Consider the following 288,358-nt stretch of genomic DNA (forward strand, 5'->3'; position numbering starts at 1 on the left):
TTTTTAAACTGGATTATTTGAGTATTGAGTTTTATAAGTTCTTCATATATTTTGGATATTAACCCTTTATCAGATATATCAGCTGTAAATATCTTCTCCCATTCTAAAGATTGCCTTTTAGTCTTGCTAATTGTTTTCTTCACCATGCAGAGGTTTTTTATCTTGATTGGGTCCCAATAGTTCATTATTGCTTTTGTTTCCCTTTCCTCAAGAGATGAGTGTAGTATGCATTTGCTATGGCTGATATCAAAGCAGTTACTGCCTGTGTTCTCCTCTAAGATTTTAATGGTTTCCTGTTTCACATTTAGGTCTTTCATCCGTTTTGAACATATTTTTGTGTATGGTGTAAGAAAGTGTTCCAGTTTCATTCTTTTACATGTTGCTGTCCAGTTGTCCCAACACCATTTGCTGAAGAGTCTGTCTCTTTTCCATTGTACATTCATTCCTGCTTTGTTGAAGACTAGTTGACCATATAGTTGTGAGTCCATTTCTGGATTTTCTATTCTGTTCCATCGATCTTTGTGTTAGTGCCAGTACCATACAGTCTTGATCACTACGACTTTGGCTATTTGGAGTCTTTTTTGGTTCCATACACATTTTAGGATTGTTTATTCTAGGTCTGTGTAAAATGTTGCTGGTATTTTGATAGGGATTGCATAAAATGTGTAGATTACTTTGGGTAGCATAGACATTTTAATAATGTTCTTCAAATTCATGAGTTTTAAATGTCTTTCCATTTGTTTGTTTCATCTTCAATATCTTTCATCATTTTTTATAGTTTTAAGAATACAGATCTTTTCCCTCTTTGGTTAGGCTTATTCCTAAGTATCTTATAATTACTGGTACAATTGTAAATGGGATTGATTCTTTGGTTTCTGTTTCTGATGCTTCATTATTGGTGTATAGAAACACAAAAAAATTCTGTATACTGATTTTGTATCCTGTGACATTCCTGAATTTTTGTATCAGTTCTAGTAATTTTTGAAGGTGGGGGGGGTCTTTTGGACTTTGTCCATAGAGTATCATGTCATCTGCAAACTGAATAGTGTTGCTAGGACTTCCAGTACTATGCTGAATAACAGTGGTGAGAATAAGCATCCTTATCTTTCTCCTTACCATAGAGAAAAAGCTCTCAGTTTTTTCCCCATTGAGGATGATATTAGCTGAGGGTTTTTGTATGTGGCCTTTATGTTGAGGGTTTTTGTATGTGGCCTTTATGTTGTATGTGGCCTTTATGTTCCCTGTATTCCTACTTTGTTGAGGGTTTCCATCAAGAATGGATGTTGTGCTTTGTGAAATGCTTTTTCTGCATGTATTAAGAGGATAACTTGGTTCCTATCCTTTTTAAATTAGTGTGGTGTATCATGTTTATTGATTTGCAATTATTGAACCACCCTTGCAACTCAGGGACAAATCCCACTTGATCATGGTGAATGAATAACTTGATGTATACTTGGACTTGATTTACTAGTATTTTGTTGAGAATTTTTGCATTGTTGCTCATCAGGGTATTGGACTGTAGTTCTTTTTTTAGTGGAGTCTTTGAATGGGATCAGATTTAGGGTAATCCTGGCTGCATAGATGAATTCGGAAGTTGTCCTTCCATTTCTATTTTTTGGAATAGGTTAGGAAGAACAGGTATTAACTCTCCTTTAAATGTGTGGGAGAATTTCCTTGTAAAACCATCTGGCCCTGGATTTTTGTATATTTGAATATTTTTGATTATTGATTAAATTTCTTTGCTGGTTATCAGTCTGTTAAAGTTTTTTTATTTCTTCCTGTTTCAGTTTTGGTAGAAACAAAATGTTTCTAGAAATTTGTCCTTTTCTTTCAGGTTGTCCAATTTGTTGGCACATAATTTTTCATAATATTTTCTTATACTTGTTTTTATTTTTATTTTATTAAAAAAATTTTTTGTAAACATTTATTTATTTTTGAGAGACAGAGAGAGACAGAGTATGAGCAGGGAAGGGGCGGAGAGAGAGGGAGACACAGAATCCCAAGCGGGCTCCAGGCTCTGAGCTGTCAGCACACAGCCTGATGCAGGGCTCAAACTCACAAACCATGAGATCATGACCTGAGCCAAAATCGGGTGCTTAATCAACTCAGCCACCCAGGCGCCCCTTATACTTGTTTTTATTTCTGCCCTGTTGGTTTTATTTCTTCTGTCTTATTTGTGAGTTTATTTATTTAGGTCCTTTCATTTTTCTTTTTGATATTTCTGGCAAAGGGTTAATCAATTTTATTTTCTTTTTTTTCAAAGAACCAGCTCCTGGTTTCACTGATATGTTCTACTGGATTATTTTTGTTTCTATGTCATTTATTTCTGCTCTAATATTTATTATTTCCCTTATTCTGCTGGATTTAGGCTTCATTTCTTCCTTTTGTAGTTCCTTTAGGTGTAAGGTTAGGTCGCATATTTGAGGTTTTTCTTTCTTCTTGAGGTAGGCCTGTATTGCTATATACTTCCCTCTTATAACTGCTTTTGTTGCATCCCAAAGGTTTTGGAACATCATGCTTTCATTTTCCTTTGTTTCCACGTACTTTTTCCATTTATTCTTTGATTTCCTGGTTGACCCATTCATTCTTTAGTAGGGTGTTCTTTAAACTTCATGTATTTGTGGTCGTTCAAAGTTTTTCTTGTGGTTGACCTTAAGTTTCATAGCTTTGTGGTTGGAAAGATGCCTGGTACAATCTCAATCTTTTTGTACTTGTTGAGGCTTTATGTGTAAACTAGTATTTGATCTATTCTGGAGAATTTTCCATGTGTACTTGAAAAGAAATTTTCTGCTGCTTTAGGATGAAATGTTCTGGATATATCTGTTAAGTCCATCCAGTCTAGTATGTCATTCAAAGCCCTTGTTTACTTGTTGGTTTTCCGCTTAGATGATCTATCCATTGATATAAGTGGGGAGTTAAAGTTTCCTACTATTATTATTGTATTATTATCAATGAGTTTCTTTATGTTTGTTACTAAATGTTTTATATATTTGGGTTGTTTCATATTGGGGGCATAAATATTCACAAATGTTAGATTTTCTTGTTGGATAGACTCCTTTATTATTATATAGTGCCCTTCTTCATTGCTTGTTACAGTCTTTGGCTTAAAATCTAGCTTGTCTGATATAAGTGATGCTACTCAAGCTTCCTTTGGACTTCCATTTGCATGGTGAATATTTCTCCATCCCCTCACGTTCAATCTACAGGTATGTTTAGGTATAAAATGGGTCTCTTATAGGCAGCATATTGATGGGTCTTGATTTTTTTATCCATTCTGACACCTTTGGGTCTTGATTTTTTTTATCCATTCTGACACCTGTGTCTTTCTATTGGAGCATATAGTCCATTTACATTCAGAGTAATTACTGATAGATGACTTTAGTGCAATTTTATTACTTGTTTTTTCATTGTTTCTGGAGATTTTGTGTCTTTCTAGTGTTTGTCACTTTTGGTTTATCTTTCCCACTCAAAGAGTCCCCTTTTATAGTTCTTGCAGGGCCAGTTTATTGGTCAAAACTCCTTCAGTGTTTTTGTTTTTGTTTTTGTCTGGGAAACTCTTTCTCTAGCCTTTTATTATGAATGATAGCTTTGCTTCATAGAATATACATGGCTGCATATTGTTCCAATTCAGCATGTTGAATATATCAGGTCCTCCCTTCTGACTTATGATGTTTTTGTGAACAGATCTGCTGCTACACTTATTTGTCTTTCTTTGTAAATTGAGGGCTTCTTTTGTCTTGCTGCTTTAGGCATTTTGTATCTCTATATTTTGCAAATTAACAACCATATGTGTTGCTGGTGGCTTTCTTTTGTTGATTTTGATGGGAGTTCTCTGAGCTTCCTGTATTTGGTTATCTATTTCCTTCCCCAGATTAGGGAAATTTTTGACAATCTCCTTGAAAAACCTTCTACCCCCATTCCCTCTTTTCTTCTTTGGGATTCTTTTTTTTAAATATATGAAAATTATTGCCAATTTGGTTTCCGTACAACACCCAGTGATCATCCCAAAAGATGCCCTCTTCAATACCCATCACCCACCTACCCCTCCCTCCCACCCCCCATCAGCTGTCAGTTTGTTCTCAGTTTTTAAGAGTCTCTTATGCTTTGGCCCCCTCCCACTCTAACCTCTCTCTTTTTTTTTTCTTCCCCTCCTCCATGGGTTCCTGTTAAGTTTCTCAGAATCCACATAAGAGTGAAAACATATGGTAACTCTTTTTCTCTGTATGGCTTATTTCACTTAGCATCACACTCTCCAGTTCCATCCATGTTGCTACAAAGGGCCATATTTCATTCTTTCTCATTGCCACGTAGTACTGCATTGTGTATATAAACCACAATTTCTTTATCTATGCATCAGTTGACGGACATTTAGGCTCTTTCCATAATTTGGCTATTGTTGAAAGTGCTGCTATACACATTGGGGTACAAGTGCCCCTATGCATCAGTACTCCTGTATCCTTGGGTAAATTCCTAGCAGTGCTACTCCTGGGTCATGGGGTAGGTCTATTTTTAATTTTTTGAGGAACCTCCACACTGTTTTCCAGAGCGACTACACCAGTTTGCATTCCCACCAACATTGAAAGAGGGTTCCCGTTTCTACATATCCTCTCCAGCATCTATAGTCTCCTGATTTGTTCATTTTGGCCACTCTGACTGGCGTGAGGTGATATCTGAGTGTGGTTTTCATTTGTATTTCCCTGATGAGGAGCAACGTTGAGCATCTATTCATGGGGCTGTTGGCCATCCGGATGTCTTCTTTACAGAAGGGTTTATTCATGTTTTCTGCCCATTTCTTCACTGGATTATTTGTTTTTCGGTGTGGAGTTTGGTGAGCTCTTTATAGATGTTGGATACTAGCCCTTTGTCCGGTATGTCATTTGCAAATATCTTTTCCCATTCCGTTGCTTGCCTTTTCGTTTTGTTGATTGTTTCCTTTGCTGTGCAGAAGCTTTTTATCCTCAAGAGGTCCCAATAGTTCATTTTTGCTTTTAATTCCCTTTCCTTTGGGGATGTGTCAAGTAAGAAATTGCTGTGGCTGAGGTCAGAGAGGTCTTTTCCTGTTTTCTCCTCTAGGGTTTTGATGTTTTTCTGTCTCACATTCAGGTCCATTATCCATTTTGAGTTTGTTTTTGTGAATGCTGTGAGAAAGTGGTCTAGTGTCAACCTTTTGCATGTTGCTGTCCAGTTCTCCCACCACCATTTGTGAAAGAGACTGTCTTTTTTTTTTTTTCCATTGGATATTCTTTCCTGCTTTGTCAAAGATTAGTTGGCCATACTTTAGTGGGTCTAATTCTGGGGTTTCTATTCTATTCCATTGGTCTATGTGTCTGTTTTTGTGCCAATACCATGCTGTCTTGATGATTACAGCTTTGTAGTAGAGGCTAAAGTCTGGGATTGTGATGCCTCCTGCTTTGGTCTTCTTCAAAATTACTTTGGCTATTCGAGGCCTTTTGTGGTTCCATATGAATTTTAGGATTGCTTGTTCTAGCTTCGAGAAGAATGCTGGTGTAATTTTGATTGGGATTGCATTGAATGTGTAGATAGCTTTGGGTAGTATTGACATTTTGACAATATTTATTCTTCCAATCCATGAGCACGGAATGTTTTTCCATTTCTTTATATCTTCTTCAATTTCCTTCATAAGCTTTCTATAGTTTTCAGCATACAGATCTTTTACATCTTTGGTTAGATTGATTCCTAGGTATTTTATGCTTCTTGGTGCAATTGTGAATGGGATCAGTTTCTTTATTTGTCTTTCTGTTGCTTCATTATTAGTGTATAAGAATGCAACTGATTTCTGTACATTGATTTTGTATCCTGCAACTTTGCTGAATTCATGTATCAGTTCTAGCAGACTTTTGGTGGAGTCTATTGGATTTTCCATGTATAATATCATGTCATCTGCAAAAAGTGAAAGCTTAACTTCATCTTTGCCAATTTTGATGCCTTTGATTTCCTTTCTTGGTCTGATTGCTGATGCTAGCACTTCCAACACTATGTTCAACAACAGCGGTGAGAGTGGACATCCCTGAGGTGTTCCTGATCTCAGGGAATAAGCTCTCAGTTTTTCCCCATTGAGGATGATGTTAGCTGTGGACTTTTCATAAATGGCTTTGATGTTTAAATATGTTCCTTCTATCCCGACTTTCTCGAGGGTTTTTTATTAAGAAGGATGCTGAATTTTGTCAAATGCTTTTTCTGCATCGATTGGCAGGATCATATGGTTCTTATCTTTTCTTTTATTAATGTGATGTGTCACGTTGATTTGCGAATGTTGAACCAGTCCTGCAGCCCAGGAATGAATCCCACTTGATCATGGTGAATAATTCCTTTTATATGCTGTTGAATTCGATTTGCTAGTATCTTGTTGAGAATTTTTGCATCCATATTCATCAGGGATATTGGCCTGTAGTTCTCTTTTTTTACTGGGTCTCTGTCTGCTTTACGAATCAAAGTAATACAGGCTTCATAGAATGAGTCTGGAAGTTCTCCTTCCCTTTCTATTTTTTGGAATAGCTTGAGAAGGATAGGTATTATCTCTGTTTTAAACATCTGGTAGAACTCCCCTGGGAAGCCATCTGGTCCTGGACTCTTATTTGTTGGGAGATTTTTGATAAGTGATTCAATTTCTTCTCTGGTTATGGGTCTGTTCAAGCTTTCTATTTCCTCCTGATTGAGTTTTGGAAGTGTGTCGGTGTTTAGAAATGTGTCCATTTCTTCCAGGTTGTCCAGTTTGTTGGCATATAGTTTTTCATAGTATTCCCTGATAATTGCTTGTATCTCTGAGGGATTGGTTGTAATAATTCCATTTTCATTCATGATTTTATCTATTTGTGTCATCTCCCTTTTCTTTTTGAGAAGCCTGGCTAGAGGTTTATCAATTTTGTTTATTTTTTCAAAAAACCAACTCTTGGTTTCATTGATCTGCTCTACAGTTTTTTTAGATTGTATATTGTTTATTTCTGATCTAATATTTATTGTTTCTCTTCTTCTGGTCAGTTTAGGGTGTCTGTGCTGTTCTGTTTCTATTTCCTTTAGGTGTGCTGTTAGATTTTGTATTTGGGATTTTTCTTGTTTCTTGAGATAGGCCTGGATTGCAATGTATTTTCCTCTCAGGACTGTCTTCGCTGCATCCCAAAGCATTTGGATTGCTGTATTTTCATCATCATTTGTTTGCATATATTTTTTAATTTCTTCTCTAATTGCCTGGTTGATCCATTCATTCTTTAGTAGGGTGTTCTTTAACTTCCATGCTTTGGAGTTTTTCCGGACTTTTTCCTGTGGTTGATTTCAAGCTTCATAGCATTGTGGTCTGAAAGTATGCATGGTATGATCTCTACTTATGAAGGGCTGTTTTGTGACCCAGTATGTGATCTATCTTGGAGAATGTTCCATGTGCACTTGAGAAGAAAGTTTATTTTGTTGCTTTGGGTGCAGAGTTCTAAATATATATGTCAAGTCCATCTGATCCAATGTATCATTCAGGGCCCTTGTTTCTTTATTGACCATGTGTCTAGATGATCTACCCATTGTTGTAAGTGGGGTGTTAAAGTCCCCTGCAATTACCACATTCTTATTAAGAAGGTTGCTTATGTTTGTAATTGTTTCATATATTTGGGGGCTCCCGTATTCGGTGCGGAGACATTTATAATTGTTAGCTCTTCCTGATGGATAGACCCTGTAATTATTATATAATGCCCTTCTTCATCTCTTGTTCCAGCCTTTAATTTAAAGTCTAGTTTGTCTGATATAAGTATGGCTACTCCAGCTTTGTTTTGACTTCCAGTAGCAGGATAGATAGTTCTCCATCCCCTCACTTTCAATCTGAAGGTGTCCTCAGGTCTAAAATCAGTCTCTTGTAGAAAGAAAATAGATGGGTCTTGTTTTTTTATCCATTCTCATACCCTATGTCTTTTGGTTGGTGCATTTAGTCCATTTACATTCAGTGTTATTATAGAAAGATATGGGTTTAGAGTCATTGTGATGTCTGTAGGTTTCATACTTGTAGCGATGTCTCTAGTACTTTGTCTCACAGGATCTCCCTTAAGATCTCTTGTAGGACTGGTTTAGTGGTGATGAATTCCTTCAGTTTTTGTTTGTTTGGGAAGACCTTTATCTCTCCTTCTATTCTAAATGACAGACTTGCTGGATAAAGGATTCTCGGCTGCATATTTTTTTCTGTTCATCACATTGAAGATCTCCTGCCATTCCTTTCTGGCCTGCCAAGTTTCAGTAGAGAGATGGGTCACGAGTCTTATAGGTCTCCCTTTATATGTTAGAGCACGTTTATCCTTCGCTGCTTTCAGAATTTTCTCTTTATCCTTGTGTTTTGCCAGTTTCACTATGATATGTTGTGCAGATCGATTCAAGTTACGTCTGAAGGGAGTTCTCTGTGCCTCTTGGATTTCAATGCCTTTTTCCTTCCCCAGTTCAGGGAAGTTCTCAGCTATTATTTCTTCAAGTACACCTTCAGCACCTTCCTCTCTCTCTGCCTCCTCTGGAATACCAATTATGCATATATTATTCATCTTTAGTGCATCATTTATTTCTCTTATTTTCCCCTCACACTCCTGGATTTTTTTTATCTCTCTTTTTCTCAGCTTCCTCTTTTTCCATAATTTTATCTTCTATCTCACCTATTCTCTACTCTGCTTCTTCAATCCGAGCGGTGGTTGTCTCCATTTTATTTTGCAGCTCATTTATAGCGTTTTTTAGGTCCTCTTGGCTGTTCTTTAGTCCCTTGATCTGTAGCAATAGATTCTCTGCTGTCCTCTATACTGTTTTCAAGTCCAGTGATTAATTTTATGACTATTATTCTAAATTCACTTTCTGTATATTGTTTAAATCATTTTTGATCAGTTCATTAGCTGTCGTTATTTCTTGTAGATTATTTTGCGGGGAATTCTTCTGTTTTGTCATTTGGATAGTCCCTGGAGTGGTACGGAACTGCAGGGCACTTCCCCTGTGCTGTCTTGAATAACTTGCATTGGTGAGCGGGGCTGCAGTCAGACCTGATATCTGCCCCCAGCCCACCGCTGGGGCCACAGTCAGACTGGTGTGTACCTTCTCTTCCCCTCTCCTAGGGGTGGGATTCACTGTGGGGTGGCATGGCCCGTCTGGGCTAGTTGGACATTGCCAGGCTTGTGGTGCTGGGCATCTGGTGTATTAGCTGGGGTGGATCGGCAAGGTGCACAGGGGTGGGAGGGGCAGGCTCAGCTGGCTTTTCCTTTGGTGTTCCGCTTTGGGGGTGGGGCCCTGGGGCACTCGGAGGGAGTCAGACCGGCTGGAGGGATGGATCCACAGAAGCACCGCATTGGGTGTTTGCGCAGTCCAAGCAAGTTCCCTGACAGGAACTCGTTCCCTTTGGGTTTTGACTGGGGGGGTGGGCAAGGGAGATGGCGCTGGTGAGCGCCTTTGTTCCCCGCCAAGCTGAGCTCTGTCGTCTGGGGCTCAACAACTATCCCTCCTGTTGTCCTCCAGCCCTCTCGTTCTCCGTTCTCCGAGCAGAGCTGTTAGCTTATAACCTTCCAGCTGTTAAGTCCCTCTTGCTGTCTGAACACACTTCGTCCAGCCCCTCCACTTTTGCAAGCCAGACTCAGCGGCTCTGCTTTGCCGGCAGGCTGCCCCTATGCCCCGGCACCCTCCTGCTAGTCCGTGTGGCACGCGCCGCCTCTCTCCCCTTCCTACCCTCTTCTGTGGGCCTCTCTTCTATGCTTGGCTCCGGAGAATCCATTCTGCTCTCTTCTTTGGGATTCCTATGATCCAAATGTTATTACTCTTTTTGGAGTCATTGAGTTCTTTAAGTCTATATTCGTGATCCAATATTTTTCTTTCCCTTTCTTCATCTTCATTATTTTCCAGAATTTTATCTTCTGTATCACTTATTCTTTTTTCTGTTTCTATCATCTTTGTCATCATTACCACCAGTTGGTTTTGCATCTTGCTTATGGGTCTTTTTATTTTGTCCTGACCGTTTTTGGTCTTTTATCTCTGCAGTAAGGGTGTCTTCTATGAGTTTATCATGCCCCGCTAGTATCTTTGTGATTTTTGCTTTAAATTCTGGATCAAGCATATTCCTTATATCTGTTTTAAATAGATCCCTGGCCATGACCTTTTCTTGCTCTTTCTTTTGGGGTGAATTCCTCAATAAAAGCCTATTTTCTAGGTCTCTGTGTTCTTTTGTGTGTTAGGAAAGCCTGTCATGTTTACTGGTCCTGAGAGTAATGGCTTTATAGAGGTTATATACTCTCCAGGGCCTGGCCCTTCGGGAAGTATCAATGGTGTATGCTGTGTGTACTCTGCTTCTGTGTTTTGTATACATTTTCCTTCAAGTTAGTCCTGCACAAAGTTTCTCCTTGCCTTCAGTGGGGAGTGTTTGGACCCTGTCCAGAGTGTGGCGAGTTTTACCCAGGTTTGCTCTGGTCTGCTTCTTAAGAGACCTGATGCTCTTTCTACTAGAGCTGATGTTTTGCAGAACGCTGGTCAGCAGACATGGTGTCTGTGGCAGTTTTGTGATGGTCTTCCAGGGGAGCGGCCCATGGCTTTGGTTCTCAGGCACACTTGCCTGACAAAAGCAGCACCTACAGATCACAGGGATGTGGGTTTGGTGTAAGTGGTTTTGACCGCCACTGTTGGTGCTGTGCTGCTTACTGAAGTTAGTTTATACTGAGGGGCAGAGGAGAGAAATGGTGCCAGCCTCCTCCCATGTCCTGGAGATGGGGAGTTCATACCGACAGTTTTCTGGGTAGCCCTCCCAAGAGAGGAAACAATATCTCTTCATGTGTCCCAGGCGTCCCTCTGGTCCCTGCCTTCACCCTGTCTGTATCTGGTCTGTCTGCCCACCTGGCAGTGTAGTGCACGTACATTGTATTCCAGACAGGCTGGCTGAGTTTTAAAACAACAAACGTTATGAATCTGGCATGGTGAGGATCTGCACTGGTCCTCTGGAGGAGGGTCTCACTGCACTGTGAGTGATGCAGGTTTATTCCATAAGGACTGTCACACCAAAGTGTAGGGGCATGGATTTTGCTGTGAAGTACAGCAAAGAGCCGTGTCCATGTTAGCCACCCTCAGCGAGTGTCTCTGAACCTATGTTGGAGGACAGGACATTGTAATGTTGCCTGCAGGCTTTTTTGTTCCTGAAGATTCAATGCCATCTCTCCTAGATGCAGTACAAGAAGGGGGAAAATTCTCCCAGTGAATCCCAGAGGATGCTCTGATCATGCCATCTGGTACAGACTATATGCCATCCTTATCCATAGGAACACTGCAGCACCTGTTGAGCTCCCCACCAGTCACAACATGGACTGCTAAAAGTGAGCCCTGCTGGTTGTAAAAACTCATGAAAATAATTTCCTCTGGTTTGGAAGTCAATGGCTTTGGGTGTTTTCCTTGTGTGAACCCCTGTTTGCTGTGCGCTCTCCTCTCTCCCCTCTCCTCTCTCCTCCCTCCTCCCTCCTCTCTCCATGACCAGGATTCCTTCCACTCTGAAGTGCCCATGATCCTTTTCTCCCCCACACCTTGTCTCTGCATCTCCTACCTTCCATGATGTGGCCTCCTCTCTCCCTCTAGTTGTGCACTTTGTTTTGTCAGTCCTCAGATTTCTTAGGTATTCAGAAGGAATTGATATTTATCTAGCTGTTTTCAAGGGACAAGGCAAGCTTGGGTCCTCCTAACCTTGCCATTTTAGCTCCTCAGTGCTATCTGTTTTTTGGTGGAGTCTTCCTAGGCTTTTATATAGAGTATCATGATCTGAAAATAGTGAAATTTTACTTCTTTCTTGCTTATTTGGGTAACTTTGTTTCTTTTTGTTGTCTGATGGCTGAGGCTAGGAGTTCCAGTACTATGTTAAATAACAGTGGTGAGAGTGGACATCCCTGTCTTGTTCCTGAGCAAAGAGGAAAAACTGTCAGTTTTCCCCTATTGAGTATGATATTAGTTGTGGATTTTAAATTTTTCAACGTTTTTTAAATTTATTTTTGGGACAGAGAGAGACAGAGCATGAACGGGGGAGGGGCAGAGAGAGAGGGAGACACAGAATCGGAAACAGGCTCCAGGCTCCGAGCCATCAGCCCAGAGCCTGACGCGGGGCTCGAACTCACGGACCGCGAGATCGTGACCTGGCTGAAGTCGGACGCTTAACCGACTGTGCCACCCAGGCGCCCTAGTTGTGGATTTTAAATAGATGGCCTTTATGATGTTGAGGTATGTTCCTCTAAACCTTCTTTGTTGCTTCATCAACAAGGATGTGACAAGGATGTGATATTTTGTCAAATGCATTTTCTGCGTCTATTCTAATGGTCATATGGTTCTTATCCTTTCTTTTATTAATGTGGTGTATCACATTGTTTGATTTGCAAATACTGCACCACCCTTGCAACTCATGAATAAATCCCACTTGGTCATCATGAATGATTCCTTTAATGTATTGTTAGATTTAGTTTGCTAGTATTTTATTGGGAAATTTTGCATCCATGTTCATCATGGATATTGGCCTGTAGTTCTCTTTCTCAGTGGAGTCTTTATCTGGTTTTGGTATCAGGGTAATGCTGGCATCATAGAATGAATTTGGAAGTTGTCTTTCCTTTTTTGTTTTGGAATAGGTTAAGAAGAATAGGTATTAACTATTCTTTAAATGATAGAATTCCCCTGTGACTCCATATGGCCTTGGAATTTTGTTTACAGGGAGATTTTTGATTACTGATTCATTTTTTTGGTGGGTTATCAGTCTGTTCCAGTTTTCTATTTCTTCCTGTTTCAGTTTTGGTAGTTTATATATTTTTTTGGAATTTATCCATTTCTTCCAAGTTCTCCCATTTGTTGGCATATAGTTTTTCATAATATTCTCTTATTACTCTTTGTGTTTGTGTGGTGTTAGTTGTTACTTCTCCTCTCTCATTTGTGATTTTATTTTTTTGTTGTTCCTTTCTTTTGTTTTTTTGATACATCTGGCTAAAAGTTTATCAATTTTATTAGTTTTTACAAAGAATCACCTCCTGGTTCTATTGATCTGTTCTGTATTTTTTTAGTTTCTATATCACTTATTTCTAATGTAATCATTATTATTTCCTTCCTTGTGCTGGCTTTAGGTTTTGTATGTTGTTCTTTTTGTAGTTCCCTTAAGTGTAAGGTTGGGTTTTTTATTTGATATTTTTTCTTGCTTCTTTTTAAAAAAAATTTTAAATGTTTTCTTATTTTTGAGAGAGACAGAGACAGAATTCGAGTGGGTTAGGGGCAGAGAGAGAGGGAGACACACGGAGAGAAACAAATTTCTGAGCCATCAGCACAGAGCCGGACTTGGGCCTCGAACTCATGTGCTGTGAGATCATGACCTGAGCTGAAGTCGGCCGCCCAACCGGCTGAGCCACCCAGGAGCCCCGTCTTCTTAAGTTAGACCTATATTGCTATATACATACATACATATATATATATACATATATATATATATATATATGTATATATATATATTCGACTTGCTGATTGACTCATTCATTGTTTAGTGGCATGTTGTTTAATCTATTTGTATTTGTGGTCTTTCCAAAACTTTCCTGAGATGATTCCAACTTTCATAATATTGTAGTCAGAACAGTTGCATGATATGATCTGAATCTTTTTGTAGTATTTTAGACCTGATTTTTGACCTAGTATTTGATCTATTCTGTAGAATGTCCGATGTACACTTGAAATGATGTGTATTCTGCTTTCTTGGGATGGGATGTTCTGAATATATATGTTAAGTTCATCTGGTCCAATGTGTCATTCAAAGCTATTGTTTCTTTGTTTATTTTCTGTTTAGCTGATTGGTACGTTGATGTAAGTGGTGTGTTAAAGTCCTCTACTATTATTGTGTTATTACCCAATAGTTCCTTTATGTTTGTAACTAAATGTTTTACATATTTGGGTGCTCTTATTTTTGGTGCACAAATGTTTACAATTTTTAGGTCTTATTGTTGGATAGACCCTTTTATTATGATATAGTGCCCTTCTTCATTTCTTGTTACAGTCTTTGGTTTAAAGTCTACTTTGTCCAATATACGTGTTGCTACTCTGGCTTTCTTTTGACATCTTTTTGTGTGGCAAATGTTTCTGCATCCCCTCACTTTCAATCTGCAGGTGTCTTTAGGTCTAAAAGGAGTCTCTTGTAGGCAGCATGTAGATGGATGTTGTTTTTTTAAATCCATTCTGACACCCTATGTCTTTTGATTGGAGCATTTAGTTCATTTACATTCAGAGTAATTATTGATAGATACATATTTAGTGCCATTGCTTGTTTTGTCATTGTTCCTGGAGATTTTTTCTGATAATATATTTTCTTGTCTTTGTCACTTTTCATCTTTCTTATCCACTCAAAGAGTCCCCTTTACTTTAGTATTTCTTGCAGTTTGGGTTTATTGGTCACAAATTCCTTTAGTTTTTGTTTGGGAAATTATCTCTCCTTCTATTATGAATGATAGCCTTACTGGATAGAGTATTCTTGTCTGCAGGTTTTTCCCATTCAGCACTCTGAATATATCCTGCCATTCCTTTCTGGCTTGCCACCTTTCTGTTGAGAAATATCCAGCTAGCCTGATGGGTCTTTCCTTGTAAATAAATGACTTGTTTTGCTGCTTTTAAGGTTTTTCTTTATCAGTATATTTTGCAAATTTAATTACAATATATATCAGTGTTGGCCTGTTATTGTTGATTTTGATGAGAGTCCTCTGTGCCTCCTGAATCTGGAGGTCTGTTTCCTTCCCCAGATTAGTGAAGTTTTCAGCTATTATTTCCTCAAATAAATTTTCTATCCATTTTCTCTCACTTCTTGTTCTGGGTCTCCTATAATATGAATGTTATTCTGTTTGATGGAGTCACTGATATCCCTAAGTCTATTGTGTTCCATAAGTCTCTCACTTTCATTCAGCTTCAGTATTTTTCGTTATTTTGTATTCTATATCACTAATTCATTCCTCTGCTTCTTCAGCCTGCTTTCATCCATCAAGCCTGTTTCCAATCTTATTGAATTCTTTATTTCTGATTGATTCTTCTTTAATTCTTTTATCTCTGCAGTAAGGGTCTCCCTGATGTCTTGTATTCTTTTCTCAAGCCCTGTGAGTATCCTTATGATTGTTGCTTGAAATTCTCCTTCAGGCATATTACTTATATCTGTTTTGCTTTGATCTCTGGCCAGGGCCTTATCTTATTCTCTCATTTCGGATGAATTCTTCCATCTTGGCATTTTGTGTAAGGCTCTGCCTTTTTCTCTGTGTTAGAAAATCCAGTTATGTCTCCTGCTCCTGAAACTAATGCACCCATTTCAACTTTTACTGTCATGCCAGGGTGCCTCTAGGACAACCTGGCTGGCATCCACTTTAGCCTTAGTTGGCCTGACAGGGTGTCCACTGAACAGTGTCCCCTGACACACTGGATTGTACCTACTTCAGCTTCCTCTGTCCTGCTAGGGTGCTCTCAGCACTTAGAACCCAAGGACCCCTGACCTGCACCAACATTGGTTTTAGCTATCCAGCCAAGATGCTACTTTGTGGAGGTCTCTGGACTTCTAGCCCATGACAACCATAGCTGCAGCCAGCCAGGAAAATTCATCAAGCACAATCTACATGGGGGACAGTTATACAAAAAAACATTTGTTTAAGTTAGGTGATGTGCCTATTTTACCTAATTCGTAGAAACAAAATCAGGTGTAATGGGGGAGGGGTCAGAGGAATATGCTCCAAAAGAAAGAAAAAAACAAAACTTCAGAAATAGAACTAATTGAAATGGAGATAAGTAATGTGCTTGGTAAAGAATTTAAAGTAATGCTCTTAATTATGCACACCTAGTTGTAAAGAAGAGTGGAAAAACTCTGAGACCTACAATAAAAATATACAAAATATGAAAACCAATTAGACTCGAATACAATAACTGAAATAATGGAATACACTAAAGGGAATCAACAGTAGATGATTGGATGCAGAAGAATGTATAAGTGATCTACAAGACAGAATAGTGGAAAGCACTCAAGTTGAACAACAAAAAGATAAAGGAATTTAAAAAATGAGGACAGGTTAAGGGATATCTTGGACAACATCAAGGAAAAACATTTGAATTATAGAAGTCCTAGGAAAGGAATAGAGAAAGGGCCAGGAAACTTTGAAGAAATAATAGGTGAAAATATCTCTAATCCAGGGAAGGAAATATATATCCTAGTTCAAGAATCACAGAGAGCTCTAAACAAAATGAACCAAGGATGTCCACACCGTGACACATGATAAATAAAATGTCAAATGTTAAAGATTAAGAGAGAATTTTAAAAGAAACAAGAGAGAAACAAAAGCCACATAAATTTTTCACCATAAACTTTGTGGGTCAGAAGGAAGTGGCACGATTTATTCAAAATGCTGAATAATAATAATAAAAAAAACCCTACAAAAAAGAATACCCAGCAAGGTTAGGATTCAGAATTGAAATTGAGATAAAGAGTTTCCCAGAAAAAAAGGTTAAAGGAGTTTATCTCCAGCATTAAAGACTTTAACTAGCCTTATAAGAAATGTTAAAGGGACTTCTTTAAGTGGAAAAGAAATGGCTATAATTAGACATAACAAAATTATTAAAAAGATGCAAAAGATGGCAGTATATATATAAAATGTGGAGAAGGGAGTAAAAGATTTTCCGAGAATGTGTTTGAACTTAAATGACCATCAATTTAATATATAGGCTGCTACATACTTAAGATGTTATATATGAGCCACATGATAACCACAAAACCAAACCCTATAACTGATGCACAAAAAACAAAGGGAAAGAAAGCCAAACATCACACTGTAGGAACTCATAAAGCACAAAGAAAGTACAAGAGAAGAAGAAACAGATAAGAACTATAAAAAAACACCATTAAATTTTAACAACATGGCAATAAGTACATACATATCAATAGTTATTTTCAATGTAAATGATCTAAATGCTCAAATCAAAAGATATAATTTGGTGGAATAGATAAAAAGTAAGACCTATCCATATGCTGCCTGGAAGAAACATCTCAGACCTAAAGACACTTAAAGACTGAGAGTGAAAGATGAAAAAAACATTTAAATGGAAATGTAAGAGAAAAAATCTAGGGTAGCAATAACTATATCAGAGAAAATAGAGTTTCAAACAAAAACTGTAACAAGAGACAAGAAAAGATATTGCATAGTGATAAAGGGATCAATCCAACAATAGGATATAACCATTGTAAATATCTATGCACCCAACATAGAAGCACCTACATACATAAAAAAAACATTAATGGACATAAAAAGAGAAATTGATGATAATACAATAATAATAGGGGACATTAACAGTCCACTTACATCAATAGATACATCATCCAGGCCAAAAAAAATCAACAAGAAAACAGAGATCACATGTTTGATCACAAAACAAACTCAAAAAAATTAAGATTAAAATCATAACATGCATCCTTTCTGACCATAATGCTATGAAACTAGAAATAAATCACAAGAAAAAAAATTAGAGAAAACACAAATACACGGCGGCTAAAGAACATGCTACTAAACAACAAATGGATCAGTGAAGAAATTCATGAAACAAGAAAAAGCTGAAATAAACAATCTAACTTTATACCTAAAGCAACTAGAAAAAGAAGAACAAACAAAGCCCAAGATGAGTCAAAATAAGGAAATAATAAAGGTTGGAAGAGAAATAAATGTCATAGAGACTAAAAGAGCAATAGAAAAATATCACTGAAACCAAGATCTTGTTCTTCGTAAAGATAAACAAAATTAATAAACCCTTATTCAGAATCACCAAGAAAAAAGAGAAAGGAGCCAAATAAATAAAATAAATAAAAGGAGAAGTAACAACTGACATCACAGAATTACAAAGGATTATCAGAGAATACTATGAAAAATTATATGGCAACAAATTGGACAACCTAGAAAAAAATGAATAAATTACTATGAACATACAGTCTTCCAAAAGTGAATCAGAAATAAATAGAAAATAGAAAATCTAACAGACCAATTACTAGTAACAAAATTGTATCAGTCAAAAACTACCAAAATATAAAAGTCCAGGACCAGATGGATTCACAAATAAATTCTACCAAACACTTAAAGAAGAGTTAGTAATTATTCTTCTCAAACTATTTCAAGAAAAAGAAAAGAAAGAAAAGCTTCCAACTATATTTTACAAGGCCGGCATTACCCTGATACCTAAACCTAAGACAACACATAAAAAAGACTATGGGCCAGTGTCCCTCATAAACAGATGCAAAAACCTGAACAAAGTATCAAATTGCATTCAGTGATACATTAAAGATCATTAACCAAAATCAAGTGGTATTAATTCCAGGTATGCAAGGATGGCTCAATATTTGCACATCAATCAACATGATATAACACATCAACAAAATGAAGGATAAAATCATATGATCATCTCAATAGATGCCCCATAAGCATTTGATAAATCAACATCTGTTCATAATAAAAGCTCTCAACAAAGTAGGTTTAGAAGAAGTATACCTCTACAAAATAAAGGCCATATATGAAAAACCCAAAGATAACATCATACTCAATAATGAAAAAATGATAGCTTTTTCTCTAAGATCAGGAAGACAAGGCTCTCCACTCTTGCTGCTTTTATTCAATATAGTACTGGAAGTCCTAGCCATAACAATCAGACAAGAAAAAGAAATAAGAGGCATCCATATTGGTAAGGAAGAATTTAAGCTGTCACTATTTGCAGATGACCTGATTCTGTACCTAGAAATCCCTAAATACTCCACCAAAAAAACATTAGAAGTAACTAATAAATTGAGTAAAATTGCAGGATACAATATCAACACCCAGAAATCAGTAGTGTTTCTATGCATTAACAATAAAGTAGCAAAGAAACAAAGAAAATGATTGCATTAACAATTGCGCCAAAAAGATTAAAATATTTAGAAATAAACTTAACCAAGGAGGTAAAAGACCTGTACTATGAAAACTATAAAACATGGAAGAAAAAAATTGAAGATGGCATAAACCAATGGAAAGATATTCCATGCTCATGTATTAGAAGGAAAATATTGTTAAAACGTCCATATTACCCAAATAAATCTATAAATTCACTGCAATTCTTACCAAAATACCAACAGGATTTTTCACAGAACTAGAACAAAGAATCCCAAAATTTGTATTAAACCACAAGACTCTGAATAGTCAAAGCAATCTTGAGAAAAAAGAAATCGGAAGGTATCACAATCCCAAATTTCAACATATACTATAATCTGTAGTAATCAAAATAATTGGTACTAGCACAAAAATAAACACATAGATCAAAGGGCTAGAACAGAGAAATAAACCCACAATTATATGGTCAATTACTCTATGACAAGGGAGGCTAGAATATACAATGGGGAAAAAAATAGTCTCTTTAATAAATGGTGTTGGGAAAACTAGACAGCTACAGGCAAGAATGAAACTGGATTATTTTCTAACATTATACACAAAATAAACTCCAAGTGGATTAAAGACCTCAATGTGAGACCTGATACCATAAAACGCATAAAAGAGAACACAGGCAGTAATTTCTCTGACATGGTCTGTAGCATCATTTTTCTAGATATGTTTCCTAAGACAAGGTATATAAAACCAAATCTAAACTTTTAAAACTACATCAAAATAAAAAGTTTTTGAACAGGAGTGCCTGGGTGGCTTAGTTGGTTAAGTGTCCAACTCTTTATTTCAGCTCAGGTCATGATCTCATGATTTATGAGGTCAAGCCCCATGTCAGGCTCTGTGTTGACAGTGCAGAGCCTGCTTGGAATTCTCTCCCTCTCTCTCTTTCTCTCTCCCTCACTCTCTATGCTCTCTCTCTATCCAAATAAACATGTTTTAATTGAAAAAATTATGTTTATTTTTGAGAGCAAGAGAGACAGAGTGTGAGTGGGGGAGGGGAAGAGAGAGAGGGAGACACAGAATCTGAAGCAGGTTCCAGGCTCTGATCTGTCAGCACAGAGCCTGACATGGGGCTGGAATGCACGGACCGGGAGATCATGACCTGAGCTGAAGCTGGATGCTTAACCAACTGAGCCAACCAGGTGCCCTAATAAACATTTTTAAAAAGGTTTTGTTAAGGAAACCACCAACAAAACAAAAAGGCAACTTACTGAATGGGAGAAGACATCTATAAATCTGATAAGAGATGAATGTCATATATATATATATGACATTCATCTCTTATCAGATTTATAGATGTCTATATATATATACAACTCAACAAACAATCCAATTGAAAAATGGGATGAGAATCTGAATACACATTCTTCCAAAGCAGACATACAAATGGCCAACAGACACATGGAAAGATTCTCATCATTACTAATCATTAGGGAAATGTAAATCAAAACCACAATGAGATATTACCTCACACCTATCAGAATGGCTAAAATCAAAAACACAAGAAGTAATGAATGTTGGCAATAATGTGGAGGATAAGGAACCTTCATGCACTATTAGTGGAAATATAAATTGCTACAGCCACTGTTGAAAACAGTATGGAGGTTCTTCAAAAAAATAAAAATAGAAATATGTTGATCCAATAATTTCCTAGTTGGTTTTTACCCAAAGAAAATTAAAACACTAACTTGGAAATATATATCCATTCTTGTTTATTGCAGGAGCATTTTCAATACCCAGGATATGAAAGCAACCTAAATTTCCATTGATAGATGGATGGATAAGGGAGATGTGATGTATATAATGGAATATTAACCATAAAAAGGATTTTTGTCCTTTGTGACAACATGGATGGACATAGATGTTATTTTGCTAAACGAAATAATTCAGACTGAAAAAGACAAATACCACAAGATTTCACTCATATGTGGAATCTAAAAAAACCAAATGAGAAACAGACAAAAAGCAAAATCAGACCTACAGAGAACAAACTGATGGTTGCCAGAGTTAAGTGAGATGGGGGTACACGAAATTGGTGAAGGGGAGAGGGAGATAGAGTCTTCTAGTTATGGAATGAATAAGTCATGGGCATAAAAGTCACAACATAGAAAATATAGTCAGTGATATTGTAATAGGGTTGTATGGTAACAGATGGTAGCTAGACTTGTGAACATAGCATAATGTATAGAGAAGTCAAATCACTATATTGAACACCTCAAATTAATGTAACATTGTGTGTCAACTATACTCAAAAATAATTTATAAGACAAAGATGTTAATCTCATGGCAGTGAGAATTATCATGAAGAGGCAGTTTTAAAAGGTAGATTGGGTAAAATAGAAAGACTTCATAAAAATATATTGTTTTATTTTTCAACTAGGATTGTATCATCCACATTCTTTGAAAACAAGTCATATGGAGGCAAAGTTGTTTTTGATGAATTTGGCTGTTTTGAGATTGTCCAAAACTTTCAGGTGAATAAAAAGTAGGAGACTCGATAAGTTACTGACATATGAATACATTTAAAAATAGTGTTTAGAAGTAGATGTTCCAGGTGGTTCTGTTAAGATAATCATACAGAGGCAGTGATATAAATGCAAATCTGAAGTTGTCTCTGGGACAGTCAGCTAATATGATAAACATAGAAGAGGTAAATTAATTTTACACTCAACTAAATTACAATTTTAATAAATTGAAAATGTGTAGGTAGAAAATAGAAGGCTTCAGAGTTTGGGGGCAGTGATAATCAAGTGGAAAAGGGTTAAATATTAATGTTTCCTATCTCATCTTCACCTATTTTTCCTACTATTCCCCTTTGAGTTTTTACATCTCACAGAACCTCAACTCTCAGCATCCAGTAGCTTTGCCATTCTTAATCACTCTTGATTAAGAGGCAACTTAGGATTTGTATTTGTGTTGCATTTCTCTGAACCACATTACTTCAATAAGTGCTTTCTAATTGTCCAGGGTAATTTATGTATGGCATGACAGTGAATTGGTAAGATAATGACAGTTTTTGACTGTTACCTACTTTCTTTAAAGTTCCAATGGTAAAACTTTTGCTTCCCCTGTACAGTGAATTGCATTTTATTTTTATTGAAATTCTTCTATGCCACAGTCAGGTTTATTTTAGAATATGCCAATATTATCAGGATCTGGGTCTGATACTATCCTAATTTGCAAAATTGATTTAAATATTTCAGTTAAAGTTTCTTTCCAAGCCATAAACATACTTAAAAAAAACTGCTTAAATTGTGATTTTTACTATCATAAATTCTCCACCCCATAAAGTTGGAAGTCTAAACATTGAAACACTCAAGGTGAAATTGACTAGTTTTTAATGTTCCTGCATATGGTGAGAAAATTTGAAAATTTTCTTTATCAGATGAACATATGGGAAGGGGTAAAAAAAAGAGAGAATGGGAAACAAACTATAACAGATTCTTAATGAGACAGAACAAACTGGGGGTTGATGGATGGAGGCGGGTGGGGGATGGGCTAGATGGCTTATGGGTATTAAGAAGGGCACTTGTTATGATGAGCACTGGGTGCTGTATATAAGTGATCAATCACTGAATTCTACTCCTGAAATCAATATTGCACTGTATGTTAACCAGAATTTAAATAAAAATTAAAAAAGAAAACTTCTAACATTAAGAAAGTGTGTATAAATATATTTACACATTACTGTATAAACTATTATTGCATATCTTTATACCTATAAAATTTCCTTTTGAAAATATATGCCTTTAATTTTCTTAGTAACCTTTATTCAAATAAGATACTTGTATAAAGGTCTCCTCTTTTATGCTTTTTTTTTAACCCAGAAAGAAATTAATTGTATTTTCTTTGTAGTATTTGAGTTTTTTTACACTGTGATGCAAATTCAAGCTGTTTGTAGCTGGTATATTGGAATAAATGAAATGGGATTTTCAGGTGAGATGTTTGAGGTTTTTACCTAAGATAAATTATGTACTTTTATAAGTTAACTGTAATAAAAGACTTTTTTCTGGTTTTATGTCAAGCCTGACCTCTATGGGCTGGGCTTCTCCCAATTCAAGTTCTCCATAATTATTTAGTTGAGGTCAGCAACGACTCTTCTAAACTTCAACATTAAACGCTTTGCATTTCCAATGATTTATACCTTCTTTTAGGCTGAGAGGCTTTTCTTCATTCTGTCTGAAAAGGTCTTTTTGTGTAAATGGTGCACCTATTGAGGGAAACTTTATTTGGGGCTTACTTAATGAGGGTATCTTGAAATATTTCTCTGAGGGTAATGTATAATTTAGGAGCAAGTGTGCCTCTGTGTTCTTTTCTCAGGATCATTGTATTCTTTTTTTCAGGTGACATGCATCTGGAGAATAATAAACATAATTTTCAGTGTAGAAAAAAATAAACCAGAATTCATATCGTCCTTAGTCACATAAGAAAAGTTCTTTTTCTTTTTACTTATCATGACAACAGAGGGAAAGACAAAAGATGTGAGGCTGAGCAGAGACCAAACATGATGAAGTGCCATTAGACTAGTCAGCTTTCTACCTAAAAACCATTGCTGGTAATTTCCCAAATCACATCCATGTAGGTGCATAAGAAATACTGAGCACAGGGTTGGGGGCTCTTCAGTAGATATGTTACAGAGGAGTCTACATAACACACATACCAATCAACCTGGGAGTGAATAAACTCTACTACAGCCCCGTGAAATCAGATGTATAGAGACTTCCATCAAAGTGGTCTGGAATTTTAAGCTTTGCCAACGTTGTTTAACAAAACTATAATATACAAAAGAAACAACAATTTTATGCATATGCTTTTAATAAAGGACATAGGAAGATAAAAGTATTTGTGGATATTTCTGTAGCAAGACACGTGATTTAGAGAATACTGTATACAATAACTTTGAGCAGATTAGTGGAAAAAAAGGATTTGTAGCAAATTGGCAAGTTGAGCTTAACTGCTAGAGCCCCAGTGCCTTTCTTTTTCTGGCTCTCCAATATATTTCATATATTACCAAGACTAAGTACCAGCTTTCATGCTGTGACTCTTTGCTGATTTATCCAGCAGGGTGACAGCAATTATTCCTTGAATACATCTTACATCTTACCTTGGTTTTTTTTTTTTTTTTTTTGCTTTACTGTCATTCCGTACAAAAAATGTGTTTCCTGATATATTGCACTCATTGTCCATCTTAACTCATTGTGCTGATGGCCACATACCACTGTGCTACAAAGAACAAATGTAATAGTTTTAAACACTTCAGGACACAGTCCTAGCCCTTTTGGGGAAGCAAATAGTTGTTCGTTGCATGCTCTTAGGAGTCACCCATTCATTATTATATTACATAACACCTGCATGCAAAAGACTACTACTTAATATGGTACATTACAGCAAAGGTTAAAGAAATGCAGATGTACCATGCCTCATAAACCATTTCCTACTGATTACATGGAACTCATAAATTTTCTAAGAACGTAGGACTTGTGAAAGGGTTTAATAATCTTGTCTTTTGCACCAACTGAATATCATAGCTACTCTGGAAGTAGAAGTTTTAGAATGTATAAATGGAGTGTTCTTCACTTGAAGTGGCTGTTGGACTTTTTTCTAAAAGGAGAGGACAAAGAATCATTCCTTTAAAGTATTTGCACCTGCTGACCAAGAAGCCTACTTTGAGGGAAGTATGTAGTGTGCGTATATGTGTGCACACATGTATGTAGTAGATATATATGTGTGATGAGAGGTAAAAGGGATAAGCTTTGCATGACTGTTACATTCCTATGAATTTAGGCCATGTTACATTTCAGGTGCATGTCACAATAATGTACATTCAATATTCTTAAAACATACCTGCTTGGGATTGTGCTTAATTCTCCATTAACCTCAATGTCTACACTTTGTGCAATTTGGCATAAACATGGGGAAGCACATTCTTTTCTCTGGCAAAGGCAGCCCTGAGATTGGGCTCTATGGGTGCCAGAGGAGATAATGGCACTAGCTGATGTCACATAGTGTGAAATATGTGAGTTACATGGGACCAATGTGGGAAAGAGACATATATAACATTTATATCACATAGAAAATAAGAGTTATTTAATTGCATACTTTTAGATGTTGGACAAAGTGGAAATTTTCTGAAATGTGATCCTGCCCTAATTTATCTCAGTGTTCTAAGCTGTCCCATGGTAATTCCAATACTGGGAAGCCAAGTCAGTCTAACATGCACTGGACATGATAACTGAGTTCTGTCCCAGACAGCTATGTGCTTTTGGAGGCCACTTCATTTTTTTTTTTTGGCCTTAATTTTCCTAGATGTGCCATGGGTAAAATAATTTCTATTCCAAGGACACTGTTAGAATGAATTGAAGAACTTTAATAAAGTACTCTAAACTCTGCAAGAACAAGTCAGCAATGAGAGCATGGAAGAAAGAATGGAGCACACTGGTTAGGTTAGTTATGGTTCAAGTTTTCACCCCAGTCCTTCAATGAAAGACTTATATAAGAGCACTAGGGAGTTACATAGCACCTTTAGCAGTTTTAGGATCCTAATAATGAGTATCTTAATTTTGCAGATGTGGAATATGGGTACCAAAAAATTGGGGAATGAGATCCCACAGAGGTTATTTGACAGGGCCTCAAGGAAAACAAGCAACAGAGCCAGATCAAGTTATACTAATTATTAGGTTAATCTCTCTGTCAATCAATAGTCAATCAATGAGGGGGGAGTGCCTGTGTACAGTAGGCAATACTCAATGATCTATGGATAGGGGTATTACTAGAGTCTATAAGCTAGTGGAATAAAGGTGCTGAGATAGGAATAGGGTTTATTTCTCCAAGCCCCCCTACTTAAAACTCTGATTTATTTGGCCCTTTGAAGATGGTTTAAGTCAGCTTTGCATTATAGCTCTCCTGAGCTTTACTCTTCCCAGTACTTCCCTATAATTTCTTGATACTATCTTTTATGACCTGATTTCTATCAGTGCCAAACTCTGATACACTCTATGCATCAAAGAAATGGTCGATTCTTTCCTGACTTTGAATCATAGTGAGAAGCTACCCTGCCTAAATCTTGGCAGAAGATGATGGGAAAGAGAGACCTCTTTGAAGCCCACTGACTGTGGAGTAAATAATGGCCTATCTTTAGAGAAAGGTGCATTACTATATCAATAAAAGGCAAGGTTTGTCCATCATAAGACCATGTGAATGGCCAAATAAACTTTCAAGAAAAACCTAAACAAGAGAGTGTTTTGGAGGAAGAAAGAAAGGGGGAAAAAGCTTCCCATACATGAGGTCATTGTGAAACCTAGTGTGTATAGTCTTCTAGGTTGCTTCTTAGCATCTGAGTTTGAGAAACATTCCCTGGCCCTAATAGATTTTGTCACATATAGTATTCTTTCAAATGAAATGCTGGCCACAATCCATTTAATTTATGCTAAAAGTCTTACTTCGACCAAAATTACCTAGAGGATCTAAATGAACAAGTTTTTTGTTTAAGTAGCTGAATTGTTTACCTTCTCACCTCCACTGGAGTTTGAACACCAAATAGTTTGTAGTAGGCAAATTTTCTTTTACTCAAAAAGGTTTTAGGGGGCATAATTTAGTAAACCTAATGTCCTTATAGGAGCTTAACTCCTTGGTATCTGTAAGATGCCTCTAATTCCCACTAATCTCTGCATGAGTTGGGACTTCTGTTGTCAGCAGCTGGGCACAAGAACACAGTCTGAGAAATGAAAACCATCAATGTTCTTAGGTATTATTATAAAGAAGCAGCATTGGTGTTCATACTCATTGATTTGGGCACTAGGACTAAAAGAAAGGTTGATTATAAATGGGAAAATGAATGTAAACTATCTTAATGGCTGAGCTACCACTGAAGCTACAAAAAGGAAAAAAAAGAAAAAGAAAGTATTGGCATATTACTACGGGTTATCATTGTCTGTACACTAACCCCTGCTGTGAAAACAAAGATCTTTAGTGCTAATCCTTAGGCTAATTTCAACTTTGAAGCTTTACCTTATGAACAGTTTTGTAATTAAACCTGAAAATTATCTTTAAGCCCCTAACAAAACCTATGGTCCATAACTTAGGGTTATGGTTTTTCTTTCATCATAAGAACAATTAATATAGGCAAAAAAAGCTACGTATCAGAGAAAATAATAAAAGTAACTGGAGAATTTTACCAAAGCCTGACATTAAAAGTCCTTAAAACACTTATGTTTATTTAATAAAGTGGAGATCTGATCTTCTCTATTAGTTGTGGTGCTTTCAGGAACATTACACATTTATGACAGAGAACAGACTTTGCATTGTTCAATTCCCAATTGAGGACCTTGATTATGGGGTGTTGAATCTGCCTCTTGAATTTTACATGCCTGATATAGGGATGGTTTTCACAGCCCAGCAAATATTTAAATTGCTATTTAGGGAAAAACACAGAGTTGAATAAAAACCTTGGATTTTTTAACCTTGATTTTCATAACACACAGCAGAATTTTGTGTAAATATGCTGCACATATGCATGCTTATAAATGCACAGGCACACAAGCAGCAAACATATCTGATTCCCCTCAATACCACAAAGACCTTATAAAGATAATTAACAGTCTTTCCAGGGGAGTGAAAGACTCCATGGAAGTCTTTTGAATTCCTCTTTACCCAACAAGAGAAATAACAAGAGTCTCTGGGAAGGTATATATGTTACATTCAGGTTTTTACAGATTGGGGAGGGGAAATGAAGAAAGAGAGGAAGACTGTCTTGAATTAATTGCTACCAGATCAATGGGTTCAGTTAGTAAATTAAATAGCTTGTAAAGTTCTGAAACATCTATCTGCACAGCAAATATTTGATGGAATGCTTTTAAATTGTGAAGATTTCAATCCACAATGGTGACTTATTTTGAAGATTAAAATGGTTCCCAACATTGAATTCTCTAAGCCTCATGGGAGATGGAGGGTCCTGGGAATGAAAAAAAGAAATTCACAGGTGAGCTGAACAACTGTAAATATCTACATGGTAACATCCATTGAGAATATGCAATCATTAAAATTATGTTTATGAAGCATATGGGTCAGCACTGAAAAATGTTAAGTGTAAAGAGCAGGATGAAAAATCATACAATAATGTTATAATTATTTTTAACCCAAAAGTTGTACCTGGAACAAAAGACTGAGAAAATATACTAGATTGTTCAAAGTGGTGGGTTCATGGGTAATTTATTTTTATTTTCATTACTTTCTTCTTGTATTTTCCACTTTTTCTCAAGTAAATATATAACTGATAACACAAAAATGTTTATTTTTGAAATTCACATGAAAATAAGCTTTGAAAGTGGACAATTCTGAATCTGAATTCTAGCTTTGAAACTCGTTATCTCTGTGACTCTGGACAAATAACATAAATGGACCTTAGTTTCTTCATCTGTAAAATCAACACAATAAAATCCACCTAACAAAGTCTGGCATATAGTAGGCACTGAAGTAGCTATTATTAGTATAAGGTTCCTGAAGTAGCTATTATTAGTATAAGATTTCTGGAAAACAAGCCATATATTTTAAGAGTTTTAAAATTATGTTCATACCAGTAGTTTTGCTTCTAAGATTCTATCCTAAGAAAATGATTATAAATGAGAAAAAAGATTAACGTTCAATGAAATATTGATGGCCTTATTCATAATAGTGAAAAATTAGATAAAATCTTAATGTTGGAAAGCATAAAATTGATTAAATAAATAATAACTTGATATAATGGGAAGTTACTTTTGACATTAATGAAAAACGAAGAATTCAAAACTGACAGTATGATCTCAATGTTTAAAAAATTCATTCGTAGAAAATATTGCAAGGGATACAACAAAATGTTAACATGACATCTTTAGGTGGTGGAATTATAGGTGATTTTAATTTTCTTCATAGTTTTTTCTCTTTTTGTTGTAAATATGTTTAATAAACTTTTTAAAATGTTTATTTTTGAGAGACAGAGTGTTTTCGGGGGAGGAGCAGAGAGAGAAGGGAACACAGAACCTGAAGCAGGCTCCAGGCTCCAAGCTGTCAGCACAGAGACCCAGGCGGGGCTGGAACTCACGAACCGTGAGATCCTGACATAAGCCGAAGTTGGAAGCTTAACTGACTAAGCTACCCAGGCACCCATAAAATTAATTCTAATGCATTTTTAATATAAAAGCAATTCATATTCATCATAGAATAATTGGAAAATATAGAAAATAAAGAAAAACAAGGACCTATAATCTCAGAGCCTGTTTTTCATTCTCCCTCTTTATCATTCATTCTACAGATATTTATTGAATACTTAATATGTGTCAGGCACTGGTTTAGGGACTGGCACTAAAATGTGAACAAGACATAGTCCTTGCTCTCAAGGAGCTTACAATCTAGTGTGGAAGACAGACAAGTAAGTAGATTATTACAACACAGAATAAAAGTGTTCTCATAATGTTATTGTGGTAGCATCCAGAAGGGACATAGAACTTAGCTATGTAGGTCAGTGACATACCCTGAGTAAATGGTGTGGAAGCTGAAACCTGAAAAACAAATATTATATAGCCAGATGATGGAGACTGGAGTGGGGGAGGGGGGAGGCTGCTGAGAAAGCATTCCAATAATGGAAAACAGCAGGTGTGTGTTTGAGGGATTGAAAGTAGTAGAGTGTGGTTCAAGCATAGGGTGTGGGGATAAAACTAGTGGAAAGGAAACTTTGGAGTTGAAAATCATGTAAGGAACCTTGAGAGATGAACAGTGGCCAGATCATGGAAGGGTTTGTAAACTGTGTTAAGGAGTTCACACTGTGCTGAGGCCAATGAAAGAGTCATTACACAAAGTTTTTACATCATTCCAGCTGCAATATGGAGAATGGATTGGATGAGGGGCAAGACTGGAGGCGGGGAAACCAATTAAGAGGCTACTGCAGCAACACAGGTGACACATGATCTGGGGTCATGGTAATCAGGATAGAGGAAAATGCACAGCTTCCAGAAATATTTAGGAAACACAGTCAACATACCTTGGTGATTAATTGGATGTGGGTAGGAGATGGAGTGGGAACAAAACAGGAAATAGGTTTTTGGGTGGGTGAAGTTGAAAAGCACTTGGTTATTCAGGTCTGGAGTTCAGGAAAGAATCCTGGGTGAGAAACATAGTAATTATGTGTTTGTGAGTGTGTACATACAGTGTGTATATATGCATATATCTTTATATATCTATAGATACATAGATATTTTTTAACCGTGATTTTCACAACACTATGTGCCAGGCACTGTCTTAAGGACTGGCACTAAAATGTGAACAACACATAGTCCTTGCCCTCAAGCAGCTTACAATCTTGTGTGGGAGACACTATCTATCTATCTATCTATCTATCTATCTATCTATCTATCTATAGATATATATAATATACACACATTCTTTAGCGAGAGAATGGATAGATTTCCTAAGGAATGAGTAGATTAATGTGATGGTTGGGAAAAAAAAATAACAAAGTTTGGGAAGATATTATTTTAAGAAGCAGACGTTTGGTGGTAGTGGGAAAGGAAAGAAGGTACAGGAAGTTTGAGAGAAGCATAACAGAAGTTTGTTTTTTTGCTTTATTTTTTAATTTTTAAATTTAAATAAAGTAAAATGAACTTTTGTTTGGTGTACTGTGAGCTTTTATACATGTGTAGAATCTTGTAACCACCATCTCAGATAGAATACAGCTGTTATATTCATATACAAATTTTGAGTGAACACAGGTTTCGTTATTCTAGAGGAAATATTCAAGAGTGGGATTACTGGGTCATATGGTAAAAGTATATTTAAATTTATAAGAAACTTTATAACAAACTGCCAAACTGTTTTCCAGAGTGCCTGAGCCATTGTGCATTCCCACCAGAAATGTATGAGAATTCCAATTGTTCTGCATTCTTGTCAATACTTAGAATTATCACCATTAAAAAAATTGTTTTACCCATTCCAGAGTGAGTGTAAAGGAATCTCCTCATAATTTTAATTTGCATTTTCCTCATGGCTAGTGATATTGAGCATCTTTTCTTGTACTCATTTCCACTTTTTTGGTGAAGCATCCATTCAAACCTTTTGCCCATTTTTATTGTGGTTGTTTTTTTTATCTTTGAGCTGGTAGAGCACTTTAGATATTCTGGATATAAGTCCTTTATCAGATGCATGTTTTGCAAATACTTTCTCCCAGCCAGTGGCTTATCTTTTTATTCTCTTAACAGTGTTCTTTTGAGAAAACATTTAAAATTTTGTTCAAGTATAATTTGTACATTTTTATTTTGTGTGTTTTACTTTTGATGTCATATATAAGAACTTTGCCTAACTCAAAGTGACAAAGATTTTCTCCTATGTTCTAAGAGTTTTATAGTCTTACATCTGGCATTAGGTATAGGATCTATTTTTGAGTTAATTTTTTATATGTTGTGAAGCATACATGTCGTAGTGATGTCCAGATGTTCTAGCACCATTTATTGAAAAACTGTATTTTCTCCAGTGAATTATGGTTACATATTTGTGTAAAAACCAATAGATCACCTTTATGTGGGTCTATCTCAGAATTTTACTTTTTATTTTGTTCCATTGGTTTATGGGTCTATCCTTTTGTCAATACCACATCATCTTGACTACTGTAGAATTATAGTATATCTTAAAATTGGACAAATTTTGTCTTCTGACTTTGATTTTCTTTTTCAGAAAATTTTTGGCTATAGTAGTTCCCTTACTTTTCCATGTAAATTTTAGAATCAGCTTGTCTATACTTACAAAAATTCTTCTACATTTTTAATTGGTATTGCATTAAACCTGTCTACAAATTTGGGGACCACTGAAATCTTAACTATACTGAGTATTCTGACCCATGAGCATAGTATGTCTCTTCATTTATTTAGGACTTCTTTGGTCTTTTTCATCAGTATTTTGTAGGTTTCAGCATACAGATCTTGTATATTATTTGTTAGATTTACATCTAGCTCTTTAAGATTTGAAGTTATTGTAGGTGGTATTGTGTTTTTAATTTTGGTTTCCCAATTGTGCATTGCTAGTATATAGAAACACAACAGGTGTTTGTGTTGATCTTGTGTGTTGTAAACTTGCTAAACTCACTTATTTAGTTCTCAGAGTTTTTGTAGATTCTTTGAATTATCTATGTAGACAATCATGTCATCTGCAAATCAGGATAGTTTTATTTTTCTTTTCCAGAGTGGCCTTATATCTTTGTCTAGCCTTATTGCATGTGTTAGGACTTTCATTATGATACGGGATAGCAGTGATAAGAGAGACTGAATGAAGTTGTGGTTAATAAAGGAAAGAACTACTGGTAAGTAGGTAAGTAGTGATGATTTTTCAAGCAAGCTTAGGCTGGAGACCACAAATAATCTCAGTTGTGTTATTTGTAATAAGTTGCAATCAATATTTATAATCAGTTTTGTTATTTTTGTAGTAGTTCTCAGCAGCCTGACTATAGGAATTGAGAAGGCAGACAGATTGAATCTGGATTTTTTTTTCTGGCTGAGGCAATGGAGATAGGGAGATAAGAATATTGGCAAGAAATACCATTTGCAACAACTTGGTTGGGCCTAGAGGGTATAATGCTAAGTGAAATAAGTCAGACAGGACAGACAAATACCATATGATTTCACCATATGTGGAATTTAAGAAACAACAAAATGAACAAAGAAGATGAACAAAAAAACCCAGACTCTTAAATATAAAGAACAAATAAGTGGTTGCCAGAGGGAAGGTTGTCTTAATGAGCACAACTTATCTTAATGAACACTGAGTAATATATACAATTGTATCATACACCTGAAACTGTATAATACTGTACTTTAAATATACTTCAAAAAATATATTGGCAACAGAAAAGTTGAAGCTCTACCAGTCAAAGCTAGATAGAGAAGGGAGTAACAATCTAAAATTTTAATTTTTACTTGTGTTATATTTTCTTTCAGTGTTTTTCTACATACATAGATACATTTTAATACTGAAAAGTTTTAAATTAAAATTTAAAATGTAATTTTATAATGTTTTCAAGGTTCATCCATGTTGTAGCATCTATTCTTTCGGTTGCCAAATAGTATTCCATTGCATGGATATACCACATTTTATTACCTATTTATCAGCAGATAGACACTAGGGTTGTTTTCACTTTTTGGCCATTATGAATATCTGCTGTGAACATTCATGTAGAAATTTTTGTGTGGACATATGCTTTCATTTCTCTTTGTTTTTATACAAGGACTGGAATTTCTGGGCCATATGGTATTTTTATGTTTAACATTTTGAAGAATTGTCAAACTGTTTTCCAAAGTGATTGACCCGTTTTATGTTCCAACCAGCAATGTATGAGGGTTGTGATTTTTCCACATAAATGTCAACACTATTATCTGTCTTTTGGATCCTAGTGGATACTAAGTGCTGTATTGTGGTTTTGATTTGCATTCCTCTAATGGCTAGTGATGTTAAGCATCTTTTCATGTGCTTATTTCATGATTATTTACTTATGGAGAAATGTCTACTCAGATCCTTTATCATTTTTTAAAAAATTGATTTTTATTTATATTATAGAATTGTAAATGTTCTTTATAGATTCTGCATATAAATATCTTATCAGATATTTGATTTGTAAATATTGTTTCACCTAAGGCCACATATATAATTCAATGAAATCATGAAATCTATAGAGACTGAAAGGTAGATTAGTGGTTACTTAGAAGGAGTGAAGGGATGGGGAGTGACTGCTACAGGGTATGGGGTTTCTATATATTCTAAATTAATTGAGGTGATGGTTGTGCAACTCTATGAATATCCTAAAAACCACTGAATTGTACATTTAAAGTGGTCAAATTATATGGTATTGTGAATTATATCTCAATAAAGATGATAAAAAATGTACTCCATTGTGTATGAGAAAGAATGAAATATGGCCTTTTGTAGCAACATGGATGGAACTGGAGAGTGTGGTGCTAAGTGAAATAAGCCATACAGAGAAAGACAGATACCATATGGTTTCACTCTTATGTGGATCCTGAGAAACGTAACAGAAACCCATGGGGGAGGGGAAGGAAAAAAAAAAGAGGTTAGAGTGGGAGAGAGCCAAAGCATAAGAGACTGTTAAAATCTGAGAACAAACTGAGGGTTGATGGGGGGTGGGAGGGAGGGGAGGGTGGGTGATGGGTATTGAGGAGGGCACCTTTTGGGATGAGCACTGGGTGTTGTATGGAAACCAATTTGACAAAAAAATTCATATATTGAAAAAATAAAAAAAATGTACTTTTGGTATTCAACAGAGGAAGATGGCGGCGTAGGAGGACGCTGGGCTCACCCCATCCTGCTGACCACTTAGATTCCACCCACATCTGCCTAGATAACCCAGAAAACTGCCAGAGACTAGCAAAATGGACTCTCTGTAGCAAGCATAGACAAGAGGCCCACGGAAGAGGGTAGGAAGGGTGGAGAGGCAGTGCACGCTGCACGGACTGGCGGGAGGGAGCCGGGGTGGTGGAGGGGCAGCCAGCCCACCCGGCAAGGCAGAACCCCCGAGTCTGGCTTGCAAAAGTGGAGGAGCCAGACAGAGTGTGTTCTGACAGCCAGAGGGACTTAACATCTGGAATGTTATAAGTCAACAGCACTGCTCCAAGAGTAGGAGGGCTAGAGGACAATGGGAGGGAGAGTTGTTGAGCCCTGGAGGACAGAGCTCAGCTTGGCGGGAAACAAAGGTGCTCTCCAGCACCATCTCCCTCGCCCATCCCCCAGCTAAAATCCCAAAGGGAACCAGTTCCCATCAGGGAACTTGCTTGCACTGTGCAAACACCCAACGCTGTGATTCTGCGCATCCATTCCTCCGATGGGTCTGCCTCCCTCTCCATGGCGCAGGGACCCTCCCGAAGCGGACCACTGAAGGTAAAGTGAGCTGAGTCTGCTCCTCCTGCCCCTGTGCACCTTGCAGATCCACCCCAGCTAATACGCCAGATCCCATTGAAGCAGCACCACAAGTATTCTACTTGCAAGTATTCTACGTGCAGTGTGCAAGTAGGCCAGACAGGGGCCACACCACTCCACAGTGAGTCCTGCCCCTGGGAGAGGGGAAGATAAGGTACACACCAGTCTGACTGTGGCCCCAGCGGTGGGCTTGGGGCAGACATCAGGTCTGACTGTGGCCCGCCCACAAACACAAGTTACTCCAGACAGCACAGAGGAAGAGCCCTGCAGTTCCGCACCACTCCAAGGACTATCCGAAATGACAAAACAGAAGAATTCTCCTCAAAAGAAACTCCAGGAAGTAGCGACAGCTAATGACTTAATCAAAAATGATTTAAGCAATATAACAGAAAATGAATTTAAAATAATAGTTATAAAATTAATCGCTGGGATTGAAAAAAGTATGGAGGACAGCAGAGAATCTATTAGTACAGAGATCAAGGGACTAAGAAACAGTCATGAGGAGCTGAAAAGCGCTTTAAATGAAATGCAAAACAAAATGGAAACGACAACAGCTCTGATTGAAGAGGCAGAGGAGAGAATAGGTGAACTAGAAGATAAAATTATGGAAAAGAGGAAGCTGAGAAAAAGAGAGATAGAAAATACAGGAGTATGAGGAGAGAATTAGAGAACTAAGTGACACAATTAAACATAATAATATATGCATAATTGGGATTCCACAAGAGGAAGAGAGAGGGAAAAGTGCTGAAGGTATACTTGAAGAAATAATAGCTGAGAACTTCCCTGATCTGGGGAAGGAAAAAGGCATTGAAATCCAAGAGTCATTGAGAACTCCCTTCAGACGTAACTTGAATCAATCTTCTAGATGACATACCATAGTGAAACTGGCAAAATACAAGGATAAAGAGAAAATGCTGAAAGCAGCTAGGGATAAACACGCTCTAACATATAAAGGGAGACCGACAAGACTAGTGATGGATCTATCTACTGAAACTTGGCAGGCCAGAAAGGAATGGCAGGAGATCTTCAATGTGATGAACAGAAAAATATGCAGCCGAGAATCCTTTATACAGCAAGTCTGTCATTTAGAATAGAAGGAAAGATAAAGGTCTTCCCAAACAAACAAAAACTGAAGGAATTTATCACAATTAACCAGCCCTACAAGAGATCCTAGGGGAGATCCTGTGAAACAAAGTACCAGAGACATCACTACCAGCATGAAACCTATAGACATCACAATGATTCTAAACCCATATCTTTCTATAATAACACTGAACGTAAATGGACTAAATGCGCCAACCAAAAGACATAGGGTATCAGAATGTTTAAAAAAAAACAAGACCCATTTATTTGCTGTCTACAAGAGACTCATTTTAGACGTGAGGACACCTTCAGATTGAGAGTGAGGGGATGGAGAACTATCTGTCATGCTACTGGAAGTCAAAAGAAAGCTGGAGTAGCCATACTTATATCAGACAAACTAGACTTTAAACTAAAGGCTGGAACAAGAGATGAAGAAGGGCATTATATAATAATTACAGGGACTATCTATCAGGAAGAGCTAACAATTATAAATGTCTATGCACCGAATATGGGAGCCCCCAAATATATAAAACAATTACTCACAAACAGAAGCAACCTTATTGATAAGAATGTGGTAATTGCAGGGGACTTTAATACTCCACTTACAACAATGCATAGATCATCTAGACACAGGATCAATAAAGAAACAAGGGCCCTGAATGATACACTGGATCACGTGGACTTGACACATATATTTAGAACTCTGCATCCCAAAGCAACAGAATATACTTTCTTCTCGAGTGCACATGGAGCATTCTCCAAGATAGATCACATACTGGGTCACAAAACAGCCCTTCATAAGTATACAAGAATTGAGATCATACCATGCATACTTTCAGACCACAATGCTCTGAAGCTTGAAATCAACCACAGGAAAAACTCTGGAAAACCTCCAAAAGCATGGAGGTTAAAGAACACCCTACTAACGAATGAGTGGGTCAACCAGGCAACTAGAGAAGAAATTAAAAAATATATGGAAACAAACGAAAATGAAAATACAACAATCCAAACGCTTTGGGATGCAGCAAAGGCAGTCCTGAGAGGAAAATACATTGCAATCCAGGCCTATCTCAAGAAACAAGAAAAACCCCAAATGCAAAATCTAACAGCACACCTAAGGGAAATAGAAGCAGAGCAGCAAAGGCAGCCTAAATCCAGCAGAAGAAGAGAAATCATAAAGATCAGAGCAGAAATAAACAATATAGAATCTAAAAAACTGTACAGCAGATCAATGAAACCAAGAGTTGGTTTTTTGAAAAAATAAACACAATTGATAAACCTCTAGCAAGGCTTCTCAAAAAGAAAAGGGAGATGGCCCAAATAAATAAAATCATGAATGAAAATGGAATTATTACAACCAATCCCTCAGAAATACAAGCAATTATCAGGGAATACTATGAAAAATTATATGCCAACAAACTGGACAACCTGGAAGAAATGGACACCCTATTTCTTAATTCCTAACACCCACACACTTCCAAAACTCCCACAGGAAGAAATGGAAAGCTTGAACAGACCCATAACCAGTGAAGAAATTGAATCAGTCATCAAAAATCTCCCAACAAATAAGAGTCCAGGACCAGATGGCTTCCCAGGGGAGTTCTACCAGAAGTTTAAAGCAGAGATAATACCTATCCTTCTCAAGTTATTCCAAAAAATAGAAAGGGAAAGAAAACTTCCAGACTCATTCTATGAAGCCAGAATTCCTTTGATTCCTAAAGCAGAGAGAGACCCAGTAAAAAAAGAGAACTACAGGCCAATATCCCTGATGAATATGGATGCAAAAATTCTCAATAAGATACTAGCAAATCGAATTCAACAGCATATAAAAAGAATTATTCACCATGATCAAGTGGGATTCATTCCTGGGATGCAGGGCTGGTTCAACATTCGCAAATCAATCAATGTGATACATCACATTAATAAAAGAAAAGATAAGAACCATATGATCCTGTCAATCGATGCAGAAAAAGCCTTTGACAAAATTCAGCATCCTTCTTAAGAAAAACCCTTGAGAAAGTCGGGATAGAAGGAACATACTTAAACATCATAAAAGCCATTTCTGAAAAGCCCACAGCTAACATCATCCTCAATGGGGAAAAACTGAGAGCTTTCTCCCTGAGGTCAGGAACATGACAGGGATGTCCACTCTCACCGCTGTTGTTTCACATAGTGTTGGAAGTGCTAGCATCAGCAATCAGACAACAAAAGGAAACCAAAGGCATCAAGATTGGTAAAGATGAAGCTAAGCTTTCACTTTTTGCAGATGACATGATATTAAACATGGAAAATCCAATAGACTCCACCAAAAGTCTGCTAGAACTGATACATGAATTCAGCAAAGTCGCATGATACAAAATCAATGTACAGAAATCAGTTGCATTCTTATACACTAATAATGAAGCCACAGAAAGACAAATAAAGAAACTGATCCCATTCACAATTGCACCAAGAAGCATAAAATACCTAGGAATAAATCTAACTAAAGACGTAAAAGATCTGTATGCTGAAAACTATAGAAAGCTTATGAAGGAAATTGAAGAAGATATAAAGAAATGGAAAAACATTCCAAGCTTATGGATTAGAAGAATACATATTGTCAAAATGTCAATACTACCCAAAGCTATCTACACATTCAATGCAATCCCAATCAAAATTACACCAGCATTCTTCTCGAAGCTAGAACAAGCAATCCTAAAATTTGTATGGAACCACAAAAGGCCCCAAATAGCCAAAGTAATTTTGAAGAAGACCAAAGCAGGAGGCATCACAATCCCAGACTTTAGCCTCTACTACAAAGCTGTTATCATCAAGACAGCATGGTATTGGCACAAAAACAGACACATAGACCAATGGAATGGAATAGGAACCCCAGAATTAGACGCACAAAAGTATGGCCAACTAATCTTTGACAAAGCAGGAAAGAATATCCACTGGAAAAAAGACAGTCTCTTTCACAAATGGTGCTGGGAGAACTAGACAGCAACATGCAGAAGAATGAAACTAGACCACTTTCTTACACCATTCACAAAAACAAACTCAAAATGGAAAAAGGACCTGAATGTGAGACAGGAAACCATCAAAATCCTAGAGGAGAAAGCAGGAAAAAAACTCTGTGACCTCAGAGGCAGCAATTTCTTACTTGACACATCTCCAAAGGCAAGGAAATTAAAAGCAAAAATGAACTATTAGGACCTCATGAAGATAAAAAGCTTCTGCACAGCAAAGGAAACAATCAACAAAACTAAAAGGCAACTGACAGAATGGCAAAAGACATTTGCAAATGACATATCGGATAAAGGGCTAGTATCTAAAATCTATAAGGAACTCACCAAACTCCACACCTGGAAAAGAAATAATCCAGTGAAGAAATGTGCAGAAAACATGAATAGACACTTCTCTAAAGAAGACATCCAGATGGCCAACCAACACATGAAAAGATGCTCAACATCGCTCCTCATCAGGGAAATACAAATCAAAACCACACTCAGATATCACCTCACGCCAGTCAGAGTGGCCAAAATGAACAAATCAGGAGACTATAGATGCTGGAGAGGATGTGCAGAAACGGGAACCCTCTTGCACTGTTGGTGGGAATGCAAACTGGTGCAGTCGCTCTGGAAAACAGTGTGGAAGTTCCTCAAAAAATTAAAAATAGATCTACCCTATGACCCAGCAATAGCACTGCTGGGAATTTACCCAAGGGATACAGGAGTGCTGATGCATAGGGGCAATTGTACCGCAATGTTTATAGCAGCACTCTCAACAATAGCTAAATTATGGAAAGAGCCTAAATGTCCATCAAGTGACAAATGGATAAAGAAATTGTGGTTTACATACACAATGGAATACTATGTGGCCATGAGAAAGAATGAAATCTGGCCTTTTGTAGCAACGTGGATGGAACTGGAGAGTGTTATGCCAAGTGAAGTAACTCATACAGAGAAAGACAGATACCATATGTTTTCACTCTTATGTGGATCCTGAGAAACTTAACAGCAGTCCAGGGGGGAGGGGAAAGAAAAAAAAAAGACGTTAGAGAGGGAGAGAGCCAAAGCATGAGAGACTCTTAAAAACTGAGAACAACTGAGGGTAGATGGGGGCTAGGAGGGAGGGGAGGGTGGGTGATGGGTATTGAGGAGGGCACCTTTTGGGATGAGCACTGGGTGTTGTATGGAAACCAATTTGACAATAAATTTGATATTAAAAAATAAAAACAAAAAAAACCAAATGTACTTTTAAAATTAAACTTCACTCATATAACTTTTTAACATAACTCTATTATTCTTCACAATTACTTTTCATGGCACAAATTATTTCATCATAATAATGTAGCAATTTATTTCACTGGTCCTCTATTGGTAGATATTTCGTTTTGTTTCCAATTTTCTGATATTATGATATCATAATGAATAGTTGTGCAGATCACTGATAATTTCATTAAAATACATTCCTAAAATTTGATTATCAGATATAATTGTATGAAAATTTTATGGTTTTTATGTATGTTGTTAAATTGCCATAAAAATGATATATGACTTTATAGTTACATCAGCAGCACATAAAAGTACTTGTTTCAACATGTCTTTACAAATACTGGGTACTATAATCATAAAAAGTGGCTGCTTTAGTTGACAAAAATTGATATTTTGTGGTATTTAATTTATATTTCTAGTAAAGCTGGACAATTTTTATGTTTATTCTTCATTTTAAATTTTATTTGATGATTGCATTGTTTATCCATTTTCTAATGGTTGTATTTTCTTCCTTTCTTATTTGCAAGATTTTTGTAAGTTAAGGCTGTTAAATTTTGCGTGTTATATGTTTTGCAAATATTTCTACAAGTTTGTCTTTTCATTTTGAAGGAAATATTTAGAATCTGCTTTTTCTGTAAAAATTGTTGCAACAATTTTTTTAATCTACAAAAATTTGAGCCCAAATTAAAAAATATGTTAGCATTTGTTAAAGTTGTAAATAAATGGGTATTTACTTTAACTTAAAAAAAATTGTGGAGATAGAGTGCTATGCACATGAATTTTATGTAATGTCTACAGAAAGGGAGACACTTTATACGGGTTATTAGTCGAGCTTTATAAATTATATATAGAACTTCTACTTAATGTGAATAATACAAGAGTGAAGCATTTAACATCTTGTTCACCAGAGCAAGAACTCATTTCTTTTCTAGTACTGCTTGCAAGACTGCCTCTTAGCAGTCCAAGTAACACTCTATGTGCCTCCTTCAGAATACTGACCTGAGAGATGCAGGAAATGTGTAAACTGCTATGTTTCTGTTTCCACAGCAAGAGATGATGAAACTTCTGGATAATCTGTAAGATTGAAAAGTGAAGGTGATCAAATGACCCTTTCTCTTGTATGGGTGAGTATTCATTCACCAGTATATTTCCTTTTTGTTTAATCCCCGGAGACAGCAGACATCTACCGATCTTTAAAGACTGGTGTGTTATACCACAGCATTTGTAACCAGTTGAGATATTCACATTCTAAAAGTAGTCAGGCTGATGTACAATAAAATAAGATTATTTTATTTATAAGCATTATCTGATCTATAATACTGGCAGGTATTTGACTTAGATAGCCGTGATGGCAACTCAACATCATCCAGCTTTAATGGGATGCTTTGAGTCTTGCTACTCACAAAATTACCCTATCTCGTGTTTTTACACTGTACATAATTGAAATAACTATTAAAGTACTTTCAGTGTTGCTGTGTTTCTAAAAAGGAATGAGGTATCTAGAAAATAAGAGGCTTTGGAATTAACAAGCAATGCCATTTATGGTACAAATATTTGTTTTTTTTCCTAACCTGAGCATTTTGGGGGAGTAGAGTACACTCCGAATCAGCTTGCTTAATGTAATCACTTTCTTTATACTTCTTGCATAATAATGTACCTGGCAGTTTGAGATTTAAAAGTGTTGAAAGGGAGAAAGGAAAATGGCAGCAGAATAGGAGGACCCTAGGCATGTCTTGTCCCATGAACACAACTAGATAACTAGCAAACCATCCTAAATACACCAGAAATAGAATTGAAGACTGACAGAACAACTACACAACTAAAGGGAGAGAAGGGGACACATGGAAGAAGGTAGGAAATAGGAAGACATGGTTCAGGGGAGAAACAGATCATAGTTGCTACAGAGGAGAGGGAACCATGGTTGTGGAGAAGGGTGAGAGGGAGAAAAGCACACAGGGATATGCACAAAGAGAATGTTTCCCCAAAACCATTGACTTGGAAAAGGAGAGGGGCTGAATTTCATGAGTTCTTGCAAACAGCAGAGCTTAAACCTTCGTGGTTTAAAGGTCAGCAGTTTAGCCTAGGCAAAGCCCGGAGGGTACTGTGTTGCTTCTGGAGAGAAGGCAGGCAAACAACCCAGGGGCAGATACTATGGAAACATTGATCTGAAGAATGGGGCATACAGGGGTAATATTATTCAATCTTCTAAGAGCACATCTCTGAGAGGCAGCATTCACAGAGATGCCTGTCCAGGAACAAAGGAGCTGGCTGGCACCATTTCTCTCCCCCACCCGTCAGCATAAGTACAGAGCTACCTGCAGGAAACAGAGCAGTGCTGACATTGGCTGCCAACTTGCTTACACCAAGCCCCATACCCCTGCACACTGGTGGGACTGCACTTCTCAGTCACATTTGCCTCAATCCCAGCACAGCTGGCCCCTCACCCAGAAGACCACCACAAACCCCAACCCAGAATATATCTCCAGACCAGAGTTCTGCAGGGCATCAGTTTTGGTGGAGGTGGTGTCAGATCTCATTTCACAAGCAGACCAGAGCACACCTAGTTAAAACTCACTTCATTTAGGACAGGGACCAAATATTGCCCACTGCAGGCAAGGAGAGCCTCTACAGACGACTGGCCTGAAGGATACAGCAGCCAAAACACAACAGTAGAGTGCATGAAGCACACACCAGAGACACTTCCTGAGCATCAGGCTCTGGGCACTACATGCCCCCCTCATCATAAGGCCATTATATTCAGGACAAGGAGAAATAACTGGCTTTTATACACACAGATATAGGCAGAGACTGAGACAAAATAGAAGGACAGGGGAATATATCATAAATGAAAGAAGAAGATAAGGCCACAGCCAGAGATCTAAGTGACACAGATATAGGTAACATGCCTGATGGAGAATTTAAAGCAATGATCATAAGAATACTCACTGGGCTTGAGAAAAGGATGAAGACATTAGGGAATCCATTACCACAGAGATAAAAGAATTAAAAACAATCAGAAATGAAGAATGCAATAAATAAGATCGGAAACAGGCTTAATGCAATGGAGAGCGGCCTACAAGAAGCAGAGGGTTACTCAGTGTCCTAGAAGACAAAATAATGGAAAATAATGAAGCTGCACAAAAGGAAAAAGACTTATGCACCACAAGAATAGACTTAGAGAACTCAGTGACTCCATCAAATGTAAAAACACTGATATTATAGGAGTCCAAGAAGGAGAGAAAAGAAGTCAGAAAATTTATTTGAGGAAATAATAGCTGAAAATTTCCCCAATTTGGGGAAGGAAACAGACATTGAGATATAGGAGGCACAGAGAACACCCATCCAAATCAACAATAACAAGTCAACACCATGACATATCATAATAAATTTTGCAAAATACAGTGATAAAAAAAATCTTAAAAGCAACAAAGTCCTTAACTTACCAGAGAAAACCCATAAAGCAAACTGGAGATTTCTCAACAGAAACTTTGCAAGTCAAAAGGGACTGTCATAATACATTCGGAATGCTGAATGGGAGAAATCTGCTGCCAAGAATACTCTATTCAGGGGCGCCTGGGTGGCTCGGTCGGTTAAGTGTCCAACTTCGGCTCAGGTCATGATCTCGCGGTCTGTGAGTTCGAGTCCCGCATCGGGCTCTGGGCAGATGGCTCAGAGCCCGGAATCTGTTTCGGATTCTCTGTCTCCCTCTCTCTCTGCCCCTCCCCTGTTCACGCTCTGTCTCTCTCTGTCTCAAAAATAAATAAACGTTAAAAAAAATTAAAAAAAAAAAGAATCCTCTATTCAGCAAGGCTATCATTCAGAATGGAAGGAGAAAAAAAGAGTGTCCCAGAAAAACAGACACTAAAGGAGTTCATGACCACTAAACCAGACTTGCAAGAAATATTAAAGGGGTTCTATGAGTGGAAAGGAAAGACCAAAAGTGACAAAGACAAGAAAGGATCAGAGATACTCTCTAGACACAGTGATAAAACAAGTAATAAACTGCACTAAATACATATATATCAAAAATTGCTATGAATGTAAATGGACTAAACACTCCAATCAAAGGACATAGGTTGTCAGAATGGATAAAATACAAGAACTATCTATATGTTGCCTACAAGAGACTCATTTTAGACCTAAAGACACCTGCAGATGGAAAGTGAGAGGATGGAGAAAAATTTATCACACAAATTGCTGTCAAAAGAAAGCTGGAGGGGTGCTTGGGTGGCTCAGTTGGTTGAGTGTCCAACTTTGGCTCTGGTCATGATCTCATGACTTGTGAGTTCAAGCCCCACATCGGGCTCTGGGCTGACAGCTCAGAGCCTGGAGTCTGCTTCACTTTCTGTGTCTCCCTCTCTATGCCCCTCCCTTGCTTGTGCTCTGTCTATCTCTCTCTCAAAAATAAACATTAAAAAAAAGAAAGCTGGAGAAGAAATACTTATATGAGACAAACTAGACATTCAAACAAAGTCTGTAACAAGAAATGAAGAAGGGCACTATATAATCATAAACAAGACAATCCAACAAGATGATCCAAAAATTGTAAGTATTTATGCACCCAACATGAAAACACCCAAATATATAAAACGGTTAATAAAAAACATAAAGGAACTAATTCATAATAATACAATATGAGTAGAGGACTTTAACACCCCACTTACATTAATGGACAGAACATCTGTACAGAAAATAAACCAGAAACAATGGCTTTGAATGACACACTGGACCTGATGGACTTAACAGATATATTCAGAACGTTCCATCCTGAAACAACAGCATACACATTCTTTTCAAGCACACATAGGAAATTCTCCAGACTAGATCACATACTAGGTCATAAAGCAGGCCTCAAAAAATACAAAAATATTGAAGTCATACCATGCAACTTCATGTAACTTTATTGACCACAATGCTATGAAAGTAGAAGTCAACCATAAGAAAGAATCAGGAAAGACCACAAATACATGTAGGTTAAACAGCATGCTACTTAGCAATTAATGGGTAAACCAGGAAATCAACGAAGAAATTTAAAAATACATGGAAACAAAGGAAAATAAAACACCATGGTCCAAAACCTTTGTGACCACAAAAGCAGGTATAAGAGGGAAGTATGCCTACCTCAAGAAGCAAGAACAATCTCACATCAAAACCTAACCATACACCTAAAGGAGCTAGAAAAAGAACAACAAAAGAAGGCTAAAGGCAGCAAGAGGAAGGAAATAATAAAGATTAGAGCAGAAATAAATCATATAGCAACTAAGAAAACAATAGAATAGGTCGATAATACTAGGAGCTGGTTCTTTGAAAAAGTTAATAAAATTAATAAACACCTAGCCAGACTTATCAAAAAGAAAAAAAGACCCAAATAAATAAAATCAAAAATGAGAGAGGATGAAGACAACTAATATCACAGAACTCCAAATAATTACAACAGGACATTATGAAAAAATTTAGGTCAATAATTTGGACCACCTGGAAGAAATAGATAAATTTATAGAAACATACAAACTACCAAAATGTAAATAGGAAGAAATAGAAAACTTGAACAGACCAATAAACAGCAAAGAACTTGAATCAGTGACAAAAAACAAACAAAAACAAACAAAAAAACCCCACAAAAAACGCAAAAAAAAAAACCAAAAAAAAAACTGGAAACAAACCAAAGTGGAAGACCAGACGGCTTCATATGCAAATTTTAGCAAACATTTAAAGAAGAGTTAATACCTATTCTTCTCAAACTGTTTTAAAAAATAGAAAAGGAAGGAAAACTTCCAAATTCATTCTATAAAGCCCACATTATCCTGATATCAAAACCAGATTGAGACACCACTAAAAAAAAAGAACTACATGCCAATATCCCTGATGAATACAGACGCAAAAATTCTCAATTAAATACTAGCAAACCAAATCCAACAATATTTTAAAAAATTATTCACCATGGTCAAGTGGGATTTGTTCCTGGGATGCAAGGGTGGTTCAATATTCTCAAATCAATCAACGTGATACACCACATTAACAAAATAAAGGATAAGAACCATATGATCATTGAATAGATGCAGAAAATGCATTTGACAAAATACAACATCCACAAAATAGATTTAGGGGGAACATACCTCAATATTATTAAGGCCATATACAAATACCCCACATCCAACATCATACTCAATGGGAAAAAACTGAGAACTTTATTTATATGGTTAGGAACAAGACAGGGATGTCCACTCTCACCACTAGTTTTTAATATAGTACTGTAAGTCATCACCACAGCAATCAGACAACGAAAAGGAATACTATGCATCTAAATAGGGAAGGAAGAAGTAAAATTTTCACTATTTACAGATGACATGATACTATATATAGAAAACCTGAAAGACTCCTCAAAAAAAAACCTGCTCAGATTGATATGCGAATTTAGCAAAGTCACAGGATGCAAAATCAACATACAGAAATATGTTGCTTTTCTATACACCAATAATGAAAGAGAAATCAAGGAATCAATCCCATTTACAGTTGAGCCCCAAACTATATGATACCTAGGAATAAACATAACCAAAGAGGTGAAAGATGTGTACTCTGAAGACTATAAAACACTGATGAAAGAAATTGAAGATGACACACACAAAAAAATGGAAAAACAGGGGCGCCTGGGTGGCGCAGTCGGTTAAGCGTCCGACTTCAGCCAGGTCACGATCTCGCGGTCCGTGAGTTCGAGCCCCGCGTCAGGCTCTGGGCTGATGGCTCGGAGCCTGAAGCCTGTTTCCGGTTCTGTGTCTCCCTCTCTCTGCCCCTCCCCCGTTCATGCTCTGTCTCTCTCTGTCCCAAAAATAAATAAAAAACGTTGAGGAAAAAAAAATTAAAAAAAAAAAATGGAAAAACATTCCATGCTCATGGATTGGAAGAAAAATATTGTCAAAATGTTGATACTACTCAAAGCAAACTACACATTTAATAAAATTCCTATCAAAATTCCACCAACAAATTTCACAGCAAACAATCCTAAAATTTTTATGGAACTGCAAAGATCCCAAATAGCCAAAGCAACCTCAAAAACAAAAAGCAAACCTTGAGGCATGATAATTCCAGGCTTGAAGTTATATTGCAAAGGTGACCCAACAACAAAACAAAACAAAAACAAAAACAAAAACAAAACAACACACTCCCACAAAGCTGTAGTGATCCAAACAGTATGGTACTGTCACAAAAATAGGCATATATACCAATGGAACAGGATAGAAATCCCAGAAATGAACCCCCAACTGTATGGTTAATTAATATTTGAGAAAGCAGGAAAGAATATTTAATGGGAAAAGACAGTGTCTTCAACAAAGGGTGTTGGGGAAACTGGACTGCAACATGGAAAAGAATGAAACTGGATCACTTTCTTACACCAAACACAAAAATAAATTCAAAATGGATGAAGGACCTAAATTTGAGACCTGAAACCATAAAAATTCTATAAGAGAACACAGGTAGTAATGTCTTTGATATTGGCTGTAGCAACTTCTTTCTGGATATGTCTCTTGAGGCAAGGGAAACAAAAGTAAAAATAAACTATTAGGACTTCATCAAAAATTAAAAAAAAAACACTTCTGCACAGTGAAGGAAACAGTCAACAAAACTAAAAGGCAACCTATGGAATGAGAAGATATTTGCAAATGACATACCTGATAAAGGGTTAGTACCCAAAATATATAAATAACTTATAAAACTCAACATCCAAAAAACAAATAATCCAATTAAAAAGTGGGCAGAAGACATGAATAGATATTTTTCCAAGGAAGACATCCACATGGACAACAGGTACATGAAAAGATGGTCAATATCACTGATCATCAGAGAAATGCAAATCAAAACTACAATGAGATACCACCTCACACCTGTCAGAATGGCTAAAATCAACAATACAAGAAAGGGAGTGTTGATGAAGATGTGGAGAAAGGGGAACCCTCTTGCACTATTGGTGGGAATGCAAACTGGTGCAGCCACTCTGGAAAGCAGCATGGAGGTTCCTCAAAAATTTAAAAATAGAACGACTCTGTGATCCAGCAATTGCACTCCTAGGTATTTACCCAGTGAATATAAAAACAGGAATTCAAAGGGATACATGAACTCCGAAGTTTATAGTATCATTATATACAATGGTTAAATTATGGAAATAGCCCAAGTATCCATCAATAGATGGATGGAGGAAGATTTTGTGAGGTGTGTATATCTATCTCTTTATATAGATATCTCTCTATCCATATATACACATATTCTTATATGTATGTATGTGTGTGTATGTATGTATGTATGTATGTATGTATCTGTCTATTTATCTACAAATATGAGGCATAAAAAAGAATGAAATCTTGCCATTTGCAATGACATGGATTGAGCTAAAGAGTATGATGGTAAGCAAAATAAGTTTGTCAGAGAAAGAAAAATACCATATGATTTCACTCATATGAGGAACTTAAGAAACCAAAGAAATGAGCAAAGGAAGAGAGAGAGAGAGAGAGAGAGAGAGAGAGGTGCAAACCAAGAAAGAAATGCTTAAGTATAGAGAAGAAACTGATGGTTACCCAAATGGAGGTTGGTGGGGGAATGGGTTAAATAAGTGGCGGTGGGATAGGTTAAATATTGTTAACAGCACAGGGTGTTGTATGGAACTGTTGAATCACTATATTGTACACCTGAAACTAACATTACCCCGTATGTTAACTGGAATTTAATTAAAAACTTAAAATACATACATACATACATACATACATACATACATACATACATACAAAGTTAGTAGTGGTTGTCCCTTATAGTTTTGATTAGTGTATTCTCCTTTATGAAATCAATGTGCCATTCAGAGTACTTGCATAAATGTGAGGTATGGATCACAGAGTATAGATGCCCACCAAGATGGGCTACCCTTGCCACAGCAGGTTGGAAAACTCTCATGTTCCTATGTTAACCAGACAGATTCCAGAGCCAAGATTGCTTTGTTCCATGAAAAATAGAAAAATAAAAGTGGCTTTGAGAATGTCTGTCTTTGGAATCATGGCTCCATAGTGGGCACAACATTCTGTCTTATCTGGAATCTCAGGCTTAGGGTGTTCTTGCCCTTATGTCTGAACAGAAAGAATCTGTATTGACCTAAATCTTCAGTGAAGGATATATATAAAATAATTCATGTTTGTCAGATAGCTCTAAGAGAAAAAGAGGCAGTAAGGGCTTAAACATACATCTCATCTCACCTACACATTTCTACTAAGAAGGTGACTGATAAAGTGTGAAATGCAATTCTGGGGGTACAATGCACTATTTGCCTTGCTGCTCTTTGCTGATGGTTGGGTGTCTCAGAATTTTGTAGGTATGGTTTGGTGGTGCACATTTTTAAGAAATTGGCTTTTAGTATTCTGCTAAATGGGTTTGCTTTTGCTTTTTTACCACTATAATACACACAATTATTTGGCACCAACAGTTCCTCCCAGCAATTATTTGATCAGGCTTGCAGACATTGAAGCCCGAGCTGAAAAACTGGATTATCAACTTCATGTTATTACTCCTGGGGGAGATCAAGTTAAGGTGGCAAAGGTAGAGTCATCATGAGGACTAAATTGAAAAATATGCATATACTTCAAAAAATCATGCTATGCATAATAGAAAAGAAATGAAGAATTTAGGAAGTCCATTTTTCTTCTACCAACTGCGCCTATACTGCTTTCCCCACTCCCTTCTGCTCTTGCCACCTGTGTTGTGGTGATTTCATCATTTATTCAATAGATGTTTACTTAAACAAAGAATGATGTAATTTTAGTCTTAGTGCTCAGCATTCATTCTCTCCCTTTCTTATTCTAGATCTCCTCTTTTCCTTTAAAATCCTACATTCCCACATAAACCCTGCATACCATGGGAAGTGACCATAACAGTATGTGTACACTTCTTTCTAGTCATTAGTTCCCAGAGTTTGCGAAGTGTAGGGAAATGGACACAATGTGGAATCTGGAAGTACTTTGAGTTGCAACCTCTTCATGGCCTTACATAAGTCACTTTACCTACTCAGCCTCAGCTTTTTCATCTGTAAAATAGGGCAATATTTTTCATTCACCGTATTTTTGTGATACTCCTACCCAAATTATGAGTATCCTCCAAGGCTCTGTCCTTTAAATTATCATTTTCTTTCTCCATTCATTTCCTTGTCCTCATCATATATGTATCTCAACATTACTTAGGTGATTCCAGATTTCACACTTATTTCCTTTCCCTAGCTTTACTTTCTTTCCCCCTTGATGATCTCCTACACCTCTCATAGGTTTAGCTGCCATCTCTACATGAATGATGCCCAGATCTCTCCAGTCACTGGGACTATTTCCAGTTATTTAAAATGTCTCTTGCCTTTGATCCTTCCTCTTCATTTCTAGTGTTAGCGCCACTCATGAAACCATTGTGACACATGCCCAACTATCACTCTTTCTGCTTTTCGTCTCTCCGAATTTCAATTCATCTTGCATACTAGTAACTAAGTAATCTTTATAAAATGTGTCTTTCATTATATCAATATCACTTAAGACCATAACATTAATAGTGATTTTTTTTTAAATTTTTCCTGTAGGGTAGGGGAGAGGGGAAAGTGGGTGATGGGCATTGAGGAGGGCACCTGTTGGGATGAGCACTGGGGGTTGTATGGAAACCAATTTGATAATAAATTACATTTAATATAAAAAGAAATACATTTTTGATGTTTTTATTTATTTTTGAGAGAGACAGAGACAGAGTGCAAGCAGGGGCAGGGAAGAGAAAGGGAGACACAGAATCCGAAACAAGCTCCAGGTTCTGAGCTGTCAGCACAGAGTCTGACACAGGGCTTGAACTCACAAACTGTGAGATCATGACCTGAGCTGAAGTCAGACACTTAACCAACTGAGCCACCCAGGCACCCCATAGTGATTTCTTACTGTATCAAGTCTACAATGCCCTTTATCATCTGGCCATATCTTACCTCTCTAAGATTACCTCCCACAACCCACAATGTTGTCCACCTTATACTTAGGATTGTATGGCTTTCTCCATGTTCTTACCACATTCATGTCACACTTCTTACCTGGAATGTTGTTTCCTTTTTTCTAGCATCTATCTAGATGTTACCCATCCAAATAACATCTAGCTTAAGTTCTGCCTCTTCCTCAAAACCTTTACTACTATAGCCCATTTGCTTTCCCCTTTATGGATATTCTCAGTGTTTAAGCATCACCAACAATCATACACTTGCCATGTGTACCACATAGTACTTAGCAAGGGGCTAAGCCTACATTAGGTATACAATTGCTATCATCACTTTTATGACAATGTGCACATTATAAGTATTGTGTTAGACTTGTGTCCTTTTCCTATCCTTCCTTACAAGTGCAAATTCCTTGGGGGCAGAGGTCACTTTTATATATCTTTGTATCCTTCCACAGTACCTTGTTTGAGGTGTACCTTCAAGAAATACTTTCTGAATTGAACTGATTGATTGGAGACCTTCAATATTTCAGGGAAATATACCAATTTAGAGCTCAGGGTTGGACTTTGCAAGTAAATTGGTAAAATGAACATCCATGATATTACTGCGTGAGGTAAGTTTTTCAGGACCTGTGGGTATGGTCACTCCCTTCTTATCTAGAAGGGTGAGGAACAAATCGCTGGGAAAATGCTTACCTATCTATAGGGTAGCCTCTCCCTAACCTAGTGTGTTATGTTTGATACTTTCAGGGATGAGACTTAGAATTTCTACTCTCAAGTAAAGGCAAATGATGAGTGTGATAATAGTTTGTTTATAGGCTGGTGGTCAAAATGGTAGGTGTATGTGATAAGAGGTACCAACTGGGTGTACTTAGAGGGAATACTTGATTAAAGAAATTTTGTCCAGAATATGGAAATAATATTTATAATGTGAGCTTACAGTGACTGCATAGATATATTTCTTCCAAAAAAGAAAAAAGAGCTATTTGGTTAAAGATATCTTGTGGTGGTTATTCAGTTTGACTTCTGACTCCTCAGTACCAGATAGGATTATAGAACATCACACCTTAGAGCTGAGGGTAGCTTGGGGATCTTGCAATTGAAACTGAGGTCCAGAGGAGAGAATGGACTTTCCAAAACTCATGCATTGAATCCAGTGGCAAAGCTGGGAGATGATTCTCATGACACAGCTTTGCCTTTGTTTTTTCGTCATTCTCTTTCTGATAATTTCTGAGATAATTTAAAATTTTTTTTCAACGTTTTTTATTTATTTTTGGGACAGAGAGAGACATAGCATGAACGGGGGAGGGGCAGAGAGAGAGGGAGACACAGAATCGGAAACAGGCTCCAGGCTCTGAGCCATCAGCCCAGAGCCTGACGCGGGGCTCGAACTCACGGACCACGAGATCGTGACCTGGCTGAAGTCGGACGCTTAACCGACTGCGCCACCCAGGCGCCCCGAGAGATAATTTTTTTAAATGGACCTTAAAAAGGTTTATAAACTTAAAAGTAAATAGCAAAGGAGAGACGCTGGGTGGTACAGTGGTTAAGGGTTTGGACTTTGGAGCCAGATTCTGTCATTTATTAGCTATGTGACTTTGGGTTTCTCTATAGTTCTCTTGAGTTTCCTCATCTATAAAATGGGGTTATTTAATATTTACAACTCATAAAATGACTATGACTCTTATATGTGACAATGCCTATAAATAACTTTGCATCAAATAGCCATTCAACAAATGATAGTTGTACCCTATCAATCATCTATATGCAACCTTCTTTTGCTAGGGCTTCAGAGAATGAAATAAATGTTACAAGGTCTCTGAAATCATAGAATTCCTATCCAGTCCTTTACCACCCAAAATCTTTGAAGGTTACTACCTTCATTGCATAGCTTGTGGTCTCATGCACTACTTGTGACTTACCTGTACCTTCTGCCTCTTCATTCCTTGCCACCAATCCAAATTCTATCTAATCTTTAAGGCCCAAATTCCACTTCCTCTGTAAAGACTTTTCTGACCAGTCTAGCCTGCAGGAATCACTCTTTGAATTGCTATAGAACTTTATCGTTCTACCCATTTGGTCAACATTATATCCTGTATTGTGTTTTGTTAAGCAGTTTTTCAGGTATGGGTCTTATCTGTTCAAATAAATTTAACAAATGTTAGTTACTCCCTCTACCCTGTCCTTTACCTAAATATTCTTGGTCAACCAACCAGACATTCTTCCCTAGAATGGTACTAAATCCTGTATGTAGAAATGATAGAAAATAGCCTTTCATAAGTATAACTCATTGAAAGATCAAGTTGGTAAAATGTTAGTATAGGACTATGTATTTTCAATTCTTATATAGAAAGCTGGTAAAGAATTGACTGAAACTATGGACCCTTCCACAGTTGGCCCTTCCTATTGACACTCTGCATGGGAATAAATAAAGCAATTGGGTACCCTGAAGGGGTATATTCTTTGAGGTAGAAAGCATGAATTTAACTTAGGGCCTTGCCTAAGTACTATGGTAGTATCTTAAAGTTCCTCATGCATGATCACAAATGTCTGGTTAGGCCCAAAGAACTATGTGATAAAGTAATTTTTTTTCTTTAAGCAAGATTCAATGGCTGTCTCAAACTGGCAGGTGATTGCACAGAATGTCACCCATAGATACCTCTAAACAACACAGTTCTTAATGTGAAAGACCTCTTGTATGAGAATCAGAGCTCCTATATTCAGGATGTACTTGGAAAGTTTGAATTCTGATGAAAAAGAAGGGCTCTTACCAATTCTCTCAGAAGGTCTAGAAATTAGAGCAATCTCTGACATAGGATGGAAGTATGCTTTGATAGGAGTATCAGTTTATCATCTTCCTAAAACAACATTTTCCTTACATCATGCCTCTGCACAAAAACCATCACTTGTTCCCCATCACCCATACAATAAATATCTTAGTCTTGTATCTAAGGTCCTACCTAATCTGGCACCAATTTACTTGTTGACTAATCTCACAATCATCTTCTATATGCAACCCTATTTTGCAAGGTTTGCAGAGAATAGAGAAATCAAGGTAACTAGGTCTCTGACTTTAAAGAATTTCCATCCATTCCTCCACCATTCAAACTCTTTGCTGGAGGTAGGCTACTTTTTTTAAGTCCCCCTCACTTAGCTTGGGGTCTCATGTATTATAACCTATGACTTTCCTTGTACTTTCTGCTTCTTTATTCCTTGTCACCAATTCAAATCCTATATAATCTTTAAGTCCAAAATCCTACCTTCTCTGTAAAGCCTTTTGACTAGGCATAGGAATAATTCTCTCCTTTGAATTCCTGTAGCATAAACTTCAAGGTTCTACTTATTTGGTCAACAACATGCCTTATATTGTGCCTTGTAGGCAACTTTTCATATATGTGTCTTATCTCCCCAAATAAATGCAAAATCCTTGAGTTTACAGACAATAATGCACAATGCATCTTATGATTCCAGTGTCATAACATTAATATGTTCTCAGCAAATACTAGCTTATTTATTCTGTTTTTTCCCCCTAATTGATTATTTGTTATGGAAGCAGAAACTACAAGATTGAAAATAAATCAGAAAACTCTTCTACTTGAGCAGTTACTAATGGTTTCATACAAAAAAAGTTTTATACAAACAAAACAGTATGAAATTGGGCTCTATATAAAACACATAATATACTAGAGTTTAATTTAATATTTTTTTCTGGATAAGTGCCCAGCATTTGATAAGGAAACTAATTTTTCCAAGCTCTGGATATCATGAACACCAGAAGATTGAATTAGCAAATTAAAGCAAAATTTTCTTTCTGAATTACAGAGATTTTTTTCTTGATATCCTTCCTGAGATATACTCTATTGAAATTATTAAAATAGGGAGTTGGGGAGGGGGCGCCTGGGTGGCTCACATGGTTGACTGACTGACTCTCAATTTCAGCTCAGGTCATTATCTGGCAGTTTGTGAGTTTAAGCCCCGTGTCAGACTCTGCACTGACAGTGTGGAGCCTGCTTGGGATTCTCTGTCTCTCTCTGTCCCTCCCCCACTCACTCACTCTCTCTCTCTCTCTCTCTCTCTGTCACTCCCTCTTAAAATAAATAAACATTAAAAAATGAAAAAAAAATAAGGAGTTGGGTAGAAGATGGCAGTGGAGTAGGTGGACCCTAGGCTTGTCTTGTCCCTCAGACACAGCTAGATAACTATCAAATCATTCTAAATACTCCAGAAATCAACCTGAAGACTGACAGAGCAAACTTCACAACTAAAGGTAGAGAAGAAGCCACATCGAAGAAAGATGGAGATGTGGAGATGTGGTTCAGGGGAGAAATGGATCTCAGGTGTTCCAGAGGGGAGGGATATGTGGTTGCAGAGAAGAGCAAGAGAGAGTAGAGCACACAGGAAAATACACCAGGAGAATATTTCCTCAAAATAATTGGCTGGGAAAGCAAGAGGGACTGATTTTCATAAGTTCTTGTAACTTGTGGGGTTTAAAGCCTAGAGTTTTAAAGGTCAGCGGGTTTGGGTGGGATAGAGCCCAGAGGGAACTGTATTGCTCTTGGAGAGAATACAGGCAAAAACCCAGAGGCAGAGAGCATGGAAACAGTGATCTGAAAAACACCTGGGACACACATGGGGGAGAATATTCACTGTTCTTAGAGCTTTCCTAACAGGCAGCATTCACAGAGATGCCTCTCAAGGGACAAGGGAACTACCTGGCCTGATTTCCCTCCCTGGCCCCTCAGCATAAACACAGAACCACCTGTGGGAAACGCACAGCACTGACAGTGGCTGCCTAACTTGCTTACAGCAAGTCCCACATCCCTGTGTTCTGGCAAGGCTGCCCTTCTCAGTCAAGCTTGCCTCAGTCCCAGCATGGTGGGCCCCTTTCCCAGAACACCAGCAGAAACCCCTGCCCACACCATGTCTCCCAACAGAGAATTCTGCAGTTCTAGAGGAAGTAGTATTAGGTCTCATTTAGTATCCAGATCAGAGTACATATACTTAAAATTTGCAACATTCTACTCAAGGACCAAACACTATTGACCATAGGCAAAGACAGTCTTGGCAGACAATTGGCCTATAGGATAAAGCAGCCAAAACACAACAGCAGAGTGCAGACAGCACACACCAAAGATGCTTCCTGAATCACCAGGTCCCGAACACTATGTGACTTCCTCATAAAGCCATTACTCTCAGTTTTTCTAACACAGACAAAGGCAGAGACTTAGACAAAATTCTAAGATGGAGGAATTCACCCCAAATGAAAGAAGAAGGTCATGGCCAGAGATGTAAGCAAAACAGATAAAAGTAACATCCCTTATGGAGAACCTAAAGCAATGATCATAAGGATACTCACTGGGCTTGAGAAAAGAATGGAAGACATCAGGAAGATCCTTGATAGGAAGACATCAGGAAGATTCTCAGAAATAAAAAAGTTAAAAAAGAATCAATCAGAAATGCAGAATGTAATAAATTAGATTGGAAGCAGGCTTGATGCAGTCAACAGCAGGTTGCAAAAAGGAAAAGAATGAATTAGTGATATAGAAGATAAAACACTGGAAACTGATGAAGGTGAACAAAAGAAAGAAGACTTATGCAACATGAGAATAGACTTAGGGAATTCACTGACTCCATCACATATGAAAATATTCATATAGGAATCCCAGAGAAAGAGAGAGTAAAGAGGGCAGAAAATTTATTTGAGGAAATTATAGCTGAAAACTTCCCTAATCTGGGGGAAGGAAACAGGCATCGACATCCAGGAGTCACAGAAAATTCCCAACAAAATCAACAAAAGCAGGCCAACACCAAGACATATCATAATTAAATTTGCAAAATATAGTAATAAAGAAAAATCTTAAAAGCAGCAAGAAAAAAAAAGGCCTTAACTTTTAAGGGAAGAATGTTAAAGTTAGCTGGAAAGTTCTCAAAAATAACTTGGAAAGCCAGAAGGGAGTGGCATGATATATTCAAAGTACTGAATGCAAAAAATATCCAGTAAGCCCATCATTCAGAATAGAAGATAAAGAGTGTCTCAGACAAACAAAAGCTAAAGGAGTTTATAACCACTAAACCAGCCCTGCAGGAAATACTAAAAGGGACTATTTGAGGGGAAAGGAAAGACCAAAAGTGACAAAGAAAAGAACAGAAAACATCTCCAGAAATAACGGAAAAAAAAACCAGATAATAAAATGGCACTAAATACATATCTAGCAATAATTACTCTAAATGTAAATGGACTAAGTGCTCCAATCAAAAGACATAGGGTGTCAGAATGGATAAAAAAATAAGACCTATCTATATGCTTCCTACAAGAGACTCATTTTAGACCTAAAGACACATGCAGATTTAAACTGAGGGGATAGAGAAACATTTATCACACAAAGGGATGTCAAAAGAAAGCCAGGGTAGCAATTCTTATATTAGACAAGCTGATATAGACTTTAAACCAAAGTTATATCAGATTTTAAAACCAAAGACTGTATCAAGAGATGAAGGGCAGTATATCATAATAAAGGGGACAACCCAATAAGAAGATGTAATAATTGGAAATATTTATGGACCCAAAATGATAGCACTTAAATGTATAAAGTAGTTAGTAACAAACATAAAAGAATGAATTAATAGTACAAGAATAGAAGGGGACTACAACACCCCACTTACATCAATGGACAGATCATCTATACAGAAAATAAAACAGGAAACAATGGCTTTGAATGACACACTGGACCCAATGGACTTAACAGATATATTCAGATATATATCCTAAAAGAGCAGCATACACAATTCTTTCAATTCCATTTACACTTGCATCATAAAGAATAAAATACCTAGAAATAAATTTAACCAAGAAGGTGAAAGGTCTGTACACTGAAAACTATCAGACACTAATAAAAGAAATTGAAGGCAGAAAATTAGGGAAAGATATTCCATGCTTAGGGATTAGAAGAACTAATATTGTTAAAATGTCCATATTACCCAAAGCAATCTACAGATTCAATGCAACCCCTATCAAAATTACAACTGCATTTTTTCACAGAAATAGAAAAAAAATTAAACTTGTATGAAATTACAAAAGATCTTGAATAGCCAAGGTAATCTTGAGAAAGAACAAATGTGGAGGTGTCATGCTTCCTGTTTTCAAACTGTACTAGAAAGCTATAGTAACCAAAACAGTATGGTATTGGCATAAAAATAGATACACAGATCAGTGGAAGAAAATTGAGAGCCCAGACCTAGACACATATGGACAATTAATTTATGACAAAGGAACCAAGAACATAAAATGGAGAGAGAATAGTCTCTTCAGTAAGTGGTGTTGGGAAAACTAGACAGCCACACACAAAGAAATGAAATTAGACCAATACCTTTCTCCATACACAAAAATTAATTCAAAATGGATTTAAGATTTGAACATAAGACCTGAAAACATTAAATTCCTAGGAGAATACATAGGTGGCAAAGTCTTTGACATCAATCTTATTGATATGTTTGGGGATTGATGACAAAGGCAAGGGAAACAAAATCAAAAATAATCAAATGGGACTACATCAAACAAAAAAGCTTATGCACAGCTAAAGAATCATCATCAAAACAAAAAGGCAGTCTACTGAATGGGAGAAGAGATTTGTAAATCATATACCCAAAAAGGGGTTAAAATTAAAATACATAAAGAACTCATACAACTCAACTGATCAAAAATGAACAAAGAATCTGAATAGACATTTTTCTAAAGAAGACATACAGGTGGACAACAGACGCATATAAAGATGTTCAACATCACAAATTATTCGAGAAATACCAATCAAAACCACAATGACACATCCAACACCTCATACTTCTTAGAATGGGAATTATCAAAAAGATAAAAAATAGCAAGTGCTGGAGAGGATGTGGAGAAAAGGGAACTCTTGTACAGTATTGGTGGGAATATAAATTGGTATAGCCATTGTGGAAATAAGTATGGAGATTACTCAAAAAATTAAGAATATTTCTATCATATGATGTAGCTACTCCATTTCTGGGTATTTATCTGAGGACTATAAAAAGAGTAATTCAAAAGTATATATGCACCCCTATGTTCACTGTAGCATTATTTTCAATAGATAAGATATGGATGAGGTGCCTGGCTGGCTCAGTCAGTAATGCATGCAAATCTTGATCTTGGGGTCATAAGTTCAAGTCCCATGTTGTGTATAGAGATTACTTAAAAAACAAAACAAAAATATGGAAACTACCTAAGTGTTCAATGATGGATGAATGGATAAAGAGAATGTGGTACACACACACACACACACACACACACACACACACACACTCACACACTGGAATAGTATTCATCCATACATAAGAATGAAATTTCACCATTTGTGACAACGTGGATGGACCTTAAGGGTGTTATGCTAAGTGAATTAAGTCATACAGAGAAAGGGACATACCATATGATTTCACTCATATGTGGAATCTAAAACAAAACAAAACAAAACAAATAAAACAACACAAAAACAAAGTCATAAATACAGAACAGACTGATGGTTACCAGATGGAAAGGGGGTGGGAGGGTGAGTGAAATAGGTGAAGGGGGTAAATTATATGAACAGTGGTAACTATGCTTTGGGTGGTAATCATTTTGCAGTGTACACAGATGTTGAATTATGATGCTATACACCTGAAACTTATATAATGTAATATACTAATTTTACCTCAATTAAAAAAAAAACCTCCTGACTTCATAAAAGTATTTCTTTTCATTAGTATAATGCTGTATTAAAATAAGGCATAGATCTTATTTATTTTTTTAATGTTTCTTTATTTTTGAGAGAGAGAGAGAGAGAGAGAGAAAGAGAGTAGGGGAGGGGCAGACAGAGAGGGAGACACAGAATCTGAAGCAGGCTCTAGGCTCTGATCTGTCAGCACAGAGCATGATGTGGGGCTCAAATTCATGATCCATGAGATCATGACCTGAGCCAAAGTCCATGCTTAAGCAACTGAGCCACCAGGTGCCCCAAGGCATGGATTTTAAAGAAGATAAAGACTTTATAGGGGCGCCTAGGTGGCGCAGTCGGTTAAGCGTCCGGCTTCAGCCAGGTCACGATCTCGCGGTCCGTGAGTTCGAGCCCCGCGTCAGGCTCTGGGCTGATGGCTCGGAGCCTGGAGCCTGTTTCCGATTCTGTGTCTCCCTCTCTCTCTGCCGCTCCCCCGTTCATGCTCTGTCTCTCTCTGTCCCAAAAATAAATAAAAAACGTTGAAAAAAAAAATTAAAAAAAAAGACTTTATATAGTTTCAGACTGTGATATAACATTTTTACTTAACAGTTTATGGTTGCTATAGTCTATTAATTTACATACATTTTAGAATGTTTTGTATTATATAATCTATAAGTATATCATTTATAGTAAACAAAAATATATTTTGGGTTAGAAATGAAACCCTGATATTATTCCTAAGAGAAATTAAGTTCACATGTAATTTTAACTTATAGCACCTTTCCCAGTAATCTAAGTTTTTAAAAGCAGAAGGACTACTTGTATATGATGAGGTGTGTACAGAAAATGGGGGCAACTGAGGGTAACACAAGTCAACTGGACAAATAGTGTAGCATGAGAACTTTTGTTAGAGAAAAGTACAGTTTTATAATAGTTAAATTTGAGATACTGGCTGGAAAGGGTAATAAAAGAGGGTTGTACAATCTCTCAATATAAATTTTTAATTTTTTATTTAATTTTTAATTTTTATTTATTTTATTTTTTTATTATGAAATTTATTGTCAAATTGGTTTCCATACAATACCCAGTGCTCATACCAACAGGTGCCCCCCTCAATGCTCATCACCCATCCTCCCCTCCCTCCCACACCCCCATCAACCCTCAGTTTATTCTCAGTTTTTAAAAGTCTCTTATAGTTTGGCTCTCTCCATCTCTAACTTTTTTTTCCTTACCCTCCTGCATGGTCTCCTGTTAAGTTTCTCAACTTCCACATATGAGTGAAAACATAGGGTATCTGTCTCTGCCTGGCTTATTTCACTTAGCATAATACCCTCCATTTCCATCCACATTGCTGCAAAAGGCCATATTTCATTCTTTCTCATTGCCAAGTAGTATTCCATTGTATATATAAACCACATCCTTATCCATTCGTCAGTTGATGGACAGTTAGGCTCTTTCCATGATTTGGCTATTGTTGAAAGTGCTGCTATAAACATTGCTGTACAAGTGCCCCTATGCATCAGCACTCCTGTATCCCTCGGGTAAATTCCTAGCAGTGCTATTGCTGGGTCATAGGGTAGTTCTATTCTTAATATTTTGAGGAACCTCCACACTGTTTTCCAGAGCAGCTGCACCAGTTTGCATTCCCACCAACAGTGCAAGAGCGTTCCTGTTTCTCCACATCCTCTCCAGTATCTATAGTCTCCTGATTTGTTCATTTGAGCCACTCTGACTGGCGTGAGGTGGTATCTGAGTGTGGTTTTGATTTGTATTTCCCTGATGAGGAGAGACGTTCAACATCTTTTCATGTGCCTGTTGGCCATCTGGATGTCTTCTTTAGAAAAGTGTCTATTCATGCCTTCTGCCCATTTCTTCACTGGATTATGTGTTTTTTGAGTATGGAGTTTGGTGAGTTCTTTATATATTTTGGATACTAGCCCTTTGTCCGATATGTCATTTGCAAATATCTTTTCCCATTCTGTCAGTTGCCTTTTAGTTTTGTTGATTGTTTCCTTTGCAGTGCATAAGCTTTTTATCTTCATTAGGTCCCAATAGTTCATTTTTGCTTTTAATTCCCTTGCCTTTGGAGATGTGTCAAGTAAGAAATTGCTGCAGCTGAGGTCAGAGAGGTCTTTTCCTGCTTTCTCCTCTAGGGTTTTGATGGTTTCCAGTCTCACATTCAGGTCCTTCATCAATTTTGAGTTTATTTTTGTGAATGATGTAAGAAAGTGGTCTAGTTTCATTGTTCTGCATGTTGCTGTCCAGTTCTCACAGCACCATTTGTGAAAGAGACTGTCTTTTTTTCCATTAGATATTCTTTCCTGCTTTGTTAAAGATTAGTTGGCCATACTTTTGGGGATCCAATTCTGGGGTCTCTATTCTATTCCATTGGTCTACTTGTCTGTTTCTGTGCCAGTACCATGCTGTCTTGATGATTATAGCTTTGTAGTAGAGGCTAACGTCTGGGATTGTGATGCCTCCCACTTTGGTCTTCTTCTTCAATATTACTTTGGCTCCTCAGGGTCTTTTGTGGTTCCATACAAATTTTAAGATTGCTTGTTCTAGCTTCGAGAAGAATGCTGGTGCAATTTTGATTGGAATTGCATTGTATGTGTAGATAGCTTTGGGTAGTATTGACATTTTAACAATATGTATTCTTCCAATCCATGAGCATGCAATGTTTTTCCATTTCTTGGTATCTTCTTCAATTTCCTTCATAAGCTTTCTATAGTTTTTAGCATATCCTTCTCAAGCTGTTCCAAAAAATAGAAAGGGAAGGAAAACTTCCAGACCCATTGTATGAAGCCAGCATTACTTTGATTCCCAAACCAGACAGAGACCCAGCAAAAAAGAGAACTACAGGCCAATATATCTGATGAATATGGATGCAAAAATTCTCAACAAGATACTGGCAAATCAAATTCAACAGCATATAAAAAGACTTATTCACTATGATCAAGTGGGATTCATTCCTGGGCTGCAGGGCTGGTTCAATATTTGCAAATCAATCAATGTGATACATCACATTAATAAAAGAAAAGGTAAGAACCATATGATCCTGTCAATTGATGCAGAAAAAGCATTCACCATCCTTTCTTAATAAAAACCCTCGAGAAAGTCGTGATAGAAGGAACATACTTAAACAGCATCAAAGCCATTTATGCAAATCCCACAGCTAATATCATACTCAATGGGGAAAAACTGAGAGTTTTCCCCTGAGATCAGGAACATGACAGGGATGTCCACTCTCACCGCTGTTGTTTTAACATCGTGTTGGAAGTTCTAGCATCAGCAATCACACAACAAAAGGAAATCAAAGGCAGTAGTGTTCTTTTTGAATAGAATCTCCTACTGCCATACCTTTGATGGAGGAAGAATATTCTAGGTGGATAGGTGTGATGATGGATGTGAAAAGTGATGGAGAAAAAAATCCTAAGAGGAGGTGGAGGTGTTGAAAAGAGAGCAGCTGGAGGCCCATAGAGATGGGAAATAATGTCAAGGAGGAAAATCTGGCTTAGATAATATACCCTAAATATCTTAGATTTTATTTAGTAGCTGGTGAGATGTCAATAAAAGTGTTTGACTTAAAAATAAAATCCTTTTTATAAGGTAGTGCTACATTATAGTTAAAGTACTCTGCTTGCCAGTATAAGACTCAGATATGAATTGTTTTTCCATTATGGAGATATTTCAAACCGGGTTAATTAGACCCTATATGACTCTGATTTTTTATATTTATTTTTTAAAAATAAATAATTAATTAATTATTTACATCCAAGTTAGTTAGCATATAGTGCAATAATGATATCAGGAGGAGATTCCACTGATTCATCTCCTATCTATAACACCCAGTGCTCATCCCAACAAGTATCTTCCTTAATGTTCATCTCCCCACCCACAACCCCCCAGCAACCCTGTTGGTTTCATTTTTAAGTCTCTTATGTTTTGTCCCCTTACCTGTTTTTATATTATTTTTGCTTCCCTTACCTTATGTTCATTTGTTTTGTATTTTGAATTCCACATATGAGTGAAGTCATATGATACTTGTCATTCTCTGACTGACTTATTTCACTTAGCATAATACACTCTAGTTCCATCCATGTACAAATGGCAAGATGTCATTCTTTTTGATTGGTAAGTAATAATCCATTGTGTATATACACCACGTTTCTTTATCCATTCATCTGTCGATGGACATTTGTGCTCTTTGCATAATTTGGCTATTGTTGATAGTACTGCTATAAACATTGGGATGCATGTGTCCCTTCGAAACAGCATACCTGTATCCCTTGGATAAATACCTAGTAGTGCAATTCCTAGGTTGTACAACAGTTTTATATTTTTAACTTTCTGAAGAACCTCCATACTTTTTTCAGAGTGGCTGCACCAGTTTGCATTCCCGTCAACAATGCAAAAGAGATCCTCTTTCTCCATATCCTCGCCAACATCTGTTGTTGCCTGAGTTGTTAATTTTAGACATTCTGCCTGGTGTGATGTGGTATCTCATTGTGGTTTTAGTTTGTATTTCCTTGATGATGAGTGATGTTGAGCATTTTTTTTTAAGTGTCTATTAGCCATCTGGATGTCTTCTTTGGTGAAGTGTCTATTCATCTCTTTAGCCCATTTCTTCACTGGATTATTTGTTTTTTTGGGAGTTGAGTGTGATAAGTTCTTTATAGATTTTGGCTACTAACTCTTTAGTGATATGTCATTTGCAAATATCTTCTCGCATTCTGTTGGTTGCCTTTTAGTTTTGCTGATGGCTTGCTTCGCTGTGCAGAAGCTTTTTATCTTGATGAGGACCCAATATTTCATTTTTGCTTTTGTTTCCCTTGCATCCAGAGATGTGTTGAGTACGAAGTTGCTGTGACTGAGGTCAAAGAGGTTTTTTTTTTTTTTTTTGGTTTCTCCTCTAGGATTTTGATGGCTTCTTGTATTACGTTTAGGTCTTTCATCTTTTTTGAGTTTATTTTTGTGTATCATATAAGAAAGTGGTCCAGGTTCATTTTTCTGCATGTCCATATCCAGTTTTCTCAACACCATTTGCTGAAGAGGCTGTCTTTATTCCATTGGATATTCTTTCCTGCTTTGTCAAAGATTAGTTGGCCATATGTTTGTGGGTCCATTTCTGGGTTGTCCATTCTGTTCCATTGATCTGAGTGTCTGTTTTTGTGCCAGTACCATGCTGGCTTGATGACTATAGCTTTGTAATATAGCTTGAAGTCTGGGATTGTGATGCCTCCAGCTTTGGTTTTCTTTTTCAGCATTGCTTTGGCTATTCAGGGTTTTTCCTAGTTCCATACAAATTTTAGGATGGTTGGTTCTAGCTCTGTGAAGAATCCTGGCGTTATTTTGATAGGAATTGCACTGAATGTGTAGATTGCTTTGGGTAGTATCGACATTCTAACAATATTTGTTCTTCCAATCCATAAGCACGGAATGGTTTTCCATTTTATTTTTGTGTCTTCTTCAATTTCTTTCATAAGCTTTCTATAGATTTCAGTGTATAGGTATTTCACCTCTTTGGTTAGGCTTATTTCTAGGTGTTTTACGGATTTTGGTGCAATCATACATGGGATCGATTTCTTGATTTCTTTCTGTTCTTCGTTATTGGTGTATAGGAATGCAACCGATTTCTGTGCATTGATTTTATATCCTGCCACTTTGCTGAATTCATTGATCAGTTCTAGCAGTTTTTTGGTGGAATCTTTTGGGTGCTCCATATAGAGTATCATGCCATCTGTGAAGAGTGAAAGTTTGACTTCCTCCTAGCCAATTTGGATGCCTTTTATTTCTTTGTGTTCTCTGATTGTTGAGGCTAAGACTTCCAATATTATGTTGAAAAACGGTGGCAAGAGTGGACATCCCTGTCTTGTTCCTGACCTTAGGGGGAAAGCTCTCAGTTTTTCCCCATTGAGGATGATAGTAGCGTTGGGTAGTTCATGTATGGCTTTTGTGATCTCGAGGTATGCTCCTTCTATACCTACTTTCTTGAGGGTTTTTATGAAGAAACGAGGCTGTATTTTGTCAAATGCTTTCTCTGCATCTATTGAGAGGATCATATGGTTCTTGTCCTTTCTTTTATTGATGTGATGAATCATGTTAATTGTTTGGTGGATATTGAACCAGCCCTGCATCCCAGGTATAAATCCCACTTGGTTGTGGTGAATAATTTTTTTAATGTATTGTTGGATTTGGTTGGCTAGTATCTTGTTGAGGATTTTTGCACCCATGTTCATCAGGGAAATTGATCTACAGTTCTCCTTTTTAGTGGGGTCTTTTTCTGGTTCGGGGGTCAAGGTAATGCTGATTTCATAGGAAGAGTTTAGAAGTTTTCCTTCCATTTCTATTTTTTGGAACATCTTCAAAAATAGGTGTTAAGTCTTCTTTAAATGTTTGGTAGAATTCTCCTTGGAAGCCATCCAGCCCTGGACTCTTGTTTTTTGGGAGATTTTGGATTACTAATTCGAACTCCTTACTGGTTACATGTCTGTTCAAATTTTCCATTTATTCTTGTTTCAGTTTTGGTAGGTTATATGTTTCTAGGAATTTGTCCATTTCTTCCAGATTGCCCGATTTATTTGGTATAATTGCTGATAATATTATCTTATTATTGTTTGTATTTCTGCTGTGTTGGTTATGATCTCTCCTCTTTCATTCTTAATTTTTTTTAATTTTGGTTCTTTCCTTTCTCTTTTTGATCATCCTGCATAGGGGTTTTTCAATTTTGTTAATTCTTCAAAGAAGCAGCTCCTGGTTTCTTTTTTTTTTTTATTTTTTATTTTTTTTAATTTATTTTATTTATTTTATTTTATTTATTTATTTATTTATTTTTTAATATATGAAATTTACTGTCAAATTGGTTTCCATACAACACCCAGTGCTCATCCCAAAAGGTGCCCTCCTCAATACCCATCACCCACCCTGCCCTCCCTCCCACCCCCCATCAACCCTCAGTTTGTTCTCAGTTTTTAACAGTCTCTTATGCTTTGGCTCTCTCCCACTCTAACCTCTTTTTTTTTTTTTTCCCTTCCCCTCCCCCATGGGTTTCTGTTACGTTTCTCAGGATCCACATAAGAGTGAAACCATATGGTATCTGTCTTTCTCTGTATGGCTTATTTCACTTAGCATCACACTCTCCAGTTCCATCCACGTTGCTACAAAAGGCCATATTTCATTCTTTCTCATTGCCACGTAGTATTCCATTGTGTATATAAACCACAATTTCTTTATCCATTCATCAGTTGATGGACATTTAGGCTCTTTCCATAATTTGGCTATTGTTGAGAGTGCTGCTATAAACATTGGGGTACAAGTGCCCCTATGCATCAGTACTCCTGTATCCCTTGGATAAATTCCTAGCAGTGCTATTGCTGGGTCATAGGGTAGGTCTATTTTTAATTTTCTGAGGAACCTCCACACTGCTTTCCAGAGCAGCTGCACCAATTTGCATTCCCACCAACAGTGCAAGAGGGTTCCCGTCTCTCCACATCCTCTCCAGCATCTATAGTCTCCTGATTTCTTCATTTTGGCCACTCTGACTGGCGTGAGGTGGTATCTGAGTGTGGTTTTGATTTGTATTTCCGTGATGAGGAGCGACGTTGAACATCTTTTCATGTGCCTGTTGGCCATCCGGATGTCTTCTTTAGAGAAGTGTCTATTCATGTTTTCTGCCCATTTCTTCACTGGGTTATTTGTTTTTCGGGTGTGGAGTTTGATGAGCTCTTTATAGATTTTGGATACTAGCCCTTTGTCCGATGTGTCATTTGCAAATATCTTTTCCCATTCCGTTGGTTGCCTTTTAGTTTTGTTGGTTGTTTCCTTTGCTGTGCAGAAGCTTTTTATCTTCATAAGGTCCCAGTAATTCACTTTTGCTTTTAATTCCCTTGCCTTTGGGGATGTGCCGAGTAAGAGATTGCTACGGCTGAGGTCAGAGAGGTCTTTTCCTGCTTTCTCCTCTAAGGTTTGGATGGTTTCCTGTCTCACATTCAGGTCCTTTATCCATTTTGAGTTTATTTTTGTGAATGGTGTGAGAAAGTGGTCTAGTTTCAACCTTCTGCATGTTGCTGTCCAGTTCTCCCAGCACCATTTGTTAAAGAGACTGTCTTTTTTCCATTGGATGTTCTTTCCTGCTTTGTCAAAAATGAGTTGGCCATACGTTTGTGGGTCTAGTTCTGGGGTTTCTATTCGATTCCATTGGTCTATGTGTCTGTTTTTATGCCAATACCATGCTGTCTTGATGATGACAGCTTTGTAGTAGAGGCTAAAGTCTGGGATTGTGATGCCTCCTGCTTTGGTCTTCTTCTTCAAAATTACTTTGGCTATTCGGGGCCTTTTGTGGTTCCATATGAATTTTAGGGTGGCTTGTTCTGGTTTCAAGAAGAATGCTGGTGCAATTTTGATTGGGATTGCATTGAATGTGTAGATAGCTTTGGGTAGTATTGACATTTTGACAATATTTATTCTTCCAATCCATGAGCAGGGAATGTCTTTCCATTTCTTTATATCTTCTTCAATTACCTGCATAAGCTTTCTATAGTTTTCAGCATACAGATCTTTTACATCTTTGGTTAGATTTATTCCTAGGTATTTTATGCTTCTTGGTGCAATTGTGAATGGGATCAGTTTCTTTATTTGTCTTTCTGTTGCTTCATTGTTAGTGTATAAGAATGCAACTGATTTCTGTACATTGATTTTGTATCCGGCAACTTTGCTGAATTCATGTATCAGTTCTAGCAGACTTTTGGTGGAGTCTATCGGATTTTCCATGTATAATATCATGTCATCTGCAAAAAGCGAAAGCTTGACTTCATCTTTGCCAATTTGGATGCCTTTGATTTCCTTTTGTTGTCTGATTGCTGATGCTAGAACTTCCAGCACTATATTAAACAACAGCGGTGAGAGTGGGCATCCCTGTCGTGTTCCTGATCTCAGGGAAAAAGCTCTCAGTTTTTCCCCATTGAGGATGATGTTAGCTGTGGGCTTTTCATAAATGGCTTTTATGATCTTTAAGTATGTTCCTTCTATCCCGACTTTCTCCAGGGATTTTATTAAGAAAGGGTGCTGGATTTTGTCAAAGGCCTTTTCTGCATCGATTGACAGGATCATATGGTTCTTCTCTTTTTTTTTGTTAATGTGATGTATCACGTTGATCGATTTGCGAATGTTGAACCAGCCCTGCATCCCAGGAATGAATCCCACTTGATCATGGTGAATAATTCTTTTTATATGCTGTTGAATTCGATTTGCTAGTATCTTATTGAGAATTTTTGCATCCATATTCATCAGGGATATTGGCCTGTAGTTCTCTTTTTTTACTGGGTCTCTGTCTGGTTTAGGAATCAAAGTAATACTGGCTTCATAGAATGAGTCTGGAAGTTTTCCTTCCCTTTCTATTTCTTGGAATAGCTTGAGAAGGATAGGTATTATCTCTGCTTTAAACGTCTGGTAGAACTCCCCTGGGAAGCCATCTGGTCCTGGACTCTTATTTGTTGGGAGATTTTTGATAACCGATTCAATTTCTTCACTGGTTATGGGTCTGTTCAAGCTTTCTATTTCCTCCTGATTGAGTTTTGGAAGAGTGTGGGTGTTTAGGAATTTGTCCATTTCTTCAAGGTTGTCCAATTTGTTGGCATATAATTTTTCATAGTATTCCCTGATAATTGTTTGTATCTTTGAGGGATTGGTTGTAATATTTCCATTTTCATTCATGATTTTATCTATTTGGGTCATCTCCCTTTTCTTTTTGAGAAGCCTGGCTAGAGGTTTGTCAATTTTGTTTATTTTTTCAAAAAACCAACTCTTGGTTTCGTTGATCTGCTCTACAGTTTTTTTAGATACTATATTGTTTATTTCTGCTCTGATCTTTATGATTTCTCTTCTTCTGCTGGGTTTAGGCTGCCTTTGCTGTTCTGCTTCTATTTCCTTTAGGTGTGCTGTTAGATTTTGTATTTGGGATTTTTCTTGTTTCTTGAGATAGGCCTGGATTGCGATGTATTTTCCTCTCAGGACTGCCTTCGCTGCGTCCCAAAGCGTTTGGATTGTTGTATTTTCATTTTCGTTTGTTTCCATATATTTTTTAATTTCTTCTCTAATTGCCTGGTTGACCCACTCATTCGTTAGTAGGGTGTTCTTTAACCTCCATGCTTTTGGTGGTTTTCCAGAGTTTTTCCTGTGGTTGATTTCAAGCTTCATAGCATTGTGGTCTGAAAGTATGCATGGTATAATTTCAATTCTTGTAAACTTATGAAGGGCTGTTTTGTGACCCAGTATATGATCTATCTTGGAGAATGTTCCATGTGCACTCGAGAAGAAAGTATATTCTGTTGCTTTGGGATGCAGAGTTCTAAATATATCTGTCAAGTCCATCTGATCCAATGTATCATTCAGGGCCCTTGTTTCTTTATTGACCGTGTGTCTAGATGATCTATCCATTTCTGTAAGTGGGGTGTTAAAGTCCCCTGCAATGACCACATTCTTATCAATAAGGTTGCTTATGTTTATGAGTAATTGTTTTATATATCTGGGGGCTCCGGTATTTGGCGCATAGACATTTATAATTGTTAGCTCTTCCTGATGGATAGACCCTGTAATTATTATATAATGCCCTTCTTCATCTCTTGTTACAGCCTTTAATTTAAAGTCTAGTTTGTCTGATATAAGTATGGCTACTCCAGCTTTCTTTTGGCTTCCAGTAGCATGATAAATAGTTCTCCATCCCCTCACTCTCAATCTAAAGGTGTCCTCAGATCTCAAATGAGTCTCTTGTAGACAGCAAATAGATGGGTCTTGTTTTTTTATCCATTCTGATACCCTATGTCTTTTGGTTGGCGCATTTAATCCATTTCCATTCAGTGTTATTATAGAAAGATACGGGTTTAGAGTCATTGTGATGTCTGTATGTTTTATGCTTGTAGTGATGTCTCTGGTACTTTGTCTCACAGGATCCCCCTTAGGATCTCTTGTAGGGCTGGTTTCGTGGTGACAAATTCCTTCAGTTTTTGTTTGTTTGGGAAGACCTTTATCTCTCCTTCTATTCTAAATGACAGACTTGCTGGATAAAGGATTCTCGGCTGCATATTTTTTCTGTTTAGCACACTGAAGATATCGTGCCAAGCCTTTCTGGCCTGCCAAGTTTCAAAGGAGAGATCAGTCACGAGTCTTATAGGTCTCCCTTTATATGTGAGGGCACGTTTATCCCTTGCTGCTTTCAGAATTTTCTCTTTATCCTTGTATTTTGCCAGTTTCACTATGATATGTCGTGCAGAAGATCGATTCAAGTTACGTCTGAAGGGAGTTCTCTGTGCCTCTTGGATTTCAATGCCTTTTTCCTTCCCCAGTTCAGGGAAGTTCTCAGCTATAATTTCTTCAAGTACCCCTTCAGCACCTTTCCCTCTCTCTTCCTCCTCTGGGATACCAATTATGCGTATATTATTTCTTTTTAGTGTATCACTTAGTTCTCTAATTTTCCCCTCATACTCCTGGATTTTTTTATCTCTCTTTCTTTCAGCTTCCTCCTTCTCCATAACTTTATCTTCTAGTTCACCTATTCTCTCCTCTGCCTCTTCAATCCGAGCCGTCGTGGTTTCCATTTTGTTTTGCATTGCGTTTAAAGCGTTTTTCAGCTCCTCGTGACTGTTCCTTAGTCCCTTGATCTCTGTCGCAAGAGATTCTCTGCTGTCCTGTATACTGTTTTCAAGCCCAGCGATTAATTTTATGACTATTATTCTAAATTCACTTTCTGTTATATTATTTAAATTCTTTTTGATCAGTTCATTAGCTGTTGTTATTTCCTGGAGATTCTTCTGAGGGGAATTCTTCCGTTTGGTCATTTTGGATAGTCCCTGGAGCGGTGAGGACCTGCAGGGCACTTCCCCCGTGCTGTGGTGTATAACTGGAGTTGGTGGGCGGGGCCGCAGTCCGACCTGATGTCTGCCCCCAGCCCACCGCTGGGGCCGCAGTCAGACTGGTGTGTGCCTTCTCTTCCCCTCTCCTAGGGGCGGGATTCACTGTGGGGTGGTGTGGCCCGTCTGGTCTACTTGCACACTGCCAGGCTTGTGGTGCTGGGGATCTGGCGTATTAGCTGGGGTGGGTAGGCAAGGTGCACGGGGGCGGGAGGGGCAGGCTTAGCTCGCTTCTCCTTAGGTGATCCACTTCAGGAGGGGCCCTGTGGCAGCGGGAGGGAGTCAGATCCACTGCCGGAGGTTTGGCTCCGCAGAAGCACAGAGTTGGGTGTTTGCGCGGAGCGAGCAAGTTCCCTGGCAGGAACTGCTTCTCTTTGGGATTTTGGCTGGGGGATGGGCGGGGGAGATGGCGCTGGCGAGCGCCTTTGTTCCCCGCCAAGCTGAGCTCTGCCGTCCGGGGGCTCAGCAGCTCTCCCTCCCTTTGTCCTCCAGCCTTCCCGCTTTCTGAGCAGAGCTGTTAACTTATGACCTCCCAGACGCTAAGTCGCGCTTGCTGTCGGAACACAGTCCGTCCGGCCCCTCCGCTTTTGCCAGCCTGACTCAGGGGCTCTGCTTGGCCGGCGAGCCGCCCCTCCGCCCCGGCTCCCTCCCGCCAGTCCGTGGAGCGTGCACCGCCTCGCCGCCCTTCCTACCCTCTTCCGTGGGCCTCTCGTCTGCGCTTGGCTCCGGAGACTCCGTTCTGCTAATCCTCTGGCGGTTTTCTGGGTTCTTTAGGCAGGTGTAGGTGGAATCTAAGTGATCAGCAGGACGCGCGGTGAGCCCAGCGTCCTCCTACGCCTCCATCTTCCGGAACTCTCCGAAGCAGCTCCTGGTTTCAATGATCTATTCTACTGTTGTTTTGATTTCAATAGCATCAATTTCTGCTCTAATCTTTATTATTTCCTGTCTTCTACTGGTTTTGGGTTTTATTTGCTGTTCCTTTTACAGCTCTTTAAGGCGTAAGGTTAGGTTGTGTATCTGATACCTTTCTTCCTTCTTTAGGAAGGCCTGGATTGCTATATACTTCCCTCGTATGACCACTTTTGCTGTGTCCCAGAGGTTTTGGGCTGTGGTGTTATCATTTTCATTGGTTTACATGCACTTTTTAATTTCCTCTTTAACTTCTTGTTTAGCCCATTTATTCTTTAGTACGATGTTCTTTAGTCTCCAAGTGTTTGTTGTCTTTCCAAATTTTTTCTTGTGGTTGATTTCGAGTTTCATAGTGTTGTGGTCTGAAAACATGCACAGTAGGATCTCGATGTTTTTGTACATGTTGAGGGCTTATTTGTGTCCCAGTATGTGATCTATTTTGGAGAATGTTCCATGTGCACTTGAGAAGAATGTGTATTCTGCTCCTTTAGAATGAAATGTTCTGAATATACCTGTTAAGTCTATTTGGTCCAGTGTGTCATTCAAAGCCATTGTTTCCTTGTTGATTTTCTGATTAGATGATCTTTCTGTTGTTAAGTGGGGTGTTGAAGTCTCTTGCTATTATGGTATTGTTATCAATGAGTTTCTGTATGTTTACAATTAATTGATTTATATATTTGGGTTCTTTCACAGTGGGGGCATAAATACTTACAATTGCTAGATCTTCTTGGTGGATAGAGCCCTTAATGATGATATGATGCTCTTCTTCATCTCTGTTACAGTCTTTATGTTAAAATCTAGATTGTCTGATATAAGTATGGCTACTCCAGCTTTCTTTTGGCAACCATTAGTATGATAAATGGTTCTCCATCCCCTAACTTTCAATCTGAAGGTGTCCTCAGGTCTAAAATGGGTTTCTTATAGGCAGCAAATAAATAGATGGATTTGGTTTTTTATCCATTCTGATACGCTGTGTCTTTTGATTGGAGTATTTAGTCTATTTACATTCAGTGTTATTATTGAAAGATATGGATTTAGTGGCATTGTGTTATTGTAGGTTTCATGCTTGTAGTGATGTCTCTGGACCTTTCTAGTCTTTGTGCTTTTGGTCTTTATTGGTTTGTTTCACCTTTTCTTCCCTCAAAGAGTCCCCCTTAACAGTTCTTGCAGGGCTGGTTTAGTGGTCATGGACTCCTTTAGCTTTTGTTTGTCTGGGAAATGGTGATCATGAACTCTTTTAGTTTTTGTTTGCCTGGGAAATTTTTTATCTCTCTTTCTAGTTTGTGTGACAGCCTTCCTTGATAAAGAATTCTTGGCTGCATATTTTTCTGATTCATGACATTGAATATATCCTGCCACTCCTTCCTGGCATGCCAAGTTTCTGTGGATAGGGCTGCTGTGAACCTGATCTATCTTCCCTTGTAGTTTAAGGACTTTTTTTTTTCCCCTTGGTGCCTTCATGATTCTCCCCTTGTCTGTGTATTTTGTGAATTTGAGCATGATATGCCTGGTGGATTTTTGTTGAATCTAATGGGAGTCCTCTGCTTCCTGGATTTTGATGTCTGTGTCTTTCCCCAGTTAGGAAAGTTTTCTCCTATGATTTTCTCACATAACTCTTCTACCCAGTTTTCTCTCTCTTTATCTTCTGGGACCCCTATGATTTGGATGTTATTACTTTCTAATGAGTTACCGAGTTCTATAATTGTTATATCATTCTCCTTTGCCTTAGTTTCCATCTTCTTTTTTCAGCTTCATTATTCTCTATAAGTTTGTCCTCTATATCACTGATTTGCTTCTCTGTTTCATCAATCCTTGCCTCCATGGTATCCATTTGAGATTGCATCTCAGTTATAGCATTTTAAATTTCATCCTGACTACAGTTTACTTTTTTTATCTCTGCAGAAAGGGATTCTATGCTTTTTTCAACCCCAGCTAGTATTCTTATTATCGTGCTTCTAAATTCTGGTTCAGACATCTTGCTTGTATCTGTTGATTAAGTCCCTGGCTGTCATTTCTTTCAGTTTTTTCTTTTGAGGTGAATTCCTTCATTTTTTCATTTTGGAGGAAGAAAAATATTTAAAAAATTAAAAATAAATGAATAAATAAATAAAAATTAAAAACAACACAAAAAATCAAATAAAGGTTGCTAGATCCTGGGTGTTTTTTGATCTGGTTGCTGAAAGAAACTTGATATAACAGAGAAAAAAGGGAAAGAAAAGAAAAAAAGGAAAAGTTTGAAAATTAAAAAAGTGAATATAATAAAGTATAAAATTAAATGATGAAAGTAAACTAGAACAAAAAAATTTCACAATAAAAGTAAAAATATAGTAGGAAACATTAAAGAAATATCTCTTTTATAAAAAAGGAAAATAGCACCCATGTGTCTTTTTTTTATTTTTTAATATATGAAATTTACTGTCAAATTGGTTTCCATACAACACCCAAGAAACCCATGAGGGAGGGGAAGGAAAAAAAAAAAAAGGAAAAAAAAAGAGGTTAGAGTGGGAGAGATCCAAAGCATAAGAGACTCTTAAAAACTGAGAACAAACTGAGGGTTGATGGGGGGTGGGAGGGAGGGGAGGGTGGGGGATGGGTATGGAGGAGGGCACCTTTTGGGATGAGCACTGGGTGTTGTATGGAAACTAATTTGACAATAAATTTCATATATTGATAAAAAAATAATAAAAAAAAAATAAAAAAGGAAAATAAAAATAATTCATTTTTTTCTCTTTTCTTTTCTTACTCCTGAATACAGAAAGAGAAAAAAAAATGAATAGATGGACCAGTGAACAGACTGAAATACGATTTAAATGACATCCAGTTTCCCCTAAAAGTCAAACTATGAAGGACTTTATAGTCTGTAAACCAAGCAGGTGGAGAAGCTTATGGTTTTCCTCTAGAGTGGGGCTGGTGTAGTGGATGGAGCTTGGTGCAATGGCTCCATTCTCCACTAGATGGCGCTGCTTAGACTTATGGGTTGGATATTTGTGGTGCATGTATGCATGCATGCACATGCTTGGGAGCAGTGAAAATGGCGTCCCCCAGCTACCCAGTCTCTAGTATCAAAACTCTGTGCTCTCACCCACTGGCAATCAAGCACCCCTCCTTTGTCTCCTGCTTCTGTCCACTGCCCGCTTCTACGATGTCTGTAACCAAGCTGTAAGCCTGCCACGTGGCACCTCCCTCCAGAGTTTTATCTCAGATGGGGCTATGTTTCCAAACCCCTCACTTTTGAGGGCCCTGCAGCTTTGACCCACTCAGACCCTCTGGGGGAGGGTCTCACTGAACAATGGCTGGGTGCCAGTCCACCCCCAGGAACATTCACGTGACTGTGCTGCTGAAGATGCCCAGAGACTGCGGCCAGGTACCAGCCTGCCCCAGAAAAAGCACAATCGTGTAGCAGCAGTGTTTCAGGGATTATGGTAAATCACAGCACACATCTGGTGACAGTCTTCACAGCCCCTTACTGTCCTTGTTCCAATACCAGCAAATGTGGCTGTTTTCAGTGGTCCTCTGGGACCTTTGCCTGTGGGGAAGCTGCACAGCCTCTACCAAATGTCCTCTCAGCAGTGGAACCTCCTTTCCCTGTGTGGCTCAAGGACCCCTCAGATCTCACTTTCTGCTCCTGTGGACCTTCCCTTCCCACCAGAACTCCACCAGGTATCGAGATGTGGAATTTCAGATTCTATGCTCCCCTGTTTACAGTCTTAATGGTATTTAAACTCTCTCCTTCTCTTGTTAAGTCCCTTATGGGTGTTTCCACTCTTTCTCTTTCTCTCCAGCTGCTGTTCAGGGAGTGCTTTTCCTGTACTCTTGCCCCTGATTACATCCTCTCTCCACAAGCAAAGAAGCTCCCTACCCTCCATGGCTTCTCTCTCCCCCAGTTTACCTCTCCACGCCATGTACTTGGCGAGTTCTGTGGTTCGAGATGTGCAGATTATTGTGTTAATACTGAGATCAATTTTCTAGGTGTGCTAGATGGTTTGGTGTGGATCTAGCTTCACTTCAGGGATGAGAGAAGCAAAAAGCTTCCATGCTGCTCCGCCATATTGGCCCCTATCCATCTCTGATTTTTATTAGAGTTTGTTTTTTTTTAAAACAAAACTAAAAGTTCTTACTACTTTTTTTTGAGGGGGGGCAGAGGGAGAGGGAGAGAGAGAATCTTAAGCAGACTCTATGCCCAGCACAGAGCCTGACATGGGCTCAGTCTCACAACTGTGAGATCATGACCTGAGCTGAAATCAAGAATTGGATACTTAACCAACTGGGCCATCCAGGTGCACCAAGTTTTTACTACTTGTAACTGCTGTAACTAAAAGTCTGTTCAAAAAGAGTGATAGTTGGAGCTAAGATGGCAGCATAGTAGGAGGACCCTAGGGTTGTCTTATCCCGGGAACATAACTGGATAGCTATCAAATCATTCTAAATACCCCATAAATCAACCTGAAGACTGACAGAACAAACTGCACAACTTAATGGAGAGAAGTCACATCAAAGAAGGTAGGAAGTGCAGAAATGTGTTTTGAGGGAGAAACACATTTCTCTGCAGGTGCTGCAGAGGGGAGAGACTGATGGCCACAGAGAAAGAGCAGAGAAAGAGGAACACACAGGGTAGTGCATAAGAACACATTCACAAAGTCATTGTCTGGGAAAATGAGAGGGGTTGAGTTTCATGAGTTCTTGCAACCACTGGGGCTTAAAGACAAACTAGAGTTTGTCTTTTAAAGGTTTTTTTTCAGGTTGGTGTGCTTAGCTAGAATAGAGCCTTGAGGGCCCTACACTGCTCCTGGAGAGAAGGTAGGCAAACAACCTAGAGGCAGATGGTATGGAAATAGTTATCTGAAGAATATCTGTGGTACACAGAGGAGAATTGTTTGCTCTTCTTGAAGTGCATTCTTTAGAGGTAGCATTCACAGAGATGCCTCTCCAGGGACAAAGGAGCCTGTGGATGCCATTTCCCTCTCCCATCCCTTGGCATAGGTGAAGAGCCACCTGAAGTAAGCAGCTCAACCCTGACACTGGCTGCTTAACCTGGTTATACCAAGTCCCACACCCTGCATTCTGGCATGACTGCCCTTGTGGGTCAAACCCGCTTCAGTTCCAGCATAGTGAGAAACTTTCCTAGAAGACCAGTGAGAGACCCCTGCTCACACCACATCCCTATCCCTAAAGCCTGGACTTTTAAAAGTCACAAGTCTTGGCTGGGAGAGAGCCCAGAGGGCACTGAGCTGCTCCTGGAGGGAAGGCAGACAAACAACCCAGAGGCAGACAGTGTGATTTCCTGAGAGGAGTGGGGCATGGAGACTCCTATCTGGGACAAGGAGGCTGGCTGGTACCATTTCTCCCCTTGCCCCTCAGCCTAAACACAGAGCCACATGTGGTAAATAGCAGAGCACCAATAGTGGTTGCTTAATCTGCTTATTCTAAGTCCCACACCCTGTGCTCTGAAAGTACTGCCCCACTCAATCTAGTCTGCTCCAGTCTTAGAACAATGCCCGCCCCCCCCCAGCACATCTCCTAACTACAGAGTTCTACAGGGCTTAAGTTCTAGTGTAAGTAGTATCAGGTCTCATTTCACAAGCAGACCAGTGTACACCTAGTTAAAACTCACCACATTCTGGCCAAGTACTAAATTGTGACCACTTCCAGCAAGAAGAGACTCTGTAGAAGACTGGCTTGAAGGACAGAATAGCCAAAACCCAGCAGCAGAGTGTACACAGCACACAGCAGACACTCCCTGAAGTGCCAGGCCCTGGACACTCTATGACCTCTTCTTCATAAAGCAATTACTCTCAGGAGCAGGAAACATATTGGGCTCTTCTAACAACAGAAGACAGAGCCTTAGACAAAATGCAAAGACAGAGGAATTCATCCCAAATGAAAGAATAAGATAAGGTCACAACCAGATATCTAAGAAAAACAGATAAATAACATGCCTGATGGAGAATTTAAAGCAACAATCATGAGGATACACACTGGGCTTAAGAAAAGAATTGAAGATTCAGGGAGCTCCATAATGCAGAGATAAAACAGTTAAAAAACAGTAAAATATGAAAAATGCAGTAACTGAGATTAGAATCAGACTTGATGCAATGAACATAAGGATGGAAGTAGCAGAGGAATGAATAAGTGATATAGAAGATAAAATAAAGGAAAATAACGAAGCTGAACAAAAGGGAGAAAGAAGACTTATGCAACACAAGGATAAGACTTCGGGAACTCAGTGACTCTACCAAATGTAAAAACATTCATATTATAGGAGTCTCAGAAGAAGAGAGAGAAAGAAGAAGAGAAGACAGAAAGAAGAGAGAAGAGAGAGAAAAGGGTTCAGAAAATTTTATTTGAAGAAATTATAGATGAAAACTTCCCTAATCTGGGGAAGGAAACAGATATTGAAATTGAGGAGGCACAGAGAACTCCTGTCAAAATCACCTAAAGCAGGCCAACAACACATATAGTAATTAAACTTGCAAAATACACTGATAAAGAAAGAAAACTTAAAAGCAGCAAAACAAAATAAGTCATTTACTTACAAGGGAAGACCCATAAGGCTAGATGGATATTTCTCAACAGAAAGGTGGCAAGCCAAGACGGGAGTGGTAGGATATATTCAAAATGCTGAATGGGGGAAATCTGCAGCCAAGAATACTCTATCCAGCAATCCTATCATTCAGAAGAGAGGAGAAATAAAGACTTTCCCAGAAAAACAAAAACTAAAGGAGTTCATGATCACTAAACCAGCCCTGCAAGAAATATTAAAGGGTACTCTTTGAGTGGAAAGGAAAGACCAGAAGTGACAAAGATAGGGAAGGGACAGAGAAAATCTTCAGAAACAATGAAAAAATAAGTAATAAAATGGCAGTAAATACCTACCTATCAATACTTACTCTGATTATGAATGGACTAAAAACCTTAATCAAAAATAGGATGTCAGGTTGGATGAAAAAACGAACCCACCTATAAGCTACCTACAAGAGACTCATTTTAGACCTAAGGACACTTGCAGATTGAAAATGAGGGAATGGAGAAACATTTATCATGGAAATGAACATCAAAAGAAAGTTGGAGTAACAATATTCATATTGAACAAACTAGATTTTTAAAAAAAGACTATAACAAGTGATGACAAAGGGCACTATATAATAATAACTGGGACAGTTCAACAAGAGTATACAACAATTGTAAATATTTATACACCTAACATGAAAACACTCAAATGTATAAAAGAGTTAATAACAAACATAAAGGAACTAATTCATAATAATACAATAATAGTAGGGGACGTTAACACCCCACTTATATTAATGGACAGAATATCTGTACAGAAAAGAAACCAGGAAACAATGGCTATGAATGGCACACAGGATCTGATGGACTTAACAGACATATTCAGAACATTCCATCTTAAACAGCAGAATACACATTCTTCTCAAGTGTACATAGGACATTTTCCAGAATAGATCACTTATTAGGCTTCAACAAGTACAAAAGGATTGAGACCATACCATGCATCTTTTCTGACCATAACACTATGAAACTTGAAGTTAACCACAAGAAAAGATCTGGAAATACTACAAATACATGGAGGTTAAACAATATGCTAGTAAACAATGAATGGGTCAACAAGAAAAGCAAAGTGGAAATAAAAAATACATGGAAACAAATGAAAATGAAAATGTAATGGTCCAAACCTTTGGGATGCAGTGAAAGCACTCCTCAGAAGGAACATACAAGGTATGGTATGGTAGGCAATACAAGCCTACTTCAAGAAGCAAGAAAAATATCAAATTAACAACCTGACCTTACATCTAAAGGAGCTAGAAAAACAACAAATGAAGCCTAAAGCCAGCATAAGAAGGGGAATAGTAAAGATTAGAGCAGAAATAAATGATACAGAAAATGAAAAAACAATAGAACAGATCAATGAAGCCCAGAGCTGGTTCTAGGAAACAATTAATAAAATTGATTACCCCCTAGCCAGACCTATCAAATAGAATAGTAAAAGAACACAAATAAATAAAATTACAAATGAGAGAGAGGAGAGGAGAAATAACAACCAATACCACAGAAATACAAATAATTATGAGAATATTATGGAAAATTATATGCGAACAAATTGGATAATCTGGAGGAAGTCGATAAATTCCTAGAAACATATAAACCACCTAAAGTAAAACAGGAAGAAATAAAAAAAAACTTGAACAGACACAACCAGCAAATAAATTGAATCAGTATATAAAAATCTCCCAACAAACAGAAGTTCACAGCCAGATAGCTTCACAGGTGAATTCTACCAAACATTTAAGGAAGAGTTAGTACCTATTCTTCTCAAACTATTTCAAATGATAGAATTGGAAGGAAAACTTCCAAATTCACTCTATGAGGCCAGCATTACCCTGATACCAAAACCAGAAAATATTCATTAAAAAAGAGAACTACAGGCCAATATCCCTGATGAACATGGATGCAAAACTTCTTTTTTTTTTTTTTAAATTTTTTTTTTCAACGTTTTTAATTTATTTTTTGGGACAGAGAGAGACAGAGCATGAACGGGGGAGGGGCAGAGAGAGAGGGAGACACAGAATCGGAAACAGGCTCCAGGCTCCGAGCCATCAGCCCAGAGTCTGACGCGGGGCTCGAACTCACGGACCGCGAGATCGTGACCTGGCTGAAGTCGGACGCTTAACCGACTGCGCCACCCAGGCGCCCCTGGATGCAAAACTTCTTAATAAAATACTAGGAAATAGAATCTGACAGTACATTAAAAGAATCATTCACCACAATTAAGTGGGATTTACTCCTGGGCTGCAAGGGTGGCTCATTAATTGCAAACCAATCAACATTACACACTACATTAATAAAAGAAAGTATAAGAAACATATGATCATTTTAATAGATACAGAAAAAGCATTTCACAAAGTACAATATTAATTCATGTTAAAAACCCTCAACAAAGCAGGTTTAGAGGGAATATACCTGAACATAGTAAAGGCTATATATGAAAATCCCACAGCTAATATCATCCTCAATGGGGAAAAAATCAGAGCTTTTCCTCTTTTGTCAGGAACAAGACAGGGATGTCCACTCTCACCATTGTTATTCAACATAGTACTGGAAGTCTTAATCTCAGCAATCAGACACTAAAAATAATTAAATTGGCAAGAAAGAAGTAAGACTTTCACTATTTGTAGATGACATACAGTCTGTATAGAAAACCCAAAAGAATCACCCCAAAATTGCTAGAACTGATACAGATCAGCAAAGTTGCAGGATATAAAATCAACATACAGAAATCTTTTGCATTTCCATAGACCAATAATGAAGTAGCAGGGAGAGAAATCAAGGAATCAATCCCATTTACAATTGCACCCAAAACTATATGACGCTTAAAAATAAACCTAACAAAAGAGATGAAAGATCTGTACTCTGAAAAGTATCAAACACTGATGAAAGAAACTGAAGATGACACAAAGAAATGGAAAAAAAATTCCTTGCTCATGGATTAGAAGAACAATTATTGTTAAAATGTCTATAACTGCCCAAAGCAATCTATACATTTAATGCAATACCTATCAAAATATCAACATTTTTCACAGATTCCTGAAACAAACAATCCTAAAATTTTTATAGAATAAAAAAAGACTACAAATAGCCAAAGAAACCTTGAAAAAGAAAAGCAAAGCTGGAGGCATCAGAATTCTGGACTTCAAGTTATATTACAAAGCTGTAGTGATCAAAACAATATTGTACTTGCACAAAAAATAGACGCATAGATCGATGGAACAGAATAGAAAACCCAGAGACGAATCCATAACCATATGGTCATTAATCTTTGAAAAAGGAGGAAGGAATATCCAAATGGAAAATAGTCTCCTTAACAAAAGGTGTTGGGAAAAGTGGACAGCAACATGAAAAAGAATGAAACTGGATCACTTTCTCACACCATACACAAAACTAAATTCACAATGGATGAAAGACCTAAATTTGAGACAGGAAACCATTGAAATCTTAGAGGAAAACATAGGCAGTAATGTGTGACATCAGCTAAAGCAACTTCTTTCTAGATATGTCTGCTGAGGTAAGGGAAACAAAAGCAAAATTAAGCTGTTGGGACTTCATCAAAATAAAAAGCTTTTGCACAGCGAAGTATACAATCCACAAAACTAAAAGCACCCTATAGAATGGGAGAAGATATTTACAAAGGACATATCTGATAAAGTTTGGTATTCCAAAATATATAAAGAGCATATAAAACCCAAAAAACCCCCAAATAATCCAGTTAAGAAATGGGCAGAAGACAGGAATAGATACTTTTCCAAAGACATCCAGATGTCCAGCAGACACAGGAAAAGATGGTCAACATCACTCACCATCAGGAAATATAAATCAAAACCACAATGAGATATACCCTCACACCGGTCAGAATGGTAAAATCAACAGCACAAGAAACAACAGGTGTTGGCAAGGATAATGTTGGAGAATGGAACCTTTTTTTTTGTTGCACTTTCAAGTTCACTTGTTTAGTGTGTAAAAGTCAATGGGTTTTAATATACTTAACAGAGTAATGTAACCATTACCATATCCAATTTTAGAACATTTTCATTACCTCCCAAAAAACCTTACCTCCCTTAACCCTTTCTTTTTATTGTCTTTTCATTTTTTTAAACATTCAAAGTTGACTTTATTTTCACCAATTTATTTATTTATTTATTTATTTATTTACTTATTTATTTATTATTATTTTTAAATATGAAATTTATTGTCAAATTGGTTTCCATGCAACACCCAGTGCTCATCCCAAAAGGTGCCCTCCTCACTACCTATCACCCACCCTCCCCTCTCTCCCACCCCCCCTCAACTCTCAGTTTTTTCTCAGTTTTTAAGAGTCTTTCCCTCTCTAACCTCTTTTTTTTCTTCCCCTCCCCCATAGACTTCTGTTAAGATTCTCAGGATCCACATAAGAGTAAAAACATATGGAACTGGAGAGTGTTATGCTAAGTGAAATAAGTCATACAGAGAAAGACAAATACCTTAACCCTTTCTTCCGATTCCTTTCCCTAGGCACTCATTGAATCTATTTTCTGTTTCTATAAATTTACGTATTTCTTTTCAAAGGGATCATACAATATGTGGTCTTTTATTACTGGCTTCTTTCACTCAGCATATTTTTTGAGATTCATCTATCTTGAACATATCAGTATACCATTCAGTTTTATTGCTAAGTAATATTTTATTGTATATATAGCCCATATTTTGTCTAACCATCAGTGTATGGATATTTGGGTTGTTTCTACATTTTGGCTAATTATGAAAATGTTTCTGTAAGAATCTATATTTAAGTCTTTGTGTAGATATATGTTTTCATTTCTCTTGGGCAGATACCTAGTAGTGGAATTGCTAGCTTATAGGGTAACTCTATTTAAAAAGTTTTTTATTTTTTAAAATTTACATCCAAATTAGTTAGCATATAGTGCAACAATGATTTCAGGAGTAGATTCCTTAATGCCCCTTAGCCATTTAGCCCATCCCCCGTCCCACAACCCCTCCAGCAACCCTGTTTGTTCTCCATATCTGTGAGTCTCTTCTGTTTTGTTCCCCTCCCTGTTTTTATATTATTTTTGTTTCCCTTCCCTTATGTTCATCTCTTTTGTCTATTAAAGTCCTCATATGAGTGAAGTCACATGATTTTTGTCTTTCTCTGACTGACTAATTTCACTTAGCATAATACCCTCCAGTTCTATCCATGTAGCTGCAAATGGCAAGATTTCATTTTTTTTGATCGCCGAGTAATACTCCATTGTATATATATATATACCACGTCTTCTTTATCCATTCATCCATCAAGGGACATTTGGGCTTTTTCCATACTTTGGTTATTGTTGATAGTGCTGCTATAAACATGGGGATGCATGTGTCCCTTCGAAACAGGACACCTGTATCCCGTGGATAAATGCCTAGTAGTGCAATTGCTGGGTCGTAGGATAGTTCTATTTTTAGTTTTTTGAGGAACCTCCATACTGTTTTCCAGAGTGGCTGCACCAGCTTGCATTCCCACCAACAATGCAAAAGAGATCCTCTTTCTCCACATCCTCACCAACATCTGCTGTTGCCTGAGTTGTTAACGTTAGCCATTCTGACAGGTGTAAGGTGGTGGTATCTCATTGTGGTTTTGATTTGTATTTCCCTGATGATGAGTGATGGTGAGCATTTTTTCATGTGTCGGTTGGCCATCTGGATGTCTTCCTTGGAGAAGTGTTTATTCATGTTTTTCACTCATTTCTTCACTGGATTATTCGTTTTTTGGGTGTTGAGTTTGAGAAGTTCTTTATAGATTTTGGATACTAACCCTTTATTTGATATGTCATTTGCAAATATCTTCTCCCATTCTGTCGGTTGCCTTTTAGTTTTGCTGATTGTTTCCTTCGCTGTGCAGAAGCTTTTTATTTTGATGAGGTCCCAGTAGTTCAATTTGCTTTTGTTTCCCTTGCCTCCAGAGACGTGTAGAGTAAGAAGTTGCTGCGGGCAAGATCAAGGAGGTTTTTGCCTGTTTTTCCTTGAGGATTTTGATGGCTTCCTGTCTTACATTAAGATCTTTTATCCATTTTGAGATTATTTTTGTGTGTGGTGTAAGCAGGTGGTCCAGGTTCATTCTTCTGCATGTTGCTGTCCAGTTTTAACAGCACCACTTGCTGAAGAGACTGTCTTTATCGTATTGGATATTCTTTCCTGCTTTGTCAAAGATTAGTTGGCCATACATTTGTGGATCAATTTCTGGGTTCTGTATTCTGTTCCATTGATCTGAGTGTCTGTTCTTGTGCCAGTACCATACTGACTTGATGATTATGGCTTTGTAGTATAGCTTGAAGTCTGGGATTGTGATGCCTCCTGCTTTGGTTTGCTTTTTCAAGTTTGCTTTGGCTATTCAGGGTCTTTTCTGGTTCCATACAAATTTTAGGATGGTTGGTTCCAGCTTGGTGAAGAATCCTAGCGTTATTTTGATAGGAATTGCAATGAATGTGTAGATTGCTTTGGGTAGTATGGATATTCTAACAATATTTGTTCTTCCAATCCATAAGCACGGAATGGTTTTCCATTTTATTTTTGTGTCTTCTTCAATTTCTTTCATGAGCTTTCTATAGATTTCAGGGTATAGGTATTTCACCTCTTTGGTTAGGCTTATTCCTCTGTATTTTATGGATTCTGGTGCAATCATAAATGGGATTGATTATTTGATTTCATTCTGTTCTTCATTATTGGTGTATAGGAATGCAACCGATTTCTGTGCATTGATTTTATATTCTGCCACTTTGCTGAATTCATCGATCAGTTCTAGCAGTTTTTTGGTGGAATCTTTTAGGTGTTCCATATAGAGTATAATGTCATCCACAAGGAGTGAAAGTTTGACTTCCTCCTAGCCAGTTTGAATGCCTTTTATTTCTTTGTGTTCTCTGATTGCTGAGGCTAAGACTTTCAATATTATGTTGAAAAACGGTGGCGAGAGTGGATATCCCTGTCTTGTTCCTGACCTTAGGGGGAAAGCTCTCAGTTTTTCCCCATTGAGGATGATATTAGCATTGGGTCGTTTATATATAGCTTTTATGATCTTGAGATATGCTCCTTCTATCCCTACTTTCTTGAGGGTTTTTATCAAGAAAGGAGGCTGTACTTTGTCAAATGCTTTCTCTGCATCTATTGAGAGGATCATATGGTTCTTGTCCTTTCTTTTATTGATGTGATGAATCACGTTAATTGTTTTGTGGATATTGTACCATCCCAGGTATAAATCCCACTTGGTCGTGGTGAATAATGTTTTTTAAATATGTTGTTGGATTTGGTTGGCTAATATCTTGTTGAGGATTTTGGCATCCATGTTTATTAGGGAAATTGGTCTTTAGTTCTCCTTTTTAATGGGGTCTCTCTCTGGTTTTAGGGTAAAGGTAATGCTGGCTTAATAGAAAGAGTTTGGATATCTTCCATTTCTATTTTTTGGAACAGCTTCTAGAGAATAGGTGTTAACTCTTCCTTAAATGTTTGGTAGAATTCCCCTGGAAAGCCATCTGGCCCTGGACTCTTGTTTCTTGGCAGATTTTTTATTGCTAATTTGATTTCCTTACTGGTTATGGGTCTGTTCAAATTTTCTATGTCTTCCTGTTTCAGTGTTGGTAGTGTATACATTTCTAGGAATTTGTCCATTTCTTCCAGATTACCCATTTTATTGGTATATAATAGCTCATAATATTCTCTCATTATTGTTTTTATTTCTGCTGTGTTGGTTGTGATCTCTCCTCTTTCATTTTTGATTTTACTTATTTGGGTCCTTTCCTTTTTCTTCTTGATAATACAGGCTAGTGGTTTAACAATTGTGTTAATTCTTTCAAAGAACCAGCTTCTGGTTTCATTGATCTGTTCTACTGTTTTTTTGGTTTCAATAGCATCAGTTTCTGCTCTAATCTTTATTATTTCCTGTCTTCTTCTGGTTTGGGGTTTTATTTGCTGTTTTTTTTTTTTTTTTTGCAGCTCCCTAAGGCGTAAGGTTAGGTTGTGTATCTGAGATCTTTCTTCCTTCTTTAGGAAGGCCTGGATTGCTATATGCTTTCCTCTTATGACCGCCTTTGCTGTGTCCCAGAGGTTTTGGGTTGTGGTGTTATCATTTTCATTGACTTCCATATACTTTTTAATTTCCTCTTTAACTGCTTGGTTAGCCCATTCATTCTTTAGTAGGATGTTCTTCAGTCTCCAAGTATTTGTTATGTTTCCATTTTTTTTCTTGTGGTTAATTTCGAGTTTCATAGCGTTGTGGTCTGAACATATGCATGGTATGATCTCGATCTTTTTGTACTTACTTAGGGCTGACTTGTGTCCCAGTACATCGTCCATTCTGGAGAACATTCCATGTGCACTGGAGAAGAATGTATATTCTGTTGCTTTTGGATGAAATGGTCTGAATATATCTGTTAAGTCCATCTGGTCCAATGTGTCATTCAAAGACACTGTTTCCTTGCTGATGTTTTGATTCGATGATCTGTCCATTGCTGTGAGTGGGATGTTGAAGTCTCCAACTATTATGGTATTACTATTGATGAGTTTCTTTATGTTTGTGATTAACTGATTTATATATTTGGGTGCTTCCACATTTGGTGCATAAATGTTTACAATTGTTAGGTCTTCTTGGTCTATAGACTCCTTGATAATGATATAATGCCCTTCTGCATTTCTTGATACAGTCTTTATTTTAAAGTCTAAATTGTCTGATGTAAGTATGGCTACTCCGGCTTTCTTTTGTTGATAGATGGTCCTCCATCCCCTTATTTTCAATCAGAAGGTGTCTTTAGGTCTAAAGTGGGTCTCTTGTAATCAGCATATAGATGGATCTTATTTTTTATCCATTCTGTTACCCTATGTCTTTTGATTGGAGCATTAAGTCCACTGATGTTTAGAGTGAGTACTGAAAGATATGAATTTATTGCCATTATGATGCTTATAGAGTTGGAGTTTCTGGTGGTGTTCTCTGGTCCTTTCTAATCTTTTGTTGCTTTTGATATATATATAATTTTTTTTTCTCACCTCAGAAAGTCCCCTTTAAAATTTCTTGCAGGGCTGGTTCAGTGGTCGTATACTGTTGGTAGGAATGCAAACTGGTACAGCCACTCTGGAAAACTGTTATGGAGGTCCTTCAAAAAGTTAAAATAGAACTACCCTAAGATCCAGCAATTGCACTACTAGGTATTTACACAAGGATACAAAATTACTAATTCGAAGGAATATATGCACCCCAATGTTTATAGAAGCATTATCTGCAAGAGCCAAATTAGGAAAGAGCCCCAATGTCCATCGACTGAAGAATGGAAAAAGAAGATGTGGTATATACAATGGACTATTACTCATCCATATAAAAGATTGAAATCTTGCCATTTGCAGAACATAGATAGAGTGAGAGAGTGTTATGCTATGAAATAAGTCAGTCAGAGAAAGAGAAACAGCATACGGTTGCATTCGTATGTGGAATTTAAGAAACAAAACAAACATAGGTGGAAAAAAATAGAATAAAAACAAGAGGCTGAACCTCAATATGGAGAACAAACTGATGGTTATCAGAAGGGAGGAGGGCAAGGGGATGGGTTAAATAGGTCATGATGTTTACACAGGTCACATGTTGTGGTGAGCACCTTGTGTTTCTTGTAAGTGTTGAATCACTAAATTTTATAGCTGAAACTAATATTACACTGTATTTTAACTGGAATTTAAATAAAAACTTGAAAAAGAATAAAAAAAGAAAAGAGTGATAGGTGAAGGAAGGTAGGTCAAAATACAGTCAATTTTTCAAAAAAATTGAGCAGGAATAGATAAGGGAGTTGGTTTTGTTATAATTTCTTTCTGGTGGGCAAGAGTTCTTTTTCTTTGCAACTGAATTTTGGAACATTTTATCCTCCTTAGTCTCAGTAACCTGCCTTGCTCTAAAACCAGACTTCCAGTAATCCTGGGAAGATGGTGGTGTAGGAGGACACTGGGCTCACCGTGAGTCCTGCTAATCACTTAGATTCCACCTACACCTGCCTAAATAACCCAGAAAACCACCACAAGACTAGCAGAATGGAGTCTCCTGAGCCAAGCGCATACGAGAGGCCCACGGAAGAGGGTAGGAAGGGCAGAGAGGTGGTGCGCGCTACACGGACTGGCGGTAGGAAGCCGGGGAAGAGGGGTGGCCCACCAGCCAAGCAGAGACCCTGAGTCTGGCTTGCAAGAGCGGAGGGGCCAGATAGAGTGTGTTCCGATAGCAAGAGGGACTTGACATCTGGAAGGTTATAAGCTAACAGCTCTGCTGGGAGAAAGGGAGGGCTCGAGGACAACGGGAGGGAGAGTTCTTGAGCCCCGGACAACAGAGCTCAGCTTGGCAGGGAACAAAGGCACTCACCAGTGCCATCTCCCTCGCCCATCCCCCAGCAAAAATACCAAAGGGAACCAGTTCCTGCCAGGGAACTTGCTTGCACCACGCAAACACCCAACACTGTGCTTCTCCGGATCCATCCCTCCGGCGGGTCTGACTCCCTCCTGCTGCCGCAGGGCCCCTCCGAAGCAGATCTCTGAAGGAAAAGCAAGCTGAGCCTGCCCCTCCTGCCCCTGTGCACCTTGCTGATCCACCCCAGCTAATACACCAGATCCCCAGCACCACAAGCCTAGTAGTGTGCATGTAGCCCAGATGGGCCACGCCACCCCACAGTGAATCCCGCCCCTAGGAAAGGGGAAGAGAAGGCACACACCAGTCTGACTGTGGCCCCAGCGGTGGGCTGGGGGCAGACATCAGGTCTGACTGCGGCCCGCCCACCAATGAAAGTTATTCAAGACAGCACAGGGGAAGTGCCCTGCAGTCCCACATCGCTCCAGGGACTATCCAAAATCATGAAACGGAAGAATTCCCCTCAAAAAACGTCCAGGAAATAACAACAGCTAACGAACTGATAAAAAATGATTTAAACAATAGAACAAAAAGTGAATTTAGAATAATAGTCATAAAATTATTCGCTGGGCTTGAAAACAGTATAAAGGACAGCAGAGAATCTCTTGCTACAGAGATCAAGGGACTAAGGAACAGCCAGGAGGAGCTAAAAAAATGCTATCAATGAACTGCAAAATAAAATGGAGGCAACTAGGGCTTGGATTGAAGAGGCAAAGGAGCGAATAGGTGAACTAGAAGATAAAATTATGGAAAAAGAAGAAGCTGAGAAAAAGAGAGATAAAAAAATACAGGGGTATGAGAGGAAAATTAGAGAACGAAGTGATGCACTAAAGAGAAACAATCTATGCATAATTGGTATCCCAGACAAGGAAGAGAGAGGGAAAGGTGCTGAAGGGGTACTTGAAGAAATAATAGCTGAGAACTTCCCGGATCTGGGGAAGGAAAAAGGCATTGAAATCCAAGAGGCACAGAGAACTCCCTTCAGACGGAACTTGAATTGATCTTCTGCACAACATATCATAGTGAAACTGGCAAAATACAAGGATAAAGAGAAAATTCTGAAAGCAGCTAGAGATAAAGGTGCTCTAACATATAAAGGGAGACCTATAAGACTCGTGACTGATCTCTCTACTGAAACTTGGCAGGCCAGAAAGGAATGGCAGGAGATCTTCAATGTGATGAACAGAAAAAATATGCAGCCGAGAATCCTTTATCCAGCAAGGCTGTCATTTAGAATAGAAGGAGAGATAAAGGTCTTCCCAAACAAACAAAAACTGAAGGAATTCGTCACCACTAAACCAGCCCTACAAGAGATCCTAAGGGGGATCCTGTGAGACGAAGTACCACAGACATCGCTACAAGCATGAAACCTACTGACATCACAATGACTCTAAACCCATATCTTTCTATAATAACACTGAATGTAAATGGACTAAATGCGCCAACCAAAAGACACAGGGTATCAGAATGGATAAAAAAACAAGACCCATCTATTTGCTGTCTACAAGAGACTGATTTTAGACCTGAGGACACCCTCAGATTGAGAGTGAGGGGATGGGGAACTATTTATCATGCCACTGGAAGTCAAAAGAAAGTTAGAGTAGCCATATTATATCAGACAAACTAGACTTTAAAAGCTGTAACAAGAGATGAAGAAGGGCATTATATAATAATTACAGGGTCTATCCATCAGGAAGAGCTAACAATTATAAATGTCTATGTGTCGAATACAGGAGCCCCCAAATATATAAAACAATTACTCACAAACAGAAGCAACCTTATTGATAAGAATGTGGTAATTGCAGGGGACTTTAATACTCCACTTACAGAAATGGATAGATCATCTAGACACACGGTCAATAAAGACACAAGGGCCCTGAATGATACATTGGATCAGATGGACTTGACAGATCTATTTAGAACTCTGCATCCCAAAGCAACAGAATATACTTTCTTCTCGAGTGCACATGGAACATTCTCCAAGATAGATCATATACTGGGTCACAAAACAGCCCTTCATAAGTTTACAAGAATTGAAATTATACCATGCATACTTTCAGACCACAATGCCATGAAGCTTGAAATCAACCACAGGAAAAAGTCTGGAAAACCTCCAAAAGCATGGAGGTTAAACAAAACCCTACTAAAGAATGAGTGGGTCAACCAGGCAATTAGAGAAGAAATTAAAAAATATATGGAAACAAATGAAAATGAAAATACAGCAATCCAAATGCTTTGGGATGCAGTGAAGGCAGTCCTGAGAGGAAAATACATTGCAATCCAGGCCTATCTCAAGAAACAAGAAAAATCCCCAATACAAAATCTAACAGCACACCTAAAGGAAATAGAAGCAGAACAGCAAAGACAGCCTAAATCCAGCAGAAGAAGAGAAAAAATAAAGACTAGAACAGAAATAGACAATATAGAATCTAAAAAAACTGTAGAGCAAATCAACGAAACCAAGAGTTGGTTTTTTGAAAAAATAAACAAAATGGATAAACCTCTAGCCAGGCTTCTCAAAAAGAAAAGGGAGATGACCCAAATAGATAAAATCATGAATGAAAATGGAATTATTACAACCAATCCCTCAGAGATACAAGCAATTCTCAGGGAATACTATGAAAAATTATATGCCAACCATCTGGACAACCTGGAAGAAATGGACAAATTCCTAAACACCCACACTCTTCCAAAACTCAATCAGGAGGAAATAGAAAGCTTGAACAGACCCATAACCAGCGAAGAAATTGAATCGGTTATCAAAAATCTCCAAAGAAATAAGAGTCCAGGACCAGATGGCTTCCCAGGGGAGTTCTACCAGACGTTTAAAGCAGAGAAAACACCTATCCTTCTCAAGCTATTCCAAAAAATAGAAAGGGAAGGCAAACTTCCAGAATCATTCTATGAAGCCAGTATTACTTTGATTCCTAAACCAGATAGAGACCCAGTAAAAAAAAGAGAACTATAGGCCAATATCCCTGATGAATATGGATGCAAAAATTCTCAATAAGATACTAGCAAATCAAATTCAACAGCATATAAAAAGAATTATTCACCATGATCAAGTGGGATTCATTCCTGGGCTGCAGGACTGGTTCAACATTTGCAAATCAATCAGTGTGATACATCACATTAATAAAAGAAAAGATAACCATATGATCCTGTCAATCAATGCAGAAAAAGCATTTGACAAAATTGAGCAACGTCTCTTAATAAAAACCCTCGAGAAAGTCGGGATAGAAGGAACATACTTAAACATCATAAAAGCCATTTATGAAAAGCCCACAGCTAACATCATCCTTAGTGGGGAAAAACTGAGAGCTTTTTCCCTGAGATCAGGAACACGACAGGGATGCCCATTCTCACCGCTGTTGTTGAACATAGTGTTGGAAGTTCTAGCATCTGCAATCAGACAACAAAAGGAAATCAAAGGCATCAAAATTGGCAAAGATGAAGTTAAGCTTTCACTTTTTGCAGATGACATGATATTATACATGGAAAATCCAATAGACTCCACCAGAAGTCTGCTAGAACTGATACATGAATTTAGCAAAGTTGTAGGATACAAAATCAATGTACAGAAATCAGTTGCATTCTTATACACTAACAATGAAGCAACAGAAAGACAAATAAAGAAACTGATCCCATTCACAATTGCACCAAGAAGCATAAAATACCTAGGAATAAACCTAACCAAAGATGTAAAAGATCTGCATGCTGAAAACTATAGAAAGCTTATGAAGGAAATTGACGAAGATATAAAGAAATGGAAAAACATTCCCTGCTCATGGATTGGAAGAATAAATATTGTCAAAATGTCAATACTACCCAAAGCTATCTACACATTCAATGCAATCCCAAGCAAAATTGCACCAGCATTCTTCTCGAAGCTAGAACAAGCAATCCTAAAATTCATATGGAACCACTAAAGGCCCCGAATAGCCAAAGTAATTTTGAAGAAGAAGACCAAAGCAGGACGCATCACATTCCCAGACTTTAGCCTCTACTACAAAGCTGTCATTATCAAGACAGCATGGTATTGGCACAAAAACAGACACATAGACCAATGGAATAGAATAGAAACCCCAGAACTAGACCCACAAATGTATGGCCAACTCATCTTTGACAAAGCAGGAAAGAACATCCAATGGGAAAAAGACAGTCTCTTTAACCAATGGTGCTGGGAGAACTGGACAGCAACATGCAGAAGATTGAAACTAGACCACTTTCTGACACCATTCACAAAAATAAACTCAAGATGGATAAAGGACCTGAATGTGAGACAGGAAACCATCAAAACCCTAGAGGAAAAAGCGGGAAAAGACCTCTTTGACCTCAGCCGTAGCAATTTCTTACTTGACACATCCCCAAAGGCAAGGGAATTAAAAGCAAAAATGAACTACTGGGACCTTATGAAGATAAAAAGCTTCTGTACAGCAAAGGAAACAACCAACAAAACTAAAAGGTAACCAACGGAATGGGAAAAGATATTTGCAAATGACATATCGGACAAAGGGCTAGTATCCAAAATGTATAAAGAGTTCACCAAACTCCACACCCGAAAAACAAATCCAGTGAAGAAATGGGCAGAAAACATCAATAGACACTTCTCTAAAAAGACATCCGGATGGCCAACTGGCACATGAAAAGATGCTCAACTTCGCTCCTCATCACAGAAATACAAATGAAAACCACACTCAGATATCACCTCACGCCAGTCAGAGTGGCCAAAATGAACAAATCAGGAGACTATAGATGCTGGAAAGGATGTGGAGAAACAGGAACACTCTTGCACTGTTGGTGGGAATGCAAATTGGTGCAGCCGCTCTGGAAAACAGTGTGGAGGTTCCTCAAAAAATTAAAAATAGACCTACCCTATGACCCAGCAATAGCTGCTAGGAATTTACCCAAGGGATACAGGAGTACTGATGCATAGGGGCACTTGTACCCCAGTGTTTATAGCAGCACTCTCAACAATAGCCAAAGTATGGAAAGAACCTAAATGTCCATCAACTGATGAATGGATAAAGAAATTGTGGTTTATATACACAATGGAGTACTACGTGGCAATGAGAAAGAATGAAATATGGCCCTTTGTAGCAACATTGATGGAACTGGAGAGTGTGATGCTACGTGAAATAAGCCATACAGAGAAAGACAGATACCATATGGTTTCACTCTTATGTGGATCCTGAGAAACTTAACAGAAACTCATGGGGGAGGGGAAGGAAAAAAAAAGAGGTTAGAGTGGAAGAGAGCCAAAGCATAAGAGACTGTTAAAAACTGAGAACAAACTGAGGGTTGATGGGGGGTAGGAGGGAGGGGAGGGTGGTTGATGGGTATTGAGGAGGGCACCTTTTGGGATGAGTACTGGGTGTTGTATGGAAACCAATTTGACATTAAACTTCATATATTAAAAAAAAGTAAATAAATAAAACCAGACTTCCAGGTAGAGACCCTGGGACTAGATATTCTAACTATAAACCTTTAGAAAGGCATGTTTCCCATCTCTGCTCCTCATCTCAGTGCCTTTCCATGTCCTCATCAGCCTCATTTACCCCAATTTCTGACATGTATTATAATTTTAACTCAAAATTTTTCTCAGCTATTGAATTATTGGGACTAGCTGCTAAAAATTACTCTCTGATGCCTGGTATTTGCAACACAAACAGATGCTTCAGGCACAGTAGTAAGCATAACATCACGAGGAGACAAAGAACAGGTGATGGTAGGGGTATGTGACATGAGAATTTAACTTCCAGCTTTTCACACACACACAAATCTCATTATGACCCAAAAAATATGGTGGGAGAAAGGTGGAAGGACAAAGTTCTACTTCCTCATTTTTCCTTTGCTGCTCTGCCTTTTATAAAAGTAGACTACATGCATGTGTAGGCTTGCCCACATATACATCTTTTATTTCTTTGTGTATGTAAACCAGTCTAAAGGAGAATGGGAATGATATTTTAAAGAAAATTTAACCAGTATGAACAAATTATGGTAGAGAAATGTGAGCTGATGCCCACTGGTTAAATTAACTCAAGCAAAACACCATGAGTGGCCAACTGGCAGGATTGCTTACAAATATACACAGTGCTGTTTATTATGTTTCTTGACTTATCTCATTGGTTATAAATCATAGTATCACAAACCTGGTAAGAAAGCTTCCAGGCTTGAATCTAATCCAACCTAAGCCATCTACATGTTTTAAACAAATCTGGTCATACTTGTTCTTCTCTATCCAAAGGTGACTTATGCGGTTGACATGCTTATATAATCTTTTTGGACACTATTTTCTCACTACACTACATTGGTTGTGTTAACATGGTTTTATCAGTGTTTGGTCTGCTGGGTGGAGAAAAGACTTCCTTCTGAGCCTACTTACCTCGGTTTTCATCCTCATTTTCTTCCCAGGGCTCTTCATTTGCTAGCAGTGGGTTCTGTGACTCATTCATAGATCTCATAGGGAAGGAGTGTCCATCACCAGGGCTATTGGGGGAAGGAAGACAGTGAGCTCTTGCAGCTGACATAGACTTTCATGAAGGTTATAGCCCTCCTAGAAATAGGAGGGCGTTCTTAGAAATATTTAAACCATTTATCTTATTGGCTAAAGCCATGGTGGCATAGGGTTTTACAATAGCATAATTTAGTTGCTGTATTGCTCTCAATTTCTATATCTTGTTTGTCTGCATCAGTGTCAACTGTTTTGGTTAGTAAGTAACTGTTTAACTTGTTTCCCACAATGCCCAGTTATGGCAAAATGAACATATAGCAAGCTTCATATGATTATCCCAATTTATATCTCATTATCTTATTGCTTGGGTTCTAAATTTTCAACAAAAATTAGCAGATTCAGAACCACTGATATAGTGGAGATCAGTTGCTGTGAACTGCTGATAAATATTAATGTCTGAATGCCCTGTTATTTGGCTTGTATGGTAGAAAGGTCATTAGAAACTGTGGGAAACAGCCAGAGTGTGGCATCTCTAGGAGTGCAGATTCTGGGGGCAATTAACTGCATGTGGGATCCACTTGTGGATATCTATGGCAACCTAGGGCCATCTCCTTGGTTAATCTCTGGCCACTAACAGATGGGATACATTGGAGGGAACTAAGTCAGCCCTGAATATAGTGGGCTACAGTTTGAACATACATATATATATCTCAATGTGTTGCAAATTTATATCTGAGTGACTCTTGGATTACTCATTTTATATTACTTACGCCTTTTCTCCTGTTCTTAATGTGGTTAACTGAAAGTTGATAGATTCTATTGATAGCTCTCTGCAGAGGATGTAAGTATACTGATTATAAGTGAATTGGCTTTGATTTTGGCTTTTGATTTTTTAATTCCAGGAAAGACTCATTTTAGACCTCCTTTTGATATAGTGATAGGGTGTGTGTATTTGTGTGGGTATGTGTGTTAGTGGAGTGAAAATAATTGCTGGTGACAATTATTAATCAACCTTACCCACCAACATAGTTTTGTCTTGTGCTTTATAGCCAGTATAGTAGGATATACCACAGATCTTAAATAAATGAGCCTGTAAAACAATGACTAGTACAGAGGAAGAATCAGAGCAATGAGTAAAAGGAAAAAGGAAATTTTCCTTAATTATCACCCTACTCCAACAAAGTTTCCTCAAATAAGTGAACCGACAGATGTATCCCTCTCTGAGGAATGGATCTAAAGAGAGCTTCAAGACACTATAAATAAGCTTTGCTACAGAGACAGTTCACTTGGTGTTAGTTCAATGTGGTTCACAAAGTCACTCAGGGGACACAAGCTTGTCTTCCATTCACTGCTTTCCTTTCATTCCTGCTTCAGTTCTAAGAATTACCTACAATTTCTACATCAGTCTTTGTTCCTGCTTTTCATTTTAATTACCTTCATAAAAGTAATACATTTCACCCCAAAATATGAAAATGGAGACAAGAAAAATATAAGACTACTGCCCTTTCCATTTATCCACTTATAGTATTTTTAGGTTATATGTCCCCTATGTTTTTCTTATGTGTATATCTGTACATATTTTTATTCAGAGTACACATCAGTTGTATTCTACATTTTTCACTAAAAAAATAGTGAGCATTTTTCTTAATGTGTCATAGTCTTAACATAGTCGTACTTTTGACTACATAAAATTCCAGTCAGTGGGGATATATACAGCATATTGTTGCATTTTTAGTTTAGATGTTTACTAATTATTGGCTGGAAATAATGCTGTGATGAACACTTTTGTGCCTAGTTTGTTTTTAGGATAGATTTTTTTTTTTTTTTTTTTTTTTCTTTTTTATTTTTTTTTTTTTGCCTATCTTTTTTTTTTTTTTCTTTTTTATTTATTTATTTATTTATTTTTTTAATATATGAAATTTACTGTCAAATTGGTTTCCATACAACACCCAGTGCTCATCCCAAAAGGTGCCCTCCTCAATACCCATCACCCACCCTGCCCTCCCTCCCACCCCCATCAACCCTCAGTTTGTTCTCAGTTTTTAACAGTCTCTTATGCTTTGGCTCTCTCCCACTCTAACCTCTTTTTTTTTTTTTTTTCCCTTCCCCTCCCCCATGGGTTTCTGTTATGTTTCTCAGGATCCACATAAGAGTGAAACCATATGGTATCTGTCTTTCTCTGTATGGCTTATTTCACTTAGCATCACACTCTCCAGTTCCATCCACGTTGCTACAAAAGGCCATATTTCATTTTTTCTCATTGCCATGTAGTATTCCATTGTGTATATAAACCACAATTTCTTTATCTATTCATCAGTTGATGGACATTTAGGCTCTTTCCATAATTTGGCTATTGTTGAGAGTGCTGCTATAAACATTGGGGTACAAGTGCCCCTATGCATCAGTACTCCTGTATCCCTTGGATAAATTCCTAGCAGTGCTATTGCTGGGTCATAGGGTAGGTCTATTTTTAATTTTCTGAGGAACCTCCACACTGCTTTCCAGAGTGGCTGCACCAATTTGCATTCCCACCAACAGTGCAAGAGGGTTCCCGTCTCTCCACATCCTCTCCAGCATCTATAGTCTCCTGATTTCTTCATTTTGGCCACTCTGACTGGCGTGAGGTGGTATCTGAGTGTGGTTTTTTAGAAGTGGAATTACTTGACAATGGACATGGGGATTCTTGTGATTTTTGATATATATCACCAAGTTCATTTATAAAGGAGTGGTATCAGTTTACACTACTTCAAAACATGAGAATGTCTATTTATCATACCTTCACTTCCTAATTTGTCTTTACTAATCTAGGAATAAAAAACTTGGGGAATAGAGTTTTTCATTGGACTTATGACTGATTGCATACCACAATTAAAATTGAATTTGCTACTTCAAGGCATGGTTCAGCCTCAGCTTCTTTTAGTGGTAATAATTACTTACCTGGACCCAATAGGTATTAACCAGAACTTCTTGTTATCTCCAAACACCTGCTGGATATTTTTGATGAAGCCAAGGTTGAACCCATTTTTCTCTGGGCCACTTGTAAACACTGGAGTACAGAAGGCCTCTAGGGCAAGATAGGAAGTTGAAGAGGAAGAAAGCAATAAAGGAACAAATATCAGGACGAACATGATTTTATAGTACACCATGAACGTTACTTGATTCTACACTATCTTTTTGTTGTGGTAATATAGGCCTCTCATGCTTAGTTATTGCTAAATTACTTAGTAAAAACCACTTTAATCATATAATAAAAGTAATTTTGTTATCAAATACAAATAATTGGTACTCTTTGAAAAAAAGGCAGAAGAAACATAATGGTAGAAATAATTAATCAGCCATGGCAGTACTACATATTTTGTGCTGCTGGATGTAAGGAGTGAAAGGACAAATTTAACAGTACTTTATTTGAATCTAAATGGCAACAGCAGCCAAATGGTCTCCCTCTTTAGAGCTGGGACTAAAGTAATGATGCATGAAGAGATGGTAATGACATCGATTTGATTTGGAAACATTTCAGAAATGATGTTTACACTGAAACCTGCAATGTAAGAAACTGAGTTTTACCCAAGAAAAAATGTCAGTGGGTGAACTATAATCACCTCAAAGACTGAGGAATTGGACCATGTTAGTACACATTAGTTTTTAGACACACATTTATTCCATTAAGCAAATACTTTCACTGTTGGACTGGCTGCATCTAGCCATTTCCCATTTGTTCTTTTGTTATCCTGAAGCTTTTAGTACTTTCCTACTTTGCAGTTATGTCTAAGCCAAATGAACTGACATACCACCCTAGCAAGTAAGTGGTAGATATTTGGTTTAGAAAAGGAGTGTAAATACTTTCTTAGCTGTTAGCATTATTGGTAAATGGGTTCCAAATGTAAAGTGGCTTTTGTACTAAACTTTCCTCAAATATATCTTAGCTAAACATTCAACATTTGGATACTTTCTCCTTATTCCTCATGCATTAATTTGTATACAATGTAAATATTTGTTTCACTATAGATGAAACAAAATTGTTGCACTGGAATCCATCAGAAACACAATTCTCCAAATAACAGATGAGAGAATAGAGTAACAGAAAAAAATGTTCATTTCTTGCACTAATTTTCTAGAAACTCACTTGTTCAGTGTATTTATCTCATTCCCAGTCCTCCACAGCTCCTTGATGATTGTAGATATCCAATGATTTGTTGGTTTGAATTCTTTCTCAAGACTCTTTTTTTAAAATTTTTTAAAATGTTTATTTATTTTCAACAGCGATAGAGAGACAGGGCATGAGCGGGGGAGGGGCAGAGAGAGAGGGAGACACAGAACTGGAAGCAGACTCCAGGCTCCGAGCTGGCAGCACAGAGCCAGATGTGGGGCTTGAACTCACAGACTGCGAGATCATGACCTGAGCCAAAGTCGGACATTCAACCAACTGAGCCACCCAGGTGCGTCTCAAGACTCTGTCGTTGGATGCACTCAATAATTTAGATTCTTCTATCTTTATTAACCTTCACCTCCCCCTTCTGGTGTTCCTTTCTGTACTGGTTTTTTTTTTTTTCACTTCCTCAGGTGAACACTTTTTAGAAATTTTGCAAGTCATAAATTTGGGGAGCTATAACCCAGTATCAATTATAAAGAGCAATGGTCAATTTTGTTTTTCTGTGAGGTTTCATTTAATAATGCTTTCTTTAGTTTGCAAGCTTCATTCACTATGGCTCTCCAGTTTGGTAAAACATGTTTACATCTGTCTCAGTTTGGAGGCAAAGGAATGCCACTAAAACTAAAATGCCTCACTGGAACTTTTTCTTTTCCTTGCAAATAATCTACAGGCTACTATGATATACATTAATGTGTTTTTTCCCTAGTCTTAATATCCAGTCTTACCTAAGGTGGTTTTGTTTCTGCTGACAAGCCAACAATGGTAACCAAAGAGAATCACAAGGCTGACAAAAAACATGCAGGCCACAAAGAGGAGAAAAAGAACATGGAACTTTGAGCGAACACTGGGCAATTCCCCCTAGAAAATAAATAATAAGGAAATAGAAACAAAGGATTAAACTTTTCAGGTTTAACTAGTTTTTCTATACGTTAGCACTTTTATCATATGTATAAAGTGTCTAGCTGCAATTAAAAAATAGATTTTATAAAATTTTTACAAGAGTTCTTTCTGTTGATGACCATACCACATTATAGATATGCTTCCAGCCTATAAATTATAGCCTAAAATGGATCCTTGATTAAGTTCAGTGTAAAATAGAGTATATAATGCAGCAATTAGACCAGTGTAAAAAAAGGATATACTCAGGTCATAATTGGCATGCAATCTCTTAAAGCTTGTACTACATTTAGTTTGCAAATTATGAATCATTTGGCCAGAGGTGATCTTGAGGTCATCCTCTTGTCTCAAGATGGGTTATTCTGAAATACTTTATATGTCATGTTTCCTTGAATATATGTGTGTTGAAAATGTCACAACATATGTGTGTTGAAAACAAGTTAAGACATATAGGTAGAATTTTTAAATGTTCTACCTATAAGTTATAACCTGATTTAAAAGCTACTGTAAATTTTGTGTTGTTCTTTTTTATAGCTGAAATAGAATATGCTGGTATATCACATCCTGTGAAATAGCTCTTTAGACATTAAAGTCAAGCAGGATTTGACAGGCAATTGTAAAAGTAGGTAGCTAATGACTTTTATAGTTATCTGTGACATCTTATTTTCTTTTTTTACATGCAGTCCTAGACCAGAATAAGTTTTCTAAAGTTTTATAGCATGCACGGTGTATAAATTTTGTCTTTTGAAGAGAACCTTAGAAAACATTTTCAACTTTGGAGTGAGCCATTGAGAGAACTTTTTTATTTCCCCTTTCCTGTGATCATTGTTTTGGCATGATGAATTGCAATGAAGTATTTCCAAATGCTCTTGAGTAATAAAGTTAAAGGTGATACTTGATTGAAGTGGACCGTAACATTAGGATCTGGTTCTACTTCAGTTTGGAAGGAAAAATTAAGACTTGAAAACACTTGGCAAATTGACATAGCACAGATTTTTTTTCTTCTCATAAAGAAGATTTTTATTCATTTTGATGTAAGGAAATGTTAAGGATCTTTCAGAGTGCATATATGTGAAGGATGAAGATAAGGGGAAGTCAGTCAGTCAGGTTTTTTAAGCTGAGCAGTGGTCTGAGTGAAATTTGCATGTGGGCAGAACACCCCAGGAAATGGATACCTCAAGGACTTAAACCTTCAGGCAATTTTATCTGAAGCTCCTTTCTGAAATGTTCCTTCCACAAAATCTTGACCCAAGCATGCAAACTGAATTTGATTGGTTTGTGTTTGTTTTTAAGCTTGCTTGCTTTCTTTCTTTCTTTCTTTCTTTCTTTCTTTCTTTCTTTCTTTCCTTCTTTCTTTTGAAAGACAGAGAGAGAGAGACAGAGAGGGAGAGAGAGGGATGGAGAGAGAATACCAAGCAGGCTCTGCACTATCAGCATGAAGCCTGAAGTGGGGCTCAAACCCACAAAACATGAGATCATGACCTGATCTGAAACCAAGAGACAGATGTTTAACAGACTGAGCCACCCAGGTACCCCTGTGTTTGTTTTGTTTTAAATTTATGGAAAAGATTTTATATGTTGCTTTGTAGTGGTTTTGACCTAGCTGGATTTTTGCTTTCATAATCTCTGCTTTTTGAGTATATTTGTTAAAGTTTTTAAATCTTACATTTATTTTACTTCTAATATTTCATGTTTAAATGGGCAATAGGAAATGTCTATGCAAGAGGGATTGATAGAGTCAGTTCACACCCTGGTTGGCTGAGCTGGAAGTCTTTTCCTCTCCTAATTACTTTTGCAGAATTCTCTTTTTTCTGCCAAAGGATATTCCTTGATAAAGTCCTTTGTTGTTGTTGTTGTTGTTGTCGTTAGAAGAGGCTGATGGTCCTATGTTCAAAATTACCTTCTCAGGAGATAACCAAGCTAAATTACTCAAAGCAGTAACCACCAGAACAGTTCAGGGGAATATTGGTAGAATAATACTACTATCTTGGTTCTAAAATAATTCATAGTCTCTGTGAGGAGATTCATGGCCCACTGTGGAAAGTGTGTATTACTACTTTTTTCATAAGGCAAATATCAATTTCATATCAAAGTAGCTACTCTTTAAGTTAATATATATAGGAAAAATATGCTCTGATGGTCTTCTGAATTCTTTATTTCAAAGGAGCTATAGCTTCTCCATAGCAGGACCATAATGGGCAATAGTATATGGTACGGTGTTTAAAATCATTGGGCTTAGCGTGAGACAGCTTCTAGTCCTGACTTTGAAACTTACAAGCTGGGTGATCCTGAGCAAGTCACTTAAGTACAATAAGCTTCAGTTTTATCATTTTTAAATGAGACTAACAATTCTTGTTTGGTGTACTTTACAAGGTTGTGGTGAGGATAAGATGAGATAATAGATATTAAAGTGTTTTGAAAATGGCAAAGTATACAAATGGGGGGTGCTGTTCTTAGAACTGCTAGTCTCCTTGGTACATAGTTTTTAAAATATATGGCAGTGTTTACTTTTCATTTTAAGGTAAGACTCAATTTAAACTGAGAAAGCCATCTCTAAACCACACCAAAGTGCTTTATGGCTGGAGAGACTGCAAAGAAGCGTTTCTCTCTATTGTCAATGCACTTTTCATTATGAGGAGAAGCCAAGACAAGTTTTCTTACATCCCATCTGTCAGGCATGAGCTAGTCTACTATAGAGAAAAAAATGAGGGACTAGGAGAAGGACAAGTCTATGTTCATCTTGTGATTGTGAATACTGACATATTTCTGGTAATTCGTCTCCAAATATTATCTTTCAAGAGTAAAAAAGCACACAGCACCTGGAGGGCATTGTGGTATTTGATTATTGATTGACTTGGAGGGTTAAGGCAAAATATACAAAATGCAACATTGTTTACTCTGTTATGAATTCTTAAATAGTAGCCTATTGTGTTAAGGACCAAGTAAGGTCTGTAGTGAAGACCAAGACTGACACTTTCCCTGCTGAATTGGATACAGATTTTCTTTACGTTCAGAGTAGTAGCTCAGTGTGTAAATGGGATGCGAAACAGGTCATGAAAACCTGAGCAATAGAGAAGAGATCCTGTGCTGTGGAAAGGAGCCAGAACCGCCAAGATAGTGAAACATTTTGTATTTGGGGAAAATTTATGAGAAAATTTCATTTTTCTTATACTTTTGTATCTCTGAGTTGAAGATTTTGATGTCTATTATATAATTCCTGATTCTTATAGTTATTAAATATCTGTATTGACTAAGCAAGTTAAAGGGAGAATGGAAAGCACATATCACTATAATTTTCTACACTATATTTTCTACACTAGCAGGGATCAAAGCCTTAATTAATAATTTAAATATTCTCAGGTATTTAAGTTCTCACTGCCTTGTGTTTCTCCTTTGTTCTCCAGTTTATTATGAACTATATTTTGGTCACAAGATTCACATTCTTTCCTGCTGCTTTACCTATTCACCTGAGGTGAGATATTCCTGTTTATATATGCACTTGTGCAATTCCTAAAGTAATAACTAGTAGCTCTGTCCAAATCTGTCTTTTGCCATTTAGGTGTAGTTTGGACAGCCCTCATCATGGGAGGTTATGATATCTTCACTGCTGTACTGGAGTTGTGGGGAAGGGATATCTTTTGGAGTCCATTGGCATGAAATAAAAAAAAAATCACTACATTGCTGCCAGACCCCATACACACATGTAAATTAAAAATCTGCCTTTAATTCTTTTGAAAATAGATAGGTTATGGTTGAAATCTTTAAGTGGAAGAAATATGAAGTGTTTTTTAGATTTCACTATAATTATTGGAATCATATTTTCAAAGGTAAAGTACTTCCAACATACATTTCATTTGATCTTGGAAATGAGCCAGTGAAACAGGTAACAGAGCCAGTATTAAAACTCAGTTTTCCCAATTCTCAACCCAGTGTTTGTCATACAAAGTTCAACTAATACAAAGTTCAAATAAGACTCTCCTTTTCATTTTGGTCACATGTGAAGAGGAGTAAATGAATCTGTCTGTTCTGCAGGAATTTTGCAACTCTCCTTTGAACAGGAAGTGAGAAAGTATTTTTCAATGATGAGGGAGTACTTTGTTAGCCTTTTCTTTGGAAACTAGAGATTCAAAATTAGTTTCAACATTTTAAAAATCTATAATTGGTAATAAGTGGATTTTTATAATTTGACTAGATAAGTAAATTGTAATGCATCACTAAGAGTCAAGAAGTTATGTTCCTAAAGGTCTTAACAAGCTTCTCATGTATGACAGAAATGTGTAAGTGGAATCCTTAAATAACAAACTCCTAAATCTCAGAATATTCAACATGGGAAACTTGTTTTTGGTGCCTTTCCTTCTGGTTACCTTAGTATTAGCTATTTCAAAATGTAAAAAGAAGAGTTGAAAAAATGTCACAGATTGGAGTAGGTATGTGTTTTTTCTAGGGGTGACCTGTCATGATTATTTAACTTACTCTCCAGTATTTGATGAAATAGTTGAAGACTGTTGTAGCAATGTACAGGCAGTAGAGAACAGAATAAGCTAAAAACTGAAGAAAGAATTTGTAGTTGGAAAATCCAATGCAATTATTAACCCTAAAAAAAAGAAAAAAAGAAAAACTAATTTGAAATCAGGATCCATTGAGAACACACTGATACATAAGTGAACTAAGCAATGGAAATACATAACTCCTGCTGCTTCATTATGTGTTGTGTAGAAACTCAACAGAAATAGAAGTGCCTTAATAGGAACAGACTGGAAAAACAAGTTCATGTTTCACTTGTTTCTCCTTTCATTTACAAGCATAGAGACACCTGGCCTACCTAATAGTTCCAGACTGGTTCCTGACACACACAAGAAAACTTGAATCTTTGATGCTGAAAACCTATTACAATCTCAGCAGCTACACTTAGTACAATGAGGCATGTTCTCTTTTTAGTTGGACAGTTCAGACTGGTTCTGTAGGTCAGACATACAAAATTTGGAGAAGGATTACTGAAGTTAACAATCTAGAATATTTCAAACTTCAAGATAGCTAAAAACAGAACTGAATTGTATAATGTCAAAGAAGGGAACTTTTTGTGCTCAATTTCATTACTACACCCAATTACTAAAGCTAATGGACAAAAGACAGTGAGCTTTGTGAGCCCATGAATTCACCACCATACCTTTGGTGGCATATTTATTTTTTCTTTAAAATGTCATGCCTCCCCTTCCCCCCCCCCCATGCAAATACAAAGCCCAGTGATTTATGGTTGTAGAAACAAGCATGTTACAACTATGCTTAGGAAACTATGCATTTTAAGCAACTCTTACTCTTTCAGCAGAAAGAAATGAATAAAAAGGACATACCAAGGGCAATGATGGTCCATTTTTAATACACACCTACAAAAGAAACAAAGCACAGTGTGATAAGTGGATCTATAGAAATGAAGTAACACCTCATAATTTAACTCAAGATCTCACTAGTATTTTTACATGGTACCAGTACACTCATTCCTAGATTTCCAATATACATTATTCCCAAACTATTTGGACATCAATTATTTCTAGGATAAGCCAATCAGAACAGTTTATAGAATTATGCTGGAAGCAAGTTACATGCCTAGAAGTCTAAGGTATCTCCTCTCATTTTTCTCAATATACAGATTAATAAAAGTACAGAAGAATACATATGGCTACAGTCTGTTAAAATAAAAAAAAAATGGAGACCATCCTTGAAAATTTCCTGAGCAGACAAAACTAGTTTAGTCATACAAACAAACCTTAATTTCGCTTATTTTGTAAGACTGACTTGACCTGGTCATTTCTTGCTTATGTCTCTGGAAATCATCAGCAAAATTTAAGCTGTTTTCTAAGGTCGATATAAAGTAACTATTTACTAAGTCTCTTTCATTTAAGAAAATTCTAATATTTTAACTAATCACTGTGAAGATTAAACAGGCCTTGTTTTCCACTATATAAGCTGTTTTATAACAATGTACCCAAAGTCTCATTTTATGTTTTGGTTTGAGTGCTCCTGGTTTGTAAATCGTCTTTTTGTTGTATGCACAATGAAATTTTACTAATTACTACTCTGATAATTTATTTGTTTTACATAGGCTATTGCTGAAATTTTGACACACCTATTTGAATCAAGGGCAAGAGAAATGTGGGTGGAACATACACCCAAGAAGAAGGACATGAATATTATATTTATTAACATAAAAATGTGATTTTATAAAGTTGGGGCAATTAGAGTAAGAAAATAAAGTAGAATTGAGGTACAACCCAAAATATAAAGTGATTATCCATGCCTAAAAACTTATATGAATCATAAATAAACATATAAGGGAGAAGAGACAAATATCCCATGCAGAGATTTCTTCACATTATTTGGAAGAATTCCAAATAATTTATGTATATACTCTGCCTTTAAGGAGGGAGGCATAATTCCTCTGTTCTTTAGTGTGGGCTATAAAGGAAGAGTAAAGGAAGGAGGGGGGAGGAAGAGTAAACTTACATTAAAGAAAACTGACAAACACTATCTCAGACAAATGAACAAGATTAATATTGCAGTGATAAGTCATGTTCATAGTATGTGCCCTTGATACAATACAATGATAATGGTACTTTACCTCTATGGTCTTCCTACCCAAAACACAGTACCCAAGTCTAACCATGAGAAAAATATCAGACAAATCTCACCTGAAGGATATTCTACAAAATACCCGATCATTAATCCTAAAATCCTAGAAACTATCATGGTTATTGAAAACAAGTAAAGTCTGAGAAACTGTCAGAGCTAAAAGACCTTGAGAAGACATGCCAACTAAATGTAATGTGGTATCCCAGATGGGATCCTAGAACAGAAGAGGAACATAAGAGAAAAACTGTGGAAATGTAAATAGAATATGGGCTTAAATTGGAAATAATGTATTGATGCATCACGTGGGTGGCTCAGTTGGTTGGGTGTCCAACTTCAGCTCAGGTCATGATCTCATGGTTCACAAGTTCAAGTCCCAAGTCAGGCTCTGTGCTGACAGTTCGGAGCTTGGAGCCTGCCTCGGATTCTGTGTCTCCCTCTCTCTCTGCCCTTCTCTCTCTCTCTCTCTCTCTCTCTCTCTCTCTCTCTCTCTCTCTCTCAAAAATAAATAAACATTAAAAATTAAAAAAATAATGTATTGATGTTGGTTCATTAATTGTAACAAATGTATCATATTAATGTATGATGTTGATAATAGGGGAAACTGGATGTAGGACATATGAGAGCTACAATCACAATAATTCTGTAAATCTAAAACTGTTCTAAAATAAAACATTTATTTTTAAAATGGGGTTTTATATATTTTTCCTATCTTTGGAATAGTTTGAATCATCATCATCCCATGAGGGTGCTTGGCATGTGCTCATTATGATTGAAAGGAAATGCTCTTATCTAGGCATGGTCACATGTTAGCATCAGTCACTTTGTTGTCTAAGCAACCATCATCACTGGCCAAGCTCAGCCCAGGGGAAATATGGATGTCACTTACATGGCACAGACAGAGCAGTGGTGGCAGCGATCTGGCTTGATTAAATGGCACCGGTCACAGAATCTAACAGCTATAGGAAAAATCAGGTGGTTAGCATTGGTTAGGGCTCAATATGACACCACATATCTTACTAGCCTATCTGAATGGCTTGTTATACACTGATTGTGGGTAGTCAAACTCATTTCAAGTTACCAAGAAAAGGCAGATCACAGAAGAGAATTGTGGTATGTATTTTTTCTCCTGTTAGATCAATCTTGAAGGTACCTTTTGGAGGATGAAGGTGAAGGGAAATGTTTTCATATCTGGATATATGATAATAAGATTCGGTATTATAAAACAAACCTTACTGTCAACTGCTTGAGTGATCTTGGGAAAATCATTTAGATTGCTTACTCCAACTTTCCTATCTGAAAACAATTAATTCAATTGACCATTTCACAGATAAATGAAGTAAAGAACCGTATCAAGTGACTTACTTGCACATAGCAAGTGAGTGGCAGAATTGTGACCACTACAGTTTTCTGATTCTTTAGTTCATTCAGGGCCCTCTTCACTCTGTAAGTCTGATATAAAAAACACATTTCTCTTTCCCTTTTTCCTTCCTCCCTTCCTTCCTTCTTTTCTTTATTTCCCTTAGATGAAAGGCATTTTCCTTTTCTACTCATTTTTTCTCTGTTCATTGATACAGTATGACTGTGTTTAATGTAATTATTATTACATTATACATTATACAGTGTAACATTTAAAATCATGAATAATTTGAGCTAATATAATAATTCCATCTGAAGTGTACATTAAGCACACATAACTAATTCAGCATAAGTGAGTGGTAATTTAGCAGTTTGTGTTTATTTCTAGCAATGGAAGGGTGACAAAAGCATGGGTATAATTGAGGCAACGAAGAAGGGAGAGGGACATGCATGTTTAATTCATTTAGCATTGAATTGAACAGTCAATGCCATTGCCCAGTTTAAGCCGCCATTATCTCTCATTTAGATGATTGCAATAGCTGCCTAATTATTTACTCTGCTTTCATTTCTGTTCCCCACAATTCATTCTTTATAGAATAGCCAAATGATCTGTTAAAATGTGACTCAGATTATATCACTCTTCACTTGAAACCTTCATTGTACTTGGGGTGCCTGGGTGGCTCAGTTGGTTAAGCGTCTGACTTCAGCTCAGGTCATGATCTCACAGTTTGTGAGTTTGAGCCCCACATCAGGCTCTGTGCTGACAGTGTGGACCCTGCTTGGGGTTCTATTTCTTTCCCTCTCTCTCTGCCCCTCGCCCACTTGTGGTATATAAATAAATAAATAAATAAATAAATAAATAAATAAACTTAAAACACCCTTCAAACACCCTTGGAATAAAATCCAAATTCCTTTCCATGGCCTGAATCATCTGGCCTCTGCTTGCCTCTTCAATTTTAACTGGTATCACTCTCCACCTGCTATACTCTGGTCACACTGGCTATATGTTTGTTCTTCTAATACTGTAAGCTTGCTCCTATATAAGGGCCTTTTGTACTTGCAGTACCTTCTGCCTGGGATGTTAGTCCCTCTGTTCTTTACTTCCTGCTAGTTACTTTTTTATTATTCAGGTCTCAAATAAAATATTCCTCAGAGAAAATTTCTTTATGTCATTAGGGCGGCAAACAAATGATTCAAGGGTCCAGAGAATAGTTGGTAGTGAGTGGAGCAGCCAGTTGAAGACTGTGAGAGAACCTGAGAATTCATACCCTGTTTAAAAAGAGTTGCTACTACTCAGCTTTAGCTAATTTTTGCCATGTGAAAATGTAATTGAATATTGCCAGATATCTGAGTTTTCAAGAGAAGCCAGAAATATGAACTTTCATGTGGAAAATTACAATTGTTAAAAATTAAAAACAAGTGCAAAGTTTTAAAAGATACATTAGAGATCAACAAAATGTATCTCAGGTCCAATTCATCCTATAGGCCTTTAGTTTGTAACCAACCTCTGTTCTATCACATCATTCTGTTTACTACTGTGATAAATTATACAAACAATTTCCTGTCTACTTTTCACTATATTTCAGTGTGCATGAAGAATTTAAAAAAATCATGAGAACCATGACATCAATACTCTAACAAAATTAATAAGTCCTTACCCAGACCATATTAAAATTCCCCCAATTGCCACATAGGACCTTAATAAATGATTGTTGAATAAATACATGATAAATAGATAAACACAGATGTCTAACAGTATAATTCCCACATCCTTGAAACATGATCTTCCTTATCAGAAACATTAGGATATCTTGTCAAAAGAGGCTTCATTTTCAAATTTTGAAAGGTGGAGAATTGGTTCAGCTAGTACTCTTCTAGTCACACAGATGAAAACGAAGAGTAAAACTCCATAGTGGATATTTACCCAAGAAAGATGACGTATCTCTGCACAAATACTTGTGCAAGAATATTCATGGTAATTAAGCACTGGAAACACCAAATGTGCATCAACTGGTGAATGGATAAACAAACTATGATATATTCATACAATGAAATACTACTCAGCAATAAGAGAATAAAATAAAACACAATGTGAACGAATGTCAAAAATATTATGCTATATAAAATAAGCCAGACACAACAGTACATATTGTATGATTCCATTTATGTAAAATTCTAGAGCAGGTAAAACTAATCTATGGTGGAAAACTAGCAGAATAGTGGTTGTTGGGTGGTGGTTGGTGGGGTTGACTGGGTAGGAGTATAAAGGAAGTTTATGGGGTGTGGTAATGTTTATAGAGGTTTTGGTTACATAGATGTGTACATTTGTCAAAACACCGAATGGCACACTTAAGATTTATGCATGTCTTTATATGCAAATTTCACCCAAAAAAGAATGATAAAATATATAGGTAGGTGTGTATTGATATCTGATACTTACTTTGAAATGTATCAAAAAATAAGATGGCTTGATGGGAGATGGATAGAGGGATGGATTTGTGGAAAGATAGGTGATAAAGTAACATAGCAAATGTTAGTGGTGGACTCCAATGCTAGGTATACAGGTGAGCCTGTGGATATATATGACTTAGCCTTTTTGAGATCCTTGCTGATCTGCTTCTCTAGGTGACTTTCAATGAACTGACCTCCACTCCCAGTTCTTGTGTAAACTGGTAGCTTTTTGGCCATATCGATGAGCATCTGCTTCTGGATCTCAGGTCTTTCTTCATTTTCATAGCGTTCCTTGTCTGAATAGGACAACTGGAACTAGAAGCAGAAGTGAAAAGTGAGACTTTATTCTCTAAGGTTCGAATAAAAGATTAAAACAATAATAACTATTCAGATGAAAATATTTGTTACCTATCCTTGAAGTTCAGATACCAATTTGGCTTATAACTTTCTCAGGATAAATACCTTAATTATTTTATCTGACTTTTATCTCAGTCTTCATAAGTCTATGTGATAGGTGGTATTGTTTTATAAATAAAGAAAAGAAAACTTGGTGAGGTTAAGTACTTTGTCCATGGTTATACTCATTTAAGCAGCATGTAGCAAAACTGAGCTCTAAACCCAGTTCACTTGATTCTAAGATTTATGCCCTTTCCACCCCATTATACCTTAATATGATGTTATATACAGATATGTAACATCTTGCTGTCAGGACCCTGTTGATGATTAACTCTGATTGTTATTAAGTTGTAGGTTTTTTTCACACTTGTCAGAATGGCTAAAATTAACAACATAAGAAACAGTAGGTATTGGTGAAGATGAGGAGAAAGGGGAACTGTCTTGCACTTTTGGTGGGAACGCAAACTAGTGCAGCCACTCTGCAGAACAGTATGGATGTTCCTCAAAAAGTTAAAAATAGAATAATGCAATTGCACTACTAGGTATTTACCCAAAGGATACAAAACTACTGATTTGAAGTGTTACATGCACCCCGATGTTTATAGCAGAATTATCAATAATAACCAAGCTATGGAGAGAGCCCAAATATCCACTGACTGATGAATGGATAAAGAAGATGTGGGATATATATATAGTCAGAGAAAGGCAAATACCATATGGTTTCATTCATATGTGGAATTAAAAACAAAACAGAACAGCCAATCATATGGAGAGGAGAGAGGGAAAAAACCATGAATTTTAAGAAAACATAGGAAAAAACTGAGGATTGATGGAGGGAGGTTGGTGGGAGATGGGCTAGATGGGTGATGGGTATTATGGAGGGCACTTGTGATGAGCACTGGGTGTTGTATGTAAGTGATGAATCACTGAATTCTACTCCTGAAACCAATATTGCACTGTATGTTAATTAACTTGAATTTAAACAAAATTTTGAAAAAAAGTTGTAGGTATTTTTCATAGATGACACTCTTAGAGAAGCTGGCTGAGACTGCTTGTGACACTGTATATTATGATCTTGCAAATGAGTAGAAATTTGGGTATTCTCACTATTTCAGAAATTTTTGGTCTGGTATGAGGCTTATTGCCAATGTGGGCACCATAGTTTGCTAATCTTGGAAAAGATATGTCAATGATTTTCCAAAATAACACAAACTTGAAAGCTTTTTTCTGTCTGGGCCAAAAGATAGGCAGAGGTGAAAAAGAGAAGGATCTGTGATCAGACTTTTAGGGTTTAAACCTCATCTCTTCCACTTAATAGGTAAAAAATCACATTGGAAAATCAGACACCCTCAACCCAAGTTTCTTCATCTGTAAAACAGAAGAAATGATATCTACTTCATAAGATTGTTGTAAAAACACTGGATAATAAGTAATTAAAAGTTACGTTTAGAGCCTAATTTATTTTATTAATTTATTTTTGAGAGGGGGGAGGGGAAGAGAGAGACGGAGAGAGAGAATCCCAAGCAGCCTCTGCACTGTCAGTGAAGGGTCCGATGTGGGGCTCAATCTCATGAACCATGAGATGAGGACCTGAGCCGAAATCAAGAGTCAGACGCTTAAGCCAACTGAGCCCCCCAGGTGCCCTACAAGTACATTTTCTTAAATCATTTAAAAATACTTGATATTGTCATTTTATATTTTTTATTTTTTTAAGTTCATTTATCTTAGAGAGAGACAAAGAGAGCAGGGGAGGGGCAGAGAGACAGGAGGAGAGAGAGAGAGAATCCCTAGCAGGCTCTGCTGTCAGTACAGAGCCCTATGGAGGCTGAAACTCATGACAGTTTGGCTACTGTTGACAGTGTTGCTATAAACATTGGGTGCATGTGTCCCTTCGAAACAGGACACCTGTATCCCTTGGGTAAATACCTAGTAGTGCAATTGCTGGCTCATAGGGTAGTTCTATTTTTAGTTTTTTGAGGAACCTCCATACTGTTTTCCAGAGTGGCTGCACCAGTTTGCATTCCCACCAACAATGCAAAAGAGATCCTCTTTCTCCACATCCTCGCCAACATCTGTTGTTGCCTGAGTTGTTCATGTTAGCCATTCTGACAGGTGTGAGGTGGTATCTCATTGTGGTTTTGATTTGTATTTCCCTGATTATGAGTGATGTTGAGCATTTTTTTCATGTGTTGGTTGACCATCTGGATGTCTTCCTTGGAGAAGTGTCTATTCATGTCTTTTGCCCATTTCTTCACTGGATTATTTGGTTTTGGGGTGTTGAGTTTGATAAGTTCTTTATAGATTTTGGATACTAACCCTTTACCTGATATGTCGTTTGCAAATCTCTTCTCCCATTCTCCCGGTTGCCTTTTAGTTTTGCTGACTCTTTCCTTCACTATGCAGAAGCTTTTTATTTTGATGAGGTCCCAGTAGCTCATTTTTGCATTTGTTTCCATTGCCTCTGGAGTCGTGTTGAGAAAGAAGTTGCTGCAGGCAAGATCAAAGAGGTTTTTGCCTGCTTTCTCCTTGAGGATTTTGATGGCTTCCTGTCTTCCATTGAGGGCTTCCACCCATTCTGAGTTTATTTTTTGTATATAGTGTAAGAAAGTGGTCCAGGTTCACTGTTCTGCATGTTGCTGTCCAGTTTTCCCAGGACCACTTGTTGAAGAGACTGTCTTTATTCCATTGGCTATTCTTTCCTGCTTTGTCAAAGATTAGTTAGCCATACGTTTGTGGGTCAATTTCTGGGTTCTGTATTCTGTTCCATTGATCTGAGAGTCTGTTTTTGTGCCAGTACCATACTGGCATGATGATTACAGCTTTGTAGTAGGGCTTCAAGTCTGGGATTGTGATGCCTCCTGCTTTGGTTTGCTTTTTCAAGTTTGCTTTGGCTATTCAGGGTCTTTTCTGGTTCCATACAAATTTTAGGATGGTTGGTTCTAGCTTAGTGAAGAATCCTAGCGTTATTTTGATAGGAATTGCAATGAATGTGTAGATTGCTTTGGGTAGTATGGATATTCTAACAATATTTGTTCTTCCAATCCATAAGCACGGAATGGTTTTCCATTTTATTTTCGTGTCTTCAATTTCTTTCATGAGCTTTCTATAGATTTCAGGGTATAGGTATTTCACCTCTTTGGTTAGGCTTATTCCTCCGTATTTTATGGATTCTGGTGCAATCATAAATGGGATTGATTATTTGATTTCATTCTGTTCTTCATTATTGGTGTATAGGAATGCAACCAATTTCTGTACATTGATTTTATGTCCTGCCACTTTGCTGAATTCATCGATCAGTTCTAGCAGTTTTTTGGTGGAATCTTTTAGGTGTTCCATATAGAGTATAATGTCATCCACAAGGAGTGAAAGTTAGACTTCCTCCTAGCCAATTTGGATGCCTTTTATTTCTTTGTGTTCTCTGATTGCTGAGGCTAAGACTTTCAATATTATGTTGAAAAACGGTGGCGAGAGTGGACATCCCTGTCTTGTTCCTGACCTTAGGGGGAAAGCTCTCAGTTTTTCCCCATTGAGGATGATATTAGCATTGGGTCGTTCATATATGGCTTTTATGATCTCGAGGTATGCTCCTTCTATCCCTACTTTCTTGAGGGTTTTTATCAAGAAAGGAGGCTGTATTTTGTCAAATGCTTTCTCTGCATCTATTGAGAGGATCATACTGTTCTTGTCCTTTCTTTTATTGATGTGATGAATCACGTTAATTGTTTTGCGGATATTGAACCAGCCCTGCATCCCACGTATAAATCCCACTTGGTCATGGTGAATAATTTTTTAAAAATATATTGTTGGATTTGGTTGGCTAATATCTTGTTGAGGATTTTGGCATCCATGTTTATTAGGGAAATTGGTCTTTAGTTCTCCTTTTTAATGGGGTCTCTCTCTGGTTTTAGGGTAAAGGTAATGCTGGCTTAATAGAAAGAGTTTGGAAATCTTCCTTCCATTTCTATTTTTTATTTATTTTTTATTTTTTTATTTAAAAAAAATTTTTTTACATTGATTTATTTTTGAGAAACAGAGTGAGACAAAGCGTGAGCAGGGGAGGGACAGAGAGAGAAGGAGACACAGAATCTGAAGCAGGCTCCAGGCTCAGAGCAAGCGGTTAGCACAGAGCCTGATGCGGGGCTCAAACTCACAAACTGTGAGGTCATGACCTGAGCCGAAGTCGGACGCTCAACCGACTGAGCCACCCAGACGCCCCTCATTTCTATTTTTTAGAACAGCTTCTAGAGAATAGGTGTTAACTCTTCCTTAAATATTTGGTAGAATTCCCCTGGAAAGCCATCTGGCCCTGGACTCTTGTTTCTTGGCAGATTTTTTATTGCTAATTTGATTTCCTTACTGGTTATGGGTCTGTTCAAATTTTCTATGTCTTCCTGTTTCAGTGTTGGTAGTGTATACATTTCTAGGAATTTGTCCATTTCTTCCAGATTACCCATTTTATTGGCATATAATTGCTCATAATATTCTCTCATTATTGTTTTTATTTCTGCTGTGTTGGTTGTGATCTCTCCTCTTTCATTTTTGATTTTATTTATTTGGGTCCTTTCCTTTTTCTTCTTGATAATACAGGCTAGTGGTTTAACAATTGTGTTAATTCTTTCAAAGAACCAGCTTCTGGTTTCATTGATCTGTTCTACTGTTTTTTTGATTTCAATAGCATCAGTTTCTGCTCTAATCTTTATTATTTCCTGTCTTCTTCTGGTTTGGGGTTTTATTTGCTGTTCTTTTTGCAGCTCCTTAAGGCGTAAGGTTAGGTTGTGTATCTGAGATCTTTCTTCCTTCTTTAGGAAGGCCTGGATTGCTATATGCTTTCCTCTTATGTGTGTGTCCTCCTTTGCTGTGTCCCAGAGGTTTTGGGTTGTGGTGTTATCATTTTCATTGACTTCCATATACTTTTTAATTTCCTCTTTATTTATTTTTTTTTTTTTTAAATTTTTTTTTAATGTTTTTTATTTATTTTTGGGACAGACAGAGACAGAGCATGAACGGGGGAGGGGCAGAGAGAGAGGGAGACACAGAATCGGAAACAGGCTCCAGGCTCCGAGCCGTCAGCCCAGAGCCCGACGCGGGGCTCGAACTCACGGACCGCGAGATCGTGACCTGGCTGAAGTCGGACGCTTAACCGACTGCGCCACCCAGGCGCCCCTTTAATTTCCTCTTTAACTGCTTGGCTAGCCCATTCATTCTTTAGTAGGATGTTCTTCAGTCTCCAAGTATTTGTTACCTTTCCAAATTTTTTCTTGTGTTGATTTCGAGTTTCATAGCGTTGTGGTCTGAACATATGCACGGTATGATCTCGATCTTTTTGTACTTACTTAGGGCTGATTTGTGTCCAGTACATCATCCATTCTGGAGAACGTTCCATGTGCACTGGAGAAGAATGTATATTCTGTTGCTTTCGGATGAAATGTTCTGAATATATCTGTTAAGTCCATCTGGTCCAGTGTGTCATTCAAAGCCATTGTTTCCTTGTTGATGTTTTGATTTGATGATCTGTCCATTTCTGTGAGTGGGGTGTTGAAGTCTCCAACTATTATGGTATTACTATCAATGAGTTTCTTTATGTTTGTGATTAACTGATTTATATATTTGGGTGCTGCCACATTTGGTGCATAAATGTTTACAATTGTTAGGTCTTCTTGGTCTATAGACCCCTTGATTATGATATAATGCCCTTCTGCATTTCTTGATACAGTCTTTATTTTAAAGTCTAAATTGTCTGATGTAAGTATGGCTACTCCGGCTTTCTTTTGTTGATAGATGGTTCTCCATCCCCTTATTTCAACCAGAAGGTGTCTTTAGGTCTAAAGTGGGTCTCTTATAAACAGCATATGGATGGATCTTGTTTTCTTATCCATTCTGTTACCCTATGTCTTTTGATTGGAGCATTAAGTCCACTGATGTTTAGAGTGAGTACTGAAAGATATGAATTTATTGCCATTATGATGCTTGTAGAGTTGGAGTTTCTGGTGGTGTTCTCTGGTCCTTTCTAATCTTTGTGGCTTTGGTATTTATATATATATATATTTCACCTTTTCTCCCCTCAGAGAGTCCTCCTTAAAATTTCTTGCAGGGATGGTTTAGTGGTCTCCAAACTGCTTTAATTTTTGGTTGGATAGGGGACTTTTTATCTCTCGTATTTTTAATGACAGCCTTGCTGGATAAAGAATTCTTGGCTGCATATTTTTCTGATTCAGCACACCGAATATATCCTGCCACTCCCTTCTGGCCTGCCAAGTTTCTGTGCATAGGTCTGCTGCAAACCTGATTTGTCTTCCCTTGTAGGTTAGGGACTTTTTTCCCTTGCTGCTTTCATGATTCTCTCCTTGCCTGAGTATTTTGTGAATTTGACTATGATATGTCTTGTTGATTGTTGGTTTTTGTTGAATCTAATGGAGGTCCTCTGTGCTTCCTGGATTTTGATGTGTGTGTCTTTCCCCAGGTTAGGAAAGTTTTCTGCTATGATTTGCTCACATAACCCTTCTACCCCTATTTCCCTCTCTTCCTTTTCTGGGACCCCTATGATTCTGATGTTGTTCCTTTTTAATGAGTCACTGATTTCTCTAATTCTTAAATTGTGCTCTTTTGCCTTAATCTGCCTCTTTTTCTGCTTCCTTATTCTGTTTGTCCTCTATATCACTGATTCTCTGTTCTGCCTCATCCATCCTTGCCTCTGCTGCATCCATCCGTGATTGCAGCTCAGTTATAGCATTTTTAATTTCATTCTGGCTATTTTTTCATTCTTTTATCTCTGCAGAAAGGGATTCTAATCTATTTTTGACTCCAGCCAGTGTTCTTATTGTCGTGATTCTAAATTCTGGTTCAGACATCTTGCTTGTATCTGTGTTGGTTAATTCCCTGCCTGTCTTTTCTTTGTGCTCTTTCTTTTGGGGTGAATTCTTTCATTTTGTCATTTTGAAGGGAGAAAAGGGATTAATGAGGTAGAAAATTTGAAATTAAAAAAAATCACAATTAAAAAAATATTACAATTAAAAATTCAAAACACACACACACACACACACACACACAAATCGAATAAATGATGCGAGATTCTAGGTGTGTTTTGGTCTGGGTGTTGAAAGTGGTTTGACAGATTAGAGCAAAAAAAGGGGGGGAGAAAAAAAAAGGAAATTGTTTGAGAATTTGAAAAAATGAATACATTGAAGAAGAGTAAAATGAGATGGTGGTAAAATAGAATTTGAAAAAATATATACAAAAGTAAAGAGTATAGTAGAAAAGAAAAAATTAAAGAAAAATATTTTTAATAAATTTAAAAATAAATATGAATATTTTCATTTTCTGTATTTAGGAAAAAATAAACGCAAAAGAGAAAAAGATAAAAAAAAGTTTGAAAATTTGAAAAAATTAATACACTGTAGTAGACTAAAATAAAATTATGGAAGTAAAATAGAATTTGAAAAAATTTACATAAAAGCAAAAAATATAGTAATAAAATTTAAATAAAAATATTTTTAATAGAAATTGAAAATAAAAATGAAGCTTTTCTCTTTATACATTCAAGAAAAAGAAAAGAAACAAAAGAGAAAGAAAAAGGAACGAAAAAAAGGAAATTGTCTGAAAATTTGCAAGGTGTACATACTGAAGTAGACTAAAATAAAATGATGGAATTAAAGTAGAATTTGAAAAAATTTACACAAAAGTAAAAAATATAGTGATAAAAATTAAAGAAATATAGTTTTAATAAAAATTGAAAATAAAAATGAATTTTTTCTCTTTCTGTATTCATGAAAAAAAAGAATTGTAAAAGAGAAAAAGAAAAAATACAAAAAAAGAGAATTGAATAGACGAACCTGCTAACAGATTGAAGTAGGACTGAAATTGCTTTGTTTTCCCCTAGAAGTCAGCCTATGTAGCTCTTTATAGTCCATAAATTAAGCAGGCAGTGAGACTTGTGTTCTTGAAGTGTGAAGATGGCTCAGCTGGGCGGGGCTCAGTGTAACAGCTTTGCTCTCCACTAGTTGGTGCTGCTAGCCTATTGGGGTGGATTGTTGTGGTGCTCATAGGTGCGTATGCATATGCACAGGAGCGGTGAAAATGGCACCACCCAGCTACCCAGTCTGTTCTCCTGGACCAGCGATTGTATACCCATCCTCTGTCCTCAGCTCTCGCCCACTCCCTACTTTTTCACTGTCCGTGACCAGGCCCCAGGCAGTACCTCTCCCCAATTTTGTCTCAGATGCGGCTGCTTTCCCCAGACCCCCACCTCCGAAGGACTGCGGCTTTGACCCGTTCCACCCCTCTGTGGGAGGGTCTCACCCATCAACGGTCAAATGAGCAATGGCCGAATATCGGCTGCACCCAAGTATGCCTGCTGGACCCTGTTGTTGCCGATGCCCCGAGACTGCAGCCAGGTGCCAGCCTGTCCCAGAAAATGTTCGTAAGTCAGTGTAGCAGCAGCATCTCAGGGATTATGGAGAATCACAACACACATCTGGCACCAGTCTTCACCCTTAACGACCTTGCCCCAGCACCAGCAAATGTGGCCATTTTGTGGGGTCTGCTGGGACCAGGTGGCTTCAACAGTCCTTACCAAATGTCCTTCCAGCAGTGGAACCAGTTTTCTCCATGTGGCCCGAGAACCTCCCAGACCCCACTCTGTTCCTGGGGATTCGCCCTTCCCACCAGAGCTTCACCAGGTATTGAGCTGCAGAATTGCAGCCTTTACGCTCCCCTTGTTTACAATCTTAATGGAATTTAAACCCTCTCCTTTCTTCTTTCTCCCTTTTTAGTTTAGTCCCTGCGGCTATTTCCAATTTTCCACTTTCTCTCGAGCTGCTTTTGGGTAGGGGTGCTTTTCCTGCATTCTCCCCCCCTTCCCCAGTCTCCGTCCTCTCTCTGTCCACAAAAGTGGTTTGCTACCTTTTGTGGCTTCTTGCTCCCCAAGTACAGCTCTCCGCGCCATGAACCTGCTGAATTCTGTGGTTCAGGTTGTGCAGATTTTTGTGTTAATCCTCTAATCAGTTTTCTAGTTGTGTAGGAGGGTTTAGTGTTGGTCTGGCTGTATTTCATGGACGTGAGATACACACAAAGCTTCAATGCTGTTCTGCCATCTTGGCTTCTCCCCCCTTAGTTGCATGTTATTTAACTTCCATGTATTTCTGGTGTTTCCAGATTTTTTTCCCTGTCTTTGATTTTCAGTTTCATTAGCATTGTGGTCAGAAATGCTGGGTAGTATGACTTCATTAGTTTCATTAGCATTGTGGTCAGAAATGTTGGGTAGTATGACTTCAGTCTTTTTGAATTTGTTGAGACTTGTTTTGTGGCCTAATATGTGACTTATTCTGGAGCATGTTCCATGTGCACTTGAAAATAATGTGTATTTTGTTGCTCTAGGATTGTTTTGAATATATCTGTTAAATCCATCTGGTCCAGTGTGTCATTCAAAGCCACTGTTTCTTTGTTGATTTTCTGCTTGGATGATTTGTCCATCAATTTCCATGGGGGGTTAAAGTCCCCTGATATTATTTTTTTTTTACTATCTATTACATATTTTATGTTTGTTATTAGCTACTTTAATTATTGAATTAATGCCCCAATGTTGGGTGCATAAATATTTAAAATTGTTGTATCTTCTTGTTGGATTTTCCTCTCAACGATTATATAGTGTCCTTCTTTGTTTCTTGTTACAGTCTATTTTAAAGACCGTTTTTCCTTTCTGTTTTTTAGAATCTTTTTTTTTTAATATAACTTATTGTCAAGTTAACTAAAATACAGTGTATATACGGTGTGCTCTTGGCTTCGGGAGTAGATTCCCGTGATTCATCACCTACATAAAACACCCGTGTTCATCCCAATGCCCTCCCCTCCTCAATGCCCATCATCCATTCCCCCACTCCCCCAGTCCCCCACCCTCAGTTTGTTCTCTGTATTTAAAAGTCTACTATGGTTTGCCTACTTCTTTGTTTGTAACTATATATGTATTTTTTTTCTTTCCCTTTCCTCATGGTCTTCTGTTAAGTTTCTCATCTTCCACATGTGAGTGAAAACATATGATATCTGTGTCTGGCTTATTTCACTTAGCATAATACCCTCCAATTCCATCCATGTAGTTGCAAATGGCAAGATTTCATTCTTTTTGATTGCTAATACTCCATTGTATATATAAACCACATTTTCTTTATCCATTCATTAGTTGATGGACATTTGGACTCTTTCCATAATTTGCCTATTGTTGGTAGTGCTGCTATAAACATGGGATAAATGTGCCCTATATGAATTAGTACTCCTGTATCTTTTGGATTAATTCCTATTGGTGTTACTGCTCAGTCGTCAGTTAATTCTATCTTTAATTTTTTGAGAAACTTCCACACAGTTTTCCAGAGTGCTGCACCAGTTTGTATTCACACCAGCAATGAAAGAGAGTTCCCCTTTCTCCACATCCTCACCAACATGTGTTGTTTTCTGAGTTTTTAATTTTAGCCACTCTGACTGGTGTGAGGTGGTATCTCAATGTAGTTTTGATTTGTATTTCCCTGATGATGAGTTATGTTGTGCATCTTTTCATATGTCTGTTAGCCATCTGGATGTAAAGACTGTTTTTCTGATACAAGTATTGCTACCTCAGCTTTCTTTTTACATCCATTTGCATGAAATGCTTCTCCATCCCCTCACTTTCTATCTGCATGTGCCTTTAGATCTGAAATGAATGTCTTGTAGACAGGATATAGATGAATCGTCCTTTTTATCCATTTCATCACCATATGTCTTTTGTTGGATCGTTTAATACATTTAAATTCAAAGTTATTATTAATAGGTATGTATTTGTTGTCAATTTGTTACTTGTTTTATTGTTTTTGTAGTTTTTCTCCATTCCTTTCTTCTCTTGCTCTTCTTTCTCATGATTAGTTGGCTTTTATTTTACTGATATACCTGGATTATTTTCTCTTTATTTGTTTGCATATGTATTACTGGTTTTGATTTTTTGGTTACCATTCGAATTGCGTATAAAATATTCTGTATATGGCAGTTTATACTAATTTGATGGTTGCTTAAATTTGAACCCATCATTAACTTCTTTCCTCCTCATTTTTTAGGTATATGGTGTCATACTTTACATCCTTTTATTTTGTGAGTCCCTGTACTTATTTTTACACATAAACTTATTTTTACTGCTTTTGTGCTTCCTACTTTACTCTTGCTTGTGGGCTTTCCTTTCCACTCAAAGATTCACCTTTAATAATTCTTGTAGGGCTGATTTAGTATTCATGAATTCTTAACTTTTGTTTGTCTGGGAAATTCTTGATTTCTCCCTCTATTTTGAATGATAGCCTTACTGTATAGAGTACTCTTGGCTTCAGATTTTCCCCATTCAACACCTTGAATATATCATGCCCCTCCCTCTGGCCTGCAAATTTCTGCTGAAAAAATCAGCTGATTGCCTTATGGGATTTCCCTTGTATGTAACTATCTTCTTTTCTCTTGCTGCTTCTAAAATTCTTTTTATTACTACTTATTGCCATCTTAGTTACTCTGTGTCTTGGTGTGGAACTTCTTGAGTTGATTTTATTGTGGGATCTCTCTGCCTCCTGGATCTGGATTTCTGTTTTCTTCTCCAGATTCAGGTAATTTTCATCTATTATTTCTTCAAATAAATTTTTTTCCCCTTTTCTCTCTCTTCTTCTGGGATCTGTATACATTGAATATTATTACACTTGGTAGTGTCACTGAATTCCCTATGTCTATTTTTGTTTTGCACATTTTTCTTCTCACCTACTCAGCTTCATTACTTTGCTAATGCAAAGTCCTAGTGACCTGTCCTTCGGGTCACTAATTTGTTCTTCTACTTCATCTAGTTTAATATTCATTCCATCGAATGTATTTTTAATTTAATGCATTGTGTTCTTCATGTCTGATTGTTTTTTAAATATGTTTCCTATATCTTTCATAAGGGTCTCACTGATGTCTTCTACTCTTTTCTCAACTCCAGTGAGTATCTTTATGATCATTCCTTTAAATTCTCTATTAGGCATATTACTTATCTCTGTTTCACTTTGGTCTCTTACTGTAATTTTGTCCTGTTATTTCATTTGGGCCATATTCCTCTGTCTCCTCATTTTGTCTTACTCTTTGTGTCTGTTTTTGTGTGTTAGGAAAGACAGCTATGTCTCCTGAACTTGAAAGTAATGGCCTTATGAAGAAGAGGTCCTGTAGTACTCTGCTGTGCAGTGTCCCCTGTTCAGAACCTGGCACTTCAGGCATGTCTTCTATGTGTAATACATACACCCTGCTGTTGTGGCTGACCTACTTTTTCCTTCAGTCCAATTATCACCAATGGCTCTCTTTGCCTATTGGCAGCAGTGTTTCCTCCATGTGGTGTTAATGAGAAGTCTGGGGGTGCCTTGGACTTGAGTAGAGTCAGACCAGTGGTGCAGTAGCACCTAATTGCTGGGTGCTTTCCCCATCTTGTCCTATGAGAAACTTTCATTGGTGGAAAGTCTTGAAGTCAGACCAGTTGTCTGCCTCCAGGCCTCTGCCAGGGTCTCAGTCTGACTGGTGTGTGTGGTTATCTTTCTCTTTCTCAAGGGCAGGAGTCACGTTGGTGTGTTGGTGGCCACTGTAGGGTCTGCTTGCATACTGCCAGGCCTATGGTACCACCCTGTATGGGCTCTGGTGAAGAGTGTATTGGAAAGTGCACATCTGCCCAACATAGTGTGGGGGTGACTGGTGGGGTGGTGGTGCTAACAAGCTTTGTGTGTCCCTGGTCCTCTGTGGGAGGGGCCCTGCAGTGACAGACTGATGCAGACTGTCTACAGCACTGGAGTGGCAGAAGTACTGCAAGGGGGGTCGAGATGGTGGTGCTGGCAAGTTATGTAGTGAGTCTAGCAGGTGGCTGTGTTTTTCTGCTCTAGAGTGAGGGAGGTAAATGGCATCTGCCAGTTCCTTTGTTCTTGGAGTAGTTTCCCTATTATTTCTGTCTCTCCAGGAGATGCTCTGAGATTAGTAAATAACTCCCTCCCATATGCCCCAGGCACCTTCCAAACTGCTGCTTCTATGCTGTATCTCCACAGGCTGTTTGTTGTGCTGTCTTTTTAAGGATAGGGATTCCATTTCCTCTTGCCCACAAGCTCTCTCAGTGCTGAGCCTACTGATTTTTTTAATTTTCAGGTTTTATGTCCCACTGGTTATAAAAGCTCATGAAATTCAGCTCCTCTGATTTTCAAAGGCAAATTCTATTGGGTTTTGTATTCCCTATGCAGGCTTACCAGTGTGGTGGGTTTTTTCTCTCCCCTTTTCATGCTCATGCCATCCCCCCCTCCTGCAGACAGTCCCAGGAGACCCTTTAGTTCCTGACCACGTCTTTGCCCTTCCTATCCTCTTTGATGTGACATCTTATCTATATTTAATTGTGGAGTTTATTCTACCAGTCCTCAGGTCATTTTCCAGGGTATTTACACTGATATGAGTGTTTTCTAGTTGTATCTGTGGGAAGAGGTGAGTCTAGGGTCCTCTTACTCTGCCATCTTCCCTGGAAGTCCCATTATGATCTATTTTTATGATATCTATAAACAAGTCACTTCAGAACCAAAGATGTAAATAGGCTGAAAGTGAAATGATGGAAAAAGGTATTCTAAGCAAATAGTAATCAAAAGAGATCAAGGGTAGATATACCAATATCACATGAAAGAGGCTTTAAGCCAAAACTGTTACAAGATACAAAGAAGATAAAGACCATATTAGTGATGTCAGAAAGATAGCAGAGTAGGAGAGACCAGCCTCCTACTGGAGTATGTTTGGATGAAGACAGTATGTTTGGATGAAGAAAGCCCTGGGAGGGCTTAAGAATTTAATTAAGAACATGCAACAACAGTGGAATGAAAAATGGAGAATAATCACACAGAAAGTATTGCTGGGGAGATCAGCTTGGCTGAGACATCTGGAAAGGACTAGGAACAAAGAAAGTGGGCAAAGACTATCAGTATCAGCCATGTGGCAGGTGCCAATGCAGTTCCCAGTGGCCTGCTCTATAGAGGATCCTGGCAACTTTTGCCACTGAGGACCTCAAAAACTCCCATGAATAGCCACGAATTCCAACAACTTTTACAGCAGAGGAGTCAATAGTGTTTGTTGGGTGGATCCCAGCAGCCTGCTCTGCAGATGATACTCGCAGATTTTGCCACTAAGGTAACCAAAAGCTATCACAATAGACTCCCCAGAGAATGAGACACTGTTGAGACCTCCCTATGAAATGAAACTACTACTGTGCCACCCTAGTACCAGGTCTGCCACTTCCCCTAAGTCTGTGCTTGCCCTAGATCCCAGAGCCATGGCCACTTCATGTGCATCTGCACATCAGACCCCAGCTTCACAGCCACTGAATGCATTCCTATGCCACAGAGTCTGGCTCCATGGCCATCCTGCATGCACCAGTACCTCCAAAACCAGAGCCGCTGACATGAAAGTGTATCGCATATCCCAAGTTCTGAGACACTATCATTTCATGCACATCTGTGTTCTGGACCTTGGTTCCATGGCCACTCTTGAAGTACTCACATTATGGAAACTGTAGAATGCTGCAGTGGGTGCACAAGCCCTCTAAAACCCACGTCCATAGCTGCTCCACAAGTGTACAAAACTAGGACACCCAAGACACTATCATAGCAGGCTCATCCATATACCACACATAACTGCTCGCAGAATAGTGAATGCTTTCACAGAGGATGATGGAATCATTTCCACAGCAGGAGTGCCTATGCCTCAGACCCAGAGCCTCTGTAGCTGTGTACAAGCCTATGCTCTGGACCCCAGCTCCACAGCTGCTCCACAAGCACCTATACCTCACACACCATTACCAACACTGCAGTAGGGGTACCTGTACCCAAGACACTAATATCACCATGACCCCAGACCACAGACCCACCCCAGTGGCTTCATGGATGCCTCTACTCTAGACTCTGGCTCCATGGCTACTCCAATGGTACCCATGCATAAAACACTATTGATACAGCCACTGTAAGTGTGCTCACAGGATGGACTCATGGCCTGGAAGGATTCTCTTAGCCATGATTTCCACCATGGGAGAAAAAGAGATCAGGAGGACTTAAGCAGCCTTCACCACTGAAGACCCCAACAGCCCTCACTGCCACTGAAGATACCTGCAGCCTTGGCCACCAAAGGCCCCTTTAGTGTTTGTTGATTCTGATGACAGGTGATAAGAGCTGCACAGAGACAATGCCACTGAACCTCACCTGGAGCTTCAACTGCCTCACGTCACCCATCCAACACTGTTGCATCCACCCACAAGTGATGGTCTTTCTTCACTGAAACCAGTCCATAAAGTCTAGAAGAGATGACTGTTCCATCAAATACACATACATCAGTATAATGCTGCAAGAAATCCAAAAACTCAGGGAAAAAATGACACCATCCAAGGAACACAATATTCCAGTAACCAACTGCAAAGAAATGGAGATCTATTTATAAAAAAACCCTCAAATTAATTGTTTTGAGGAAGTTCAGCAAATTAAAAGAGAACAAAGTTGGATAGCATAACAAAATCAGGGAAACAATATATAAACAAAACAGGAAGTTAAACAAAGATAAATCATAAAAAAGAACCAAACAGAAATTCTGGAGCTGAAGAATACAATTAATAAAATGAAAAACGGTATAGGGAGTATTGACACCATTCTTAAAGAATCAGGCAGAATAAAGAATCTGTAAATTCAAAGACAGGTCTTTTGAAATTACCCAGTTAGGGTAACAAAAAGAAAAACAAATGAAAGAGTGAAGACAGCTCATGGAACCTGTATGACTATCAGGCATAAGAATATATGCATTATGGAAATAAAAGGAGAAGAAAGGGACAGGAAGCTTATTTAAAGAAATAATGGCTGAAAAATTTCCAAATTTGGGGAGACATATGAACATCCAGATACATGAAGGTTGAAAGTCCCCAAACATCTTCACCCAAAAGAAGACTTCACCAAGACACATTATAATCAAACTTTTAAGAATCAAAGACAAAGAGAATTCTGAAAGCAGCAAGAAAAAATACACTGGTTATTTACATGGGAACCCCTATAAATCTATCAGTGGATTTCTTAACAGAAACCTTGCACATAAGGACACTGTAGGATGACCTATTTAAAATGCTGGCAGGAAAAGAAAAAACTACCAACCTAGATTGCTTTACTTAGCGAAGACATCCTTTAGAAATAAAGAAGAAATAAAGATTTTCCCACCAAATAAAATTTAAGAGAGTTCATCACCAGAACTGCCATATAAAAAATGTTGAAGGGAGTTTTTCAAGCTGAAATGGAAAGATTCTAATTAGTAACATGGACACATATGAAAGTAAACAAAATTCACTGGTAATGGTTACTATCTACCCATTTCAAAATACTGTAATACTATAATACTAGTGAATAAATTACTTTTAATTCTAGGATAAATGTTAAAAGACAAAGCATTAAAATAACTATAGCTAAAATAAATTTTAGTAAATACACTACAAAAAGATATAAATTGTGAAATCAAAAACATAAAATGTTGGGGTGAAGAAATAGGGTGACATTTCTGGATGCAACCAAAGTTACATTTTAACTAGCTTTATTTATTTATTTATTTATTTATTTATTTATACCATGCTTGTTGCATGTAGTTCTTTTTTTTTTAAATATGAAATTTATTGTCAAATTGGTTTCCATACAACACCCAGTGCTCATTCCAACAGGTGCCAGCTTCAGTACCCATCACCCACCCTCTCCTCCCTTCCACCCCCCATCAACCCTCAGTTTGTTCTCAGTTTTTAAGAGTCTCTTATGTTTTGGCTGCCTCCCTCTCTAACCTCTTTTTTTTTCTTCCCCTCCCCCATGGTCTTCTGTTAGCCAAATTATGGAAAGAGCCTAAATATCCATCAACTGATGAATGGATAAAGAAATTGTGGTTTATATACACAATGGAATACTATGTGGCAATGAAAAAGAATGAAATATGGCCTCTTGTAGCAACGTGGATGGAACTGGAGAGTGTTATGTTAAGTAAAATAACTAGCTTTAAATAGAATATTATAAATGTTTTATGTATGTTCCATGGTAACCACAAATTTAAAAACTCTAGCAGATAAACAAAAGAGAAGGAGAAAGAAATAAAAACACATCACCACAGAAAATTATCAAATCACAAAAGAAAACAGCAAGGAGGAAGAAACAAAGGAACTACAGAACAGCCAGAAAACAATTAGCAAAATGATATAGTACATCCTTACCTATGGATCATTACTTTAAATGTGAATAGGTTAAATTATCCAATCAACAGACATAGAATGGCTGACTGGATTTAAAAACAAACAAACAAACAAACAAACAAACAAACAAACACAACTACATGCTTTGTATAAGACAATCACAATCAGATTTATAGGGTGAAAGCAAAGGAATAGTATTCCATGCATACTCCATGCAAATGAAAATCAAAAGCAAGCAAGGTTAGCTATACTATAGCAGACAAAAGAGACTTTACGTAAAAAACTATAACAGGAGACAAAGAAGGTCATTATACAATGATAAAGGGCTAATATAAAATTTTAAATATTTATGTACCTAACATTGAAGCATCTAAATATATAAAGCAAAGATTGACAGAACTGAAGGAAGAAATAGGCAGCAATACAATAAAAAATAGGGGACTTTAGGAGCCCCTGGGTGGTTCAGTCAGTTAAGCCTCAGACTTCAGGTCAGGTCATGATCTCACAGTCTGTGAGTTTGAGCCCAGTGTTGGGTTCTGTGCCGACAGCTCAGATCCTGGAGCCTGCTTCGGATTCCTTGTCTCCCTCTCTCTCTCCCCCTCTCCCACTCACTTCTTCCTTCTCTCAAAAATAAACATTAGAAAAATTTTAAAAAATAGGGGACTTTAATATCCATCTTTTATCAATTTATAGATCATCCAGACAGAAAATCAATAAGGAAAAGCAAATTTGAATAACACTATAAACCAAATGGACCCAACAAATATGTACAAAACATTCTACCCAACAGCAATATAATACATATTTTTCTTAGTCACACACAGAACATTCCCCAGAATAGATCATAAGTTTGACAAAAAAAAATCTTAACAAATCTTAACAAATTTAAGACTTGTTATTTAAATTTAAGGATGGAAATCATATTAAGGGTATTTTCTGGTCATGACTACATAAAACTAGAAATCAATAACAGGAGGAAAACTGTAAAGTTCACATTTTTTTGGAAATTAAACAACACCTTCTTGAATAACCTATAGGTCAAGAGGAAATTAAGAAAGAAATAAAAATATATATTGAAAAAAATTAAAATAGAAGCACAACATAGCAAAACTTATGATATGCAGCAAAAGCAGTTCTAAGTGAGAAGTTTGTAACAATAAATACCTACAATGGGAAAAAAGAAATATCTCAAATAATCTGTTTTTATCTCAAATAAGTAGAAAAAGAAGAAATGAAGCCCAAAGTTAATAGAAGAATGAACTAAAAATATGAGAGCAGAAATAAATGAAATAATGACTAGAAAAAAAACACAGAAAGTGTCAAAGAAACTAAGAGCTAATTTTTGAAAAGATAAAATTGACAAACCTTTAGTTAGACTAAGAAAACAAGAGAAGACTCAAATAAAATAAAAAATGAAAGAGAAGACATTACAACTCATAACACAGAAATACAAGGGATTATAAGCGACTACTGTGAACATTTAATAAATGGGATAACCTAGAAGAAACGGATATTTCCAGACACATACAACCCACAAAGACTGAAACATGAAGAAACAGAAAATACTAATGGATCATTAACAAGTAAGGACTTTGAATCAGTAATCAAAAAATCTCCAAGTGAAGAAACATCCAGGGCCAGATAGCTTCATTGGTGAATTCTACCAAATATTTGAAGAATTAACACCAGTTCTTCTCAAATTCTTCCAAAATATTGGCGAGAACAGTACACTTCAAAACTCGTTTTACAAGGTCGGCATTATCATGATAACAATGCCAAACAAGGCCATTATAAGAAAAGAAGATCACAGGCCAATATCCTTGGTAAACATTGATGCAAAATCCTTAAGATATTAGTAAACCAAATTCAACAGCATATTAAAAAGATCACTCATTATGGCCAAGTGGGATTTATATTTAGGATACAAGGATGGCTTAACATATGTAAATCAATAAATGTGATATACCATATTTACAAAATGAAGGACAAAAGTCATATAATCATCTCAATAGATGCACAAAAAGCATTTGACAGATTTCAACATCACTTCATGATTAAAAACTCTCAGCAAATTAGGTGTAGATCAAATATACCTCAACATAAGGCCACAGATGAGAAACCCACAGTTAATGTCATACTCAATTATGAAAATCTGAAAGCTTGCCCTCTAAGATCAGGAACAAGAAAAGGATTCCTACTCTTGCCACTTCTATTCAACATATTACTGGAAGTGATAGCTAGAGCAATTAGGAAAGGAAAGAAATAAAGGCATACAAATCAGAAAGGAAGACGTTAAGTTTTCTATTAGTAGATGATAGGATCTTACATATACAAAACGCCAAAAAGCCCACAAAAACTAATAAATTCAGTAATGTTGCAAGGTAAAAAACAAAACAAAAAATCCCCAAATCAGTTGCATTTCTATACTGTAAAAACAAACTATCCAAAAAAAGAAGTTAAGAAAACAATTGCATTACAGTAGCATCAGAAAGAATAAAATACTGGGAGGAGGGGCCAACATGGAGGAGAAGTAGGGGCATCCGTACTTCCCACATCTCTCAAACAAAGAAGTAATGAAACCAAAGGATTTGAACCCCAAGAGTCAGGGAGGAAAAGAGACTGAATCTACCGGGAAGAACACAAGACAACTTGAGAAACCATAGGTGGGTGATAACGAACTGGGGGAAATAAAACTGGCCCCGTAGGCATGGAGGGGAGGGATTACCCTTCTGCAGAGAGAGACAAAGGGAAGAGAAAGAGCGGCTGGGGAAGTGTAGGACTGTATCTGGAGAAGAGAAAAACCCCAGTCTGGAACTGAGAGGGATCCTATCTCTAACTGTGGGGCTTTCTTCGGAATGGGGCCGGCTCCCTGTTCATGCACCTGGGGAGGAGGGGAGCCAGCCCTGGGCTCAGTGGTAGAACAGGGGTGCAGTCCGCAGTAGGAGAAAGCAGTCCACTCCCTGGAGGGCTGCGTGATAGAACAAAGCCTGCCTGCATCCGCCACCCCCGGAATCAGTGGCTAGGTCAAGGGAATCAGTGGCTAGGTCAAGGGCGCAGTCCACAGTAGGAGAAAGCAGCCCCCTCCCTGGAGTGCTGTGGCAAAAGACAAAGCCTGCCTGCATTCACCACCCCTGGGCTCAGCAGCGAGGTCAGCAGCACAGTTTGCAGCAGGAAAAGGCAGTCCTTCCTGAAGTGCAGCAGCACAGACAAAGCCAGCCTGGACCACATATTGAGCTGCACAGAGAGGTGCTCCCCCAGTGCCAGAGTCCACGGAGAGGGACTTTGAATTCAAGACAAGTACCGGGCCAGGGGATTTGCTAAAGCAAGAAGGACTTCCCCATCTACGCCTGTGACACAATGAGGAAAACTCACAAGGAGTCCACCAGGTCGTGGAGAAGAGACTGGGGGATCAGCATTCTCCCCGCCACCACCACCAAGGCAGGGCCTCAGGGATCAGTCCTGGGTCCCATAGTGGAGGTGGGACAAGCCTACACCAAACCACACCCCTCCATGCTGGGTAACTGCCTTTCTGCTGGAACCAGATAGATGCTGTGCAACCAGATGGCTCCATCATCCAGACCAGTGATGCTGCATAGCCTGGTTTAACTCCAGGACAATTCTTGCTATTTAGATATATTCTCCCTTCCTATCTCTTCCCTCCTCTAGGCTGGTTACTCTGGTTGTTGGTTTGTTTAAGCAGACATATTTACTCCATTCCCTTGATACATGTTCTACATCTCCTGTACTTTTCTTTCTCTCTCTCTGGAATAATCAAGCCACAGAGCTTCTCAGTCTGGGTAACTTTATCTTCATTTTTTTCCTTCCCCACCTCCTTCTTTATTTTCCTCTCTCTCTCTCTCTCTCTCTCTCTCTCTCTCAATTAAGCTATTTAGTCTCTCTTTCTCTTTGTTCCCTCCCCTGTCATTTCTCTGTGTATGTGCTCTTCCATCAGAACCGCCTCCACCCTGTTCTTTGCTTGTAGCTGATGTTTCTGTTTTTTTTTTTTTAATTTTTGGAATTTTTTTTTGTTTGTGTGTTTGCATATGTGTTTTGTCCATTTGTTTGTTTTATTTGTATGTGTGTTTGCATGTATTTGTTTCATGTTTGTCTGTTTTCCTTTTTAGGGCTACATCAAGGAACAAATCAAGGCACACCTTGTAGAGGGTCCAAAACATCACTACAAGTACAGAAATAAAATAACCAAAGTCACAACAACAAACACTCTCCAAAAAACACCTCCTGAAGGGTCAGGCCCTGGACAGTGAATGACCCCCCTTTAATACAGCAGTGCTTGCAGGGGCAGAGCACATAACAAACTTTTAAAACTCATAAAGGACAGAAAACTAGCCAAAATGATGAAATGGAAGAATTACCCTCAAAAGAAATTCCAGGAAGAAGTGACAGCTAACTAATTGATCAAAACAGATATGAGCAATATAACTCAACAAGAATTTAGAATAATAGTCATAAGATTAATTGCTGGGCTTGAAAAAGGCATAGAAGACAGTAAAGTATCTGTTACTGCAGAGATCAAGGAACTAAAAAACAGTCATGATGAATTAAAAAAATGCTACAAATGAAGTGCAAAATAAAATAGAGACTGCCACAGCACAGATTAAAGAGGTGGAGGGGAGAAAAGGTGAATTAGAAGATAAAATTATGGAAAAAGAGGAAGCTGAGAAACAGATTAAAAATCCAGGATCACGAGGGGAGAATTAGAGAACTAAGTGATGCAATCAAATGGAACAATATCCGTATCATAGGAATTTCAGAAGACAAAGAGAAAGAGAAAGGAGCTGAAGGTTTACTTGAACAAATCATAGCTGAGAACTTCCCCAATCTGGGGAAGGAAACAGACATCAAAAGCCAAGAGGCACAGAGAACTCCTTTCAGACGTAACTTGAATTGATCTTCTGCATGACATATAGTGAAACTGGCAAAACACAAGGATAAATAGAGAATTCTGAAAGCAGCTAGGGATAAGCGGGCCTTAACATACAAAGATAGACACATAAAATAGCAGACCTATCTACTGAAACTTGGCAGGCCAGAAAGGAATGGCAGGAAATATTCAATGTGATGAACAGGAAAAATATGCAGCCAAGAATCCTTTATCCAGCAAGCCTGCCATTCAGAATAGGAGAGAGTTTTCCCAACCAAACAAAAACTGAAGGAATTCATCACCACTATCAGCCCTACAAGAGATCCTAAGGGGGATTCTGTGACTAAAATGTTGCAAGGACCACAAAATAACAGAGACATCACTAACAAGCATGAAACCTACAGACATCACAATGATTAATCCATATCTTTCAATAATAACACTGAATGTAAATGGACTAAATGCTCCAACCAAATGACATAGGGTATCAGAATGGATGAAAAAAATAAGACCCAACTATTTGCTGTCTGCAAGAGACTCATTTTAGACCTAAGGACACCTTCAGATTGAAAGTGAGTGGATGGAGAACTATCTATCATGCTACTGGAAGTCAAAAGAAAGCGGGAGTAGCCATACTTATATCAGACAAACTAGACTTTAAAGGCTATAAAAAGAGATGAAGAAGAGCGTTATAAAATAATTACAGGGTTTATCCATCAGGAAGAGCTAACAATTATAAATGTCCATGCACCGAATTCTAGGGCACCCAAATATTTAAAAATATTAATCGCAAACATAAGCAACCTTATTGATAAGAATGTGGTAATTGCAGGGGACTTTGATACTCCAGTTACAGAAATGGACAGATAATTTAGACACAGAATCAGAAAAGAAATAATGGCCCTGAAAGATACATTGGACCACATAGACTGACAGATATATTTAGAACTCTACATCCCAAAGCAGCAGAATATACTTTCTTCTCAAGTGTACATGGAACATTCTCCAAGATAGACCACATCCTGGGTCACAAAATAGCCCTCAGTAAATATAAAAGAATTGCGATCATACCATGCACACTTTCAGATCACAATGCTATGGAAGTTGAAATCAACCACAGGAAAAAGTCTGGAAAACCTCCATAAGCATGGAGGTTAAAGAACATCCTACTGAAGAATGAATGGGTCAACCAGGCAATTAGAGAAGAAATTAAATGATATATGGAAACAAATAAAAATGAAAATACAACCATCCAAGCCCTTTGGGATGCAGCAAAGGCAGTCCTGAGAGGAAAATACATTGCAATCCAGGCCTATCTCAAGAAACAAGAAAAATCCCAAATACAAAGTCTAACAGCACATGTTAAGGAAGTAGAAGCAGAACAGCAAGCACACCCCAAACCCGGCAGAAGAAGAGAAATAATAGAGATCAGAGAAGAAATAAACAATACAGAATCCAAAAAAACCAGTAGAACACATCAATGAAACCAAGAGTTGGTTTTTTGAAAAAAATGAGCAAAATTGATAAATCTCTAGCCAGGATTCTCAAAAAGAAAAGAGAGAGGACCTAAATAGATGAAATCACGAATGAAAATAGATTTATTACAACCAGTCCCTCAGAAACACAAGCAATCATCAGGGAATATTTTGAAAAATTATATGCCAACAAACTGGACAATATGGAAGAAATGGACTAATTCCCAAACACCCACACACTACCAAAACTCAAACAGGACAAAACAGAAAATTTGAAGAGACCCTTAACTAGTGAAGAAATTGAATCAATCATCAAAAATCTCCCAACAAATAAGAGTCCTGGACCAGATAGCTTCCCTGGGTAATTCTACCAGACATTTAAAGCTGAGTTAATACCTATCCTTTGCAAGCTGTTCCAAAAAAATAGAAATGGAAGGAAAACTTCTGGACTCATTCTATGAAGCCAGCATTACTTTGATCCCCATACCAGAGACCCAGCAAAAAAAGAGAGAACTACAGACCAATATCCCTGATGAATATGGATGCAAAAATTCTCAACAAGATACTAGCAAATCGAATTCAACAGCATATAAAAAGAATTATTCACCATGATCAAGTGGGATTCATTCCTGGGCTGCAGGGCTGGTTCAACATTAGCAAATCAATCAATGTGATACATCACATTAATAAAAGAAAAGATAAGAACCATATGGTCCTGTCAATTGATGCAGAAAAAGCATTTGACAAAATACAGCATCCTTTTCTTGATGAAAACCCTCAGGAAAGTTGGGATAGAAGGAACATACTTAAACATCATCAAAGCCATTTCTGAAAAGCCCACAGCTAATATCATCCTCAATGGGAAAAAACTGAGAGCTTTCCCCCTGAGATCAGGAACATGACAGGGATGTCCACTCTCACCACTGTTGTTTAACATAGTATTGGAAGTCCTAGCATCAGCAGTCAGACAACAAAAGGAAATGAAAGAATCAAACTAGCAATAATGAAGTCCAACTTTCACTTTTTGCAGACGACATGATACTCTACGTGGAAAACCCAACAGACTCCATCAAAAGTCTGCTAGAACTGATACATGAATTCAGCAAAGTTGCAGGGTACAAAGTCAATGTACAGAAATAGGTTGCAGTTTTATACACCAATAATGAAGCAACAGAAAGACAAATAAAGAAACTGATCCCATTCACAATTGCACCAAGAAGCATAAAATACCTAGGAATAAGCCTAAGTGAAGATGTAAAAGATCTGTATGCTGAAAACTATAGAAAGCTTATGAAGGAAATGGAAGAAGATACCAAGAAATGGAAAAACATTGTGTGCTCATGGATTGGAAGAATACATATTGTTAAAATGTCAATACTACCTGAAGCTATCTACACACACAGTGCAATCCCAATCAAAATTGCACCAGCATTCTTCTCAAAGCTAGAACAAGCAATCCTAAAATTTGTATGGAACCACAAAAGACCCCACATAGCCAAAGTAATATTGAAGAAGAAAACCAAAGCAGAAGGCATCACAATCCCAGACGTTAGCCTCTACTACAAAGCTGTAATCATTAAGACAGCATGGTATTGGCACAAAAACAGACACATAGACCAATGGAATAGAATAGAGACTCCAGAATTGGACCCACAAACGTATGGCCAACTAATCTTTGACAAAGCAGGAAAGAACATCCAATGGAAAAATGACAGTCTCTTTAACAAATGGTGCTGGGAGAACTGGACAGCAACATTCAGAAGAATGAAACTAGACTACTTTCTGAGACCATACACAAAAATATACCCAAAATGGATGAAGGACCTGAATGTGAGACAGGAATCCAACAAAACCCTAGAGGAGAAAGCAGAAAAAAAAACCTCTCTGACCTCAGCCGCAGCAATTTCTTACTTGACACATCCCCAAGGGCAAGGGAATTAAAAGCAAAAATGAACTCTTGGGACCTCATGAAGATACAAAGCTTCTGCACTGCAAAAGAAACAATCAACAAAACTAAAAGGCAACCAATGGAATGGGGAAAGATATTTGCAAATGACATATCGGACAAAGGGCTAGTATCCACAACTTATAAAGAACTCACCAAACTCCACACCCAAAAAACACATAATCCAGTGAAGAAATGGGCAAAAGTCATGAATAGACATTTCTCTAAAGAAAACATCCAGATGGCCAACAGGCACATGAAAAGATGCTCAACGTCACTCCTCATCAGGGAAATACAAATCAAAACGACACTGAGATATCACCTCACGCCAGTCACAGTGGCCAAAATGAACAAATGAGGAGACCATAGATGCTGGAGAGGATGTGGAGAAACGGGAACCCTCTTGCACTGTTGGTGGGAATGCAAACTGGTGCAGCTCCTCTGGAAAGCAGTGTGGAGGTTCCTCAAAAAATTAAAAATAGAACTACCCTATGACCCAGCAATAGCACTGCTTTGAATCTCCTCAAAGGATATAGGAGTGCTGATGCATAGGGGCAATTGTACCCCAATGTTTATAGCAGCACTTTCAACAATAGTCAAATTATGGAAAGAGCCTAAATGTCCATCAACTGACAAATGGATAAAGAAGATGTGGTTTATATATACAATGGAATACTACTTGGTAATGAGAAAGAATGAAATATGGCCTTTTGCAGCAATGTGGATGGAAATGGAAAGTATTATGCTAAGTGAAATAAGCCAGGCAGAGAAAGACAGATACCATATGTTTTCCCTCATATGTGGAAGTTGAGAAACTTAACAGAAGACCATGGGGGAAGGGGTGGGGAAAAAATTTACAGAGAGGGAGGGAGGCAAACCATAAGAGACTCTTAAGGACTGAGAACAAATGAAGGGTAGATGGGTGGGGGAGATGGGAAAGTGCTTGATGGGCAGGGAGGAGAGCATTTGTTGGGATGAGCACTGCATGTTGTATGGAAACGAATTTGACAATAAGTTATCTTAAAAAATAAAAAAAAATATAAAATAAAATAAGTGATGCTAGAAAAAAAATAGAATAAAATACTTAGGAATAAATTTAACCAAAGAGTTGAAGGAAATGTAGGAGAAAAACTATAAATAATTGATGAAACAAATTGAGGAAGACACAAATAAGTGGAAAGATTTCCTATGTTTACGAATTAAAAAAATTAATATCCACACACCCAAAGCTATCTACAGATTCCAATAGTATCCTTTTATAGAAATATATAAAATAATCCTAAAATCCTCTTGGAACCACAAAAGTTCCTAATTAATTAAAGCAATTTTGAGCAACAAAAACAAAGCTAGAAGTATCACACTTCCTGATTTCAAATTATATTATAAATTTATAGTAATCAAAACAGTACCATACTGGCATAAAAAGAGACACATAGACCATTAGAACAGAATCAAGAGCTCAAAATACATTCAACTAATCTTTAGCCATGTTGCCAAAATACACAATGGGAAAATGATAATCTCTTTAATAAATGTGCTGGAAAAAATGGACATTCAGACACAAAAGAAAGAAAATGGATCTTTATCTTACAAAAACTCATGTAAAATGAATTAATGATGGGTGCATGGGTGGATCAGTCAGTTGAGCATTCATCTTTGGCTGAGTTCATGATCTCACAGTTTGTACATAGGTCTGAGCCCCGCAGCAGTCTCTGTGCTGACAGCTCAGAGCCTGGAGCCTGTTTCGGATTCTGTCTCTCCCCCTCTCTCTGTCTCTCCCCTGCTTGTGCTTGCTCATGTACTCTCTAAATAAACTTAAAAAAAATAAAAATAAGTAAAATGAATTAATTACTTAAACAAAATACCTGAATCCATAATAATCCTAAAAAAAAGAGAAAAACTCTTTGACAGTGGTTATGGCATCATAATTTGGATTTGGTCCCAAAGCCACACATAACAAAGGCAAAAACAAACAAAGAAACAAATAAGCGGGGCTACCTCAAACTATAAAAGTTTCTGCATAGCAAAGGAAACAATCAATACAATGATAAAGCAGCCTTTGGAATGACAGAAAATCTTTGCAAACTATCTGATAAGCAGTTTTTATACAAAATATATATGTAACTCATACAACTCAATAGCAATAATAATAACAATAACCATATTAAGAATGGTCAAAAGAACATACAAATGGCACACAGGTATTTGAAAAGGTGCTCAACTTTGTTAATCATCAGAAAAATATAAACCAAAACCACAACGAGATATTACCTCACAACTGTCAGGATGGCTATTATAAAAAAAAAAATGTCAAAGCATAAACAAGTGTTGGTGAGTATGTAGAGGAAAGGGAATCCTTTTTCACTGTCGGTGGGAATATAAATTGCTACCACCATTATGGAAAACAGTATGGAATTCCTCAGACATTTGCAATAGGACTACTATCTGATCCAGAAATCCCACTTTTAGGTGTACACCCAAAGGATATGAAAACAGGTTGTATTCTGAAGAAACATACGTACTCCCATATTTTTTGCAGCATTATTTACAGTCATAAAGATATAGAAACAATCTATGTGTTCATCAACAGATGAGTGGATAGAGAAAATATGGAATATATGTATTACTGAATATTACTCAGTCTTTAAAACTAAAGAATTCCTACCATTTGCAACAACATGGATGAACCTAGAGGATATTATGCTAAGTGAAATAAGCCAGACACAGAAAGACAAGAACCGTATGATCTCACTTATGTGTGGAATCTTTTTAAAAAAAAGTCAAATTCATAGTAATAGAGGAGAATGATGGTTACAGGAACTGAGAAGTGGGAGTTAGGGAAAATGTTGGCAAAAGTGTACAAAATTTTAGCTATATAAAATGAATAGGTTATGGAGACCTAATGAACAGCATGGTGACTACAGTTAACAGCAATGTATTAATAATGTATTGTATAATTAAAATACTAAGAGAATAATCTCAAGGGTTGCATCATAACAAAAATGGTAACTATGTGAGGTGACAGATATGTTAGTTCATGTGATAATCATTTCACAATTTACATGTATATCAAAGCATCACATTTCACACTTTAAATATATACAATTTTTATTTGCCAATCATACCTTAATAAACCTGGGAAAAAAATGAATAAAATAAAATAGTTAATCCATTAAAAAAAGAAAGAGATAGACATTACATATTGATAAGATAGTCAATACATTAAGAACATTCAGCAGTTATAAACATAGAAAGAGCCCCCAGATATAAGAAGTAAAACTGATAGAACTGAAGGAAAATTACACAGTTCTACAATAATAACTGAAGATTTCAAACACCCATTTTCAATAATAGATAGAACATCAAGACAGAAGAACAATAAAGAATGGAGGATTTCATAACACTGTAAACCAACTAGATGCAATGCACGTATATATAACACTCCACCCAAAGATAGTAGAATACACATTCTTCCCATAAGCACACAGGACACCCTCCAGTATAGACCATATATTAGGACACAAAACAATCTCAATAAATTAAAAAAAAACTAATCATACAATCTCTGACTTCAGGGGAATGACAGAAATCAATAACTGAAGTAAAACTTTAAATCCACAAATTTGTGGAATTGAACAACACACTCTTAAACAACTAATGAATTAATATAAAATCACCAGAGACATTTAAAAAATACTTTGAGATAAATGAAAATGAGAAAACAACATGCCAAAAAGTATAGGATGCAATAAAGCAGTGTTCAGAGGAAAATTTATAGCTATAAATAACTATATTATAAAAGGAATAATATGAATTCAATATTCTTTACATCTTAAGGAATCAGAAAATGAAGAGCGGGGCACCTGGATGGCTCAGCACTTTTAGCATCCAACTTCACCTCAGGTCATGATCTCGCAGTTCGTTGAGTTCCAGCCCTGCGTCATGTTCTGTGTTGACAGCCCAGAGCCTGGAGCTTGCTTTGGATTCTGTGTCTCCCTCTCTGTCTGCCCCTCCCCCGCTTGCACTGTCTCTGTCTCTGTCTCTGTCTCTCTCTCAAAATAAATAAAACATTTAAAAAAACAGAAATGAAGAGCAATCTAACCCCAAGATTTGCAGTGGTAAATAGCATTGGAGCAGGGATAAAAACAAATGACGAATAGAAAACAGTAGAAATAATCAATAAGACAATACCACCAAAATTGTGACTTTGAAAAGATTGACAAATTTAAGCAACTTTTAACTAAATGGAAGAGAGAGAGAGAGAGAGAAGACACAAATTACTAATGTCAGAAATGAAAATGTTACATTACTACAGACCTTACAGAAACAGAAATAATTATAAGAAAACAGTATAAGAATTGTGTGCCAAGAAATTAGAAACCTAGGTAAAACAGAAAAATTCCTAGAAATACAAAAAGTACCAAAACTGAATCAAGAAGAAAAAAACCAATGAATATACCTAAAATAAGTTAAGAGATTTAATAATCAAAAAGCAATCAATAATGAAAATCTCAGGACTGATGATTTCACAGATAAATTCAATTAGAAGAAGAAATAACATAAGCCCTTCTCAGAATCTTAAAAAAAATAACAGAGAGAGAAGAGAGGAATACTTTCTCTAGCCAGTGCAAGCAGGCAAGAAAAAAAGTAATCAAAGGCATCCAAATTGGATAGAAAAGAGTAAAATTACCTCTGTTCATAGATAGTATGATCTTATATGTAGAAACCCTAAAGATTCCCCCACCAAAACCTGTTAGACGTAATATGTTAAAGCCAGCGAAATTGTAGGATACAAAATCAACACACAACAATCAGATGCATTTCCATATGTTAGCAATGAATAATCATAAAAATTAAGAAAACAACTACATTTACAATATTATGAAAAAGAATAAAATACTTAGGAATAAACTTCATCAATGAGGTGAAAATCTTGTACACTGAAAACTAAAAACTGTTGCTAAAAATAATTAGATACAAATAAATGGAAAGACATATCATGTTCATGGATCAGAAAAGTTAATATCGTTAAGAATATTGTTACCACCCAAAGTAGTCTACAAATTTGATGCAATCTCTATCAAAATCCCAATGATACTTTTCTGTATAAATAGAAAATTCTATCTTAAAATTCATATGAAATCTCAAGGAACCCCAAATAGCCAAAATAATCCTGAAAAAGAACAAACTTACTTGTCTCACTTATTTATTTCTAAACTTACTACAAAGATACAAGATTCAAAACAGTGTGGTAGACACAAAAACTAATGGAGTAGAAGTAGGAGCCCACAAACCCTCACATATGTGGTAAGATGATTTTTGAAGAGTGTCAAGACCATTCAATGGGAAAAGATGGTCTTTTCAACAAATGGTCCTAGCAAAACTGCACATGCACATGCAACATAATGAAGCTGGATCCTTAACTTAAACGATATACAAAAATTAGCTCAAATGGATTAAGTATCTACACATAAAAAGCTAAAACCACAAAACCCTTAGAAGAAAACATAGGGAATAAATTTCATGACATTGGATCTGGCAATCATCTTTTGGATATGATATCAAAAGCAGAGACAACAGAAGTAAAAGTAGATAAATTGGATTACTTCAAAATTTAAAGCTTCTGGGCATCAAAACACTACCAACAGAGTGAAGAGACAACCTATGGAATAGGAGAAAATATTCACAAATTACATACCTGATAAATGTCAAGTGTCCAAGATATATAAAGATTCTTACAACTCAAGAACAAAAAGACAAACAACCCAACTAGTAAATGAAGAATATATATGAATAGCCAACAAGCACATGGAAAGATGATTGACATCATTAGTCATAGAGAAATGTAAATAAAGACTACAGTGAGATACTACTTCACACCCACCAAGAAGTCCAAAATATACATACATATGGAAAGAAAGAGAGAGAGAAGGAGAGGGAGAGGGAGAGGGAGAGGGAGAGAGAGACAGAGAGAGAGAGAGAGAGAGAGACAGAGAGAGAGAGAAAGAGAGTGAGAGAGAAAAAGAAAGAAAAGAAAAGAGAAAAGAATGAATGTTAATGTGGATGTGGGAAACTCTGAATCCTCATACATTGATACTGGGAATGTAAAATGGTACAGCTGGTGTGGAAAACAGTTTTTCAGTTTCTCATACAGTTAAACATAAAATTATCATGTGACCTAGCAATACTATTCCTAGGTATATGCTCGAATTGAAAACAGATGTTCAAACAAAGAGTTATACACAATCGTTCATAGAGCACTATTCACTATAGCCAAAAGATGGATAGACCCAAGATATCCATCAAAAGATGAATGGATAGGGCCGCCTGGGTGGCTCAGTCAGTTGGGCGTCTGACTGGCTCAGGTCATGATCTTGAGTCGTGAGTCTGAGCCCCCACATCGGGTTCTGTGAGACTGGAGCCTGCTTTGGATTCTGTGTCTCCCTCTCTCTCTGCCTCTCCCCCACTCACACTGTCTCTCTATGTCTCTCAAAAAGGAACAAACGCTAAAAAATTTTTTTAAAAAGATGAATGGATAAACCAAATGTGGCATGTCCATAAATGGAATATTGTTCAGGCATAACAAGAGTGCATTCTAATACATGCCACAGCATGAATGAACCTTGGAAACATGCTAACAGAAACACACCAGACACCAAAGACTACATATTGTTTGATATCATTTATATGCAATATCCAGAAAGGAAGGAAATCTAATGAGATAGAAAGTAGATTAATGGTTGCCAGGATCTGGAGATGGGGGAAAGAGGGAACTATTGTTTAATGCATATGGGTTTTCCTTTTGAGGTGATGAAAATATTCTGGAACTAGATAGTGGTGATGGCTGAACAACACTGTGAATATACTAAATGCCACTTAATTATACATTATGAAATGTACACTTTAAAATGGAATTTTAGGAATGCTAGGGTGGCTCAGTCAGTTAAGTGTCTGACTTGATTTCAGCTCAGGTCATGATCTCAAGGTCATGGGATAGAGCCCCATGTCAGCTCACTCTGTCAGCAGAGACTGCTTGGGATTGTCTCTCTGCCCCTCCCCCAGCTCACACACACAAACTCTCTCTTTCAAAATATATAAACATTTGGTGGGGAGTTCCGGAAGATGGCGGCGTAGGAGGACGCTGGGCTCACCGCGTGTCCTGCTGATCACTTAGATTCCACCTACACCTGCCTAAAGAACCCAGAAAACCGCCAGAGGATTAGCAGAACGGAGTCTCCGGAGCCAAGCGCAGACGAGAGGCCCACGGAAGAGGGTAGGAAGGGCGGCGAGGCGGTGCGCGCTCCACGGACTGGCGGGAGGGAGCCGGGGCGGAGGGGCGGCTCGCCGGCCAAGCAGAGCCCCCGAGTCGGGCTGGCAAAAGCGGAGGGGCCGGACGGACTGTGTTCCGACAGCAAGCGCGACTTAGCGTCTGGGAGGTCAGAAGTTAACAGCTCTGCTCAGAAAGCGGGAAGGCTGGAGGACAAAGGGAGGGAGAGCTGCTGAGCCCCCGGACGGCAGAGCTCAGCTTGGCGGGGAACAAAGGCGCTCGCCAGCGCCATCTCCCCCGCCAATCCCCCAGCCAAAATCCCAAAGAGAACCAGTTCCTGCCAGGGAACTTGCTCGCTCCGCGCAAACACCCAACTCTGTGCTTCTGCGGAGACAAACCTCCAGCAGCGGATCTGACTCCCTCCCGCTGCCACAGGGCCCCTCCTGAAGTGGATCACCTAAGGAGAAGCGAGCTAAGCCTGCCCCTCCCGCCCCCGTGCACCTTGCCTACCCACCCCAGCTAATACGCCAGATCCCCAGCACCACAAGCCTGGCAGTGTGCAAGTAGACCAGACGGGCCACACCACCCCACAGTGAATCCCGCCCCTAGGAGAGGGGAAGAGAAGGCACACACCAGTCTGACTGTGGCCCCAGCGGTGGGCTGGGGGCAGACATCAGGTCGGACTGCGGCCCCGCCCACCAACTCCAGTTATACACCACAGCACGGGGGAAGTGCCCTGCGGGTCCTCACCACTCCAGGGACTGTCCAAAATGACCAAACGGAAGAATTCCCCTCAGAAGAATCTCCAGGAAATAACAACAGCTAATGAACTGATCAAAAAGGATTTAAATAATATAACAGAAAGTGAATTTAGAATAATTGTCATAAAATTAATCGCTGGGCTTGAAAACAGTATACAGGACAGCAGAGAATCTCTTGCCACAGAGATCAAGGGACTAAGGAACAGTCACGAGGAGCTGAAAAACGCTTTAAATGAAATGCAAAACAAAATGGAAACCACGACGGCTCGGATTGAAGAGGCAGAGGAGAGAATAGGTGAACTAGAAGATAAAGTTATGGAGAAAGAGGAAGCTGAAAGAAAGAGAGATAAAAAAATCCAGGAGTATGAGGGGAAAATTAGAGAACTAAGTGATACACTAAAAAGAAATAATATACGCATAATTGGTATTCCAGAGGAGGAAGAGAGAGGGAAAGGTGCTGAAGGGGTACTTGAAGAAATTATAGCTGAGAACTTCCCTGAACTGGGGAAGGAAAAAGGCATTGAAATCCAAGAGGCACAGAGAACTCCCTTCAGACGTAACTTGAATCGATCTTCTGCATGACATATCATAGTGAAACTGGCAAAATACAAGGATAAAGAGAAAATTCTGAAAGCAGCAAGGGATAAACGTGCCCTCACATATAAAGGGAGACCTATAAGACTCGTGACTGATCTCTCCTTTGAAACTTGGCAGGCCAGAAAGGCTTGGCACGATATCTTCAGTGTGCTAAACAGAAAAAATATGCAGCCGAGAATCCTTTATCCAGCAAGTCTGTCATTTAGAATAGAAGGAGAGATAAAGGTCTTCCCAAACAAACAAAAACTGAAGGAATTTGTCACCACGAAACCAGCCCTACAAGAGATCCTAAGGGGGATCCTGTGAGACAAAGTACCAGAGACATCACTACAAGCATAAAACATACAGACATCACAATGACTCTAAACCCGTATCTTTCTATAATAACACTGAATGGAAATGGATTAAATGCGCCAACCAAAAGACATAGGGTATCAGAATGGATAAAAAAACAAGACCCATCTATTTGCTGTCTACAAGAGACTCATTTGAGATCTGAGGACACCTTTAGATTGAGAGTGAGGGGATGGAGAACTATTTATCATGCTACTGGAAGCCAAAAGAAAGCTGGAGTAGCCATACTTATATCAGACAAACTAGACTTTAAATTAAAGGCTGTAACAAGAGATGAAGAAGGGCATTATATAATAATTACAGGGTCTATCCATCAGGAAGAGCTAACAAATATAAATGTCTATGCGCCAAATACCGGAGCCCCCAGATATATAAAACAGTTACTCATAAACATAAGCAACCTTATTGATAAGAATGTGGTCATTGCAGGGGACTTTAACACCCCACTTACAGAAATGGATAGATCATCTAGACACACAGTCAATAAAGAAACAAGGGCCCTGAATGATACATTGGATCAGATGGACTTGACAGATATATTTAGAACTCTGCATCCCAAAGCAACAGAATATACTTTCTTCTCGAGTGCACATGGAACATTCTCCAAGATAGATCATATACTGGGTCACAAAACAGCCCTTCATAAGTTTACAAGAATTGAAATTATACCATGCATACTTTCAGACCACAATGCTATGAAGCTTGAAATCAACCACAGGAAAAAGTCTGGAAAACCTCCAAAAGCATGGAGGTTAAAGAACACCCTACTAACGAATGAGTGGGTCAACCAGGCAATTAGAGAAGAAATTAAAAAATATATGGAAACAAACGAAAATGAAAATACAACAATCCAAACGCTTTGGGACGCAGCGAAGGCAGTCCTGAGAGGAAAATACATTGCAATCCAGGCCTATCTCAAGAAACAAGAAAAATCCCAAATACAAAATCTAACAGCACACCTAAAGGAAATAGAGGCAGAACAGCAAAGGCAGCCTAAACCCAGCAGAAGAAGAGAAATCATAAAGATCAGAGCAGAAATAAACAATATAGAATCTAAAAAAACTGTAGAGCAGATCAACGAAACCAAGAGTTGGTTTTTTGAAAAAATAAACAAAATTGACAAACCTCTAGCCAGGCTTCTCAAAAAGAAAAGGGAGATGACCCAAATAGATAAAATAATGAATGAAAATGGAATTATTACAACCAATCCCTCAGAGATACAAACAATTATCAGGGAATACTATGAAAAATTATATGCCAACAAATTGGACAACCTGGAAGAAATGGACAAATTCCTAAACACCCACACTCTTCCAAAACTCAATCAGGAGGAAATAGAAAGCTTGAACAGACCCATAACCAGCGAAGAAATTGAATCGGTTATCAAAAATCTCCCAACAAATAAGAGTCCAGGACCAGATGGCTTCCCAGGGGAGTTCTACCAGACGTTTAAAGCAGAGATAATACCTATCCTTCTCAAGCTATTCCAAGAAATAGAAAGGGAAGGAAAACTTCCAGACTCATTCTATGAAGCCAGTATTACTTTGATTCCTAAACCAGACAGAGACCCAGTAAAAAAAGAGAACTACAGGCCAATATCCCTGATGAATATGGATGCAAAAATTCTCAATAAAATACTAGCAAATCGAATTCAACAGCATATAAAAAGAATTATTCACCATGATCAAGTGGGATTCATTCCTGGGATGCAGGGCTGGTTCAACATTCGCAAATCGATCAACGTGATACATCACATTAACAAAAAAAAAGAGAAGAACCATATGATCCTGTCAATCGATGCAGAAAAGGCCTTTGACAAAATCCAGCACCCTTTCTTAATAAAAACCCTTGAGAAAGTCGGGATAGAAGGAACATACTTAAAGATCATAAAAGCCATTTATGAAAAGCCCACAGCTAACATCATCCTCAATGGGGAAAAACTGAGAGCTTTTTCCCTGAGATCAGGAACACGACAGGGATGCCCACTCTCACCGCTGCTGTTTAATATAGTGCTGGAAGTTCTAGCATCAGCAATCAGACAACAAAAGGAAATCAAAGGCATCCAAATTGGCAAAGATGAAGTCAAGCTTTCGCTTTTTGCAGATGACATGATATTATACATGGAAAATCCGATAGACTCCACCAAAAGTCTGCTAGAACTGATACATGAATTCAGCAAAGTTGCAGGATACAAAATCAATGTACAGAAATCAGTTGCATTCTTATACACTAACAATGAAGCAACAGAAAGACAAATAAAGAAACTGATCCCATTCACAATTGCACCAAGAAGCATAAAATACCTAGGAATAAATCTAACCAAAGATGTAAAAGATCTGTATGCTGAAAACTATAGAAAGCTTATGCAGGTAATTGAAGAAGATATAAAGAAATGGAAAGACATTCCCTGCTCATGGATTGGAAGAATAAATATTGTCAAAATGTCAATACTACCCAAAGCTATCTACACATTCAATGCAATCCCAATCAAAATTGCACCAGCATTCTTCTCGAAACTAGAACAAGCAATCCTAAAATTCATATGGAACCACAAAAGGCCCCGAATAGCCAAAGTAATTTTGAAGAAGAAGACCAAAGCAGGAGGCATCACAATCCCAGACTTTAGCCTCTACTACAAAGCTGTCATCATCAAGACAGCATGGTATTGGCATAAAAACAGACACATAGACCAATGGAATCGAATAGAAACCCCAGAACTAGACCCACAAACGTATGGCCAACTCATTTTTGACAAAGCAGGAAAGAACATCCAATGGAAAAAAGACAGTCTCTTTAACAAATGGTGCTGGGAGAACTGGACAGCAACATGCAGAAGGTTGAAACTAGACCACTTTCTCACACCATTCACAAAAATAAACTCAAAATGGATAAAGGACCTGAATGTGAGACAGGAAACCATCCAAACCTTAGAGGAGAAAGCAGGAAAAGACCTCTCTGACCTCAGCCGTAGCAATCTCTTACTCGGCACATCCCCAAAGGCAAGGGAATTAAAAGCAAAAGTGAATTACTGGGACCTTATGAAGATAAAAAGCTTCTGCACAGCAAAGGAAACAACCAACAAAACTAAAAGGCAACCAACGGAATGGGAAAAGATATTTGCAAATGACACATCGGACAAAGGGCTAGTATCCAAAATCTATAAAGAGCTCATCAAACTCCACACCCGAAAAACAAATAACCCAGTGAAGAAATGGGCAGAAAACATGAATAGACACTTCTCTAAAGAAGACATCCGGATGGCCAACAGGCACATGAAAAGATGTTCAACGTCGCTCCTCATCAGGGAAATACAAATCAAAACCACACTCAGATACCACCTCACGCCAGTCAGAGTGGCCAAAATGAAGAAATCAGGAGACTATAGATGCTGGAGAGGATGTGGAGAGACGGGAACCCTCTTGCACTGTTGGTGGGAATGCAAATTGGTGCAGCCGCTCTGGAAAGCAGTGTGGAGGTTCCTCAAAAAATTAAAAATAGACCTACCCTATGACCCAGCAATAGCACTGCTAGGAATTTATCCAAGGGATACAGGAGTACTGATGCATAGGGGCACTTGTACCCCAATGTTTATTGCAGCACTCTCAACAATCGCCAAATTATGGAAAGAGCCTAAATGTCCATCAACTGATGAATGGATAAAGAAATTGTGGTTTATATACACAATGGAATACTACGTGGCAATGAGAAAGAATGAAATATGGCCTTTTGTAGCAACGTGGATGGAACTGGAGAGTGTGATGCTAAGTGAAATAAGCCATACAGAGAAAGACAGATACCATATGGTTTCACTCTTATGTGGATCCTGAGAAACGTAACAGAAACCCATGGGGGAGGGGAAGGGAAAAAAAAAAAAAAAGAGGTTAGAGTGGGAGAGAGCCAAAGCATAAGAGACTGTTAAAAACTGAGAACAAACTGAGGGTTGATGGGGGGTGGGAGGGAGGGCAGGGTGGGTGATGGGTATTGAGGAGGGCACCTTTTGGGATGAGCACTGGGTGTTGTATGGAAACCAATTTGACAGTAAATTTCATATATTAAAAAATAAATAAATAAATTAATTAATTAAAAAAATATATATATATAAACATTTGAAACAATGGAATTTTATATTATGTGAATTTTAGCTGGACAAAAATTGTCTCCTTCACACTATTTAGAAAGCCTATAGGCAACTAGAAAGGCTGAGTGGTTGGAAATTTTGTAGGCCTAAGCTGGGTGGGATGATGATAAGATTCAGATAAGAACTGCAAAAGACTAACATTTAAGACCACATTTTCAACATTTTTAATTGCTAAAAAGAAAAGATGAGTTTTGGGGGCCTATTTGATAGCCATGATATTAATTTCTCTAATACCAAATACATTCCAGTCTACCACCAATTGTCCACCCAAAATGTCTTTACTAGCTCATTGCATTCTAATCCTCAAAAAGGCTTGGTTAGTGCCAGAAATAGGGCATCCAGGCATTACATCTTATTCCAAACCCAAACTAACTTACTGAATAACCACAAAGTTTTCATCACATATTAGCAGTAACAACTCTGTCTTTCAAGCAGGTTCAGTATGCCACACAAAAGTTATATTCTCAAGGACAGCCCCCAAATTAAAGGGTTTCCCCAAGTGTTACTTTTAATTATCAAAATTAAAAAGAATTGTTTAAAAATTTATACTAGTAACTAGAATAGTTAAAATTTATTTATTTTTAATTTTTTTAATGTTTATTTTTGAGAGAGAGAGAGAGAGAGAGAGAGAGAGAGAGAGAGAGAGAGAGAATAAGTTGGTGAGGGGCAGGGAGAGAGAGAAGTAGACACATAATCCGAAGCAGGCTCCAGGCTCTGAACTGTCAGCACAGAGCCTGACATGGGGCTCCAACCCATGAGCTGTGAGATCGTGACCTGAGCCAAAGTCAGTTGCTTAACTGACTGAGCCACCCAAGTGCTCCTAGAACAGTTAAAATTTAAAATGACAATATCAGGGCTGCCTGAGTGGCTCAGTTGGTTGAATTTTTTATCTTGATTTTGGCTCAGGTCATGATATGGTCATGAGATCGAGCCCTGTGTTGGCTCTGTGTTGAGGGTGGAGCCTGCTTGGGATTCTCTCTCTCCCTTTCTCTCTGCTCTTCCCCCACTTGTGTGCATTCTTTCTCTCTCTCTCTCTCTCTCTCTCTCTCTCTCTCAAATAAATAAATAAACATTAAAAAAAAATAAAACTAGACCTATCCTAGATCCAGTCATCATGCTACTGGGTATATACCCAAAGAATACAAAAACTCAAATTCAAGATATTATATAAACCCCTATGTTTATTGCATTTTTTTCTATAATTGCCAAATATGGCAGCAGCCCAAGTGTCCATTGACAGATGAATGGATAAATAAGATGTGATATGTGTATTATTAACATAATATATATATACTGGAATATTATTCAGCCATAAAAAGGAATAAAGCCTTGCCATTTGCAACAACATGGATGGACCTAGAGAATATAATGTTAAGTGAAATAAGTCAGTCAGAGAAAGACAAATGCCATATGATTTCACTCGTATGTGAAATTTAAGAAACTAAGCAAATGAACAAAGGAAAAAAATGAGAGAGACAAACAAGAAACAAGTTCTTAATAGAGAACAAACTCATGGTCACCAGAGGAGAGGTAGGTGGGGGGATTGGTTAAATAGGTGATGGGGATTAAGGAGTGCACTTTTCCTGATGAGTACCAGGTGTTGTATGTAAGTGCTGACTCACTAAATTGTGCATCTAAAACTAATATTACACTGTATGTTAACTATACTGGAATTAAAAATTTAAAAAGAATAAAATTTAAAAAATAGATGATAATGTTTATTTGTCAATCTTTGCCTTTTAGTTAGATGGTTTAATCCATTTATATTTCAAATAATTACTCATAAGGAAGGACTGCTGCCATTTATTTTCTATATATCCTATATCTCTTATGTTTCTCAATTCTTCTATTACTGTTTTCATTTGTATTTAATTTCATTTTTCCTGTGTACCATTTTGGTTCCATAAGTGGAGAAATTTATATCAGTATTTTTCCTAATGTTTGGAAGCTGTTTAAATCTTTTTCATCATTCCTTTTTTTCTACTTTACAACCTAACTTGTTTTACAGTAGTCACAGTATAAATGTCTGATACAGTTATAAACTCTTTGATGAACCTTCTCAAATACTGTATGAAACACTTTGGTTCAAGGGAGTACAGTTTGACAATAATAATTTAACTATTGTAATTTTTTTCTAGGAGTTGTCTTCCAGTGTATCACTGGGTTCTAATATTATACAGTTTTACAAAATTGAAATAGATGAGTCCTTAGTATCCAAGTTGTTCTTGCTTTTTAATTTTATCACCAGTTCAGATAATGGTTTCTTAGTCTTCAAGGTATCTATGGTCAGTGATCTTGCAATAGACTATCCTTCAATAGACTATCATTTACCTTAATCACTAAGAGTCCTTTTTAAAGATTACCCTGAATCTCTTTTGTAATGGAAAATTATTTGCTTTTTTAAAAAATCTCTTTTTTTTTAACGTTTATTTATTTTTGAGACAGAGAGAGAGAGAGCATGAACAGGGGAAGGTCAGAGAAAGAGGGATACACAAAATTCGAAACAGGCTCCAGGCTCTGAGCTTGTCAGTACAGAGCCCGACGGGGGGCCCGAACCCAAGGAACGCGAGATCATGACCTGAGGCAAAGTTGGACGCTTAACCGACTGAGCCACCCAGGTGCCCCAAAATCTCTTTTTGTTTTTGTTTGTTTATTTGTTTTGTTTTGTTTTTCACATTTCTACTTTCCTCTGTCTTTAGTCTTTATGGAGTAACCAGTATTCTTACCTTCTGGTTTGGCTGTTGTGGAAGTGTAAATATAGACTTCCAGTAGGTCCAGGTAAAGAACACAAAAATGGCATGGTAGAATATGAGGTAGATAACTGAAATTTAAGAGAAAAAATCAGTGTTTACACTATTTTTGTCCATTCCTAAGAGTTCTGAAAGACATAAAACTAAACAACAAATTTGTTTTGTTTTCCTATTACCAAGTATTTTCTAGTACTCTTATAAAATTTTAATTCTTAACTTTTTCCCATGAAGTGACAGAAACAAGATGTAGTGCCAAATTTTTAATGACACTTTCTGGAAGTTTCATGTTTTAAAAGTTACCATGTGATTCTAAAGCTAAAGGGGAAATTTTCTTTATAACAATGTGAGGGAAGTTACCATCGCCACTCATCATTATCTCTGCCACTGTAGGTGCTAAAAGATGATAATGATATTATTTGCACAACACTACAGTTTACAACGCCATTTCATATTATCTCATTTTATTGTTTCAATAACTTTGTGAGATAGGAAGTAGGATAGGGACAGTTGATTAACTATCAGCAGTGGTTGGTTATGCAAAGTGACACAGCTATTATATAACGTATTCAGATCTTAAACACAGGGTTACTGACTGTAAATCACAAATTCTTTTCATCAGCCTCAAAGAATACACACTTTTTAAAGAAGTAGTATGGATTCATATTTATTGAAGCCAGTAATTAGAGACATTTTCTTTTTCAGCACTAGAAAGGAAGGTTCCACATGACTGCATAATTGCATCTGGTTAGGGTCACATCCTTGGACTAAGACTGGTGGGGGAATAATCTGCAGTCCTAATTTTACATAAAAATACCAATAAACTTAGTATAAAAATCACAGTGAACTTCCACTTACAACATCAACATGTTTAAAGTCATTATGTAAACAGCACTTTCAACTTTGTTAAACTAATAAAACATGACAGTATCTTCAGATTATATAGTTTTGAAATATCAGTTTTATCTTTGTGATAGCTGTAAAAGTGGCTTCCCACTGCTTAATATTTTATATTCGTTGCCTCCTGGATAGTTCTGATATCAGAAATTTCAGTATTCTTCACAAAGGTCATTCATTATAAGACTGATGGCCAGTTTACTGTTTCATTGTGAGTCCTTGCATTGCAAGGACTTAAGAAAGACTCAAGGGAATGATGCCTCAAGACCAAGTTAATACGGGTAAGCCTCTCACACATTTATGAGTAAATTGAAAAAGCTGTACTCTGAGCCCAGTGCTCCTTGTCTTGTGTTCAGTACCTTTTTTATGTGCTTAATTTGTGTCATTAAGAAATCTCACTTTCAAATTCAAGCAATTTAAAGTAAAACATAAAAGTTCACTGTACACATACATCTACCTTCTATTTCCCCATCCTAAGGCATAATACACATTTATTATTTGGCATGTATCATTCCAGATATTCTGATTTTCATATGTTTATATAAATCTATGAAGATAACATGCATATGGAATTTTTATAACATTTAAAAATTTTTATTGTATATCTTTTGAAAAGCAATACATTCACAACATTCAAAATTTGAAGGTATAAAGTGGTACACAGGAAAAGTCTCCCCTCTGTCCCTGTCTTTCAGCCACCAAGTTTCCTTCCTGGAAGCAACAAATGTCACAATTTCATGACTTCATTCTGTACCCTTTTATATTTTAAACATATGGAAGTACTGAAACAGGGTGGTTTTTCCCCCACACAAATAGCAGTATTTGCACTGTTTTGCAGTTTTGCACTGATTTCTTTTCCATTTTCTCTAAGTTGGAAATAATTCTACTTACTATAACTTGGAAAGAGTGAGCTTCCTCATTCTCCTACAAACAAATGTTGCAGGGAGGGGCACCTGGGTGGCTCAGGTCATGATCTCACGGTTCATGGGTTTAAGCCTGGCATTGGGCTCTGCACTGACAGTGTGGGCCCTGCTTGGGATTGTCTCTCCCCACCCCCCCCCCCCGCCCCTCCTCCACTCATACCTTCTCTCTCTCAAAAATAAATAAATTAATAAAATAAATAAAATAAATAAATTTAAAATGTTGCATTGGTTTTCATTGCATCAGTGTACCACAATTTGACCAAACTGTTTCTTATGAAAAATATTAGTTGTTTCCTTTTTTCTTGCTATTAAAAACAATGTAATGAAAATACCTTGCCCAAACATAGGCCCTTTGGTAGACACTGTCAAGCTGACATTAAAAAAAAAATGAAAAAAAAGCTTTTTTTTCCATTGTGGGGGAATCATAGGTTCCACAGGGCCATTCAGGTGATGCTCATGCCAGGGTATTGCAGGGTGGAGCTATGAGGGGGGCAACTGAGAGAAGGGAGCATGGGGATCCTGTTCACACTGAATCCACAGACCTCCCCTTGACACCTGACCACTGCCTCTTTCCTGCTATTGCCCTGTCCATGAACTCTTCCACACTTGCTTCATGGTTGGGCACTAGAAGCTTCCACATGGACACTCAGTGGATTGTGGCTCTCCAGGTCCCGCGATCAAGTGCTGGGGTGGTACAGTGAACAAGACTGTGGTTAGAAGGGACCTTGGACATCACCTGCTCCAACACTCATTGCACAGATTCAACTAAGGTACATACAAGGGTCTGTTACACTCTGTCATCTCCCTGGCAGTTTCAGGGCATGGCAGAGAGGATTTCTAAGTTCCATATGTATCACACCACGAACTGGAGGCCTATTCATATTTACAATAAAAATTCACTTGGGGAAGAGAGAGGGAAGATAGCAGTGCAGTAGGTGGACTCTAAGCTCATCTCATTTCAGGAATACAACTAGATAACTATCAAATTATCATAAAGAGACCAGAAATAGACCTGAAGACTGACAGAACAAGCTCCACAGCTAAAGGGTGAGAAGAAGCCATATCAAAGAAGGTAGGAAGTGGAGAGATATGGTTTAGGGGAGAAAAGGATCATGGGTGCGTGGAAGGGAGGGAAATGTGGTCACAGAGAAGGGTTATAGAGAGCTTTGAGCACATAGGGGGATTCAAAAGAAGGTTTCCCCAAAAACCATTGGCTTGGAAAATGACGTGGGCCTAATTTCATGAGTTCTTGAAACCAGCAGGGCTTAAACCTTGGAGTTTTAAAGATCAACAGTCTTGGATGGGATTGAGCCTGGAGGACACTGTACTGCTCTTGGACAGAAGGCAGAAGCTGGGGGTGGACAACAGGGAAACAGCAATCTGAAGAACAGTGGGCACACAGTGGGGAGATTATTTACTCTACTCGGAGAACATCCCTGAGATGCAACATTCAGAGACGCCTCTCCAGGAACAAAAGCCTTGGATGGCGCTCTATCCCTCCTCTTCCCTTCAGCATAAACACAATGCCACCTGCAAGAGGCAGTACAGAACTGACACTGGCTGCCTAATGTGCTTACACCAAACCCCATACTGCTGCACTCTTGTGGGACTGCCCTTTGCAGTCACGCTTGCCTCAGGCATGGCAGGCCTTTCTCCAAGAAAACCAGCGCAAATTCCTGCCCACACCACATGTCCTTGCCAGAAAGTTCTGAAGGACCTCAGTTCTGGTGGAAGAGTTGTCAGATTTCATTTCATAAGCAGACTGGAGCACAGCTAGTTAAAACTCACCACATTCAGACCAGAGACCAAACACTGCACACACCCGGGCAAGGGGAGCCTCTGCAGACTGGCCTGAAGGAAGTGCAGACAAAACACAACAGCAGAGTCCAAGCAGCACACACCAAAGACATTCCTTGAGGCAACAGCCCTTGGCATTACATGACCTATTCTTCATAAGGCCATTGCTTTCAGGAGCAGGAGACATAACTGGCTTTTCCAACACACAGAAAAAGGCAGAGACATAGACAGAATGCCAAGACAGAAGAATTTCTCCTAAATGAAAGAACAAGATAAGGCCATGGCCAGAGATCTAAATAAAACAGATATAAGTAACATGACTGATGGAGAATTTAAAGAAACAACCATAAGAATACTCACTGGGCTTGAGAAAAGAAGACATCAGTGAGACATGTACCACAGAGATAACAGTTAAAAAAAGAATCAATCAACGATGAAAAGTACAATAAACAGGCTTGATGCAATGAAAAGCAGGCTGGAAGAAGCAAAGGAATTAATTAGTAACACAGAACAAAATAATGAAAATAATGAAGCTGGACAAAAGAGAGAAAGAAGATGTATGCAACATGAGAATAGACTTAGGGAACTCAGTGACTCCATCAAACATAATAACATTTGTATATGAGTCCCAGAAGAAGAAGAGAGAAAAGGGGGCAGAAAATTTATTTGAGGAAATAATAGCTGAAAATTTCCCTAGTCTGGGGGAAGAAACAGATATCCAGATCTAGGAGGCAGAGAGAACTCTCATCAAAATCAATGAAAGCAGGCCAACACCAAGACATATAATAATTAAATTTGCAAAACATAGTGATAAAGAAAAAATCTTAAAGTGGCAAGACAAAAGAAGTCCTTAGCTGACAAGGAAAAATCCATAAGGCTAGCTGGAGACATCTTAACAGAAAGTTGGTAAGACAGAAGGCAGTGGCATGATATGTTCAAAATGCTGAAGGGGAAAAATCCGCAACCAAGAATACTCTATATAGAATGGCTATCATTCAGATAGAAGCAGAGATAGAGTCTCCCAGAGAAACAAAAACTAAAGGAATCTGTGACCACTAAACTAGCCCTGCAAGAAATATGAAGGGGACTCTTTGAGGGCAAAGGAGAAACCAAAAGTGACAAAGATAAGAAAAGATCAGAAAAATCACCAGAAACAATGACAAAACATGAATAAAGTGATAATAAATACATGCCTACCAATAATTACTTTGTAAATGGACTAAATGCTGAATAAAAATACATAGGGTGTCAGAATGGATAAAAAAAGAAGGCCCATCTATATGCTGTCTACAAGAGACTCATTATAGACCTAAAGACACCTGCAGATTGAAAGTGAGGGGATGGAGAAACATTTATCATGCAAATGGTTGTCAAAAGAAAGCCAGAGTTAGGGAGGGAGGCAAACCATAAGAGACTCTTAAAAACAGAATAAACTGAGTGTTGATGGGGGGTGGGAGGGAGGGAGAAGTGGGTGATGGGCATTGAGGAGGGCACCTGTTGGGATGACCACTGGTTGTTGTATGGAAACCAATTTGACAATAAATTTCATATTAATAAAACCTAATTATTCCACATTCGTGTAAAAACAGACTGGAAAAACAGACAAATAAGGACACTATACCATAATAAAGGATACAATACGAAAAGATCTAACAATTACAAATATTTATGCACCTATAAGAAAGCACCCAAATACATGAAACAATAACAAACATAAAGGAACTAATTGATAATGATGCAAAACTAGTAGGTGGCTTAACATCCCAGTTTCATCAATAGATCATCTAAGCAGAAATTCAACACGAAAACAATGGCTTTCAATGGCACACTGGACCAGGTACTTAACATATATTCAGAACATTCTATTGTAAACCAGTTGAATATACATTCTTTTCAAGGGCACCTGGGATATTCCTCAGAACAGATCACACATTAGGTCACATATCAGGCCTCAACAAATACAAAAAGACTGAAGTCACATCATGTAGCTTTTCTGACCACAACACTATGAAACTAGAAGTCAATCCCAAGAAAAATGTGGAAAAAACATAAAAAACATAGAAGTTAAACAATATCCTACTAAATAATGAATCAATCAACCAGGAAATCAAACAAGAAATAAAAAAAAAATTCATGGAAACAAATGCAAATAAAAATACAATGGTCCAAAACATTTAGGATTGAGCAAAAGTGGTCCTAAGAGGGATGTATATAGCAAAACAGGCTGAATTCAAGAAGCAAGAATAGTCTTAAATAAACAGCCTAACCTTTCATCTAAAGAAGCTAGAAAAAGAACAACAAAGCCTAAAGCCAGCAGAAAGATGGAAATAATAAAGATTAGAGCAGAAATAAATGATCTAAAAAACAATAGAACAGATCGATGAGAGCAGGATCTGGTTCACTGAAAAAAAATTCATAAAATTGATAAACCTATAGCTAGACTTATCAAAAAAAGGGGAAAGTACTCAAATAAAATCACAAATGAGGGACAGGAAAGTACAACCAATACCCCAGAAATAGAAACACTATTTGAACAAATTGGACAACCTGGAAGAAATGGATAAATTCCTAGGAACATATAAACCACCAGAACTGAAAGAAGAAATAGAAATCTTTTTTTTTTAATTTTTTTTTCAACATTTTTTATTTATTTTTGGGACAGAGAGAGACAGAGCATGAATGGGGGAGGGGCAGAGAGAGAGGGAGACACAGAATCGGAAACAGGCTCCAGGCTCCGAGCCATCAGCCCAGAGCCTGACGCAGGGCTCGAACTCACGGACCGCGAGATCGTGACCTGGCTGAAGTCGGACGCTTAACCGACTGCGCCACCCAGGCGCCCCTAGAAATCTTGAACAGACCAATAACCAGGAAAGAAACTGAATAAGTAAGTAAAAACCTCCTGACAAACAGAAATCCAGGAACAGATAGCTTCACAGATGAAATCTACCAAACATTTAAAGAAGAGTTAATACCTATTCTTCTCAAACCATTTCAAAAAAATAGAAGAGGAAGGAAATGTTCCACATTCATTCTATGAGGCCAGCATTATCCTGATACCGAAACCATAAAAAGATACTATAAAAGAAAAGAACTACAGGCCAATATCTCCGATGAACATACATGCAAAATTTGTCAACAAAATACTAGCAAACTAAATAGAACAAGAAATTTAAAAATTACTCACTTCAATCAAGTGGCATTTATTAACAGGAAGCAAGGGTGCACAATATTTACAATCAATGTTTTACACCACATTAATAAAAGAAATGATAAGAATTATACGATCATTTCAATAGATGCTGAAAAGCATTTGACAAAGTACAACATCCATTCATGATAAAAAAAAAAAGCAGGCTTACAGGGAACATTCCTCAATATAATAAAGGCCATCCATGAAAAACTCATAGCTCATATCATACTCAATGGGGAAAAACTGACAACTATTCCTCTAATTCAGGAACAAGATAGGGACGTCCACTCTCACCACTGTCATTTAACATAGTACCTAAATTACTAGCCACAGCATTCATACAACAAAAAGAAATAAAAGACATACAAAATATCAAGGAAGAAGTCAAACTTTCGCTATTTACAGATAACATGATACTTTATACAGAAAGCCCAGAAGACTCCACCAATAAACTGCTAGAACTGATACATGATTTTAGTAAAGTCTCAGGATACAAAATCAACATATAGAAATCTGATGCATTTCTATACAGCAATAATGAAGCAGCAGAGACATAAATTAAGGAGTCAATCCCACTTACAATTGCACACACACAGAAAAGATACCTAGGAATACACATAACCAAAGAGGTGAAAGACCTGTACTCTGAAAACTAGGAAACACTGACGAATGAAATTGAAGAGGACACAAAGAAATGGCAAGACATTCCATGCTCATGGATTGGAAGAACAAATATTGTTAAAATGTCTATGCTACCCAAAGCAATCAACACATTTAATGCAATCTCTATCAAAATACCACCAACATTTTTCACAGAGCAAGAACAAACAAACCCAAAATCTGTGCAGAACCACAAAAGACCCCAAATACCAAAGTAATCTTGAAAAAGAAAAACAACCCTGGAGGCATCACAATTCTGGATTTTAAGTTATATTATAAAGCTGTAGTGATCAAAACATTATGATACTGGTACAAAAAAGACACATAGATCAATGGAAAAGAAGAGGAGACCCATAAATGAAACCACAAATATATGGCCAATTAATCTTTGACAAAGCAGGAATTAAAATTAATGGGCAAATTACAGTGTCTTCAACAAATGGTGCTGGGAATACTGTGGTATGATACTGCAGTATAATATTGCATGCATCATGCAAAAGAATAAAACTGGGTCACTTTCTTACACCATACACAAAAATAAATTCAAAATGGAGGAAAGACCTAAATGTAGACATAAAATCATAAAAATCCTACAAGAGAACACAGGTAATAACCTCTTTGACATCAGCCATAGCAATTTTTTTCTAGATATATCTCCTGAGGCAAGGGAAATAAAAGCAAAAATAAACTACAGGACTTTATAAAAATAAAAAGCTTCTCCACAGTAAAGGAAAAAACAAAACTAAAAGGCACCCTATGGAATGGATTAAGGTATTTGCAAATGATATATCTGATAAAGGATTCGTATCCAAAATATATAAAGATCTTATAAAGCTCAACACCCCAAAAATGAATAATCCAGTTAGAAAATGGGCAGAAAACATGAATGGACATTTTTTTCAAAGAAGAAATCCAGATGGCCAACAGATACATGAAAGATGGTCAAATATCACTGATCATCAGGGAAATACAAATGAAAACTACAATGAAATATCACCTTACACATGTCAGAATGGCTAAAATTAACAACATGAGAAACAACTAGCATTGGCAATGATGTGGAGAAAGGCAAACCCAGTTTTACAGTTGGTGTGAATGTCAACTCTTGCAGCTACTGTGGAAAATAGTAATGAGGTCCCTCAAAAAGTTAAAAATATAAGTATCCTATTATCCAACAATCACATTACCCCCAAAATACAAAAACACTAATTTACAGGGACACATGTACCATATGTTTATAGCAGCATTATTTACAATGACCAAATTACAGCAGCAGATGAAGTGTCCATCAATTGACGAATGGATAAAGAAGGTGTGTATATAATAGAATATTAGCAATAAAAAAGAATGAAATCTTGCCATTTGCAACATGGATGGAGCTGTAGAATACTATGCTAAACGAAATAAATCAGTCAAAGGCAAATACCCTATGATTTCACTCATATGTGGAATTTAAGAAACAAAACAAATACACAAAGGGAGAAAAGAGAGAGAGATGCAAATAAAGAAAAAGATTGTTAACTATGGAGAACATGATGGCTATCAGAGGGGAGGTGGGTGGAGGATGGATGAAATAGGGGATGGGGATTAAGGAGTGCGGATGTTGTGATAAGCACAAGGTGCTGTGTGGAAGTGTTGAATCATCATGTTGTACACCTGAAACTACTACTGCATTGTACATTAACTAACCAGAATTTAAAGAAAAACTTAAATGTTCTTCCTCCAAATTTAAGGTAACATACAGTGTAGTAGTGGTTTCAGGAGTAGAATTTAGTGATTCATCACTTACATATAACACATAGTACTCATCATAACAAATGACCTCCTAATACCCATCACCCACTTAGCCCATTCACCACCCACCTCCTTCCACCGACCGTCAGTTTGTTCTCTAATGCTAAGAGTCTCTTATAGTTTGCCTCCCCCTTTCTTTTTTTTCCTCTTCCCATATGTTCATCTGTTTTGATACTTGGAGACTGAAGAACATCCTAAATTTGAGACTATTGAGCCACATTTAAAATACCTCAGGCTAATTACTGTTAATTTTTTCTGATGACCTTAAAAGATTTGTCAGTGAGGATGGACTAAATGGCTTATAATTACAGGACAGCTTAGAGTTTCTGCTCTTAATAAAATTACATTGAGTTTGTTTTTAGAGGTGATAGAGCTTCCTTTTTGAAAATTTAGTATTAAGATTTGGGATATAAACACGTTTTGTTATGTGTATAATACTATCCTTTCCTTTCCTGAGATTAACTTCTGCAAATCCTTAACCAATTGCAATAATTTGTAGGAAAGAAAATGCCATGAAAACACCTTACGTTTTTTCCTCTTTATTTTCAAAATGCTTTTGGTGCTTTGGTTAGACATTCTTTGCTGATTTTTTTTTTGTACCCAGAACTCATCTGATCATAGCTTTTTCTAAACTTAAAAAAAAAATTTAAGGATAGGATCCCATTTTTAATGAACTTAAGTAGCAAAACCACTATTTTTTTCATTCCTTTAGGTAATAGCTGTTGCCAAAGTGAAGGAGCAGATACTATTTAATTTTGTTATATAAAGGAGATATGGTTTGCAGACGAATTGTTTTCTTAATAAAGTTGGCATTACAAGGGATATCAATGTTCACCTGTGCCATCTCTCCAGTTCTAAAATGGTTCTAATCCACTCTAGAATTTTGAAATATGTAATTTGAAATCCTTGATAAAATTTACATTTAATTTTATTTTAAAAACATATTGATGAAAAATTGGAGATGATACAAACAATTGGAAAAATATTTCATGCTCATGGATTGGAAGAATTAATATTGTTAAAATTTCTATACTACCCAAAGCAATTTACAAATTCAATGCAATCTTTATCAAAATACCAATAGCATTTTTCACAGAACTAGAACAAATAATCCTAAAATTTGTATGGAACCACACAAGACCCCAAATACCAAAAGCAATCTTAAGAAAGAAGAACAAATCTGGAAGTACCCCAATTCCAGATGTCAAGTACTCCAGTATTTAAGATATACTACACAGCTGTAATACTCAAAACAGTATGGTACTGGCACAAAAATAGACATATAGATCACTGGAACTGAATAGAGATGATAGAAACAAACCCACAATTATATGGTCAATTAATCTATGACAAAGACGGCAAGAATATGCAATGAGGAGAGGACAGTCTTTTCATTAAATGGTGCTGGGAGGGGCACCTGGGTGGCTCAATTGGTTAAGCATCCAACTTGATTTTGGCTCAGGTCATGATCTCATGGTTCATGATATCAAGCCCCATACCAGGCTCTGCACTGACAGCAGAGAATCCTTGCTTGGGATTCTCTCTCTCTCTCTCTCTGACCCTCCTCCACTTAAGTTTCTCTATCTCTCTCTCTCTTTCTCTCTCTCTCTCAAAAATAAATAAGTATTAAAAAATAAATGGTACTGGGAAAACTGGGTAGCTACATGCAAAAGAATGAAACTAGATACTTTCTTATGCCATGAACAAGAGTAAACTCAAAATGGATTAAAGTCCTAAATGTGAGACCTGAAACTATAAAATTCCTAGAAGAGAACACAGGCAGTAATTTTTCTGGCATCAACTATGCCAACATGTTTCTAGGTATGTTTCCTGAGGCAAGGGAAATAAAAGCAAAAATATACTATTGGGACTACATCAAAATAAAAAAGCTTTTGTACAGTGAAGGAAACCATTAACAAAACAAAAAGGCAAGCTACTAAATGGGAGAAGATATTTGCAAATGATATATATGATAAAGGGCTAATATCTAAAATATATAAAGAACTTAAACATCTCAATACCAGAAAATTTTTTGAAAAGACAATCCAATTTAAAAATGGGCAGAGGAGGGAGGAGCCAAGATGGCGGAACAGCATGGAAGTTTTTTGTGTGTCTCGTGTCCATGAAATACAGCCAGACCAACATTAAACCCTCCTACACAACTAGAAAACTGATTGGAGGATTGACAAAACAATATGCACAACCTGAACCACAGAATTCAGCAGGTACACGGTGCAGAGAGGTGAATTTGGGTAGTGAGAAGCCGCAGAGGGTAGGGAACCACTTTTGCGGACAGAGAGAGGACAGAAACGGGAGGGGGGGAGGATACGGGAAAAGCACCCCTCCCCATAAGCAGCTGGAGAGAAAGTGGAAAATTGGAAACAGCTGCAGGGACTAAACTAAAAAGGGAGAAAGAAGAAAGGAGAGGGTTTAAATTCCATTAAGACCATAAACAAGGGGAGTGCAAAGGCTGCAACTCTGCAGCTCGATACCTGGTGAAGCTCTGGTGGGAAGGGCAAATCCCCAGGAACAGGGTAGGGTCTGGGAGGTTCTCAGGCCACATGGGGAAAAGCGGCTCCACTGCTGGAAGGACATTTGGTAGAGACTGTTGAAGCCACCTGGTCCCAGCAGACCCCAGAAAACAGCCACATTCGCTGGTGCTGGAACAAGGTCATTAAGGGTGAAGCCTGGTGCCAGATGTGTGTTGTGATTTTCCATAATCCCTGAAACGCTGCTGCTACACTGTCTTGCAAACTTTTTCTGGGGCGGGCTGGCACCTGGCCATAGTCTTGGGGCACCGGCAGCAGCAGTGTCCAGCAAGCGTTCCTGGGTGGAGCCGACATTCAGCCATTGCTCAGTGAGACCCTCCTGCAGAGGGGCAGAACGGGTCAAAGCCACACTCCTTTAGAAGTAAGGGGCCGGGGAAAACAGCCACATCTGACACAAAACTCATACTGTCTGGGGCCTGGTCATGGAGAGTGAAAAAGTGGGGAGTGGACAAAAGCTGAAGACAGAGGACAGGTGCATGATTACTGATCTGGGAGAACAGACTGGGTAGCTGGGTGGCACCATTTTCACTGCTACTGCGCACGTGCATACACACCTACCAGCACCACAACAATCCACCCCAGTAGGCTAGCAGCGCCATCTAGTGGAGAGCGGAGCTGTTACACTGAGTGCCGCCCAACTGGGCCAACTTTGCTCTTCAAGAACACAAGTCTCACTGCCCGCTTAGTTTATGGACTATAAAGTGCTACATAGACTGACTTCTAACGGTAAACAAAGTAATTTCAATCCTACTTCAATCTGTTAGGAGGTTCATCTATTCAATTTTATTTCTTTTTTTTCTTTTTCTCTTTGACACTTCTTTTTCTTGAATACAGAAAGAGAAAAAATTCATTTTTACTTTCAATTTCTATTAAAAATATTTTTATTTAAAATATTACTATATTTTTTGCTTTTATGTAAATTTTTCCAAATTCTATTTTACTTCCATCATTTTATTTTAGTCTACTACAGTGTATTCACTTTTTCAGATTTTCAAATGATTTCCTTTTTTAAAATCTTTTTTCTCTTTTTCATTTCTTTTCTCTTTCCTTGAATACAGAAAAAAATCATATTTATTTTTAATTTTTATTAAAAATATTTTTCTTTTGTTTTTTCTACTATATTCTTTACTTTTATGTATAGTTTTTCAAATTCTATTTTACCCCCATCATCTCATTTTAGTCTACTTCAGTGTATTCATTTTTTCAAATTCTCAAATGATTTCCTTTTTCTCCCCCCCTTTTTCTTTCTGTAATCTGTCAAACCACTTTCAACACCCATACCAAAACACACCTAGGGTCTAGCATCATCTATTCGATTTGTTTGTGTGTATTTTTTAATTTTTAATTTTAATATATTTTTAATTTGAAGTTTTTTATTTCAATTTTTCTACCCCATTAATTCCTTTTCTCCCTTCAAAATGACAAAACTTAAGAATTCACCCCAAAAGAAAAAGCATGAAGAAACAACAGCCAGGGATTCAACCAACACAGACACAAGCAAGATGTCTGAACCAGAATTTAGAATCACGATAATAAGAATACTAGCTGGAGTCGAAAATAGATTACAGAGATAAAAGAACTACAAAATGGCCAGAATGAAATTAAAAATGCTATAACTGAGCTGCAATCACGGATGGATGCAGCAACGGAAAGGATGGATGAGGCAGAACAGAGATTCAGCGATATGCATGACCAACTTATAGAGAATAATGAAGCAGAAAAAAGAGGGAGATTAAGGCAAAAGAGTACGATTTAAGAATTAGAGAAATCAGTGACTCGTTAAAAAGTAATAACATCAGAGTCATAGGGGTCCCAGAGGAGGAAGAGAGAGAAATAGGGGTAGAAGGGTTATGTGAGCAAATCATAGCAGAAAACTTTCCTAACCTGGGGAAAGACACAGACATCAAAATCCAGGAAGCACAGAGGACCCCCAATATATTCAACAAAAACCGACCATCAACAAGGCATATCATAGTCAAATTCACAAAATACTCAGGCAAAGAAAGAATCATGAAAGCAGCAAGGGAAAAGAAGAACCTAACCTACAAGGGAAGACAGATCAGGTTTGCAGCAGACCTATCCACAGAAACTTGGCAGGCCAGAAAGGAGTGGCGGGATATATTCAGTGTGCTGAATCAGAAAAATATGCAGCCAAGAATTCTTTATCCAGCAAGGCTCTCATTCAAAATAGAAGGAGAGATAAAATGTTTCCCATACAAGCAAAAATTAAAGGAGTTTGGTGACCACTAAACCATCCCTGGAAGAAATTTTAAGGGGGACTCTCTGAGGGGAGAAAAGGTAAAAATATAAATAAATAAATAAATAAATAAATAAATAAATAAATAAATAAATAAATAAATAAATGCCAAGAGCCACCAAAGATTAGAAAGGACCAGAGAACACCACCAGAAACTCCAACTCTGCAAGCATCATAATGGCAATAAATTCATACCTTTCAGTCCTCGCTCTAAATGTCAATGGACTCAATGCTCCAATCAAAAGACATAGGGTAACAGAATGGATAAGAAAACAAGATCCATCTATATGCTGTTTACAAGAGACCCACTTTAGACCTAAAGACACCTTCTGATTGAAAATAAGGGGATGGAGAACCATCTATCATGCTAATGGTCAACAAAAGACAGCCAGAGTAGCCATACTTACATCAGACAATTTAGACTTTAAAATAAAGACTGTATCAAGAGATGCAGAAGGGCATTATACCATAATCAAGGGGTCTATAGACCAGGAAGACCTAACAATTATAAACATTCATGCGCCAAATGTGACAGCACCCAAATATATAAATTAATTAATCACAAACTCATTGATAGTAATACCATAATAGTTGGAGACTTCAACACCCCACTCACAGCAATGGACAGATCATCGAATCAAACCATCAACAAGGAAACAATGGCTTTGAATGACACACTGGACCAGATGGACTTAACAGATATATTCAGAACATTTTGTCCTAAAGCAGCAGAATATGCATTCTTCTCCAGTGCACATGGAACGTTGTCCAGAATGGATGATGTACTGGGACACAAGTCAGCCCTAAGTACATACAAAAAGATCGAGATCATACCGTGCATATTTTCAGACCACAATGCTATGAAACTCGAAATCAACCACAAGAAAAAATTTGGAAAGGTAACAAATACTTGGGGACTGAAGAACATCCTACTAAAGAATGAATGGGCTAACCAAGCAGTTAAAGAGGAAATTAAAAGGTATATGGAAGTCAATGAAAATGATAACACCACAACCCAAAACCTCTGGGATGCAGCAAAGGTGGTCATAAGACGAAAGTATATAGCAATCCAGGCCTTCCTAAAGAAGGAAGAAAGATCTCAGATACACATCCTAAACTTACGCCTTAAGGAGCTGGAAAAAGAACAGCAAATAAAACCCCAAACCAGCAGAAGACAGGAAATAATGAAGATTAGAGTAGAAATTAATGCTATTGAACCCCCCAAAAAACACAAAACAAAACAAGGAAACAAAAAAACAGTAGAACAGATCAATGAAACCAGAAGCTGGTTCTTTGAAAGAATTAACAAAATTAATAAACCACTAGCCAGTTTGATCAAGAAGAAAAAGGAAAGGACCCAAATAAATAAAATAAAGAATGAAAGAGGAGAGATCAAAACCAACACAGCAGAAAAAAAAAACAATGAGAGAATATTATGAGCAATTATATGCCAATATAATGGGTAATCTGGAAGAAATGGACAAATTCCTAGAAACATATACACTACCAACAGTGAACAGGAAGAAATAGAAAATTTGAACAAACCCATAACTAGTAAGGAAATCAAATTATTAATCAAAACTCTGCCAAAAAACGAGAGTTCAGATGGCTTTCCAAGGGGAGTTCTACCAAACCTTTAAGGAAGAGTTAACACCTATTCTCTTGAAGCTGTTCCAAAAAATAGAAATGGAAGAAAAACTTCCAAACTCTTTCTATGAAGCCAGCATTACCTTTACCCCCAAACCAGACAGAGACCCCACTAAAAAGGAGAACTATAGACCAATTTCCCTGATGAACATGGATGCAAAAATCCTCAACAATATACTAGCCAACCGGCTCCAACAATACATTAAAAATTATTCACCACGACCAAGTGGGATTTATACCTGGGATGCAGGGCTGGTTCAATAACCACAAAACAATTAACTTGATGCATCACATCAATAAAAGAAAGGACAAGAACCATATGATCCTCTCAATAGATGCAGAGAAAGCATTTGACAAAATACAGCCTCCTTTCTTTTTCCCCTACATTCCACATATGAATAGTCATAGGATATTTGTCTTTCTCTGACTTATTTCACTTAGCAGAATACATTAGCTCCATCCACATTGTTGCAAAATGCAAGATTTCATTATTTTTTATGGCTGAGTAATATTTACACACACACACACACACACACACACCACATCTTCTTTATCCATTCATCAGTCAATGTACACTTGAGCTCTTTCCATAATTTGGCTATTATTGATAATGCTGCTATAAACATCAGGGTGCATGTTCTCCCTCAAATCTGTATTTTTTGTGTCCTTTGGGTAAATACTTAGTAGTGCAATTGCTGGATCACGGGGTAGTTCTGTTTTTAACTTTTTAGGAAACCTCCATGCTGCTTTCCACAGTGGCCACACCAATTTGCATTCCCAGCAACAGTGTAAGAGGATTCCCCTTTCTCAACATCCTTTCAACATCTGTTGTTTCCCGTGTTGTTAATTTTAGCCATTCTGATAGGTGTGAGGTGGTGTCACATCGTGGTTTTGACTTGTATTTCCCTGATGAGTGATGTTGAGCTCTTTACATGTGTCTCGTAGCCATCTGTATGTCTTCCTTGGAAAAGTGTTCATGTCTTCTGCCCATTTCTTAACTGGATTATTTATTTTTTAGGTGTTCTGTTTTATAAGTTCTTTATAGATTTTGGACACTAGCCTTTTGTTAGATAGGTCATTTGAAAATACCTTCTCTCATTCTGTAGGTTGCCTTTTAGTTTTGTTGATTGTTTCCTTCACCTCAGAAGCTTTTTATGTTGATGAGGTGCCAATAGTTCATTTTTGCTTTTGTTTCCCTTGCTTCTGGCAACTTGTCTAGTAAGAAGTTGCCATGGCCAAGGTCAATAAGGTGGCTGCCTGTGTTGTTCTTTAGGATTTTAAGGATTTTGGTCTTACATTTAGGTCATTCATCCATTTTGAATTCATTTTTGTGTATGGTATAAGAAAGTGTTTCAGTTTCTTTTTTTTTTTTTTTTAATTTTTTTTTTTCAACATTTTTTATTTTTGGGACAGAGAGAGACAGAGCATGAACGGGGGAGGGGCAGAGAGAGAGGGAGACACAGAATCGGAAACAGGCTCCAGGCTCCGAGCCATCAGCCCAGAGCCTGACGCGGGGCTCGAACTCACGGACCGCGAGATCGTGACCTGGCTGAAGTCGGACGCTTAACCGACTGCGCCACCCAGGCGCCCCGAAAGTGTTTCAGTTTCATTCTTCATATTGATTCCAGTATTCCCAACATCATCTGTTGAAGAGGCTGTCTTTTTCCCATTGGATATTCTTTCCTGCTTTGTCAAAGACTAGTGACCATACAGTTATGGGTCCATTTCTGGGTTTTCTAATCTGTTCCATTGGTCTATGGGTCTATTTTTAAATTTTTTTTTTCAACGTTTTTTATTTATTTTTGGGACAGAGAGAGACAGAGCATGAACGGGGGAGGGGCAGAGAGAGAGGGAGACACAGAATCGGAAACAGGCTCCAGGCTCCGAGCCATCAGCCCAGAGCCCGACGCGGGGCTCGAACTCACAGACCGCGAGATCGTGACCTGGCTGAAGTCGGACGCTTAACCGACTGCGCCACCCAGGCGCCCCTCTATGGGTCTATTTTTATGCCAGTACCATACTGTCTTGATCACTACAACTTTGTAATGTAACTTTAAGTATGGAATTGTGGTGCCTCCAGCTTTGCTTTTCTTTTTCAAGATTGCTTTGGCTATTCCGAGTCTTTAATGGTCCCATAGCAATTTTTGGATTGTTTGTTCAAGCTCTGTGAAGAATTGTGTTATTTTGATAGGGATTTCATTAAATGTGTAGATTGCTTTGGTGTTATTTTGATAGGGATTTCATCAAATGTGTAGATTGCTTTTCTATTGTTTCCTGTTTTAGTTTTGACATTTTAACAATGTTTCTTCTTCCAATCCAAGAGCATGGAATTTTTACCATTTTTCGTGTCCTCTTCAATTTGTTTCATAAGTGTTCTATAGTTTTCAGAGTATAGTTTTTTATTTCTTTGGTAAGGTTCAGTCCTAGGTATCTTATGGTTTTTTGTGCAATTGTAAATGGGATCAATTCCTTGATATCTTTTTCTGCTGATTCATTTTTGATGTACAGAAATGCAACAGATTTCAGTACATTGATTTCATATCCTGCAACTTTGATGAATTCATGCATTAGTTCTATCAATTTTTGGTGGAGTATTTCAGGTTTTCTAAAGTACCATGTCATAGGTAAATTGTGAAATTTGGACTTCTTCCTTGCTTATTTGGATGTCTTTTATTTATATTTGTTGTCTGATCAGTGAGGCTAAGACTTCCAGTACTATGTTAAATAGTAATGATGAGAAAGGAAATCCCTGTAACATTCTTAACCATAGAGAAAAATCTAAAAATTTCCCCGATTGAGCATGATTATAGTTGTGGGATTTAGTATATTGCCTTTATGATATTGAAGCATGTTCCCTCTATCTCTACTTTGTTGAGGGTTTCTAGCAATAATGGATGTTATATTTTGTCAAGTGGTTTTTCTGCATCTGTTGAGAGGATCATATATTTCTTATCCTTTACTTTATTAGTGTGGTGTACCATGTTGATTGATATGTGAATGTTGAACCACCCCTGCAGCCCAGGAATAAATCCCACTTGATTGTGGTGAAACTTCTTTTAATGTACTGTTGGATTCGATTTGCTAGTATACTGTTGAGAATATTTTTGTATCTATGTTTATCAGGGATACTGGCCTGTAATTCTCTGTCTAGTGGGGTCTTTGGTTTTCGAATGAAGGTAATACTGGCCTCGTTGAATGAATTTGGAAGTTTTCCTTCCATTTCTATTTTTTTGGAACAGTTTGAGAAGAATAAGTATTAACTCCTCTTTAAAATTCCCCTGTGAAACCATCTGGCCCTTGACTTGGTTTTCTTCGGAGATTTTTTTTTTTTCAAAAACAGACATTGATTAGTTAGGGAAGCAAAATTAAGTTTACCTGTATAAATAAAATAAGGGAAAGAATCCCAGCTATCTAGTTGGTGGTTAGTTGATGTTGGAAGATTTTGTGAAGATGGAAACCACCATCTGAAACATTGACAATGATCTCAATGACTCACTTGTTGACTCACAAAGCCATTGTTCATGATGAATAACACATTTCTGTCTATAAGCTGTGCATATTCTCCATACACTTTAGTGAGATAGGACTTAAGTGGGATGGAGCAAACTGTGGTCTTCCTTAGACCCTGAGTATCAACCAAAGTCACTCTTGAACCAACATAGAAAATACTTCATATTTTGGCATTATGTTTCCTCAAAACATGATCACCATCAACCTCAATTGAGTCTGATCAGACAATGAGCCACATCCCAGGTGAGAAGATGCATCTCTGAAGAAACACCTCAATATCACATGGTATGTTATTAGATTTTAAATGGGTTCATGTGATTTTTAGACTTCATCATTCCCCATGTATCTGAACTGGAATAGAGGTCATCAATAAAGACGTGGCAGCTACTTCAGAGATAGAATTCAACCCCATTAGGCAGTACTGTGGGGATCCCACAGGTCTTGGCATCAGATTGAACTGTAACTAGCATGCCTGGCCTCGTCTTGATCCTCCAGATGAACTGGAGAAAGTGCATAAGGAAGAAGTGGCTCTCCTTTCCTGTGGGGTTTCTACATCAAAAGTTCTTATATATGATATTCTGTGAATCTGTACTCTCTGATCCTATTATCCCCTCATGTGAGTAGGACAGGAAAAAAGAAACTGCAAAACAGTCAGAAAACAACTAATCATGGTAAAAGTGTGTCTTCACATATCAGTAACCACTTTCAATGTAAATGGATATGAAAAGACAGAGTGGCTGAATAGATAGGATAAAACAACAATGTTGGGAGATTTTTGATTACTGATTCAATTTCTTTGCCAGTTATGAATCTGTTCAAATTTTCTATTTTTTCCTGTTTTAGTTTTGGTAATTTGTTTCTAGGAATTTGTCCATTTTTTCCCAGACTGCCCAGTTTGTTGGCATATAATTTTTCCTAGCATTCTTTTATAATTGCTAGAATTTCTGGGGTGGGTTGTGATCTCCCCTCTATCATTCATGATTTTACTTACTTGGGTCCTTTCTCTTTTCTTTTCAAGAAGCCTGGCTAGGAGTGTGTCAATTTTATTAATTCTTTCAAACAACCAGCTCTTAGTTTCATTCATCTGTTCTACTGTGTTTTTTCTATATCATTTATCTATGCTCTAATCTTTATTATTTCACTTCTGCTGGCTTTAGATTTTATTTTCTGTCCCTTTTCTAGCTCCTTTAGGTATAAGGTTAGGTTGTGTATTTGATGTCTTTCTTGCTTCTTGTGGGAGAACTGTATTAAGATATACTTCCCTCTTAGGACCATCTTTGCTGTATCCCAAAGGTTTTGGACGGTCATGTTTTCATTTTAATTTGTTTCCATGTATTTTTAAATATCTTCTTTAACTTCCTGGTTAGCCTATTAATTCTTTAGTAGGTTGTTCTTTAACCTACATGTATTTGTGGTCTTTCCAATTTTTTTCTTGTTGATTTCAACAAGTTTCATAGTGTTATGGTCTGAAAATATGCATGATATTATCTCAATCATTTTGTATTTGTTGAGGGCTGATTTGTGACCCAGTATATGATCTAGCCTGGAGCATGTTCCATGGGCACTTGAGACGAATGTGTATTCTGCTTCTTTAGGATGAAAAGTTCTGAATATATCTGTTAAGTCAATCTGGTTCAGTGTGTCATTGAAAGCCAATGTTTCCTCTTGATTTTCTGCTTTGATGTTCTGTCTATTGCTGTAAGTGGGGTGTTAAAGTCCTCTACTGTTATTCTGTTATTATCAATGAGTTTCTTTGTTTGTTATTAATTGATTCATACATTTGCATCCTTCCAATTTGGGGGCATAAATGCCTACAATTGTTAGATCTTCTTGAACTAACCCTAAATTATAATATAGTGCTTTTCTTCATGTCTTATTACAGTCTTTGGTTTAAAATCTAGTTTGTCTGATATAAGTATGGCTACTCTGGCTTTCTTTTGGTGTCCATTAGCATGATAGATGGTTCTCCATCCCCTCACTTTCAATCTGCAGATGTCTTTAGGTCTCAAATAGTCTCTTTAAGGCAGCATATAAATGGGTCTTTTTTTATTCATTCTGATACCCTATGTCTTTTGATTGGAGCATTTAGTCTATTTACATTCAAAGTGATTATTGATAGATATGAACTTAGTGCCCTTGTGTTACCTGTAAAGTTGGTGTTTCTGGTGATGTTTTCTGTTCCTTTTTAGTCTTTATTGCTTTTGGTAATTTTCCTCCTCTCAGAGTCCTCTTTAATATTTCTTGCAGGGCTGGCTTATTGGTCATGACCTCTTTTAGTTTTTATTTGTCTGAGAAATTCTTTATCTCTCCTTCTATTCTGAATGACAGCCTTGCTGGATAAAGTATTCTTGGCTGCATATTTTTCCCTTTCAGCACATTGAATATGTCATGGCATTGCCTTTGGCCTACCAAATTTCTGTGGACAGATCTGCTTTGATCCATATCTCTCTTCTCTTGTAGGTTAAGGGCTTTCTTTCTCTTACTGCTTTCAGGATTCTTTCTTTGTCTGTATTTTGTGAATTTGACTATGTGTCTTGGTGATGGCTGGCTTTTGTTATGTTTAATAGATTCTTAATTTTGATGTCTGCTTCCTTCCCCAGATTAGGAAAGTTTTGAGTTATAATTTGTTCAAATAAACCTTCTGCTCCCTTTTCCCTCTCTTCTTCTGGGACTCCTATGATATGAATGCTATAACGCTTTAAGAAGTCACTGAATTTCTAAGTCCACATTTGTGATCTAGAACTTCCTTTCCCTCTTTTTTTTCAGTGTCATTATTTTCCATAATTTTATCTTCTCTATCACTGATTCATTCCTCTGCTCTGTCCTTGCTCATTGTCATTGCATCTATTTGGTTTTAAATCTTGGTTTTAGCATTTTTTATTTCAGCCTGATTAGTTTTTAGTTCTTTCATCTCTCTATGGTAAGAGATTCTCTAGTGTGTTCTATGCTTTTCTCAAGCCCAGCTAATATCCTTATGATTAGTGTTTTAAGTCCTGGTTTTGACATCTTACTTGTGTCTGTATTGATTAAAACCCTGGCTATGACCTCTTTCTATTCCTTCTTTTGGAGTTAATTCCCGTCTTGTCATTCTGTCTGGGTCACTGCTTGTGTGTGTGTGTGTGTGTGTGTGTGTGTGTGTATGTGTGTATGTGTGACTGTTAGGAAATCCTGTTGAATTCCTGCTCCTGAGAGTAATGGCTATATTAATAAGAGTTCAAAAAAAAAAAAAAAAGAAGCTGTATCCTATTTCCACTAGAGGTGAAGCTTTGTAGCACTCTATGATCAGTAGATTTTGTGTACACAAGGGGTTTGTGCTGTTCTGGTGGTGGGGCCTGCTGCACTGATTCTTAGGCAGACTTGCCCTAGTGGAGATGCAGGGTGCAGGGGGTGGAGCTTGGTTTAAGCAGCTCTGGCCTCCACTGGGTAGTGCTTTGTTGCTTACTGAACTTGGTCAGGGCTGATGGGAGATAAGGGGGGATGGTATCACCCTGCTCTCTCATCCCCAGAGCAGGGAGTTTGCACCGTCCACTCTTCATTAAGCCCATACAGAAGAGCAAACAATCACCTCTCTCTTGTTCTGGCTTCTGCCAGATCCCTGGCTTCACCCTGCCTGCATCTGAGCTGTCTGCCTGCCAGGTGGTACAGTACTCTGATGTTTTATCTCAGGCATGTCACTGGGGTTCAATACTTAGAGATCTGTATGGCTAGACCACCACTGATCTGAGCGAGGGTCTTGCTCAACTGTGGCTGTGTCAGTTTGTCCCAGAAATCAGATGTTCAATCATACAGTAGTTTGGAATTTAGAGTAAAGTGCAGCAAAAAGTTGGTACCAAGGTTTGCTGCCCTTGGCTGGTGTCTTTTTTCCTATGTAAGGCAACAGGGAATACTGGCGCTGCCAGTTCTTTTGTCCCTGGAGAGGCTGTGCCACCAATCCCAAATGCACTCTGAGCAGGGAAACTGTTTCTCCCTGTGTAACCCAGGGGAATCCTCAGACCATGCGTCCTGCTCCTGGGTCTCTGCCTTCCTTCCCCATTGGAGCACCCCAAAGCCCATCAGGCATGACACTGGTGATGGCATGGACCTCCAAAACTTGAGGAGGTCCACTACTTACAAAAAACCTTGCAGTAAATAGTTTTGGGGAAGAGACTTTCTTGTGCAATCCCCTGTATGGTCTTTTACTCTTTCAATCTCTCTCACTCTCCATGATCAGGGCTCCCTCCCCTTCACAGCACCGGCAGTTCTTTTCTCCTCCAAATCAAATCTCTGCAGCTCCTACCTTGCAACAATGTGGCTGTTTTTCTAACTCTAGTTGTGCAGTTTTGCTCTCTCAGTCCTCAGGTCAATTTCTTGGGTGCTCAAAATGATTTGATATTTAGCTGTTCAAGGGACAAGGCAATTATAGGGTCCCTTTAGTCTTCTGCCATCTTAACTCATACCCCCTCAAAAATTTTTTATCTTAGTTTACACTCTTATCACCTCTTCCTCCAGATCCTAGCCTTTGTGAAGTGTTATTGGAACTTTTGATCTTAGACAATACTTTAAAATTGTTTATGTGTTATCTTTTGCTATCTTTTTGTTTCTTTGATTTTATACAGGAAAGATTCCATGTCTATCTAAGTTATAAGGGACATTTGCTAACTCCTGTCCTAGAGTATGGAATGGATTATGGAACTTTGGGTTGCAAATAAATCAGGAGAAAAAAAAAACCCTGTATTTTTACCTTCTCATTGTGCACTTCAAAGATAATAAATATTTGCAATTTGGTCCTCTTGAATATTGAAAACTAAATTCTTAGTAGTATTTTAAGGGTATTTAATTTTTATTCCAATGATTGAGATTTTAAATTGTTCCAGCTCATACTACCCATTAACAACTGGTTTAATCATAAAATTGAGAATAGGTGACTCCCATGCCCGTATCCCAATGTTCCACATGAGTTATGAATAGTTTTTTTAAGATGAGTAGAAAATGAGGGATCAAGAGGTTAAATGACTAAGTCAAAGACAATCACTGGATTGGTAGACTATGGACTATGCTATAGATTTTATAAGAATTTTAGAGAACATACACCTGAAGCTAACATGGCATTGTATGCTAATTGTACTGCAATTTAAAAAAGAAAAAAAAATCTTAAAGAACATAGAGATCTTCTAGTTTAACTTTCTCATTTTACAGAGAAATAACTGAGGCACAGAGAGTATGTGACTTGATTAGGGTTACCTAGCAAAATTATGACAGCAATGCAACCAGAATCCCGGCTTCCTTATTCCCCATCGAAATCTCTTTTCTTTGGAACAGTGGTTCCAAAATTCCAGTGTGCATCAAAATCACTTTGGGAGGTTATTAGAATGCAGATTCCTAAGATCTACATCAAAGATTCTGAATGAGAAGTTTCAAATGGAGTGCAAGAATCTAGCAACTCCCCCCAAGTGATTCTGAGACAGATGAATCATGGAAAACAGGACCTTAGGGGTCATTTGGTTGTTCAACCTACCATATTGGAGAGTAAGTTCTCCATCATCCCTGGCAGGAAATTTCCACATCTCTGCCACATTTTTCTTTTTTTTTCTACATTTATTTATTTTTGAGAAACAGAGAGAGACGGCATGAGCAGGAGAGGGGCAGAGAGAGACGGAGACACAGAATCAGAATCAGAAGCAGGCTCCAGGCTCCGAGCTGTCAGCACAGAGCCCGACGTGGGGCTCGAACCCACGAACCGTGAGATCATGACCTGAGCCGAAGTCAGACGCTTAATTGACTGAGACACCTAGGTGCCCTTCTGCCACATTTTTCATCCTCCAGTGAGTTATTACTGAATTATGGATGGGACCCATGATTCTCAATTTTATGTTTCTCCCTATATATATAATGTTCCTAAGCTATGGTTCCAAATGTGTGGAAGTCCATTCCTTTTCTGCCTTAAAGATGAGAAAATATTTCTTTATAATTAATTAGGTGTGATGCTCTTAGTGAGATTCTATGTTACTAGAATAATAAAAGAGCTTGTGAACAAATACCTGAACTGCCAATACTCATTGACATTGGAATGAAACAGGAAAACATCTTTTTTAAGCACATAGGCACTGTAGAGTCTTTTGTTTATCTGGTAGTGATCACAGTCATGTGGCATCAGAAACTGCTGGAGCTATGATTACCACATGAAAGCCAAACACCTTTCAAGTGTTTTTTCCTTCTACAATGTGCAAAAGTTTTCAGGAGAAGCAGAAATCAGCCATAAGGAACACGACCAACTAACTGCCAAAGAAAAATCCACTTAGCATATGGTTTTTCTGAATTTAGTCACTGTGTTCCAATGTCAAAATCTCATTATGGAAATAGCTCCTGAAATGAGAAAGCCACTTGAATTTTTTTCCTGAGATAATAATTTATAAATACCTTGATAAAAATTAAGGAATCAGAAACCACATGGTGGAAGTAGCATAAAGTTGTTATTAACAACATCTTTTGCCAGAAGGATGCCTTTTCTAGCTGTTGTTCCTGGGGAATAACGGAAAATGAGTGTGTGTGTGTGCGTGCACGTGTCTGTATGTGTGCACATACATAAACTTTCTTGTGTAAATAAGAATAAATACACCAGATAAACTTCTCCAAGATTTTATATTATTTAAAAAAATTAATGGTTATTTATTTTTGGGAGAGAGAGAGAGAGAGAGAATGAGTGGGGGATGGCCAGAGAGAGAGGGAGACACAGAATCCGAAGCAGGCTCCAAGCTCTGAGCTGTCTGCACAGAGCCTGACGTGGGGCTCAAACTCATGAACCATGAGATCATGACCTGAACTGTAGTCAGACACTCAACTGACTGAGCCACCCAGGTGCCCTGCAGACAAACTGCTCTAAAGGCAGCAAGATAAGCATCAAAATGGGGAAAAGAGGAAAATAATGAAGCTTTGCCATATATATATATGTAAATGATATATTTATATTTAAATATACATATATACAAATGTAAATAAGTAAATGCTATGGCTGTTATTGTGGCCAATTATCCAACATACCTTCTTTCTTTAAAAGCTATTACTGAAAACTATGTTTAGTTCAAAAAGATAGTTTTCTATAATATCTTTTGTATCCATTGACGACTAAAAGCATTTGAGTTAGTAAAGTTGGGTAATGGGGAGAAGGGCAAAACTTTCAACCACATACCATGATTCTAACAGGAGTAGCAGCTATACCTTTACCAATTGAAAGAGTCCTCATTAAAACCCCCATTTTGGCCCCAAATAGAAATCCCCCGATTATTATCAGGGGGAAATTTGTCAGCCAGTCACCTCTCTCTTTGATTAGGAGACACCTATCAATGAGGTTTTGACTCTAATATTTGAGTTTCCTTCCTTACTTTACTTTCACTGCCTTAAAAGCTCTAACAAAGAGCTGAAACTTCTCTCTCAGCTATTTGAAGGAGTACTTGAAGAGAATGGGGTTAGAGGCCCATAGATTGTAGCCAAAGAGCTAAGGATAATTCATGAGAACCCAAGAACTATCCAACAGTTGTTTCCATTATTTAGCTATCCCCCACCCCAGGAGAATATAAGATTTTCTCAACAGTTATTTTCTTTTTTTTAAAATTTTTTAACGTTTATTTATTTTTGAGACAGAGAGAGACAGAGCATGAATGGGGGAGGGACAGAGAGAGAGGGAGACACAGAATCAGAAGCAGGCTCCAGTGTCTGAGCCATCAGCCCAGAGCCCGATGCGGGGCTCGAACTCATGGACCACAAGATCGTGACCTGAGCTGAAGTCGGACGCTTAACCGACTGAGCCACCCAGGCACCCCTCAACAGTTATTTTCAAGGTTTAGCCAGCTACTCCTTAGGAGTCTCTCTGATGGTAGGATCAAATTCTAGTGCCAACATATGGAATCATATTTTAAAAGAACATTATTATCTTTATTGATATCAACTTCAAATATATCTTTAGTCTATAACAATTCTGGGAGGTAATGAGTTTCATAAGTTTGCAAACCCCTGTGCAAGGCAGGGATTCCTTTAACTGTCTTAAACTCAGTATTTTTTTTTAAGTTTCAGAGAGCTTTCCAGTCCTTGTATATTGGAATTGGGTAAACAACACAAAGCTAACAATTTATATAGTCTACATGTGTTTATAAACTTTGAGTATGGGTCAAAGCCTCAGTCCCTTAAAGGTAAGTGGTCTGGAAAAACAGCAGCATCTGAGATAAAGCTTAGGAGGAAGGTTCTGCCTGGGGCTTGGTCACATACAGTGTAAAAGCAGGGAGTGGATGGAAGCTGAAGACAAAGGACAGGTGCTCAATTGCTGATCAGGGAGAATAGAGTTCTCATACTAGAGACTGGGTAGCTGGGTGATGATATTTTCACTCTACTGGGCATGCGCATATGCACCTACAAGTGCCACAACAATCCACCCCAGTAACCTAAGCAGGTCCATCTAGTGGAGAATGGAGCCATTACACTAAGCACCGCCCAACTGGCCTAACCTCACTCTTCAGGAACACAAGTCTCTCCACCTGCTTTTGTTATGGACTATAAAGCACTTCACAGTTTGACTTCTAGGGGAAAACGAACTAATTTCAACCGTATTTCAGTCTGCTTGTGGTCTAGCTATTAAATTTTCTTTTTTTCATTTTTCTTTTTTTGAAAATAGAACAGAAAAAGTTATCGTTATTTTCCATTTTTATTAAGCCTTTTCTTTAATTTTTTCTACTATATTTTTTATTTTTGTGTAAATTTTTTCAAATTCTATTTTACTTCCATCATTTCATTTTATTCTACTTCAGTGTATTCATTTTTTCAATTTTTCAAATGATTTCCTTTTTTTTTCTTTCTTTCCTTTTTCTCTAATTTATCAGCCCCTCTCAACACCCAGACCAAAACAAACCTAGGATCTAGCATCATTTATATGATATTGTGTGTGTGTGTTGTTTTTAATTTTTTAATTCTAATTTTTTTACCTCATTAATTCCTCTTCTCCCTTCAAAATAACAAAATGAAGGAATTCACCCCAAAAGAAAGAGCATGAAGAAATAACAGCCAGGGACTTAATCAACACAGATACAAGCAAGGTGTCTGAACCAAAATTTAGAATCACGATAATAAGAATACTAGCTTGAGTCAAAAATAGATTAGAATCCCTTTCTGCAGAGATAAAAGAAGTAAAAGCTAGTCAGGATGAAATAAAAAATGTTATAACTGAGCTGCAATCTTGAACGAATGCCATGGTGGCAAGGATGGAATAGGCAGAGCAGCGAATCAGCAATATAGAGGACAAACTTATGGAGAACAATGAAGCAGATAAAAAGAGTGACACTAAGGCAAAAGACCACGATTTAAGAATTAGAGAAATCAGTGACTCATTAAAAAGGAATAACATCAGAATCATAGGGGTCCCAGAAGAGGAAGAGAGAGAAATAAGGGAAGAAGGGTTATATGAGCAAATCATAGCAGAAAAGTTGCCTAACCTGGGGAAAGACACAGACATCCAGGAGCACAGAGGTCTCCAGCAGATTCAACAAAAACTGACCATCAACAACACATATCATAGTCAAATTCACAAAACACTCAGGCAAGGAAAGAATCATGAAAGCAGCAAAGGAAAAAAAAAGTCCTTAACTTATAAGGGAAGACAGATCAGGTTTGCAGCAGATCTATCTGCAGAAACTTGGCAGGCCAGAAATGAGTAATAGGATAGATTCAATGTGCTGAATCAGAAAAATATGAAGCCACAAGTTCTTTCTCCAGCAAGGCTGTCATTCAAAATACAAGGAGAGATTAAAAGTTTCCCAGACAAACAAACATTAAAGGAGTTCATGAACACTAAACTAGCCCTGCAAGAAATTTTAAAGGGGACTCTCTGAGAGAAAAGTTGAAAAAAGAAACAAAGACCAAAAGAAACAAAGACTAGAAAGGACCAGAAAACACCAGCAGAAACTCCAACTCTACAAACAACATAATGGGAATAAATTCAAATCAACAAAAGAAAGCTGGAGTAACCACACTTATATCAGACAATCTAGACTTTAAAATAAAGACTGTATCAAGAGATGAAGAAGGGCATTATACAATAATTAAGGGGTCTATCCACCAAGAAGACCTAACAATTATAAACGTTTATGCTCCAAATGTGGAGACACCCAAATATATAAGTCAATTAATCACAAACATAAACTCATTGGTAAGAATTCCATAATAGTAGGGGACTTCAACACCCCACTCACAGCAACAGACAGATCATCGAATCAGAAAATCAACAAGGAAACAATGTCTTTGAATGACTCACTGGGCCAGATGGACTTAGCAGATATATAGTTCATCCTAAAGCAGCAGAATATATCTTCTTCTCCAGTGCACATGGAATGTTCTCCAAAATAGACCACACCGGGACACAAATCAGCCCTCAACAAGTATGAAAACATTGAGATCATATCGTGCATATTTTTGGACCACAATGCTATGAAATTTGAAATCAACCACAAGAAAACATTTGGAAAGGTAACAAATACTTGGACTCTAAAATACATCGTACTAAAGAATTAATCTGCTAACCAGGAAGTTAAAGAGGAAATTAAAAAGTACATGGAAACCAATGAAAATGATAACACAATAACCCAAAACCTCTGGGATGCATCAAAGGTGGTCATAAGAGGTACATATATAGGATTACAGGCCGTCCTAAAGAAGGAAGAAAGGTCTCAGATACACAACCTAACCTTATACCTTAAAGACTGGAAAAAGAACAGCAAATAACCCCGCAAATCAGCAGAAGACAGGAAATAATAATGATTAGAACAGAAATAAATGCTATCCAAACCAAAAAAACAATAGAATAGATCAATGAAAACAGAAGCTGGTTTTCTGAAAGAATTAACAAAGTTGATAAACCACTAGCAATTTTGATCAATAAGAAAAAGGAAAGGACCCAAATAAATAAAGAATGAAACAGGAGAGATCACAACCAACACAGCAGGAAAAAAAACACATTAATAAAAGAATATTATGAGCAATTGCATGACAATAAAATGGGCAACTGGAGGAAATGGACAAATTTCTAGAAACATATACACTACCAAAACTAAAACAGGAAGAAATACAAAATTTGAACAGACCCATATCCAGTAAAGAAATCAAATTGGCAATCAAAAATCTCCCAAAACACAAGAGTCCAGGGCCAGATGGCTTTCCAGGGGAATTCTCTCACCACTGTTATTCATTCAACATAGTATTGGAAGTCTTAGCCTCTGCATTCAGAGAACACAAAGAAATAAAAGGCATCCAAATCGGCCAGGAGGAGGTCAAACTTTCACTCTTCTCAGATGTTATGATAGTCTATATGGAAAACCCAAAAGATTCCACCCAAAAAACTGCTAAAACTGATCCATGTTTTCAGCAATTTCACAGGATATAAAATCAACGCACAGAAATCGTTTGCAGTCCTATACACCAACAATGAAGCAACGAAACAGAAATAAAGGAATCAATCCCATTTACAGTTGCACAAAAAACCATAAAATATGTAGGAATAAGCCTAGAGGTGAAAAATCTATACACTGAAAACTATAGAAAGCTCATGAAAGAAATTTAAGACAGAAAAAAAATGCAAAAAGATTCCATGCTCCTGGATAGGAAGAACAAATATTGTTAAAATGGCAATACTACTCAAAGCAATCTACATATTCAAGCAATCCCTATCAAAGTAACACCAGCATTCTTCACAGAGTGAGAACAAATAATCCTAAAATTTGTATGGAACCAGAAAAGACCCCGAATAGGCAAAGAAATCTTGAAAAAGAAAACCAAAGCAGGAGGCATCACAATCCCAGACTTCAAGCGATACTACAAAGCCGTAATCATCAAGACAGTATGGTACTGGCACAAAAACAGACACTCAGTCAATGGAACAGAATAGAGAACCCAGAAATGGACCCACAAACATATGGCCTACTAATCTTTGACAAATCAGAAAAGGAAATCCAATGGGTTAAAGACAGTCTCTTCAGCAAGTGATGCTGGGAAAACTGGACAGAGACATGCAGAAGACTAAACCTGGACCCCTTTCTTAGACCATACACAAAAATAAATCCAAAATTGGTGAAAGACCTAAATGTAAGAGAGGAAGCCACTAAAATCCTTGAGGAGAAAGCAGACAAAAAAAACTCTTTTATCTTGTCCACAGAAAGTACTTACTCAACACATCTCCAGAGGCAAGGGAAACAAAAGCAAACATGAACTATTGGGACCTCATCAAAATAAAAAGCTTCTGCACAGCGAAGGAAACAATCAGCAAAACTAAAAGGCAACCGACAGAATGGGAGAAGATATTTGCAAATGACATATCAGAGAAAGGGTTAATATCCAAAATCTATAAAGAACTTATCAAACTCAACACCCAAAAAACAAATAATCCAGTAAAGAAATGGGCAAAAGACACGAATCGACACTTCTCCAAAGAAGACATCCAGATGGTGAACATGAAAAAATGCTCACCATCACTCATCATTGGGGAAATACAAATCAAAACAACAGAGATACCACCTCACACCTGTTACAGTGATTAACTCAGGCAAGAACAGATGTAGGCGAGGATGCGGAGAGAGGATCTCTTTTGCATTGCTGGTGGGAATGCAGGCTGGTGCAGACACTCTGGAAAACAGTATGGAGGTTCCTCAAAAAATTAAAAATAGAACTACCCTACGACCCAACTATGGCACTACTAGGTACTTATCCAAGGGATACAGGTATGCTATTTCGAAGGGACACATGCACCCCAATGTTTATAGCAGCACTATCAACAATAGCCAAATTATGGAAAGGACCCAATGTTCATTGTTGGATGAATGGTAAAGAGGATGTGGTATATATTTATTCAATGGAGTATTACTCAGCAATCAAAAAGAATGAAATCTTGTCATTTGCAACTACGTGGATGGAACTAGAGGGTATTATGCTAAGCGAAATTAGTCAGAGAAAGACAAATATCATATGACTTCACTCATTTGAGGACTTTAAGACACAGAGCTGATGAACACAAGGGAAGGGAAGAAAAAATAATATAAAAACAGGGAGCGGGACAAAAGATAAAAAACTCTTAAAAATGGAGAACAGAGAGTTACCAGAAGGGTTGTGGGAGGGGGGATGGGCTAAATGTATAAGGGCCATTAAGGAATCTACTCCTGAAATCGTTGCACTATATGCTAACTAATTTGGATGTAAATTAAAGAAAATGAAATTAAAATAAATGAAAAAGAAAAAGAAAAAGAAAACCAATGCTGGAGGCAACATAATTCTGGACTTCAAGCTGTATTACAAAGTTGTAATCATCAAGACAGTATGGCTCTTGCACAAAAAGAGATACATAGATCAATGGAAAAGAAGAGAGAACCCAGAAATGGACTCACAAATATATGGCCAACTAATCTTTGACAAAACAGGAAAGAATATCCAATGGCAAAAAAGATAGTCTCCTTAGCAAATGGTGTTGGTAAAACTGGACAGCAACATGCAGAATAATGGCCCTGAACCACTTTTTACACCATACACAAAAATCAAACTTAAAATGGATGAAAGACCTAAATTCGAGACCGAAAACCATCAAAATCCTAGAGGAGAAAACAGGCAACAACCTCTTTGACCTCGGCTATAGAACTTCTTACTGGACATGTCTCCAGGGGCAAGGGAAACAAAAGCAAAAGTGTACTATTTGGACCTCATCAAGAAAAAACAGCTTCTGCACAGTGAAGGAAAGAGTCAACAAAATCAAAGGCAATTGATGGAATGGGAGAAGATATTTGCAAATGACATATCTGATAAAGGGTTAGTATCTAAAATCTATAAAGATCTTATCAAACATAAAACCCCAAAACAAATAATCCAGTGAAGAAATGGGCAGAAGGCATGAACACACACTTTTACAAAGACATCCAGATAGCCAACAGACACATGAAAAGATGCTCAACATCACTTATCATCAGGGAAATACAAATCAAAACTCCAATGAGATACCACCTCACATTTGTCAGAATGGCTAAAATTAAATCAGGAAACAACAGATATTGGCGAAAATGCAGAGGAAGAGGAGCCCTTTTGCACTGCTAGTGGGAATACAAACTGGTTCAGTCACTCTGGAAAACATTATGGAGGTTCCTCAAAAAATTACATATAGAGCTACCCTAGGGCCCAACAATTACACTACTAGGTATTTATCCAAAGATAAAAAAATGCTGATTCGAAGGGGCACATGCACCCCAATGTTTATAATAGCACTATCAATGGTAGCCAATTTATGGAAAGAGCCTAAATGTACATTAACTGATGAATGGATGAAGAATATGTGGTATATATACACAATGGAATATTACTCAGCAATAAAAAAGAATTAAATTTTGCCACTTGCAACAATGTGGATGGAACTAGAATGTATTATGCTAAATGAAATAAAGTCAGTCAGAGAAAGATAAATATCATATGAGTTCACTTATATGGGGAATTTAAGAAAGAAAACAGATGAACATAGGGGAAGGGAAGTAAAAATAAAATCAAAACAGAGTGGGTGGCAAACCATAACAGACTCTTAAATGCAGAAAACAAAGTGAGAGCTGTTGGAGGATTGTTGAGTCAGGGGATGGTCTAAATGGGGGATGGGTATTAAGGAGGGCACTTGTTGGGATGAGCACTGGGTGTTATATGTAAGTGACGAATCACTAAATTCTACTCTTGACACCATTATTACAATATATGTTAACTAACTTTGATTAAATAAAAAATGAGGCTTAACCTCTGAAAATAGGCTTTCTTCAACTCCCAGTAGTAACCAATAACCACACTATGAGTTTTTCTTTTTTTTTTTAATGTTTATTTTTGAGAGAGAGAGAGAGAGAGAGAGAGAAAGACACAGAGCGTGAATGGTGGAGGGGCAGAGAGAGAAGGAGACACAAAATCCAAAGCAGGCTCCAGGCTCTGAGCTGACAGCACAGAGCCAACACGGGGTTCAAACTCACAAACTCTGAGATCATGACCTGAGCTGAAGTCAGATGTTCAAACGACTGAGCCACCCAGGCACCCCAAGTTAGGTTTCTTTATTATCATTTCCTTACTAGGTTTCTTACTATTTCACTTAAAATACAAAGATCCATTTATAATCTAAGTTATCAGTTGTGGTCTTAATTGAGATTCTTAACCATATATTTGTCTTGACAAATTTTGTTTTTGTTTTTTAAGTAATGATTTGTCTTAGGCAAATACTTTGTATAACAGAGTAATGAAAGGCCCACCTAGTGCAAGCAAACTTAAACCCAATTCAACTACCGCTGAAAAAAATACTTTGGTTCTTCAGGGGAAATCATTAGCAAAACAATAAATAAAACTCTTTCTTTTACCAGTTCTGTAACTTTTATAGCTGTACTCTAAAATCTTTGTCATGTGATAAAAATTACTCCAGAAGAATCAAATCATGTACTAATGAATGAACATGCGTGAAAGAAATTGTGCGATCAATAGATCTGACAGAAAAACTATAGTTAAAATGTTAAGTAGAACAAATTGGTCCTTAAAATTTTTAGTTCCTTTCCTTTAAAAAATTACTGAGTCTTCCAAGAAAATACAAAACCATAAGGCTGTAAGTAAATAATAGTTGTGTTTAGGCTATTACAGTGCAGGTTATCCTTAAGGCCACATATATCCTGCTTCACTGCTGCCTGCACTCTGCTGGGTTTTGATCTTTTTTTTCAAGTCATAGTCTGGATAATTTTCCTTATCTCCTTCTTCTTCTCCTTCCTCATCTGCTTCTTCATCAAAATCATCATCATCTTCAAGAGCTTCCTTAGTAAAGTATAACACTGATCTTGGGATTATATGCTCATGTAAAAAGTGACCAATTTCAGTCTGCAGCAAGGATAGCTTCAGCAGCAGCATCCAGATCTCCACTCTTCAGAACTTCAAGAGGGGCAAAAAAAATTAAAGAAAGAGTCATTTGAAACTGTTTTGGTCACAATACGAACTATCCCACGTCCCTGTGTTTCTGCTGCTTCTTAAAGGTTTTCAAAGTGATATTCTTTCCTTTTTTTCCAATCTGGCATCCTGTACAACCCATAATTTCTGGTCTATCAAAAGAAAAGGGATCAGAATCATCCGCTTCTGACCTCATCCTCTATATCTTGTCAAAACTTTATTTTTCAAATATTCATTGGGTTCAAAGTGAAATTCTAAGACAAAACTCATCTGCTGGTCAGCATCTGAGAACTTCACTTTACTATCTTTCAAGTGCTTTAGAACAGGTTCAACATGCTCCTGAGCCATATCACTGAGCAAGTCAACATTCTTAAAAACAATAAACCAGAATTCAGGAATTCCCTTGGGGTCTTCTTTTTCTTCAACCGTTTCCTCATCTTTAATCTTGGCTTTTTCTTTCAGCTCCTCAGAAATTTCATCCTCCTCATGTGGTTTCCATTCAAATTCTTCTTCTATAGGTTCATAAATTGCATTAATGAGCTCAAATCAGTTATCAAATAGAGGCTGATAGAGAACAGCATACTATTTCAAGATCATGAACTTCCTCATGGAATTTGGTTTCTATCTGTGCACATTTAACTTGAAGGTTTTTGAGAACATTCACTCGTCTTTTAATTACCCTAGGCAAGTTGTCAATTTCTGCCATGTTGAAGTAAGAACTCCAAATATTGGTGGTGAGAATGGGGAGCCAATTGGCTGGAGCTGCCCAGGCAGTGACTCAGGGTGGCAGAGGGAGGAGCAGGAGGTTGTTCCACAAGATAATCCTAAAAAAGTCATCAATATTTTATAGTTTTCAGAGTACAAGTCTTTCACCTCCTTGGTTAAATTTTTTTATTGTTGTGTGTGTGTGTGTGTGTGTGTGCAATTGTAAATGGAATTATTTTCTTTATTTCTCTGCTACTTTGTTATTAGTGAATAAACATGCTATCAATTTCTTGGTATTAATTTTTTGTCCTGCAACTTCACTGAGTTCATTTATTATTTCTGGTAGTTTTTGGTGGAGTTTTTTTTGGATTTTCTATATATTGTATTATGTCAGCTGTAAATAGTGACCATTTAACTTCTCCCTTACCAATATGGATGCTTCTTATTTCTTTTTCTTGCCAGATTGCTGTGGCTAGGACTTCCAGTACTGTGTTGAATAAAAGTTACAAGACTGGACATCTTTGTCTTATTCCTGCTTTTAGAGAAAAAGCACTCAATTTTTCACCGTTGAGTATGATGTTAGCTGTGGGTATTTCATACATAGCCTTTACAATGTTGAGGTATGTTGCCTCTAGATTCACTTTGTTGAGACTTTTTATCATGAACAGATGTTTGATTTTTGTCAAATGCTTTTTCTGCATCTATTGAGATCATATGATTGATATCCTTTGTTTTGTTGATGCAGTATATCACATTGATTGATTTGCAAATATTGAACCATTCTTACATCCCCAGAATAAATCCCACTTGATTGTAGTGAATGATCTGTTAATCTATTGTTGAATACAGTTTGATAATATTTTGTTGAGGATTTTTACATCTCTGTTTGTCAAGCATATTGGCCTAAAGTTTTCTCTGTTTGTGGTATCTGTCTGCTTTTGGTATCAGGGTAATGCTGATCTCATAGAATGTATTTGCAAACTTTCCTTCCTCTTCTATTTTTTGGAAAAGTTTGAGGAGAATAGATATTAATTCTTCTTTAAATGTTTGGTAGAATTTACCTGTGAATCCATCTGATCCTGTACTTTTAATTTTGGGTAGTTTTTGATTACCAATTCAATTTTTTACTAGTAATTGATCTGTTGAGATTTTGTTTCTTTATAATTTAGTTTTGGAAGATTGTATATTTTTAGGAATTTATTCATTTCTTCTAGATTGTCCAATTTGTTGGCATATAATCTTTCATAGTATTCTCTTGTAATCCTTTGTAACAACTGGTGAGTCTGGCTAAGGGTTTACTAATTTGGTTTATCTTTTCAAAGAACCAGCTCTTGATTTTGTGAATCTTTTCTTTTCTTTTTTATTTATTTATTTTTTTAATATATGAAATTTACTGTCAAATTGGTTTCCATACAAAACCCAGTGCTCATCCCAAAAGGTGCCCTCCTCAATACCCATCACCCACCCTCCCCTCCCTCCCACCCCCCATCAACCCTCAGTTTGTTCTCAGTTTTTAACAGTCTCTTATGCTTTGGCTCTCTCCCACTCTAACCTCTTTTTTTTTTTCCTTCCCCTACCCCATGGGTTTCTGTTAAGTTTCTCAGGATCCACATAAGAGTGAAACCATATGGTATCTGTCTTTCTCTGTATGGCTTATTTCACTTAGCATCACACTCTCCAGTTCCAACCACATTGCTACAAAAGGCCATATTTCATTTTTTCTCATTGCCACGTAGTATTCCATTGTGTATATAAACCTCTGTGAATCTTTTCTATTATTTCTTTTTCTCTATTTCATTTATTTCTGCTCTAATCTTTATTTCCATCATTTTACTAGCTTTGGGCTTTGCGTGTTCTCCTTTTACTACTTCCTTTAGGTATATGGTTAGATTGTTTATTTCAGCTTTTTCTTGTTTCATGAGATAGGCCTGTATTACTATACATTTTACTCTTTATAATTGTTTTCACTGTGTCCCAAAGATTTTCGGCTATTGTGTTTTCATTTTTATCTGTTTCCATATTTTTGTGTCGTTTTCTTTGATTTCTTCATAAATCCATTGGTTGCTTAGTACCATTTTGGTTAGCCTTCATGTATTTGTGGGTTTTTTCGAGTTTTTTTCCCTGTGATTGATTTCTAGTTATATACTATGGTGGTTGGAAAAGGTGTATGGTGTGATTTCAATTTTCTTAAATTTATTGAGACCTGTTTTTTGGTCTAACATGTGATCTATTCTGGAAAATGTTCCATGTGCACTTGAAATAATGTATATTCTGTTGTTTTTGGATGGAATGTTCTGTATATATCTGTTATATCCATCTGATCTAATGTGTTATTCAAGAACTCAGTTTCTGTATTGATTTTCTGCTTGAATGATCTATCTATTGATGTAAGTGTGGTGTTAAAGTCTCCTACGATTATATTGCCATCAATTTCTCTCCTTATGTATGTTAATATTTTCTTTAAGTATTTAGGTGCTCCAATGTTGAGTGTGTAAATATTTATAATTGTTATATCCTCTTACTGGATTGTCGCCTTTATCATTATGTAATACTCTTCTTTGTATTTTGTTATAGTCTTTGTTTTAAAGTCTATTTTGCATGATGCAAGTATTGCTATCCTGGTTGTTTTTCACTTCCAATTGAATGGTAAGTGTTTTTCTACTTCCTCACTTAAGTTTGTTTGTGTTTTTACTCTTGTAAGTTTATTTATTTACTTTAAGAGAGAGAGAGAGAGAGAGGGAGAGAGAGAGCAAGCAGGGGATGGGCAGAGAGAGTAAGAGGATCCCAAGGAGGCTCCTCACTGTCAGCATAGAGTCCAATGCAGTGCTTGAACTCATGAACCATGAGATCGTGCCCTGAGCTGAAACCAAGAGTCAGAAGCTTAACCAACTCAGATACCCAGGCACCCCTGTATGTGTCTTTAGATTTGAGATGATACACCACCGAATCTTGCCCTAACCTTAACCTCTGCAATAATTACAAAGAACTCATACTTTCTACTTTATACATTTCTATATTGTTTACATTTTGTGAGGTTCTATTACTCATAATCGAGAAAAACAATAAAATTTTATTTTTTAACTTTATCACTGGGGAAACATTAAATAAATCATAGTATATGTATACTATTTCATATCCTGAGATTAAAAAATGAAATACATTGTTATATGTTAACATGGAAAGAAATTATATTATTAAGTGAGAAAAGTAGGTCATAGAATAATATGCACAGTATAATCCAGTTAAAAAAATAGAAGTCTATACAAATATACACATCTGTACTCATATGTTTGTATGTAAAAACAGAAAAAGATCGATGATACAAATCAAAGTAAATATGGTAGTTCTCTATAAATAGTGATGGGTAGGAGGCAGTATGAGGAGGACTTAAATTTTTTATTTTATGTATTTTTATATTGTTTAAATATTCAGTAAGCATTTTTGTAACAAAATTATTAATGCTAGTTATATTATTAATCATTCTTAATATAATAACTAAAGTTATAATTATACTGAAATTAACATAACATTCTTTTAGAAGGGGGTTAGCCTCTAAAGAGGGCTTCATTTGGTCTCCAAACCCACATTATATAGTAATTTTACAATAATGAGTATAAAATAGGCTATTATTAAGAGCACTAAAATAACTGCTCAAAACCTAATTAAGGATTTCCTGTGCAGTATGAAAGTAAGGATAAAAGATCATACTGTGGCCCAAGCATTTCCCTCTCAGTGCCCTCTTACTTTCCTGGTGTCTAATATATGACCAATAAATCAAAATTCATATAATTAAGAAGTAGACACAAAGCACATACTTCCATGCTCTGGGTTTTCAAATGGAAACCTAAATAAGTTCTTATATTAACTTGTTAGGGCTATGATAACAAAGTCTACAGACTGAATGGCTTAAACAAGAGAAATTTACTTTCTCGCAATTTTGGAGGCTAGAAGTCCAACATTAAGGAATTGGCAGGGTTGGTTTCTTCTGAAGCTTTTTTTCTTGGTTTGTAGATGGCCATCTTCCTGTGTCCTCACATGGTCTTTAGAATTGTGTGTCTGTGTCCTAATATCCTCTTTTTATAAGGACACGAGTCATAATGATTAGGGCTCACCCTACTGACCTCATTTGAAGTTAATTACCTCTTTAAAAAACCTATCTCTAAATACTTTCACAGTCTGAGGTAGTGGGGGTTGGGATTTCAACATATAAATCTCAGGAGGACAAATTTCAGCCCCCAGAAGTTCAAGTATTTAGGAATTACATCTATTTCTAAAAAAGTAAATAACTACAAGTATCTTTAACTTTAAAAGGGAAAATCAGAGAATTTAATATGCAAGCTACTATGCAAATGAATTCTCAAAGGATGAGTGAAACTTTTGCTTAAAACAATTAATGGACATTTTCCAAGATAAGCAACTATAGTAAATATGTTACTTTTGATTATATGTGGATTTTCTGACAGATTGTGCCTGATCTCATTCCTAAATTCATTCCCTATCCTCACCTATCCTTGGATCCTACTAAATTTCTTAAATCGAGCACATCTCAGATCCTCACATCAAGATTTTCAAAATACAGATACTATGATGCTGAAAAGATCATCTATGACACACAGTCTTATTAAAGCAAAATTATTATTATGGGCCTTGTTTCTAGTATGATCTATTGAAAAAGATATGGACTCATGTCTTAAAAAATAAGTAGTGAGTCCTGTATAATCAAGGATTATATAGTAAATAATATTCTGGACTGTCATTGATCTGGGCTTTAGTTCTTTCTGTACACTAGAAACAATCTGATTAGGTCAACATATGTTACTTCTTTTGATCTCAGTTGTTCTACTTACAAAATATGAGTGCAGGGCTTTTTACAATATATTTATAAAGGTAGGAATTATCGGCCTAAAATATATTATGCTTCTTAGAAGAAAGATCTTTTAGGTCCTTCCCAATGTTAATAACAATAACAATAATAGTATCTACTACTATTTATTTTGTACTTACTATATATCAGGCACTATGCCAAGAGACTTATATACATCATCTTATTTTAGTGCTCTACACACCATGTAAGACAATTACTTTTGGGAGCCTGGGTGGCTCAGTCATTAAGCACCTGACTTTGGCTGAGGTCATGATCTCACAGTTTGTGAGTTTGAGTCCCACATCGGGTGAGCACAAGCCCCACTTTGGGAGAGCTCTAGCCCCGCTTTGGGTGAGCATCAGCCCCACTTTAGGTGATCTCGAGTCCCGCTTTGGGTGAACACTAGCCCTGTTTTGGGTGAGCCCTGCTTCTCTCTCTCTCTCTCTCTCTCTCTCTCTCTCTCTCTCTCCCTCTCTTTGCCCCTCCTTGGATTCTCTCTCTCTCTCTCTCTCTCTCAAAAAAGAATAAGACAGTTACTTTTAGAACAATTTTACAGATGAAGAAATTGAAACTTAGTGAGGTTAAGTTCCCAAAGGTCATATATTATATATTGAATGGCAAAGTCAAGATTTGATCCTGGGTACATCTAACACCAAAGTCTGTGCTTATTTGCTGCTGTTACAATGCTCTTATTGAATTGGAGATTGGAATTTATCAGAAACTGTATTAATTCCCTGGCTATGTCATGAAAAATTATCACAAACTGGGTGGCTTAAATAAATTTATTCTCTCATAGTTCTGGAGACTAGAACAAGGTCATATTCCCTCTGAAGATTCCAGGGGAGAATCATTCCTTGCCTCATCCTAACTTCTGGTGATTCTTCGCAATAGTTGGTGTTCTCTGGATTGTGACAACATACCTCCAATTTCTGCCTTTGTCTTGACATGGCTATCTTCTCTCTGTGTGTATCTGTGTATATAAATATCCCTTTTCTTATAAGGACACCAGTCGTAGGGCCAATCCTAATGCTGTATGGTCTCATCTTGATTTAGATTAAATCTGCAAGGTTATTTTTAAATAAAATCACATTTATTGGTTTTGGATGGTCATAAATTTTGGAGGGAGCTCTTCAATCCAGCAAAGGAACCATTAACTAGACAAGAAATGGAAACACTTTTGCTGTATGTTTGAATATGGTTTTCTTAAGATGTGGAGGCTGAACAAAAGGTTATGTGATTTGAGGTCTTCATTTATTTGCCAGTAATATTTTCTTTGCCAATGCCAAATAATGTTCCTACTGGTAGTCATATGCTGTATTGTATTCTACTTTAATAGTGCAGTATAAATTGAAACAGATTCACAGGGTTAGAAGGGACCATAGATATTCATTAGGCCTCTTGGTCAGAGTCTAGGCAAGGCTCACTGATTCATGCCAGATACTTGAGTGTCTAATACTTTCTGAAAAATAAATTTCATAGTGTCTCTTTGTAACCTGTTCTAGAGTTTAGAAGTTCTTTCCAAGTCTAACTTTCTTCTGGCTACAGTCAAATCTAAATTTAGCCATCAAAAAGAATGGAATCTTGCCATTTGCAACTATGTGGATGGAGCTAGAGCATATTATGTTAAGTTAAAAAAAATCAGAGAAATACAAATACCTTATTATTTCACTCATATGTGGAACTTAAGAAACAAAACAGATTAGGGCACCTGGGTGGCTCAGTTGGTTAGGCATCCGACTTTGGCTCAGGACATGATCTTGTAGTTCATGAATTTGAGCCCCGGGTCAGGCTCTGTGCTGACAGCTTAGAGCCTGGAACCTGCTTCATATTCTGTGTCTCCCTCTCTCTGCCCATCCCCCTCTCACACTCTGTCTCTATCTCTCAAAAATAAATAAACATTAAAGATTTTTAAAAAAGGAAACAAAACAGATTAGCATAGGGGAAAAAAGAGAGAGAGGCAAACCATAAAATAGTTTATTATCTATAGAGAAAAAACAGGGTTGCTGGAGGGGAGGAGGGCAAGGATATGGGTTAAATGGGTGATAGATATTAAGAAGGATGCTTGTTGTTTTGTAAGTGGTGAATCACTATATTGCACATACATATTACACTGTATGTTAACTGGAATTTAAATAAAAACCTGAAATAAACAAAAATCATACACTGTGACAACAGAAGACCCCAAATAGACAAAGTAATCTTGAAAAAGGAAAACAAAACTGGAGGTATCACAATCCCATACTTCAAGTTATATTACAAAGCTGTAGCAATCAAAACAGTATGGTACTGGCACAAAAATAGACACATAGATGAATAGAATAGAAAGCCCAAAAATAAACCCACATTATATGGTCAATTAATCTTCAACAAAGCAGGAACAAATATCTGAAAAGAAGGAGAGACAAACCAAGAAACAGACTCTTAACTATAGAAAACAAATTGACGGTTACCAGAGGGGAAGTGTGAGGGAGGATTGGTCAAAAAGGTATAAAAGAAAAAGGATCATACATTGTGGTAACATAATCTAAAGAGCTCAAATCCTGGTAACTGGATTAATGATACTAGGAAGGCTCTGGGCTGAGTCGAGCTTACACTTAAATGACACCCTACACTAGTGTGGTTGAGTTCACTGATAACACACAAAAAATGAAGATATAGTACTTTGAACACTAAATAAAAGAGCAATTGAGCATCATGTTTCTCATTAAGGAGTTCAACTAAGCAAATAAGGGAGTTGTAGATGGAAAACTAAAAGACAAATGCAGGTTTACTTAAGAGTCTGAACTTTGAATTCAGATAGTGATGGGTTTGAATACTCCCAATTACTAGCTGGATGACCCGGGATAATTTAAATTTTCTAAATTTTAGTTTATTACACAATAAAATAGATTTAAGAGTGTCTACATCACTGTATTGCTGTAAGTACTAAAGGACTTAATGTATATATAATACTTAACATGGTAAGTGAATGATAAATGATAGTTTGTAATAATAATAATAATTTTATTAATATTTTATATTAATAAAATTAATATATTAATAATAATTATTATTATTATTATGACAGAGCATAAGTTAATCCCTCTTCCAACATGTCTTCAAAGTATATTATGGAAAACTATCTTTATTGGCTAAAATTAACAACACAGGAATCAACAGATGTTGGTGAAGAAGCAGATAAAGGGGATCCGTCTTAAACTGTTGGTGGAATGCAAACTGGTACAGCCACTCTGGAAAACAGTATAGAGGTTCCTCAAAAAAGTTAAAACTAGAACTACCCTATGACCCAGCAAATGTACTACTAGGTATTTACACAGAGGATACCAAAATACTAACTCAAAGGGAGACATGTACCCAGATGTTCATAGCAGCATTATCTACAATAGCTAAATTATAGAAACAGCCCAAATATCCATCAACTGATGAATGGATAAAGAGGTGGTGTGTATATATATATATATATATACACATATATATATATATATACACACATATATATACACATACACACACACATATATATATATACACATACATATATAATGGAATATTACTCAGCCACAAAAAAGAATGAAATCTTACCATTTGCAGCAACAACATAGATGCAGCTAGAGGTTATAATGCAAAGCAAAATAACATCAGTCAGATAAAGACAAATACCATAGATTTCACTCGTGTGTGGAATTTAAGAAACAAAACAGATGAATGTAGAGGAAGGGGGGAAAAGAGAAAAAAATAAAACCATACAAGACTCTTAACTATAGAGAACAAGGGTTGAGGGTTGATGGAGGGGAGGTGGGAAGGGGATGGGCTAAATGAGTGATGGGTATTAAGGAGGGCACTTGTGTTAAGCACTGAATGTTATATGTAACTGATGAAACACTAAATTCTACTCCTAAAACCAATATTACACTATATGTTAACTAACTAGAATTTAAATAAAAATTTGAAAAAAGAAATGTTCATTTTATATATATATATATATATATATATATATATATATATATATATGAATGATCTCTGACTTAAAGAACCATACATGAGAATAAGAGGCAACTCAAGACTTGCTCTAAGGCTATAACAATAGTAGCAAATATCTGCTGAGAAAAGTATGGCTTTTTTTAACACTGTTCTAAGTGCTTTTGCATGCATTATCTCATTAAATTCTTACTATAACTATGAAATAGGTAGTATTTTATTCCACATGTAAATAAAGTAGGCAACAGAAGTTTGAATAACTTAGTAGGAAGTGCTGGTGCCAGGATTGGAATTTAGAGAGGATAGTTCCAGAACGCAGACTTTTAACTACTATGTTCTATTGTCTTCCCACCACTCTGCTCTGTTGCCTCTATAGCCAACACCTCTCTTAAATGAGTGATAATATGAATGGATGTTGTACTTTGTCAAATGCTTTTTCTGCTTCTATTGAAATGATCATATGATTTTCATTCTTTTTATTAATGTAGTATATTATATTGATTGATTTGCGAATGATGAACCACACTTGCAACCCAGGAATAAATCCCACTTGATTGTGGTGAATCATTTTAAAAAATATATTGTTGGATTCGGTTTGCTAGTATTTCACTGAAGAATTATGCATTCATGTTCAACAGGAATATTGGCCTCTAGTACTCCTTTTTAGTGGAGTCCTTAGCTGATTTTGGTATCAAGGTAATGCAGTTGATAAAGTACAACATCCATTCATGATAAAAACTTTCAACAAAGTAGTTTTAGGAAAAATATCCTTCAACATCATAAAAGCGATATAAGAAAAACCTACAACTTGTATCATGCATAATGAGGAAAAACTAAGAGATTTTTCTCTACAGTCGGGAAAAAGGCAGGGATGTCCACTCTCACACTGTTATTTAACAGTACTGGAAGGCTTAGCCATAACAATTAAAAAACAAAATGAAATAAAAGGCAACCAAATTGATAAGAAAGAAGTAAAACTTTCACTATTTGTAAATGACATGATACTCTATGTAGAAAACACAAAAGACTCCACCCAAAACTGCTAGACCTGACACATGAGTTCAGTAATCACAGAATATAAAATCAACATTGAGAAATCCATTACATTTCTATACACCAATAAGGAAGCAGCAGAAAGAGAAATTAAGATAACAATCCCAATTACAATTGCATCCAAAATAAGAAGATAACTAGGAATAAACCTAACCAAAGAGATAAAAGACCTATACTCAGAAAACTACAAAACACAGATGAAAGAAATTGAAGAGGATACAAAGATATGGAAAGATATTCTATGAGGATGAAATGGAAAAATAAATACTGTTAAAATATCTATACTATCCAAAGTAATCTACACATTTAATGCAATGCCTATCAAAACCCACCAGCATTTTTTTCACAGACCTAGAACAAATAATCTTGAAATTTGTATGGAATCACAAAAGACCACAAATAGCTAAAGCAAACTTGAAAAGGAAAAGCAAAGCTGGAGGCATCAGAAGTCTGGCCTTATGTAACAAAGCTTCAGTGATTAAAACAGTATGGTACTGGCACAAAAATAGACACATATATCAATGGAACAAAATAGACAACCCAGAAATGAATCCACAACTATATGGCCAATTAATCAACAAATCAGGAAAGGGTATTCAAGGTGAAAAAGACAGTCTCTTTAACAAAGGGTGTTGGGGAAATTAGACAGCAATATACAAAAGAATGAAATTGGAACACTTTCTTATACCAAACACAAAAATAATTCAAAATGGATTAAAGACCTAAATGTGAGATCTGAAACCATAAGAAGCCTAGAGGAGAACACAGGCTGTAAACTGTTTGACATTGGCCATAGCAACTTCATTCTAGATATGTGTTCTGAGGCAAGGGAAACCAAAGCAAAAATAAACTATTGGGACTACAACAAAATAAAAATCTTCTGCAAAATGGAGACAGTCAGCAAAACTAACAGGCAACCTATGGAATGGGAAAATATCGTTGCAAATGGCATACATGACAAAATCTATAAAGAACTTATAAAACTCAACACCCCAAAAATGAATAATCCAATTAGAAAATGGGAAGAAGACATGAATACATATTTTTTCAAGGAAGACATCTAGAGGGCCAATAGACATATGAAAAGATGCTCTACACTACTGACCATCAGGGTAATGCAAATCAAAACTAATATGAGATATCACCTCACATCTGTCAGAATGGCTGAAATCAACAACACAACAAATAACAGGTGTTAGCCAGGATGTAGAGTAAGGGGAACCCTCTTGCCCTGTTGGTGAAAATGCAAACTGGTACAGCCACTCTAGAAAACAGAATGGAGTTTCCTCAAAAGGTTAAAAATGGAACTACTCTACAATCCAGCAATTGCACTACTAGCTATTTAATCAAAGAATACAAAAGTACTAATTCAAAGGCTTACATGCACCCTGATATTTATAGCAGCATTATCAACAATAGCCAAATTATTGAAATAGTCAAAGTGCCCAGTGGCTGGTGAATGGTGAAAAAAGATGTGGAATTCACTCTGGAAAACAGTATGGAGGATCCTCAAAAAGTTAAAAGTAGAAGTACCCTATGATCCAGCAATTGCACTACTAGGTATTTCCCCAAAGGATATAAAAATACTGCTTCAAAGGGACACATGCACCCTAGTGTTTATAGCAGCATTATCAACAATAGGCAAGCTATGGAAAGAACCCAAATATCCATCGACTGATGAATGGATACAGAAGATGTGGTGTGGTGTGTACACACACACACACACACACACACATACATACACACACACACACACACTAGAACATTATCAGCCATTGAAAAGAATGAAATCTTGCCATTTGTAACAATGTGGATGGAGCTAGAGTGTATTATGCTAAACAAAATAAGTCAGTCAGAAAAAGGCAAACACCTTATGATTTCACTCATGTGGAAATTAAGAAACAAAACAAACAAGCATAGGTAAAGAAAAAAAAACAGAGAGGGAGAGGCAAAGCAAGAAACAGACTCTATAGTATAGGTTACACACGTGATGGGAATTAAGGAGTGCACTTGCTGTGATGGTCACTGGTATGGTATGAAAGTGTTGAATCACTATATTGTACATCTGAAACTAATACACTCTATGTGAACTAAGTGAAATTTAAATAAAAACTTAAAAAAAAGAGTAAGGATGCTGGTGCCAAACTACCAGGGTTAAAATCCTGGCTTTATTATTTATTACCTGTGTGACCTTGAGCAAAACTCAGCCTTTTAGTGCCTTGGTCTCCTCAGTCAACAAGGCAGGATGAAACAAATACAAAAATACTAATTCAAAGGGATACATGCACCCCAATATTTGTAGCAGCATTATTTACAATAGCCAAATTATGGAAACAGCCCAAGTATCCATTGTCTGATGAATGGATAAAGAAAACGTGGTATATACATACAATGTAATATTCTCATCCATGAAAAAGAATGAAATATTGCCATCTGCAATGACATGAATGGAGCTAAAGAGTATTATACTATGTGAAATTAGAGAAAGACAAATACCATAGGATTTCACTCATATGTGAAATTTAAGAAATAAAACAAATGAGCAAAACTAAAAAAGAGAGAGAGAGGCAAAAAAAGAAACAGACTTAACTATAGACAGCAAACTGATGGTTTACAGAAGGGAGTTGGGTGGGGATGGGTTACATAAGTGATGAGAATTAAGGAGTGCAGTTGTGATGAGCATCATGTGTGATATAAAAGTGCTGAATCACTACATTGTACACCCAAAACTAGTGTTACATGATACATTAACTAACTGGAATTTAAATAAAAACTTTAAAAAAAATAAAAGAAGAATTAATACCTATTCTTAAACTATTCCAAAAAGTAGAAAAGGAAGGAAAACTTCAAAATTCATTTGATGAATTCTATGACGCCAAAATTATCCTGATACCAAAACCAGATAAAGACACCATTAAAAAAGAGAACAGGCCAATATCCCTGATGGATACAGGTGCAAAAATTCTCAACAAAATATTAATATTAGCAAACCCAACTCATCAATACATTAAAAAATATCATTCTCTATGATCAAGTGGGATTTATTCCTGGGATGCAAGATGATTGAATATTCACAAATCAATAAATGTGACATATCACATCAATAAGATAAAGGATAAGACCATATGATCATTTCAATAGATGCAGAAAAAGCATTTGATGAAGTACCACATCCATTCATGATAAACACACTCAAAGTGGGTTTAGAGGGAACATATCTCAACATCATATAGGTCATATATGACAAACCCACAGCTGATATCATCCTCAATGGATAAAAACAGAGCTTTTCCCTTAAGGTCACAAACAAGACAAGGATATGCACTCTCACCACTTGTATTCAACACAGTACTGGATGTACTAGCCACAGCAATTAGACAACAACAACAAAAAATTAAAAGACATCTAAACTGGCAAGGAAGAAGTAAAACTTCCCCTATTTGTAGATGACATGATACTCTATATAGAAAACCCCCCAAACACCACCAAAAACTGAATTCAGTAAAGTTACAGAATGCAAAATCAGTGTACAGAAACCTTTTACATTTCTACAGAACAATAATGAAGCAGCAGAAACAGAAATTAAGAAGACAATGCCAATTAAGATTGCCCCCCAAATAAGAAGATACTTAGGAATAAATGTAACCAAAGAGGTGAAAATAAACCATACTCTGAAAATTAGAAAACTCTGATGAAAGAAATTGAAGAGGACATAAAGAAATGGCAAGACATTCCATGTTCAGGTATTGGAAAAACAAATACTGTTAAAATTTCTATACTATCCCAAGCAAACTCCACATTTAATGGAATCCCTTTCAAAATACCAATAGCAATTTTCACAGAGCTAGAACAAAGAATCCTAAAATTTGTATGGAATCACAAAAGAACCCAAATAGCAAAAGCAATTTTGAAGAAGAAAAACAAAACTGGAGGTATCACAATTCCAGACTTGAGAGTATACTACAAAGCTATAGTGATTAGAACAGTATGGTACTGGCACAAAAATAGACACATACATCAATGGAACCTAATAGAAAATCCAGGAGTTAAACCCACAATTATATGGTCAACTAATATTCGACAAAGCAGGAAACAATATCTGATGGGAAAAAGACCATCTCTTCAACAAATGGTGTTAGGAAAACTGGTTAGCTATGTGAAACAGAATGAAACTGGACCACTTTCTTACACCATAAACAAAAATAAACTCAAAATGGATTAAAGACATAGATGTGATACCTAATAGCATAAAAATCCTAGAAGAGAGCAAAGGCAGCAATATCCTTGTCATCAGCCGTAGCAACATCTTTCTAGATATGTCTCCTAATACAAAGGAAATAAAAGCAAAAATAAAGTATTGGGACTACACCAAAATAAAATGTTTCTGCATAGTGAAGGAAGCAATCAACAAAGCTAAAAGGCAATCTACGGAATAGGAGAAGATATTTGCAAATGACATACCCAATAATGGGTTAGTATCCAAAATACATAAAGAACTTATACAACTCAACACGCTTAAAAAAAATAATCCAATTAAAAAATGGGCAGAAGTCATAAACAGACATTTCTCTAGTGAAGACATTCAATGGTCAAAGACACATGGGAAGATGCTCATCATCACTTATCATCAGGGAAATGCAAATCAAAACTCACACCTATCAGAATGGCTAACACCAAAAACACAAGAAACAACAAGTGTTGGTGAGGGTGTGGAGAAAAGGGAACTCTTACACTGTTGGTGGGAATGTAAACTGGTTCAGCCATTGCAGAAAATACTGTGGAATTTCCTCAAAAATTTAAAAACAAAACTACTCTATGATGCAGTAATCACACTACTGGGTACTTACCCAAAAGACACAAAAACACTAATTGACAGGGATACATGCATTCATATTTTCCTTGCAGCATTATTTACAATAGCCAAAACTGAAAGCAGCCATAGTGTTCATGACAGATGAATGGATAAACAAGATGTGGTATATATATACAATTGAATAGCACTCAGCCAGAGAAAAAAATGAAATCTGGCCATTTGCAACAAAGGAATGGAGGTAGAATGTATAATGCTATGTGAAATAAGTTGATCAGAGAAAGATAAATACCGTATGATTTCACTCATATGTGGAATTTAAGAAACAAAATAAATGAGCACAGGAAAAAAAGAGATGAAGAGAGACAAACCAAGGAACAGGCTCTTAACTATACAAAACAAACTGGTGGTTACCAGAGGGTAGTTAGTTCGGAAGTGAGTGAAATAGGTGATGGGGATTAAACACTAAACTTATCATGATGAGCACTGAGTAATGCACAGAATTGTGAATCATTATATTGTACATCTGAAAGTAATATAACACTCTATGTTAATATACTGGAATTAAGGTAAAAAAATCATTGAAAATGAATGAATAAAAAGCGTAATATAGGGGTACCTGGGTGGCTCAGTTGGTTAAGCCTCCAACTCTTGATTTTGACTTAGGTCATGATCTCACAGTTTGTGAGATCAGGCCCCATGTCAAGTTCTGTGCTGAGTGTGGAACATGAATAGGACTCTCTCTCTCTCTCTCCCCCTCTGCCCCCCTCCTCCACTCAAACTCTCTCTCTCTTTCTCTCAAAATAAATAAATAAACTTTATTTTTAAAAAGTATAATATAAATATTATGTAATTAATGAATTATAACAGCTAATCCCATGAAGTGAGAATTAAAAGTGCCTATATAAAGTGGCTAAATACTTATGGTAAAGCCTGAGAAAATAATGTAAAGCTAAATGTTTGTTAAGGCTCATACTTAGCTTACACATTTTTTAATGGAAAATTCCTCAATCTTTTTACTGTGGTAGTATAAATTGTAGATCAAGCTGGATGGGGGTGAAGAGTGGAGAAGAATATAGTAAATATATTGGACCTCCGATGGTGAAGAACCTATCCCTTTATATTTCTTTGTGGTGCCCTTACTCCATATCTTGAAGGAGGAATGAATTGCACAGGAAGGCAAAGTACCTAGGACAACCGTGATGAAGCAAGAAAGAGCCTAGGTCCTCTCTATCATAAATCCTGATAACTTCCAATTTCCTACAGCCATAGGGGCCAGTAAAAATATGTTCTGATATATCTCTGGGTATGCTCTGTGTATGCTTCCTGAAAACTGCCATCCCAAACTTTCCACTCAATTCAGTATTCCTGGGAAAGTTGCCCAATTTCTAGGCTTTTATGTAATTCACTCTTAGAGAGATACAATTCTGACCAATGCAATTTAAAATGCTATCTTACCTTTCTCTGCTGGGCTCAAAACAGTCACTGTAAAAAAGAAAGGGAAAGGTCAAAATTAGTGATATCTAAAAATATAATTTTTCTAATCCATTTGTCCATACCACTATTTTTGAGCAGTTTATTCAATGGAATTAATACATTAGGAAACAATCAACCTGCTAAGATAAGGGACGATAATGATGATCAAATTTCATCCTTTACTATGTTTCTTCATCTTAAACCTGAGTAAGTACGAATTTCTACTCATTCAACAAATATAGATGTAATATAAATTTTTTATGTCCCACTAAATAGAAACTCTTGAGCTATAACATGGTAGTAAGAGCTAAAAAGCCAATCAATTAGAAGATGATTGATTATTCATTTTCTCAGACTATTCACTGGAGAACATCTTTAAATACCAAGTATCCCTTGTGTATTTAGAGTTAATTTAGTGTATAGGTTACATGCCAGCTATGAAATCAGACTGCCTGGGTTAAAAACCCAGTTGCACTATTTTGTGACTTCAGGCAGGTTCCCTAACTTATTACCTACCTCACAAGGTTACTCAATATTTAAATGAGTTAATGAATGTAACTTCTGTTTAGCATAGTATCTAGCACAAGGCAAGTACATAACAAAATTACTTCTTATTATTATATTTGAACTATGATTTCATAGAATATCAGAACAGAAAGAAACTTTAGCAATTCTCTGGTTTATTGGTTTCATTTTACACTGGGAAAAATGGACTAGAGTAGTATCAATGATTTGCCCAAGGTATCAGAGCAACTTAATGGTAGAGCTGGGACTAGATTCCAGGCTTCAAGGCTTTTGTGCCTACTTTCCCCAATCACTATTTGCTGTTTTACGTAATATATACATAATTTTTGCCAGAATGTCATTTGAAGAAAGTGAGGCCTACCGCTTTTTAGTCACCAACAATATCTGTGTGCAATTATACTAGATGTTAAGGCAAAGTGAAGCTATAAAGCATGGTTTTCAATCTTGAGAAGGTATTGAATTAAGATGGTTTTCATATACAATGATAAACACTTAAGGTCAGAAAAATGGGGAAAAATCCAAACAGAGAATGAGACTTGTATTGTAGGGCTATTTCCTCAGGTCATTCATCAGTCATACTTCTCTCTTTTCATTTCTACATCTATTTTTGTTGAGTCTTAAAATTTTATCCTTTCAATAATCATTTGAATGAACGTTAAAACTGTTCTACTTTGTGCTAAAAAATCTGACCAGATAATGTCCTATTTTCATAATACACCTGCCTACAGATGGCTACTCTTTTTGGTTCCTTTCCAGTTAAAAAATCCTGGGTAAGAAAGATTGATAAGAGTATATTTTTTCTTCTTTTCCATTTCTGAATCCAGGGCACTCATGAAAAATTTATATAACCAACTGACTACAAATTTAGGAAACAGAGACTTCAAAGATCACATGTAAAAAAGAATACATTCTTTAATATAAAAAAATCACTACAGAAGCAAAAAAAACGAACTCACAACAGGCAGCAAAAACAAACCCTAGGGAGATAGAGAATCTAATTTCTAGATTTCTATTTTATGATATTCTAAATGTATATTTTCAACAACAAAATTTATAGGGCATGCAAAGAAACAAAATAGTATAGCTTATTAATAGGGAAAGGGAATTAATAGAAACTGTCCAGGAAGACTAAGCATTGACTTGGTAGACAAAGACTTTAAATTCACTATCTTAAATATGATCAAAGAGAAAAACAATGTATAAAGAACTAAAAGAGATCATAAGAATGAAAATAGAGTATCTATATAAATGAAGAGATAATAATTAAAGAAAGAACCAAATAAGATACTGGAGGTGAAAACGACAATCATAAAATTAAAACTTTACTAGAGGGACCCAACATTAGATTTAAGCAGCAGGAGAAAGGATCAGTGAACATGAAGACAGGTTGATTTAAATTATCCAATCTGAAGAGCAAAATGAAAAAGAAATGAAAGAAAAATAAACCAAGTCTGTAAGACTTGTAGGACACCATCAAATTTACTATCTGCATAATGGGAGTTTCAGAGAAAGGGGGAGCAAAAGAATATTTGAAGAAATGATGACTGGAAAACTCCTCAAATTTGGTAAAAGACATCAATCTAAACATGCAAGAATCTCAACAAACTCCACATTGGAGAAATTAAAGGACATCCACAATGAGACACATAATCAAACTGACAAAACCAAAGACAAAGAAACATTTTGAAAACAGGAAAACATAAGCAATTTCACACACAAAAATAATAAATAAATAAATAAATAAATAAATACATCTTATTTCCCTTTGGAAACCATGGAGGCCAGAAGGCAGTGAGATGCCATATTTAAAGTGTTGAAAGGAGGGGCGCTTGGGTGGTTCAGTCAGTTGAGCATCTGACTTTGGCTCAGGTCATGATCTCGTGGCTCGTGAGTTCAAGCCCTGTGTTGGGCTCTGTGCTGACAGCTCAGAACCTGGAGCCTGTTTCAGATTCTGTGTCCCTCTCTCTCTCCACCCCACACCTGCTTGTGCTCTGTCTCTGTCTTTCAAAAATGAATAAACATAAAAAATAAATAAAGTGTTGAAAGGGAAAGATCTGTCAATTAAGAATTATATAACTAATAACACTATCCTTCAAAAAATGAAGGATAAAATAATATTTATAGATAAACAAAAAATGAGGGAGTTCACCACTGGTAGAACTATCCTTCAAGAAATGACAGCGGGTTCTCCAGGAGGAAATTAAAAGACACAAACTATAATTCAAGCCATTAAAAGAAATCAAGAATATTGGTAAAGGTGAATACATAGGTAAATATAACAGTCATTAGTAGGGGGAAGATGGCAGTGTAGGAGGACGCTGGGCTCACCGCGTCCTGCTGATCACTTAGATTCCACCTACACCAGCCTAAATAACCCAGAAAACCGCCACAAGACTAGTAGAACAGAGACTCCGGAGCCAAGCACAGATGAGAGGCCCATGGAAGTGGGTAGGAAGGGTGGAGAGGCCGTGCGGCCACACAGACTGGAGGGAGGGAGCCGGGGCAGAGGGGCGGCCCACCGGCCAAGGAGAGACCCTGAGTTTGGCTTGCAAAAGCAGAGGGGCCAGACGGAGTGTGTTCGGACAGCGAGCGGGACTTAACATCTGGAAGGTTATAAGTTAACAAATCTGTTCGGGGAGCGGGAAGGCCGGAGGACGTTGCTGAGCCCCGGGACGACAGAGCTCAGTTTGGCAGGGAAAAAAGGCGCTCGCCAGCACCATCTCCCTCGCCCATCCCCCAGCCAAAATCCCAAAGGGAACCAGTTCCTGCCAGGGAACTTGCTGGCACCTCGCAAACACCCAACGCTGTGTTTCTGCGGATCCATACCTCCAGCAGCGGGTCTGACTCCCTCCTGAAGGGCCCCTCCTGAAGCGGATCACCGAAGGAGAAGCAAGCTGAGCCTGCCCCTCCTGCCCCTGTGCACCTTGCCGATCCACCCCAGCTAATACGCCAGATCCCCAGCACCACAAAACTGGCAGTGTGCGAATAGCCCAGATGGGCCACGCCACCCCACAGTGAATCCCGCCCATAGGAGAGGGAAAGAGAAGGCACACACCAGTCTGACTGTGGCCCCAGCGCTGGGCTGGGAGCAGACAAAAGGTCTGACTGCGGCCCCACCCACCAACACGAATTATTCAAGACAGCTCAGGGGAAGTGCCCTGCAGTTCCACACCACTCCAGGAACTATCCAAGATGACCAAACAGAAGAATTCCCCTCAAAAGAACCTCCAGAAAATAACAACAGCTAACGAACTGATCAAAAAGAATTTAAACAATATAACAGAAAGTGAATTTAGAATAATAGTCATAAAATTAATCGCTGGGCTTGAAAACAGTATAGAGGACAGCAGAGAATCTATTGCTACAGAGATCAAGGGACTAAGGGATAGTCAGGAGGACCTAAGAAACATGATAAACGAGCTGCAAAATAAAATGGAAATGACCACGGCTAGGATTGAGGAAGCAGAGGAGAGAATAGGGGAACTAGAATATAAAATTATGGAAAAAGAAGAAGCTGAGAAAAAGAGAGATAAAAAAAATCCAGGAGTATGAGGGGAAAATTAGAGAACTAAGTGATGCACTAAAGAGAAATAATCTACACATGATTGGTATTCCAGAGGAGGAAGAGAGAGGGAAAGGTGCTGAAGGTGTACTTGAAGAAATCATGGCTGAGAATTTCCCTGATCTGGGGAAGGAAAAAGGCATTGAAATCCAAGAGTCACAGAGAACTCCCTTCAGACGTAACTTGAATCGATCTTCTGCACGACGTATAATAGTGAAACTGGCAAAATACAAGGATAAAGAGAAAATTCTGAAAGCAGCGAGGGATAAACGTGCTCTAACATATAAAGGGAGACCTATAAGACTTGTGACTGATCTCTCTTCTGAAACTTGGCAGGCCAGAAAGGAATGGCAGGAGATCTTCAATGTGATGAACAGGAAAAATATGCAGCTGAGAATCCTTTATCGAGCAAGTCTGCCATTTAGAATAGAAGGAGAGATAAAGGACTTCCCAAACAAACAAAAACTGAAGGAATTAATCACCATTAACCAGCCCTACAAGAGATCCTAAGGGCGGATCCTGTGAGACAAAGTACCAGAGACATTGCTATAAGCATGAAACCTACGGACATCACAATGACTCTAAACCCGTATCTTTATATAATAACACTGAATGATCCAACATAAAGACATAGGGTATCAGAATAGATAAAAAAAAAAGAAAGAAAAAAGACTCATCTATTTGCTGTCTACAACAGAATCATTTTAGACCTGAAGGATACCTTCACACTGAAAGTGAGGAGATGGAGAATTATCTATCATGCCACTGGAAGTCAAAAGAAAGCTGGAGTACACATACTTATATCAGACAAACTAGACTTTAAGTTAAAGGCTGTAACAAGAGATGAAGAAGGGCATTATATAATAATTACAGGGTCTATCCACCAGGAAGAGCTAACAATTATAAATGTCTATGTGCCGAATACGGGAGCCCCCAAATATATAAAACAATCACAAACATAAGCAAACTTATTGATAAGACTGTGGTAATTGCAGGGGACTTTAACACTCCACTTACAACAATGGATAGATCATCTAGACACAAGATCAATAAAGAAACAAGGGCCCTGAATGATACATTGGATCACAAGGACTTGACAGATATATTTAGAACTCTGTATCCCAAAGCAACAGAATATACTTTCTTCTCAAGTGCACATGGAACATTCTCCAAGATAGATCATATACTGGGTCACAAAACAGCCCTTCATAAGTATACAAGAATTGAGATCATACCATGCACACTTTCAGACCACAATGCTATGAAACTTGAAATCAACCACAGGAAAAAGTGTGGAAAACCTCCAAAAGCATGGAGGTTAAAGAACACCCTACTAAAGAATGAGTGGGTCAACCAGGCAATTAGAGAAGAAATTAAAAAATTTATGGAAACAAATGAAAATGAAAATACAACAATCCAAACGCTTTGGGATGCAGCAAAGCCAGTCCTGAGAGGAAAATACATTGCAATCCAGGCCTATCTCAAGAAACAAGAAAAATCCAAATACAAAATCTAACAGCACACCTAAAGGAAATAGAAGCAGAACAGCAAAGACAGCCTAAATCCAGCAGAAGAAGAGAAATAATGAAGATCAGAGGAGAAATAAACAATATAGAATCTAAAAAAACTGTAGAGCAGATCAACGAAACCAAGAGTTGGTTTTTTGAAAAAATAAACCAAATGGATAAACCTCTAGCCAGGCTTCTCAAAAAGAAAAGGGAGATGACCCAAATAGATAAAATCATGAATGAAAATGGCATTATTACCACCAATCCCTCAGAGATACACGCAATTATCAGGGGATACTATGAAAAATTATATGCCAACAAACTGGACAACCTGGAAGAAATGGACAGTTTCCTAAGCACCCACCCATTTCCAAAACTCAAACAGGAAGAAATGGAAAACTTGAACACACCCATAACCAGAGAAAATTGAATCAGTTATCAAAAATCTCCCAACAATTAAAAGTCCAAGGCCAGATGGCTTCCCTGGGGAATTCTAGCAGACATTTAAAGCAGACATTTAAAACATTCTCAAACTGTTCCAACAAATAGAAAGGGAAGGAAAACTTCCAGGCTCATTGTATGAAGCCAGCATTCCGTTGATTCCCAAACCAGACAGAGACTCAGCAAATAAAGAGAACTACTGGCCAATATCCCTGATGAATATGGATGCAAAAATTCTCAATAAGATACTAGCAAATCGAATTCAACAGCATATAAAAAGAATTATTCACCACGATCCAGTGGGATTCATTCCTGGGTTGTAGGGATGGTTCAAAATTCGCAAATCAATCTGGTACATTACCTTAATGAAAGAAAAGAACCATAAGATCCTGCCAATGGAGGCAGAAAAAGCATTTGACAAAATTCAGCATCCTTTCTTAATAAAAACCCTCGAGAAAGTTGGGATAGAAGGAACATACTTAAACATCATAAAATCCATTTCTGAAAAGCCCACAGCTAACATCATCCTCAATGGGGAAAAACTGAGAGCTTTCTCCCTGAGATCAGGGAACACGACAGGGATGCCCATTCTCACCGCTGTTCTTTAACATAGTGTTGGAAGTGCTAGCATCAGCAATCAGACAACAAAAGGAAATCAAAGGCATCAAAATTGGCAAAGATGAAGTCAAGCTTTCACTTTTTGCAGATGACATGATATTATACACAGAAAATCCAACAGACTCCACCAAAAGTCTGCTAGAACTGATACATGAATTCAGCAAAGTCATCGGATAGAACATTAATGTACAGAAATCAGGTGCATTTTTATACACCAATAATGAAACAACTGAAAGACAAATAAAGAAACTGATCCCATTCACAATTGCACCAAGAACCATAAAATACCTAGGAATAAGCCTAAGGAAAGATGTAAAAGATCTGTATGCTGAAAACTATAGAAAGCTTATGAAGGAAATGGAAGAAGATACCAAGAAATGGAAAAACATTCCATGCTCATGGATTGGAGGAATACATATTATTAAAATATCAATATTACCCAAAGCTATCTACGAATTCAATGCAATCCCAATCAAAATTACACCAGCATTCTTCTCGAAGCTAGAACAAGCAATCCTAAAATCCATATGGAACCACAAAAGACCCCGAATAGGCAAAGTAATATTGAAGAAGACCAAAGCAGGAGGCATCACAATCCCAGACCTTAGCCTCTACTACAAAGCTATAATCATCAAGACAGCATGGTATTGGCACAAAAGCAGACACACAGACCAATGGAATAGAATAGAGACTCCAGAATTGGACCCACAAAAGTATGGGCTACTAATCATTGACAAAGCAGGAAAGAAATCCATGGAATAAAGAAAGTCTCTTTAACAAATGTTGCTGGGAGAACTGGACAGCAACATGCAGAACAATGAAACTAGACCACTTTCTGACACCATTCACAAAAATAAACTCAAAATGGATAAAGGACCAGAATGTGAGACAGGAAACTATCAAAATCCTAGAGGATAAAGCAGGAAAAAAATTCTCTGACCTCAGCTGCAGCAATTTCTTACTTGACACATCCCCAAAGGCAAGGGAATTAAAGGCAAAAATGAACTACTGGGACCTCATGAAGATAAAAAGCTTCTGCATTACAAAGGAAACAATCAACAAAACTAAAAGACAACCAACGGAATGGGAAAAGATATTTGCAAATGACATATCGGACAAAGGGATAGTATCCAAAATCTATAAAGAACTCACCAAACTCCACACCCAAAAAACAAATAACCCAGTGAAGAAATGGGCAGAAGACATGAATAGACACTTCTCTAAAGAAGACATCCACATGGCCAACACGCACATGAAAAGATGCTCAACATCACTCCTCATCAGGGAAATACAAATCAAAACCACACTGACATATCACCTCACGCCAGTCAGAGTGGCCAAATCAGGAGACTATAGATGCTGGAGAGGATGTGGAGAAATGGGAACCCTCTTGTACTGTTGGTGGGAATGCAAACTGGTGCAGCCACTCTGGAAAACAATGTGGAGGTTCCTCAAAAAATTAAAAGTAGAGCTACCCTATGACCCAACAATAGCACAGCTAGGAATCTCCCCAAAGGATATAGGAGTGCTGATGCATAGGGGCACTTGTACCCCAATGTTTATAGCAGCACTTTTAACAATAGCCAAATTATAGAAGGAGCCTGAATGTCCATCAACTGATGAATGGATATAGAAATTGTGGTTTATTCATACAATGGACTAGTACTTGGCAATGAGAAAGAAATCTGGCCATTTGTAGCAACCTGGTTGGAAATGGAGAGTGTTATGCTATGTGAAATAAGTCAGACAGAGAAAGACAGATACCATTTGTTTTCACTCTTATGTGGATCCTGAGACACTCAACAGAAGACCATGGGGTACGGGAAGGAGGAAAAAGAAGTTACAGAGAGGGAAAGAGGCAAACCATAAGAGACACTTGAAAACTGAGAACAAACTGAGGATTGATGGGGAGTGGGGGAGAGGGGAGAGTGGGTGATGGGCACTGAGGGCCACACCTGTTGGGATGAGCACTGGGTGTTGTATGCAAACCAATTTCACAATAAATTACATATATATAAAAAAGAATAGACTTGAGAAACACAAAATAGAGAACACAAAAACAATAGAATCAATGAAAGTGAAAGCTGGGTCCTTTAAAAAAAATTGACAAAATTGACAAACCTTTAGCCAGAACAAGAAGATAGATGACTAAAGTTACTAATATCAGAGATGAATGTGATGATAGTAAGAAAGAATTTGCCTAATAGAATGGATTATAACAGAATAGTAGGAAGATTACATGCCAAAAAATTGGATAACCTAGATGAAATGGACAAATTTAAGAACACAGAAACCACCAAAATTGACTCAGGAAGTAAAAGAAAATCTAAGCAGACTTTTAACAAGTAAAAAGATTGAATCAGTAATCAAAAACCTCCCAACAAAGAAATTCCAAGATCATATAGCTTCACTGGTGAATTGCACATTATCTCTCTCTCTATCTATCTATCTTAGTTTTTGTCCAGTTAGCTTACACAGTAGTCTCAGTTTCAGAAGTAGATTCCCATGATTCATTACTTACATAGAACACCCACTGCTCATCCCAACAAGTGCCCTCCTCAGTGCCCATCACCCATTTTCCCTACCCCCATCAACCCTAAATTTGTTCTCTGTATTTATGAGTCTCCTATGGTTTGCCTCCCTCTCTGTATGTAGCTTATGGTTTCTTCCCTTCCCCTGGTCTTCTGTTAAGTTTCTCAAATTCCACATATGAGTAAAATCATATATCTTTCTCTAATTGACTTATTTCAATTAGCATAATATCTTCCAGTTCAATCCACGTTGTTGGAAATGACAAGATTTCATTCTTTTTTATCACCAAGTAGTATTCCCTTGTGTGTATGTATATATATATATATGTGTGTGTGTGTATGTATGTATATATATATATATATATATATATATATATGAATGGATATATTCATTCATATATTCATTCATTCATATATATATATATGAATGGATATATATATGAATGGATAAAGAAGTTGTGATATATATATATATATATATACCACATATATACCATATATATATATATATATACCACATATATACCATATATATATATATATATATATACCACATATATACCATATATATATATATATATATACCACATATATACCATATATATATATATATATATATATATATATATATATATATACCACAACTTCTTTATCCATTCATCAGTTGATGAATATATATACCACATCAGTTGGGCTCTTTCAATAATTTGGCTATTGTTGATAGCACTGCTATAAACATTGGAGTACATGTGCCCCTACGAATCAGCACTCCTATCCTTTGGATAAATTCCTAGTAGTGCTATTGCTGGGTTGTAGGGTAATCCTATTTTTAATTTTTTGATGAACCTCCACACTGTTTTCCAGAGTGGCTCCACCAGTTTGCATTCCCACCAACAGTGCAAGAGCATTCCCCTTTTCTCCACATCCTTGTCAACATCTAGTGTTTCCTGAGTTGTTAATTTTAGGCACTCTGACCAGTGTGAGGTGGTATCTCTATGTGGTTTTGATTTGTATTTCCCTGATGATGAGTGATGTTGAGCATCTTTTCATTTGTCTGTTTGCCATCTGGATGTCTTCTTTGGAAAAGTGTGAATTCCTGTCTTCTGCTCATTTCGTCACTGGATTATATGTTTTTCAGGTGTTGAATTGGTAAGTTCTTTATAGATTTTGGTAGTAACCCTTTATCTGATGTGTCACTTGCAAATATATTCTCCCATTCCATTAGTTGCCTTTCACTTTTGTTGATTGTTTCCTTTGCTGTGCAAAAGCTTTTTTTCTTGATGAGGTTCCATTAGTTCATTTTTGCTTTTATTTTGCCTGCCTTCAGAAACATGTCAAGTAAGAATTTGCAGCTGGGGTCAAAGAGGTTGTTGCTTGTGTTCTCCCATAGGATTTTGATGGCTTCCTATCTTTTCTTTAGGTCTTTCATCCATTTTGAATTTTTTTGTGTGTATGGTGTAAGAAAGTGGTCCAGTTTCATTCTTCTGCATGTCTCTGTCCAGTTTTTACAACACTATTTGCTGAAGAGACTATCTTTTTCCATTGGATATTCTTTCCTGCTTTGTCAAAGATTAGTTGGCAATATATTTGTGGGTCCATTTCTGGGTTCTCTATTCTATTCCCTTTATACCACATATTTAAAGAAGAATAAACACCAATCCTTTTCAAACTCCTACATGAAATTGAGGAGAGAACACTGCCTTACTTATTCTATGACACCAGCATTATCCTCATACTTGTGGTGATAAAGACATCACAAGAAAAGAAAATGACATACAAATAACTCATGATTATAGATGTAAGACTACTGAAACAATTACTAGCCAACCAAATTCAGCAGCATATTAGAGGATTATACATCATGATTAAGTGAGATGTATCCAAGAAATGTAAGCCTGCTTCACAATATGAAAATCAATCATATACTATACTACATTAATATAACAAAGTAAAAAATATACAATAATCTTAATTGATGCTGGAAAATCATTTGACAATATACCACAAACTTTCATGAATAAAAAATGCTTGGGGTGTCTGGGTGGCTCAGTTGGTTAAGCGTCCAACTTCAGCTCAGGTCATGATCTCAAGGTTTGTGAGTTTGAGCCCCACATCGGGCTCTGTGCTGACAGGTCAGAGCCTGGCCTGACAGGTCAGAGCCTGGAGCCTCCTTCGGATTCTGTGTCTCCCTCTCTCTCTGCCCTTCCCCTGCTAATATTTATCTCTCTTTCTCTCAAAAGTAAACAAACATAAAAAAAATTTTTTTAATGCTCAAGAAACTAGGAATAGTGCATGATGTTTCCTTTTTCTCCACATCCTGTTCAACACTTGTTGTTTCTTGTGTTTTTTGTTTTAGCCATTCTGACAGGTGTAAGGTAATATCACATTGTGGTTTTGATTTGTATTTCCCTGGTGATGAATGATGTTGTTCATCTTTTCAGGTGTCTGTTTGCCATCTAGATGTCTTGTTTGGATAAATGTCTGTTCATGTCTTCTGCCCATTTTTATTTGAATTATTTGTTTTTTGCTGTTGAGTTGTATCAGTTCTGTATATATTTTGGATAGAAACCCCTTTATCGGATATGTCATTTGCAAATACCTTCTCCCATTCAGTAGGTTGCCTTTCAGTTTTGTTGATTGTTTTCTTCACTATGCAGAAGGTTTTATTTTGATGAAGTCCCAATCGTTAATTTTTGCTTTTATTTCCCTTGCCTCAGGAAACAGATCGAAACAATTTTTGCTATGGCTGATGTCAGAGAAATTACTGACTGCTCTCTTCTAGGATTTTTATGGTTTCAGGTCTCACATTTAGGTCTTTATCCAGTATGGAGGTTCTTCAAAAAGTGATAACAGATCTATCCTATGATCCAGTAATAGCACTACTTGTTATTTATCCCCAAAATGAAAAAAAAAAAACTAATTCAAAGGGATACTTTCACTCTATGTTTACTGCAGCATTATTTATAATAGCCAAATTATGGAAGCAGCCCACGTGTTAATCGATAGACGAATGGATAAAGAAGATGTGATGTGAGATTATATATATGTATACACACAAACATATATAATAGAATATTTTTCAGCCAAAAATAAGAATTAAGTCTTGCCATCCGCAACAAAATGGATGGAGGTAGAGAGTATAATGCAAGGCGAAATAAGTCAGAGATAGACAAATACCACATCATTTCACTCATATGTAGAATTTAAAAACAAAGCAAATAAGCAAAGGAAAAGAGAGAGAAGGAGACAAACCAAGAAACACTCTTTTTGAAAAAAAATTTTAATGTTTATTTATTTTTGAGAGAGACAGAGCATGAGCTGGGGAGGGGTAGAGAGAGGGAGACACAGAATCCGAAGCAGGCTCCAGGCTCCAAGCTGTCTGCACAGAGCCCAACGTGGAACTCAAACTCACAGACCATGATAAATGACCTGAGCCAAAGTCAGACACTTAACCAACTGACCCACCCAGGTGCCCCAAACAGACTCTTAACCATACAGAACAAACTGATGGTTACCAGAGGTGAGGTTGGTGATGGGACAGGTGAAATACTAGGTGATGAGGATTAAAGAGTACACTCATCATGATGAGCACTGAGTAAAGTTTAGAATTGTTGAATCACTATACTATACACCTGAAAGTAATATAACACTGTATTTTAAAAAAATAATGTTTATTTTTGAGAGAGAGAGAGAGACAGAGTACAAGTGGAGGAGGGGCAGAGAGAGAGGGAGACAGAATCCAAAGGCTCCAGGCTGTCAGCAAAGAGCCCAAGATGTGGCTGGAATTCATGAACCATGAGATCATGACCTGAGCTGAAGTCAGACACTTAACCAACTGAGCCACCCAGGCACCCCAACACTGTATGTTAACTGTACTTGAATTAAAATTAAAACAAAAAAAGAAACTAGGAATAGAAGGGAAGTTCCTCAGCGTGATAAAGAGATTTATGGAAAACTCACAGCTACCAGTATTCTGAATGACAAAAGGCTAAGACTTTTACTTCAGATAAGAAACAAAGACAGGATGCCTGTTTTTACCATTTCTATTCAATGTTGTACTGAAATTTCTAGGCAGTGCAATTAGGCAAGAAAAAGAAAAAAAAAGCATCCAAATTGGAAAGAAGGAATAAAATTGTCTTTATTTGCAGATGATGTGTCTCACTGTATAAATAATTCTAAAGAATCCACAAAAAGTCTCTTAGAGCTAATAAATAAATTCAGCAAAATTACAGCATACAAGATCAACATCTCATATCAATTTTGTTTCTATCCACTAGCAGTGAACAATCAGAAAAGGAAATTAAAAAAAAATTCCATTTATAATAGCACCAAAATTTTTGAAATACTTAGAATATATTTAACCAAAGTGGCTCAAGACTTATACACTTAAAATTCCAAAACACTGCTGAAGGTAATTAAAAACTAAATAAATGAAAAGACATTCCATGTTCATGGGTTAGAAAACTTGATATTGTTAAGATGGTAATTCTCTACACAACAATATACAAACTCAGTGAAATCCTTATCAAAACTCGAATGACCATTTTGTAGAATTGGAAAAGATGATCCTAAAATTCATGAAGAATTGCAAAAGATTCTAGCCAAAACAGTCTTTAAAAAGAAAATAATAAAGTTGAAAAACTAACACTTCTTGATTTCAAAGTTTATGACAAAGGTACAATAATCAACACAGTGTGGTACTCGCAGAGGACAGATGAATGGTAAAATGGAACATAATTAAGAGTCCAGAAATAAATGCATGCATCTCTGGTCAGTTTAATTTACAATAATGTCAAGAGTATTCAATGGGGAAAAGAGTAGTCACTTCTAATGGTGCTGGGATCACTGCACAACCACATGTTAAAGAATGAAGTTGGACTCCTAACTCACACCATATACAAAAAATTAACTCAAAATAAATAAAAGACCTAACTGTAAGAGATAAAGGTAAAAAGTTATAGAAGAAAACACAGGGGTAAATATTTATGACCTTGAATTTAACAATGGATTCTTAAAAATGACATCAAAAGCACAGGCAACAAAATAAAATATGAATAAATTGAACTTTATCAAACTTAAAAATTTTGTGCATCAAATGATACTATCAAGAAAATGAGGGGAGGAGCCAGAAGGTGAAACAGCATGGAAGTTTTTTTTTGTGTCTTGCATCCATGAAATACAGCCAGATCAACAGTAAACCATCCTGCACACCTAGAAAGCTGATTAGAGGATTAACACAACAATCTGCACAACCTGAACCACAGAACTCATCAGGTATGTGGTGTGGAGAGGTGAACTGGGGGAGAGAGAAGCCTTGGAGAGCAGGGAGCTGTTTTTGCTTGTGGAGAGAGGACAGAGCCAGGTGGAGAGTATGGGGAAAGCACCCCCCCAAAAAGGCAGCTGGAGAGAAAGTGGAAAAGTGGAAATAGCCTAAGGGACTGAACTAAAAAGGGAGAAAGGAGAAAGGAGAGGGTTTAACTTCCATTAATACTCTATAAACAGGCGGAGCACAGAGTCTGAAACTCCATAGCTCAATACTTGGCGATGTTCTGTTGGGAAGGGCGAATCCCCAGGAGCAGAGTGGGGTCTGGGATGTCCTCAGGCCACACAGAGAGAAGCAGTTCCACTGCTGGAAGGACATTTGTTAGAGGCTGTGTGGCCACCAGGTTCCAGCAGACCCCAGAGAGCAACCACATTTGCCAGTGCTGGAACAATGTCATTAAGGGTGAAACCTAGTGCCAGATGTGTGTTGTGATTTTCCATAATCCCTGAAATGTTGCTGCTATACAATCATATGATTTTTTTCTGGGGTAGGCTGGTACCCAGCCATAGTCTCTGGGCATTGGCAGCAGCACATCCCGCAGATGTTCCTAGGTGTGGCCAGCACCTGGCCATTGCTCGGTGAGATTCTCCCCCAGAGGATCTGAGTGGGTCAAAGCCGCAGTCCCTCAAAGTGAGGGGTTTGAAAACACAGCTGCATATGAGATAAAACTCAGGAGGGAGGTGCTGCCTGGCAACCTGAACAGCTTGGTCACAGTGTAAAAGCAAGGAGTGAATGGAAGCCAGAGACAAGAGACGGGTGCAAGACTGCTTGTTGGGGAGAACACAGAAGTCTGACACTAGAGACTGGGTAGCTGGGTGATGCCATTTTCACCTTCCCGTGCATGTGCATACACACCTACAAGTGCCACAACTATCCACCCCAGTAAGTTACGCAGAGCCATATAGTGGAGAATGGAGCAGTTGCACTAAGCCTTGCCCAACTGGGCCAACCTTGCTCTTCAGGAATACCACAAATATCTCTGCCTGCTTGCTTTATGGATTATAAAGTGCTTCATAGTTTGACTTCTAGGGGAAACGATGTAATTTCAACCGTATTTCAGTCTGTTTGCTGGTCCATCCATTCAATTTTTGTTTTGTTTTTTTTTGTTTCTTTTCTTTCTTTTGAATACAGAAAGGAAAAATTATTTTTACTTTCAATTTATTATTCAAATATTTTTATTTCTTCTGCTATATTTTTTACTTTTTTGTATATCTCACATTCTATTTAACTTCCATCATTTCATTTTATTCTATTTCATTGTATTCATTTTCTCAAATTTTCAAATGTTTCCTTTTTTTTCTTGTTTTCCTTCCCCCACCCTTTTTTCCACTAATCTATCAAGATCCTTTCAATAACGAGACCAAAACACACTTAGGATGTAGCACCACTTATTTGAGTTTTGTGCATGTGTGTGTGTGTCTATGTGTGTGTCTGTGTGTTGTTTTTAGTTTATTTTAATTTTTTTACCTTATTAATTCCTTTTTTTCCTTCAAAATGACAAAACGAAAGAATTCACCACAAAAGAAAGAGCAGGAAGAAATGAGAACCAGGGACTGAATCAACACATATACAAGCAAAATGTCTGAACCAGAATTTAGAATCACGAGAGATCCTGGGAAGATGGCAGCGTAGGAGGACGCTGGGCTCACCACGCATCCTGCTGATCACTTAGATTCCACCTACACCTGCCTAAATAACCCAGAAAACCGCCAGAAGACTAGCAGAACAGAGTCTCCAGAGCGAAGCGCAGACGAGAGGCCCACAGAAGAGGGTAGGAAGGGCGGCGAGGCAGTGTGCGCTGCAGAATTTAGAATCACGATAATAAGAATACTAGCTGGGGTCAAAAATAGATTAGAATCCATCTCTCCGGAGATAAAAGAAGTAAAAGCTAGTCAGGATGAAATAAAAAGTGTTTTAACTGAGCTGCAATCTCGAATGGATGCCACAATGGCAAGGATGGGTGAGGCAGAGCAGCAAAACAGCGATATAGAGGAGAAATGTATGGAGAATAATGAAGGAGAAAAAATGAGGGAGACTAAGGCAAAAGTGAATGATGTAACAATTAGAGAACTCAGTGATTCATGAGAAAGTAATAACATCCAAATCATAGGGGTCCCAGAAGATAAAGAGAGAGAAATAGGGGTAGAAGAGTTATGTGAGCAAATCATAGCAGAAAACATTCCTAATCTATGGAAAGACACAGACATCCAAATCCAGGAGGCACAGAGGACTCCCAGTACATTCAACAAAAACCAACCATCACCAAGGCATATCATAGTAAAATTCACAAAATACTCAGGCAAGGAAAGAATCATGAAAGCAGCAAGGGAAAAAAATCTTTAACCTATAAGGGAAGACAGATCAGGTTCACAGCAGACCTATCGACAGAAACTTGGCATACCAGAAAGGAATGGCAGGATATACTCAATGTGCTGAATCAGAAAAATTTATCCACCAAGGCGGTCATTCAAAATAGAAGGAGAGATTAAAAGTTTCCCAGACAAACAAGAATTAAAGGATTTCATGACTACTACACCAGCCTTGCAACAAATTTTAAGGGGGACTCTCGGAGAGGTGGGGGAAGGCAAGGGAAAAAAAAGATCAAAAGCAACAAAGACTAGAAAGGACCAGAGAACACCACCAGAAACTCCAACTCTACAAGAAACATAGCGGCAATAAATTCATATCATTCAGTACTCACTCTAAACGTCATGGACTCAATGCTCCAATCAAAAGACATAGGGTAACAGAATGGATAAGAAAACAAAATCCATGTATATGCTGCTCACAAGAGACACACTTTAGACCTAAAGACACCTTCAGATTGAAAATAAGGGGATGGAGAACCATCTATCATGCTAATGGTCACCAAAAGAAAACCGGAGTAACCATACTTATATCAGACAATCTAGACTTCAAAATAAAGACTGTAATAAGAGATGAAGAAGGGCATTATATCATAATTAAGGAGTCTATCCACCAAGAAGACCTAACAATTGTAAACATTTAGGCTCCAAAAGTGAAAGCACCGGAATATATAAATCAATCACAAAGAAACTAATTGATAATAATACTATAATAGTAGGGGACTTCAACGACCTACTGAAAGCAATGTACAGATCATCTAAACAGAAAATCAACAAGGAAACAATGGCTTTGAATGACACACTGGACCAGATGGACTTAACAGATATGTTCAGAATATTTCAGCCTAAAGCAGTGGAATATAAATTCTTCTCCAGCACACATGGAACATTCTCCAGAATAGATTACATACTGGGACACAAACAAGCCCTCAACAAGTACAAAAAGTTTGAGATCATACTGTGAATATTTTCAGACCAGAATGCTATGAAACTTGAAATCAACCACAAGAAAAAATTTGGAAAGGTCACAAATACTTGGAGACTAAAGAACATCCTACTAAGGAATGAATGGGCTAACCAAGAAGTTAAAGAGGAAATTAAAAAGTACATGGAAACCAATGAAAATGATAACACCCCAACCCAAAACCTCTGGGAGGCAGCAAACATGGTCATAAGAGGAAAGTATATAGCAATCCTGGCCTTGCTAAAGAAGGAAGAAAGGTCTCAGATACACAACCTAACCTTACACCTTAAAGAGCTGGAAAAAGAACAGGAAATGAAACCCAAAATCAGCGGAAGACAGGAAATAATAAAGATTAGAGCAGAAATCAATGCTATCCAAACCAAACCAAACCAAAACAATCAAACAAACAAACAAAAAAACCAATAGAACAGATCAAAGAAAACAGAAGCTGGATCTTTGAAAGAATTAACAAAATGGATAAACCACTAGCCAGTTTGATCAATAAGAAAAAGGAAACGACCCAAATAAATAAAATCAAGAATGAAAGAGGAGAGATCAAAACCAACACAGCAGAGAAAAAAAACACATTAATAAGAGAATATTATGAGCAATTATATGCCAATAAAATTGGCAATCCGGAGGAAATGGACAAATTCCAAGAAACATATACACTACAAAAACTGAAACAGGAAGAAATACAAAATTTGAACAGACCCATATCCAGTAAAGAAATCGAATTGGTAATCAAAAATCTCCCAAAACACAAGAGTCCAGGGCCAGATGGCTTTCCGGGGGAATTCTACCAAACATTTAAGGAAGAGTTAACACCTATTCTCTTGAAGCTGTTCCAAAAAATAGAAGTGGAAGGACAACTTCCAAACTCTTTCTATGAAGCCAGCATTACCTTGATTCCAAAACCAGACAAAGACCCCACTAAAAAGGAGAACTATAGACCAATTTCCCTGATGAACATGGATGCAAAAATCGTCAACAAGATATTAGCCAACAGGATCCAATACATTAAAAAAAAATATTCACCAAAACTAAGTGGGACTTATACCTGGATGCAGGGCTGGTTCAGTATCTACAAAACAATCAATGTGATTACCACATCAATAAAAGAAAGGACAGGAACCACACTATCCTCTCAACATATTCAGAGAAAGCATTTGACAAAATACAGCATCCTTTCTTGATGAATACCCTTAAGTAAGTAGGGATAGAAGGATCATATCTCGAGATCATAAAAGCCATATATGAAAGACCCGATGCTAATATCATCCTCAATGGGGAAAAACTGAGAGCTTTCCCCCTAAGGTCAGGAACTGTTATTCAACATAATATTGGAAGTCTTAGCCTCAGCAATCAGACAACACAAAGAAATAAAAGGCATCCAAATTGGCCAGGAGGAGGTCAAACTTTCACTCTTCACAGATGACATGATAATCTATATGGAACACCCAAAAGATTTCACCAAAAACCTGCTAGAACTGATTGATGAATTCAGCAAAGTGACAGGATATAAAATCAGTGCACAGAAATCGGTTGCATTCCTATAAACCAACAATGAAGCAACAGAAAAAGAAATCAAGGAATGGATCCCATTTACAGTTGCACAAAAAACCATAAAATACCTAGGAATAAATCTAACCAAAGAGGTGAAAAATCTATACACTGACAACTATAGAAAGCTTATGAAAGAAATTGAAGAAGACACCAAAAAATGGAAAAAGATTCCATACTCCTGGATAGGAAGAACAAATATTGTTAAAATTCAATACTACCCAAAGCAATCTACATATTCAATGCAATCCCTATCAAAGTAACACCAGCATTCTTCACAGAGCTAGAACAAACAATCCTAAAATTTGTATGGAACCAGAAAAGACCCCGAATAGCCAAAGCAATCTTGAAAAAGAAAATCAAAGCAGGAGGCATCACAGTTCCAGACTTCAAGCTATACTACAAAGCTCTAATCATCCAGACAGTATGGTACTGGCACAAGAACAGACACTCAGATCAATGCAACACAATACAGAACCCAGAAATGGACCCACAAACATATGGCCAACTAATCTTTGACAAAGCAGGAAAGACTATTCAATGGAACAAAGACAGTCTCTTCAGTAAGTGGTGCTGCGAAAACTGGACAGCGACATGCAGAAGAATGAACCTGGACCACTTCCTTACACTACACACAAAAATAAACTCAAAATGGATGAAAGACCTAAATGTAAGATGGGAAACCATCAAACCCTCGAGGAGAAAGCAGGCAAAAACCTCTTTGACCTTGGTTGCCACAACTTCTTACTCAACACATCTCCAGGGGCAAGGGAAACAAAAGCAAAAATGAACTATTGGGACCTCATTAACATAAAAATCTTGTGTACAGTGAAGGAAGCAATCAGCAAAACTGAAAGGCAACCAATGGAATGGGAGAAGATATTTGGAAATGACATATCAAATGAAGGGTTAGTATTCAAAATATATAAAGAACTTATCAAACTCAACACCCAAGAAACAAAGAATCCAGTGAAGAAATGGGCAAAAGACATGAATAGACACTTCTCCAAGGAAGATATCCAGATGGCGAACAGACACATGAAAAAATGCTCAACATCACTCATCATCAGGAAAATACATATCAAAACCACAATGAGATACCACCTCACACCTGCCAATTGGCTAACATTTACAATGCAGGCAACAATAGATGTTGGCAAGGATGCAGAGAAAGAGTATCTCTTTTGCATTGCTGGTGGGAATACATACTGGTGCAGCCCCTCTGGAAAACAGCATGGAGGTTCCTCAAAAAGTTAAGAATAGAACTACTCTATGACCCCGTAATTGTACTCCTAGGTATTTATCCAAGTGTGCTGTTTCAAAGGGGCACATGCACCCCAATGTTTATAGCAGTGATACTGACAATAGACAAAGTATGGAAAGAGCCCAAATGTCTATAAACGGATGAATGGATAAAGAAATGTGGTATACATATACAATGGAGTATTACTCGGCAATCAAAATGAATGAAATCTTGCCATTCACTAGTATGTGGGTTGAACTAGAGGGTATTACGCTAAGTGAAATTAGTCAGTCAGAGAAAGACAAATGTCATATGACTTCACTCATATGAGGACTTTAAGATACAAAACAGATGAACATAAGGGAAGGGAAGCAAAAATAATATAAAAACAGGGTAGCGGACAAACCCTACGAGACTCTTAAATATGGAGAACAAACAGAGGGTTACTGGAGGGGTTGTGGGAGGGGTTATGGGCTAAATGGGTAAGGGGCATTAAGGAATCTACTCCTGAAATCATTGTTGCACTATATGCTAACTAACTTGGATATAAATTAAAAATATAAATTAAATAAAAATTTTAAAAAAAGAAAATGAGAAGAGAACTCATTGAATGGGAGAAAATATGTGCAGATCATTAATCTGAAAAGGACAGAGTATTTTGAATTTACAAAGAAATCTTACAATTCAGTAACAAAAGAAAACCTAATTTAAAAATGGGCAAAGAACTTAAATAGCCATTTATTTTAAAAAGATACACAGATGGCCAACAAGCATAGGAAAATATTCTCATCATCACTGATTATCAGAGAAATGCAAATCAATATCATGAGATACCACTTTGTACCCACTATTATGGTTATATATAAGAAGAGAGAATGAGGTAAGGATGAGGAGAAATCAGAATCCTCCTTTATTACTTGTAAGAATGTAAAATTGTGGAAAATAATTTGAAGGCTTCCTCAAAAATTAAACATAGATTTAACACACATCCCAGCAATTTCCACCCCTCTCTCTGGTATTTACTCAACAGAATGGAAAAAAGTATTCAAATAAATATTGTACACAAATGTTTATAGCAGCACTATTTAGAATGGACAAAAGGTAGAAATAAACCCAAATGTCCATCAACAGATGAATGGATAAACTATGGCATATATACACAATTGCATTATTATTCAACCAGTAAAAGTAATGAGGTACTGTTACATACTACAACGTGGTTGAGCCTCAAAAACATGGTAACTGAAAGAAACGAGACACAAACGGGCACATATTGTATGATTCCATATGTGTGAAACATTCAGAATAGGTAAATCCATAAAGACAGAACAGAGATTAGTGGTTGGTAGGGACTAGGGGGAGGAGAGAAGGGGGAATGACTGTTTAATGCCTATGAAGTATCCTTTTGTGGTGATGAAAATGTTTTGGAACTAGATATTAGTGATGGTTGTGCAACATTGTGAATGTACTAAATGTACACTTTAAGATGGTTAATTTTATGTTATATGAATTTTACCTACAAAATGGATCCTGTTACTTTTCTCACTGTCTAAAAGTCTAAGCTTATTTTCCTGAGCCAAGCAGAATCCCTTATATCCTCATTCATAATAACAGATTACTATTTAATGAGCCCTTATAATGTGCTATCAACTGGAATACACGCTTTATGTGCATATTATTTTTTCAAGTTTTTATTTAAAGTCCAGTTAGTTAACATACAATGTAATATGTATATAAAATATAGTTATTCACCACTTAACATACAATACCCAGTGCCCAATACTAGTGCCCTCCTTAGCACTCATCACCCATTTAACCCATTCCCCTACCCACCACTCCTCAGTTTATTCTCTACAGTTAAAAGTCTGTTTCTTGGTTTGCCTCTCTCTTTTCCCCCATGTTCATTTGTTTTGTTTCTTAAATTCCATATATGAATGAAATCATATAGTATGTGTCTTTTTCTGACATATTTCACTTAGCATAATACTCTCTAGCTCCACCCATGTCTTTGCACATGGCAAGATTTCATTCTTTTTGATGGTTGAATTATATTCCATTGAACATATATATATACCACTTCTTCTTTATCCATTCATTAGTTGATAGATATTTGGACTCTTTCCATAGTTTGGCTATTGTTGATAATGCTGCTATAAACATCAGGGTGCATTTTTGTATCCTTTGGGTAAATACCTAGTAGTGCAATTACTAGATCGTAGTTCTATTTTTAACTTTTTGAGGAACTTCCATACTATTTTCCACAGTGGCTGCACCAGTTGGCATTCCCACCAACAGGGTAAGAGGGTTCCTCTTTCTCAGCATCCTCGCCAAAACCTGTGGTTTCCTATGTTGCTTAATTTTAGCCATACTGACAGGTGTGAGGTGATATCTTATTGTAGTTTTGCTTTGTATCTCCCTAATCATGAGTAACGTTGAGCGTCTTTTCATGTGCCTGCTAGCATTTTTCACAGAGCGAGAACAAACAATCCTGTAATTTGTATGGAACCACAAAAGATCCCAATAGCCAAAGCAATCTTGAAAAAGAAAAGCAAAACAGAAGGCATCACAATTCCAGACTTCAAGTTATATTACAAAGATGTAGTGATCAAGACAATATGGTACTGGCATAAAAATAGACACATAGATGAATGGAACAGAATAGAAAACCCATGGACCCACAACTATATGGCCAACTCATCTTTGACAAAGCAGGAAAGAATATCCAATGGAAAAAAGATGGTCTCCTCAACAAAGGGTGCTGGGAAAACTGGACAGCAATATGCAGAAGAATAAAACTGGACCATTTTCTTATGGCATACACAAAATGAATTCAAAATGGATCAAATCCTACATGTGAGACAGGAAACCATCAAAATCCTAGAGGAGGATACAGGCGGCAACCTCTTTGACATTGGCCATAGCAACTTCTTACTAGATATATCTCCTGAGGCAAAGGAAACAAAAGCACAAATAAACTATTGAAGTCCCAATAGTTTATTATTCATCAAGATAAAAAGCTTCTGCACAGCAAAGGAAAGAATCAACAAAACTAAAATGCAACCTTTGGAATGGGATATTTGCAAATGACATATCTGATAAAGGGTTAGTATCCAAAATATATAAGGACCTTATAAAACTCAACACCCAAAAAACAAATAATCCAGTTAAAAATGGGCAGAAGATATAAATGAACATTTTTTCAATGAAGACATACAGGATACATCATATTATTTAATTTTTTTTTACATTTTATTTATTTGTGATAAAGAGACAGAGCACAAGGGGGGGGGGCGGGCAGAGAGAGACGGAGACACAGAATCTGAAGCAGGCTCTAGGCTCCAAGCTGTCAGCACAGAGTCCAACACAGGGCTCAAACTCACAGACCGTGAGATCATGACCTGAGCTGAAGTCAGACGCTTAACTGACTGAGCCACCCAGGTACCCCAAAGCTTGTTGTCTGGATACATCATATTATTTAAATCTCACAACAATGCTATAAATGGCATATAGTAGGTGCTAAGCAAGTATCTGTGGTATGAATAAACAACCCTATAAGCAAGGTGCCATGTGAGGCAACTGTGGTTGAGAAAGATTAGGTAACCTGCCTCAGGTCTCCTAGTTAGCAAGTGGCAGAATTCAAGCTTGTTAGACAAAATTATAAGACAAAATACCACTTTTGGCTTCAGTTCTAACCTGAAATTACAATAAAGACATCAGGTTCTATTTCTAGAAAGAAGTTAGGTCCTTAATATTACTTTTTGAGTCATATTGAAATTAAAATCTAGTGATTAGGTTGGTTTTCTTTGGTTTCAGGCATCCTTGGCATCCAATTCTCCATTATTTACTAAACATTTGACTTTGGGAAGATTTGATTTACCCTCTCTGAAACAAAGTTTTCAGGAGATTGTAAAATGAAGATGATAGAATGAAGGTGGAGCCAGAATTGGAAGTCAAGGCTACCTTACTCTCCTGGTTTTTAAATAATGGTAACTGATACAAAATGTTAAGAAAACACTGTGCAGGCCAAATAAAATACATCTGCAGGGTGCATTTGGCCTGTTAGTCACATGTTTTGACCTCTGTATTAGTTGAGAGAAGGCAGAGAGTTAAGACATCATGGTGGTTGAAGCATGGACTGTAGAACCATACTGCCTGGGTTGCCATCCAAGTGTGGTCATTTCCTAGCTCTATGACCTTAGACAACTTTCTTAATATGTCTGTGCCTCAGTTTTCTTGTCTTTAAAATGGGCATAATGAGTATGTACCTTATAAGGTTTTTATGAGGATTAATTTGTGTGTATGTGTGTCTTTTAAAACGGTGCATATAACAAGTGCTCTGCAAATATGCTAAATTAAACAAACTAAATAAGCTCTAAGGTACCTTTGATTATTTTCACTAATTGTAACTTGGTCTTTGCCTCAGTTTGGTCATTTGTGCCTCAGTTTGCACATCTGTAAAATGGGGACAATAGGGGTACCTCCTTTGTATGGTTATTGTCAGGATTAACTGATTTAATATAGACAGTTAATATATCTACAGTACTTAGAATATTGCCTAGAACAGATTAAGCACTATGTAAATGTTAGCCATTATCATTATTAATTTTTAAAATGATTGCTTGGCAAAGCTCATGTAAGTCAGTACTGCAAAATTCCAAAATATATTTAACAATATTTATTTACAACAACTAGGCATTGATCTCAGGAGCAAAGTCCATAGTATAACAATGGAGCTACACTTTTTTTAAGTTTATATATTTATTTTGAGAGAGACAGAACATGATCCTGTGAGCAAGGGAGGGGCAGAGAGAGAGAGAGAGAGAGAGAGAGAGAGAGAGAGAATCCCAAGCAGGCTCCACACTGTCAGCGCAGAGCCCAACATAGGACTCAATCACATGAACTGTGAGATCGTGACCTGAGCCAAAATCAAGCGTTGGAGGCTCAAGTGACTGAGCTACCCAGGTGTCTCTGGAGTTGAACTTTTAACCCTTCAATCAATCATTCAAGAAAGCAAAATGGTAAATAGTCTGAGAACAGAAAAACTTCCCAATCATTGCACAGCCCACTTAATACTACTTCATAAAGCTGAGGTTTATTGTTGAGAGAAAGGTTGAGATAAAATGAAAAACAGCCTAAACTTGCATTTATAAAGGCAACTAATTGAATTTATTCTTAACATCTCTCTACATTTTCCATAATAAATATAAGAAGAAGAAGTGAAAAATTCAAACTCTCATGCACAGTTAATTAGAAGAAAGTTCTATATTGGGAAATAGAGTTATCTCTTGGCTCCCTACTTAATCCACATCTACCTGGAGTACACTATTGCTTTGTCAGGTATGTAAGGAAGGAAGTTGTAAGTAGGGTCAGGTCCTGGGGTTGAACAAATCAGCACCCCATCTTTAAGAATCTGGTATAAATAGGGGCGCCTGGGTGGCGCAGTCGGTTAAGCGTCTGACTTCAGCCAGGTCACGATCTCGCGGTCCGTGAGTTCGAGCCCCGCGTCAGGCTCTGGGCTGACGGCTCAGAGCCTGGAGCCTGTTTCCGATTCTGTGTCTCCCTCTCTCTCTGCCCCTCCCCCGTTCATGCTCTGTCTCTCTCTGTCCCAAAAATAAATAAAAAACGTTGAAAAAAAAATTAAAAAAAAAAAAAAAGAATCTGGTATAAATAAAAGAATCTTGAAAGGACTTGTCAGTGAGTGGATGATCAATGGGACAAATAAGAGTCCTAGTGTGAAGGGATTAGAAGTATACTGGATCCTCACACTGAATTATTAGGGATTGCAGGACATAAGTTTAAAGGTTCTAGAAGTGGGATTTCTCATACTGAAGTGACAATAACTATTAGTGAATCTCCTTTGAGAAGAGAAGGAAATTCTTCAATGTGAGAGGACAGAGGCAAGGGGAGATCTCACTGTAAGAAAAACAGAAGCTCTGTTGTGAGGAGACAATATAATATGAAAACTCCATCGTGAATTGATAAGAACACTATAAAATCATTAGGGATAAGGATAGGTGACTTGGGTAATACAATTTGGGAACATACAGGTTAGTATGTTGGGGTTTGTGTCTGGAAATATGTAATTCTAAGCTTGAAAGCATAAAATATGCTGTGGGGACCATTTGATAGCTAAAAAGGGAATGAAATGCTCCCTAATGTGACAGGATAGGGTACAAGAGGACTCTCTAGATTTACAAAAGGGGTGGTCTAATGAGACGGGACAAGAAATGAGGCTCTCATTGGACTGAGAAGGAAATATTACAAATCCCAGTGGAAAAGGATGGTGTTTTCCTAGGTTGAGAAGACAGGGGACAAGGAACTCTAGACGGAAGTAAGATAAAATAATAATAATAATAATAATAATAATAATAATAATAAAACCCTAGAGAAAGAGGATGACAAAATGTAGGACTAACAATGAAAGAGGACTGCAGCAGGTGGGAAGTAGGTTTCAAAAAATATAACAAGGCAGGATTATCATTAGAAAAGTAGCAGCCCTTGGCGGGTGCCTGAGTGGCTCAGTTGGTTAAGCCTTGAACTCCAGATTTCAGCTCAGGTCATGATCCCACAGTTTGTGAGTTGGAGCCCCACGTGGGGCTCTGCATTGACAGTGCAGAGCCTGCTTGGGATTCTCTCTCTCCCTCTCTCTAAACCCCTCCCCCACTCCCTATCTCTATCAGAATAAATAAATAAACTTTAAAACAAAAGAAAAGTAGTGGCCCTTTGAAGGGGTATTAGAGATATTGTGGAAAACCTTGTGGGAGGGTAAAAAGGACACTACTGTGAGAAGAGAGTGGACAAGGCATGACCATATTGTGATAAAAGCAGGGTGCCTGGTATGAAGGGTCAGAAAATAATATGGGAACCCTAATGGAAAGTAGTGAATGCTCCTCAAAGGACGAAAGCAGAAGAATAAGGGGAACCCCAGTGTGATAAAATCAGGGGCTCTAAATGAGGGGACAGGGAAAGATATATTGTAGGACTCCCATTCTATTGGAGAAGATGATAAAACGGTAAAGCCCACAGGGAAAGAGAATAAAGGGCCCATTTTCACTGTGTGAAAACGGGACACCGCAGTGGAATTAAACAAGGCATACTGTGGGGCCCTAAGTGGGAGAAGATGTGAGGTATTTCAGCCAGTGTGAGAGGATCACAGAAAAAGGATGAATTCCAGTGTTGGAAAAAATAGAGCTTATAAGAGAGTACAGGAAATATTTTGTGATTCCTAGTAGAAAGGAATGTGAAAATGTGGGGCTCCTAGTTGTATGTATTGGTAGGATTCAGTGTAAGCAGTTTACCGAGATGGGGTGTGTTGTTTCCTCAATTCTGTAGGGTAGGAGCCCCCCGGAATGAGAACACCAGGCACAAGCAGTTGTCCTGTATGAGAAAAGGGGGCTCTAGTGGAAAGAGCCAGTACATTCTTGTGAGTAAGGCTAGGGAATAACGTAAGAAACCCTAGGTAGGAAGCGATGGCGACATGGTAGGACCCTCATGGGAAGGTGCAAGAAATATTGTGGGAAGCTAGATGTTGGAGACGAGGAGGTCTCCAGAGAGCTAAAAACAAACAACACGCTCCCCTAAACAAACAAACAAACAAACAAACAAACAAACAAACAAAATCCCGCAGTGTGAGGGATAAGAACACAGGGGAAGGGGACACCAGTGTGAAGGGTACGACAGACAAGCTGAAGTATAATTTCCCCACCTTAGGTGCCCAGCTCCACTTACCCAGGCAGAGTTCAAAGACATAGGCATAGTAGGACCAAAGCACAACGAGGACGATAACAAGCACAGGCACCCAGGAAAGTACCCGGCGGCAGCACCGCAGTCCCCAAGACAGAGCCATCTTCCAGCCGCGCCTCATCTTTGGATCGAAGATCGACCAAGCAGGCCTGCTGGCGCTGGGTTGGAGTTGCAGGGCTGGCAGCTAGGAGGGAAGGCGCGCTGTGCGGCGCTCCACTGCCTAGCCTGGCGGGAACTGTCTCCCCGAGCCGGTCGATACCACCTGTAAGGCTGCAGGGCAGAGTGCTCCCTGCCTGGCACAATAGGCATGAATCATGGCAAGGAGGAACTGACAACCCTGGAGCGGAAGGTGATCCGCCTGGCAGTCAAGCATTCGAGGCTAGGCAAGTTCTGAGGAAATGCAGTCCCTCCCCTTTCCTCTTTTTCCACCCCCTAGCTATATACAGCTCTAGATGCAGACCTAGACCTCTGCAAAACAATAAAGCGGAAGAAATTTGGGTCCGCCCATGTGCTCTTACTGCACTGCGTCCTCCCCTCATCTCCTTTTTGATCTTTATGTTTTTCTGTGTCTCTTTGTTTCCCCCGTCAACACATACACGCAGTGCGAAAGATACCAGCCACAGCATCTTAAGACTTAAAGGTTATCCAACCCCATCCTCCCACTGCTGCTTCAACAATGTGCTTAACCCGTAGTGCCGCAATCACTGCTTAGGTAAGTCCGTTCACAGGACGCTCCCTCCTTCCTTCTCTTCTTCCCTTACCCCTTCGTCCATTTTCGGAATAAATAAACATATTGGTACAGAAAAACAAAGAAGGAGACGTTAATTCTGTGAGGGGTCAGGGAAAGATACAAAGGTAGTAATATTTAAACTGAGCTTTAATGTTTGCTAGGCAGAGGAGAGGGGACGGATCTTTCAGACAGAGGAAACAGAGTCGACAAAGGCATAGAGTAATAAAAATCCAAAAGTGTTCAAGGAACAACTAATATGGTGTGAAGAGGAGAAGCAGGGACTGAGACTGGGAATATAGGCTGAGGGAACAGTGTGAAGGTCTTTATATGCCCCATCAGGGTGTGTGGACGTAATCCTGTAAAACAGATTACTATGAACAGTCATTAAAGGTTTTGAGACAATGGAATCACATTATCAGAGATTTTTGTAAAAGAACTGGCAGGATTTGGGAGAGGAGAGTGGCCTGGAAGCGGACCAATTAGGAGGTAATTTAATTCAACAAATGTTTTTGGAATGATTGCTTTGTGTTAGGTCAACTTTGGTATAAAAAGAACACTGAAACAGGAAGCCTGTCCCCATGAAGCTCATGTTCTCATCAGGGGAATAGGTGTTCAATGACACAAGTACAATAATGGAAGTATAATAAGATACTGACATTTATGGTTTTGAAACACACTGTTTAATGATTCCTAAATGTCTATGACATGGAGAAACTTGTGATTTTGCTAAGACTCACGTTTTACTCAAATTCTGTATTGGAAACAAGGATTTCAACAGAGTTGTGCTTTGTTCTTTATTCATAGTTATGTATGCAGTAATTCCTGAAGCGGTAACAGCTTTTGTTCTTTTTAGATTAAGTTAACTTCATGGTTGATATTACTAAATTAATGATGCAATGAAACACAGACTTATTTCACTTGCAACATTTATTTTAGTAGCCTAATTAATTATTTGAGTCCTAAGTTTCAGACACAGATACTTAATTTTTTTCCAGCATTACTGAGATATCATTGGCAGATAAAAATTGTATATATTTAAGGTATATAATGTGATCATTTGATAGGTATATACATTATGAAATGATTATGGCAATCAAGGTAATTAACACTTCTGTTATCTCACATAGTTACCATTTTTGACAAATATTTGTATTGAGATATATTTTACGTACAACATTGTGTAAATTTAAGGTGTACATTTTTAAAGTTTTTGTTTAAAATCCAGTTAGTTAACATACAACGTAATATTAGTTTTAAGTATAGAATATAGTGATTCAACACTTCCATGTAACACCTGGTGCTCATCACAAGTGCACTCCTTAGTCCCCATCACCTATTTAATCAATTTCCTTGTCCAATGGGTAACCATCAGTTTGTTCTTTATAGTTAAAAGTCTGTTTCTTGGTTTGCCTCACTCTTTTTTCCTTTGCTTGTTTGTTTCTTAAATTCCACACATGAGTGAAATTATAGGGTATTTGTCATTTTCTGATGGACTTATTTTCCTTTGCATAACACCCTCTAGTTCCATTCATATCATTGCAAATGGCAAGATTTTGTTCTTTTTATGTCTGAGTAATATTCCATAGTATATATATGCCACTTCTTTACTCATCTATCAATGGACACTTGGGATCTTTCCATAATTTGGCTATTGTTGATAATGCTTTTATAAACATGAGGGTGCATGTGTCCCTTCAAATCTGTATTTTTATACCCTTTGAGTAAATACCTAGTAGTACAGTTGCTGTATCTTAGAGTATTTCTATTTTTAACTTTTTGAGGAATCTCCATACTGTTTTCCAGAATGGCTGTACCACTTGGCATTCACACCAGGAAGGCAAGAGAGTTCCCCTTTCTCCATAGACTCACCAACACCTGTTTCTTGTGTTGTTGATTTTAGCGATTCTGACAGGTGTGAAGTGATAGCCCATGTAGTTTTTATTTGCATTTCCCTGATGATCAGTGATGTTGAGCATCTTTCATGTGTCTGTTGGTCATCTGTATGTCTCTTTTTTTTGGAAAAATGTCTATTCATGTATTCTGCCCAATTTTTAATTGGATTTTTCATTTTTTGGGGGGCGTTATGTAAGTTCTTTATATATTTTGGATACTTATCCTTTATCAGATATGTCATTACAAATATATTCCCCCATTCTATAGGTTGCCTTTTAGTTTTGAGTCCTTGTGGTTGAAGTTTTCTTTGCTATACAATTTTGATGAAGTCCCAATAGTTTATTTTTGCTTTTGTTTCCCTTGCCTTAGGAGATATATCTAGAAAGAAGTTGATACACCCAATGTCAAAGAAGTTACTGCCTGTGTTCTCCTCTAGGATTTTTATGGTTTCCTGTTTCACATTTAGGTCTTTAATCCATTTTGAATTTATTTTTGTGCATGGTATAAGAAAGTAGTCCAATTTCATTCTTTCGCATGTTGCTGTCCAGTTTTCCAACACCCTTTGAAGAGACTGTCTTTTTACCATTGGATATTCTTTCCTGCTTTGTTGAAGATTAGCTGACCATAATGTTGTAGGTTCATTTCTGGGTTTGTTATTCTGTTCTATTGATCTATGTATCTATTTTTGTGCCAGTAGAATACCATTTTGATTAGCATTATAATATAACTTGAAATTTGGAATTGTAATACCTCCAGTTTTGTTTTTCTTTTCCAAAATTGCTTTCACTATTGGATTCCTTTGGACTATCAACTATTTGGATTGTTTGTTCTATCTCTGTGAAAAATGCTGGTGGTATTTTGATAGGATTGCATTAAGTGTGTAGATTGTTTTGAGTAGTATACACATTTTAACAATTTTTGTTCTTCTAATCCATGAGCATGGGATGTTTTTCCATTTCTTTGTGTCATCTTCAACTTCCTTCATCACTGTTTTCTAGTTTTCAGGGTGTAGGTCCTTCACCTCTTTTGTTAGATGTATTCCTAGGTATCTTATTGTTTTTGTGTAATTGTAAATGGGATCGATTCTGTAATTTCTCTTTCTGCTGCTTCATTACTGGTATTAGAAATGCAGCAGATTTCTGTATGTTGATTTTGTATCCTGCTACTTTACTGAATTCATGTATGAGTTCTAACAGTTGTTGATGTAATCTTTCAGGTTTTCTATATAGAGTATCACATCGTCTGCATAGAGTGACAGTTTGACTTCTTCCTTGCTTATTTGGATGCCTTTTGTTTCTTTTTGTTTTCTGATTGCTGTGCTTAGGATTTCCAGTACTCTGTCATATAACAGTGGTAGGAGTGGACATCCCTGTCTTCTTCCTGACTGTGAAGGAAAAGCTTTCAGTTGTTCCCCATTGAGTATGATGTGAGCTGTGGGTTTTTCATAAATGGCCTTTAGTATGTTGAGGTGTGTTCCCTCTTAATCTACTTTGTTGAGGGTTTTCCTCATGAATGGATATTGTACTTTGTCAAATCCTTTAATACATCTATGGAAATAATCATGTTTCTTCTCCTTTCTTTTACTAATGTGGTGTATCATGTTGATTTAAAAATATTGAACCACTCTTTTATCCTAGGAATAAATCCCACTGGATAGTAGTGAATGATTTTTTAAATGTGTTGTTGGGTTGGCTTTGATAGTATTTTATTGAGAGTTTTTGCATCCATGTTCATCAGGGATATTGGCCTGTAGTTATCTTTTTAGTAGTGTCTCCATCTGGTTTTGGAGTGAGGGTAATGCTGGCCTCATACAATGAATTTGGAATTTTTCCTTACTTTTCTATTTTTTGGAATAGTTTGAGAAGAATAGGTATTAACTCTTCTTTGAACATTTGGTAGAATTTGCCTGTGAAACAATCTGGTCTTGGCCTTTTGTTTGTAGGGAGTTTGTGATTACTGATTCAATTTCTTTGCTGGTTATCAATCCGTTCAAGTTTTCTATTTCTTCCTGTTTTAGTTTTGGTAGTTTATATGTTTCTAGGAATTTGTCCATTTTTTCCATGTTGTCCAAATTGTTGGCATATAGTTTTTCATAATATTCTCTCTTATAATTGTTTGTATTTCTGTGATGTTGATTGTTCTTTCTCCTCTTTCACTTGTGATTTTGTTTATTTGGATCCTTTCTCTTTGCATTTTTAAATGTCTGGCTGGAGGTTTATCAATTTTATTAATTTTTCAAAGATTCAGCTCCTGGATTCATTGATCTGTTATGTTGTTGTGTTTTTATATCATTTATTTCTGGTCTAATCTTTTTTACTTACTTCCTTCTGCTGGCTTTAAGCTTTGTTTTGGTTGTTTATTTGAGATTTTTCTTGCTTCCTGAATTAGGCCTATATTGCTATATACTTCCCTCTAGGGACTGCTTTTGCTCTATCCCAAAGATTTGGGCCATTGTGTTTTCATTTTCATATTTTTCCAGGTATTTTTTTGTTTCTTCTTTATTTCCTGGTTGTCCCATTCATTGTTTAGTAGCATGTTGGTTAACCTCCATGTATTTGTAGTATTGCCAAACTTTTTCTTTTGGTTGACTTCCAGTTTCATAGTGCTGTAGTCAGATAAGGTGCATGATAAGACTTCATTCTTTTTGTATTTGTTGAAACCTGATTTGTGAGGTAATATGTGATCTATTTTGGAGAATGTTCCATGTGCACTTGGAAAGAATGTGCATTCTCCTGTTTTAGTCTAGAATGTCCTGAATATATATGTTAAGACCATTTGATCCAGGGTGTCATTCAAAACCATTTTTTCTTGTTTATTTTCTGTTTAGATTATCTGTCCATTGATATAAGTGGGGTGTTAAATTCCTTTATTATTACTTTATAATCCTTTATTATTACTGTATAGTCAATGAGTTCCTTTATGTTTGTTATTGTTTTATAAATTTGTGGGCTCCCATGTTGGTTGTATAAATATTTACAATTGTTATATCTTAATTTTAGAATCTCCCCTTTATGAGTGTATAGTGCCTCTCTTTTTCTCTTTTTACAGTCTGTTTTAAAATTTAGTTTGTCTTATATAAGTATTGCTTCCAGCTTTCTTTTGGCATCCATTTGTGTGATAAATGTTTCCCCATCTCCTTCTTGTCAACCTACAGGTGTCTCTAGGTCTACAATGAGTCTTTTGTAGGCAGCATATAGGTGAGTCTTGTTTTTTATCCACTCTGATACCCTATGTCTTTTAATTGGAGTGTTTAGTCCATTTACATTCTAAGTAATTACTGATAGATATGTTTTATTGACACTTTATTATTTGTTTTGTCATTGTTTCTGGATATTTTCTCTGATCTTTTCTTGCCTTTGTCACTTTTGGTCTTTCCACTCAAAAGAGTCCCCTTTAATATTTCTTGCAGGGAAGGCAGCATTCATGGAGAGGGCTCTTTTATCCCCATGATGATGGTCTCACTGATGCCTTATATTGTTGTCTGAAGCCCAGGGAATATCCTTATGATTGTTGCTTTAAATTCCCCTTCAGGCATGTTACTTATATCTGTTACACTTATATCTCTCCCATGGCCTTATCTTATTCTTTCATTTGTTTTTAAAATTTTTTAATGTTTATTTGTTTTTGAGAGAGAGAGAGAGAGAATGAATGAGTGGAGGAGGGTCAGAGAGAGAAGGAGACACAGAATCCAAAGCAGGCTCCAGGCTGTGAGCTGTCAGCACAGAGCCCGATGCAAGGCCCATACTCATGAACTGTGAGATAATGATCTGAGCCAAAGCTGGATGCTGAACCACCTGAGCCACCCAGGTGCCCCTTGTTTTTTCATTTGGAATAAATTCCTCTGTCTTGGCATTTTGTCTAAGTATCTGCCAGTGTTAGATAAACGCTGAGAGCACTACTCTGCTCCCAGAGAGAATGGAGGCAAACACCTGGGGGTAGACAGCATAGAAATAGTTATGTCTCCTGCTCCTGAAAGTAATGGCCCTATGAAGAAGAGGTCATATAATGTCCAGGGCCTATGCTTTAGGGAGGGTCTCTGGTGTGTGCTCCTTTCACTCTGCTATTGTGTTTTCTCTGCTCTATCCTTCAGGCCAATGGTCTAGAGAGGGTCTCCTTGCTTTCTGTGTGCAGTGTTTGGTCCCTGACCTGAAAGTGGCAAGTTTTAACTAGATGTGCTCTGGTCTGCTCATGAAATGAGACCCAATACCACTTCCACAAGAGCTGAGGCTCTGCAGAACTATCTGGTTGAGAGATGTGGTGTGGGTAGGGTTTTGTACTACCTTCTGGGGGAGGGTCCTATTGCACTGGGACTAAGACAAGCTGGCTGAGAAGGGCAGTCCACCTAGAACGCAGCAGGGTGGGGCTTGGTGTAAGCAAGTTAGGCAGTAAGTGTTGATGCTGGGTTGCTTCCTGCATGTGGATATGTGTTTATGCTGAGTGGAGAGAGAGAGAAATGTCACCAGCCATTCTTTTCTTCCCAGAGAGCCATCTCCATGAATGCTGCCTCCCTGTGAAGCACTCTAAGAGGAGCAAATAATCTCCCCCCAGTGTGTACCAGGTGTTTTTCAAATTGCTATTTCTATGCCATCTACCCCCAGGTGTTTTCCTCCATTCTCTCCGGGAGCAGACTAGTGCTCTCAGGGCTCTGTCACAGTCAAGCCTCCTGACCTTTAAAACTCCAGGCTATAAGCCCTGCTGGTTGTAAGAACGCATGAAATTTAGCCTCTCTTAATTTCCAGGCCAATGACCTTGGGGAAATGTTCTCCTTGTTCATTCTCCTGTGTGCTCCTCTCTCTCTTGCCCTTCTCTGTGACCATGGCTCACTTCCCTCCACAGCACCCAGGTCTATTCATCCCATAAAGCATGTCTCTGCACTTGCTGAATGACCTTCTTTGATATGGCCTCTTTTCTCTCTTTAGTTGTGATGTTTGTTCTGTCAGTCTTTAGGATAATTTCTGGGATATTTAGGATGAGTTGATAGTTATCTAGTTGTTTTTGTTGTACAAGGTGAGCCTAGGGTCCTCCTACTCCATTGACATCTTCCTGTACTTTGAAGGTGTATAACATTGATTTGTTACATTCCAATTGCAATATGATTGCCATTGCTAACACCTCTATCCTATCACATAATTATAATTTCTTCTAGTGGGAGTGATTAATATCTATTATCTTAGCAAGTTTAATATTTATAATACAGTTTTGTCATCTATAATCACTGTCTTCTGTGTTTGGTTTCCAGGACCTATTTATCTACTAGCTGCATTTTACTCTCTGCTTTTATAATTTTAGTTTTTTTAATGTTTATTTTTGAGAGAGAGACAGAGAGACCCAGTGCTAGTGGGGGAGGGGCAGAGAGAGAGGGAGACACAGAAACCAAAACAGGCTCCAGCTCTGAGCTGTCAGCACAGAACCCACGAACCATGAGATCATAACCTGACCCGAAGTCAGACGCTTAACTGACTGAGCCACCCAGGCACCCCGATTTTAGTTTTTTGAATTCCACATATAAGAGATATAGTATTTTTCTTTTTGTCTGATTAATCTCATATAACATAATGTCCTCAAGGTCCATCCATGTTTTTATAAATGGCAGGACTTCTTTTTCTCATAGGATAATCCAGTCTTTATCTCTTCATTTATTGACAGGTACTTAGGTTGTTTTCATATCTTGGGTATTATGAATAATGCTGCAATAAACATAAGAGTGCATATGTCTCTTTGGTAAACTATTTTCATTTCCTTTGGTTATATACCCAAAAGTGGGATTGCTGGAGTGCATGGTAGTTCTATTTTTTAATTTTTTGAAGAACCTCCATACTGTTGTTAGTGGCTGAACCAGTTTAAAATCCTACCAACATACATAAATGTTCTTTTCTTGACATCCTGTCCATAACGTATCTCTTGTCTTCTTTATTGCCAGTCTTACAGGTGTGAGGTGATATCTCATTGTATTACCATTTTGTGTGTTTGTGTTTATGGTGATAACACTTAAGATCTACACTTCTAGCAAATTTGAAGTATATAATACAGTATTGTTAACTATAGTCATGTTGTACAGTAGATCCCGTAAGTTATTCATCTTATAACATTATTTGTACCCTTTCACCAGCATCTCCTTATTCCTTCCTCACAACCCCAGCCCATGGCAACCACCTTTCTACTCTCTACTTCTATGAATTCACCTTTTTTATTCCACATATAAGTGAGATTATACAGTATTTGTTTTCTGTGCCTGGCTTGTTTCTCTTTGCATAATGTCCTAAAGATACAGCCATGTTGTTGCAAATGGCAGGATTTCTTTGTTTTCATGGTTGAAAAACATTCCATTATATTTTTGTATTCATTCATTCATCGATGGATAACAGGTAGTTTCCATATGTTGAAGACTGTCAGTAATGTGGCAATGAACATACGAGTTTAGATATCTCTCTTTTTTTACTTTAGAGAGAGAGAGCATGAGAATGGGAGAGGGGCAGAGGAGAGAGTGTGGAGCCTTAGATGGGACTCAATCCCACAACCCTGGGATAATGACCTATGTCAAGATCAAGAGTCGGATGCTCAACTGACTGAGCCACCCAGGCATCCTTGGATATCTCTTTGAGGCACAAGTTTCCTTTCTTTTGGATGTATATAAAAAGTGTGATTTCTACAAAAACAGACACATAGACCAATGGAATAGAATAGAGACTCCAGAAATGGACCCACAAAAGTATGGCCAACTAATCTTTGACAAAGCAGGAAAGAATATCCAATGGAAGAAAAGGCAGTCTCTTTCACAAATGGTGCTGGGAGAACTGGACAGCAACATGCAGAAAATGAAACTAGACCACTTTCTTACACCATTCACAAAAATAAACTCAAAATGGATAAAGGACCTGAATGTGAGACAAGAAACCATCAAAACCCTAGAGGAGAAATCAGGAAAAATCCTCTCTGACCTCAGCCGCAGAAATTTCTTACTTGACACATCTCCAAAGGCAAGGGAATTAAAAGCAAAAATGAACTATTGGGACCTCATGAAGATAAAAAGCTTCTGCACTGCAAAGGAAACAGTCAACAAAACTAAAAGGCAAACGACGGAATGGGAAAAGGTATTTGCAAATGACATATCAGACAAAGGGCTAGTATCCAAAATCTATAAAGGGCTCACCAAACTCCACACCTGAAGAACAAATAATCCAGTGTGGAAATGGACAGAAAACATGAATAGATACTTTTCTAAAGAAGACATCCAGATGGCCAACCAACACATGAAAAGATGCTCAACATCACTTCTCATGAGGGAAATACAAATCAAAACCACACTCAGTTACCACCTCACACCAGTCAGAGTGGCTAAAATGAACAAATCAAGAGACTATAGATGCTGGAGAGGATGTGGAGAAACGGGAACCCTCTTGCACTGTTGGTGGGAATGCAAACTGGTGCAGCTACTCTGGAAAACAGTGTGGAGGTTCCTCAAAAAATTAAAAATAAATCTACCCTATGACCCAGCAACAGCACTGCTAGGAATTTACCCAAGGGATACAGGAGTGTTGATGCATAGGGGCACTTGTACCCCAATGTTTATAGCAGCACTTTCAACAATAGCCAAATTATGGAAAGAGCCTAAATGTCCATCAACTGATGAGTGGATAAAGAACTTGTGGTTTATATACACAATGGAATACTATGTGGCAATGAGAAAGAATGAAATATGGCCTTTTGTAGCAACGTAGATGGAACTGGAGAGTGTTATGCTAAGTGAAATAAGTCCTACAGAGAAAGACAGTTACTGTATGTTTTGACTTTTATGTGGATCCTGAGAACCTTAACAGAAGACCATGGGGGAGGGGAAGGAAAAAAAAAGTTAGAGAGGGAAGGAGGCAAACCATAAGGGACTCTGAAAAACTGAGAATAAACTGAGGGTTGATGGGTGGTAGGTGAGGGGAAAGTGGGTGATGGTTGATGGGTAATTGGTGAGGGCACCTGTTGGGATGAGTACTGGGTGTTGTATGGAAACCAATTTGACAATAAATTTCATAATAAAAATAATAAAAAAAATAAGAATAAAAAAGTGTGATTTATGGATCACATGGTAGTCATACTGTTAATTTTTTGAGGAATCTTCATACTGTTTTCTGTAATGGCTCTACCTATTTACATCCCCACCAACAGTGCACAAGCATTCCCTTTTCTCTACACTCTTGCCAGCATTTATCTTTTTTAAATGAAAAAACATTATTTGTAATTGAACTATAGTTGATATATAATATTTTATTAGTTCAGGTGTACAACATAGTGATTTGATAATTACATTCATTATGAAATGTTCACCATCATAACTGCAGTTACCATGTGTCACCATATAAAGTTATTATTACAATATTGGAATGTCAGACAGAAAGACAAATACCATATGATTTCAGTTACACGTGGAATCTAAAACCAAAAGAACAAACAAACAATAACAAAAAGTAATAGCCTCATAAATATAGAGAATAAACTCGTGGTTTCTGGTGGGGATAGATAAATGAAATACTTGTTATCTTTTCTTTTTGATATTAGCTACTGTAACATATGTGAGGTGCTAGCCCAATGTGGTTTTAATTTAAATTTCCTTGATGATTGATTTCCTTGATGTTGAGCACATTTTCTTATACCTGTTGGCCTTTTGTATGTCTTCCTTGGAAAAATGACTATTTAGGTCCTTTGTCCATTTCTTAATTTTTTTTTTTGCCATTGAATTAATTATATAAATTCCTTACATATTTTGGACACTAATCCCTTATCAGAAGTATTATTTGTGAGTATTTTTACTCCCATTCTGTGGGTTGCTGCTTCATTTTGTTGTTTTCTTTGCTTGCAAGAGCTTTTTAGTTTGATATGATTCCACATGTTTATTTTTGCCTTTGTTGCATTGGCTTTTGGTGTTATATCCAGAAATTCATTACAAGACCAAAGTCTAGGAGCATTTTCCTTATATTTTCTTCTAGGAGTTTTATAGTTTAAGATTGTACATTTATGTCTTTAATCCATCTTGAGTTGATTTTTGTGTAAGATGTAAGATAAGGGCCCACATTTAGTCTTTTGCATGTGGATATCCAGATTTCCCAGTGTCATTTATTAAAGAGACTATCTTTTTCCCATTGTGCATTCTTAATACCCTTGTCAAATATTTGTAGACTATATATGTGTGGGTTTATTTCTGGACTCTCTATTCTGTTACACTGGACTATGTATCTATTTTTATGCCAGTACCATACTGTTTTGATTACAGAGCTTTTTGATAGAATTTGAAACCAGGAAGTGTGATGCCTCCAGTATGTTCTTCTTGTTCAACATACCTTTGGCAATCTAGAGTCTCTTGTGGTTTCATATGATTTTTTTTAATTTTTTTCTATTTTAATGACAATTGCCACTTGCATTTTGATAGAGATTGCATTTAATCTATACTATACCAAAATGTTCATACTATGCACATTTTAACAATAGTAAGTCTCCCAACTCATGACCACTGGATATCCTACCATTATTTGTGTCTCCTCCAATTTCTTTCACCAATATCCTACAGTTTTCAGTATATAGATCTTTCATTTCCTCTGTTAAATTTATTTCTAAGTATCTTTTCTTTTTGATGCTATTATAAATCAGATTGTTTTCTTAACTTCCCTTCCAGATAGTTAATTATTAGCATATAGAGATGCAACTGATTTTTGTATGTTGATTTTGTATCCTGCAACTTTATTAAATTCATTTCTTTGTTCTTTGTTTTTGGTGGAGTCTTTAGAATTTTCTCTACGTAAGACTATGTAATCTGCCAACAATGGCGATTTTACTTCTTCCTTTGGATGTCTTTTATTTCCTTTTCTTGCCTAGTTGCTCTGGTTAGGACTTTACTATTTTTCACAGAAGTGGTGAAAGTGAGCATCATTGTTGTGTTTCTTAAAGGAGAAGCTTTCAGATTTTCACCATTGAATATGATGTTAGGTGTGGGCTTGTCATATGGCCTTTATTATGTCTAAGAACTTTTTGCTATACCTTATTTATTGAAAGTTTTTATCATGAAAACATGTTGAATTTTGTCAAATGTCTATTGAGATGGCCATATGGTTTTTATTTTTTATTCTGTTAATGTGGTGTATCACATTTTTTAATTGCATACATTAAACATCCTTGCATCCCAATAATCTCATTTGGTTATAGTATATGATGCTTTTTAAATGCTGTTGAATTTGGTTTGCTAGTATTTTGCTAAGGGCTTTTGCATCCATGTTCATCAAGAATATTGGCCTGCAAAGCATAAGAGACTCTTAGAAACTGAGAACAGGGGTGCCTGGGTGGCGCAGTCGGTTAAGCGTCCGACTTCAGCCAGGTCACGATCTCGCGGTCCGTGAGTTCGAGCCCCGCGTCAGGCTCTGGGCTGATGGCTCGGAGCCTGGAGCCTGTTTCCGATTCTGTGTCTCCCTCTCTCTCTGCCCCTCCCCCGTTCATGCTCTGTCTCTCTCTGTCCCAAAAATAAATAAAAAAATGTTAAAAAAAAAAAAAAAAAAAAAGAAACTGAGAACAAACTGAGGGTTGATGGGGGGTGGGAGGGAGGGCAGGGTGGGTGATGGGTATTGAGGAGGGCACCTTTTGGGATGAGCACTGGGTGTGGTATGGAAACCAATTTGACAGTAAATTTCATATATTAAAAAATAAAAGAAAAAAAAAGAATATTGGCCTGTAGTTTTCTTTTCTTTTAGTGTCCTCTTTTGGCCTTGGTTTCAGGGTAATGCTGGCCTTATAAAATGAGTTGGAAGCATTCCCTCCTGTTCAATTTTTGGAGAAGAGTTTGAAAGCAATTAGCATTAGTTCTTTTTAATTTTTTGAAGGACCTCCATACTGTTGTTAGTGGCTGAACCAGTTTAAAATCCTACCAACAGTACATAAATGTTCCCTTTTCCTGACATCCTGTCCATAACGTATCTCTTGTCTTCTTGATTGCCAGTCTTACAGGTGTGAGGTGATATCTCATTGTATTTACCATTTTGTGTGTTTGTGTTTATTTTTGTTATTTTTTGCTGATCTTTTCTATTGTTTATTCAGTTTCTATTAATTTATATCTGTCTTCATTAGATTGTAGTAGTTGTGAGAGTCCAGGAAAGTAGATAAAACATACCATCATAATGAGAATGTCTGTTACATCCAATATAGTATTAAAACCTTGGGAAGGAGAAAGCTCCATGTTGAAGTCCAATAAAATCACACTGCATGAAGAATTTCATGGTCAAGATAGGATATAGTAATAATTTGGGGCTTTCAAGGCTTGTCCTTAGTCTGAGACCACAGTGCCTGGCATATAGTTAGTACTTAATAAATATTTGTTGCATGAATTAATTTTTCACTTACTATACATATTCAGAGTTTCAAATGGGTTGCAGTGGCCCTTTAGCGTACTGTAGAAGAACCACACACCTGAAGGAGACTCCTCTTCCCTCAAGACTTAGAACACTCTTTGACCATTGATTGGGGTTATCTGTGAGTGGCTAGGTGAATAAGCATCATATGTCAGAGATCCTCAAAACTATCCCCAGGTTTGGCAGTTTGATCAAAAGGCTCACAGGACTCAATATATGGTTTTATTTGTAGTTAAGATTTATTATAATAATACATTAAGGATACACAGCTAGACCATAAAGGAAAAAGACACAGGTGGAATCTGTATAAATCCCTGTGTGGGCTTCCTTATGCTCTTTTCTTCCTATGAGGAGTCACACATAGTGCACTCTTCTCCCATAAAAAACCCCTGCAAAATATGTTAAATAGTATCTACTATAAATACCCATTAGAGACTAAGTGCCCAAGATTTTTACTGGGGACTGATCACATAAGTATTCTCTTTTTAGCACATACCAAAACTCCAGATTCCCAGAAGGAAAGCAGGTGTTTAGAATTAAACTACATTGCTTGCACAAGTAGTCTAGGCACAGTGAGCCACCCTAATCACCTAATTGTTGACTGTAAATACTCCAAAACCTAAGTTACCAGATGCTAGCCAAGGATCAAACTTATAAGCAGGCTTTTTCTAAGAGTAGCAGTCTCAGGTCTGCTACATTAACTCTTTTTTGCACAGTACCCATCTGCTGTGCTACAACTGACATTGATTTCAGGATATTCACAGGCCATACAATCTTCCAGGACAGCATTCCTCTGCCACCTCTCTGGTATTTGTGGGCTGTTTTGACTCAAGGGTCATAGGAAAAGGAAAAGTGTCTGTAAAATAAAGTCTACCTTCCCCAATTGGCATAGACAGTTTTTCTGGTATTTACTGCTCTAAATTGTGATGGGTAGATTAGACCTCCATGAAATTTGGGGATCCTTCAAGGTAGTGTATCCATGTGTTTCTTTCCTCACATTGGGTAGCTGCCTTTATCAACAATTAGCCTTTTTTGAGAATTAGGGGAAGATGAGTTTGCCAGGGCAAATGGATGGATCTGATTAAGCCAATAATATCCAGAAACCCCAGGAACTGCTTGATTCCTTGATTAACTAGAGGGCATCTCAGTGTAGAACTTATGAAATTTTCCTTGGAATCATGTGAATACCTTGGCTCAACATTGTTCAAAAACTCCTTATTCAGGATTTTGAAAGCAAGTTTGACTTAGTAGTGATAGTGCTATACTAGGTCTAAATCAATGGTGTTGTTCTTCAATCAATTTACTAGGTCTAAATCAGTGGTGTTGTTGTACTTTTAATACAGTTATCACTGTGAGTTTACTTTTCCTTAGGAATTTAGGTAAATATATCTTGAATCCTCAATTTCACAACCTGGGAAACTTCAGCATTCTCCCCATGATTTCTGTGAATGTTCAATCTTATATCCTCATATATGCCTCTTTGCTATTTACAGACAAGAAGGAGATATTAGTGATTGCCTAGGGCTAGGGGTGGGGAGTGGTAGGAGGGGAAATGAGGAGTGACTGCTAATGTGTATGGGGGTTCTTTTTGGGATGATGAAAATGTTCTAAAATTGATTGTGGTATGGTTATACAATGTTGTGAATTTACTAAAAAACATTGAATTGCACATTTTAAATAGGTGAGTTATATAGAATATGAATTATATATCAATAAAACTGAAATTAAAAAATAAGGATATATGTAGATTTTTAGACTTGTCAGATTTACCACCAGAAGAGTTGTAGCAGTTTGGCTTCTGACCATCAGTGCCTATTCCCTCAGTCTCACCAACAGAATTCATTCTCATATTCTTGCCACTCTGATATGTGAGAAATGGTGTCTGTGTATTTTTACTTTGTATTTCTTTAATTTTGAGTGAGTTTGAACACTTTTCATATGTTTAAGGGCCATTTTTAGATCTTTTATGTGAATTGTCTATTCACATACTTTCCCCATTTTTCTCTTGGGTTTTGGTCTTTTTGGGAGGCTGGTATTGTTCACTTATTTTTTTCCAGTTTTATTGAGAAATAATTGACATGTCTCACTGTATAAGTTTAAGACATACAGCATGAAGGTTTGATTTACATATATTGTGAAATGATTTCAATAGTTTCAGCTGACATCCATAATCTCATACAGTTACAATATAAAGAAAAGAAAGAAAAAAAAGAAAAACAATTTTCTCCTTGTAATGAGAACTCTTAGGATTTACTCTAATTTTAACAACTTTTCTATATATCATTCAGCAGTGTTAACTATAGTCATCATGTTGTATAGTATATTCCTAGTACTTATTTATCTTATAACTGGAAATTTGTACCTTTTTATTACCTTCCTCCAATTCCCCCTCTCCCTACCTTCCACCTCTGATAACCATGTGTCAGATCTCTTTTTCTATTATTTTTTCCTCAATTCTTAAGAGTTATATGTATATTAGGTATATGAGCCATTGTGTCCTCACCCACACTCTTAACCATTTATACTCTACTGCTGCCCTGTTCTTAAACCCCATTCTTCTAACATTTATAATTTGGAAGTGGCTCAAGTACTCACCACACAATGATTTACATTTAGCATAGTCCCTTAAAACCTACTATCTAGGACAATTATTCACAGTTGTGTAACTCTGAAGGTCCACCAGTCCTGGAGGAATGGAGGCAGGTAGAGTGGCTTGATAGATTATTCGTGGGGACTTGGAAGTATTTACTTCCAATATTGTATTTTTCTACAGTCTAGTCCTGCAAGGTGAAGAACTTAATATCTCTCTTTTGCCATCTTTCTGGCCACACCCACCAATACTAATAAGTCAAAATGAAATCACTTTCTGGGGTAGTAAGATTTCTTGCCATGGCAGTCAGCTTATGTGGCAGGGCCATGAAGAAGGGCCACCATTCTGTTTCTTATACTATCGATGAACTTGAGAAAAAAGGCAATAAATTTTTCTTTTGTTACAGTCTTATCTATACCAGTGCCAGCACCTCATACAGCATCTTTACTATCCCTCCTGTGGAGTGAGCTTGCCTCATATTTTTGGGTGGGGGAACTGGCCCTTGACTCCTTTCAGTTGCCTTCTCCTTGACAAGTTGGAAGTGTGTTAAAAAATTAATCACACAATTACCACATGACACAGCAATTGCATTATTGAGGATTTATCTCAGAGAAATGTAAAGTCCTCTCCACACACGAAAAAATTGTACACCAATGTTCATGTGGCTTTATTCATAATATCTAAAAAGAATGTATTTGCCCTTCAGTAGGTGAATGGTTAAGCAAACTGTGATATATTCATTTTTTTTCCTTTTTTAAGTTTATTTATTTATTTTGAGAGAAAGTACAAGTGGGGGAGGGGCAGAGAGAGAGGGAGAGAGAATCTCATGCATGTTCTGCACTATCAGTGCAGAGCCTGGCATGGGGCTGAAAATCATGAACCATGAGATCATGACCTGAACTGAAGTCGGACACTTAACTGACTGAGCCACCCAGGTGCCCTGAACTGTGGTATATTCATACCACAGAATGCTACTCAACAATAAACAGGAATAAATTATTTTTAATATGAAATTTATTGTCAAATTGGTTTCCATACAACACCCAGTGCTCATCCCAAAAGGTGCCCTCCTCAATACCCATCACCCACCCACCCCTCCCTCCCACCCCCCATCAACCTTCAGTTTATTCTCAGTTTTCAAGAGTCTCTTATGCTTTGGCTCTCTCCCTCTCTAACCTCTTTTTTTTTTCTCCCCCTCCCCCATGGACTTCTGTTAAGTTTCTCAGGATCCACATAAGAGTGAAAACATATGGTATCTCTCTTTCTCTGTATGATATGACTTATTTCACTTAACATAACACTCTCCAGTTCTATCCACATTGCTACAAAGGGCCATATTTCATTCTTTCTCATTGCCACGTAGTATTCCATTGTGTATATAAACCACAATTTCTTTATCCATTCATCGGTTGATGGACATTTAGGCTCTTTCCATAATTTGGATATTGTTCAGAGTGCTGCTAAGGAATAAATTATTAATATACAGAAGTTGGATGATTTTAAAAGACATTATGCTGAGTTAAAAAAAAATCCAGTCTCAAAATGTCACCTAGAGTATGATTCTTTTTATGTGTTATTCTTGAGAAGACAAAATTAGTGTCAATAAATAGATCAGTAGTTCCCAGGGATAAAGAATGGTGGTAGAAGAGTGTATGAATAGAAAATATTAGCATGAGGAGATTTTTTGGGGTGATGTAACTGTCCATTCTGATTATGGCAGTAGTTGTATGAATATATACCTGTGTTAAAATTCATAGACCTGTACAAAAAAAATAATTTTTGCTTTAATTTTAAAAATAAATTTAAAGTAAATTCAATATAAAAATACTAACCATGCAGTTAATGAATTATGAATCCCATTAACTTAAAATATAGTGGAAGGGAGCCAAAATGTAAAGGATCATGAAAGTCCAACTGAGGAATTTGGGATTTATTCATCAAGTAGTGAAGAGGGATGAAAATTTTTAATTTTGGCAATAAAAAAATATATATTGAAATCTGATTTGTACAGAGATTACCCTGAAATAGCAGAGGATAGATTGAAGAGAGTAAAACAGAAAGCAGGAGATATTCTAGCTGATAGATAAATGTGAGACAAGGAGAGTAAGAACAAAAAAAATTCAGGTTGGGTCTAGATTTGTTAGACATTATGATAAAATTGGTAGGACTTATCCACTGATTTGACTGACAGAATAAAATGTTTTGTTACTAAGTTGTTTGAAAGAACCCTTTTTTTCCTGTGTTGTGGCTAAAAGTTTAATTCCATAAAGAGCAGCAGACCTTTAGATCTATTTGGTAGACAAAACTCTATCTTGTGTCAGAACAGAACTTCTGGAACACAGTCACTGGAGGCAGAACTAGCCATTCCAAAGTCTGCAGACTCATTACTATCTGACAGTTCTGTGAATGCTGGCTCTGTTGCCAGATTCCCATAATAATGTTAACATTTACTGACTGCTTACCATGTGCTAGGTCCCATTTTAAGTGCTTTGTATACACTGTTTGTTTAATCATGTCAAAAACTCTCAGAGATTGTACTATTATAATTCCCTGTTTCAAGATGCAAAAATTATGACACAGTTATGCCTACAATTCAAACAGAAAGCAAGTGATTGAGCCTATTCAAAACCTAGGCACCTTGATTTTAAGGCCCAGACTCTTGAATGTTATACTATGCCTGAGATCCTCAAAAGCAGGTGAATAGAAAGAGAAAACCACACTGGTAACTTTTTCTGCCTTAACAACTTCTCTCCAATCATTTCTGCTTTCTGTGTTACCTATTATTGTTGTTATTTTTATTCTCTTTGCCTATCATAAAATATTCCTGTCCTATAATCAGTCCCCTCACAGTAACTTGGAAGAAAGTCTCTTCTTTGTAGTCTTAATTTCCCTGCCTCTATTAGGTATTTTGGATGACTCTTTTGGTGAGTCTTTCTCCTAGCTTATCCTGATAGGCAACTCTGTGTTTATATATTTCAGAGTCAGAAAGTAGGTGGGGCTGAGGGACTACTGGGATAAATTGAGTAGGCCTGCCTTCTGAGTCATTTTCACAAGCATGTAGAGTAGGGAAGTTTTGTCTTAATAACCACAGGCAGGTATCAGGGAGCCAGGAGGAGGGAGCAAATTTTGCTGAAGGGGGAAGCTGTACATGTTAATAGAGGGTCAAGAAAACTATAGCCAGCACATAAAATCCAGCTATTATCTGCTTTTGTAAGTAAAATTTTATTGGAACACAGCCATGCCCATTCATTTGTTTTGTCTATGGCTGCTTTTATACTACAACAACAAAGTTGAGTAGTTGCAATAGAGATCACATGGCTTGCAGACCCTAAAATATATGCTCTCTAGCCTTTTATAAAAAAAAATTGTCAACCCTTAGTATATAAGATGGAGCATCCTGAGTGATTGGAGATTTTTGCGTAGCTAAATACTAAGAGACTGAATCTGTATTTTAAATAAATACATTTGGGAGCATTGAGAGGAAGAAACTAGATGCAGGAACCAAAGAGGAAGTTATCAAAACAAGGTAAAAAAGAACTAGGGAGGGCTTAGTGCAAATAGATAAAAAGGATCAGATTTTAGAAATGCTAGTAGAGATAGGTTCTCCAGAATTTAGTTGAAGTTTGTGTGTGTGTATGTGTGTGTGAGTATGTGTGTTTGTGTCTGTGTGTACATGTGTCTTTGAGGGTGGGAAAGTCTTCATTCTGAGCAAAAAAGATGACAGAGGAAGATAGTACAAAAACATAGAAAAATATCCTCCTATTTCCTTAATTTATATTTGAAATGACCACTGTTTCTTTGCTGCAGAAAGAATTCTAGAAAATTTCTTTGGAGCTAGTTTTCCAAGACTATATGTATTAGGCAACATTGGCTCTAGTGTCTACATGGCAGCATTACACTCCGATAGAAATTTCTGAAGCTTACTTGACCAGGGATAAAAATGGTAAAATGGTATAGACCAGTTGCAAAGATCACATTGTTCTTTGATAAAGGTTACCAGTTGTACTTTCACCAGAAATACATTGTTAAAGTCTGCTTATTGAGAGAAGCTGTGAAGGATGGTGGACCTGGTGTCTTCTTTTTCCCTGTGAGAATAATTCATGTAAATCTGAAATATGAAAATACTATTATCTACTCTTAAAGAAATGTTCTCAAGTTCTACCATATCTACAAGACCATGGACTAATAATAACACCTTAAGAAATTTTGAGGATCACTTGTTATGGGTAGTCATGGGCAAGAACTACTGAATTCACACACTGCCCCAACTTGCCATCTCTCAGAGGGTTGCTTCCTTCCTGCTAAAGCCCTGCAAAGATGTAAAAGCAGAACAAATATGCCAAGTCAGGATCCAACTCTGGCTATGCAAAGCACCACCCCTATCATATAAAAGGCTGTATGTCTTAGTCTCCAGAAGATGACCATAATTCTCAACTATAAGGTTTTACTCCCCTCTACGATCACACACTGAGTGTATCAGTCCTCCATCATAGGTTGTTGGGGGAGACTGGACTATCTTTTGCAACTAGCGTCAAGGAGCCAGGAATGGCAGGCAACAAAGGCCTGTGTATCAGGGGACCAAACTGAAAGTGTAAATGAAAAGAGTATAATGGGGCAGGTCTGCTATGACCTTTGTTTTACTCTCAGTCACCAATTATTTTGGAATGTTGCAATTAGAGTAAATGACTAGTTGTAATAGTGTCATTATGTTTGTTGCAGGTTGCATATCTGTGCTCAAGCACAGATTTTAAGGCCTTGTTACTTGTTAACTTCTGGCCCTGCCTGAAAATTTCCTAAAGAGGTCACAAATCCTAAGGTATAGGTGAATAGCAAGTAAGATTGCCTTTCCCACTTCCTTTTTTTCTGTTTTCACTATTTCCTTCTCTTTTCTCCTTCTTTCCTAAACTGAAGTCCTGTCTGTCATGTCAGTCTTGTAACACGATTACTAGTGTACTCTGGAATGACGTATATATTAGAAATAATTCTACAACAAGAGTTATGAAAAGATCCTTCTAGACCAGGAGTTGTGTCTTTATAATTAAGTATCAGAATGGCTTGGAGAACATTTCTTAATATGTCTTATCTCCAAATTTCTCATCTTTATTAAGAAGTAGAATCAGATGATTTCTAAGATACCCAAAATCCATTTAAGATGCCTTCAAATCCATGGACACATTTGTTTTCAGCTCCCAGTGTTACTGTGGGAAGATACAGATATCCTTCAGGGTTTACCATAAAGGAGAAGGGAGAGAGAGGGAAGAAGGGTGAGAGAGGAGGGTGAGAATGGAGTCTATGATGAGTACAGATTGTTTACTAAGGGATGACGGGAGAGAGGAGTTAATTATAATCTGTGACATCTGGAGAGGCCTCTAGGACAAGGTGAGAACTGAGCATGATTTGAATGTAGGGGAATATGATTTCAGTTTTAGATTTTTGAGTTTGAGTCTTGGGTCATTAGAGAAACAAGGTTTGAAGACAGACTCCCTGGGTTTTAATCCAAGCTCTACCACATAGCAGCTATAACATCTTGGGAATGCTACTTAACCCTTCAGAGCCTTAGTTTTATCATCTTTAAAATGGGGAATAAATGGTAATTTATTATGATTGAGTTAACATAAAGTTCTTAGAGCAGTGTATGGTAATAATGTTTCTGTATAGAGAAATGCTAGGAGACAAGGAAACCCTTTCTATAGATAGAGGTTTGGGTAGGTATTATTGAAGATAAAGTTAGAGCTAGGAATCAGACAAAAAGTTATTTCAAGACTGCAGATGAGAGAGGACAAAATGTGATCCAGATAATGCTGGTAGGAACCAAAAGGATAGGTAGGTCAGTATTTAGAGATGAAATATCTAATATATAGTCTTTAGAATCGATAGGAGTTACTTGCTAAATGTAACATTTATCACCCAGTCTAATAAGATGCTATCAATTACATCATTATCTCATGGAGTAACAGGAAATTAAAGACTCTGCCAATTAAACTAGGTCTTGCCATTGAACATAAGAATCATCCTAATTTGGGGCGCCTGGGTGGCTTAGTTGGTCAAGCAATCGACTTCGGCTCAGGTCATGATCTCGCAGTTTGTGAGTTCAAGTCCCGCATCAGGCTCTGTGCTGACAGCTCAGAGCCTGGAGCCTACTTCAATTCTGTGTCTCCCTCTCTCTCTATCCCTCCCCTGCTCACGCTCTGTGGTCTTTCTGTCTCTCAATAATAAATAAATGTTAAAGAAAAAAATTAAAGAATCATCCTAATTTATTTATTTTTTTTAATGTTTATTTGTTTTTGAGGGGAGGGAGGGGCAGAGAGAGAGGGGAACCAAGGATCTGAAGCGGGGCTCTGTGCTGACAGCGAAGAGCCTGATGCGGGCTTGAACTCTGCAACCATGAAATCATGACCTGAGATGAAGTCAGATGCCTAACCAACTGAGCCACCCAGGCACCCCAAAACTCATCCTAATTTAATAGATGTTAAAATGTGGGGGTAAATTTACATTTTATAATGGATGGAATAAGGTATGTGCACAATAAAGATGGTGGAGGAAAGAAAGGAAAAACCCTTTCTGTAACTACAAATTTCTATTTGAGAGATGAATTCTCTTCTTACTTCAGAGTAGTATTTCTAGAAATTTTGCCTAGGACTTTTCATACCCTGATAGGTAATACTGGAAAGCCTAAAGAATCTGTGTAGTTTTATTTGAGATGGTGTGTTTTAACCACCCTATCCCTTTACATGTGGTCTGTCTCTTTTTTAAAAATTTTTAATGTTTATTTATTATTTTTGAGAGATACAGAGCATTAGCAGGGGAGGGCAGAGAGAGAGGGAGACATGGAATCTGAAGCAAGCTCCAGGCTGCTGTCAGCACAGAGCCTGATGTGGGACTCGACTTCACAAACCGTGAGATCATGACCTGAGATGAAGTGGTACGCCTAACTGACGCCACCCAGGTGCCCCGGGTCTGTCTCTAACACAAAACAGGTGGAGTGATAGAGTCAATGAGAAGTGGCTTTTTTCCCCCATGCTTGAGAAGCTCATTCACATGGACTTGCCTATTAGCACCCCAATGTGTTGAGTCTGTCTTGAACTTAAAATTTTGAATAGACTGGGTCAGAAGTTATTGAGGCAATCTTTCTTTATTCTTGATTTGCCTCTTCCCAGTTTATCCTCTTTGTTCTTTGCCATCCTTCCATCAAAGGGAAAACCTTCACTAAGAGAAGTCAGTGTACCTTATAATGTCTTGGGTAATTTGTATTATATAAAAGGAGCATGAAGAGAAGTAGGCACTGGTATGTTCCTCTTGAAATCCCAGAAAGATGCTAAGGGACCATTTTGCGCTGACTTCCCCCGCCCCCCATCATTCAAGATGCTAGACATCAAGATACTGCTAGACTTCCCAGTCTTCAGAGTGGCTTTTAAGCCTTCTCCCACCCCCACATTACCATCAATAGGAGATGACCACAGTTCTCCATCATGGAATAGTTATCATAGGACTGCATTTCCCACATACATATTTTAACTCTATTCCTCGGAATAGAAGAAATCTTGTTCTTAAGGTAAACCTTCAGGTTATAGATAAGGGGACTGAATTGTGAGGGTGTATGTGATCAGTGAAACAAACACAGTGCCCTTATCTCTTTTGTCTTTTTGTTCATTCTCTTCTTTTTTCATTCAGAATTTAAAGATGGAGGAATCATCATGGCACCTTTATTTATGTGGGACTGGATAAACCAGGAGTAGTTTGGATCTGCTCAAGCAAACAGCCTGTGGACAGCTCCATAACCAGATTTGCAAAAGAGGCTGAGGATTTTTGGACACAGGTGAAAGAAAGATTGTTTTCTCCTCTTTTTCTTCATCTTGCCCTACACTACTTTTAACCCCAAACTCTAGCATAATGTAAACACGTGCAATTTAGGATTACTGGAGTCTCAGATCTTATTTTCTCATTTCTAACTACTTGTCCCTGAACATGTTTTGAGTCCTTACTTTGCACAAGGCAGTATCCTTGGTACTGGATGGGGTGCATGGGTAAAAAAGGCACTGTTGCTACCCTCCAGGAGATATCTGTTAAAAAGTAGAACCCACACATGTGCAGATTACCTTAATATATAGAGCCAGTGAATGACATGTGCTATAATGAAAGTATTAACTTCAGTGATAGAATAGGGATGACGGGGTGGAAAGAAATAAGAATTTCAAACTCGGTAAACTACGATTGCTTCAAGATGGTGATGAAATTTGAGCAAAGTGACAGGGGTGCAAAGCACCCTGAAACACTCAAGGCCTACCCCATTTCATTTCCGTATGACTTGCCAGAAACCCCTGGAGCAGAGCACCTGAGGTACCCCAGACCATTCATTCCTTGGCTCCAGCTGTCCTACCAGAGCAACCCCTGTGCAGAGCATCCTGAGACCCATACCCACCTTGGATCCAGCTCCCCACAAGGGTGCTCCCTACATGGATTGCTCCAGGACACCCCAGATGGTACGTACTTCAGCTTTAGCTGTCCTTCCTGGGCATCGTCAATACAGAGAGCCCTGGGACTGCCCCAGCCCATACCCAATTCAACTTCAGCTATACTGCCAGGAAGACCTCATGTGGAGACCCCAGGACTACCCTGGCTGACACCCACTTCAGCTGCAGCCATCCTATCACTGTGGCCCCATCACAGAGTACCCTGGAAGCCCCAGCCAATGCCAGCCACAGCTCCAGCCAGCTAGCCAGTCACCAGGTACACAAAGTCTACACAAAGGATGACCATACACAAGATCTTTCCTTCAAGATTATGAGGAGTGGCTGTTCTGCTTAATTCACTGAAACAAACATAAAGTCAAACACAATGAAGAGATAGAGGAATATGTTTCAAACAAAAAAGCAAGACAAAACCTTTAAAATAACTAAATAAAATGGAGATAAGTAATCTACCTGATAAAGAGTTGTAAGTAATGGTCTCAATGATACTCACCAGGCTGGAGAGAAGAGTGAATGAAGTCAGTGAGAACTTCAAAAAAGAGATAGAAAATATAAAAAGAGAATCAATTGAAGTTGAAGAATACAATAACTGAAATGAAAAATACACTACCGGGAATCAACAGATTAGTTGGTGCCAAAGAATGGATTAGCAATCTGAAAGTCAGGGTAATGGAAAGCACCCAAGCTGAACAACAAAAAAAAGAATTTTTAAAAGCGAGGATAGATTAAGGGATGTCTTGGACAGCATCGTGCAAACAAACATTCACATTGTAGGGGGTCCCAGAAGACAGAGAGAAAGGGGCAGAAAACTAATTTGAAGAAATAATAGCTAAAAACTTCCCTAACCTGTGGAAGGAAATGAACATCCAGGTTCAGAAAACAGAGTTCCAAATAAGATGAATTCAAGGAGGTCCACACCATGACACTTAATAATTAAAATGTCAAAGATAAAACTTAAAAATGCCAATTCCTCATGTAGAAATATGAAATTCAAAGCTTTGAGAGTGGGCATAAAATCTGCATTAAATAACAAACCCTCTTTATGCTTTATGCTTACTAATGCTTTTAAAGAGCTACTTGATATTAGAATGACAGTTTTTAAATTTCTTAAGGTTTCCTAATGCATGTACTAATTTATAATGAATTGTGTGCGTGTATGGTGGGGGTGGGGAGCAATGGATGAGGCAGGAAGAATACTAAAGTTTTATAGACCTGATAGTCTGGGGATTGGTTTTGAAAATGACCAAGTTTTCTTGAAGGTGGAGAGTGAGGTGATCAGATAGGACAACACAGAGAAGGTATGTGAATAAGCACTGGTGACTGAGATGTCTTATGTTTATGGTGCTTGATGGCTGTGGTTCACTATATAAGTCCCTCTTTGAAATAAACCCTATTATGGTGATAGTTTTCAAAAACTATTATGAGAAATAATCTAGATAGACTGAAACATATAATGTGAAACATATATTTAAATTTGACCAATTTCTAAAAGATAAAAATTGGTATTTTTAGGGAAAAAGAAGTGGGCTAGAATTCATATGACAAGATCTCAAAAAATAATACATTATCTAGAAGTTCTGTTGAGGCTTGCTGCTTTATTAGTGTTCAAGTCTTTTTTTTCCTCTTTTTTAAATTGCAATTTTAGTTAACATACAGTGCAATATTGGTTTCAGGAGTAGAATTCAGTGATTCATCACTTACATACAACACCCAGTGCTCATCACAAGTGCCCTCCTTCAAACCCGTCACCCATCTAGCCCATTTCCCACCCACCTCCGTCCATCAGCCCTCAGTTTGTTTTAGTCTTAATGGTCACAATTGTTTTCTGCATCACCACATGCCACCCACCCCTACACCTATTCTTCTGTCAGGTGTCCAGGACCTTGAGTGCTATGTGTTCCAGATTATATGAAATATGAATAATAAGGAGATATCATGACTGTTGACAGAGAAGTCTCAGACAGTGTACTCTGGGAAAACTTGGGGAAGATAATCTAATGTATTGTGTGGACAGTGTGCAGATATGTGCAGGCAGTGTGCATGATCATGAGTATAGAAAGGATCTGCTCTGGGTGAATCTGCCAGTGATTGGAAGATATTGAAAAGAAGAATATATACAGATATATTGTCTACAAAGATATCTGTATCACTTACATATTTATTAGTCTAATAATTCACTTATTCTACAAGAACCTACCTATTCCATCTAGGCACTGTATTAGGCACTGAGATACATACAAGAAAATGCTGATTAGAAACCTTGCATTCAGGGAACTTATCCTCTAGTGGGAACTGTAGGAAATTGGAATATACAACACAGGGGTATCTGGGATATCAAGAGCAAAGGAAGAGTATTTGCACTAAGTTTACTGAAAACTCATAAGAGAGACACCTGATGTGACTTGTGTTTCCATATAGACTTCTGGAAGGAGGTGTCATCTAATCTGAAACCTAAAACATGAGTAGTCATTGCCCAGGCAAGGAGAGGTAAGAGATAGTGCTCTTAGCAATATGACATTGCCCATGCAAAATTCAGAAAAACAGAAATTCTGTGAAGTTAAACAAAATATACTGATTTTTTGATGTTTTTCTAAAGAGAGTGTGATGGCATATAAGACCCGGGAATAATTTCTAAGGTTTTGAAACATATAGTGGAGAACCAAGTTAGCAGGATATACATGATTTAATGATTAGTAGTGTGAAATGTGTAGCATTTGAGGTTGTACTGAAAGATTGGGGTAACTTCTTTCTAGTGAAAAGTCTGGTTTAAAAAGAGCCATTTTCCAGATGTGCATAAATGTTAGAGTGTTTGGGGTGCTAGAAAGTGAGTCGTGATGTTCGGTTTTCTGAAAAATTATAAACATTTGTCAAAGAGGTGTTTGGTATATTCTTTAGTAAATGAGAAGTTTCTAAATTTTTAAAAATCATGTTTGTGGTACAGAACTGAATGCTTTAACTTACTATGTGGAAAATAATTGAGAAAACAAGAAAAAGGTTGGATACATGGAAGAGAAATTTGAGGCTTGGAAACTAGTCCACAAAGGCTATAGTAACAGATCAAAGGAAAGGCCCTGAACTTTCTGTTAGGGGCAATGGGAGGGGTGTGGCTTCTTTTAGACTCCCCACTCCATTTGCATGTGAGACCAAGGTTCCAGGAAAATAGATTAGCAGAAAGGTTGTTTTCTCCTTTCTCATGTCTTTTTACTCATATTACTAGACTCCTCAATCTCTGGTATTAAAGAAGAATCCGCATACAGAACATAGTGCTGGACTGGAAGTCTGGTGTTCTGGATTCAGATCCTATTTCTACCATTACACAGCTGTGCGTACTCAAGCAAACCCCTTAACATTTCTGATATCCAGTTTTCTCTCTGAGAAATAAAGGTAGACATGTCTTGAGTCCCTAATTTGTGCATTACAACATTTGTATGTATCTGTAGGATACCCAGTTGAAAAAATGATGCAATCCCTGTTCTTTGGTATATCGAAATCTATATGCATATAGCTGACTGTCATAAAAGAGTGCTAGTGACAAGAACCCTAAGAAAGAAATAGCCTTCAATGACAGAAAGGAAAAGTGATACACATTTTAGCCTAGGGAAGACTTATGTTAGTAATAAGGTGTGAACATAGTGTTGAATGACAATTATGACAGGCAAATAGACCAGGTTGAATGGACCAATCTGAAAACATGTAGGGCTTATTTTAGGAACACAGCAAGTAGTCTAGAATGGATAGATCATGAGGTTTGGGGGTAAGGGATCAGATTTTGAAAAGTAGATGGCAGTTAGAACTTGGTGATACTTATATGCTTATCCCAGGGGATTCCAGGCTTAGCTTGTAGGTAAACTAGAGGAAGCAAAGGTTTTGGGGCCTGGGAATGAAAGAAGAGCAAAATCAGTGTTTTAGAAAGATGAGCTTGAGAATGATGTAAATTCTAATTTCATGATACCTGTGAATTTCTCATCCAGGAGAAAGGATTTCAGCATGGACTGAAGAACTCATGTGGGAAAAAGTTCTTTCCAGGTACAGGGCCTGAGAAAAACCATTAATCAATTGGTAGAATGGGTAAAGAATACGTGGGGATCGATCAGGTAAGATAGTGCCAGTCTGTCTGCTGGGAAAAGGCAATACATGCAGAAAATATTTGAGTATATTCTTTAGTCAATGGGAAGTGACTAAAAGTTTGTAGTATTTTTGTGGTATAGTGCTATGTGGTGTGGATTTGTGATTGGAAAAGTCACTGAGACAGTAGTGTATGGGGTGAAGGCTGGAAAGCAGTCATTGAGAGATGGTAATAGACCAAGGGAACATCTCTGGGAAAGTCTGGAATTAAGACTCTTATTTTAAAAGTTTATTTATTTATTTTGAGAGAGAGAGACAGAGAACACTAGTGGGAGAGGGACAGAGAGAGACACACACACAGAATCCAAAGCAGGATTCAGGCTCTGAGCTGTCAGTACAGAGCCTGATGTGGGGCTCAAACCTATGAACCGCAAGATCATCACCTGAGCCAAAATCAAGAGTTGGCTGCTTAACCGACTCAGCTATCCAGGCACCCCTATGTGGGGTGCTTTTGAACATTCCAAATAAGACATAATGGTGTGGAAATACAAGGTGAAATATATGTAAGACATTATAGAGTTATCATCCATATAACTTGTGTATTGGATTATAAGATGGTAATAGAGTGATTTAATGATCAATGCTAAAGGATGGTGGTGCTATTAATAGAAAGAGGAATGGTGGAGGATGGGTGTGGGAGAAACAACACTGCATTTTACTATAATCTTTCTTTCCTTGGTAGAACTTGAGACCTAATTCATAAACTTTATACATTGTTTTCAGTCAGGTGTTCCATTTGCTAGATGACACTGTCCATTGTGTCTGAATATTCATGCTGTGCCATGATAATGTGTAAGCTAGAGTGCGAAAGATGGAGAGCAGATGCTTTATGAATTGAGTGACAGGTGGAGTGCTCAGTCACAGGCAGGCACAAACTGACTCCTGAGGGCAAAGATAGCTATCTTTTTTTCTGGGCCCAAAGTCAGATGTCCTCTGGCTGCCTGGGTGCTGAGATATTTCTTGGAGGTGGGACGATGTTCAAGTTAAATCTGGATGTATATGTATTTATACATCCTGTAAAGCCAGGATGTATATGTATTTATATGTAGCAGGATTTATATGTAGCAGGCCATGCCACAAAACAGCAATTATCAACTGTATATTCTATCTCCCTATCAATCTCCACACAAATTTGAGTGGAGATTGGATGAGAGGTTGTTAGACCCTAAGGTTACTGCCTAATTTGCCTCTTATGTCAGTTTCCATTAGTGGTTGACTTTATGATTTTAAGGATAGGCTCTTTCTTTGTATAACCTTTCCCTGACTCACATATAAACAGATGCATAGTCTCCAAGGACATATTTCCTTGTGTTAAAAGTTCTAAGAAAATAAAAATTTCTGGAACATGACCGGGAATTCACTCCTGGCCTCACCACTATAGAGTATATGACCTAAAGATACTCCCTACTATCTTTCCTCACTTTTAAACAATTATTTTAAGTTTTTATTTAAATTCCAGTTAATTAACATACAGTCTAATATTAGTTTCAGGTGTACAACTTACTGATTTAACATTTATATGCAACACCCAGGGCTCATCACAAGTGCCCTCCACAATCCCCATAACCTATTTAAGCCATACCCCCACCATCTCCCCTCTGGTAACCATCAGTTTGTTCTCTATACTTAAGAGTCTGTTTCTGGGTTTTCCTCTCCCCCCACTCCTGCACCATGTTTCTTTGTCTCGTTTCTTAAATTCCACATATGAATGAAATCATATGGTATTTGTCTTTTTCTGACGGATTTTGCTTAGCGTAATACTCTCTAGCTCCATCCACATCCTTGCAAATGGCAAGATTTCATTCTTTTTTATGGCTGAGTAATATTCCATTGTATGTATGTTTGTATGTGTGTATGTATACATACACACACTACACACACACGCGTGCGCACACACACACACACACACACTACCTCTTCTTTATTCATTAATCAATAGACATTTAGGCTCTTTCCATAATTTGGCTATGGTTGATAATGCTATTGTAAACATTGGGGTGAATGTATCCCTTCAAATTAGTATTTTTGTATCCTTTGAGTAAGTACCTACTAGTATAATTACTGAATAATAAAGTGGTTCTATTTTTAACTCTTCTGAGGAACCTCCATGTTCTTTTCCAGAGTGGCTGCACCAGTTTGCATTCCCACCCACCAACAGTGCACGAGGGTTCTCTTTTCTCCACATCCTCACCAACACTTGATGTTTCTTGTGTTGTTAATTTTAGCCATTCTGGCTGGTGTGAGGTGATATATCACTGTAGTTTTGATTTATATTTCCCTGATGATGAGTGATATTGAGCTTCTTTTCATGTGTCTGTTAGCCTTCTGTCTGTGTTCTTTGGAAAAATGTCTATTCATGTCTTCTGCCCATTTTGTAACTGGATTATTTGGTTTTTCATTGTTGAGTTTTCTAAGTTCTTAATAGATTTGGAATACTAACCCTTTATCAAATGTGTCATTGGCAAATATATTCTCCCATTTTGTAGGTTGTCTTTTAGTTTTATTCATTGTTTCCTTTGCTGTGCAGAAGATTTTTATTTTGATGAAGTCCCAATAGTTTATTTTTTCTTTTGTTTCCAATGCCTCAGGATGCAGATTTAGTAAAAAGTTGGTACAGCTAAAGTCCAAGAGGATACTGCCTGTCTTCTCCTCTAAGATTTTAATGGTTTCCATCTCACATTTAGGTCTTTCATTGACTTTGAATTTATTTTGTGTATGGTATAAGAAAGTGGTCCAGTTTCATTCTTTTGCATGTTGCTGTCCAGTTTTCACACCATTTTTTGAAGAGACTGTCTATTTCCCACTGGATATTCTTTCCTGCTTTGTCAAAGATTAATTGACCATATAGTTGTGTGTTCATTTCTGGGTTTTCTATTCTGTTTCATTTATCTATGTGTTGTTTTTATGCCAGTACCATAGTGTCTTGATTGATGTGGAAAACAAAGGCAAAAGAAAAAATTAAATTTCCATATAACTTTTAGCCCATTGACAAGTCTTTGAAACAGGCAGAGTGACCTTCCTCTGCGACTTCAGCTGACGGAATATTAACACTTTGCTAAGGGCAAAAGGCAATCTTAGCTTAACATTATCCTGACCCCCCAGGATTTGTGAATATACTTTAAATGTACAGAAATTCCTTTGGAAACTTCCTTTATTTCTAGTCCCCAAGATATATGTTAGCAATCATCCTCCATGCATATGGCCAAAGGATACATATCTGAAGGGTCTCATGACTGAGGGTTTACTAAACAGTAATAAATCACCTTTTCCTAACAATAGCTAACACCCTCAGGGTCCTAGAAACCTTGTTTCCAAAATTCCTTAGAGGCTTCTGCTGTCCCTATTCCCCTACCAACTTGAAAGTATATAATCAGTCACCCCTCACAACCCCAGTGCAGCTCTTTCTGCTCATAGATCCTGTCCTCATACTTTAATGAAACCACCTTTTTGCACTGAAGGCATCTCAAGAATTCTTTCTTGACCAATTGCTCCAAACCCCAACATTTCCACATCTTTGGTCACTACAGCTTTGTAATATAACTTGAAGTCCAGAACTGTGATACCTCCAGCTTTGCTTTTCTTTTTCAAGGTTTCTTTGGCTATTCTTGGTCTTGTGGTTCCATAGAAATTTTAGGATTGTTTGTTCTAGCTCTGTGAAAAATGCTGGTGGTATTTTGATAGGGATTGCATTGAATGTGTAGATTGCTTTAGGTAATATAGACATTTTAACAATATTTATTCTTCCAGTCCCTGAGCATGGAATGTTTTTCCATTTCTTTGTGTCATCCTCATTTTTTTTTCATTAGTGTTTCATAACTCTCAGAGTACAGATCTTTTACCTCTTTTGTTAGGTTTATTTCTAGGTGTCATGGTTTTGGGTGCAATTGTAAATGGGATTGATTCCTTGATTTCTCTTTCTGCTGCTTCATTATTAGTGTGTAGAAATGCAGTCTCACTGTTTTAACTCTTTTAGCTCTGTGATAAGGGCCTCCCTAAAGTCTTCCATTCTTTTCTCAAGACCAGCGAGTATCCTTATTGCTTTAAACTCTTCATCAGGCATGTTACTTATATCTGTCTCACTTACATCTCTGACCATGAACATATCTTGTTGTTTCTTTTGGGATGAATTGCTCCCTTTCTGCAATTTGTCTCAGTCTCTGTTTTCTTCTGTGTGTTAGAAAAGCCTGTTATGTTTCCTGTCCTGAGAGTAATAGCCTTATGAGAAAAAGGTTATAGGATATCCGGGACCTGGTGCTTCAGGGAGTGTCTCTGGTTTGTGTTGTTTGCACTCAGATGTTGTATTTTGGTTGCTGTGTCCTTCAGCCCAGTCATCTGCAGAGGCTCTCCTTTCTTGCATTGAGCAATGTTTGGTCCTTGTCCAGAAGGTGTTGTTTTAACTAGGTGTGCTCTGGTCTGCTTGTTAAATGAGATCTGATACTACTTCCACTAGAACTGAAGCCCTGAAGAGCTCTCAAGCCAGGTAATGTGGTTTGGGCAGGTGTTTCTGCTGGTCTTCTAGGGAAGGGGCCCACTGCACTGAGACTGACGCAAACTTAACCAAGAAAGGCAGTACTGCAAGAGTGCAGGGGTGTGGGATTTGTAAGCTCATTAGGCAGCCAGTGTTGGCGGTGTGCTGTTTACTGCAGGTGGTTCTGTGTATATGCTGAGAGGCAAGGGAGGGAAATGGCAGCAGCCACCTCCCTTTGTCCCCAGAGAGGGGACTCTGTGCCCACTGCTCTCAAGAAGGCACTCTGAGAACAGCAAATAACTCTCTCCACTGTGTGTCTCAGGCATTTTTCAGATTGCCATTTCCACACTGAGTCTGGGTTGTTTGCCTGCCTTCTTTCCTGGAGCAGTGCAGTGCCCTCTGGGGTCTCCCCCAGCCATGCCTGGTGACTTTTAAAACTCCAGGCTTTAGGGATATATGGTGTGGGCAGGGGCCTGGGCTGGTCTTCTGGGGGAGTGTCTCCCCATGCTGGCAGGTTTGACTGAGAAGTGCAGTTACCCCAGACAGCATGGTTGTGGGACTTGGTGTAAGCAAGTTAGGCAGCCAGTGTCCAGGCTGAACTGCTTTCTACAAGTGGCTCTGATTCTATGCTTAGGGGTTGGGGAGGGAAATGGCGCCAGCCAGTTCCTTTGTCCCTGGAGAGGTGTCTCTGGGAATGCTACCCCTCAGGGATGCTCTCCAGAAGAGGGAACAATATCCCCTGGGTGCCCCTGATGTTCTTCACATCACTGTTTCCATGCTGTCTGCCCCTGGAATGTTTGCCTGCCTTCTCTCCAGGAGCCGGCAGTGCCCTCAGGGCTCTATCCCAGCCAAGCCTGCCAACCTTTAAAATTTCATACTTCAAGTCTCACTGGTTGTAAGAACTCAGGAAAATCAGGCCCTTGTTTTCCCAGCCAGTGGCTTTGGGGAAGTGTTCTCCTTGTGTGTTCCCTGTGTGCCCCTCTCTCTGTGTCCTTTTCCATGACTACTGCTCCCTCCCTCCACAGCAACTGTGATCTGTTTCTTCCCCCAAACCATTCTCCTCACTTCATACTTCTTTGATATGGCTCCTTTTCTCCCCTTAGTTGTGCAGTTTGTTCTGCCTGCCTTCAGGTTGATTTCTGGTGTATTCAGAATGATTTGATCATTATCTAGTTGTGTTTGAGGGACAAGACAAGCCTAGGGTTCTTCTACTATACTGCCATCTTAGCTCCTCCAACTTTAAACATTTATGAAAGACTTAAGACCTCACTATTCTCTGTTTTTGTTTTTTTCTGATGACTTCTCTCACCCCTTTCCCTTTTCAGAACTTCTTTAAAAGTACCTATTGTCTATAAACTTCCTGGTCTGTGCCTACAGCATAATTCCTTTTGTGCAGGTTAGAACTTCTGTGGCAAGGTCCCTAAGGAGCATAAATTAGGTAACAGTTTTTTTTTCTTGAGGCTTGCTTTTTCATTCTAGACTCAGTTGTTTATTGGATCACCACCTGCACCCATCACCCATTCCTCTGTCAGGCTTCTAGGCCTCTGGATTGTATGTGCTCTGGGTCCTGTATATTATGAACAAGAAGGATATGTTGTGCCTGCAGGGACAGTGAGACAATAAAACCCAGGGGAAGTTGGGGGGAATCATCCCATATGTTGCGGACACCATGAGGGGGAAAGCTTGTGTAGAGAACAAGGGCAGGGGCTGTCATCAGATATCCAGTGATTTGGGAGGACTGGTTCATAGAGTGTGTGAATTTTGGGTGGCCTACAAAAGAGGTCTGTATTAATTACTCATTTTTTGGGTTTGTTTCATTCATTAATTCTACAAAGCTTTGTGTTAGAAACTGTCATTAAGTATAAGAAAGACAGTTTTCTCATTTCAAGGACATTAACTTGTGGTGAGAGGGAATCAAAAAACATTTTAACACATAGTAACCTACACATTCATTTTTTTAAAAAAGTTTATTTATTTATTTTGAGAGAGAGGGAGAGAGCACATGAGAAGGGGAGGGGGAGAGAGAGGGAAAGAGAAAGAATCCCAAGCAGGCTCCACCCTGTCAACACAGAGCCCAATGTTGGACTCGATCTCATGAACAGTGAGCTAAATCAAGAGTTGGACACAACCAACTGAGCCACCCAGGTACCACATAACCTTCACATTCTAATAGTATTAAATAATATTTACTAAGTGCTACATATGGTGCCAGGAACTGTTCTAAGTGCTTTATATGGATTTTCTCATTTTATATTCATCACAAACCTATGATGTACTACCGTTGTCATCCCTAATTCACAGGTTAAAAACTGGGACATTGAAAGAAACATTTTAACACTAAACAGAGGTAATTTTAATGGTCACTAAAATTGATAAACATCTAAACAGACTGATAAAGAAAAACAAAGATGAAGACACAAGTTACCAATAATGGGAATGAAAAATGGGACATCACCATATAGTATAGTGATATGACAAAGATAGTAAGGGATTATTATTAACAACTTTATATTAAATATATTATACAACTTAAACAAAATAGAAAAATTATTTGAAAGGCACATACTATCAAGGCTTACTCAATAAATAATCTAAAAAGCCCTATATCTAAAGAAAAATGAATTAATGAATAGTAAGTTTCCCAGGAAATAAACAAACCCAGACGCCTTTGCTGCCGATTTCTATCAAACATTTAAGGAAGAAATAAAATTCTACATGATTTTTCCATGAATAATCCACCCTAACTCATTTTATGAGATCAACACTAGCCTAATACTAAAAATATGACCAATATAAAGTACTTATCAATACACCCCATGAATATAGATGCCAAAATCATTAACAAATATTAGCAAGTCCTATCCAGAAATATATAAAAAAGAAATTACTTCATGACTAGGTGGGATTTATGTCAGAATTCCAAGGTTGGTTTAACATTAGATAAACAATATAATTCACCATATTAAGAAACTTAAAGGGAAAACCATATGATTATTTCAAATGATACATATTAAATATTTGACATTATTCAATATTCATTCATAACAAAAACTCTCAACCCCATATAAGAAATATAAGGAAATTTTCTCAACCCAATAAAATTCATTTATAAAAAACATACGGCTAATAGTAAACCTAACAGGGAGAAAACTGGAACACTTTCCCCTAAAATTAGGATTAGGCAGAAATATCCTCTCTATTCTCTTCTGTATCCTAGGTCCTACCAATATAATGAGCAATAAAAGGGGTAAAATGCATAAATATTAGAAAGGAAAATGTGAAACATGTAACAGATGATGTTAGTATCTCTATCGAAATTCCCATGGACTCTACCAAAAAATGAGACATTGAGAAGTTAGATAGCCTACCTAAATTCACATATTGTTTTAGTGGAACAAAGTGTAGTGGGAGCACATAACAAGGACAACTTTTCTGATGGATTTATGGGTTCAAAGAAGGCTTTCTGGAGGAAATTAAATCTAAAGAGAAGTATAAAAGATGAAGAAGGAATATCAAGCAAATGGAGGTGAAAGATAGTGTTTAGGATGGGGTAATGGTCATGTGTTCTCCAGAGAGAACTAAAAAATAAGTAGCCTGAATGTTGGTAGTTTGGATAGATCAGTGTTTGGCAGGAAGCTGTGGTTGGTGGCCTGAATGCTTGGAATTATTTTATGGGGGGTTGGGTTTTTATGCAGAAAGCATAGGGACATTGTTCATCAGGAAGTGACAAGGGGATAATATGATTAAATCAGTAAAATCATACAGTGCTCTGCCAAATAAAGGGTTACTTACTTGATGGGAGTTTTATACAACTTGACTGATGTTTGGATTTTGAGGAGGTGGAGTTTAATCCTCCACAAAGGGAGGTGCCTGCGTGGATGTTGGAGCCATCAATAGAAAGAATTCAGAAAAAGAAAACGTGGAGAAAAATTCAATGCATGTCACTCTAATGTTTCTGTGTAGGAACTACTTCCTCCTGTAATGCAGGAGTCTCATTTCATTTGTAGTCCCATTACATTCATAACATAATCCTCCCTAACTCATTTTATGTTACATGTTTCACATTTTCCTTCCTCTAGTAATGCAGCTAGAGCCCAACTCTAGAAAATTTTTTAAGTCTTACTTTATTAGACAATTTGGTGTGGCTTAGCTATCCTCTGAAAATGTGTTGAAGTTTCAGAAGCTGGCTGATGGGCTCATGGGCCAGTATGAAGTCATCTGGGATGAAATAACTAAAAATGATCAAATTTCAGACCCTCATGTTGGCTGCTGTGATAGGTAAGAAACAGCTTGATCAGGACAACTTTCTCTACTTCTCTGAGTTTTTTTTTTTTATTTTTTTGATGTTTATTCTCAATTTAAGTGATTTCTACTCTTAAGTTTCTATTCTACTACCTTGTTCTTTTCTCCACCTTCTTTATGGAGGTAGTCTACTTCATTAATTTTAAACATTTATCCTTTTCCAGTATAGGCATGATAGCTATAATGTTTTCCTCTACAAGCTATTACAGTTGCATCAAATTTTGATATGTGGTGTTTTCATTATTGTTCAGTTTGAAATATTTTCTTATTTCCCTTGGCATTTCTTCCTTGACCCTATATTATTTCAATGTGTGTTACTAAGTTTCTAAATTTGGGGGAATTTTATAGATATCTCATTGCTATTGATTTATAATTTTTTTAGTGTTTATTCATTTTTGAGAGACAGAGAGAGACAGAGTGCAAGTGGGGGAGGAGCAGAGAGTGGGAGACACAGAATCTGAAGCAGGCTCCAGACTCTGAGCTCTCAGCACAGAGCTGACATGGGGCTTGAACCCAAGAACCATGAAATCCTGATCTGAGTTGAAGTCAAACTGTTATACAACTGAGCCACCCAGGCTTCCCTTATTGCTATTTTATTTTTTTCAACGTTTTTATTTATTTATTTTGGGACAGAGAGAGACAGAGCATGAACGGGGGAGGGACAGAGAGAGAGGGAGACACAGAATCGGAAACAGGCTCCAGGCTCCGAGCCATCAGCCCAGAGCCTGACGCGGGGCTCGAACTCACGGACCGCGAGATCGTGACCTGGCTGAAGTCGGACGCTTAACCGACTGCGCCACCCAGGCGCCCCTCCCTTATTGCTATTTTAATTTTATTTTATTATTATCTGAAAACAAGCACTGTATGCCTAAAATCCTTTTAAATATATATTAAGTGTATTCTATGCTCAGCATATTGTCAATATTGGTGAATGATCCATATGCACTTGAAAATAAGTATGATCTATATTGTGTAGGGGAGTGCTCTATAAATGTCAGTTAGGTCAAGTTGCTTGATAATGTTTCTTAAATATTCCATATCCATATCTTGCTCTCAAAGGTACAGGTTCAGCTAAAATACAGATTAGATTGACCCAGCCCCTCATACTATGGCTTGACAGAAGAAGCCATGTCTTTTTTGTGAAAGTATATTTTTATTTCTTTCTCTACTTGTATTTTACATACATATCCAATGTATCTTTTAAAAATACTGGATATATGAAGAATCAAACAATTGTGGCTTATGGTCAAAAGAGTAAACAGTCAATATACCTAGACAAAATGTGGCCCAGATTATGGAATTATAAGACCAATTTGAAAATACTATTTTAATAAATATGTTAAAGGATCTAATGAAAAAGGTATTTCACTAAGATATTTCGAAAACAACACAGAGATATATTATAGTCAAAGTCCTGAAAAATAATTTCTAAATAGCAGACAGAGGAAAAAAGATACCTTATATACAGGGAAAAAATGATAAGTTTACATTGATTTTGCGTCAGAATCCATGGAACATGGTATATAATGGAAATATATATTCGAATTGCTGATAACAGAATTTTGTTGACTTAGAATTTCATGTGAAAAAAAAACTTCAAAAATAGGCAAGGTAAAAATATTTTCAGATGTAAACATTGAGAGATATTTTTTTTTTCTACAGCAAGTCTGACTATACTAAATGCTCAAATAAATTCTTTAGAATAAAGGGAAATATTACCAGATGGGAAGTCTATATCTGCAGGAAGTTAAAAGAACACCACAATTAGTAAATATATAAGAAATTTTTAAGCATCTTTATTTCAGATATAAATCTATCTATATATTTTAAAATATTTTAAGTACTGTAGACATTTTATTTTTTATGTTTATGTATTTTGACAGAAAGAGAGAGCATGAGGGGGGAAGGGGCAGAGACAGAGGGAGAGAGCGCTAACAGCACAGATCCTGATGCTGGGCTCGAACCCATGAAACATGAGATCATGATGTGAGCCAAAACCAAGTCAGTCACTTAACTGACTGAGCCACCCAAGCGCCCCAAATACTATAGACCTTTTAAAGTAATGATGAAATCGCTACATTGTGGGGATTAATAACATGTGTGGAAGGAAAATATCTGACAAGTGTGCAAAAGATGTGAGGCATTGAGTTCCTTTGCTGGATATTGTGTTTTAGTTTATGAGTATCTGTCAGCTTTCCTTTCCCAAAACAGACTTGGATTGAATCTCCCCCAAAGCAACAGAAGCAGAGCCTATGAAATGGGACTACAAATGTAAGCCTCCTGAAGTTTCCATGGGACTGCCTAGTCCTTGTCTTTCCTGAAGATCACATCCAGGCAGTGGTGAATTAGTAAACTGGCACTCCAGGGAAATAAAAGTTTTTACATGTAGTGTTTGCTTATTTTTATGTATTTTTATGTTATGTAAACTTATTTTTATGAGTCCAGTCCAGAAGACCTATGATTAATTTCAAGTTACTAATAGCTTAACAACCTGCTCATAAAATTCCTGATTATCAATTGACTGTCATGCACAGAACTAGGCATCTCCAATCCCACTGAGTCCACATCAAACATATTATTTCTCAATTTCACTGTATAATGTAGTTGTTTTTGGAGGTGGACAGCCTGGGATGGAATTCTCTCTCATTCCAATGTGGGTGACTTTGGTTTGATACCTACCCGCCTTATACCTTAAAATCCTTGTCTATAAATTGGAGATAATGTTACTACACACCTCATAGTTTTGTTATGAGCCTTAAATGTCATAACTTTCATGATGTTCAGAAATACATCTTTTCCTCGAACCCCTGCACAGCAGTATGGACAGAAAGGGAAAAGGTATCCAAAGGGAATGAACTAGAAGTTACACCTGAGGAATTCCATGTGTTTGTTCCCAAAGAATGTATGCAAGAAATTGTCCTGTAGACTCACCTAATGGAAAATCTGCTTCATCTGCAGCAAGAAAAAGTCCCAGGGAGGGTATTCTAAACTGAGCATATTGGAAGAGGAGTTCACGTGGCGGAAGGAGCTAAGGGAGCATCTTAAAAGAAATCAACCCCCCCACCTTGTCCCTGGAGGAAACTTCACAAATCAATATTCATCTATTCCTTTGCCATGAAACTATAATTAAAAACAGCATCTATTATGGATCAACAGAGCACTAGGGTGAGTCATCTCAGCTATGCTGATTGTGAGTAAAGTTCATGAGTCCAGTCCAGAAGACCTAATAGAATCTCTATCTATCTGTCTATCATCTATCTATCTATCTATCTATCTATCTATCTATCTATCTAGACCAAGCAAGGAGCTTAGCCAGGAATTTTAGAAGGCTCACTATTTTAGAAGATTGCCATATTTGTGTGGGTCCATTTCTGTACTCTTGTGTGTTGTGTCACTGAGGTATATGTATATTCTTTCACCAAAATAGCATCATCTTTATTACTGTTGCTTTATAGTTAGTATTAAAATCAGGTAGTGTGGTTTTTACAAATTTATTGTTTGTTTTCAGTTTTAGATATTTTTGTTCCTTTTCCATTTCAAATAACTTTTTTTGTAGTATCAGTCTATGTCTACAAAAAAAATCTGCTTTGATTGGTATTGCATTGAATCTACAGATCAGTTTCTAGAGAATTCACATATTTGTGATGTTGAGGATTCTAATCCTGAATGTAATATGTCTCTCCATTTTTAAGGTATCTTTTGATCTCCTTCATCAACTTTTTATACTTTTCAGCACAAATACCTTGCACACTGTTTGTTAGATTTATACCTAAGTATTTCATTTTTATTGGAGCAATCATAAGTGCTTTCAAATTTTTAATGTCCGTTTCCATTTATACATTGAAAGTATATTAAAATATGATTCATTTTTGTTTGTTGACTTATCTGGCAATCTTGCTAAGCTCACTTATTAGTTTTAGGAGATATTTGTAGAGTCTTTGGGATTTTATAAATGGATAATTATGTCACCTGAAAATAGAAACTATTTTATGTTTTTCTTTCCATAGGTATGTCTTTTATTTATTTTCCTTTCATTGTTACATTGGCTAAGATGTAGTTCAATGTATGTACTGAGAGTACATATCCTTGCCTTGTTCTTAATTTTAGGGGGGAAAGCATTATATCTTTTACCATTATGATAATATCTGTAGACTTTTTGTAAATGACCTTTATTAAAAGTTGAGAAAGATACTTTTTGTGATTAGTTTTTTAGAATTTTTATCATAAATATGGGTTGTATTCTGTCATATGGTTATTCTGAATTTACTGATATAACCATATGTTTTCTATTTATTAGAGATTCTATACGGTGGATTGCATTGATTTTCAAATATTGAACCAATCTTGCAATTCTGGGATAAATCTTAGTCACGGCATATTATTCTTATAACATGTTGCCATATACAAATTGTGAATATTTTACTGAAAGCTTTTGCCTTTATGTTTCTGAGGGAAAATAAATTGTTCTATATATTGTTCTATAATTTTCACTTATTTTACTGTCTGGCTTTGGAATTCTGGCCTCATAAAATGAATTGGGAACTGTTCTCTCCTTTTCTTTTACTATTCTTTAGAAGTAATTATGTAGAATTAGCCTTAATTATTTTGAAGGTATTTGGTGGAATTTTCTAGTTAAGCCACGTGGGCCTGGAAATTTTTTTCTGTTTATTGTACACCTGAAACTAATATTACACTGTATGTTAACTAACTGGAACCTAATAAAAACTTAAAAACAACATTGTTTAAAAAATTCAATTTCTTTAAGAGTTGTAGGGATTTTCAAATTATCTCTTTCAAACCATATAAGTTATGGTAGTTCATGCTTTTCAAGGAATAAGTCCCCTTCATTTAAGTTTTTGAACTTATTTCCATAAAGTTATTTGAAGTATTCCTTGATTATCTTTTTAATGTCTGTTGGGTCTGTAGTTACATACCCTCTTCCTTTCGAGATATTGGTGATTTTTTTCTTTTATCTTTTTTTCCCATCATTCTTTCTAGAAGCTTATCACTTTTATCAGTCTTTTCAAAGAGATGACTTCTGGTTTTGTTGATTTTTCTATTGTTTTTCTGTTTTCAATTTCGTTATTTTTTTCTCTATTTATAATATTCTGTCTTTTTTGTTTTAGTTTATTTTTCTATTTTTTAAAGATTGAAACTTGGACTATAAAACTTTGATGTTTCTTCTTTTTAAATGCATATATTTAATGTTGCATATTTCCCTCAAGCACTGCTTTAGTTGTTCCCATACTGTTGACATTTATATTTTCATTTTTCTTCATTTCTAATCTTCCTCAAAGACTGCCTATTTGACCCATAGGCTATTTAAAAGCGTCATGTTTAGTTTCCAAGTGTTTGGGATCCTTTTGTTATCCTCCTGTTATTGATTTTTGTTTTAATTTATTTACAAAGCACATACTTTTGTGATATCAGTTTTTTTATCTTTTAAGTTTGATTTATAACACAGAATGTGGCTTACTTTAGTGAATGTTCAAAATACACTTGAAAGGAATGTGTATTTTGCTGTTTTGGGGAGAAATGTGCTATAAATATCACATAGATTCAGTTGGTTAGTGGACTTGTTCAATTGTATATCCTTGCTTATTTTTGGTCTTTTTCTAATCCAATATAACTATGTCCTTGCTTATTTTTGGTCTTTTTCTAATCCATTATAACTATGTAACTGTTTTCTCTTTTCAGTTCTGTTTTTGCTTCCTATAATTTGAATCTCTGTTGTTAGATGCATAAACATTTAGAATTGTAATATCTTCTGGGTGAATTTACCCTTTTATCAATATGTAACCGTGTTGGGTATCCCCCAAACCAGCCTTAGGTTTGTTTGATGATTCACTGGAAGGAATTAGAAAAGTTGTTGTACTCATGATTACAGTTTATTACATAAAAATATATGAATTAAAATCAACAAAGGGAAAAGGTCCAAAGGGAAAAGTCCAGGAGAAACCAGATGCAAGCTTCTAGGTGTCTTCTCTCCAGCAGAGTCTTATGTACACACTTAAATCTCCAAACAAGGACGTGTAACATCATATATGGAGTGTTGCCAACCAGAGATCCTCACATGAGCCCTTGTGTCTAGGATTTTTATTGGAGGTCAGTCATATAAGCATGCAGTGCCTATATAACTGATCTCAACTACTCAGACTCCAGGTCCACAAGAACAAAAGCAGGCATTCACCACAAATCACATTGTTTGCATTAATTATCTGATCAAATTAGTATCGCGTGGTCCATTGCCTCCGACATTCAAAAACACTTCTGTCATGTAGAATATTTCAAGGGCCCACAGCTTATTTCCCTGGAGCTGGCCAAATGCAAGTCCTAAAAACAGGACTTTTGAGGAAATGTTCAGCATTTGAGGAACCCAGGCCTACTGAGTTAATTAACCCTTTCCTGTAGTACACCCCTCCTTGTACTGATAACTTTATTCTGAAGTCTAGTTTGTCTGATATTAAAATAGATACTGCAGCTATCTTTTGATTTGTGTTTGCACAGAATGTCTTTTTCCATCCTTTATTTATTAACCCACTTATATCTTTATAGTTGAAGTGCGTATTTTGTACACAGTATAAAGACAGGATTTTAAAATCAATTTTAGCAATCTCTGTTTTTTAATTGGTATATTTGCATCAGGTATGAGAAAAATATACCATGCAGGCCAAATTATCCCACTGCTTGTTTTGTAAATAAAATTTTATTGGAATATAGCCATGCTCATTTGTTTAGGCATTGCATGTGGCTACCTTCATACTACATTGACACAGCACTTATGATAAAAATTATGCTCTTATGATAAAAATTATATGGCGACAAAGCCTAAAATATTATATGGCCATTTACAGGAAGTTTTCCAGCCTTGTTTAGACCATTTACATTTACTTCAATTATTGGTATCTTTGTATTTGGTGTAACATTGCATTTTTTTTCTTTTGGCTTCCTCCTTTCCCTCTCTCATTGCTTCTCTTTGTTTCTTCTGCTTTCATTTCTTTCCCTTTGCTACCAACTTTTCAGTGATTCAAACACTTTTGTATTACATTTAAATTACTTACCATGATTATTTTTATCTCTTTGTATGTTTTAAGCAAAATGGGATCACAAAATACATACTTTTCATCGGATATTTAAAACCAATATTTTACCACTTTTATTGGAATGTAGAAACCTTATCACCACATAGTTGCCCTTATTTTCTCCTCTCTATGCTATAGTTATTGTATATATATTGTATTTACATGCATTGAAAACCACATGAGTATTTATTATCCTTTATACTTTCAGCTATCAGATATATTTTAAAGAACTCAAGAGGAGAAGACAAGGCTATTATATTTACCAAGGTATTTATCATTTATGTTGATCTTCCTTAATTCCTAATAGTCTAAGTTTCCACTGGTATAATTTCCATTTTGTCTGAAGAATTTTTTTCCAAGTTTTTATTTAAATTCAAGGTTATCATACAGTATAATATTAGTTTCAGGTGCAGTATTTAGTGATTCAACACTTACATAGAACAACTGGTGCTCATCACAACAAGGACCCTCCATAATCCCCATAACCTGTGTAACACATCCCTCTACCCACCTACCCTCTGGTAACCATCAGTTCTCTATAGTTAAGAGTCTGTTTCTTAGGTTTCCTCTCTTTTTTCTTTCCCCCACTATGTTCATTTGTTTTGTTTCTTAAATTCCACGCATGAGTGAAATCATATGGTATTTGTGTTTCTCCAATTGACTTGTTGGCTTAGCATAATACTCTCCATCCATGTCATTGTAAATGGCAAGATTTCATTCTTTCTTATGGCTGAGTAATATTCCATTGCATATAAATACCACATCTGTGTTTTCCTCAAGTTTTTATTTAAATTCCAGTTAGTTAACATTAATTCCAGGTGTAGAATTTAGTGATTCAACACTTACATACAACACTGGGTGCTCATCATAAGGGTCCTCCTTTATCCCCATAACATATTTAACCAATCCCCTTCCCATGTTCACTCTGATAACGTCTCTCATCTTTCTAACATCTTTCTTCTAACATCTTTCTTCTGTATAGTTAAGAGTGTCTTTCTTAGTTTTCCCCACTTTTCCCTCCATGCTCCTTTGTTTTCTTACTTAAATTCTACACTTGAGTGAAATCATATGGTATTTGTCTTTCTTTGATTAACTTGTTTCACTTAACATAGTACACTCTGCATCCATCCATGTCATTGCAAAAGGCAAGATTTGATTATCTTTTATGGCTGAGTAATATTCGATGGTGTATATATATTTATATAAATACACCAAATCTTCTTTGTCCATTCATCACTCAATGAATATTTAGGTTCTTTCCACAAGTGGGTTATTTTTGATAATGCTGCTATAAATATTGGGGTGCATATATCCCTTTGAATTAGTATTTTTGTGTCATTGGTAAATATTTTAAATATTTAAAAATAAGTGTTTTTGTATCCTTTTGGTAATATCTATTACTGGATCATAGGGTAGTACTTTTATTTAATGAAATTTATTGTCAAATTGGTTTCCATACAACACCCAGTGCTCATCCAACAAGTGCTTTCTTCAATGCCTACCACCCACTTTCCCCTCCATGCCACCCCACATCAACCCTCAGTTTGTTCTCAGTATTTAAGAGTCTCTTATAGTTTGCCTGCTTCCCTCTCTGTAACTTTTTTTTCTTTTTCATTTCCTTTTTTCCCCCCTTCCCTCCCCCCTGGTCTTCTGTTAAGTTTCTCAGAATCCACATATGAGTGAAAATATATGGTATGTGTCTTTCTCTGCCTGACTTATTTCACTTAGCATAACACTCCCCAGTTCCATCCACGTTGCTACAAATGGCCAGATTTCATTATTTCTCATTGCCAAGTAGTATTCCATTGTACATATAAACCACATCTTCTTTATCCATTTGTCAGTTGATGGACATTTAGGCTCCTTCCATAATATGGAAAAGTGTTGCTATAAACATTGGGGTACAAGTGCCCCTATGCATCACCACTCCTGTATCCCTTGAGTAAAATCTTAGCAGTGCTATTGCTGAGTCATAGGGTAGGTCTATTTTTAATTTTTTGAGGAACCTCCACACTGTTTTCCAGAGCAGCTGCACCAGTTTGCATTCCCACCAGCAGTGCAAGAGGGTTCCCATTTCTCCGCATCCTCGCCAGCATTTATAGTCTCCTGATTTGTTCCTTTTAGCCACTCTGACCAGCGTGAGGTGGTATCTGAGTGTGGTTTGGTATATATTTCCCTGTTGAGGACTGACGTTGAGCATCTTTTCATGTGCCTGTTGGCCATCTGGATGTCTTCTTTAGAAAAGTATCTATTCCATTGTGTATATACACAATGGAATACTACGTGGCAATGAGAAAGAATGAAATATGGCCTTTTGTAGCAACGTGGATGGAACTGGAGAGTGTGATGCTAAGTGAAATAAGCCATACAGAGAAAGACAGATACCATATGTTTTCACTCTTATGTGGATCCTGAGAAACGTAACAGAAACCCATGGGGGAGGGGAAGGAAAAAAAAAAGAGGTTAGAGTGGGAGAGAGCCAAAGCATAAGAGACTGTTAAAAACTGAGAACAAACTGAGGGTTGATGGGGGGTGGGAGGGAGGGGAGGGTGGGTGATGGGTATTGAGGAGGGCACCTTTTGGGATGAGCACTGGGTGTTGTATGGAAACCAATTTGACAATAAATTTCATATATTGAAAAAAAATAAAAGCAGTAGAATGAAAAAAAAAAAAGAAAAGTATCTATTCATGTCTTCTGCCCATTCTTCACTGTATTATTTGTTTTTCAGGTGTGGGGTTTGGTGAGTTCTTTAGATAGATACTCTTTAGTTTTTTTGATTGTTTCCTTTGCAGTGCAGAAGCTTTTTATCTTCATGAGGTCCCAATAGTTCATTTTTGCTTTTAATTCCCTTGCCTTTGGAGGTGTGTCAAGTAAGAAATTGCTGCAGCTGAGGTCAGAGAGCAGGAGAATTCCTGCTTTCTCCTCTAGGGTTTTGATGGTTTCCTGTCTCACATTCAGGTCCTTCATTTTGAGTTTATTTTTGTGAATGGTGTAAGAAAGTGGTCTAGTTTCATTGTTCTGCATGTTGCTGTCTGGTTCTCACAGCACCATTTGTGAAAGAGACTGTCTTTTTTTCCATTGGATACTCTTTCCTGATTTGTCAAAGATTAGTTGGCCATACTTTTGTGGGTCCAATTCTGGAGTCTCTATTCTATCCCATTGGTCTGTGTGTCTGTTTTTCTTCCAATGCCATGCTGTCTTGATGATTACAGCTTTGTAGTAGAGGCTAAGGTCTGGGATTGTGATGCCTCCCGCTTTGGTCTTCTTCAATATTACTTTGGCTACTCGGGGTCTTTTGTGGTTCCATACAAATTTTAGGATTGCTTCTTCTAGCTTCGAGAAGAATGCTGGTGCAATTTTGATTGGGATTGCATTGAATGTGTAGGTAGCTTTGGGTAGTATTGACATGTTAACAATATGTATTCTTCCAATCCATGAGCACGCAATGTTTTTCCATTTCTTTATATCTTCTTCCATTTCCTTCATAAGCTTTCTATAGTTTTCAGCATACAGATCTTTTACATCTTCACTTAGGCTTAAGTGAAGAGAAATAAATGAAGTGAAGATAAATTTAAGTGAACATAAAATTCCTAGGTATTTTATGGCTCTTGGTGCAATTGTGAATGGGCTCAGTTTCTTTATTTGTCTTTCTGTTACTTCATTATTAGTGTATAAGAATGCAACTGATTTCTGTACATTAACTTTGTATCCTGCGACTTTGCTGAATTCATGTATCAGTTCTAGCAGACTTTTGGTGGAGTCTATTGGGTTTTCCATGTAGAGTATCATGTCATCTGCCAAAAGTGAAAGCTTGACTTCATCTTTGCCAATTTTGATGCCTTTGATTTCCTTTTGTTGTGTGATTGCTGATGCTAGCACTTCCAACACTATGTTAAACAACAGCAGTGAGAGTGGACATCCCTGTCGTGTTCCTGATCTCAGGGGGAAAGCTCTCAGTTTTTCCCCATTGGGGATGGTATTAGCTGTGGGCTTTGCATAAATGGCTTTGATGATGTTTAAGTATGTTCCTTCTATCCCGACTTTCTTGAGGGTTTTTATTAAGAAAGGATGCTGAATTTTGTCAAATGCTTTTTCTGCATCGATTGACAGGATCATATGGTTCTTATCTTTCCTTTTATTAATGTGATGTATCACATTGATTGATTTGCAAATGTTGAACCAGCCCTGCATCCCAGGAATGAATCCCACTTGATCATGGTGAATAATTCTTTTTATATGCTGTTGAATTCGATTTGCTAGTATCTTGTTGAGAATTTTTGCATCCATATTTATCAGGGATATTGACCTGTAGTTCTGTTTTTTTTGTTGTTGTTTTTTTTTTGTTGTTGTTGTTGTTTTTTTCTGGGTCTCTGTCTGCTTTGGGAATCAAAGAAATGCTGGCTTCATACAATGAGTCTGGACGATTTCCTTCCCTTTCTATTTGTTGGAACAGCTTGAGAAGGATAGGTATTGTCTCTGCTTTAAATGTCTGGTAGAATTCCCCAGGGAAGCCATCTGGTCCTGGACTCTTATTTGTTGGGAGATTTTTGATAACCGATTCAATTTCTTCGCAGGTTATGGGTGTGTTCAAGTTTTCTATTTCTTCCTGTTTGAGTTTTGGAAGTGGGTGGGTGCTTAGGAATTTGTCCATTTCTTCCAGGTTGTCCATTTTGTTGGCATATAATTTTTCACAGTGTTCTCTGATAATTGCTTGTATTTCTGAGGGATTGGTTGTAATAATTCCATTTTCCTTCATGATTTTATCTATTTGGGTCCTCTCCCTTTTCTTTTTGAGAAGCCTGGCTAGAGGTTTATCAATTTTGTTTATTTTTTCAAAAAACCAACTCTTGGTTTCATTGATCTGCTCTACTGGTTTTTTACATTCTATATTGTTCATTTCTCTTCTGATCTTTATTATTTCTCTTCTTCTGCTGGGTTTGGGGTGTCTTTGATGTTCTGCCTCTATCCGTGAGGTGTGCTGTTAGATTTTGTATTTGGGATTTTTGTGTCTTGAGATGGGCCTTGAGTGCAATGTATGTTGCTCTCAGGACTGCCTTCACTGCACCCCAAAGCGTTTGGGTTGTTGTATTTTCATTTTCTTTTGTTTCCATGTATTTTTCTAATTTTTTCTCCAATTGCCTGGTTGACCCATTCATTCCTTCATAGAGTGTTCTTTAACCTCCATGCTTTTGGAGGTTTTCCAGACTTTTTTCTGTGGCTGATTTCAAGTTTCATAGCATTGTGGTCTGAAAGTGTTCATGGTATGATCTCAATCTTGTATACTTATGAAGGGCTGTCTTGTGACCCATTCTGTGATCTATCTTGGAGAATGTTCCATGCGCACCTGAGAAGAAAGTATATTCTGTTGCTTTGGGATGCAGAGTTCTCAATATGTCTGTCAAGTCCATCTGATCCAATGTATCATTCAGTGCCCTTGTTTGTTTGTTTATTTCTTTCTTTTTAATTTTTTTCCTTGTTTCTTTATTGATTCTCTGTTTAGATGATTTATGCATTGTTCTAAATGGGGTATTAAAGTCCCCTGCAATTACCACATTCTTATCAATAAGGTTGCTAATGTTTGTGATTGTTTTATATATTTGTTGGCTTCCATATTTGGTGCATAGACATTTATAATTGTTAACTCTTCCTCATGGGTAGACCCTGTAATTAATATATAATGCCCTTCTTCATCTCTTGTTACAGCCTTTAATTTAAATCCCAGTTTGTCTGCTATAAGTATGGCTACTCCAGCTTTCTTTTGACTTCCAGTAGCATGATAGATAGTTCTCCATTCCCTCACTTTCAAACTGAAGGAGTCCTCAGGTCTAAAATGAGTCTCTTGTAGACAGCAAATAAATGGGTCTTGTTTTTTAAATCCATTTTGATACCATATGTCTTTTGGTTGGAGCATTTAGTCCATTTACATTCAGTGATATTGAAAGATATGGGTTTAGAGTCATTGTGATATCTGTAGACTTCATGCTTGTAGTGATGTCTCTGGTACTTTGTGGTCCTTGCAACATTTCACTTACAGAGTCCCCCTTAGGACTCTTGTAGGGCTGGTTTAGTGGTGATGAATTCGTTCAGTTTTTGTTTGTTTGGGAAGACCTTTATCTCTCCTTCTATTCTGAATGACAGACTTGCTGGGTAAAGGAATCTTGGCTGCATATTTTTTTTTCTGTTCATCATATTGAAGATTCCTGCCATTCCTTTCTGGCCTGCCAAGTTTCAGTACATAGGTCTGCTACTACCCTTATGTGTCTACCTTTGTATGTTAAGGTCCATTTATTCTTATCTGCTTTCAGAATTCTCTCTTTATCCTTGTATTTTGCCAGTTTCAGTATGATATGTCCTGCAGAAGATTGATTCAAGTTTCATCTGAAGGGAGTTCTCTGTACCTCTTGGATTTCAATGCCTGTTTCCTCCCCCATATTGGGTAAGTTCTCAGCTATGATTTATTCAAGTACACCTTCAGCCCCTTTCTCTTTTTCTTCCTCTGAAATTCCTATGATATGGATATTGTTCCGTTTGATTGCATCACTTAATTCTCTAATTCTCCCCTCATACTCCTGGATGTTTTTATCTCTCTTTTTCTCAGCTTCCTGTTTTTTCCATAATTTTATCTTCTAATTCACCTATTCTCTCTCCTCTGCCTCTTCAATCTGTGCTGTGGCCGCCTCCATTTTATTTTGCACCTCATTTATATCATTTTTTAATTCCTCATGACTATTTTTTAGTCCCTTGATCTCTGTAGCAATAGATTCTCTGGTGTCCTCTATGCTTTTTTAAGGCCAGCGATTAATTTTATGACTATTATTCTAAATTCTTGTTTGGTTATATTGCTTAAATCTTTTTTGATCAATTCATTAGCTGTCGCTACTTCCTGGAGTTTCTTTTGAGGAGAATTCTTCTGTTTTGTCATTTTGGGCAATCCCTGCAGTAGCTCCAAACTACAGGGCACTTCTCCTGTGTTGTCCGGATAAACTTGTGTTAGTGGGCGGGGCCTCAGTGAGACCCGATGTCTGCCCCCAGCCCACTGCTGGGGCCACAGTCAGACTGGTGTGCACTTTATCTTCTCCTCTCCCAGGGGCAGGACTCACTGTGGAGTTGTGTGGCCCCTGTCTGGGCTGCTTGCACACTGCCAGGTTTGTGGTGCTGATAAGATGGGATCTGGCCAAGGATGTATTAGCTGGGGTGGATCTGCAAGATGCACAGGGGCGGGAGGGGCAGGCTTAGCTAGCTTTGCTGTCAGTGGCCCCATGCTGGAGGGGTCCTGCAGCACTGGGAGGGAAGCAGGCCCTTTGGAGGGATGGATCCACAGAAACACAGCATTGGGTGTTTGCCCAGTGCAAGTAAGATCGGTGACAGGAACTGGTTCCCTTTGGAATTTCAGCTAGGGGATGGGAGAGGGAAATGGCACTTCCCAGTGCCTTTGTTCCCCCACTGAACTCTGTCCTTCCAGGGCTCAACAACTCTCCCTCCAGGTGTCCTCTCATCCTCTAGCCCTCCCTGCTCTCTGAGAACAGAGCTCTTGACTTTTAACAATCCAGCTGTTAAGTCCTGCTGTCTGTCAGAACTCACGCAGTCTGGCCCCTCTGCTTTTGCAAGCCAGACTTCGGGGGCTCTGCCTTGCCCGGTGGGCTGCCCCTCCACTGCCCGGCTCCCTCCTGCCAGTCCGTGTAGCACGCACCGCGTCTCCACTCTTCCTACCCTCTTCCATGGGCTTCTTCTGTACCATGACTGCTTTCTTAATTTATCTTTCTGTTGCTTCATTATTAGTGTATAGAAATGCAACAAATTTCTGTAGAATGATTTTGTATTCTGTGACCTTACTGAATTCATTAATCAGTTCTAGTAGTTTTTTGGTCGAGTTGTTATGGTTTTCTATACAAATAATCATGTCATCTTCAAATAGTAAAATTTTACTTTTTCCTTACCAATTTGGTGACTTTTGTTTCTTTTCCTTGTCTGATTGTTGCAGCTAGGACTTCCAGTTTAATGTTAAATAAAAGTGGTGAGAGTGGACATCCTTGTATTATTCCTGATTTTAGAGGAAAAGCTGTCAGGTTTTCATCATTGAGTATGATGTTAGGTGTGGGTTTCTTATATATGACATTGATTAAAGTATGTTACCTCTAAACCCATTCTGTTGAGAGCTTTTACCGTGAAAGGATGTTGTATTTGGTCAAATGCTATGTCTGCATCTCTTGGATGATCATATTTTTTATCTTTCATTTTGTTAATGCAATGTATCATGCCCATTATTTAATCTCTGGTATAAAATCCACTTGATCCTGGTCAGTGTTTCTTTTAATGTGTTGTTGAATTTGGTTTGCTAATGGTTATTTCACCTATGTTCATGAAAGATATTGGCCAGTAATTTTCTTTTTTGGTAATGTTTTGTTTAGTTTGTGTATCAAGGTAATGCTTGCCTTGTGAAATGAATTTGGAAATCTTAGTTCCTCTTCTATTTTTGGAATAACTGAGAAGAATGAGTATTTACTCTTCTTCAAATATTTGATAAAATTTACCTGTGAAGCCATTTGGTCCTGGAGGTTTTTTTTGTTATGAACTTTTTGATTACTGATTCAATTTCATTACTAGTAATCAGTATGTTTGAATTTTCTATTTCTTCCTAATTCAGTTGGAGTTTGGTTCAGTGTTCAGAGCTGAGAGGTATTAAAGAATTAGAATTTTCAGGATAGCCAATCAGTGGCTAGTAGGGATGGCATTGGGATGTGCCTTTAAAGAAATGGAAACACACAAAGAGGAAAAATAATTTAAAAATGACAGTGGTCTCATTTCTGGGTAAAAAGAAGTAAGTAGTCACCAACCTATAAAACCTGGACAATATGCTGGAGCAGCCATTTGGGAACTCTGAAAAGACAACATCAACAGGTTGTTTAGGGAAATCACACACTAAAGTGTGATTCAAAGTGGGAATTCAAAGTATCATTAAACTTGCATGGAGTTTCTTTATTATTTTCTCCTCTACACTGAATCTGGCTTGGTCTATACTCAACACAGAGGGAAACACAGATATGAATACTACAATACAGGCTGAGAGGAAGACAAGGGAAGCTTTTTTATGGCTAAAGGAGTGGGAAGCAGAGAACTCCTAGAGCTCTGAAAGTGGGGGAGGAAATCTTGGGATTCTTTTTCTCTCTTCTTTTTCTTTACTCTCTTGAGTCTCAGCCCCAGAGCAATTCTACAGCATAAGCTAAGAGATCCCAAGCTACAACTCCAAAACTGCAGGGACAAGCTCCTCTCTTTTTTTTAACTCTATGTTCTATGTCACTTCACAGTGACATAGTCACAGAAGTGGGTAATTTCTACCTGTAGAACAGAAATGGGAAGCCCCAGGAAACCAGAAAGTACTGAGAAAATAGCAAAGAACTTAGTTCTTGGGAAAGTACCTCCATAAAGCTTTTTATAAACTTTTCTTTTTAAAAATTTTTAATGTTTATTTTATTTCTGAGGGAGAGACAGAGACAGAGCATGAGCAGGGGAGGGGCAGA

The 288,358-nt window shown here is 37.4% G+C and overlaps 1 protein-coding gene and 1 pseudogene across 2 annotated transcripts; both read right to left on the reverse strand.

Annotated features, from left to right (window-relative positions):
* Nucleotides 1-23,714: 23,714 nt before the first annotated feature.
* Nucleotides 23,715-234,052, reverse strand: ZDHHC15 (zinc finger DHHC-type palmitoyltransferase 15). 2 transcript variants are annotated; one of them, XM_058714639.1, is made up of 12 exons: nt 233,789-234,052; nt 205,399-205,425; nt 153,350-153,444; nt 111,779-111,899; nt 108,664-108,733; nt 106,502-106,534; nt 105,624-105,744; nt 100,979-101,111; nt 99,041-99,167; nt 96,035-96,138; nt 41,198-41,272; nt 23,715-27,867 (listed from the first exon to the last, which is right to left on the reverse strand). In XM_058714639.1, exons 1-11 carry the CDS (start codon nt 233,922-233,924, stop codon nt 41,226-41,228), a joined length of 1,014 nt encoding a protein of 337 aa, XP_058570622.1. In that variant the 5' UTR covers nt 233,925-234,052; the 3' UTR covers nt 23,715-27,867; nt 41,198-41,225. The 2 variants fall into 2 exon arrangements, with proteins under 2 accessions (XP_058570622.1, XP_058570623.1); XM_058714640.1 differs by lacking the exon at nt 23,715-27,867 and adding an exon at nt 29,499-30,047.
* On the reverse strand, nt 187,477-190,272 carry LOC131503156 (nucleosome assembly protein 1-like 1; annotated as a pseudogene).
* Nucleotides 234,053-288,358: the final 54,306 nt, after the last annotated feature.

This window comes from Neofelis nebulosa, chromosome X (genome assembly GCF_028018385.1).
Source record: "Neofelis nebulosa isolate mNeoNeb1 chromosome X, mNeoNeb1.pri, whole genome shotgun sequence".
NCBI lineage: Eukaryota > Metazoa > Chordata > Mammalia > Carnivora > Felidae > Neofelis > Neofelis nebulosa.

Excerpts from the sequence above, each read along its gene's own strand:
- ZDHHC15 (XM_058714639.1), bottom strand. The coding sequence starts at position 233,924 with ATGAGGCGCGGCTGGAAGATGGCTCTGTCTTGGGGACTGCGGTGCTGC. Across the intron at positions 111,900-153,349 it reads CACAACAGCCAAACCAGAAG|TTCCAGTTGTCCTATTCAGA; the intron begins GTAAGAATACTG and ends TTCTGCTTCTAG. Across the intron at positions 108,734-111,778 it reads CACAAGAACTGGGAGTGGAG|CTGTTAGATTCTGTGACCGG; the intron begins GTCAGTTCATTG and ends TTTTTCCTATAG.